We start from the raw sequence: 288,358 nt of genomic DNA, 5'->3' as shown, positions 1-288,358 counted from the left end.
TAAATATTCAAATCTATTTCTCAAACTATATAAACCCACTAAGAGATTATATGTGAATTAATTTCCACTCAGGAACACCAAAATAATGCACCATTTCCAATATACTTTGCTTTCTATACCAAAAGTACATGACCCGAACCTAAAATGTGAGCGTAAGTCAGTTCTATCCAAATTAAATGAACAGGACCCCACAGTCAACCTAAGCACCAAACCAGCGTTAATGTGAAAGACAAAATGCAGTCAAGCTGCGAAAAGAAAGCAGCAAGGCACAAAGGGCCTGACGGTCCATCAGGACTAATGAGACAGCCAGCCCACAGGTCACCCATGGCAGACTCTCTTTACTACCAGGCCACCAGCTGCAGGACTGAGGTGTACTGCAACCAGGGGCAACCAGGCCCGGGAGGAAACCAAACCCTGTCCTATAACTGTCTTCACTTATTCCCACACTGGTTCTCGTTCAGCACGAAGCAGAAGATTGGTTTATAGTTACCCATCAAATATGTGACCTCAACCATCCGGGGTGGAGAGAGAGCTCCATGTGTAAACACGCAAACACCAGGAACGCACATGCACACCTGAGCACACACTACAATGTGGCCAAGCACGCCATACAAAATTATATACTGTGAAACAATCTAAATTAAGAAACTAGGATTGTTGCCACCACCATTTATTTATCTAGTTCAGAACTAAGTAAAGAATACTACAGTAGTGCTCCAAATGCAAAGAAGCCCTTGCCCTTAAGGGGCTTACAATCTTGTTAGGGAAATATAACAGGCACAGAAGAAGATGGACTATAAGAAACCATATGCTAACAAATGCCACAAGAATTCGGAAGGCAGCCTAGTTTAAGAACCAGTGTCATCATGAAACCCAGGTCTAGTCCCAACACGGTCAGTTAACTTCTCTGGGTTTATTACAGCAGCTGCTGCAAAACGAAGCCGTGAGATTTAGAGGTTGTCTGCGCTTGTTTGCATCGCGATTCTGATGAAAAGCTGAGGGCACTTTTATGGAGCAGGTGGCACCTGAGCTGGACACTGGAGGAAGACAGAGGCGTTTCTGACAAGGACAGCAGGGCTGAGGTAGGCGTAAGCATGGGGTGGTGGGGGCGAAGACAAGCAGCATGAGGCACAACAGGACTGAGGTACAGGGTGGCCGTGGCCGTGGGTCCCTCACACTTACACCCAGCTACAGTACATAATTCCAGAGAGGAGCAAACACCAAAGAGCGGCATCTCATCAAACACTTCACTCAATTTCTAGAGAATATTAAATAATTTAACATTATACCTCTGTGACATCAATAAACTATTCCAATTGTCAAAATGTAAACCAATTCAAAGTTTACGTTCTTAGTAAATATAACTGAATCTCTTAATTCAAAAGGATATTTGATATAAATATTATCTCAATAGTTCCAACATTTTCTACTATGTTCCATTTACCGTGGAAATAAAAATGAGTAAGACAAGGTCCCCGCCGCTGAAGAGCCCGCACCCTGGTAGTCCACTCTGCCTACCCAGAATGTGCGTGATGGAAGGTGTGATCAGGGTCTGACCCTACGGCTCTAAGTACAAAAGTTAACCCTTCTGAAGGAGTTTTGCAAAGGCTCAGGGGAGAGAAGTCAATGGCTCAAGGAGAAATGAATTTGGCAAGGAGAAAGTGTTTGTGGGAAGCTGAGGGCTCCTCTCCAGAGGGCACACGGCTACTGACAGGGAGCAGGGTAGGCGCACGGGCGGCAAGGGCCTCGCACAGGTGGTGTGCTGGAGCAGAGTGCACAAGGCAGAAAAACAAGTGATACGGAAGCCTGGGCTTAGTTCTACAGAAACGGGAGACCCTGCTTGCTGTGCTTTAATCATCTGCTAAACCTGGTTGATAAGGTCAGGAAGAGACAGGCAAGTGAGCAGAGAGGCTGTAAACTCTTCTCAGCAAATTACTATGTTAAGGAAGCCCACCCCCATCACCCCCTCCTCCTCTTCCTCCCTTCATGATCTGCAAGTTTTCAAAATGGAGCTGGAACTTGAAAGGCATAGGGGAGGAGCCAATGAACAGGACTAGAAATGCACACATTTGGCTAATCATGTTACCGGAGGTAATGATACTGTATTGTGCAGGTTTGCAGATGAAGAGAACTAATTCTTTTTCAGGAGTTTTCTAAAAGTTCCTGATGCACACCAAAGTGTTGGGAAATCTCATTCAATGTGGAAAAAATATATAGAACCCTGGCAAAGACTCAATTTCCAAAACTCCATTAAATATCAGTATTAAACACAATACCATAGGATTTCAAAGCCTATCTTCACACAATTAAGATCTGACTAAATTGCACTGCTTGGCTTAAAAAAAAAAAAAGATACAATGTGTAATTCCAAGCCTTACGTTTTCAGCTACTTCCAAAAGGTCAATACATGAATGAACGGTCCAATGAAGAACATGCAGTAAAGGGAGATGAAATAAGCAACTGCTTCATGGTAGACTCTGAATTCCAATTTTTCATGATAATATTATTGAACCAATTCTGCAAAAGTAATACCTTCTTGCAACTTCATTTTATAATGAAGAAAATAAATCTGTGTATTTTATTTAACATTCATTCTTAAATTACAGTTATGCCAAAACAATCTGTTCTAATGAAAGAAACCTTTGCGTAACACTCAAAACATGCATATACATTTAGTCAGATCCTCTGCATCTCTCAATAAATTACATGTATGATATACATTAACCAATAAAAGAATAACAACATGAGAATTCAGGACATTTATTTTTCTGCATGGGGATTTAACTTCTGTACCACACACACACACACAAATCCATAAAGCAACAGTGTGTAATAGGTAGTGAGAGAGACTTAAAATAATATTTAGAAAGCCCACAAATGGGCTTTTCTTTTAGGCAACAAAATATTTTCAGTCCTTGACACCTTCTCACACTCACCTAGCACCACAGATGCAAGGACTTAAAGTAAACGAGTACAATCTCATGCTTGAAACCTAAAGCATGCATTCAATAGAATAATACATAATGATCTATGCTACTAAGTCTGCAATACATACTTCTATTTTAGACATCAAATTACCCTGCAGCATTCTGAAATCTGAACATTTATGCAAAACAACTTTTGAAACAAGTTTTCAAGGATCACCCCCAGGTTTACACAGGCATTGGTTTGGTTGAGTGGGAAAATGGCAGCAGCCTCAAGTCCATACTGAATGAAAATGGTATATGTGCATGTCAACCCATGTAAAAAATACATATATACACAGATGGCACAAGCTTGTGCAGTTGGATCACCAGTGCAAATGCATGCATTTGAGGTACTTATTTTCTCGTGGTCAGGTATAATTATGCATAGTCATGCTCCTCAAGTGCTAAATGATTCAGACCTGATTGAATGAAAACTTGTAAGAGTAAAAATGAGATGTTTATACAGTTAATTTCAAAGTGCTATGCTTTTAATGGACATCTGTTTAATATTATCCATTTACATATTTAGTTTAAAATATTTACCAACCAATAAATTTTCTCATTGTAAAAAGGCTGACTGGTAATTATACCTGGCCAAGTGATTTAAATAGCATACTTGAAATTCTAGCAAGAACTGCAGTGAAACAGTAAAATACTTCATTATTGCTTCATTGGACTGAGAAACCTAAAGGCATAATGAACAGTGCTCAATGGAGAGTGAAGCCTAGAACAACGGCGCATGCCCCGATGGCCTCTGCCCAACACACACTAGGCACTGTCCATGCTGTCAATGCCGTTGGCATCCACGTGGATGCCCGGCTCCCCACACATAGACGAGGGGACAAAGCGGCTAACAGTGGGACACAGACAGCTCTTAAGCTCTGGCAATTCTTGCTTCAGGCGTTCCAACTGCTCCACTTGGAATATATTTGGCTGTTCAGGCATCCAATCATATATCCTATGATGAAACAAACATAAGACATATAAAATAGGGCAATTTTATGACTTACTTAAGACCAGCCTGATTTAACCTTTCTAGAAGAATTCATTTACAGAATGTCTAGAACATCCAATTATAATTCCTCTTATTTTTAAGATGTAAGAATTGATTCTATTTAAAAATATTTCTCTTCTGTTTTTCTGACAATCTAGAAGAGCAGAATTTCCTGTTGACCCTCAATACAAAAAGAGCTGATGAGAAAGCAGCTGAATCAAAAAATGAAATCTGTAGTTTACTAGTGATTCTTCAAGTATCTTCTCTCCAAGTCAATTACTTGGCAACGCCTTTTACAGACAGGAAGCTATTTAGAGACAGAGTTGGAATTAATACCCAGTTCTGACTTCAAAGCACAAAGACCAGCTGAGAACTTCTCACCTGGGCGAGAACTATGCTAACGTGTGGATTACAGCTGTTCCCCTGTGAGGTCGGCAGCACTGACCTTGCAGATCAGCAGAGACGGCTTTTCACACCTGAATGTGAAAGCCAGGCAACTTAGATGAGGCATTACAGCGAATCTTTATGACATCACAGTGAGGAAGAATTTCATAAACAAGATAAAAATATGTGCAGACTGTATTAAATACTTGACTATTATAAACCAGACTTTCTGTTCACTGAAGGCATATATCAAGGTATCAGACTGAACAGAAACACCTGACTTCACTTTCCCCCATATCCCGTTAAAAATAAAGCAAAGGGATTTAAAAAACAAAATAATCCATGAGTATAGAGAAAACCAGGGGCACAGCCACAAACCTTTGGAAGCGGGAAAACATATGGGTAAGTAAGCAAGGGTTTCAGTTAGCAGAATAGAAAAGGCCACATCACAAGCCAGCAGAGAAAAAAGGGAAAAGGCTGAGTTAAAAGCAGGACCAAATTCCCCCAGAACAGGAGAGAGGGAGGAAGGGGCTGAAACAGGGAGGCTGGGCTGAAGGCTCTGGGCAGCAGGCAGTTAATTCCCTTCTCCCAACTCCCTGCCCTGGGTGCTGCTCATCCCCCATCCTGAGCGAGGGGATTTCAAGAACGAAACAGAAAATCTCCGGGAATGGAGGATAAGACCAGGTGAGGGTCTGGACATTTTACAAAACCTCCTCCAGCACCAGGGATCAGAGCAGTTCATACATATAACCAGTGCTGCCCACAGGGCATGCGTCCCTTCCCTGCTCTCTTCCCTCACTTTGCTCCAAGAACCCTGGCAGTCAGACCTGAGCCTCTAGGAAGCTTATATAGATTCTTCTATGAGCAATCGGATCAGCCAAAAGGTCAAGTTCTAAATCTAGTGACATCGGAGTCTAACCAAACAGGCCCCTCACATCACCCACAGTGAAATCCAAGTTGACACACTCCGAGCTTCCAGCAAGCTTTTTAGATAGTCATTTCTTGAGAAGCAGCCAAGGATTTCCAAGTATCCAAGAAAAACTTTCAACATGTGAGATAGCAAAAGAAAATTCCAAAAGAGAGGACGAAGAGTCCTTTGTGCTGTCAGAGAAATAGTGCTTTCAAATGAAGACAGGATGTTACACAGAAAAAAGGGCATTTTGAAAAGACAGTTTTTGGAAATTAAAAATACAATGACAGATGTGGCGACCTCAACAGAATGGGTGAAAGGTTGAAGAGATCTTTCCAAGTCGAGTACAAAGACAAAGATAGGAAATAGGAATAACAGAAAAAAAATGATTAGAATTAGAAGTCTGGTCCTATACAGTGTATACTATGCAAACAAAAGGAATTTTATAAAGGAAAAAAAAAAAACCTCAGAAAAATGGAAGGGATAAAAATTGAAGAAATAATTCATGTAATTTTATGCATTTTCAAGGACATGTATGAACAGACTAAAAGGACTACCAAAGGTCCAGCACACTGGGTGAAACCAGACCCCTGAGACCTGTCTCTATGAAATTTTAGAGCACTGGTGACAAAAAGACTCTCCAAGCTTCCTGACAGGAAACGAAACCACATGTGAGGGAATAAGAATTAAAATGGTTTCATGATCCTCAATAGTGACACTGGAATTGTGACATAGAGAAATACATACTTTTCAAATTCTAAAGGAAATGCTTGTCCATACACTTACCTATGTGTGCACTGGGTTGCAATGTGAAATGCATTTTTAATTGAGTTGGGGTCAAAAAGGTTTGAAAGTCATTGCTCTGGAGAAACCATAGACATGCATTCTAGGAGACCTGGTTGACGATGTTTACAGTAAATACTGTGACAGCAAAAACTTGGCAACCACCAAAATGTTATGAAATAGATCGATTGTGGTGGACATGGACACATGCAACCATCAATATGATACAGCCACGAAGATGAACAAGTTATAGCTACATGCAACAAAAAGACAAAGATTAAAGTCGTGCAAAACTAAATGGGCTTTGGGTGATGGGAATGCAGCATAAGCAAATGGCAAAATAACCTAGAGCTGTTTTCTCTGAACATATGTACCCTGATTTATCAATGTCACCCCATTAAAATTAATTTAAAAAACCCCAAAAAACAAACAAAAAAACCCCCTAAATGGGATACAGTTTAGTGACAGAAATAAGAATTAAAAAAAATTTGAAAGAGAAAAATAATTTTTTTATTTTTATTTTTTTTATTTTTTTTATTTTTTCATTTTTCTGAAGCTTGGAAACAGGGAGAGACAGTCAGACAGACTCCCGCATGCGCCCGACCGGGATCCACCCGGCATGCCCACCAGGGGCGACGCTCTGCCCACCAGGGGGCGATGCTCTGCCCATCCTGGGCGTCGCCATGTTGCGACCAGAGCCACTCTAGCGCCTGAGGTATAAGCCACAGAGCCATCCCCAGCGCCCGGGCCATCTTTGCTCCAATGGAGCCTTGGCTGCGGGAGGGGAAGAGAGAGACAGAGAGGAAAGCGCGGCGGAGGGGTGGAGAAGCAAATGGGCGCTTCTCCTGTGTGCCCTGGCCGGGAATCGAACCCGGGTCCTCCGCACGCTAGGCCGACGCTCTACCGCTGAGCCAACCGGCCAGGGCCGAGAAAAATAATTTGATAAGCAGTCGTATCTGAGGGAAGAGATAAGGGAATAGAGTTAGGAGGAGGAACGTGGGGGACCCCAAAATCCAACAATGTTCTTTAAAATATGGGTGTCTGTTACTGTATGTATATATATTTTGTTACGGTATTTTTAAAAATTACTTAAGCAGGCATAATTTTATATAGTAAGAGGGGACACTGCCCAATTTACTCTATGAAGCTAGTATTATCTCCACACCAAAATCAAATCATTCAGGAAAGGTAAATTAAAGGCCATGTTAGTCGTTATCATAAATGCAAAAACTCCAAATATCAGCAAATAAAACGTACCAGTTTATATGATAATATATCACAAAACCATGATGAAATGGAAATCTACTGCACGTTAAAGCCTTTGTGAAAGAAGAGAACAGATTAGCTTCTGGTAAACGGAGCCCCCTCCCCCGCACAGCTCTCCCCAGGGAAGATGGACGGAAGGGTCTGGATCCTTCATCACTCAAAACCTTCAGGGTACTCTCTGAATTCAATAATGAAAAATTACAGCAAAAGCACATTACGTACCAGAATAAAGAGCAAAAAAAATGGGGCACAGGAACTCAAGATAGAGGGACAGAAACAGGGGACTGCTGCTTTAAAAATTATTTCAATTTTTCCTGGGCTCGAAATATAATCTTAAAATATTTAATAAAAAAAAATAAAAAATAAAATGAAAAAAATTTATTTCAATTTTTAAACTATATATAATGTAATTTTAAGTTATTAATGTGTATGAATATATGTATACATGTACATACACATATATACACATATACTTATACATACATATGTACTTGATTAAAATAAAAATAAAAACCTTTCAAGGGTAAAACCCAACTCAAACATGCTCCACCTCACCTGTCATCAGACCCTAGCTCCATTGCTGGGTTCTACTCAAAATCCGCCCCACCTTCCACACAGTCCTGCCCTGATTCATGATCTAGCCTCTGACTAAACTGCAAATCCTGTCAAAGCAAATTTAATCACACCTGAAATCCAACTATTCCTTAAAATTACTCTTACTGACCGCAGGCCAGGAAAGACACACTCGCTGTAGGGCCTTTTCCAGCACACAGCACCTTCCTGTTCCCACCACAGGCCAGTGCTCGGCTCCCAGCAAGGCAGGCCCTGAGCCGAGCACCTGCCTCAAACCTGTACCCCCTACAGGCTATCCGTGGTATAGCCTCACAGCACACTTTATTGCCTGCAATTACTTGCAATCATTCTTTCCTCTTCCTCAAAGAAACAAGGGCATACTCTTCAAAATTTTACTAAAGCAAACACTTCTTTCAAATTGTTGATTTAAAACTTTAATTTTTCTTTAATTACATATTGCACACAGCAAAGTTAACCAAATATATATTTAAGAAGGCATTATCTGGGCTGTAATTTTAAAACCAGACTCATTCAGACAGAATAGTGAAAAAAAAAAAGCTTTATTAAGACAGTATTAACTTTGTAGGACAAGCAATAATATGAACTAAATCTGAAGGAAGTATTTTTTAAAGCAGGCCTGGTAAGCCCTAGCTGGGTAGCTCAGTTGGTTACAGCATCATCCTGATGTGCCAAGGTTGCAGGTTTGATCTCTGGTCAGGGCACACGCAAGAATCAACCCATGAATGCATAAATAACTTCTTTTCTCTCTCTCTCTCTGCATATAATCAATAAATAAAATAATAAAATAAAGCAGGCCTGGTAAGAGTAGCACCACTTACTCTTTGCACAATGCTGCTCAAGTATCACAAGCACAGTAAATGACATCCTGTCTAACTCCACATTTCTTTATACTAAGGAACCTTTCCATTTCTCAGATTATGGACTCTTATACTTACAACATAAACCCTCAGGGAGCTTATAAAAAAGATTTGTTCAACAAACATTTGAAGTCCTACACTATACCATACATTGTTCTAATCTCTGGAGCTACAGCAATGAACAAAACAGGCAGAGCCCTGCCCTCATGGAGCGTCTGTGTTGGGTGTTTGGGAATGGGGAGCCAGGGAGAAAATGCACAAGTGAAATATTCCATGTCAGATGGGGTAAGTGCTACGGGGAAAAGCCACAGTGCACTGTGAGCGGAGGATGTTCTCCGAATACGTTCAGGGAAAGCTTTGCTGAGATGGTGACAGTGGGGGTGTGAGGGGTGTAGGGTGTGGGTAAGAACCTCGAATTTTACCCTAGGTGACACACAAACAGTGGGGGAGTTTTAAGCAGTAACATGACCGGACTTCAGCTTTAACAGGCTCCCGCTGGCTGCTGTGCAGAGGACAGACAGCAGAGAGGTAGAGGCAGTGGTCAGTGAGCCAGCTCCTTCAGTAACCCATGTGAAAAATGAGGTAGCTCAAAATCAAGATTTTGTTTGACAGAATTTAGGAATGAGATCAAGAACAGAGTCATGAAAGACTCCAAGAATTTTCCTTGAGAAACTGGAAAGGCAGAGTTGTCATTTACACTGAAATCAGGAAGCAGCCCTGGCCGGATTGCTCCATTGCTTAGCGCATCATCCCAAAACACAGAGGTTGTGGGCTTGATCCCCCGTCAGTGCACATAAGGGAACAGATGTTCCTGTCTCTCTCTTTCCATTCCTCTCTTGCTAAAATCAGTAAAGTTAAAAAAAAAAAAAAAAGAAAGCAGGAAGCCTATAGGAAGGACAGGTGTTGATAGCTGGATATAAAAGTTTAAAGGTCAGGGAAAGGTCTGAGTTGGAGATACAAAAATTTAGTGACATACACAGGTATGAAAAGCCACAGAATTGGATGAGATCATCAAGAAAGTTGGTGCAGATAGAGAAGAGGTCTGGGGCAGACAGTCCTCCCACCTCAACGTGATTTAGGGTCAGTCACTTGAATAAGCTTCCCAAGATTGTGGTATATTCTAAAGTTTGAAAAATGTTAAGATAAACCTCAGTTTGAACTACAGAATTTTAACTTAAGTTTAATATTATTTATAATTTTATAAACTGAAAGCTACTTTTTCCCTAACAGTCCGTGAAAATTGTTCATGAAAAAAAAATACCTATCATAAATCAGACCATTAACTCCAAATTCCTTCAGTTTCTTCCTGTTTTCGGGATCGTTGGTGTCATCACCCCAGCAGAATATGACTAGTCCCTTAGCTTTTGCCTCTTGAATGTAGGATGGGTTTCTGAGCAGGTCTTCACTATGTGCATTTATCCCCTAATGGAAGAAAAATAAGTGATTCAGGAATGAGTAACTGATTAACTGCAAATGCTAAATGGTCATACTCTACATCAGCGCTCTCCAAAGCAGAGTGGGCAGGGGAAGAAAGGTTACAGTTTTTTCTCACACATCTTACTTTGCCAAGCAAGCTTACAGTCTAGCCATTTTAGATGACTCATAAAAAAATCTACTCAACTACAAAACTAAACTACAAAACTTACTTAACCTAGGCCAAAAAGAAATATATTTTTGGTTTATGTAACTGCTTTTGAATCTGAGATCTAATACCTTCATTTTTAAGTAGAACTATCTGCTTGTTATACATAGGTCAAAATTAAGTAACACAAAACTTTATTTACTGCTGCTCTAAAATACTTTTCAGAAATAAAAATTAAGAAGTTAAAACATAACTTACTAGTAGATTTTCAAACTGTGCAAAACTCATTGCGATAGGAGTTGTCCGAGATCTGAGGTCCATGAGTTCAGGGTAGATATCAGACTTTCCTTGAGTCAAAAATAATATGGGGTATTTGTTCTGCTTATGCCGAACCCTAAAAGAAACAATTTAAAAAATACCTTTCATTGGGGAAATAATTATAGTATATTGTTTTGAAACATTAGAAAATATTAAATATATAAAGAAACTCCCCCAAAGCATAATTTCATTACTGAGATATAACCACTATTAACATGTACATATTGCCTTTCAATAAAAAATTTAAAAATTTGAATTATTCTATACAAGAGCTAAAATTTTCTCAGAAATGACCAATAGAAAAGCCCTCCAGGACTTACAACCTGGTAAAGAATATGTTACATTCAACATAGGGCACAAGGCACTAGGACCCAGTGGGTGTGGCGTCCACAGGAGTGGAGGTTCACCCCAGCAGACAGTCCTGAAGGGAAGTGGGAATATACGTAACTTGAGCAAGAGGACAAGTCAAGGGTGAAATCTGGGCAACCCCACCATAATCTTTGTACCTTAAGTCTTAGTTATAATCTAAGAGCATTGGAGAAAAAACTGAGTATTACTTACATTGTGCAAATATCTGCATCGAATGAAGAAAACACTATTCTCCTCTTCCCAGAATTTTCTAAGACAGTTTTTAAAATTATATCCAAAAACAGATTCATGTCAAAGTATGTTGATAAGTTACCATCCCACACTCCATCCTATGTAGAATAAATAAGAAAACAAAAACCATTAAATACCCTAGAACCAGTGCTAGAAAAAAATCTTGAGAACATCTAATTTGACTTATTTTACAGATGAGAAAAACAAAGGGCCAAAAAGATGAAGTGACTTGCCCATGACCACGCAGCTACTCTGAGACAGGGCAGCTATCACAGTTCAGGAATAGACACACATCCACAAAGCAATTATACCATCAATAGGCTTTTGTTTTATTAAGTTAACAAAATAAAAGCTAAAATTCTGGAAACTGAAATTGTGACTACTGAAATATTTTTATATATTCTTCATAAACTAGGACAAAAGGACTCCACTTCGTTTGCTAACTCATTCAAAACAAAACAAACCACCCTGGTTAATTTTGAATTATTAGTTAAAGATCTCATTCTTGCCCTGGCCGGTTGGCTCCAGTGGTAGAGCGTCAGCCTGGCGTGCAGGAGTCCCAGGTTCGATTCCCGGCCAGGGCACACAGGAGAAGTGCCCATCTGCTTCTCCACCCCTCCCCCTCTCCTTCCTCTCTGTCTCTCTCTTCCCCTCCCGCAGCCAAGGCTCCATTGGAGCAAAGTTTGCCCGGGGCACTGAGGATGGCTCTGTGGCCTCTGCCTCAGGCGCTAGAATGGCTCAGATTGTGGCAGAGCGACCCCCAAGATGGGCTGAGCATCGCCCCCTGGTGGGCATGCCGGGTGGATCCTGGCGGGAGTCTGTCTGACTGCCTCCCCGTTTCCAACTTCGGAAAAATACAAAAAAAAAAAAAAAAAAAAGATCTCATTCTTTGGATCTCAGGCATATCAAGTACCCTGAGGAAATAATAAAAATAATTCTCTAGATATACCTAAGATACCAAGAGTCTTGTTGCTATTCAAATATTAAATATTTTAATTAAATGCTAATTAAAACATTCATTAAGATAAAAATAATTTATGCATTAAAATAAAAAAGCTCAGAAAACTAAAAATTACTTTAGCTGAGCACTTGCTACACTAACCAGGACCAGCTTATCAGAACTGGTTACTTAGAAGGCATTATTTGAGGGCATTATACGATTTTTCTGACCAAAACAAATTCCAGAATATTATTCTGATTGCTCAATCATGATACCTGAATGAGGTACTTCTAACGCCCCCACCCCAACTAACCCTCTTACCATGCACCCTTTTATACATATTCTCATCTGATACATTCAATAGTTGTTCTCCTTGACTAGGATATAAATTCCAAGAAGAGGAGGCTTTATTCTGTTTTGTTCACTACTTGACCCCAGTACCCAGAAAATGCCTGGCCCATAGCAGCTTTCCAATATGTAAGTCAAATAAAAGGACTAAACCCAGAAATGATTTAAAATAATTTGCAGAAATTTCTTTTTTGGGGGTTAATTATTACTAGCTAATAGCACTTAACAGAAAACTGTTTAGGAAATTATTTAAAATATGTGACTATCAGCCCTGGCTGGTTGGCTCAGTGGTAGAGTATTGGCCTCGGTTCAATTCCTGGTCAGGGCACACAGAAGAAGCGACCACCTGCTTCTCCACCCCTCCCCTTCTCATCTCTCTCTCTCTCTCTCCCTCCCTCCCTCCCGCAGCCATAGCATGGTTGGAACAAGTTGGCTCCAGGTGCTGAGGATGGCTCCATGGCTGTACTTCAGATGCTAAAATAGCTCTGTTACCAAGCAATGGAGCAATGGCCCCAGATGAGCAGAGCATCGCCCGGTAGGGGACTTGCTAGGTGGATCCCGGGTTGGGGGGCATGCGGGAGTCTGTCTCTCTGCTTCCCCACTTCTCACTTAAGATTTTTTTTAAAAAGTAAGTAAATATATAAATAAAATAAACATGCATTTCATCTAGAAAAATAAATGTGTCTAAATGAGGGGGATAAAACAGAAACTAATCAGAGTTATAGAGGTCTGACTCTCCAGGATGTTTTGTGTTCTCACTGCTCACCCTATAAGTATGTCCAGAAACCACCCATGTACATGTGCCGAGACACATGTAAATGGACATTTCTACTCTAATACATTCATCACTGCTTTTAAGTACTCACATATTGGCATAAGTATAAAATATACTTTATTAAAAAGGTCTTAATGCACTGTGCTTACTGGAAGAAGCCACAATGAGTTTTCAGTTTCACTTACTGCATTAAAAGAATGAGACAGGAATAAATGCATTTAAAGAAAAAGGGGGATGGGGAAGAAGAACATGTTACATGGAGAATTACTTACCCTTTGTTGGCAGATCCACTTTATTTCTATGTTAAACCCTACATCTTCTGGCAAAACCTCTAAAACCTAGAGTTTTGTTTGTTGGTGGTGAAATTTGGTTTTTTTCCCAGTGAGATGAACAACAGAATAAGAGAAAAAAAAGGAAAACCAAATTACTACAAAAATCAATCTGTAAGAAAACATATCACTAGTAAGGGTAAAATGTTTTGTGCCTCCAGCATAAACCGCTATCTTTTCTCATACTCAAACTGACAACCTCGTTGATTAAGTTAATTAAAGAGAGTCAAATATAATTAAACAGCAAAAGCAGTAGTCTTAATCTTTTCACCATTACTATTAGATTTCCAAAGTGAGCTGTAATAATTTGGGCGACCTCAAAGATTAAAGACATTTGTCATGTTTTCTGAATTTCATTCAAGTATACCAATCTACTATACTATGATGGTTTTATGGCAAACCATGGTTCCTACCTAGCTTCTTTTGAAGGTAGTGATGTTTAACAATACCATGTTGATAATTCCCTGAAGAGATATTATCAATAAATAAAAAATTATGCCAAGGCTCATAAATATGTCCATGACTATATAAATAAACAAATAATGTGGTGTCAACTTATCTAAACTAAGTTATCAAGACACTGCAATGAGACCATTTTGGCACTGTACCCAGGAAATCAAATTGACAATATAAAGCCTGGTTATTAACCTACTGTTTAGTCTTCAAACCTACCTGACTGTTTAGTCTTCAAACATGAAGGCCAGGCATATACATCAAAATGCTCAGGGCAAAGTGAATTTGAAACAGATTATGTTTTCAACTTCAATTTATTTTGAAAGTTTAGAAATCATTTATCATGTATATGGTATTTGATTTTATAACAGCAAATAAAGCATACAAACAGAACAAATAGTAAGAACATAGCCTGGAAGTCTGGTGACCTGGGATCTAGCCCTGGGTCTATACTAACTGCTACATGAGAAGTACACAGGACCTAAAAGAGTTTGTATTCAATTTCATATGGGGCTTTGACTTTTTTCTTTGATATTTTTAACCATATTTACTTAATATGACTGTTACATTTTTTTTGACTGTTACATTTTTTAATGGACTAATGCAAAATTAGAAAAATAAGGACAATGGTATATGTGCAGAAAGATCCTCTTTCATACTAATATTGCATATGAACCTTTTTGGTTTTAAAATTTATCTGTGATTTAATTAAAATGATGGCAAAGTGAGCTAATAAATGAGTGTGTGTGTTTAACTTGTTTGGCTAAGCAAATGTCAAACCTTTCACAATTTTTTTAAAAACTGTTTTTCTGATCTAGGATGTCACAAGTTTAGGAATCGAGATTTCTAAGAAACCAAATGTTCAGAATTGTGGACTAGAAAGAATGACTTTACTTCACTGGGCTTCATAAATACCTGAAGAATTATGCAAGTCGTATTTTTTTTTTTTTTTGTATTTTTCTGAAGCTGGTAATGAGGAGAGACAGTCAGACAGACTCCTGCATGCGCCCGACCGGGATCCACCTGGCACGCCCACCAGGGGCAAGACGCTCTGCCCACCAGGGGGCGATGCTCTGCCCCTCCGGGGCATCGCTCTGCCGTGACCAGAGCCACTCTAGCGCCTGGGGCAGAGGCCAAGGAGCCATCCCCAGCGCCCGGGCCATCTTTGCTCCAATGGAGCCTTGGCTGCAGGAGGGGAAGAGAGAGACAGAGAGGAAGGGGGGGGGGGGTGTGGAGAAGCAAATGGGCGCTTCTCCTATGTGCCCTGGCTGGGAATCGAACCTGGGTCCCCCGCACGCCAGGCCGACGCTCTACCGCTGAGCCAACCGGCCAGGGCCTATGCAAGTCGTATTTTAAATGCACTAGGACACATCCATTTTAGGAGCTTTTGTAGCATCCTTTTTGTAAGGTGAATAATCGTGATAAATTGAAACGACCTATTTTTGCCTAAGAAATCTGCTATAGATGGTATCACCAAGAAAAGACAAGGGAGAAGAGTAGAAGTTAGGAAATGGAGCCAGTAGGATAAAAAGCAGACCCAGCATGGCTAAGAATGTCTAGTGTCCATGTGAGGGCTTGTTGTATGCTGTCAGATGAATTCTGTATAATTTGGGTCCAGTTTTTAAATCCTCATACAAATTTTTGTTATACTTTTTCAGAGTAAATTCTTCAAATCTGTGTCTCATTTCAAGTAACCAGTGTACTTATTTTCTTTGGAGAATCTCATGTCTCTCCAAAAGCTAAGTAATAGTTAAAAATATTGTAAAAACGTCTCCTCACCATCACATCTCCCTCCCATCCCTTGCCCCTCCTTCTTGTTTATGTACAGAAATACGTAAGTTTGCTATTCTTACCAAATTAACCAATTGAGGTGGGAGTTTTTATTCATTTGAGCAGATGAGTTACTCTTTTTTTAAAAAAGGTAGCAAAACATAAAATAAAATAAAAAACGTAGCTCAATTGTATAGAACATTGTACTGATATACCAAGGTCAGGGGTTCGGCCCATACAAGAATCAAGCAATGAGTGCATAAAGAAGTGGACAACACATCGATGCTTCTCTCTCTCCCTCCCTCTCTCTAAAATCAATCAATATATATATATATTTATAAAAGGTAGCATAGGTTCACCACATAAGAATTTAACTTCTCTAAAAAGCATTGATGACAAGTTTATATTAATATTACCTTTTTAGTGCCCATTTAAAAGACTAAAATTAATTATTTGGATATAACAATTAATGAGATAGCCTTACCCTAATTTTCCTAAGGAACTTACCGTCTTAAGAGAAGGAAATGGCTGATTTTCAGAAAACGAATTTTCTTCCTCAACCACACATTCTGAAAATTTAAATTATAAAAACTCAGCAGATAAAACTATTTTATCACTAAGATTTTTTCCTAAATTCTTAAGGCAAAAAACAACATGCTTAAGTAATTATGAAATCCTTTTGGATGTAATTCATATGTAATATTTGAAAGCTCTTGTATTATTTTTAACCAGTAAACACGTGATTTTTAAAAATAAGCATCATTTTTGAAGACTAGTTTGTAACATTTAATAGAAACACTATAGTTTGTGAACCCAACAGTGATTATTTTCTTTAAGAAGTTGTAATGCTACTTTAAAAATAGTTATAAACAATGATTTGTTATTTTTCAATGAAAGTAAGAGCTATGTTATTTTGCTAAGACTATTTGAAATACAAAAATCAGCTCAAACGTTAGAAATTAAGAGACTCTATACCTAGTAATGTACTTTGGTTACCATTATGTTAATCCAAAATAGATTCCATCTTGAGACACGCAAAACTTTTTTCCCAAAAGAGAAAAAAAATTAATATCAAACCTTTCATTTTATAAAAAATATAAAAAAGCCAAATGTACTACAAATTCAAAGAAAATTATGTAAAATTTTTCAGTTGAATAAAGGTGAAATTAATTTTATTATGAATAGTTATAAAATAGTTATAAGCCTATTAGGTCATATTTGTGCTCTGGGGACAACCGTTGGAGTCTTTAAGCCCTTTACAATTTTTTCATACAGGCATCCCAACTATGCTGTTATCACAAGCAGATAAACATCTAATGAGTACCTACTATATGCAGAATACTGTAAATGGTTCAGAGAATATATAAAACCATTTTCCCCACCTTTGAGAGGTTTACAGTCTAGTTGAAGAGACAGGACATACACAAAAATAAAGGGTTAAAAAAGAATACATCCAGCCTCAAATGAATAGCATATGCTATTAAGTCCATGAGTAGAAAGTAGGTGGAATGACAAATGGATTTTGTAGCAAAACAAGCTCTGAGGAACCCAAAATGGATAAGGAAATACCATACATGTGCTAACTATGAAAGTGTTTCCATATTTGTACATACCTCTTAAATCTTTAGATTTTAGTGCAGTCACATGAGAAAGCTGGAAAACACACACAAAATGCAATTACTAAAATAAGGCTTAGTTTATGAAGATAGTTTATGAAGAACTACAACTTGAAGAGTTAGAGAAAACTATTAAATGTAGAATTATAAGTTTAATAAGAATAAGCACTAACCATTGTATATGCTTTATATGTTCATGCACACACAAGATCATAATCAAATACCCAAGTAGGGAAGAATACAAAAACTCTTAAGTTAGGAAACCATCTATTCTCAATCAACCATTTATTAGGTATCTAATTGGAATAGAAAGAGGGATCATACAAAATTACATGGTATAACAAAATACACAAAGATCTTGTGTATTAGATAGTAACATAAGTATAAAGTGAACAATAGCATAAAAGGCCAATTGTAAAATAGTGAGTAATATAAAGAAGAGCTAAAGCAGACCAGAGGCAACTTAAGATTATGGATGAGAAGGGATAACCCCTATGGCCTCCAAAGGCTTATACAGTCCAGCCCTTTTATGTATGTCCAAACCAGTGGGGTCCGTGAAAACAGAGAAGAGAAATGGATTAGCACAAACCTATTCTTCCTAATAGAACAGACAACCAAAGAATATGCTCTACACATGCTGAATATTTCCATGTGCAAAGAGACTGTTACCATTTACAGACAAGTACAAAAAGTATTAAAATTAAAAGAGAATTTACATTTTATGCTTATTATTACTACCTTTAACAACTGGAGTTGGTCAAATGTTAATTCCTTGACTGGAATTTCAAATAATTCGACTGGATCAGCATCAAATTTCTGAACAGGAAATAAAGAGAAAAATGGGCCCCAAATTATTACTGAATGTTTATCCTAGACAGACCTAATATCTTAATTCACTGCATGATAAGAACAACTGTCTGGTAACTATAGTGAGCCATGTAGAGGAACCCTTCTTACTTACCACCCTCAGCTTTTATATTCTGGCTTTTGTCTTTAATGTAAGTGGTAGTGCCTGGGAGAAATCAACAGCTGGGAGCAAGCCATGGCAGTGAGGACACACTGAAAACATAGCCAGGGGTTCAGCGACCTCCTCTATTTTCTGTCATCCTACACATGTTTTATTTACCACATATCTAGGCTACATTATACTGTATACTAAAATCTATTACTTTTATACTATTCATGTACTTACGGCATGATCCTGTATATGCATAAAGTTTTTCTTGGAAAATATGTAAGAAACTAGTAAGAGTAAGAAGCGGGGCCAAGGAGAAAGGAAAATTTATATTTATCTCATTATCTTCTGAACTACTTGTTTTACTGAAAAATACCACCTTAAAAATTAAAACTAAAAATATATACAACCCTGGCTGGGTAGCTCAGTGGATAGAGTCATCTGGGTGTACTGAGGTCACAGGTTCAGTCCCTGGTCAGGATATGCATGAAAAGTGACTAATGAGTACACAACTAAATGAAACTCAATGCTGTAGGAACCTGAGAGAAGCGAGGAAAGGCAGTAACTTACCATGAAAATGAATTGGCCAACTCTATTTAATAACTACCTACCTACCTATGTGTCTATGCATCTGTAGGAAAACGGCCGGAGATTAGGATGCCGCCCTGAGACAAGTCTTTGGTGTGGACTTTGGAACGCCAAGTCCTGTGGGGGCAGAACGCTGCCCCGGCAAGCACTGATAAGATTGTTTAAAGGAAACAGCTGATCTCTATAGCCATTTCCTGCATACAAGAAAGGTATTAATCATCCCTCTCTGCACCTGGACCCATGCTCTGCTAATTTGCTTGATGAGTAAAGAAACGAATAAATACGATGAGGCTGCAAAAATCTGGGCTCTCAGTCCTGGAGACTGGGAGTCCCCTGTACCCACCGTTTCTTTATGTTGTGTCTTGAGTATTTTTTCTTAAGTCTAGCAGCACCTTCCTTTCATGCATACCCATTGCTGAGCTGGTCTCAGCATGTATTTATTTTTTTAATGAAAGAATTTCAACATACCTTTTTCATAGTCAAACAACAGGTGAGGTCATGATACACCACAGGCACAAAATCTTTTGAAAGATGTACATCAAATTCTACAAAGGCTGCACCCTGACAGAAATAAATGAAACAAGTGGTTTATAATACATATAAAACTACAAGGACCTAAGAAATTTGTTATGTAGAATAGTTATGTAAAATCATAGACCTGTACACAAAAACATAAAACTTCCTCATGAATTATTTAATGCTATACTTTAAGCTTTATCCTAAAAAGTAATTTCTTCTCTTAAAACGATTATAAGTATTTTTCTTTTTGTAATGGCACAGCAATTTTTCATGGCAAAAATGGGCACTGATCCACTTGAACATGCCCTGGGGCCCTCTGTGAAGGCCTCCGTCTGGCGGTCACTTCTGCCACTGCTATCAGCAAAAACGGAGCTTAGCAGGGGCCTGGAGCACAGGCTCCTTACACCTGATTGCCTTTATAGACTGTTGCTGGTGGGGAAAAGAATAAGTGGAAGCCTCTTAGATCTGCCCCTTTGTACAACAGAGCATAACACTACAGCCTTTCATAGCAAAACCTCTGTAACCAGATTAAAGAAGAAACCCCAATTGCTGCTGAAAAGACAGAGAAAGCAGAAATGGGAAACACAAATGACGCACATGACAAACTTCCTGATAGAAGCCTGGACAGAAAAAGGAGGACAAGAATTAGAGTTAAGGATATATTTTGAAAAGTCAGATCCATTCTGCTACATGAATTAATCCATGTAAACGCTGAAGCATAATTTGACATACAAATTTGCACGTTCACTGGAAGGAAGCCAGCTGGGATCAACGATAACAAAGGCTGCGAGTTCTGTGATGTTGCTCTGGCCCAGAGAAGTACTACTGGGTAAGAATGGATGGTTTGTTTCTACCCCTTGCTCAGCTCTGGAGTAAACATGGATAACAGACTCAAGGGGTTCCTTGACTTCTGAAGCAGAAAATAAGCTTAGCTCCCTCCTTCTGTTACTATAAACAAGACAATGACACAAGCCATTTCTACCTAAGAAAACGAACCATACCATCTCCAAATAATTGTAATGATTAAACATATTAAATTATAGCTTTCTAGTTTAAAAGTTTAATTTGACATGCTCATTACATTTTATGAAATAATTTTACTAAGAGATAAAATCTGATCCCAAAATTCATGTGTGAGTTTAGGAAATAAGGCAATACTAGACCAAAACCTCTTCAATGATGTTTTTAACATTAAAACAAAGCACACAAACCAGCCATTAGTAACTAGCATAAAACATTCTAAAATGTGATCCATATGAGCTACAAAGGAAAAGGCTTAATGAAATCCTCTCTCAAAAAGCAGTGACCCTACTATGCAAGTTCTCTTACAGGGGTCCTCATGTGCTTACGGCTAATAAAACAAGATTTAGATTAGCTAGCTACAATGAATTAAAACTCGTTCCAAATAAACTATAGCCCAAACATAAAGATTTAGTATCATCCTTTCAAGACAAAGACACTATCCACTATTAATATTTAAAAACATTTCAATAATTCAGATAATCAAAGATGTCATGAATTATAAAATGCATCATTTTATGTATCACGAAGGAAAATATACCGCTGCCAATCAAGCCTTGATGAAAAGCTAAAGAAGCTTGTAAAACCCATCCCAATTTTAGAGATTCTAAAATATGAAAAAAGTATGTCTTAGAATAGACGTTTGCTCATTTATAAGTGATCAAGTTAAACATCTGATGAATCAAGTTTTCTTTCTGGACTATTTTTAAAAAGCAAAGTTTAGAGCATGTGCAGGACACTGGTAAAGTGGAAATAAAAGACTGAGTTACTCCATAACCCCCTAGTTTAACTGAAACATGAGGCTTTTAATCAGGTGCAGAGGAATGGGAGGAAAAAGGGGAATCTCAGGTTCTGAATTAAAAATGTCAACTTGCTGTTGCTGAAAAAAAGCTAAAAGCTAAAAAAAAGACTTTAATCTGTTATAATTAGATAAAGAGAGTTAAAAAATTTAACATAAACTGGTATGCAGGATGTTAACTGACAAGACTTTTTAAAAGTGTTATATAAAATCACTATCAAATCCTTCTATAAGCATTATTCCCAAAGTAAGCATCTGAATGAGCACATTATTCAGCTGATGAAAACCAGTGCATAATGGGGAACATTTTCTTGCCTCACTCAAAATTTGTTATTTCAAAAAGAAGGAGGCTTATAATTCCACCATGAATCTAAATATAAACCTCTAAAGATACTTCATCTTCACTTAGAAACATGTTCAGAAACAAAATAATTCCCCTTTTAACTTATTAATGTAGACTGGAGAAGACTCCAGACTCACATTTCTCTACGTATTTTCTACCTTTGTTTCTACCTTTGGACCAATACCCCGAAGCTGTTAAAAAAAAAAAAAAAAAGAAGAGGTTTACTTACATGACTAGCAGCATTTCTTAAAGAAGCAATAGTATTTTCTTGAACTTTAGCAAGCCTGAAAGAAATATATATAAATATTGTTATCATAAACTATAGGAAAAATAAAACAAATGTGATAAAGCCAGCTATATTTTGAACAATAGAAACAGTACTTATTTTTTATTCTGAGACTAATTTTGCCATCCCCAAAAGACTATGACCATCACCTGGTCAGTGTATGCATTTATTCCATAAATTTTAAGTATTTACAAGCTGAATACAGATATATTGTATACCAACACAACCTCCCCAAGTGAGGTGACCAATTCAGGAAAAGAACCTTTGCAATGGCATGAGGTAGTAGACACAGAAACTTGCTCCTTGTAATGAAGCCTCAGATGATTTAACACTGGCAGACTGGGGACTGGGATAAAAGGCTGACACACCAATGGGTGGAAGTATGGAAACTAGACTGAGAACAGGAGACGACACTGACACCCAGAGAGGGCAACATGCTGAGTCAGGACTGCAATACAGACACGCTGATGTCATCAAGCTGACTAAGCATTAAGCTTTTTCTCCTGGCTTTCTAGTAGTAGTTTTTTTTTTTAATTTTAATAAAGTGTAGTTGGCCTACAATATTATATTAGTTTCAGATGTACAACACAATGATTCAACATTTATGTATCTCTTGATATGATTGCCACAATAAGTTTAGTAACTGTCCTTGTGCAAAGTTATTATGATATTATCGACTATCTTCCTTGTGCTGTACACCAGTGGTCCCCAACCCCCGGGCCGCGGACCAGTACTGGTCTGTGGACCATTTGGTACCAGTACACAGAGAAAAAATAAATAACTTACATTATTTCCGTTTTATTTATATTTAAGTCTGAACGATGTTTTATTTTTAAAAAATGACCAGATTCCCTGTTACATCCATCTAAGACTCACTCTTGACGCTTGTCTCGGTCACGTGATACATTTATCCGTCCCACCCTAAAGGCCGGTCCCGTGAAAATATTTTCTGATATTAAACCGGTCCGTGGCCCAAAAAGGTTGGGACCACTACTGTACACTACATTCCCATGGCTTATTTTGTAACTGGAAGTTTGTACCTCTTATCCCTCCTGACCTTCTTCGCCCATTTCCCTACTTTCCTCCCCTCTGGGGAGTGGCTTTCTAGTTTTAACCTCTCTCATCATCAGTTCAGTAGAATATTAAAAACACTAACCAGAATCTTAGAAGAGAGCTAGTCTCTAATTTGAATTGGAAACTCGAATTATCAAATTAAATTTAAATTCCAGGGTAATAATAAAAGAATCATTTGACCTTTTTTCAGTCAAATCAATTTAACATTATCAAGTTTGAGCTACCAAATGCTAATGCCACTCAAATACTGAACCTACTGAGCAGTTGTTGTAGAATTCCCTGCGCCTCGATGTCCAACATCCAATGGTATTCTTGGCTTCCAATACTTGGAAAATGAAGATTTCATGTCACAACTGTACCCTGGTAATGGCTTAATAATTATATAGTCAACTTTTGCAGGAAAAAAAATGAGGGGAGGGACAAAAAGAAATACAATTAAAAATACCATAATGAGCTCAATTACATTTAAATACCACTCAAACTAGCCCTATTAATCACTATCAAGTAGGAAAAAATCAACAAGTCAAAACTGATTCAAAGGGAAGCTTCCAGAAAATTCAAAGATATATCTTTGTTGTTATTACATTAGTTTTCTAAAACAAATCTCTAATTTTTACCATTCTCAAAAGCTCAATTTGAAACTAATAAAAATTTTAACTTAATCTTTGCTTATTTGTAAAGGGCCACCCTGTGTCTCCAGGCTTACCTCTCACTTTGCCAATTGTTTTTCTGGAATTTCTGCTCATGATGGGAAGAGTGAGGATCCCAGCACTCTTCCCACTCTCAGCGATGGTGGATGACAAGAGGCACGCTGTACCCACATGTCCAGGAAGAGCATCCCCCTGAACTACATGTTCACTGAGATCTTCCTGAAAAAATGAGGTTTAGAATCATTCAAATTCCTATATTTCAATATTTCCCATTTAAAGATCGAAAAACTCTATGGAGGAAGGAAGATCAATAGGAAATACAATCAACTTTGTATCCATGTAATTTAGAGAACATTTTTTTGGTAGTAAATAGTACACTTTTTGTATATACTATTTTAAGACTTTGTGTTACTTTATTAATCATAACTCTACTGCTTTGCACTTCTTCTGATCCTACTAATAAGTGAATTTAAAACACTGACTGAAAATTAAGCACTTTTATATTCAAAGACTAAGATACACCTGTAGTGAGCTTTTAATGTATATTCTATTCCTTAAAAACACACCCACACAGAGGGTATACAGGTATGGTAACTCCCCAGGAAACTGAATGCTCTGAGATATACTAGGTACTTTATCAGCCTAGTTTATGAACAAAATAGTATTTCCCAAACTGCTAACCAAATAAAAGGGAAGTCAAGCTGTTCAAGAGATTAAAAGGTAAGACTTTAAAGAACAAAGAAACATTCAGCACACAGATCTTATTTTTACAATAAAATCACCTAGATCTCATTACTTAGGTGAAATCTAATTAGTTTTTTAAAATAGTTTTTTTGAAAAAAAAAAAAAAAAAAATTCCATCCAATGCAAGGAAGCTAAAAAACCACTCACAAAGGCTATGTCTAAAGGATACATCAAATTAAACAATTCAAAGATAATTTTAATTATGTGCAACAAGTGTTACTCAATGGGATTAAATCCATTCTGAATTCTGCCATTTTCAATAAACTGTGGCTAGTTGCTACTGCTGGGCAAGGCAAGTTCCCTACCCTCAAAGATTGAAACTTTTTTTTTTTTTTTTTAATAGAGACAGAGAGAGTCAGAGAGAGGGACAGACAGACAGGAATGGAGAGAGATGAGAAGCATCAATTATTAGTTCTTCGTTGCGACACCTTAGTTGTTCATTGACTGCTCTCTCATATGTGCCTTGACTGCGGGCCTTCATCAGACCGAGTAACCCCTTGCTGGAGCCAGCAACCTTGGGTCCAAGCTGGTGAGCTTTTTTGCTCAAACCAAATGAACCCGGGCTCAAGCTGGTGACCTCGGGGTCTCAAATCTGGGTCCTCCTCATCCCAGTCCTACGCTCTATCCACTGCGCCACCGCCTGGTCAGGCAAAGATTGAAACTTTAATCTAGTGAAAATGTGAGTGGAAGTGCCCATGAACAAGAGTCTAAGGAAAGTGGTATGCATGAGCCAGGTACAACAGAGCAAGGCCCTCAGGGAGGGCCCAGTGTGGGGAGCATCTGAATGCCCAGTAAGCTGGAGAGCTCGGGTAGAAGTATCACAAGTAGGTCAGAAAGTTGGCAGCACAGAGTTTGAACAACCGGGCATAATTTTTACAGCAACTCTTTTTTATTATATATTTATACTATTAAGTAAAGTGAAAATGAGTCCATTGTTACAGTGAATTCTTACAATAAAATGCCTCAATAAACAAAAAACTTCAGCCATGAAGAGGACTCAATCATGCTGGTTACGTTAGGTTGTTCACAAGGAGTTACACAGCCTGTCTGTCCCTCTACTTGTCCTGGGAGGCTCCTTTCGATAGAATTCATTTATATTTAGAACAGACACAAACATTAAGACATCTGGTCTTGATCTGAAACTAATTCTGCTTAAGTTCTCTTAATTATATATATTTTCCCAGGTTTATTTATTTTTTTAATTTTATAATTTTATTAAGACAATTAATTTTAATGAGGGGACATTGTTTAACCAGAGTACATATATTTAGAGAAAACATCTCCAGATCATTTTGACATTTGATTATATTGTATACCCATCACCCAAAGTCAAATTGTCCACCATCACCTTTTATTTGGTTTTCTTTACACCCCCCCCCCCATATTTTTTTCTTTAAGAGAGGGAGATCGACAGGAAAGGAGAAAGAGTTGAGAAGCATCAATTCGTGGTTGCATCACTTTAGCTTTCAATGATTGCTTTTCATACATGCCTGGGGGCGGGGGCCTTCAGCTAAGCCAGTGACCTTGCGATCATGTTGATGATCCTGTGCTCAAGCCAGCCACCCCATGCTCAAGCTGGAGACCTTGAGGTTTCAAACCTGGGACCTTAGGGTCCCAGGTCAATGCTCTATCCCAGGGGCAGTCAACCTTTTTATACCTACCGCCCACTTTTGTATCTTTGTTAGTAGTAAAATTTTCTAACCACCAACCGGTTCCACAGTAATGGTGATTTATAAAGTAGGGAAGTAACTTTACTTTATAAAATTTATAAAGCAGAGTTATAGCAAGTTAAAGCATATCATAATAATTATCAAGTACTTTATGTTGGATTTTTGATAAGTTTGGCAGAATAAATCTTTATAAAACAACTTACTATAGTTAAATCTATCTTTTTATTTATACTTTGGTTGCTCCACTACCGCCCACCATGAAAGCTGGGACGCTCACTAGTGGGTGGTAGGGACCAGGTTGACTACCACTGCTCTATCCCCTGCACCACCACCAGTCAAGCATTAATGATATTCTTAATAGTACTTGAATCCATCAACACTAAGTTTTTTTAAGCCTGCTAAAATGCATAGGATTAAAACATCTAAAATCCTGTACAAATCATGGTTTACACAAATTAGACTACAATAAAAATCAGTGTGAAAATAAACTCATCCCTGCATTCTTTCTCAACCCCCTCAAGTTAAAGAATTACTCACCTCAAAAAAATCAAATATTAGCTCCAGGTTATCTGGTTCCATTGTCTGTATGCTATACTCTGTCCAACGATCAGGCTGTAAGCCGTACCCACACTCCGGCTGTGAATGCTTGCACTTGAACTCATTGTCACTTATTAAGGATATCTCCAGGCTATTGGACATTTTGTGAAGAACAGTGGGAGACACCCTATCATCGTCATCTTCCTCGAGACCCTCTAGTGTCAGTTTTACCCTAAACAAAAGTAAAAAATAATGAGATGCACAAAGTGGAACAGAAGGAACTCATACAAGTGTTACCTAAATGTTAGAAGTGCTCCCTGAATATGCAAAATCTTCAAATAACAAAATACAGGGTGAGGCAAAAGTAGGTTTGCAGTTGTGAGCATGCAAAACAGTTTATTCTTATGTTATTATTAATTACTGTATTATTTTCCATATGGACAACTAACTGTAAGCCTACTTTTGCCCCCCTTAAAGACTATACATACTACAGGTTAAGGCGTTAGCTATATTTTACCAAATACTGATGTTTTAAGCTACATAGAGTTCTGTAAAATATTAAAATGAGATAAATGCTTATTATGCTTAAGGTTGTTTTTATTTAATTTTTTGGTTTTTAAAAAATGAGTTAAGAAGCGGTGGTGAAGGAGGTGGCAGATGTGGTGGAGGTAGAGGTGGAGGTGGTGGGAAAGGTGGGGGAGGTAAAAAAAATCAGTTAAAGGTACTTTTATTATGTTATTTATAACTGGCTACCTCAATTTCTTTTGAGAAGTTTTACAGATACATATATATAAAATCAGCCCCAAACTGAACCAATTGTTAATGTGCATTAAAAGACTGTTAGTTGAAGGTTGTAAACTCAAAATTGACCCCTTTCTTCTTCTAATTTAACATAGTGAGTCAGGGTACTTTGTGAAAAGCACATCATTAGAGAAAAACATTGTATTAAGTATGCATCTTCTTACGTGTGTGTGTGTGTGTGCGTGCGTGAGTGCATATATTTATATAAATGTACATTTTAAATGAAACAACAAATAAACTAAGAGTATCTAAACTCTTATAAGCCTCACAGCAATGAAAACAAAGACCAATTACCCAAGCCATAGGGCATAGAGACTAGTCTACTCCCAATGAAAGGCAATTACTTGCACAGAGCACTTGTAATGCCAAAAAATATTCAATTCCTGAAATTTCTTGCACCAACTGAAATGTGCTTCAACGATTTTAACACTATTAATGTAGGAAGCAATGTTAGTGCACAGGGCAGTGACTTTCAACCTTTTTCATTGCATGGCACACATAAGCTAAATACTAAAATTCTGCAGCAGCACACACAAAAATATATTTTTTGTCAATCTCACACACACAAAAATAGTTATAATTTTGATTCATTCATACCAGATGGCAATTGTTGTGTTGGCTGTTGTCATTTTTTAATTTGACAGTCCAAGAGAAAAGAGATCAGTGCCCCAATCTTAAATAGTAAGGTATTACATATTTTAAAAATTCTTGTGGCACAGTGGTTGAAAATTGCTGGGATAGAGTAACAGTGGAGCTACAAACTTTCTATTCTAGGTTTAAATGGGATCTGATTCATAATACAAATAATGAAATTGTATTAGTGGGGCCAGCTCTCTCTGCATGACCTCCTGCCTCCAACTATTGTTGAGCCTTGTCTCATACCCACATAATTCTGAGGTCTCCCAGAGGGAACATCTATATAGATTATTCAATTAGTAATACTGTTCTGTAATCATACTATAAAATCAAAAGTAGTACTTCAATAATCCAAACAAAAATCATCATCTCTTCTCATAAACCAAGCTCTTAAGAATAGCTCTAAACAACTGATTCTGTTGGTGAAGCTGAAGGAAGAAACATTCTCTACCAGGATACAGGGGGTCCTCGGGTTACGACAGTCACGACATACAACGTTTCGAGTTTATGATGCTCACTCCCATAAAAACTTTAAAAAATTGAGACCTGAGTATTTTGGCGTACGCTATTAGCGTCTTACTTACAGACTATGTGGGCAAACTACTGATAGTTTGTGCAGAGCCAAAGAATATGCAGTAACACAGTGTACGAGTAAGGGAGTCGGGTCCTCTAGTACACTTACCCACAACATTTTGGACTATTAAAAGCACAAGTGTTCCATTTGTGTTGTTTTGTATGGGACTTTTTGGCCCTTATCGTGGCTCCTAAACAAAAGTCAGAGCTACTGGCATCACATGGAGAGGAGCTGTCTGCTGAGCACCTCATTCAGCTGGAGAAGCAGCTGACCAAAGAGGAAGAGATAGGAACCCCAGAACCCAAGAGAATTTACTACCAAGGGTTTAGCAGGAGGTTTTACTACGGTAGAGGATGGGTAGGCAAAACTTCAGGCTGAGGACCCCAGCGATGACAGATTCAGTAAGTCTATAGAGCTGTTATGGATGCCTTGCAATGCTACAGGCAGATTTTGGAAGAGAAAAAGTCATCAAACATCCAGACTAGCCTGGAACAATTCTCTAAGAAGGCAGAAAGGCCTGCACCCTCTACATCAGCTGCTTCTTGAGATGAAACACCTGTAGTACAGGTAGAATCATCTCCAGCGTCTCCTGCATGGTCCTCAGGCAATCCTGATTCACCTGACCCAGTATCTCCAGCACCTTCTGCAGGTTCTCCTGCCTCTCCAGCTTCCTCCTCCCAATAGGTCACTCTCTCCCACCTTGTAATGGCCCTTCCAATGTGCAAACCAACCACAGGAATAAAGGTAAGGGTTTTTTTTTCCTACACTCATTTTTTGTCATTTTCTTTGTTACTACAGTATAGTATATTTATGTCCTTTCCCCTTTTCTGTGACTTAGTTGTGTCAAGGGTCTCAAACTCACGGCCCGCCGAACAATTTTGTGCGGCCCGCAGATTAATCCACGACTAATGATTTTACAACTGTGTTAGGATAGGTAAGTGACTTAGGCTAAGGTGTGTTTCAACTTACACCAAAATTCAGGTTATGTCACTGTCATAAAACAGAACTGTGTTGTAACCCAATGACTCCCTGTATATGAAGAAAGACCACAGATGGACAACAATGAACAGACAAGAAAGGCACGGGATAAAAAGGCTATTCTGTCAACGGCAATGTGCACCTACCAAAAAAGAAAAAAAGAAGAAGAAAATTCACATTCAAAGAGATCTATGAAAGAATTTATTTGTTAAAGGTTTCCTTCAAACAGCTATATAAATGTTATAGTCTATCATTAAGAGATACTGCTTTCCACTTACTGCTGGAGTCAACTGAAAGGAAAACTTGTGTTTAAAATTTGATGGTAATAAGATGAAAGAGCATGTTTAGTGTTTTATTTCAAATGGATAAGCTGTTACAAAATTTGGAAGTCCTTATCTCCTTTCAGATAAATTTATTTCCTACCCCAGGAAGGTTTAATAATCTATCACTAATAAAAATTTAGGGAAAGGAAAAGAAGACCAGTTTCTAGCTACGCATGATTATTTCAATAGCAATCAGTTACTAAGTTGTAGAGGCCAACTAAGTATGGTTATAAAAAAATATTCCAACTTAAGCCTAAACAATACTATAATATATACAAACACTCAGTAATTTCTATAAACAAGAACAGAATAGGACTCAGTTATATATTTGCATACCAATCAGAACCCCAACCATTACTTTCTGTTACTTTCTTAACTACAGTCAAGGGAAAAATCCTAATTAGCCCAACCAACCAAGGCTTTATCTCCTACTGCTATTTTTATTTCAAGTCTTACACTAATGAGACACTTTATAGCTGTTACAGAGTTTATTTGCTTCTTTTAACATTTAGATAAAATATTCAATTATATATGACTAACTGGTCAGAGAATCTTTGCAGTCAAATGGATCTTGCAGATCAACCATGTGGTCCAATTACCTCGGTTTCTCTGAAGCCAAGCAGAGGCCTAGAAATGCACAGAGACAAGGTACACCCAAAATCCTTTACTCACTTTCAGAACAGCCAATGCAAATAACTATGAAGTGTTACATCCCCTCTCCCTTACACATTTTATGACTGGGATAAGTAGTATATTACTTAAGCAGTTATGGTAAAATAGTTATGGATTTTTGAACTGCAGTATCATTATGAACTGCATCCAAGTGACAGAGCTGCTTGGGGCACTGAGAAGCCAGCTCACTCATAGGTATATACCGTATGATGGCATTACAGAAAAATAAAATTACTCACTATTTAGCTATTCACACAAAGCCTTGCATCTGCTTCTTAAATTAATATAGGATTAAAAAGAAACTAAGATGGAGCTGCTATAATAACTGCTACCTTTCCTCATAGAAAGGTTTTCATTTTTAAACTACAAAAAAGTTTAGGACACTGAAGGGTATTTCCAACAATCATTTTCTGTTTATGCCATTCTGCCCTCATGTAGCACAAAACCATTCTCTTTTATCAATTTTAATACAAGCAATTTATTGCTACACTAAGAAATTTTAAATGGTATAATAAACTACACAGATATATAAGCTTGGCCTAAATAACAAATACGTGTGGTCATACCTAAATCTAGATTTTTTTAAGTTCTTCTTGGTTATTGAGACAGGAGGCTTTTCAGAATAATGCAAACGTAATCTTATTTCAGTCTGACATGTCAGCCAACCTGCATCCAAAGTCTCAACACCATCTGGCAAGTAAATAGGGAAGAACAGTAATTATTATACATATTTTATAAACAACCCAGTAAGTACAATATATGCTAACAATTCTAGTTAACATTCAGATTTTAATACACTCCAATTATATGTCACTGGTATTTCTTTCCAAGACAAATACATAGGTAGTCTTAAATTTGTCATTGAAAAATAACTTTTATATGAAGGGGGAAAAATGAAATGAATGCTAACAATAGCCATAGTTTAACAATTTAAGTAAATAAGAATTTTCTTACTAAATTCATTATCAAAGTAACATAAATCCATTTCAGAAAGAATACACATTCCAAGATGGCTTCTAACCTATAGTTGTTCCATTGTAGATTACTGTTAAACTTCTAAAGCTTCACATGAAATATTTATTCAGCTGAAACTATTGAATAGTTATAACACTAGTGCTGAGGAATGAGATATGAGACTGTAAGAGTAAAGTTGTGAGTCAGTTCTATCTTCTCACATTTACATCTTCTGCCATAAATTGCACAACTGTGATAACATTGTATTATTACTGTTTAACTTGAAGTCTCCTACTAACATAGGTAATACATTTCCCATAATACTACAGAGCTATTGATTGTTTAGGACCTAACTTTCTAAATAGGACTTAAACAAACAAACAAAAAATCAAGAAACATTTCTCCTTAGAAATATAATTTAAAAATGCTTAATAATTAGCAAATTATAAAAATAATGAGAAACCACTATCATCTCTTTTCAGAAATGGACAAAGTTAGAGAAATGGCTTTCCATCCTAAAAGTTAACTAAAGCTGAATTTAGAACAGGGGTCGAGAACCTTTTTGGCTGAGAGAGCCATGAATACCACATATTTTAAAATGTAATTCCGTGAGAGCCATACAATGACCGTGTATGTTACACATTATCCAATAAAAATTTGGTGTTGTCCCAGAGGACAGCTGTGATTGGCTCCAGCCACCAGCAACCATGAACACGAGCAGTAGGAAATGAATGGATTGTAATACATGAGAATGTTTTATATTTTAACATTATTATTATTTTTATTAAAGATTTGTCTGCGAGCCAGCTGCAGCCATCAAAAAAGCCACATCTGGCTTGCGAGCCATATGTTTCCGACCCGATTTAGAACAACAATTTCCATGCATTTATAACCATACATAGTAATTAACATATAATAGAGGCATACAATGTCAAGCATTACAGTGGAAGAAATGAGAAAACTATTCCTCCATAAAGAAAGCTCTCCAAAACATGTAGCATAAATATCATCTTTTGTAAATAAAAGAGGATAAGACTATAAAACACTAAACATTAAAGCTATTCAAGTATTTTAGATTATCTTATGGTGTAATACAAATAACCCCAAATAAAATCCAAATTCCTGTCTAAACATTGCCAAAGCATGTACATTTACTAAAGTGTATTAACATATGTCCCTAGTAAAACCACAGCCCAAACATTCAGACCTGTCCCTTCCTGTTCTGGACAGGAAAGCAAACTGGTTATCAGCAATTTATCTCTGGTTCGGTCAGCACAAGCGCACATTCTGCCCACCCCTCTGCACTGTCCGACTCCTACAGTAAAGTATTCAAAGTGAAAATGCAGTTTAGCACAACGCTGATAACGCTGACAACTGTAAGTACTCGAGTCACTGAAAACTTGAATTCTCAAAATAAAGTGTTCACTGAAGCAGAAGTGTTATACAAATGCGTAACATTTTCAACATATTCAGAGGTAGAAGGATTTTCTAATATAGTGTAAGTAAATGTTACCAACTGAGCCAGAATTACTAAAACATTCTGCTTAATCTGGATTTTACTTTAAGTATACACATAAACATACACAATAAGCAAATTTACCTTAATAGTCACATTTCACACCTTAAATGTTTAAAGCTATTAATATTTTCAGACACAATACTGTTAAAAAATTATTTTATCACTTATCTAAAATTACCTGTCAAAAACCAAAAGGATGAAATTTTAATACATAAGAATTACACTGGGTGGGGCAAAGTAGATTCACACTTGTTCATATGGAAATAATACAATAATTAATAAATAATAAAACAAGAATAAACTCTTGTTTTGCGTACTCACAACTGTAAACCTACTTTTGCTTTACCCTGTATTGGAAACTATTATTTAAGAGAATGTTATTTGTTTCTTACATTTAGCCTCTATTTTTAGTATCACACTGTCTTACTTCCCTATTCTAGTTTTCTATGCTATCTGTTTCTAATGAATGTTATATAACAGTTCAACCATATCATTAAAAATTTTTAAAAGTTGGTCTTACTGTGGATTCCAAATTGTCCGTCGTCAATAATAATTTCATTTTCTAGAATTGAAGGAAAATAGAAAACCTAGTTAAAATTCATGATGTATAAAGAATAAACAATTGATTTCCCACCTTAAGTGTTTCTTTAAAATATGAAATCTAAAATTTAAAAGCAGCCCAAAATGAATAAGCATAATTATTGTAGCCCTCAATAAAGAATTCCCTTTTAAGAAGGCTATCAAACACTAACAGTTCTTACCTATTTTGTAATTATTCATGACATTAGAAGGAAGAGAAAGAAAACTCCTCAGACAGGTGCTCTAGAGGCAACTGGGACAAACTTCTACACCCACCAATGTGTGAGACTGACAGGTTGCTAGACAACAATATCTCCCGGTTCATTTTTCAAACCAAAGGTCTTGGCACAATTAAAATGCTTATTCTTATGTAGTATATATTCTGAACTTATCTAAAATGCAATTCTCCTCAAATCTCAACTATTCTCCATTGCCAGCTGAAAGCTTTACAAACAACGTAAACTTACCTGTATACTCAGAGCTGTGAGGAACTACCAAGAGAGTAAGTTCTAGCACATGCCCTTCTAACAGAAAGTTCAACTGAATAAGTTAGGCTGTTAAGCCCTACCTGCTAAGTAACATACTAATTCTCTGCTCTTTCCCTTCCCAGTTTACTTTAAACATAAGTCTGAAATATTTGTCAAAATAAGTGTGATAGTTCCCAAATGAAGATTCTGATAGTTTTCACGCAGCTCTTAAATCTAGAACTTCTATTTTTCCAAAAGTATAAATTTCTTTTTAAAAGATCAGAAACAAAATGATCCCACTTCTCACAATAAAATATACTTAACTGCAAGATACTTTAAAATGCAAATTATTTTTAAATATTCAATACCTAATAATTTCCAACCTCAGTACAGAACTATTATAATTCTGAAGATGCTATCAGAAAACTTCTTAATACACTATCAAAAATATAACACATAAAAAGAAAGTCCAATAAAGAGGATGGAATGAGATATGTTTAAATAAGATGCGTCCATACTACAGGATAAAGCAGAATCTCTCACTACTTTCTAAACTGGTAACTAGAAAGCCATTAATTACCTTTACATTCTAATTTTCACTAGAAACTGAAAGGTGCATTTCTCAGCATTGAGTCAATTTACAGATGAATCCAAGTGGATAATTCAATGTGTGTGAAATGAAATTCAAATTCTAATCTTAGCATGGAAAAGAAATTGAAAATATTTGTATGAAGAGAAATGCCAGTTTTAGACATAAGAAAACTGAATAACTTTAAAAAAAAAAACTATCTGAATATCAATTTTAATATAGCCAGCAAGGTATTTAAGTAAATTAGGAGAAAAATGTCTGCTACAACCAAGAAATTTGAATTTATTCATACAAGTTTATTCAAGTATTTACTAGTTTAAAAAAACACACAGAACCAATCTTCTGATCACAAAAATTAGGGGATATTTCAAAGTGTATATGAAGCAATAAAATATCCCCTAATTTTTGTGAGCAGTAGAGAATAACTTGTTCTATTCTTACTATTGAAAGTTAAAAATTTAAGAATCTTTGTTTTGAATTAATTCTTTCCTCAAATGTTTTCTAAGCTCTCTGAGCAAGTAATCAAATAAAGCCATGGATGCTCAGCAAAGGAGAATGTTACTTTATAAATTACTTTGTAATTACTCCAAATGAAAATATTCTATAATAAATTAATTTAACCCAAGAAAATAAAAATAACTAGGCAAGCATTTCTAATAAAGTTTATAAAGAAAGGCAAGTAAGAATTATTTAGTTTTGAAAGACTCATGATATGCTAAGTGAAAAGTGACCTTAAACTTTAAAATAAAAATGTATTAAATCCCACTAAGCCATGTGCAGCATATTAGTAACTTTATGCATATGCCTCAAACAGATGCAGTTAATGCCCATACCTAAAGGGGTTATTGATCGTGGTTGTAGATGAGTCTCCCACTTGTGAACTATGACTTGACATGGACCACCGATAGTCTGCAATTTAAAAGTTAAATGTCTGCAATAATTTCTTTTATCTTATTTTCTACTCATGACTCCATTAGATGTTTGTGGCCTAAGTTTATACTAAACATGAAACCAAGAGATTCATCTTGTTAATTATCAATATTATATGCCCCCAATCAGGAATGTACCAGGTCACAAATCATGGTGAGTGCTGGAAGAAAATGAGGATGAGACAGTAAACAAAGAAAAATGAACTGGCACATAAATCCGTCTTAAACCCATTCTTAAATTTACCTACAATATTCAACTTTTTTCCAAGAAATTTTAATCTTTAACTGGTACTCTGTCCTAAGTTAAAGTTAACTGCAAATACACTTTATGTATGGTATGTCAGCGGTCAATGGGGTGTTACTGGATAAAGTATTTCATCTTAAGTAACTCATGAAGTGTTTGAAAAAAGCTGAAACTCTATGATCATAGGAATAGGAGGAACAAGTACTTCAAGATCAATTATCGCATGTTAATCTAGAAACTTGAGGGCATAATAAAGCTCTTTACTATATACATTTAAGAATAGTAAGATAATAGGAAGAACATCAGATTTCTCACATCACAATAATCAGTGTTTCTAAAGGACACAGGAAACCATAAAGAAAGGACACACTCATGGGTAAATATGAAGAACAAGTTTGATGAAAGGGGAACTAACATCCAGTTTTACTCTTAGTGCTTTGAGTTTATAAATTCATACAGTGTGGTAACTCCTGATATTGTACCCTGTTATCAAGTTTTCTTACTAAAAAAGAAAATCAAGCTTTCTGTGTTGTCGGTAACATCTACACTAGTGGTAGTCAACCTAGTCCCTATGCCCACTAGTGGGTGTTCCAGCTTCATGGTGGGCGGTAGCAGAGCAACCAAAGTATAAATAAAAAGATAGATTTAACTATAGTAAGTTGTCTTATAAAGATTTATTCTGCCAAACTTAGCAAAAATCCGACATAAAGTACTTGGTAAGTAATTATTATTATACGCTTTAACTTGCTGTAACTCTGCTTTATAAATTTTATAAAGTCAAGTTACTTCCCTACTTTATAAATCACCATTACTGTGGAACCGGTAGACTGTTAGAAAATTTTACTACTAACAGAGATACAAAAATGGGCAGTAGGTATAAAAAGGTTGACTAACCCTGATCTACACCAATTTAAAAACAAGAATGAACCTATCAACAACGGTTCCCAGCATAAACCTAAGAGACGGAAATATTAAGTGCTTAATTTTCCCTTAATTATTTTAAAAAATCACTAATTAAACTTACATGCCAAAATAGAACCCTTAAATACATATTTTAAAGGCAAAATTTTAACTGTAACCTTATAAGTTACTTTATTATTTTTGCTCTTTACATGTATTCTGAAGAAATGTAGTAAAATACAGGGAAGCAAAAAAACAAAAGTCACCCATTTGCACACCACTTAGGGTTAATCACTACAAACATTTTCATTCATAATCCTCAAGGCCTTTTCTGAGCATATGCTAAATATACTTTTAAAAAGCCTTAAATATATAAGCTTTTCTCTATTGTTATCTTTATATAGCATTAAATACTCTCTTCTAAGGGTGGTGAACATACAATGCAATATACAGATGATGTATTATAGATTGCACCACTGAAACCCTATGTAATTTTATTAACCAATGTCACCCCAAAAGTTCAATAAAATAGAAAAGTTAAACAAAGCTTTCCTGCAACTACATAAGGAGACTTCCATTCCAGAATATACCTTATATAAATAAGTAAATATTGTCCTAGAACATGTTACAGGATTTCAATATTGATTAAATTTAGTGAATGTACAAATGATAACAAATAAGTAGGTAATAAATGAGGCACAGTATTAAGTCGTTAAACACGAGATAATTCTGCCACTTAAAATAATCATAGGTTAAAATCTTTTTTAAAACTTGTGAGCTTTTGAAATTTGAAAACTAAAACAGCACTAGATAATCATTAAGTCACTTATCCTGGGATAATAAAGAAAATGCTCATTTTCTCTGGACAAATACCTCCTTATTAAAAGGGTTTACTTATAAATTGGTAGACTGGGTAGATGTTTTCAAAAATGTAAATGTGAAACTGCTTATTTTAAAATGTAAATTTAATTTTCATTACAACTAAAAGAAGGAGATGTGTTTAAATCCTTCATCTCCTAAATATTTTTTACTACAACTTTTCCCGTCACATTTTTCTGAATTTTTTTTTAAATATCAAACTTTCTAATCCTTGAGAGATATGGTGTATGCAATAGGAATAGGAATGTTTCTTAGCAATAATAAGCAGCCAGAAAAAAACAAACCTATTGTCCTCCTCAACTTCACCCATGTCCCCCACCATCCCAAACAAAAAAAAACATTCTCCCCACTACAAAGATGATATGGATCTATATTCTCATTGAAGTTACTAATCAAAGGTGACTTGAAAGGGTGCCATGAATATATTAATGATCAACAAGGATAAAAAGTAGGCAGAGGAAAAAATAGTTTACCATGTGCTGATTATAGTATCTATACTTAATCATATAATAGCCTTGCAAATTAAATATTTGATAGGAAATGTATTTTACTGGTAATTTTAACTCCACTCTCATACATTTTAGTTACAAACCCACTATTCACAGCATAAAACAATTTGGGATAGAACAGAATGGAGTATTTGAGTAGCAGTCCAAAGAGCTTATTCAACAGATGACTTACAATTGTGTCTACTAGCTTTCACACTATAAATTCATGCTGTTTGGTACAAAGTGTTAAAATAATGGGGGAAAAGGAACCAAGTTTTAACATATGGTGAATTCCCAAAATTTTTATGACAACTTTATTGAAACTTTAGAAGGTAATCTTAAATTTTAACTAACTGAAGTTCATTTAAAGAAGTTTTTTTAAGCCTGGCGCGTGGATAGAGCGTCGGACTGGGAAGCGGAGGACCCAGGTTCAAGACCCCGAGGTCACCAGCTTGAGCGCGGGCTCATCTGGTTTGAGCAAAGCTCACCAGCTTGGACCCAAGGTCACTGGCTCGAACAAGGAGTTACTCGGTTTGCTGAAGGCCCACAGTCAAGGCACATATGAGAAAGCAATCAATGAACAACTAAGGTGTCCCAACGAAAAATTGATAATTGATGCTTCTCATCTCTCTCCGTTCATGTCTGTCTGTCCCTATCTATCCCTCTCTCTGACTCTCTCTGTCTGTGTAAAAAAAAAAATTTTAAGAGCATTGATATTAAAAATCTTGGTAATGACTCCAAAACATGCAATCCTTTTCAAAGCTCTATTCCATTAAAACAATCTTCTACATCTTAGTAAAAAAAAGAATGGTTCCATTCTGTAAGAGGCTGCCACAATTGTAAGCATTTTGGAGTCAAGTAGAAGGTGGGTCTTTGGAGAAAAAAAGGAATAGCATCAATATCAGTCCAAGACAGTTAGCAGTACTGGTAGAATTATTTCATAATTTAGCAAATATTAAATCAGATGATTGCTGGAATATTCTCAAACATGCATACCAATAAAAATTTTTTTAAAATCTATATTTATATACACAGTCTTAATGCTTTCTTTAACAGTTACTGACATCACTCAGCTACATCGAGTACTGTGAGAAATAAACAGTTATTATTCAACATGTAGACTGGAGTTTTTGCTTTGTTTAAACCACCAAGCAAAATTATTGCTTTTCAATATCATGAAAAATGTAAATATGAACTTTAAAATTTTTACTTATTATTTTCTTCCACAATTTTGGAAAAAATATGCATGTGAAAGGGTCTCTGAAAAATTTTTATCTATGCTGTCCAAGGCCAGACCATAGTTATCTAAAAATCACTGTTTTTAATAAGACCATTAAGAAAAATGGTTGCCAAGGAATGAGTAAAACAAAGAAAGCTAGGTGGACAGAGATTTATGAGATGGCTCAAATGCAAAGTCAACAGCTATGGGAATGTAGTCTTTAGAAGAATTTTATTATATTAAGAAACCTCTGTACAGAATGACACCCTTGGGCTATTCTAAAAATAAACCATTATCTGCTTATCACAGATGGCTGAGTCTTTTGTTAAAAGATTTAAATGGAAATCAAGGGAGATTAAGAATAAAGTAAAAGTTTGTAATGAATCTAATTATCAATGAATGTTAACATCTATAAAAATTAGAAACATACATTACTGAAAAATAAAGAGCTACTTACACCAAGATGAAGAAAATATTTCAAAGACAACATAATTAAAAATTGGCTAACATTTCAGTATGATGTAGCTACCCTAATTCTAGCCATAATTACAGAGGAGTGGACATGGATTAAACAAATGTTTAAATTGCATATTAACTCAAAAACTACATTGGTAAAGATGTGAAATTAATGGACTATCTATAGGCTCACACCAATGTTTTCATTCCAGGAATATAGACTACACCTCTGTTTTCTATGTTTATATAAATTCATATTTTGATTTATCACCTGTAAAATTATTTTAATATTCAACATATTAGCACCTTATTCTAATTCTACAAAGTGTAAGAGAATATGTAGCTATGAAAAATTAAGAGAAAAAGTACATCAAGACTCGACTTCTAACCTAAAAGAAATATGCCAGAAAGAGCAAAATATAAAAGAGAATATGAATGGTAATATTTTACATTACTTACAGTAAATTTTTAGCAATGGAACGGACCTATGAAATTTATAGTTCAAACTTTTCATTTTAAAGATGAGGAAGCTGAAGTCTGAAGGTCAGTGACAAGACCACAAGACTTTTAGCTTAGGCTCTACAACTACTTGGGTAGACTACCTCCTAAAAATTTGATCCAGTAAAATTCATCTTATTACCTATTTCAGCTTTTCACTGTTTTCATAATTACTTTGCTTCTCTATTATTCTTTATATTCATAAAATATATATTCCAACAATTTGTATCATTTCATGATTTAAGATTCTTTGTATATTAGTTCTATCATTTGACAATGCACAATTAAGACAAAGTTTCATAACCATTTCTATTAAAAATTAAGTTTCATTTAAAAAGCGCCACCAACTTACAAAAAAAAAGTGTCACTTTAAGCTGGCATATGAAGGAAAGAACACTTCCAGCCATATGCTTGGGATTTTATGTAGCTATTTACTCTATTCCATGAAAAACATACTTACCATAGCAGCCCCTGCATCACACGGTACATGTGTACACGATACAGAGCACCTACTTAAAGAAACACACTCACCAACACATACTGTAAACTTTTGCAAGTATTACAAGGGGGAAAAACTTGTTTTCTTACTGTAAGCAGACTTCTTGCCAATTTTTTCAAAATGGCCTTTTGTACTGATTTGCTGCTTTTGGTTACATTTTTAATTAAGAGGGGAAATACTATAGGTTGGCTTAATTTAACCTGTTGACAATAGTCTTACTTTAGAAAACTGTGCCCAAAGGACTCATTATGATTTTTCTTGTCCAAACATCCCTTTAAGTAAAATATAGTTGATTTCACATATTACAAATTTCACATATCAGGATCCATAAGTAAGCTTTCAATGCCATGAATGCTACATACAACCTATGTATTCATGCACAATTGTTCAATTTACACTGAAGAACTATGTCATGATGCATACCCCTTACACTAAAGAAATGATCTTTTCTTAAGTCATAAAGTGAGACTCTTGTCAAGATAAGCCAACACAATTATCAACCATAATGTAATTTAAGTTTAATTACTGAGTATTTACAATATATTCTCAGAATAAGAAACGTAATAGGTGCAAAAGACAGCTGAAGTGGGTTTGTCAGTTTTTTCTGTTTTATAATGGTGGCTAAGAAAATAACTAACAGTGGCTGCTTGCATTTTTCACGTGTAACAAGTATTCATGACCCAAACGGGAAAGAAAATTTTTTAAAAGTTCTATCCATGCTTTGCTTCTTAGTGTCCTGCCTAAGCCCTTGTTCACATGCAGCCCAACTGTGTTCCAAGATAAAACTCTGAAGGAAAAGAATCCTTTCAGCAAGTAAGTATCTTTAAAATAAGAGGAAAAGAATCAACTTTTTTCTTCTATGAAAACAATCCCAAAGTAATAAAGCACTGTGAGCAAGCAGATTAGATTTAACAGATACTCCAAAGGCCTTCAGGAAAGATCCTGGTCTAGCAACACCACTGTTGAGAAAATCTAAAAGAAACGACTTCAGTTTTGACAGAAGTTTAACAATGCAGCCGCTGAAAGATGGCTGCTATAAAAAATTTTTTTTAAAATAATTACTCACTGAAAGCTGGTTACATACTCCTCTAAATGTACTTATACAACATAAGGATTAAAAAACAAAAAGAAAAACCCTTGCAACTGGTTACTAGTACTTTACAAAAGTTCCAGAAAATGCATACCTACCTATCAAGGACATTTATTTACCATTAAAACCTATTTCATGACAATATTGCAACATACTTACTATTAGTCTTTTAAAAATTCCATTCTACCTCTGAAGTGGTTACTTCCTTGCCTTTTGGTACTAAAATGTTATTAATCTAAAGTTCTAGTTTCCTTATTTGATCAAAACAAACTCATTTTACTTTTAATGTATCCAAACAAATTGGTTACTTTTGAAAGAAATCAGTCTGCTAAAGAAACTGGAAACTAGATGAAGAAAACATACCTTTGGTTCTAAGAAGCACCCTTTGAAGTAGCGATACTGAAGTGATACTCCTCTACTGAGTACAACAGTTGCTTTCCATAACATACTGTGAGGGTAAAAAAATTAAAGCAGCAGCATCAATATCAAACTAAAATGCAAAGAGACATCATAATTCATAAAACCCCTCAAATAAGGTCTGTGACCCATACCACTTATCTGTTCCTACACAAAATTTTACTTTCAGTCTAATCTGTACCAGGTCCTGGGAACATACTGATGAATAAGGCAGAAAGAGCCCATCTTCAAGGAGATTGCTTCCTTGTGTGGGTAGAGAAACAAACAGCTGACCACCATACATAGTAAGGGCTATCTAACCTTTCTGATGTGACAGGAAGTTTTGGAGGAGCTTTTGGATGGGAGATCTCAATGAAGAAGAACTGTCTGAGCTCAGACAAAATGGTAAATAATGGAAGGAACCAGCCATACCAAGAGCCAGAAGTATTCCCAGCAGAATACGCAAGTTGTACAGAGATGGGAGCGAGAGTCAGACTTTCTACTTAGCTAAAGATGTTGCATGGCTGCTAAGAGGCTCTAGGGCAAAGCCAGTAAATCACTCCTGTTCCCAAGTGTCCCTTGTTCTAACTGTCCTGCCTAGCCTTGGGCTATTTCCTTAGCCAAGCAATCAGTATCTGTATCTCATTTGTCTCAACTCAATGTCTTCCTCTGACCTATACTATTCTAAAACTTTGACTCAAAGTAAAAAATGCACTACAATTCATGATTAGAACTGATTTTTAGCTTCAAATCATAGACTAGCATTATCCAAAGTGTGGTCCCAGGACCATCAGTACCACCTGGGAGGAGCTGGTTAGAAATGCAAATTCTCAGGCCACACCTAGACCTAAACCTAATTAAAAACTCTGAGGGTGGGGTCCAACAATCTGTAATTTAGCAGGTGACTCTGATGACAAACACTTAAGTTTGAGAGCCACTGTTACAGACCAGGACCCAAACATTAATTCTTCATGAACAGTTCAGTGAATAAATGGCAGCTCCAAATGTTCTTCCACAACACCAGATGGCTTGCACTGCTCCCCACCTGGCTCTGCCAGGCTTTAGGGCATTATCTTATCCTCACTCTGACTTAACTGTGTGGTTCCTAAGAAATAACCACAACCAGCTGTCAGCCATGGTCCTACCTTCAGCAATCAGAATAACATGGTAGTAACAGAATACATATACCCTGGAAGACTCTGATTTCATAGGTCTGGGTGGAGCCTGATCATGAGGCATTTCATAAAACTCCACAGGGCACTGGATATGTATCATCGGTTGAGAATCACTACTATAAAACAAGGATAGCAAATGCTTGGCATTTGTGCCCGTTATGATGTTTCCATGATAGGCCTCAGAATCATTTTCAACACAGGACTCTAGGCAAACTCTACCAACTATACGGTGAAATGTATTTCCCATCACTGCTACCAAAAAACAAACATACAAAAAATTCCCAGTACTATTTCATTTATAAAATAGTAAGCTAGAGTATGAAATGAGCCCCAGATGTGTACATTAGAATTAGTGGAAAGCTTTGGAAAATGTACTGGGGTCCCTCTCTAATGCACTATTTCTCAACCTCCAGGAGTAAACTCTAGGGATGTATATTTAAAAACCCCTAAAAGCGATTCTAATGTGCACTCTTGGTTAAGAACAACGAAATGAAGAGAAGAGATGGAAAGAGCAAGCAAAGAGTCTTTCTATTCCAGTTCTCTACGCAAATGTACCCAAGTTAAAGATGAGCCAGAACTGCTCAGTGATGTCAAGAATGAACAGAACCTGATGAAACTCAAGATAATCCAGGAAGGAGGAGCAGTGAGGTTAGAGCTCCTGGCAGATTTTGAATTGTCCTCATGTCCTTCCCCAAAATCTACAAGCAGAGCAAGTAAAATCACAAGTGACCTACATTTTCTGCATTACTAGTAAACAATACCAAGACCTTCAAATTAACTGTTAGTAGAAAAAAAAATACAACAGAGCTCTTGTTACCACAAAGGCTTGTGGGGATGGAAAGGCTTACGAGACTTTGTGAAGAACGGGTACAGAGGACTTAGATGCAGACCGAAATCCCAAAGAAACTCAACCCTAAAACATAAAGCTGGTGTCCAAAGGTGACACATGCTTGCCTTTTGTATCAGCTTGTGTCATCTTCTTGTATCATCTACTTCCTTCCTGCTTGTGAAGCACTGTTGATCTGCCATATATGAATCCATTACATTTCAGTGTATGTCACAATGTGAAAATGGCAGCTCGTTACCTCATTCTGTCCACATGGTTTTGATGAGGCTGGACAAAATAGACTTAAGACAGGTGACAGGGCAGCCCAAAAGTTCAGAGCAGAGAAGTGTTTTGGGAACAAGTTTAGAAAGATATGGGGTTTCACTTCACAGGAGTGGCTGATCCGAAAATGGAGGAAAAAATAGCCACTTGAAAGGAATAAACATTTCATTACTCTGTGATTCTAATATGATCTGTCAATAGAACTTGACTTGTGGCTGAGAAAATTGCCACACTAATAACAAATAGCAAAAAGGGTGGGGTTTTTTTTAGCTTACATTATGGTATTATTTTCGTTTCCTTGTTATTTTCTTTTGCTTTGTCATCGGTGCTTCTCAAATTATATGCTCTGAAGGCCCAGTTTTTGTTTGTTCATTTGTTTTATCCAATCTGTCTTGCAACTGAATGTCTGGTCGACGTACCCAGTTCAACAAAATGAGTCCATGATGACATGCATGGATGCCCTACATGTCAAACTGTGATAAACATTTCTAAATCCTTGCTCTCAATGTTTCTGTATTTCTTACATCATGCACTGATTTAATAAATGGGTTTTGTCTAGCACTGGTCCATAGGCCACATTTTTAGTAGCATTGCTCCACATGAAAACAAATTTTGAGTTTCATTTGTTTCTTTTAAGAGACAGAGAGAGGGACAGACAGAAAGGGAGAGAGATGAGAAGCCTCAACTCGTCGTTGTGGCACTTTAGTTATTCACTGATTGCTGAACCAGCTGAGCCACTGACCCCTTGCTCAAGCCAGCGACCGTGGGCTTCAAGCCAGCAACCTTTGGGCTCAAGCCAGTGACCATGGGGTTATGTCTATGATTCCATGCTTAAACCAGTGACCCCGACATTGGTGTTTTGAACCTGGGTCCTCAGCATCCCAGGTCAATACTCTATACACTGCACCACCACCTGGGCAGGCAGAATTTGAGTCTCATAACCAGCAAAGATGGCATTTCTTCTTAGGTGGATTACATGTATTTATATTCTATTTAGAATCTCCTCATCTCTCCTCACTACCCTTACACACACATACATCGTGACAACCTGTAACACTTCTAAGTATCCCCAAGTGGAGAAGTACCACCTTCGCTGACATTTGCTGAGTCTACCCTATCTGTGCAGATGAGGTAACATAGGCCTAGTTATATGAGCTCTGCCCAAGATCCCAGTTAACTGCAAAACTGAATGAAATCAGCACCCAGACCTACCTTTCTCCAGCCCAATGCATCAGTACACCCAAGCTTAGTTTAATGTGGTTATTTCTTTTTTCTTTTTTCTTTTTAATTCATTTTAGAATGGAGAGGGAGAGACAGAGAGAGAGAAGGGGGAGGAGCTGGAAGCATCAACTCCCATATGTGCCTTGACCAGGCAAGCCCAGGGTTTCGAACCGGTGACCTCAGCATTTCCTGGTCGACGCTTTATCCACTGCGCCACTATAGGTCAGGCTTTAATGTGGTTATTTCATGTGCACAGTGAACTCATTTTGTTATATTAGCTAAGATATCTAAATAAGTATGTGTCCATTCTGTTACTTTTAGTTAATACTATACAAACATCTGAAAAAATTATATAGGCTAAAGCAAAAATTAGATTTTTATCAAGAACATGTACTGGAAACCAAAAGATACTGCCTAAAAGGGTTCTTTTAAAAAAAAAAACCAACATAAGCCTATTATTTAGAAATGTGGTAGTAACTACCAGAAGAACCAACTAAAAATTGAAAATGGTTATTTGAAAAAATAAAAATAAAAAGAAAATGGTTGTTTGAGAGGTACAGAACTGTAGAACAGATGAACTTTTCCTCACAACAAACTCTTAAAGCTACTTCACACTTTATACCAAGCTATCTCAGAAGCCCCTAAATTTATAATCTGCATGTCACAATGATTCTGTAAGCTGACATTCCCATGCTTACCTTTCTCCTGTCTCATTCTCTGGAAGAAAAGCCACAGCATTTTGAGGATTCCAGTTTCCCAAGGCATCACAGCTTCCGCATACTGCAAAAACTTCTCCTAAAGAAACACGAGTGACAACGGCATAAATAGAAAAGTTTCACATTTAATTTTAGAGAGCAAGAAAAGACCAGCCAGCTGAATTAGTTCAACCAGATGCGAAGTCCCCTTAGTGGAGATTGAGGATCCTCACTGGAAACAAGGGTTTGGACCGAGGGTACCACACTAACACCTGTGTTATTACGCTGACCCACTTCTACAGAACAAAAGCCAGAGACAAAAAACGATGTAGAGGAATGGTGTTTTCTTCACTCATTCAAATACTTATTGAGCCAATAATAAGCACCAAGAAGACAAAATGATCAAACCATTGTCTCTGCTCAAGGCAGCTTCCAATTTAAAGGGGAAAATCACTAAATGCATATAAGTATTCTAAAAAAATAAAATTGATATATTTCAGGAGCTCAAACAGTAGCTATTAACAAAGAGAAGATCAAGAAAATTACTGGCCCTGGCCGGTTGGCTCAGCGGTAGAGCGTCGGCCTGGAGTGCAGGAGTCCCGGGTTCGATTCCCGGCCAGGGCACACAGGAGAAGCACCCATCTGCTTCTCCACCCCTCCCCCTCTCCTTCCTCTCTGTCTCTCTCTTCCCCTCCCGCAGCCACAGCCAAGGCTCCACTGGAGCGGGGATGGCCCGGGCGCTGGGGATGGCTCTGTGGCCTCTGCCTCAGGTGCTAGAATGGCTCTGGATGCAGCAGAGCGACTCCCCAGAGGGGCAGAACATCGCCCCCTGGTGGGCATGCCGGGTGGATCCCGGTCGGGCGCATGCAGAAGTCTGACTGCCTCCCCGTTTCCAGCTTTGGAAAAATGAAAAAAAAAAAAAAAAAAAATCAATGGGAAAAGAGAAATGTAACAACAATAAAAATCCTCAAAAAACACTGAAATACCTAATACGCCTTTAAAAAAATGACTATTGTTTCATCAGAACACTTCTCATCAGTAAGACAAACCAACATACAGCTATCATCTATATTTGCTAAATTGCATATATTTAGCAAAAGCCTACACCTTCCTAGATATAAACATGCATAAGTCTTTCACTTTATATCAACATATTCTGAATTAATATAATTAAAATTCATAAAGAAAAAGATAATGAACTGAGCTCAAACGATAAAGTTCAAGACCAATTCCTTCACATTCTGAGAGTAGCCTGGTTTCAGCTTTAGGCACTACTCTGGTTAAGACTAGAATTACAGCTAGTTGGTTTAGCCCCCTGCATGAGCATTTTGTAAGCATGGGCTATAAAACTTAACTAAAACTGTATGTAGGAAAGTCATTTACAAGTTTTCAGAGTTCTAAATACATGTGTATAATGCACAGGGCAACTGTATATGAAGATTTTATGCCAAAATATTTCAAATACTTTAATTCTTTAAAGTAACCAGAGTTTTTACAATTAATTTAGGTTAGCATACCTTCTCTGATTTTTTTAAAGGATAAACACTGTTGCTAAACACAAGGCACAAATATTCATTCCCAAGATTGTATATGTTGCTATGCATATCACAGCACATACTGTGGCTCCTAGCTAAAGTACAGAGTACCAGAAAATCACTGATTTGGCCCATTATACTTCCGTTAGAAAGGAGAGGCTCATTCAAAGTTTTTCACGGAGTCAGTTATTTGTTGGCCCCACACAAAACAGCTGCTACTCTTTGCTCTGGAAAGAACATGGAGACCCCAAATAGAAAAAGTAAAACTTAGGCAATCTGTCAGTTCACTCTTTCCTCCTGTAAGCGCTCCTATTTTTACCAGTTTCCCTCTTGCTACGTTTCTGTTTTTCTGTTGCCTTTGAATATGACCTCTATGAGGAAAGGGAACAATTTTTACTACATTAAACAGATCTCTTATTTTAATTAGCTTTCATTTATAAAAGATTTATAAAGACTGTAAAGGAATTTGCGAACAGCACCCCCACATATTCTTTTCACTGATCCCTCTGACCTCACCCCTCTCAACATTCAGCAGAGAACACTTCCTCCTCCCTGACAAGGAAATCAAGGTGATGGGAGAGAGTTGGAGGAGATGGAGTTTTTCTTAACATCCCCTCCCTGTCCCTCTACGGCCTATCCTTCCCACCTACATATTCATCTGCATTCATATCCACCATTACCTTCCCTAGTCCTTGAGAATATGAGTCCCCTCTTGCCAAGCTGACCCTTCTATGGCTAACTGTGTGGTCAGTCTATTTGTCTGACATGGCCAGCTCCTTCTAGCTAACCTGCCTTTGTACAATTCCCTAAAAGGGGATGATATATATAGTTCTTCATTCAGTCTTCTCCCACAGAGAAGGCTGCACACGAGACAGGAGGTGAGCACCTGACCTCACCACCCAAGGGGTTTCACCTATCAGCTGATTAGCAACCTTCAATCTGTAGAATCTTGGAGATGTACCAAATTATGTTGGCTAAAAATTTGCACTTAGACACACAACTCTGTCAACTGCAGGAACAGCTTCTAAAACAAAAATGCTAGGTCCTGGCCGGTTGGCTCAGCGGTAGAGCGTCGGCCTGGCGTGCGGGGGACCCAGGTTCGATTCCCAGCCAGGGCACATAGGAGAAGTGCCCATTTGCTTCTCCACCCCCTCCTCCTTCCTCTCTGTCTGTCTCTCTCTTCCCCTCCCGCAGCCAAGGCTCCACTGGAGCAAAGATGGCCCGGGCGCTGGGGATGGCTCCTTGGCCTCTGCCCGACGCCCCTGAGGGGCAGAGCATCGCCCCCTGGTGGGCCCCCTGACTGTCTCTCCCTGTTTCCAGCTTCGGAAAAATACAAACATAAATAAATAAAAAATAAAAAAATAAAAAAAATAAAAAAATAAAACAAAAATGCTAGATATATAGAGTAAATCAATCATTCACTCATTATTTGAACACATATGTACCCCTGCTATGAGGCAGGCATTGTGTAAGGTGTGGGAAATTCAGTATGAACAAAACAAAGTAACATTTTCATAGAATTTATCATCTATCCACAAACAAAATTACTCAAGTAATTCCATAAAAGTCTGTAAAATATGCTGAAGTCCTGGAACCTTGAATTTCACAGGAACCTTCACTTAAGCTGGAAGTGGGAGACCGTGGTAAAGAGAGTTAAGGGGGCACACAGATCTAGGCAGAGGAAATAATTTGAGAAAGTCCCAATGGTTCTAGAGAAGGAATGCCAGATTTGAGGAACTGGCCAGTGTGGCCAGAGTATATCAAACAAGAAAGTATATAACTCAGGGATGATACTGTTTGACATTCTATCTTACATCAAAATTACTTCACACTGCTTAAGTAGACAGCAAAAAATTATAAAGCTAAAAATAAAAACTTACACATAGGGAAAAAAGGTATTTTAGCCAAATATTTTGCCAATGTCTTGCACTAGTAAAATTTCCCTCATTTTCATGCTACTTAAAAATCATAGCCCAATTATCTTTATCATGCACAAAAGTAAATAAAATCACAGCTTTCTTGGAAAATATGAGGTTTTTGTTTGTTTTTTCCTTGAGTTTTCTATGCTCCAAACACATTTGTGACATTGGGCAAGCCATAAAGATATTTTCACCTAAAAATTAGACCCACTCTAATAACAACTCCATATTTAAAATAAGCCAGATAAGAAAAATGCTCATTTATAATACCTGGTAATAGACTTCCTCTTATTTCAAAGGTAACCTGAGAAGGTGTCATTCTGATGGATTTATTTTAGGATGCTGTGCTAGGAAGAAAAAGAGAAGACATCATTTAGAGTATATGAAAATATTAGCTTTAGATAGCTACACAAAAACCAAAATGAATGTTAATTGTGAGCAAAATATTTCAGAGACTTTATATGAAGAGACTGAATTACTTCGGAAGTACCTAGTGCATTTTAGAGCCTATAATTTTACAAACCTGTTTTGTAAGAAATGTATGGACCATAAAAACTGCAAAACAAGTGTGCCTCCCCCCAATTTTTTTAAAGATGCAAGATCCTCTCTCTTGTCACATATTTTCTCTTCTGATAAGCAACTGTTCTGACCTCAACCTACCTTTCCTGACGAGGTCCATGTTATGATGAAAGAAAAAAAAAATCCTATGGATATAAAAAGACTTAGCTCAATGTTGACTGGATAGCTCAGTTGGTTTAGAGCACTGTCCTGCTATGCTAAGGTCACAGGTTCGATCCCCGGTCAGGGCATATATGAGAATCAACCAATGAAAGCATAAATAAGTGGAACAACAAATCAATATTTCTCTCTCTCTCTCTTAAAATCAATCAAAAAAATTTTAAATTCCAATCATGTTGTTATTCTAAATCATTTCTATTAACTATTTTAAATTGTTTATTTGCATTTACTTCACACCTTACTTTATATTTTAAAAAAACTCCTAAAGAAACTCTCATAGCTATACATTTTTTTAATTTCCCTTTTGTTCTTCCGTGGCTCCCTGCAAACGCATGCATTACTGTGCAATGGCCATTTAATGAACACTGTTAACCACACTTCTAAGTCAAGGTAGATAGATCTATAGTAGTGGTTCTCACTGGAAGCAGTTAAAAAAATTATGAGGGCCCTGGCCGGTTGGCTCAGCGGTAGAGCGTCGGCCTAGCGTGCGGAGGACCCGGGTTCGATTCCCGGCCAGGGCACACAGGAGAAGCGCCCATTTGCTTCTCCACCCCTCCGCCGCACTTTCCTCTCTGTCTCTCTCTTCCCCTCCCGCAGCCAAGGCTCCATTGGAGCAAGGATGGCCCGGGCGCTGGGGATGGCTCTGTGGCCTCTGCCCCAGGCGCTAGAGTGGCTCTGGTCGCAATATGGCGACGCCCAGGATGGGCAGAGCATCGCCCCCTGGTGGGCAGAGCGTCGCCCCATGGTGGGCGTGCCGGGTGGATCCCGGTCGGGCGCATGCGGGAGTCTGTCTGACTGTCTCTCCCCGTTTCCAGCTTCAGAAAAAAAAAAAATGAGAAAAAAAAAAAAAAAAAAAAAAAAAATTATGAAATGAAGAGATAGTTTATTATCAATTTTTATTAATTTTCAATTACAGCTAACATTCAGTGTTATATTTATTTCAGCTGTACAGCCTGCTTAATAGTTAAACATTCATATAATTTATGAAATAATCCCCCCCCATAACTCTAGTGCCTGCCTGGCACTGTGCATAGTTATTACAGTATTATTAACTACATATATTCCCTGTGCTGTGCTTTACCTCCCTGTGACTCTTTTGTACCTACCAATTTGTACTTCTTAACCCCTTCACCTTTTCACCCAGCCTCTGATCCCCCCTCCGACCTGGCAACCATCAGTCTGTTCTCACTGGAGGCAATTCTGCCCTTCAAGAGTATTTGGCAACATTGGGAGACATTTTTCTGATTGCCACAATTGGGGGTGATGTTAGCCCAGGACTGCACAAGATAGCTCTCCACATATCACTTTAACTGTCCAGGGCTGAGACTGAGAAACCTGATCTCTAATACTATCCAGAGAGCTGCTGTGGGGATCAAGGCTTCAGGCTCATTGTTAGCTATAAACTATGTATCATCCCATTTATATCAATTACAAAATATAAATGTTGAATACATATATAAACAAGAGCATCAATGTGGTTTCACATCACTTGAATAACAACTTCCCTATTTGGCAACTTTATCATTTCAGTTAGAAAACCCGGCAGCACTTGAAAAAAATCTGTCCTTGATCAAAATCATTTCTAAAATATTTTAATCTACTCTCTAAGGGTACACATGATCTATTTAAAGCACATACATCCACTTCTAGTACTGCTAATGAATCTCCTAAATCTAAAAATGCCTCAATTGTTGACCCCACAAAATAACCTATTATTTTTTATGATTAGATTTTGCTGTTGAGTTATGTTAAAACTTTTTAAAATTAAATTTACTAGGATGACATTGGCTAATAAAATTACATAGGTTTCAAGGGTGCCATTCTATAATGCATCATCTGTAAACTGCACTGTGTTCACCGCCTCATCACCCTTTCCTCCCCTTCACCCTTTTCTACCTCCACTACTCTCCAAATAACCTATTATGCAAATATCTTAATAGTTTTTTTAACATGACATGATATAAATCTGAATATATAACTCTGAGTACAAATATTTCCTTTTCTAATAACTAAAGTGGCTCATAGAAGCACTGTAATCTTCCACTTAAAATTTTTTTATCAGGTCACTTAGCATGGTGAACACACAATACAGTGTACATAGATTTGTTGTAGAACTGGGCACCTGAAACCTGTATAATTTTAGGTAATCAGTTGTCAAATTTACTGCATTAAATGATAAAATTATCTAAATTTAATTTAATAAAAGGGAAATCAATTGATTATTAAAATTGAGCCTTTTATTCTTAAGGTTGCTATAAGAATGGCTATAGTAACTTGGCTGGACACAGCTGCAGTAAATGTACTACACAAAGCTATAAAAGCACAAACACACCCCCACAAAAGTTCCCAAGTGTCAACAAAGCATAATCTTCCACTTGGACTGCCAAAAGTCTTAAAATTTGGTTTAATGTCCACCCCACTCTCCCACTTTAATACCATTCAAACAAAAGCTGGGGGGAGCTGCTGCTGCAGCAGTTCACTGGATCGTGGACAGAGGCCAAAATTCTGGTGCAGGACTGCAGCACCCAGCTATCACCAAAACAGCAGTGAGGAAGTAAAATACTGTTCTGTGGTGGAACGTGAAATTTACACACCCGACACTTCCTCTTCATCCAAACAAGCAACTCCCCCCAAAATCAAAACAAATCAACTTGAATGGGTATGTGTGTGTGTTGTTTTCCAAATATACATAAAACAAGATGAGCTGATTGTATATGTAATTTAACCAACTCAACTATTAACTCACATACAGGTTGTTTCCTGAAACAGGTTTGCTTTGCTTTTTGTTTTTAAATATAACCTCCATTTTGTCCTTTTTGAAGATACATATTACATAGCATTCTCATCTGAGATTCTGAGTAGGATTTAACACTATTTTAATACTTTTTAAAGATGTAAGCAAAAAAGAAGAGGTTCAAGCAATTAGCAAAGCATGACATTATAATTTACACTTAAAAATATTTCGCCTGACCAGGCGGTGGCGCAGTGGATAGAGCGTCAGACTGGGATGCAGAGGACCCAGGTTCGAGACCTCAAGGTCGCCAGCTTGAGCACGGGCTCATTTGGTTTGAGCAAAAGCTCACCAGGTTGGACCCAAGGTCGCTGGCTTGAGCAAGGGGTTACTCTGCTGTAGCCCCACGGTCAAGGCACATATGAGAAAGCAATCAATGAACAACTAAGGTGTCGCAACGAAAAGCTAATGATTGATGCTTCTCATCTCTCTCCGTTCCTGTCTGTCTGTCCCTATCTATCCCTCTCTCTGACTCTGTCTCTGTAAAAAAAAATTCTGAGTTTACACTACCTGGCAAAATAAATTTCACTCTCTTTTTCTCAAAGCAACTATACAATACATGATCTTACTAATTTACCAGCTTAGGGGACAAAAGGGAGATTTAAGCAAACCAAGGTACAGGAACATTTAGTTTAGAGCTAACTTGAAGTCATAGATATTTTTAGCTAAAACATGTTTCTCTGGCCAAAAAGAACATCTCTCACTGTTTTCTCCAATTTTTTTCCAAAGAAAAATCTGTTTCCAACCCTCCCTGCTCTTTCCTAGACTCCAACACCTTTGAGGTTCACACCCCGCTGTAAGAAAGGAATATATGAAATGCCTCCACTTACCTGAGTTAATTTCTGTTCATTCTGGTGGAGGGTCATTATGACCCCAGGCTACTTTGTGCCAGTATTTTAATCAAATGTATGTAGACATGAATGGACTTTTATTAAGAAAGCATTTCTGGATTTCATTAAGCCAAGTAAATTTCTTAACCACTTTGTAAACAATGCAGTCAAGTTTTTCCAAATGTTTTCCACTTCATATTATCTTGATACTATTTTTTTTTACATATTCTCACATATTTTTCCTTGGTTAAGTTACACACAAAAATTTCACCCATCTACTTTTCATACATAAAATTTTTCTCACTCTGCCACTGTGAGAATTCTTTTGTGGTCATTATTTCTCTGAGTCCAACTTTCTAAGTCTTCTTTTTGTCTAGAATATTGGTTCTCCCTAGTTCTTAAATCAGGAACAGATAGGGCCACGTGCAGCTTTACCTGTTTGTTTTGTGTTATTTGTAGCTGGAACATTAGGTGTTGGAAAAAGTGCTGACAGATATAGCCTGTATTTACTTTTCAGCTAAGTCACAACTGTCAGACATGGAGCAAGATGGAGAAACGTTTAGGGGAGGAGTAGTCGGTAAGAGCTGGGGCAAAATGGGGAAGGTGACAGAAGAGGACTATAAAAAAGACATCATCAGGTCCAAACAAGCCGCTTGGTTCCAACAGTTCCCCTGTGCTGGCGCTGGGTCAGACTCCACAGCTGCCTCGAGGTGACAGGACTCTTCTCTACAATTCAGGCCGAGCTGCTTTCTAAGCGGGCAGTGGGGGGTCAGAGGAGGGGCTGATAAAGCATCGAACTGATTGAACCCAAGGCAAACTGAAGCGCTTTGGAAAAAGTAACAGCTTTGGAGAGAAGAGCTGCTGTCTTAACACTGGATGGAAGGCACCGATGTCTTTTCCCGGAACCTTTTCCCAGGACAGTGAGACACGTTGGTCTCTCGGAATAACTTAATCATCTAAGCATGTCCTGGACTACGAGGTTAGGCAACATCATCCAAATAAGCGGTTGTCAAAACACCGCGACTCAGGGACAGATGGGGTGCGCGGTGGCGGGCGAGGGGCGCGGGGGCGCGCAGCCGACTTCAGCTGCGTCCCGTTCCCGGACCCGGGGCTCCGGCCACGCGGGGGGCTCTCACTCCCTCTGCATCCTGGCTTATCGGGAAGACTTCGCGAGTTTCTCAGCGGGGAACGAAGCGCCCGGCAGCCCCGCGGAAACGTGACAGCAAACAATAAAAGTCGTCCTAGATAGATGTCAGCCCCCGAAGTGCCGGAGAAAGCGTCCAGGCCGCGGCTTCCCCGGCAGGGAGCGCCCGGCCCGGGCTGGCGACACTGTCCCCCCGTCGGCCCCGCCGCGTCCCGGGCCCGGCCGGCCGTCCTGACAGCTCGGCTGCCACGTGAGCAGCTGCCCAGGCCCCCGCACCGAGCGTCCGGGCCGCCCGGGTGCCCGTCTCACCTGCCGGGTCCGCGCGTCCCCGTAGCCGCCGCCGCCGCCGCGCCCGAGACCGAGTGCCGCGGGCCGGGATGCCGGGCTCCGGCCGTCTGCGCTTCACCAGCGCTGCCCAAAGCGGCCCGCGGCGGCGCCCAGCGGCAGGAAGCGCCTGCGCTCAAACCGGTTTCAGCTGCTCCAGACCAAACCGCCAGGCCACCCCGCGGGGCGGGGCCGGCGGGCCGGCGGGGCGGGGCCTGACGTCACGCCCTGCGCCCTCCGGACCAATCGGCGGCCGCGCGAGGGGGTGCGGGCCCTGCGTTCCTGGAAAGGGATCGCCTCAGCGGCCGAGGGTGGCCCGGCATCCCCGGGGCTTCCGCCGCCTGCCTACTCTGAGCGATGACACAGGATACCTGGCCGGTGATCATAGGCGCGTACCTTGGTCCCCAAAACTATTTAGGACAACTATGTGTGGAGGCTGGTGATGCAATACTGAATTGTTTTTTTCTCACCTTCAAAAGTGAGGGAAATCAGCAGGCCAGATGTTTTCTGAAAACTTTGTTTCGTAAAACACAACAACAAGCACGCTTGGATCACATCTTTAATGCTGAAAGTGAGAATTAGGTGACTTAAGGTGGTGGGTAGTTTATACCTATGGCGATGGAAAGTCTGGTGTATAAGCCAGCTGATCGCTTAGCAGAGGTTAGAACTGCATTCTGAGGATAATCAGATCTGTATAGCCAGATCCCCAGGGTATTTTTATGCAAATTAAAGTTTGAAGGAACTTTTCTAAAGGTTAGGAAGGTTCTATGCCAAAGTTGTACTCATTAATTTTCAAAGGGGGAAAAAATCGTCACTACCCAAAAAATTTTAAAAAGGAAGAAAAAAGAAAAAAAAAACTAAAACAGGAGTTTTTTCCTCTCCTTTGATGGTCCTAGTGTGATAAGGTGCCAAAAAATTGCAAAAATTGTTAACATTAGTATTTTAAAAGGAAGCGTCAGGCCCCCTTACCCCTCCTCTCTGAAAAGAAGAAGAAAAAAAAAAACAGAGAAAGAGATTAAAGGGGCAAAAGTTACTTAGTAACTAATCATAGTTCTCTGGAAGGACTGAGGCTACTACTTGCTAGACAACAAAGAGGATAAAACTTCCTCTTCCTCCTCCTTAAGATCCTTTAGGAGACAATGTTTACATATCTTAATTAAAAATTCCTACACTGATTCTAACTCTTCCTCCCCTCCTGGAGTCCTGAAAATGACTTATACCTCTAGAGAAAGGGATCAGGAGCCCACTCCCTTTGCTGGAAAAACCTGCATTCTGTAACATTTTATATGCTTTCTAATAATCATTCCTTTTGAAATCCTTTATATGTATTTATATAAAAACTTGAAACAAAACAAGTGGGGAATAAGCTAGCCCTATCACTTTTAGCAAAGGAAGTTTCATTTAGCTTCTTTCCTTATCCTAAGCCAAGGGTCAGGAACCTATGGCTCGTGAGCCAGATGTGGCTCTTTTGATGGCTGCATCTGGCTCGCAGACAAATGTTTAATAAAAAAAAAAAAATGACGTTAAAAATATAAAACATTCTCATGTATTTATACAGTCCATTCATTTCCTACCGCTTATGTTCATGGTTGCGGGTGGCTGAAGCCAATCACAGCTGTCTTCCGGGACAACACCAGATTTTTATTGGATAATGCTTAATGTACATGGGTCGTTGTATGGTTGTTGTATCACGGAATTACATTTTAAAATATGTGGCGTTTATGGCTCTCTCAGCCAAAAAGGTTCCTGACCCCTGTCCTAAGCTAACCATTTCATTGTGGCAACAAGGATGGGTGGTAGACACTAGAAGATTTGGGAATGTCTTTGCCGGGTATGTAAAACAATTACCACTACTGTGTTCTCTTGTGGTCTTGATTATAAGAATACTTTTTCCTTTTAATAGATCCTATAGATAGATGTTGTAATCTTGTTAGTAATTGACTATTGTACCATGCTCCCTCCTTACCCACCCCAACCGGTATGTGATTTGGTCTATAAAATCAGCCACAGAATGGTAGGGACTTTCTACATAATTTGGGACCGTGCCCATGTAGCTAGCTAGCTGATTAATTAATAAACTCAAATTTCTTCTGCAACCTGGCTGGTGTCTCTATGTATAACCCGCGGATTGCAGTACTTTAGAACACTAGGAAAATCAATCAGCATTTGCTAGGTACCTAACTAAACTGTTATCTTCCCAGCATCAAGGTTAACCTCTGTTACTGCTGAGATAAAAACTATGTTAATCAGATATATTAAAGTCAATGAAATACTGAAAATTAAAAAGAACCACTTTTGTAGGGAATGTGAACGGTGCATAGTAGAGATAGTTTGAGTTGTAAATTTGTTGGAATAAACCTACTGAGGAGGTGTTTGGATTAGATGAACTTTGGCTTTAGCCATAGCTTCTAGTTTTATAAATCAGATTCTTCATGACCACATTTGATATCAGAGCTTGGATTAGATCCCAGGGCATTTCTGACAGTGTTATCCATTCAGTTAATAAATAATTATTACGTGCCTACTTTGTGATAGGCACAGGGTGCAATGGCACTCATTTTAATCCCACAATTCTTAAAGACTTAAAATTACCTCCTGATTATGTACCATTATCTGCTAAATTCTACTGTTGTGCCTGACCAGGTGGTGGCACAATGGATAGAGCATCAGACTGGGATGTGGAGGACCCAGGTTCGAGACTCCGAGGTCACCAGCTTGAGTGCGGGCCCATCTGGTTTGAGCAAGGCTCACCAGCTTGAGACCAAGGTTGCTGGCTTAGGCAAGGGATTACTCGGTCTGCTGAAGGCCCACGGTCAAGGCACATATGAGAAATCAATCAATGCACAACTAAGGAACCGCAAGAAGAATTGATGTTTCTCATCTCTCCCCCTTCCTGTCTGTCTGTCCCTATCTGTCCCTTGTGACATCCACCAGCCATGAAAACTGAGTACATCCAGTATATGGCTAGAGGAAAAAAAAAAGATAAACAACCGTTAGAAATGTAGACCCAACATCCTGTATTCTATGAGTCAGAGACCCTTATCAGAAGTTTATGTTTGAAATTCTCCACTGAGCTACACCCCCCACCCCTGTTGCTATGCTGTGCGTGACCTCCCTAGCGAATAGCTAACTGCCACATCTGCTTCTGTATAATGCTTGCTCAGCCTAGATAGCCACCCTATAAAAAGGAGCCATTTTAGAAGCTCGGGGCTGCAGTGCTCCCTTGCATGGGTTGCCTGCAGTCCCTGCGCAGGTTTGCAATAAAACTTATAAAATTCACTTTGGGTTTGCTGTGGCCCATCTCCTGGGATGTAACATCCCTCTCTCTGACTCTCTCTGTCTCTGTCACACACACACAAAATTCTACTGTTGTACATTTTCTAATTGCTTGGAGTTTATTTCATTCCTTTGTTGTTAGTCATACTACAGTGATGAATTTCTTTCATGCAAGTTTACTTCCTTTGAATGCTTATTATAAATCTTTATTTTCCTGAAATCATCATTTGGTCAAGCAATTACTTCTCTAATGTTTATAGGTCAAACTAATGGACATAATTCATGCTCTTTCCCTAAATTCTATTGAAATGACAGAAGTATTATATATATTAGAAGGATGCCACCAACTTTGTTTTGGGCTGATCCTTCTTCCAGAAATATTTATTATGACTTGGATAAAAGGCTGATCATTTGTTCTTATATTTTAAAAAAATTACTTAATGATTTTAGAGAGAGAGATTGGGAGAGAGAGACAGAAAAATTAATCTGTTTCTGTATGTGCCCTGATCAGGGATCGAACCTGCCACCTTTGTGTTTCAGGATGGTGCTCTAACTAACCGAGTTATCCGGCCACAGCTTCTACAGTACTTATCTTTTGATCATTCTATGAAAATATTTTAAGTATTCTCCTGAGATACTCCATAATTGCTCTATAGTCAGACTCAAGACATATCAAGGCCCTGGCCAGTTGGCTCAGCGGTAGAGTGTCGGCCTGACGTGCGGGGGACCTGGGTTCGATTCCCAGCCAGGGCACATAGGAGAAGCGCCCATTTGCTTCTCCACCCCCCCCTCCTTCCTCTCTGTCTCTCTTCCCCTCCCGCAGCCAAGGCTCCATTGGAGCAAAGATGGCCCGGCCGCTGGGGATGGCTCCTTGGCCTCTGCCCCAGGCGCTAGAGTGGCTCTGGTCGCGGCAGAGCGACGCCCCGAGGGGTAGAGCATCGCCCCCTGGTGGGCAGAGCGTCGCCCCCTGGTGGGCGTGCCCGGTGGATCCCGGTCGAGCGCATGTGGGAGTCTGTCTGACTGTCTCTCCCCGTTTCCAGCTTCAGAAGAAAAACCAAAAAACCAAAATAAAAAAAAAACCCATATCATTTTTGTGTGTTTCATTTACCTCACTAGTGGCCCTGCTCCTCAAAGATACTCTCCACACCTTTCATTCATTCCCTCTGTGTTAATCCAAGAACAGTATGCACTATTACAGTATGCACCATTTATTCTTCACGTAGGTGACATAATTGTTATAGCTTAGTTTTTGCAATTGACTTTTCTTTCATATAAAGATCAATCCTATATGGAGCAAATGAAGGAAACTGCTGATTTCCAAAGCTATTTAGATGCCTCAAAGGTGAGCCTTTAAACCAGGGGTCCCCAAACTTTTTACACAGGGGGCCAGTTCACTGTCCCTCAGACCGTTGGAGGGCCGGACTATAAAAAACTATGAACAAATCCCTATGCACACTGCACATATCTTATTTTAAAGTAGAAAAACAAAATGGGAACAAAGACAATATTTAAAATAAAGAAGAAGTAAATTTAAATAAACAAACTGACCAGTATTTCAATGGGAACTATGCTCCTCTCACTGACCACCAATGAAAGAGGTGCCCCTTCCGGAAGTGCGGCGGGGGCTGGATAAATGGCCTCAGGGGGCCGTAGTTTGGGGACCTCTGCTTTAAACTAATTTCAGGTTGGCTGCAGCTTTTCTGGTGTCTTGATTTCCAAGCTCTCAAACACATCATAGAATCAAAATGTCTGGAGCGGAAAGGATTCAAATGGCAGAGTCTACATGTCACCCCTGACCTTTTCCTTCATCAGCGCAATGGGAATTTAAACACCACTGGTCATTGCAGATGGAGTTTGAGAAGGCACCCAGCACCTAACACAGTACCGGCTGTACCCTAATGTTTACGACCCTCCCAGGCCTTCACTGAACAACAGCTCTATGAAGAAACTACCAGTTTTATCAAATCTAAAAAGTCTTTTGAAAGATAATACTAAAATAAAAAAAAGTGCTGCCCTTTTAACTGTGCCATAATACTTCCTTATAACTTAGAATGTTTCACTTTATTTTCTGGAAGTATTCTTTTAAACCTATCTAGACCTACATTTTATTGTAGATCATTCTTGTGCATGCATGCATACAAAAGAAAATATAAGAGAAATAAATTGTTTAGGTATTCTTCAATCTTTTTCACATTTATAGTTCAACCCTGAATAACACCGCAATGTTCTTGATTATCTAAACAATATTATCTGGTAATATTAGTGATGCAGCTTTTTTTTTTTTTTCAAATAATATCCCTGGGATTTTCTTCAAGCCACTGATACCCATGTTTTGATGCCATTACTATTTTTTTTTAATTTTTTTTCTTCCATTTTTCTGAAGCTGGAAACAGGGAGGCAGTCAGACAGACTCCCGCATGTGCCCGACCGGGATCCACCCGGCATGCCCACCAGGGGCGACGCTCTGTTGCATCCAGAGCCACTCCAGCGCCCGAGGCAGAGGCCACAGAGCCATCCCCAGCGCCCGGGCCATCTTTGCTCCAATGGAGCCTCGCTGTGGGAGGGGAAGAGAGAGACAGAGAGGAAGGAGAGGGGGAGGGGCGGAGAAGCAGATGGGCGCCTCTCCTGTGTGCCCCGGCCGGGAATCGAACCTGGGACTCCTGCACGCCAGGCCGACGCTCCACCGCTCAGCCAACCGGCCAGGGCGCCATTACTATTTTTGATCCGAAGAGAAGGTATTATCAGTGAAAGTCTACCGACAACAAGCCAGGACTCCACCACTATCTCCAAATGGTCCTCAAATGGTTTGTACACTTGAACACCCAGGGGTTATAGCTGTTAGTCATGTCACCAGGAAAAAAAAAACTGCACTCAAGAGAGCCCAGGGATGACAGGTATGTCAGGACTGCTGCGTGTCCACTAGTGATTTCAGAGGTTAAAATGATAAGAGGGAGACCTTAGAGTGAGTGAATTAAGTCGTACTCACCTTAACTCACTGACGTGTGGCAATTAAACTAATTGTATCGATAGATAGATAATCAATCTACAGTGATTTCTCCATTCGATTTCCTTGCCCATATTTTAAATCTATATAATTAAAAGGGGAGAGCTTCAAAAAAATTTTTTTTTGTTTAATGGAAAAGTAATCTAGAGAGATTTGTCAGTTATAATATACAGTAACCTCCACAAAAAGGGATAGTAGAATAACCATTTTTCATAACTGATTGGGAAAATCTCTATTTAATTTTGACTAAAGCAACTTTTCATCTTTTTTTTTTTTTTTTTCTGAAGCTGGAAACGGGGAGAGACAGACAGACTCCTGCATGCGCCCAACCGGGATCCACCCGGCACGCCCACCAGGGGCGACGCTCTGCCCACCAGGGGGCGATGCTCTGCCCCTCCGGGGCGTCGCTCTGCCGCGACCAGAGCCACTTTAGCGCCTGGGGCAGAGGCCAAGAACCCATCCCCAGCGCCTGGGCCATCTTTGCTCCAATGGAGCCTTGGCTGCGGGAGGGGAAGAGAGAGACAGAGAGGAAGGAGGGGGGTGGGATGGAGAAGCAAATGGGCGCTTCTCCTATGTGCCCTGGCCTGGAATCGAACCCCGGTCCCCTGCACGCCAGGCCGACGCTCTACCGCTGAGCCAACCGGCCAGGGCGCAACTTTTCATCTTCAAAGAAGTCATTTTTGGACCACCATTTTTGTTAGTGTCAGTACAAATTTTGTTAGTGCAAATTTTGATGTCTACTTAGTGCAGCACTCTAAAGAAACATCCTGACTAGTGAGATACTGTCTGTAAACTACTAGTATATTGGTGAGAATGGACACCATGAAGCAGTCTCTAAAGAAAGCCCACCATGTGACATAATTTAGCATATCGGCAACTCTGAAACATGTCTGTCCCCTGGACTCTTTAGGAGTCAAGATCTTGTCAAACTAAGAAACAAAAGTTATATTGGAAAACACGGAACTGAACCATTTTTCCAGCCTGTTTCACTTATTATTTTGTCTTTCTCAGTCTTGTGCATTCTGCATTAATATGAATTCCCTAGGGGAATTCCCTTTACTGCTCAAACTGTTTAATAATTGCCTATCGTTCTAGCATTTCAGTGAAAATACCAATGACTGCAGAATGAGCTGCTATTTTCAGGGTATATCCTTACTTTGAACAAAAGAATTCTAACAGCAGTGCTATCACACACCAGGCTCGAGATGCCAGCTGCTCACAGCAGGCTGGCAGTGGGCCAGAGAGAGCTGGGACTGGAGACAGGAAAGCAGAGGTTCTTGGCAATGGTGGTGTATTTATGATGTGAATAATTTAGATGAGGAGATTAGAGGCAGTGAGCCTGCTCTCTGTTCTGCTGCTGATTGGCTGGCTCACCCGATTCCTTGATTATTATACCTATGAAATGAAAATGAAAGAACTAACACTTTGCTTTTATCTGTTATAGCTCCATCTTTCCCTCCTGTAATCAGGTCCTAAAGGGCAAGGACTATATATTATTATTAATCTTCACATCCCAGCTCATTACCTGGCAAACAGCAGTTATAGAAATGCTTATATTTGGAAATCACTAAAATGTTCAGAAAAAAGTATTACGTAACAGTTCTAAATGTTAGTGTTTAATAATAAGCAAAGTTGCATGTACCCACTGGGGAAGCAGGGATTTGTTTGCTGCGGGTCCATTGCTTGGCCTCCACCTTTTAATTTTTTATTTTATTAATTGATTTTTAGAGAGAGAGGGAGTAAGGGAGACAGAGAGAAAAAAAACATCAGTTTATTGTTCCACTTAGTTATGCATTCATTGGTTGCTTTTTGTATGTAACCTGACTAGAGATACTCTAGGCAGAGAAAAGGAAGTGGGTAGATTTATTCTTCATAGTCTTCCTCTTTGGATTAAATTCTACCACCTCCCCTAATTAATCACTCCTTTTTTTAGCACCCCTTTGGCTCTTCATAGTTAGACAATTATTCTTTTTTTTTTTTTTTTTTTTTTGTATTTTTCTGAAGCTGGAAACGGGGAGAGACAGTCAGACAGACTCCCGCATGCGCCCGACCGGGATCCACCCGGCACACCCACCAGGGGGCGACGCTCTGCCCACCAGGGGGCTATGCTCTGCCCCTCCGGGGCGTTGCTCTGTCACGACCAGAGCCACTCTAGTGCCTGGGGCAGAGGCCAAGGAGCCATCCCCAGCGCCCGGGCCATCTTTGCTCCAATGGAGCCTCAGCTGCGGGAGGGGAAGAGAGAGACAGAGAGGAAGGAGAGGGGGAGGGGTGGAGAAGCAGATGGGCACTTCTCCTGTGTGCCCTGGCCGGGAATCGAACCCGGGACCTCTGCACGCCAGGCCGACGCTCTACCACTGAGCCAACCGGCCAGGGCTAGACAATTATTCTTTAGCTAGCTCCCACCTACCTCTCAAATTTAACTCTGACCCAAGTCACCCCTTCCTTCCCAGCCATGCTCAAGGATTTAGGGCTCCTTATTCTAGAACTTTGCTGAAGTGTGGTCCTTGAACGAGCAGCATTGGCATTCCTTGGGAACTTGTTATAAGAGCTGAATCTCAAGCCTGATACCAGACCTGCAGGAGCAGAACCTGCATTTTAATGGAATCTCCAGGGGATTCACGTAACCGAAAAGTTTGAGAAGATCTGCTCTAGAAGACCCTTCTCCACCAGCTACCCACCCACCTACTGCTTTAAAATTAGCTCCAAGAAGCAGTCAAGTGATCTGCAATTCAATTTGGAAGCGTTTCAGTACAAACACCCTCCTCCCTTCTTAGTTCTTCCTTTGTGGGTGTGATGATTTACATGAGTAAATTTTCACAGACGAATATGTTCATCTCATCTAGATGAATATCTAGATAGATTAAGCTCTGTGGCCCTGGCCAGTTAGCTCAGTTTGTTACAACGTAATCTTGATAAACCAAGATTTTGGGTTCAATCTCTGATCAGGGCACATACAAGAATCGACCAATGAATGCATAAATAAGTGGAACAACAAATCACTGCTCCTCTCTCTCTCAAAACAAAACAAAAAAACAGCTCTGTGGAAAGTACTGGTTTCAAGTTCTCAATCTCTCCTCCCCTCCTCAACTATATCATAAACTCCTGGACATGATGAAATATATTTCTACTTGAAACCCCAACATCTGGAACAATGCCTGCCAAATGGATTTGACAAATTCTGTTGCCTGAAGAAATAAAAGATTAACTTCTAAAGCCCACCCTCTCTTGTAATTAGTCTCAGCAACCTGAAAGATCCTCTAATCCAGGGGTCGGGAACCTATGGCTCGCAAGCCAGATGTGGCTCTTTTGATAGCTGCATCTGGCTCGCAGACAAATCTTTAATAAAAAATAATAACGTTAAAAATATAAAACGTTCTCATGTATTATAATCCATTCACTTCCTACAGCTCATGTTCATGGTTGTGGGTGGCTAGAGCCAATCACAGCTGTCTTCTGAGACAACACCAAATTTTTATTGGCTAATGCTTAACGTACACGGGTTATTGTATGGCTTTCATGGAATTATATTTTAAAATATGTGGCATTCATGGCTCTCTTAGCCAAAAAGATTTCCGACCCCTGCTCTAATCTGTGGTAGAGTTGGAGGGATTTCAAAATCACAAATCTTTAATCTCACACTATTATTTAAATTTGCACAGCGCTGGGCTCTAAACTATCCTTGGTGATGCAGTCCTTCCGATCTTGTTTCCAATACAAAAGACGCTGCCCTGAGCCAAAATGAAGGTGCCATCTTACTATGCCCCTGACTGCCACCACAGGCTTACACTGTGTGTAGTCTTTGGTACCTCAGGTCTAAGGGCAAGCATGAATCTTTCCTGCCCAGACCCCAGAAAGGTCCCTTTAGACTCCCACTCCAAGGACCTCTAATAGCAGTCATTCGAGCAAACGGCTCTACCATGTCTCTAGTGGACTTCAGTCTCCTGAATTTCCAAGAATCCGTATCAAGGAGGAAATCACAGAAACTTATCAATGATAAAAGCAAGGATTTATAACACCCAGTTTTGGAAGGATATGAGGAAATGAATTATCTGGCACATTTACGCTAAGCGTGTTTATCAAAAAACACTTTTTTGAGTGTCAACCTGGAATGCTGAGGTTGCCGGTTTGAAACCCTGGGCTTGCCGGGTCAAGGCACATATGGAAGTTGATGCTTCCTGCTCCTCTCCTCCTCCTCCTCTCCCTCTCTCTCTCTCTCTTTCCCCTAAAATGAATAAATAAAATCTTTAAAAAAAACCAAACCACTTTTTTGGAGAATATTGGGGTCATAGCTATAAAAAATTTAAGTGTGCATAGCTTTCAATCCAGAGATTATACTTCTAAAAATGTGTATTTATAGCAATACAAATATAGTCACATAGATATACCGAGAATGTTCATGTAGCATAGCTTGAAATTGTAAAAAAAAATTTTTTTTTAAGTAAAAACAATGTAAACATCCCTCAATGTGATATTTGACAATGGTTATACAAATGATGCTCATTTATTTACACAGAAATACACAGCCACTAAAAGAATGTGATTACTTTTTATATACCCACTTGGAAAGATATCCACAGTGTATTGTTAAATAAAAAACAAAAAGTAAATGGTAGAGTGTATAGTGTCCCATGTTTTTTTCAAGTCTAGGTTGATATATGTATATATTTATAGAGTTATATGTTGATATAGCATTTTTTTTAAAGGGTGAATGAATGCATGAAAAGGTAGCAGGGATATATGAAGTTATTGCTTTTCTTTTTTTCTAATTTTTCAAATATCCTATGTGAATATGTGCTAATTTTTTTTAATTGTCCCTGAGAACAATAGAAAATACTTTTCTTGAGGTGGTGAATGCACAATACAGTGTGCAGATGATGTGTTGTAGAATTGTGCACCTGTAACCTGTATAATTTAGTTAACCTGTGTCACCTCATTAATTCAATAAAAAAGGTGTTTTTTGGTATACAAACAGGCGAAACTACAAGCCCATCTTAGACATACTGAATCATGGTAACAAAGGATAGAAAAATAAAACAAGAGTATATGAAAATTTCAAAACAAAAGAATCACTTTTGGTATCCACTGAAAATTTTGGTCACACCAGGTAGGGATATATCCATCTACCAAAAATAGTATCTACTTGGCATTCAAACCCCTGCTCCCTCTCCTCTGGCCAGTGTGGGTGTGATGCACACACAGTTCTTCTGTAGCTGCCTCCCAAGCCCCACCCCTCTACCCCCCATCCTGCCCCAGAGGACAGACCTCATTGCCCTTCTCAACGCGGTGCTACAGGGAGCACTGACAACAGACTAGGTTTGCAAGAAACACATTAGCTCTCCCTAACTGTGAATTTGTCCGACTCAGCTCTCCCTCCATCTGTCTCGCAGCATTCATGAGAGGTATAATTTACAGATACCACGGGTCCCCGGGGATGTCCCATTATGGTTATTAAATGCCCTGGGCCTTGACTGCATTTCCGTTTTCAGGACTCCCATTCCGAGAGAACATCATAGCACACGGAGCAACAATGACATATTATCCCTGCTCTAATTTATTTTAAAAAGTAATTTACATACATTAGTATGCAACCTAAGCTTCTATCATGATCCAAACAGAATTGCATTCAACAATTGCTCAAATACTTCATTACTAAAAAAACTATTTCATATGCCTTGGACTGCTGTTCATAAATCTAATTAAGCTAGATCCAGAATTCTGCATCAAGATTGTTAGCAGTCAGAAGTATTTAAAATTTTCTTCTTTTTTGCGTATTAGTACTTTCTAATGTTTTACAATGAATATTTATTGGCGAAAACAACATACCAGCCAATGAGTTAAGAAATTTACATGCATTGTTTTATTAAATCCTCCCAACCATCTTTGAGATACCATTATAACTATAACCCACTTAGCAGAGAAAGAAACCAAGGCTATTCAGGTAAAATAACTTGCCTAGTTCAGCTAGACTACTTTATTTTACACAAAGCAATTAGTTTCTTAGGCTCACAATTTTACGGCCTATAAAATTCAGATAATATCTACCTCGTCAAGTATAAGGATTACAAAAGAATGTCAACTATCGAGGAGATCTTGTGTGAAACACCTGGCATAAAAGAAAGCAATTTTTTTTAAGTTCTTTACAGTTGTCAAGTGTGTCTATTAAGACAGAAGCCTGCACAGTAACGTGCAGAAGCTAGCTTGAGTGTCAGCTGTGCACTTCTCCTTCCAACTTCAAGCTCACTGTCCTCAGATTGGTAACTTGAAATTAGCCATGAAGTCAAAATCCAGCCAACACTGCAAATGAGGGCCTTTCCCCTTGGAGAATCAGTTTTTGACTATTTACCAACAAACACATCACAGCTCCCAGACCGAAAGTTAATGGATTTACTGGTCTGGCTCAAATTCAGGGTTTTTTTTATTTTTTATTTTGGGGTAATAATTCATAACTTGGCTTTGGGAGTCCTGAGGCCTATTTTCCCAGCTGAAGTGTGAAGGAATTTCAAGAATGGCAAAAAACAAACAAAAAAACCCCCACCAAAAACAAAAACAAAAACCCACAAAACAAAACTCTAGAGAAAGATTTTTTTGTATTTCAACTCTTTCAGTCTGATATGGAAACACACAACACCTTCGGGTGCTGATGTATGCTTTTTATTTTTTAAAAATATCTTTAACCTGCCCATTATTACAATAAAGAACCCAGATTAGTAATTTTCTTTTTCAACCTAAAAAATTTATTTTGAAAGTTACAGAGGTAGCCTGACTGGTGATGGTGCAATGAATAGAGCATCGAGTTGGGATGCTGAGGTCTCCAGCTTGAGCATGGGATCATTGATATGATCTTGTGGTCGCTGGCTTGAAGCCCAAGGTCGCTGGCTTGAAGCCTAAGGTTGCTGGCTGGAGCAAGGAGTCATTGGGTCAGCTGCAGCCCACTGATCAAGGCACATAGGAGAAAGCAATCAATGAGCAACTAAAGTGCCACAACTATAAATTGATTCTTTTCATCTCTCTCCCTTCTTATCTGTCTCTCTCTCTCTTTCTTTTACTCTCTCTCAAACCAATAACTAAAATCTTTTAAAAATAAATAAATAAAAGCTGGCAATCCTATGTCTAGATCCAGAATTTTTAAAAAATTTACTTTGTCCTTGGTTGGGTAGCTCACCTGGTTAGAGTATTGTCCCAATATGTCAAGGCTGTGGATTCGATCTCTGGTCAAGCAACATACAAAAAGCAACCAATGATTGCAAAAATAAGTGAAAAAACAAATCAATGTTTCTCTCTCTCTCTCTCTCTCTCTCTCTACAGAATTGATTAAAAAATAAAAATTACAGTAAAAATAATTTACTTTGTTTGATTAAAATCACTGACCTAAGCACACTAAAGCCCATGAGTTTCACACACATCATACCCACAAGCCTTTCTGAGTAGGAGACGCAATTCCTTTTGATTCCACCACAGCTTCTTGAAACTCAGATGTCTCTTTTCATATAAATGTTCACAGGCCGAGAGTTCCTCTGGCTTCCCTTGCAGTGACTGTGGGGCTCACAGCAATTCTTCCTGGCTGGGAAACTCTGTTCATCTATAAGGGTGGATAAGAGCTGGCCAGCTCTGTGCTCAGAGACCCAGCCTCCCTGGCTGAAGCTAATGGATCCAGAGGTGAGAAAGAGTGATAGCTTGGAACAATCACATTTCTCTCTCTTATTCTTTTAGTTTGCATTTCTCCAAGGCAAACTCTGAGACAAAGATTTATATGCCAATAGTTTATTTGTGGAGCAATCTCAGAAAGTATTGTGAGGGAGAGGGACGGGGACAGAGGAGAGAGAAAAACCAGTAAAAAATATGTAAGTTAATGGTTTAAGGGTAACTGTTAAACAATGGGCTCTCCAGAAAAAAAAATCTGATTGGTAGCATGTGCCAGTTTCTATGGTGTAAAGACTCCTATCATGGCCATTTTTCAACTCTCAATGTGATAGATATTATGAATGTTGAATTAGGATGAAATGCACAATTGCACACCATTATATAGAATTTCCATATAATAGGTGTAATAACATCAAGAGCAATTAGGAAATGGGTTTTCAGTATTGATTACCTTTGTTTTTAATATAATTTATTTTAATTCTAGCTCTGGGTTTGCAAAATTTCTGAAAATGTAACAGTTGGCTCTTGTAAGAGTTGGCTCAGTATCAGGCAGGTCCAGCATGCCACACAAAACAGAGTTACTGCTGTGGTCAACGGGGGTCAAACTTACTGGGACCCACCAAAGGGCTGTGCAGAACACAAGGCTGTCCTGACAAGGCATTTATTGGTTAACTCCATCTCTTATCCTTTCAAAGCTGCTCCTACGGCATAAACTTTGCAAATGAGCTGCCTTGCCCCACATGAAGCAGTGGCCAGAGAATCCCTCTGGGCAAAGACAAAGTGTAGAAAGCCATGAACGTACATGGGGGTCCTTGGGTTACAACACAGTTCCATTCCTACGACAGTGACATAACCCGAATTTTGGTGTAAGTTGAACCACACCCTAGCCTAAGTCACTTACCTATCCTAACACAATTGTTGAATCATAATCTAGAACATAAAAACACAACTAAGCCACAGAAAAAGAATGCTGTGCATTCTTCCACCACACACAACCAAACTAGTTCACTTACACAGTACGTGAGCATAGTAAACTCGAAATGTCGTATGTCGAGACTGTTGTAACCCAAGGACCCCCCTGTATAGGGAAATTGTGTCAGGTGATCTCTGAGGTGGGCCGAGGGCCATGGGTGGGATACCAACAGAATCTACTTCACTAGGAACTGAGAATTTTGAACTCAGAGACCAGAGTTGGGTAGTACTTGTGCTGAGTTGTGTTAATGATAAACCTAACAGGAAGTGTTGTGTGATTCTGTAGCTCCTGAACCACCCTGTTTCTTGCTTCTTAAGTCTTGGTTTGCAGCTATTTCCAGCTCCTTGAAACCCCCACCCCCACCCCATGTCAATGCTTCTTACTTTGCTATGAAGATGAATCACCTGGCTATTTTGTTAAAATACATATTGCCATTTAGCAGTTCCAAGGTGAGGTTTGAGATTCTGCACTTCTAACAAGCTCTTAGATGATTCTGATGCTGTTAGTCCAAGGATCAACCACACTTTTGAGTAAAGAGGCTCTAGGATAGTCCAGTTACTATACGCCAATATATTTTCTTTCGAACAAGGTAAGGAGAGTCATCTTTTTGTTACCTGTAACCCAAAGAACATTAATACCAGGCTTACCCTCTCTGATGAACCCTCATATTGCCTTCCCCAAGAGTCTGAAGAGTCCACTGTCCAGGCAGGGCCTGTATTTAGACTCTGTAAAGAGCCTGGCCCAACAAGTTTTCTAAATTTCCCAAGTCCATGTGGAAACCTGAAGGGCAGACTGTTTTCACTGGTGCACAGAGCTTCTTGGCTGTTCCAATCTAGGCGTAAACATAGTTTCCCCATAGGAGAAGAAGTATTGAAGATGAGGATTTTATATCTGTATATTGAGTCCCTAATATCATTCCTATCAAAACATTTCTTTCTTTTTTCTGTTTTGAGAGAGAGAAAGAAGGAGAGAAAGAGAAAGAGAGAGAGAAGCATCAACTTGTTGCTCCACTTAGTTGTGCACCCCACTGATTGCTTCTCATATGTGCCCTGGCCAGGGATTGAACTGGTGACCTCAGGCTTGAACTGGTGACCTCCAGATCAAGCCAACAGTCTTGACTCTCTGGGTTGATGCTCTACCCACTGCACCACCACTGTTCAGGGCTCAACACATTCCTCCCATGAGCCTTGTCAAATTCACCAATTGTGGTTTAGAAAAAACAAAGGCAGAAGGGCACAATAGCATATGGAGTATTTAAGTAAAAATATATGATCTGTGCGGCTCTCTCTTTGCCTTGAGTGTGCCCATACCGTTCCGCCCCTTTCTTCTCTCAGGGCACATACCTTAGCTTTCTTTCTTCTAAACTCCAAGGGCCCTTCTTTTGCCTCTGTAACTTGTTTCCTGAGTCTCCACAGCCCAGCTGGCTCATTTCTTCCATGGCTCACTTAGTCTACCTCTGTGACTTTCTTTCTTTCTTTCTTTCTTTCTTTCTTTCTTTCTTTCTTTCTTTCTTTCTTTCTTTCTTTCTTTCTTTCTTTCTTTCTTTCTTTCTTTCTTTCTTTCTTTCTTTCTTTCTACCTCTGTGACTTTCTAAATAAACTTTCAGTTGTATCTGAGTCTTGGCTCTGACTTTTTTCTTAACCAAAACTCAAGGGCCATTTCAGCATTAACACCTTAGTTTGTTGAGAATCTTTCTTTCTTTCTTTCTTTTTTTTTTTTTTGTATTTTTCTGAAGTTGGAAACGGGGAGGCAGTCAGACAGACTCCCGCATGCGCCCGACCGGGATGCACCCGGCATGCCCAACAGGGTGGATCCTCCGCCTATCTGGGGCGTTGCTCTGTTGCAACCAGAGCCATTCTAGTGCCTGAGGCAGAGGCCATAGAGCCATCCTCAGCGCCCGGGCCAACTTTGCTCCAATGGAGCCTTGGCTGGGGGAGGGGTGGAGAAGCAGATGGGCACTTCTCCTGTGTGCCCTGGCCGGGAATCAAACCCAGGACTACCACACGCCAGGCTGATGCTCTACCACTGAGCCAACCGGCCAGGGCTGAGAATCATTCTTTGAAGCCTAGCCTAGAGCCTATTTCTCCAATCTCTCCCAAGGTTTTTAAGTGCACATAATTTGCTATATTACATCTGTTTCTTGAAAAAATATAGTATGTCATTGACAAAGAAATTCTGATTTACACAATTTTGTAAATGTGACATACACAGTTAGATTCCTCTTTCATGATATACTAAATTCCACAGAGACCAAGACCTTGAATGTGAAAGGCAAAATTTTGTAAAATGTTAGAAGGAAATATAAGATAGAATCTTTATATTTTCAAGATGCAGTTTTTCTTAAGATTTTATTTCTTGATTTTACAGGGTGGGGGTGAGTGAGAAGTATCAACTCATAGTTGCTTCACTTTAGTTGTTTATTGCTTGCTTCTCAGTATGTGCTTTGACCAGGCAAGCCCAGGGTTTCAAACCAGCAACCTCAACGTTCCAGGACGACGTTCTATCCGTTACCTCTTCACAGGTCAGGCAGATGCAGTTTTATTTAAAAAGGAAAAAAAAGTACTCAACCTAAGAGAAAATTTTAATAAATTTGACTATTGTACTTTAAAATTGAGAATTTATGTCCATTAAAACACACTGTAGAGTAAAACATATGATAAAAACCAGGGAGAAAATATGTATGTAATCCAAATCTAAGAATAAAAAAACTAATGACTGGCCTATACTCTTCAACAACGTTACTTCATTTTCCTTTGTTATTGGAAGGCAAAGAAAAGCTGAGGAAATGTTCCAAATTAAAGGAGACTAAAAAGACATGACTGTTAATATAACATGTGCTCCTGAACTAGATCCTATGTCAGAAAATAATTCCTATACAGGACATCCTGAGACAAATGCTGGGAGTGGAAGATAGACAGTAGATTAGGTAACAGTATTATATCATTGTTAAATTTCTGAATTCGATAATCGTACTGTGATTACAAAGAGAAGATCTTCGTTCTTAAGAAATATACACCGAACTATGAAAGGGTGAGAGGTGCTTGAACTCCGAGAAACAGAGATTAGAGTGGTGGTTAGGAGGGCCTAGAGGGCGGGGGAGATGCAGAGATGTAGGTCAAAGGGTACTAGCAGTTACAAGACCTAATGTATGTGAGGATCTAATGTACAGCATGGCGATTATAGCTAATAACACTGCATTATACATATATTTGAAAGTGCTAAAACACCCTTGCCTGTGCCCTTTTAAGGTTGATTATGGTGCTTTAAGAAGCTAACACTGAAGGGTAAAGGCTCCATAAAACCCAGAAAAGAGATGGTATAAGACTCCTCTTTGGATCCTGTCTAGAGTCACTGCTGAACCAGAGAAAAATTTCCTTTCAGTTTGAGCACCTTTGTGATATTTTTACATAGTATATAACAAAGTGATAAATTTAAATTTAACCTTAGCTTTGATGATGTCTTCAGGCATGCTTTTTAAACTCTGGGGATACTATCTAGTATTTTCAAATAAATAAGGGGATTTGGAGACTTTGATTATCTTCAAAGGTGGAAATATCCAGATGATGAAACATGTGTACACAAGGCTTTTTCTGGACATCTTTTGAGACAAACTAAAAAAGAATGTGTCACAAAAATTTTTTTCTATCCTTTAAAAGGTCATTTTAAAACCTTTTTTAAAGCTAAAAAATGTAAGTTGCTAAGAGGGTAAATCTTGTTTTTTCTTTCTTCTTTTCCAAGGGAGAAGAGGAGAGATAGACAGATTCCCGCATGTGCCCTGACCGGGATCAACCTGGCAACCCCCACTTAGGGCCAATACTCCGCTCATCTGGGGCCATGCTCACCACTGAGCTATTTTTAGCTTCTGAGGCAGAGGCTCCACAGAGCCATTCTCAGCGTCCTGGGCCAGTGCGTTGGAATCAATCTAGCCATGGCTGTGGGAGGAGAATAAAGAGAGAGAGAGAGAGAGAGAGATAAGGGGGAGGGGTGGAGAAGCAGATTGTCTTTTTCTGTGTGCCCTGACTGGGGATTGAACCTGGGACATCTACACACGAGGTCAATGCTCTACTACTGTGTCAGCTGGCCAGGGCAACAGAGTAATCTTTAATGTTCTCATCACTAGAAAGAAATGGTAATTATGTAATGAGGTGGAGTTGTTAGCTAATGCTATGGTGCTAATCATTTTGCAATATATAAATGTACCAAATCTATACATTGAGCCTGATCAGGCAGTGGTGCAGTGGATAGAGTGTCAGCCTGGGACACAGAGGACCCAGATTTGAAACCCTGAGGTCGTGGCTTGAGCATGGGCTCATCTGGCTTGAGTGCAGGCTCACCAGCTTGAGTGTGGGGTGACCGGCTTGAGCCCCAAGGTCGCTGGTTTGAGCATGGGGTCACTCACTATGCTGGAGCCCCCCCCCCATTAAGGCACATATGAGAAAGCAATCAATAAACAATGAAGGTGCCGCAACAAAGAATTGATCATTCTCATCTTTCTCCCTTCTTGTATATCTGTCCCTATCTCTTTCTCTATCTCTCTCACGAAAAACAACAACAAAACCCCACAAAAACACATCAAATACCTTAAACTTACACAATGTTATATGTCAATTTTTTTTCAAATAAATCTGGGAGAAAAAAATGTCATAATCAAACCCAAAGGTGATTAGTCTTTGTCTGTTTTCCCTTCATACATGCCAAAAAAAAGAAAATTGCACATAAGAAATGACTAGAATGATAGTTAAAATGTGACCATTTATTCCCAAAGATTATGAGGTGTTTAAGCAGGCATAAAATGAATAACAAAACCAAGCCCTAATTAAGCATAGAAAGGGAAATTAAGAAAGTCATGCTCTTTAATATTGTAAACTTTGAATTTCTTATTAAATAATCAGAATAAGTAGCCTCCAAAATCATAAGACTCAAATCATAAGTTTGAGAAAATATTGTGTGATTCTCTCCCACGCCACATAAAAAAGGTGTGTATGTGGGGGGGGGGCATGATGGATACAGCTTTTTCACAAATTGTTCAGGTAACTAGTAATGTGTGTGTGTGTGTGTGTGTGTGTGTGTGTGTGTGTAGAGAGAGAGAGAGAGAGAGAGAGAGAAACAGAGGAAGAAGAACAAGAAGAAGAAGAGGAAGAAGAGAGGGAGGAGGGGAAAGAGGAATAGATGGAGGAGGAGATGGAGAGAACAGAAGTGGGTAGAAGAGAAAGGGAAAGAGGTGTCATGGGTCATTGGATAAACTGCAGAAATTAGAGACAGTTATGGCATGCCCTAGAATCTAGGGCCTAGCTCAGTGCTCTCCAACTTTAAGTTACCTTTGAATCATAAGGCAGAGGGATCTTGTTCAAGTGCAGATTCCTATTCAGCAGCTCTGGGCCTTAGATTCTGTATTTTTCTTTTCTTTTCTTTTCTTTTAGATAAGAGGAGGAGAGATAGTGAGGCAGACTCACATATGCGCCTCAACCAGTAACCACTAGCAATCCCATCTTGGGCTGATGCTCGAGTACCAAGCTATTCTTAGCACCTGGGGCTGATGTGCTCCAAGAGAGCTATCCTCAGCACCCAGAGCCATGTTCCAATTGAGCCACTGGCTGCAGGAGAGAAAGAGGTAGAGAAAGGGGAAAGGAAAGGAGGAGAAGCAGACGGTTGCTTCTCCTGCGTGCCCTGATTGGGGATTGAGCCTGGGACAATCACATGGGCTAACACTCTATCCACTGAGCCACCAGCCAGGGCCAGAGACTCTGTGTTTCTAACGAGCTCCCAGGGGATGCTGATGCCATCAGTCTCTTAAGTAGCAAGTACTCTGTGAATAGCAAGGCTCACCACAGTCCAGCCATAGGGAGCAATGATCAAAGAATACATCATTTAGCATCCGTTTCTCATCTGATGTTCTTGGGTTAGATCACATATTTTTAGGAGCTCTAGAAAGTGATTCACTAACCAAACTTCAAGACACCTAGAATCATAGCCCTAGTCACTGCACATGACCTGGTGTTGCAATCTTGGGTTTAAATTGCCTCCCCTGCAGGCAGAGGCCAGCTGATAATCCACACCCTGCAGTTGTACAGTGGCTTTTACATAATGGTTTATGAAAGCAAATCAAAGGTGGGGAAAGATTTGCTTAGCAGGTGAATAGCAAACATCAAGACTATATTTAATATCTTTGGTTCCAATTTCATTTATCTTTCCCCAAGTCACATCTACGGAGACCTTAGATCAGGGGTCCCCAAACTTTTTACACAGGGGGCCAGTTCACTGTCCCTCAGACCATTGGAGGGCCGGACTATAAAAAAAACTATGAACAAATCCCTATGCACACTGCACATATCTTATTTTAAAGTAAAAAAACAAAACGGGAACAAATACAATATTTAAAATAAAGAACAAGTAAATTTAAATCAACAAACTGACCAGTATTTCAGTGGGAACTATGGGCCTGCTTTTGGCTAATGGGATGGTCAATGTGCTCCTCTCACTGACCACCAATGAAAGAGGTGCCCCTTCCGGAAGTGCGGTGGGGGCCGGATAAATGGCCTCAGGGGGCCGCATGCGGCCCGCTGGCCGTAGTTTGGGGACCCCTGCCTTAGATAAATCACCTAACTATGTATGCTATTTCTACAGCTAGGAAGCAGAGAAAATCCTATTTACAACTCACCAAAGATATTTTGAAAAAGTGGATTGGGTGATCTCTCTCCAAAAGAAATTGTTTTCTGTAAAAGCTGGATGTGGCAGTCACAAATACAGAGACAAAGCTACAAATTTCCCAAGTCGAGTAGAAGTTAGGCTGAACTAAATTATAGCATGTCATGTTCACCTACACAAATGTTTCTTTTGAACCAACAGATCCGGTACAACTTGATTATTTGGGAAAATGTTCTCTCATTTCCAGTCTCAGTTGCTAGAAAGAGTTATTTATATTAAATATGTATAATTATAGCTTAGAATTTAAACAATTGCAATGTGATCTATGTATTTTAAAATGTTATTTCTTAATTTATGTATTCATTTTGAGAGAGAGAAAGAGAAAGAAACACCAATTTGTTGTTCCACTTATTTATGCATTCATTGGTTGATTTTTATATGTGCCCTGACCAGGAATAGAACCTGCAACCTTGCTGTATACAGACAACACTCTAACCAACTGAGCTACCTGGCCAGAGTTAAAAATGTTACTGATAAAACAAATGAAAAGAGAATTAGGTGAAAGTTTCTTTAAACAGTTCAAAACTTTAAAAATTAATTCTACTTAATAAGAATTTTACCTTCCAAAGATAGGTGTCTGCATTATACTCATTGCCATTAATATTCAATTATTTAATTTTAAGATGCCACTCTTGCCTGACCAGGCAGTGGCACAGCGGATAGAGCATCAGACTGGGATGTGGAGGACCCAGGTTCAAGACCCCAAGGTCGCCAGCTTGAGCGAGGGCTCTTCTGGTTTGAGCAAAAGCTCACCAGCTTGGACCCAAGGTCGCTGGCTCAAGCAAGGGGTTACTCAGTCTGCTGAAGGCCCATGGTCAAGGCACATATGAGAAAGCAATCAGTGAACAACTAAGGTGTCGCAACAAAGAACTAATGATTGATACTTCTCATCTCTATCCATTCCTGTCTGTCTGTCCCTATCTGACTCTCTCTCTCTGTCTCTGTAAAAGAAAAAGGAAAAAAAGCCACTCTTTTAATAATAAAAGGATTAAAATCTATGAACAAAATTCATAAAGAGACATCTGCCCCTTTAATTGTTCTTTAAATGACAAAAACATTTTTTCAAGTTGACTAATAAACTCAAAATATTCTACCCATTTCATTGATACAATGAGATTAGATAATTACAACTGCTTTAATTTTCAAGATATTAACTCATCTAAAATTTTTTTCAAGGTATGTCAAAAATAATCTTTGTCCTTGACTTTTTTTAGGGAAATGAAAGCCAGTGTTTTCTACCCCTAAAATTTTAGGCTTTGGTGGATGTGATCACCAAGTGATGGTGGATATTGGATTGTCTCTGCTGTAAACCTTTTGAGAGTCTCTGTATCCTTAGTGAGATGAAACACCCAGCTTTGTAGATAATCTGCATATTCCCATTCCACACCCAGTCAACACAATCATGGCATGAAATCTTGGGCTCTATCTGCTTTTACTTTTCTCACGTTGTTTGTGAAATTGCAGCCACTTACCAGTCAAGATGGGTTTGGGCCTGTTTCAATGGTCTGGGAGTGGTTATTGTAAAGTTTGCAATTTAGCAACAAACATTGTGCTGGCTTCTGTAGAAACATCAGGCAATAAGTCTCAAACTTTGTTCTCCAGATAGAACAGCCTCAGAACAGTGGGTGGTACAAGTCAGGAGAATAAACTTGGGTCCTATAGACTCTCTTTATTTTCGAATCATAAGAGAAAGTTTATTTAGAAAGTTGTGGATGTAGTAGAAGTAAACTAGTTGGGCTGGTAGGCTAAAAAAACAAGTTACAGAGGCAGAAGAAGAGCCCTTGGAGTTTAAGAGGGAGAAAGGCAAAGGTATGGCACCTGCGACAGGGGTGGGGGTGGAGGGAAAGACATGTACATGTTTTCGAAAGGGACAACGTGCCACTTACAGATTCTCTTAATAGCATGTCTCTGTTTGCTGAAAATAAATCCCCTTATTCTTGAGTATCTATACTGCTGACAGAAATTAGGGGATTAGGGAACGTGCAGATATTCCGGTACTTTCACCCTTTTTTTTTTTTTTTTTTTGTATTTTTCTGAAGCTGGAAACGGGGAGAGACAGTCAGACAAACTCCCGCATGCGCCCGACCGGGATCCACCCGGCATGCCTACCAGGGGGCGACGCTCTGCCCACCAGGGGGCGATGCTCCGCCCCTCCGGGGTGTCGCTCTGTTGTGACCAGAGCCACTCTAGCGCCTGGGGCAGAGGCCAAGGAGCCATCCCCAGCACCCGGGCCATCTTTGCTCCAATGGAGCCTTGGCTGCGGGAGGGCAAGAGAGAGAGAGACAGAGAGGAAGGAGAGGGGGAGGAGTAGAGAAGCAGATGGGCGCCTCTCCTGTGTGCCCTGGCTGGAAATCGAACCCGGGACTTCTGCACGCCAGGCCGACGCTCTACCACTGAGCTAACCGGCCTGGGCCAACTTTCAGCCTTTTGTATAGTGGATTTTCACCAATGAAATAAAAGTTGGTTTTGCATCTCATTTGCATAATTGAACAACTTTCTTTGACTTGTCATTTGCTTTTCTGATGTTCTTTTTGAATAAAAAAAATCAAATTCTTCTTTTTTTATTGCTTCATATTCATTTTGAAATATTCCCTAATTTTTGTGAGCAGTATAATTAGTAGAAGCCATTCACTTGAACACTCAGTTCCAGGGCCCCTTCCCTCATCTCTCAAATGCTATCTCCTTGTTAGCCAGAGGCTCTGCCAGGGTCTCATACTAAAAAACAATCATCCTGTTTTTTTCTACCTCACTGAAGAATAAGTATTTTTATTGTTAACGGTAAACTGAACATCCAACTCTGAATTGTCTTTGGAAGCCTTCACCAAAGTCAAGAGCTACACCAAGAATGGGGAGTGGACTTGACCACCAGGAGTCATCCAAGTGACCAAAGACAGTGACGGGAAGCATATTTCAGGTGGTTTGAAAGCTTCCAGCTCTTTGTTTCATGATCAAGAAAATGTTAACAGTAAGAGGATGTTGATGTTTCTTCCATGGATGAAAACGAGATTCTATGGAAAGTAATCTCACGGGGTGATCTGATAATAAATTCCTAACTGGGCAGGTCCTGGTGTGTTGTCACGCCCCAGGCATATAAATTCTTAAGTAAAAGGCTTATCTCTGCCTTAAGCAAGACCTGCTCACTGTTTCTGCCCATCTAGGTTAACACGCCTTTGAAATGCTCCCTTTTAAATACCGTACCTCCTTCTGAAATGTGACAACCCTCAAAACGGCACAAAATCTTAACTAATCCTGTAATCTGATCCCTGCCTTGCTCTCTCTTTACTTTATGTAATCTTTCCTACAATTCTCTCCTTAATATCAAACGCATAAAAGAAACTGCAAACTGTTTTCCAAAGCATTTTTCTCAAGTGTGGTGAGATCTTGCTTCCAGGTATCCTGTTTGTCTCAAATAGATTATTATAAATATTCTCTACAGGTTTGGACATCTTTCCACTGATACTTCTTAAAAACGAAATACCTAGCAGATCTACAAATGTTTCTTTGAAGGTTTATTTGAAGCATCGAGCAGGGGACCACAGGGATGTTCAAAAGAATAAGATGGCTCTTGCCCTATTGGATGTTGCCATCTCATAGCAGAGAATAAATAACTCATGTGCTTACATAATTACAATAAAGGGTATAAAAGTGTGGATGAAACAAGGTAGCCAAGAGTTCAGAAAACTGCTAATGATCACCATTAGCTTTAAAACAATTTAATTCTGCCTGACCAGGCAGTGGCACAGTGGATAGAGCGTCAGACTGGGATGCGGAAGACCCAGGTTCGAGACCCTGAAGTCGCCAGCTTGAGCGACGGCTCTTCTGGTTTGAGCAAAAGCTCACCAGCTTGACTCAAGGTCGCCGGCTTGAGCAAGGGGTTACTCGGTCTGCTGAAGGCCCGCAGTCAAGGCACATATGAGAAAGCAATCAATGAACAACTAAGATGTCACAACAAAAAACTGATGATTGATGCTTCTCATCTCTCTCCGTTCCCATCTGTCTGTCTCAATCTATCCCTCTCTCTGATTCTCTCTGTCTCTGTAAAAAAATAAAAAATAAAAATAAAATAAAAACAATTTAATTCTAATTCTTTGGGCAACACTGACCTAAACAACAAGTCTTTGGGAACCATACCTTTATTTTCTCAATTCTTTTTCTCCTTTTAAAATCAAACCCAGTCTCACTAAATGTCATTTATCACTCCTTGGGTGTTTGATGTCTCTTCATGCCATGTGGCAAAAATAATAATCTTGCATAAGCCCTACTAGTCATTCCCTCTGATCCTGAACCTGAGAAATTTGGCTAGAGACAGTCACACAGCCAGACAATGAGCTCTGTCACAAATTAATCATTATTAGCCTTGACAAGGATTCTTAGTGTTCTCCAATAAACTCCTTTTTCATTATTCTTATTATTTTTGCGGCAGAACAAATCATTCCAAAACTTAGTGGCTTGAAACAACCATTGTACAATATTACGTCAGTTCTGCTGGCTGGCTGGGCTCAGCTGGGAGATTCTTGCTCAGGGTTCCTTGTGTAGTTGTGGTTAGATGGTGGGTGGAGCTGGAGTTAGCTGGAAGGCAGCCTGGACCAGATGTCCAAAATGTCTTCTCTACTTGCACATCTTGCATCTCTGTTGGGATGGCTGGAATAGCTGGAGGCTGGTCGGACATCTCTTCTTTGAAGTACCTCTCCAGATAGTTATATTGGGCTTCCTCCCAAGCATGGTGGTCTAAAGATGCACAGGCATCTGATATGGTGCTTAGCTTTCCCTAGAGTGGCTATTTTAAATCTACCATCATCTACTTCAATGAGTTATTTTTTTAAAGGTAAGGGAGGAAAAAAGCTCTGACAAGTAGTTCAGGTTTAGGAGAAGTTGGATGTGAAGGAGGGCTATCAGGACCAACTTAGTTGTACATTAACATCTTCCGCCTTCTCTTTCTTTCCAAAACACATATGCACAGAAAAATTACATCCTCTTCTTATCCCCTGTATTGAATCTTTTACACCACTTTTTCTGTTTTCTAAAATTTATCAGTTACAGATTTGACTTTAAAACAATTCTCTTAAGAAGGTTGTGGATCTGCTACCAGGAATTTCAGTGATGTATTAGGTATCTATTGCTATATAACCTCAACACTTAGTGTTGTAAACAATAAACACTTTATATCCTAATTTCTGGGTGTCAGGAATTTAGAAGCAACTTAGCTGAGTGGTCCCAGTGCTAGGTCTTGCGGGAGATTGCAGTCAGATGGCAGCTGGGTCTATAATCATCTGAAAGCTTGACTGGAACTGGACGACCCATTTCCAACAAGGTGCACTCATACAGTTTCTGGTTATAGTCAGGATCCTTCTGATCCTTCACACAAGGGCCTCTCCGTGCATTTCTTTACCTTCTCATGACAAAGTGGCTGGCTTCTCCCAGGGTAAGCAATCCAAGAGAGAGCAAAGTAGAGGTCACAACGCTTTTTGTGACCTAGACCCAGAAGTCATTCTCTGTCATTTCTGCAATATCCAATTGGTCACAGAGATCAACCCAATTTAGTGAGGGAGGGGTACATGAGGGCATGAATACTAGGATATAGGCATCATTGGGGGCCATCTTGGAAACTGATTCAATGTTGAGAAGAGACGAAGGAGGTATGTACAATAGTATTGGAGCCAGGAACATTTTAAGGAAAAGTAAAACACTAATCTGGGTTCTGGAGCTGGGAATGGGATAGAAAGTCTTGAGAGCTGATAGACCTTCATATATCTTGCCAAAGATAGGAGGTGAAATAAGCAAGAAGAATGACAGACCAATTCTTCTTCTTTCAAAGTTATTCTTGTACTAACAATAGGAACCTATGCTGCTTCTGCCCTTAAAAGATCCTTTTCAATTTCTTGGCTGAACTATAAGGGGAATATTTCTCCTGAATAATTAATTGGTTCTGCAAACATGGAAAGATATTTTCAGCTTTTAACAAAAAAAATCAGGGTCACATAGATGACATCTTTATTCAGCAAGGACGCAGGCTTTCAGGAAGTTAACTTTTGCCAACATAATTAGTAGTTACTTTACAGGACAATAATGTCCAGGTTTCATGCTGGGATGAAAGGAGGTGATTTTCTGGTTAGTGCTAATTGAAAATTGAAGCAAAGAGAACTTTGCAATCAAAACAGGAAGGGAAACCAGACTGTAATATGGTAAGAACCTGAGAGCTTTGTTCTTTCACAATGTGTAGGAAAGCCAAGTTTTTAAACTACTTTCATCAGAGTCGAATTTCTCGGGAGAATGCCTTCTATGTGCTGTCTCTACTTCTCCTCCCTCTTTCCCTCTGGCCTGGTTTTGTCCCCACAATTTCATTGAACTTTCTTTCATCAGGGTTAGCAATGACCTCCTTGTTGCCCAGTCAAATGGATATATGCATTTTTTTCTTTTTGTATTTACTGATTTCTAAGCAGCACCTGGCCCAGTTAACCACCTTATTGTTTCTGGAAATATTCCTCCTGATTTCTGAGATATCATTTTCTTTTTGTTTGCCATCACCTTGCTGTTTCTGTAAGTTCTTTCTCCACCATTCAACCTCTAAGTGCTGGAATCCCGAACACTCTCTCTCTTGTCTTTCTACGCTCTGTCCGCATGATCTTATCCATGCCCGTGGCTTCGATACCATCTACATGCCAAAGATGTCAGTATCAATATCTCCATCCTTGATCTCAATCTGGAAATCAAGATTCTAGCTCCCTTCTTGATGTTCTCACTAAGGAGTTTTATAGCTATCATCACTATGGTATTCTTGTTCCTAACCTCCCAAATCTGTAGCCCCACCCAAAGTCTCACCTGTCTTTTTTTTTTTTTTTTTGTATTTTTCTGAAGTTGGAAATGGGGAGGCAGTGAGACAGACTCCCGCATGCGCCCAACCGGGATCCACCCAGCATGCCCACCAGGGGGCGATCCTCTGCCCATCTGGGGCGTTGCTCTGTAGCAACCAGAGCCATTCTAGCCCCTGAGGCAGAGGCCATGGAGTCATCCTCAGCGCCTGGGCCAACTTTGCTCCAATGGAGCCTTGGCTGTGGGAAGGGAAGAGAGAGACAGAGAGGAAGGAGAGGGGGAGGTGTGGAGAAGCAGATAGGTGCTTCTCCTGTGTACCCTGGCCGGGAATCGAACCCAGGACTCCTGCACGCCAGGCCGATGCTCTACCACTGAGCCAACCAGCCAGGGCCTGCCTCACCTGTCTTATAAAGGGATCACCTCTTGTTTAGTGGCCCTGGTGAGAAACTTCATTATATCTTGATTCATCCTTTTTCTCACTTGCTATGCTCAAGTCATCAGAAGTGATGGTTATTTTTATCTTGGAAACCTGTCTACCACCATTACCACCCAATCTCCTTGCCCTATTTAACATATTCTCTACATAGAAAATAGATTGACCTTAGAATAAAAATCAAATTATGCCACAGTCTACTTCCTATCTTTTAATAAATTTCTACTACACTTAGAATTAAATATAAACTCACTATCCTCTAAGCTACTATAGAACAGACACCTTCCTACACTTGTTTTATATCAGTCTCTCTTTAGCTCATTATGCTAGCCCTGTCCAGGCTCAGGGCCCTTGCACATTCTGTTTCTTTTTCATAGAAGCTTATCCCATTCTCTTCTTATGCTGGTTCTTTCTCTTTTTAGTTTTTGGATTTTAGCTGAATTATTGTTCACTCTCCTGATCATTCTATCTGACGTAACCCTCTTTGCTCCCCTTATTCTCTTCGTAGCTCCTTTTTTCTTTCCATCGTCATGGTTATTCCCATAGTTATAATGCCAGCCCAATTTTGCTGGATGTGACTAGTCATATCCAATAGCACCTATATCTAAAATCTTTTAAGGTGGATCAGCGCCTTAAACTAAAAATAAAGATGTTCTTGAGGCCCCCACTGGAAAGTGCTTAGCTAAACAGTTCCTGTTTTGCTAAACTCTTGGCACTCTTGGCCCTCAATGACACATGTAACTTAACATGCAGAGACTGGAAGAATGTTCTCACGACAAGTCTCACTTCCTGTGTTTCTCATGGGAGTGTATTGTTGCTCTCTTTTTTCCTCCTTTGAGACCAAAGTCCTGTGAGATGGACATTGTCTTGATGGAATAAAAGATGAAGGTTTGAACCCAACTGAAATTCTTTTGTATGGGTGCAAGAACAAGACTTCAGATTGAATTCTGGTACCTTAACATTCTTTTTAAAAAATATTTATTTATTTATTCATTTTAGAGAGGAGAGAGTGAGAGAGAGAGAGAGAGAGAGAGAGAGAGAGAGAGAGAAAAGGGGAGGAGCAGGAAGCATCAACTCCCATATGTGCCTTGACCAAGCAAGCCCAGGGTTTTGAACTGGTGACCTCAGCATTACAAGTCAATGTTTTATCCACTGCATCACCACGGGTCAGGCCTGGTACCTTAAAATTCTTACACTGTACTGATAGCAAATAACATTGAAAAAATATACCTCTTAGAGTCTAACTTCTCGTTTTGATGTCTATGGCAAGACTGTGTCATATACACTGAGCTGACCACAGCTCTCCTAATAATTATGCATTTGAAGTCGACATTTACTTGGTTAAAACATATTCAATTATTTGAATTCTGTTCTCATACCTTAAACAACTTCTCTTACATTTTGTCAATAAATCACTAAATGCTGGCTGCAATCACTAGCAAGTTTTCAGTGGAATTTAACCCACTGAAATGTCTACTTTCCAACATTCATACAAGCCATAAATCTCCTTTGTTGAGTTCCAGATCCTGAAATTCTAGTTCACCAACCAGCCTGTTGATTCTGTTAAGTGAATTCAAATTATCCCCTCAGGGAACCAAAAATGTTTCAAGTGCTTCAAAATAAGTCATAAAGCAGTGAGTGGATAGATAGAATTCTCTGGGGGAAAAAAACCCTATTTTGCAGGAAATAGGCCTGTGTTAATAAATCTTCTCCAGACAACTAAAATGATTTTTGCACATAGAAAGTAAGTCACCAGATACCACAAGTCAAAGGTCCCAGGCTCACCTGTCCCTCAGGAAACTCTGAAGAGGAAATGTGCCCAGTTGTTCATATTTGTTTCTGTGAGGAAAAAAGCATATTTCAGAGCTAAAATGCTTTTTACATTTTCTCCTGCCACTTTACTATTATTTAAAATTTTTCCATTGATTTGAGAGAGAAAGAGCAAGGGAGGGGGAGAGAGAGAGAAAGAGAGAGAAGCATCAACTCGTTTCACTTAGTTGTTCCATTTAGTTGTGTGCTCATTGATTGTTTTTCCTTCATATTCAGACTGGGTATCAAACTCAAGACTTTGGTGCACTGGGTCCATGCTTTACCCACTGAGTCACCTGGCCAGGGCCTCTCCTGCTACTTTAATACAATCCTTAATCAGGACTCAATTAAAAATTTTAAATGACATGGAGAAAAAAATTTTGTTTCAGTTTTTGAACTCCAAGGATCATATGATTGGGCTAAAAAATTGTTCTAAACCATCTCAGCATGCTGTTTCTGTTAAAACCACTTTCTTGGCTGCTTCTAAAAGGAGTTGATTATACTGAGCCCTGCACTGAGTTACCCAGCTTACCTTCTATGTAGAAAGTCACAATAGTTCGATCTCTAATTCACAGTGTCTGCTGAACTTCTGGACAAATTATAAGATGCCACGAGCTACAAAACACAACTCTCCTTTTATTATTTCTTAATAAATGCAGACAGGGTTTATTTCTGCTTTCAATGAGTCAGCAAAATCAGCCAGCCCTGAGCATAGTGTCTTCTCCTTTAATTGGGTCCTGTGGGCATGGGCTTCCTTCAGTCACCTCCGCTTTCAGGAAATAAGGCATGTTACACAGCCAAAATGTTTCCAAGCTGGGAGGGGAGCTTGGGGATTATTTTTTGTTTTTAATCATTGACCAATCTTTGATTTTAGAGTGGAAAAAACAGAGTAGAACTTCCTTACATTTTTTTTATCTTGCTCTATTCTTTACAGAGACGGAGAGTGAGTCAGAGAGAGGGACAGACAGGGACAGACAGACAGGAACGAAGAGAGATGAGAAGCATCAATCATCAGTTTTTCATTGTGCATTGCAACACCTTAGTTGTTCATTGATTGCCTTCTCATATGTGCCTTGACCGCGGGCCTTCAGCAGACCGAGTAACCCCTTGCTGGAGCCAGCGACCTTGGGCTCAAGCTGGTGGAATTTTGCTCAAACCAGATGAGTCCGCGCTCAAGCTGGCGACCTCGGGGGTCTCGAACCTGGGTCCTCTGCATCCTTGTCCGACGCTCTATCCACTGCGCCACTGCCTGGTCAGGCTTTCTTTACATTCTTAATATATAAATGAATTATTTTGAAAATGATCACAAGACATACATTTTAGAGGGGAGATCCGAAAGAAATGATTTAATGTTCCCACTTGGAAGTATACTTGGCCATCATACCACTACTCAGGAAGAAACTCAGGGCGATGCTTTTGTACTTCGGGGTTTCAACTGGCACTGCTAGCAACTGTTTATCCATGATGGCATATATATACTATATGTAGAAAAACTCACTTTTCCGGCAGAGACATGTATACAGCTTCTACCTCCCTCTTTCCTTGATAAGGTGACACTGTCAAACTTCATCTTTCTTCGCTTAGCTTATTAGCTGCAATCACAAATGTATGCTGGCCTGCCATGCCCCGCCCCCCCCCCCTTTCTGTGCTCTTTGTCCACATCAGTGGCTCCTTCCAGCTCTCCCATCAAAGCCTGTTCTTGAATAAATTCACCTTAGCATAAATGCCTGATTATGGTTTCTGACTACACTCTTAGATGAATGTGTATTTTAGCAGGAGGAAACACTTTAGGGCAAAAGAATGACTCTCTAATTGTGGAATTTGCAAACCACTCATTTTAAAGAAGAGAAATCTGAGGCTCCAAGTGGCCAAGGAGAAATACATGCCCAAGGGTGCCCTGCTGGCTGGTGCTGGGCTGGACTTGGGTCTCCTGACTTCCCTCCTCCTCACACTGCTCTCTTTTCTTGCTACTTGGATCTCTTGCCATCAGACTTGGTCTTGGTCCTCATCATGTCCCTCCCTTGGCAGTACATGGCTCTGAAACTCATTTATTTGGTCTGGATCAACCTTATAGCGGTGTGGGTGTCAGGACAGTTCTCAAAGGTTTTAGCATTGCAGGTCCCCTCAAAGAGTCCAGTGTGGACAAGGACCCTAAGTCTTCCCCCCTGAACTCCAAATCTCCCAGCCAGTGTAGTTGCAGATATAACTTTTAATTTCCTACCTGCCCATCAGGGAACTGAAATCTCCTACTCACACAAACACTCACGCAGCTTTCCAAAGACAGCTCTGCAGGATAAGCCCAAAAGGAGGAAGTAAAACATTTTCCGAACACACCCTATAATTTGCACAGCTAGCTCTTCCCCAAGGAATATACATTTTTACATTTCATTTCTTTCCTTAGTCTGTCTTGCCTCCCCTTCCCCTTTTCAAATTGTTTCCTCGGGCCTGTTTGGAATCTGAAAAGGGTCTGTGCCTGAGCTGCAGTGTTTCTCCACAACTGCTCACAGCTACACAAAGGCCAGCTGAGGCTCTGAAATAAATTCGTGTGTGTGTGTGTGTGTGTGTGTGTGTGTGTGTGTGATTACTTCAGGCTGTTTGCGCTAACTATATTCTATGTCCTGCTTAGAAAAAAAGTCTTGTGACTCAAAGCTGCAGTCAAAGTATCTATTATCCAGAGTAAATAAAAAGTCAAAGTCATCAAATTCCATGTGGGATTCTCTATACTCTCGTGAATGCATTAGAGAGGGTTCCCCAAAAACCACAACAGAGATAAGAAGAATGCTTCCCTCACAGGGTTGTTGGGGGGTTTCAGTGAATCCATACGTAAGACAATCACATGCATATTACCTGTAAGTAAGTGCTAAACACGGTACCTGGCATGCAGTAAGAGCCCTGAGCATTTTTAAAATTATTACATAGATATACACATATCTATGGTTTTCATGTGAGATTTGAGTTTTCAAAAATGCCACTGCTTAAAAATTGAGAATTTCAGCTCTGGATTAACCTTCATAGAAAAGAAGTCCCAGATATTGTCCCATAAAGACCTTTGTATCTCTGAGGAACCCATGCTTAAAGGAAACACATGACCTCCCATTAAATAAATCAGCTATGGGGTTTGAAAACCATGTGAATTGCTAACATCTATATGGCACTTCCAATTGCTGCAAAAATTGATCATTTATTCTCTAAAACATCTCAGTGAAATAGATTCCAGTATCATTCAGGCCAGTTAAACTGGAGAACTTGGACTTGACCAACAAAGTGAATTTATTGGTTCCCAGGTTGAGAAATCCAGACGTGGGCAGGTTTCAGATGTGACGGGTACAGGTGCAGTTGGAGCCAGTGGTTCAAATCTTGTGAGTATTAGAATATTTCTCACCTCCACGTTACTGTGTTGGTTATCATTGCAGCTAACTTTTTGCATCATGTTAAGGTATCTGTTAACAACTCAAAGATCCACCTGCTTCCTTGTCCATACCCAATGACAGAGAACATCGCTCTCTCTGGGAAATCTTTTTTTTTTTTTTTTGAAGCTGGAAACGGGGAGAGACAGTCAGACAGACTCCCACATGCGCCCGACCGGGATCCACCGGGCACGCCCACCAGGGGGCGACGCTCTGCCCACCAGGGGGCGACGCTCTGCCCCTCCGAGGCGTCGCTCTGCCGCGACCAGAGCCACTCTAGCGCCTGGGGCGGAGGCCAAGGAGCCATCCCCAGCGCCCGGGCCATCTTTGCTCCAATGGAGCCTTGGCTGCGGGAGGGGAAGAGAGAGACAGAGAGGAAGGAAGGGGGCGGGGGTGGAGAAGCAAATGGGCGCTTCTCCTGTGTGCCCTGGCCGGGAATCGAACCCGGGTCCCCCGCACGCCAGGCCGATGCTCTACCGCTGAGCCAACTGGCCAGGGCCTCTCTGGGAAATCTTTGGAAAACTAGGAAAAGCCTCTTTTTCAGAGCCTTCATCAGACCTCTTCTCATTGTTTCATTGCCCTAATTCAGAATTCAGAAATCAGTGTGGCCTAGGGATGGAGGAGAGGATGGATTTTTCCAAAGGCCACCAGTTTGAGGCTGAGTTTGCAATGCAGTTTTGGGAATAAATCACCCCAAAACTGCATTGCAAAAATGGAGGAGGGACTTCCCAGAGTAAACGCAAGGAAGCAGATTTTGAGACGAACATGAATGTACAGATGGATTAGGGAATTCCCTTGTTAGCAAACCCATGGGAAGGAAGGAGAAGCAGCAGGGTTGAGCAGAGGGGGAAGATGGACTGCATGAAAGTCTCAACAAATGGCCTGAGCAGGCGGTGGCGCAATGGATAGAGCAACGGACTGAGATGTGGAAGACCCAGGTTCGAGACCCCAAAGTTGCCAGCTTGAGTGCAGGCTCATCTGGTTTGAGCAAGGCTCACCAGCTTGAGCCCAAGGTTGCTGGCTTGAGCAAGGGATCACTTGGTCTGCTGTAGCCCCCTAGTCAAGGCACATATGAGAAAACTGATGTCCTGGAGGACAGCTGTGATTGGCTCTAGTCACCCGCAACCATGAACATGAGCGGTAGGAAATGAATGGATTGTAATATATGAGAATGTTTTATATTTTTAACATCATTTTTTTTTTTTTATTAAAGATTTGTCTGCGAGCCAGATGCAGCCATCAAAAGAGCCACATCTGGCTCGCGAGCCATAGGTTCCCGACCCCTGCTCTAACCAACTGTGCTACCCCGCCAGGGTTAAACTGCCTCTTTTTAGGAGAATGTAATTCCTAGAAAGGCACTGGGCAGTCAGCTGACAAAACTTTCAGCTAGGAGAATCAGACCTTCTGGCTGGAAGAGATCTGGGCAGTGCATCCCAGGAATCATGAAGCGGTTATGGGCGAGGAAACCAGTCACCCAGCCTCTAAGAATCTAAGCCCAGGTCAGCACACAGGCCTTTTAGACGGCACTGCCCAACCTTGTTGCTTCCTGCTCAGTGTGTGCTGATTTCTGCATACTGACCCTGTAGAGCATTTCTGGAAAGAATCCTAGATACACAGTATCTCAGTGCCAGCTGCCCATCCACGTGTATTGGGTGAGTAACTGAACGCGAGGAGGAAACCAGTGACACTACACTTCATTGCGTCCTTAGGGAGACAAAATGTCTGGCCAGACTCTCCCCAGAGAATTATCCAGTTTGAACAAAGGAGGAATAAGAGAGAACTTGGAATGATGACAAAGAAGTCACTGCACTGATGAATGCTTTTCTGAATCAGCACAGTCACAAAGGGAGATGATCCCTGCTACAATAAATACCCTGTGATGCAAGATTCAGCGTGCACACGTATGGAAATGACAGTTTCAGCCTGCTTCTACCAAGCATGCCAAATTATTTCATTCCTGACAGAATAATCAGAATCCTACAAATCTTAGGTTCATGCCATCAGCCATGTTATCTCAGATGTTTTGGGTTTTCGTAGATGGTGAAATCGAAAAGCACACCTCTCAGGACGAAAACATCCTGGCAGCTTTAGAACACCTGGCGTGAGGGTGAAACCCTGGCCCAGCTTCAGAATGTCAGCCCATGAAAGCTGCATTCAGTAAACTACTTACTCATGTCTGGTTCCCATGGCAACAGCCACTGAAGCAGCTTCGCTGAATAAGACTGAATGTGATCAACTGCCAACATGGAAATATAAATCCTCTTCTATTCTGTTTCTCAGCGTTTCTCTCCCCGACCTGTTCTGCAACTTAGAATGCTGCCTGTGTCTCCCTCCTCCTACACTCACTGCATTTCGCTGGCGAAGACCCCTCTCCACCGTGTTCTCAGTGTAGAGCACAGCAATGGGGGGTGGGGAGGTCGCATACCTTCTGAAAGACAAGGAAAGTCATTTCAGAATGTTTCTTGCCCATCCGTGGCCCTCATCAAGATCACTGTTTTTTCTTTCAGACATTAGTATCTTTTTCTGTTGGGAGTCAAATCAAAGCATATCCGTGCTAAGGAGAAGACAGATTTCCTGAGTAACACAGGAGCTATTTGTAGAAGATCTCAGGAGGGGGAAGATCTTGGAATCTACCTAAACTTAGATCTAGCTTTTGGTACAGTATGTCTCACAGGGTACATGTGCGCAAACACTTCACCCAACTGGCTATAAACTTCCTGAGTGCCCTCAAAGGCTGTGCTGGATGGAGCCTGGAGCTGCCAACTGGCCCATCGCATATCTTTCCCCCTTCTCTTCCTTTAAAGCAGTGGTCCCTTACCCTTTTTGGGCCACAGACCAGTTTAATGTCAGAAAATATTTTCACGGACTGGCCTTTAGGGTGGGACGGATAAATGTATCACGTGACCGAGACAAGCGTCAAGAGTGAGTCTTAGACGGATATAACAGAGGGAATCTGGTCATTTTTTAAAAATAAAACATCGTTCAGACTTAAATATAAATAAAACGGAAATAATGTAAGTTATTTATTCTTTCTCTGTGGACTGGTACCAAATAGCCCAAGGACCGGTACCGGTCCGTGGCCCGGGAGTTGGGGACCACTGCTTTAAAGCACGTTGTCAACTTCCTAGCTCTCAGAGAACCCTACAGTGAGGTCAGATTGTGCTGAAAGTGATTATATTGGTGGGATAGCTGAGCAATATGTCAACATGTTTGGGTGATTTCTCTTTGAGGGGCCAATGACAGTGATAGTTTCTGGTTAGAAATTAGTTTTGTAAATATGAGTATGAAGACTGTAAGTTTGCACCCCAAGTTTGTGGTCTGGGGTATAAGGAGCAGGCAAGGCTTTATGGTCCAACCACATGGTAAGGGATGTAAATATTATGTATAATATATATATATATAATATAATATTATATATAATAATTCAGTGGAAATTTTAAATATTATTTTACAAAGTGTGACCTCTGGCTCTTGATTTGAACACATTATTAAAATTATGAGATGATCAAAGCAATTGAAATACTTATGGAATATTTGATAATATTTCCTCGTCAGCAAAGTTGCGTGATGGGGGTTCATGATACTGTTCTCTCTCCCACGGCCTGCAGTAAACAGAAAAGGCACACAACCAGCCCTGGTGGGAGCAGTCTGAGGTTTTCTGGAGGAACTATCCTCTCAACTGAGACCTCAAGGATGAGAGAATGAAATGTGGGTAGTGGGTAGACAAATCTTCCAAGTAGAGGGAACCACATGGGTACAGACCTGAAAGCGAATCGGTGTCCCTCGGAACTGAGAGAAGCTCAGTAGGATTGTGTCAGAGTATGGCAGGGGAAGAGGCTGGGAGGTGGGATGTGGGGGAGCGGTTCAGAAGGCAGTGATAGAAAGTATATATGTTTTCCTTTAGATATTCAATTTTTTTTTTTTTGTATTTTTCTGAAGTTGGAAACGGGGACAGACTGACTCCCGCATGCGCCCGACCGGGATTCACCGGGCACGCCCACCAGGGGGCGACGCTCTGCCCACCAGGGGGCGATGCTCTGCCCCTCCGGGGCTTCGCTCTGCTGCGACTAGAGCCACTCTAGCGCCTGGGGCAGAGGCCAAGGAGACATCCCCAGTGCCCGGGCCATCTTTGCTCCAATGGAGCCTCGGCTGCCGGAGGGGAAGAGAGAGACAGAGTGGAAGGAGAGGGGGAGGGGTGGAGAAGCAGTTGGGCGCTTCTCCTGTGTGCCCTGGCTGGGAATCGAACCCGGGACTTCTGCACGCCAGGCCGACGCTCTACTACTGAGCCAACTGGCCAGGGCCTAGATATTCAATTTTTAAAATTGATTTTGGAGAGAGAGAGAGAGAGACAGAAATATCAATCTGTTTCTGTTTGTGCCCTGACCAGGGATCGAATTAGCAACCTCTGAATGTTTGGACAATGCTCTATGATGCTCTAACCCAGTGGTTCCCAACCTTTTTTGGGCCACGGACTGGTTTAATGTCAGAAAATGTTTTCACAGACTGGCCTTTAGGGTGGGATGGATAAATGTATCACGTGACCGAGACAAGCGTCAAGAGTGAGTCTTAGACGAATGTAACAGAGGGAATCTGGTCATTTTTTAAAAATAAAATATTGCCTGACCTGTGGTGGCGCAGTGGATAAAGCATCGACCTGGAAATGCTGAGGTCGCCGGATCGAAACCCTGGGCTTGCCTGGTCAAGGCACATATGGGAGTTAATGCTTCCATCTTCTCCTCACCTTCTCTCTCTCTCTCTCCCTCTCTCTCTCTCTCCTTTTCTCTCTCCTCTCTAAAATGAAAAAAAAAAAATTAAAAATATAATATCGTTCAGACTTAAATATAAATAAGACGGAAATAATATAAGTTATTTATTCTTTCTCTGCGGATCGGTACCAAATGGCCCATGAACCGGTACTGGTCCGTGGCCCGGGGGTTGGGGACCACTGCTCTAACCAGCTGAGCTATCTGACCAGGGCTACATGTTTTCTCAAAAGCAATAGGAAGCCATTGAGCATGGGAGCATCTGGCTGAATTCAGAGTTTAGAAAATCTGCACTCGAGCTGGATGATCCCACGGGAATCCCAATTTTAGAGTCCTCTCTGAATACTCCAGCCCTCCTCTTTCTGAGCTGTAGATCCTTACCAGTTATTATTGCCTCATGAATTGCAGGTTCTATGGTGGTTAAACTGAAAATTTCATGCGGAGACAAGGGAGGGGCTGCTTACTCTTTACTATATAGTCTGGGTTGTGTCCCCACAAATTCACATGTTGAAGCCCTAGCTCCTATGTGACTATATTTGGAAATGGGGCTTTTAGGAGGTGATCAAGGTTAAATGAGGTCATAAGGACAGAGTCCTGATGTTACAGACTTGGTGACTTTATAAGAAGAAGGGAGAGAGATTGTTCTCTTCACTCACAAGTACGGAGGAAAGGGCATGTGTGCACAAGGTGAGAAAGAAGCCATCTGTGAGCCAGGAAGAAGTTCTCACCAGAACCCAACCATGTTGGTGCCCTGCTCTCAGACTTCCAGTCTCAAGTACGACGAGACATTAAATTCCTGTTGTTTAAGCCACCAAGTCTATGGTAATTTGTTATAGCAGCCCTAGTAGACTAAAACATTCTTTCAAGTCCCTCTCCATCCAGATAAATCCTGGGCTGGAACAAGCCTTAGACCAGGGGTCCCCAAACTTTTTACACAGGGGGCCAGTTCACTGTCCCTCAGACCGTTGGAGGGCCGAACTATAAAAAAAACTATGAACAAATCCCTATGCACACTGCACATATCTTATTTTAAAGTAAAAAAAAAAACAAAAAACCAGGAACAAATACAATATTTAAAATAAAGAACAAGTAAATTTAAATCAACAAACTGACCAGTATTTCAATGGGAACAATGGACCTGCTTTTGGCTAATGAGATGGTCAATGTGCTCCTCTCACTGACCACCGATGAAAGAGGTGCCCCTTCCGGAAGTGCGGCGGGGGCCGGATAAATGGCCTCAGGGGGCCACATGTGGCCCGAGGGCCGTAGTTTGGGGACCCCTGCCTTAGACATTTCAAAAGCTCTTAATTGATTAGTCATTAAAGACTATCAACATTATACTCCCACCTAGAAGCACCATTGTATATTTATATATGGAAATGCTTTTCTCTACTATCATGAAGCTAAGCTACCATACCGTGTAAGAAGCTGGTTCTGTTGTAGCTATAACTATACAAGAGGTCCTCGGGTTACAACACAGTGCTATTCCCATGACAGTATATAATCTGAATTTTGGTGTAAATCGAAACACAGACTCGCCTAAGTCATTTACCCATCCTAAAACAGTTGTAAAATTATAATCTAGCATATTAAAACACAACTAAGCCACAGAAAAAGGAAAAGGACAAGAATATATTGTACTGTATACTGTACTGTAATAACAGAAAAATTGAGTGTAAAAAAAATTGCTTACCTTTATTCCTGTGGTTGGCTTGCACACTGGAAGGGGCATTGCAAGGCGGGAGAGAGTGACCTATTGAGAAGAGGAAGCTGGAGAAGAAGGAGAACCCGCAGAAGGTGCTGGAGATACTGGGTCAGGTGAATCAGTCACCAAACAAAACAACACAAATGGGACACTTGTGCTTTAAACAGTCCAAAATGGCATCGGTAAGTGTTCTGGGGGACGCCAACTGCCTCACTCATGTGCCACATTACTGCATATTCTTCTGCTGTGCGCAACCAAACTGGTTTGTCCATGTAGTTCGTAAGTATGACGTTAATGGTGTAAGCTGAAACACACATCTTAATTTTTTAAAGTTTTTATGGGAGTGAGCATCATAAACTCAAAACGTCATATATCAAGACTGTCTAGCCTGACCAAGCGGTGGCGCAGTGAATAGAGCTTCGGACTGGGATGTAGAGGACCCAGGTTCAAGACCCCAAGGTCGGCAGCTTGAGTGCGGGCTCATCTGGTTTGAGCAAAAGCTCACTAGCTTGGACCCAAGGTCGCTGGCTTGAGCAAGGGGTCACTCGGTCTGCTGAAGGCCCCGCGGTCAAGAACATATGAGAAAGCAATCAATGAACAACTAAGGTGTCGCAATGAAAAACTGATGATTGATGCTGCTCTTCTCTCTCCGTTCCTGTCTGTCTGTCCCTATCTATCCCTCTCTCTGACTCTCTCTCTGTCCCTGTAAAAAACAAAAACAAAAACAAAAAACTTATTTGACCAACAGGAGGCTATAAGAAGATCAGTTTGGGGCATTTGCATATGTCCCCTGGGATTTGGGGGTGCTTGTGAACTTAGAGATCAGCAGTGCCTTTTGAATAAGAAATTCTGAAACAGGGGTTTTGATGAAGCAGCCTGAACTAGACAAGCAATGACCACCATGCAGCATACTCCAGAGGGAGGGGGGAGTGGGGAAAGCTTTTTCCTCACCATGTTTTCCTTAGGCCGAGGGCATGAAAAACAACCTCCAGAGATCCCCAGGCTCCTGCGAAGGAGCACAGAGTGAAGCCGCGGCTGCCAGCAGGGGTTACACAAGTTGTTGTCCAGCAAGGAGATGCTTCACCCAGAGAGGGCCTGGGGCCTGGGGGCTGGCACGGGCCAAGGGCAGACATGACTTCCCCTGCCTAAGGGGGGTCTTTAGCAGCAATATACCGTTTCAGTAGGGTCCACCAACTCTTTGGGGCCCACCGGCAGCAGGGCTGGCCTGAGAGAGCCCTCCCAGAGGTCAGAGGGCAGAGCCTCCTCTTCCCCAGCAGAGACCTAGGCTGGGGAGGATGGGGGTAGGGAGGTGAGGAGTCCTGGAACATAGATTTCCAGGGCGAGTTTAACATTGTGATGAGCTTCTGTGTTAACCCATTGTTTGGTCATATGTAATAAGGTAGGTAAGATAGTCTGAGAAAAAAGGGGAACTCTGTTACACCTATATTAGCATAATTTACAGACCAGGAAGCAGATGTTGGAGGGCTTCAGGAAGGGAAGGAGCCAACAACAGGAAGCCATCTCTCACAGTCTGCTCTCTTACCCATTTTCTCTCTCCCCACCCCCGCCAGCTTCAGACGGACTTTCTCTGCTTTTCCTACCCATGTGACTACATTATGACCTTGCAAAACTCCCAAGCTCACATGTCAGAACCCTAGTCGCCTGTAGAAACTGACCAACATCCTGTCTGTTCCAATATGAGAATCCTGGAGAGAGAATCCAATTGGCATAGCCAGGTGCCCACCCAACATGGGTACTTCTGGGATGCTGAGATTGATTGTATTAGCATTGCTGCAAGCTTCCCAAGAAACAGAACCAAAGACAAGGATGTGCATGTAAGTGGTTTATTTGGGAGATAGTCTCAGGAAGCACCTGCAGGGGAGTAGAGAAGCAACCTAGGCGAAGGAAGGAAGCCACAGATTTGTTAGTAAAGAATGGGCAATTGGGTCTCAATCCCACTGGGACCCCTGGGAGAGAATGGAGAGCACACATCAGAATAGTCCTACCTGAGAAGTCAGGGAGCTCAGGTATTTATCACCAAGTCCCATCAGTCACTGGTTAAGGGCTGCTCTCAGAGCTGTAATTTCTCCACTTGCCCTAGAATTTGCTCAGGTGGAAATTCTAAGCTGTTGCATTAAGAAGCATTTGGTGTGAACGGTGAGACCAGATGGTCCAGACACCAAAACATCTGCTATAAATATCATTCAGAAATGGAGATGCTCAAAAGAGCATGGCTGAGAATGTGATTAGAGAGAACAGAAATTTTAATACCCCTCTGCTTTAGATTTCCCAATGAATTGACAATATACATGAATTAAACTGTGAGGGGCTTAATAGTTGGAGCAATATTAAAAATGTAGACAAAAATGAACACGTGTGGGTTGTAACAGAAGTGCTGGTCACACACCAGTGAGATTCACTGGTAGAGAATCTGCTGGTATGTTATTTCACTTCAGGCAAGAAGAAAGAAAGTGAGCTGTTCTTTTAAACATACTGCTTTTGCTGGAAGGCATTACAATGTGAAAACAGGTCATAGTGGAGCAATAAATGATTGTGTTATTTCCTTCTATGTTATTATAATGATGTTTGTGCAGTAATTGAACTCGAGAGAGAAACAATGCTCCTAAAATGCATTCTTATATTTCCACTAAAAAATGCCCCCATCTTTAAATTTAGTGTCTTACAGTCTTATATTTTTCTAACAACCTCAGGAGCTCTGTTAGGGCTAGTTTGTTTTGAAAACAATAGGAACTTTGTGCTCAGCCTTTTTAGTGCCTGGAGCAAGACAGTAAATGAGACCCATGAGACTTTGGAGCTCAGGCAAAGTTCCAGATAAAAGTTGGGGCTTAAGTGCTCAGATAGGAGCTGTGACAAAGGGAGGGAGGACTGGAGTCCAGGGACTTTGGTTACCCGTTTACAACACACGGGGTAACCAGAGAAGTCTGGGGGTAGAGTCCTAGTGGGCACAGAGGCACTTCCCAGCAAATGAGGCTGTCTCTGCTCCTCCCGGCATCCTTCTCTCACCTTGAATAGAAGAAGTTGATTCCACACCTGTTTGGAACTATATCCAGCCCAGATTTGTAAGGACCCAGTGCTTTCCTTGGCATATGATAACTACCTTACAGCCTCTAGTGTCTTAAAACAATACACCAGACATTAAAAGATAATTACATCAGAAACTTTTTTTTTTTTAAAGTTAATTTAATTTAATATACATGGGTATCATCCAAATTAATAAGAAAAAGAATCTAAAAAAATTGGACCAAAGGTAACAATAATTTATGGAAGTATAAATAAAAATGTCCAATAAAGATAAAAATAGGTTTTTATTTTCTTGAGAGAGACAGGGAAAGAGAAACAAGAACATCAAGCTGCTTCTATATATGCCCCAACCAGGGAATCGAACGGGCAACCTTTGCAATATAGAACGACACTCCAACCAACTGAGATATCCAGGTTGAAACCAGATTTAAACCTCATTAAAAACTAGGTAAACAGCCTGACCTGTGGTGGCGCAGTGGATAAAGCCTTGACCTGGAAATGCTGAGGTCGCCGGTTCGAAACCCTGGGCTTGCCTGGTCAAGGCACATATGGGAGTTGATGCTTCCAGCTCCTCCCCCCTTCCCTCTCTCTCTGTCTCTCTCCTCTCTCTCTCTCTCCTCTCTAAAATGGATAAATAAAATAAAATAAAAAAATTAAAAAAACTAGGTAAAAGACCTTACGAGGCACAATGAAATACTTTAAAATTTATTTTTGCCTATTAGGTTAAGAAACATTTAGAAATTTGCGACTATACAAAGTTTGAGAGGGTGTGACTTCTCTTCAAAATTTTAAAAGGCTAATAGTAACAGTGCCTATAAGAACATGTACCGTTGAAAATTGGCAAAGCCCTTTCTAAGAAAAGAATGTAGTGGTATATGTTAACACTTTTTTCTTTTCTTTTTTTCTTTTTTTTTTTTTACAGGGACAGAGAGAGAGATAGACAGGGACAGACAGACCGGAATGGAGAGATGAGAAGCATCAATCATTAATTTTTCGTTGCGACACCTTAGTTGTTCATTGATTGCTTTCTCATATGTGCCTTGACTGTGGGCCTTCAGCAGACCGAGTAAACCCTTGCTCAAGCCCGCGCGACCTTGGGTCCAAGCTGGTGAGCTTTGCTCAAACCAGATGAGCCGGTGCTCAAGCTGGCGACCTCGGGGTCTCGAACCTGTGTCCTCCGCATCCCAGTCTGACGCTCTATCCACTGTGCCACCGGCTATATGTTAACACTCTTAAGCATGTACACCCTGTATTAAAATTTAGGTACGTAGCTCAGAGAAACAGTTACCCACGTGCTTGGAGGGGCACGTCCTCAGCAATATGTTATGTTAACTATAGTTCACCCATTCTATTGGAAACCATGCAGCATCTAAAAGGACCTAGGAAGACCTATATTTATGTTGTAAAGTAATTTAATTTGCGAGTTCCACAGAGACACCAAGGCAGGTTACAGAAGAAATTTTAGAAGGAGTTTTATTATTAAGCTGGCACGAGGCATCATTAAACCGAAATTGTTCAGTCTAGAATTTAGCTCTGAGGCTGGTTATATAGACATGATCACATACTGGTTGGGGGCAAAGGAAGGAGAGAATGGTACAAAAGTAATTTACTAACAAACTTATTGAGTTTTTACTATCTTGTTACATTTACCTATAGGACCTATCAAATGGAAAAAAACATTCCTACACATTAAGACCATAAGTAATGATGAATGTTTTACACATCTAACAAAGACATTCCCAAACCTTCTAGGATTTACAACCTATCCCTGTCACTACAGTAGTGGGAAATGTTTAGTTTAGGATAAGGAGAGAAGCTAAATGAAGTTACTTTTGCTAAGAGTGTTGGGGCTAGCTTATTAGGAAGTCTAAAGCTAGTCCCCGCTTGCTTAGTTTACAAGTTTTGTACATACAAAGAATTTCAAAGTGATGATTATTAGAAAGCATATAAAATGTTACAGAATTAAAAAAATAAATAAAATGTTACAGAATACAGGTTTTCATGCAAAGGGTTTATGATCCCTTTGTCTAGAGGAATACATCACTCTCATGACTCCAGGATGGAAGGAAGAGTCAGGATTAGTGTAGGAATTTTTAATTAAGGTACAAAAACATTGTTTCCTAAAGGCTTTTAAGAAAAGAGAAGAGGAAGGGGCTTTCAGATAGGTTCTATCTTATTTTGCTCTGTCTAGCAAGTGGCATCAGTCCTTCCAGAGAACTACAGGAACTAGTTGAACTATGACTAGCTGATTTTTGCCCCTGTAAATTCTTCTTGTTTTATCTTTTTCAGAAAGGAGGGGGCAGGGGGCCTGACTCTTCCTTTTAAAATACTAATGTTAACAATTTTTACAATTCCTTGGCACCTTATCACATATATAGTGACATGTCAAGGCCTTAAAGATGAGGAAACTATAGCATGGAGGTGACCTGTGAAGGCTCTAACACCAGCCTGTCTGGATTTCAATCCTGGGGCTGGCCCTTCCTGGTTGTTTATGCTCAGCTGAACTTTCTATTTTTCAGCTTTCCCATTTGTAAACCAGGGCAAAGTAATAGTATGAGCCTTCAAGAGTTTTTAAAAAATAATAATTACTAAATTAATACTTGATAAAACCAAGGAAACAAGTTACAAATTTAGTATCAAATATTGCTAAAACACATATTATTAGATGAGAAAAGTAAGTTGTAGAACACCAAGAAGACCATCAAAGATTTAATATTAAAGTTAATATTTATAATATGCACATGCCCACACGTGCATAGAACATGGTCCAGGAGGTAACATCTCATTAATAACAGCATTTATTTCTAAGGAAGGGAGGGCCTTGGGTGGGGCTGGAACAGCCAGGAGTTGACTTATCCTGTCCACTCTACACTTTCTATTGATTATTTTGTTGCCAAAATAAATGTAACTTGTGTGAATACTGTAGAAAGCAATAAAATAATTTAAAACCTTAAAATACAACCTTATGTGCATGTACACACACACACACAGCCATACCTAAATACCTAAGGCAAGGCAATACATACTTTGATACTAAGCTCCAAGATTTAGAGAAACAAATATTTTATTCCCCCCAATGAAGTTGAATGACTGTGCGGTTTTCAATCCTTTCTTTGTGTTTATTTTGGTGATGTAAGCAACTTCTTCAGTAACATGGAAAGGAATGAGTTGAAGGCTTGGTTAACAATAATTTGCAGAAACAGAAGGATGCAAATGATCTGTTCTGTTTATACACTAGCTGTCACCTATCATGATGACTTCCAGAGTTGACTGGGGTTGATTTCAATTTGCTTTCCTCAGGTGTCATAGTTCTAACTGCACGTCCGCACTTCCTCACAACTTCCAAGCAAAGAGGGTGAAATGCCTTCCAGGGGTCCCTAAACTACGGTCCCACGGGCCACATGCGGCCCCCTGAGGCCATTTATCCGGCCCCCACTGCACTTCCGGAAGGGGCACTTCTTTCATTGGTGGTCAGTGAGAGGAGCATAGTTCCCATTGAAATACTGGTTAGTTTGTTGATTTAAATTTACTTGTTCTTTATTTTAAATGTTATATTTGTTCCCGTTTTGTTTTTTTTACTTTAAAATAAGATATGTGCAGTGTGCATAGGGATTTGTTCATAGTTTTTTTTTTATAGTCCGGCCCTCCAATGGTCTGAGGGACAGTGAACTGGCCCCCTGTGTAAAAAGTTTGGGGATCCCTGCCTTATACAATTGTGCAAGATTATCTTGGGTCTTTGAAAGACATGCTGGTGAAGAAAAAGTATCAGGGCAAGGGAGGAGCACTTTCCATCAGACGCAATGTGTCTAGGGCCTCATGTGACAGACACTCTTGTGTCATCCTGAATGAGGAAGAATTTTACTTTGTAAAGCTTGTTATTATATAAAAATATTTTTAGAAATATTTCAATCAAAACATTATAAAGCACCCATGTATTAGCCACCCAGATTTAACTGATTTAAACATTTTTACATAATAATTTCTGTGATTTTAAAAATTTTATTAGGCCCTGGGTGGGTAGCTCAGTTGGTTAGAGTGTCTTTTGATATGCCAAGGTTTGATCCCTGGTTAGGGCACATACAAGAATTAACCACTGAATGCATAAATAAGTGGAACAACAAATCAATGTTTCTTTCTCTCTCTCCTTTCATCTTTCTCCAAAGTCAATAAATAATTTTTTTTTATTAAAGGAGAGGCAAGGATGCAGAGAGGCAGACAGACAGACTCCTGCCTGCGCCCCGACCAGGATCCACCAGGCAAGGCCCCAACAGGGCGATGCTCTGTCCATCTGGGGCTGCTGCTCTGTTGCTCAACAACCAAGCTATTTCAGTTCCTGAGATGAGCCACGGAGCCATCCTCAGTATTCAGGACCAATTCACTCCAATTGAGCCATGGCTGCAGGATAGGAAGAGATAGAGAGAGACAGAGAGGGAAGGGTAAGGGGGGGAGAAGCAGATGGTCGCTTCTCCTGTGTGCCCTGACCGGGAATCGAACCCGGCACTTTCACATGCCAGGCTGATGCTCTACCACTGAGCCACTGGCCAGGACAATAAATAAAATATTAAAAAAATAAAAATTTTATTTAAAAAACCTTTACAAATATAGCTAAATTCTTCTCCTCCTCCTTCACTCCGTTCTCAATTCTATTTCTTTATATAGAGGTAACCAGTCTCCTAAACTGAATGTATAACATTAGCTGGCATAGTTTTAAATCTCTTCATGTAAGTGTGTGCATTATTCAGGACCTTGCTAGGTAATTGAGAATGGTTCTATTCGCAAATGCGTAGGTTGTGATCGTGGAGCTTAGAATCACTTGAGAGGTAGCAACTGAAGGGAGTCATTATTTGGCCTAGGCTTGGAGGGACACTACAGACCCAGGAAAGACTTGCTGCCTTCTGAAAGGGGTTGGGGGTGTGATACCCAGCCTCCCTCTCTCCTCCCCTCAGACTCCTACTGGTGCCTCCTGTTAGATGAACCCAACTAAAGCCAGAAGGAAGAGAGCTGGAAGATGAAGTCCACAAAGCCTCCCAGGGCCAGTGTGACAGAGAAGGCTGGCCGGTGGATATGACAATTGGAGATTATGTGTCCACGACGCGCACACAAAGCATTGATGGTATAATGGTGTCATAAATTTTCACATGTGCTTTTGCAGCTTCCTTTTGTTCATTTACCTTTTTATTTTTGAAATTTATCCATGCTGGAAAAAATGTAACTTAATTCATACATTTATTTTAACTGCCCTATAGTAGTCCATCATTTTACTATCACAAGCAATGCTGCATTGAACAGGCTTATGTAACATGCCGACCCATAAATATGTGTGAGAAACTTGCTTAGGTATCTACGAGAAAGTGTGTTTGCTAAGACGATATAATATACATATTAACTTTACTCAATATTGCAAAATTGCTCTTTGTTGTAATTATTTCACTTTTCACTACCACAGACCAAGTATGAAAGCCAGTTTTTGATTCTCCACTTTCACCACAGGTGATGTTATCAGACGCGAACACTTGTCTAATCTAGTGGCTCTGATATCATGTATTTCTCAACGGTATTTGAATCGGCATTTCCCTGTGAGAGAGTGCTGGTCCTCATGCATCAGAATTCCCAACAGTGACGTTAAAGTCATGAAACCAATTATTATCATGAGACACATGTTAATGCCACTAATGCTCATAGTCGATGGCCATTGTAACATATAGCTTCAGTTGGTTTTTCACAGTCTTGTGTTGAGTTTTCTATATGCTGGATGCTTTCAGGAAGGACTGCTTGCTATTTATTTTGCTAGTAAACAACCCCAAACAGTCTCAGTTTTTCATGTTTTCTTGTTACTTTTGATGAATCTTGTTGAAATGCAAATCACTTATAAAGTGAGCACCAAGAATTTTTCCACATGAAAAAGACAAGATGTGAAACAACAGATGTTAGGATGTTTGCATTTTTGCCTGGCTTATGGTGGCACAGTGGATAAAGTGTCAACCTGAAATGCTGAGGTCACAGGTTCAAAACCCTGGACTTGGCAGGTCAAGGCACATACAACAGCATCAACAAACAACTAAAGTGAAGTAACTACAAGTTGATGCTTCTCACTCCTCCCCCTCCTCTCTCCGTAAAATCAATAAATAAAATCTTAAAAAAAACAAAAATTGGCATTTGTTTAAAAATTTCAAACATATGAAATGCTTCTGTATACACGGACTATTTTAAGGATAATACTCTAAAAATAAGAATGGTTGCCTCTGAGAAAGAGACTGAGAATTTCACATTTGGGATGAGAACTAGATCTAATTTCCATTATAGCATTCTTTATCATTTTTGCTTTTCCTTGTTTTACCACCTCCTAACACACCAACTAAGAATCTGATCTGATTGAAACACACATTTGTGCTTTTTTCCATTCCAAATAATTTTGCTTTCACTTACCATTAAATGGATTATTAAACTCAGAGCTATATGAAAGGGAAATTAACTCTCTAAAATTGCGAAACAGAAATGTGAGCACTTTGACATATTTCTCCTTCACCATCAGAGATGTCCTTTGACTACAGACAATCCATATTCTTTTTTCAGTTTGAAAGTTAGTGATGGATGGAGGCCCGTTGAACAGCCTAGAAGGGAAGGACGGTCAAAGTATTGCAAAACTGCTTGGAAAACTTTAGGCCAGTTTCATGTTTTCATTTCAGCAAAGTTATGCAATTTACTTTTCCACTTATAAAGCAGATAACAGCGTGTCTGTGCTGTGTTGAAATCTATTTAGTAGTTAAGAAAAATATTTCACTGTACATTCTCTCCATACCTTTGACGTGTTTACCTAGGACAGCAGATCGCTTTGTCATCCTATGTATCTTCAGTCGTGATGACTTTATCCTCTGCTGCTGTCCCAAGATGACCCTTTTGTGGTGCTATTAGCATTCTGCTCTGGTGGGCCCTTGGTCTGGAGAAGGGACATATGCTTTCTGGATGAGTGACACTCTCTTTGGAGCAAAGCAACTCTCTAGATAAATCAAATCTCTTTCCTTCTGAGCTCAAAAAAGAATTCCTATGTACTGAATATTAAAAAAAAATTTTTTTTGATTAATCGATACCAGAAGAAGTTGTTTTGTTTTGGGGGTAAGTTGTATGTCAGCTGCTAAGTTTTTTTTTTTTTTTGGAAGGGATGTAAAAGGTGTTATAACAGTAGATATGCTAGCTATGATGATTATTTTATACATCACTACAATATTCTTATTGACCTAAATATATAGTAATTTATACAACCTTTAAAATTTGAGAGAAGTTGCATAGAATGCATAACACGATCTTTTAGACCTTCAAAGATAATTTTAAAAGCAAAACCCATGCAGAAAATGCTATTTATTTGCTCATTCTTTTTTTTAATTTTTAAAATTCATTTTAGAAAGGGGGTGGAGAGAGAGAGAGGAGAGAGAGAAGAGAGGGAGGAGCAGGAAGCATCAACTCCCATATGTGCCTTGACCAGGCAAGCCCAGGGTTTCGAACCGGTGACCTCAGCATTTCCAGGTCGACGCTTTATCCACTGCGCCACCACAGGTCAGGCCTATTTGCTCATTCTTTCATCTAGACATTTCCTCAATGATATGTATTGAGTGCACAGGCTGGGTTCTAAAAATAGAAAAAGAAAAAAAAAACCCACTCTCTTCCCAATGGAATTTTGCAGTACAATAGCCGAGATATGGCATATGGATTACCCTAGTGCAATAAGCACTGTAGGAGCTGTGAGAGTCAATTGTATCCCAAAGAGTGTCAGTTAGCTATTACTGTGTAACAAACAGCCCAAACCCTCCATATTTATTTTGCTCATGAGCCTCAGAGTTGTCTCAGTGTTAGCTGATATAGGCTGGTTCACCTGGGGTGATTTTATTCAGCTCAATATATTTCTCATCCTCTTAAAGAGTGAATAGGCTAGCCTGCACATGTTTTGTCTTGTTTTGTTTTATTTTATTTTGCATTCTGATGGCAAAAGAACAAACAAAAATATACATGGCTTAAGACCTAAACACAAACTGGCCCACGGTTACTTCTTCCTGTATTCCATTGGCCGAAGTGAGTCATGTGGCTGAACTCAAAGTTTAAGAGTTGGGAAATAGAGTCCATCCATTTGTAAGGAAGAACTAAAAATTTACTCAGAAAATGACACGAATAAGGGAGGTGTAAAATATTTGGGCCAACAATAATCTGTTGGAGAAGAATACAGAGTGAGAAATAGTTGGCTATGATTCAAGCAAAAAACACCAAAGGAAGAGGTGAGCATCTTTTTTTTTTGTTTTACCATTAGGCACTGTACTTTAATTTCTTAACATACATTGTAAGTTATTTGTGAACAGGGCTATGTTCTCCATGTCTCTGTGTCCCCTGCCATGCTCTGGCTCATACTGGTTAATTAACAAAGTAATTGATTGTTAATAATGGACTCAGGAATAGAAACTAAACATAAGGTATGATGGATGTCATTACTTTCAGGAATATCTGTTGCCTTTATAATCACAGAAGTCAAAACTTCTATCCCTAATTGATAGTCACATTCACTAAACTTATCTGAAATTAGCCCTTTTGATTCCTGAATTTATAATATATCCCTAATATCAGTATTTCTCATTTAATGGTCTTTCAGGTATTCCAAAATGATGTGATTTGTCTTATTTGTCTCTCTAGAAGAAATAACTCAATATGCCTCGACAAATATTGACCTCTATATTAAACTAAAAAAAATATTATCCAAGAACAAAAAATAGTTACAGCATTAAATTAAATTTTCCTGATAAGTTTAGTAAATACCTATGGTTAATAACCTCATGTGTGTGAGCATCTTACAAAATTGGAGAGTGTTAATGGCAATAAAAAGAAATTTCCACCTGACCAGGTGTTTGCTTAGTGGATAGAGTGTTGGACTGGAATGCAGAGACTCAGGTTCGAAACTCCGAGGTTGCCAGCTTGAGCGTGGGCTCATCTGGTTTGAGCAAAAAAAAAACAAAAAAAAAACGACCAGCTTGGACCCAAGGTTGCTGGCTCCAGCAAAGAGTTACTCAGGCTGCTGAAGGCCCGCAGTCAAAGCACATATGAGAAAGCAATCAATGAACAACTAAGGTGTTGCAACGCGCAATGAAAAACATGATTGATGCTTCTCATCTCTCTCTGTTCCTGTCTGTCTGTCCCTGTCTATCACTCTCTCTGACTCACTCTCTGTCTCTGTAAAAAAAATAAAAAAAAATAAAGAAAGAAAGAAATTTCCTACTTTTGGAGAGTTGAAATCATGAGTTTTTATTTCTAAATCTCTATATTGATCACATCTCTGAGGTTATTTGTCTCAGAAATGCCATCTTTTGCTCATCTATAGCTATTGGTTGGTATGGGCTGAATTGTGCTGTGGTTAAAACCGTAGAACCACCGTTTGAAATATCATGTCCATCATAGGTTGGCCAGGGCTCTGTGCCACGTTCAGCCAGCCTTCCTCCAGAATCCAGGCCAAAGGAGCAGCCACCATCTGGAGCACTGTTGGTCACCATCACAGAGGGAAAAGAGCCAGGAAGTGGCTCATGGATCTTTGCTTTACTCTCTGGCAAGATGAGTCACATAGTTCACTTACCTTATTAGCTTCCTGAGCCTCAGCTTCCTCAACTGTACAATAAAGATAATGTAGAACCCTCCTTATACGGGTTGTGATAATTAAATGAGATACACACATCAGTAACTTAGAACAGCACTGTCCAGTAGAGCTTTCTGAAACGATGGAAATGTTTTATATCTAACTTATAGTGTAGCCACTAGCTGCAGGTGGCAATTAAATGCTTGGAATGTAGCTAGTGCAACTGAGTCACTGCATTATTAATTTTATTTCATGTTAATTAATTTTAATTCTCATTTTAATTTACATAGCTCCATGTGGCTAGTAGTTGTTGCATCAAACAATGCAGATTTAGAGCACTGTATAACACATGGTAAGCGCTCAACAAAGGTTAGCTCTAGGTGTGAAATCATTATAGCCAGAGGAGAGGAAAGGAGGATGATCCCAGGAGCCAGGGAAAATGAGAATAGGCTTGGACCAGAGAATGTTCTCGAATAAAGACATGCCCCTTCACTTCACCTTTGAGTGATGGCTTCTAAGACAAGCTCTATAATCATCTAAAGGAGAAACTGAAACAGCACATTAGTTTTTGTCACCTTTGCCTGGGTAGAAAAGGTCACTCCTTACATAGAGCCAACAGTCTTAGGAAACAGCCCAGGGAGGAAGGTGTGTGGGTGAGCATTCACCTAAGCTTCCCGTCCTCTGTGACTCAGCAATGGTCTCCTTTTCATTTCTACTTGTCCAGTGTCCTCGTGCTGACATGTGCTTGTCCTGCCTGAGCAGTGATGGGATTCAAATTATTTAAAAACCAGTTTCCTGCCTTAATGACCATTTTAAGTATGAAAAAAACGATATACTGAAAGGTTGTTTTTTATTTTGTGCATTTAATAAATAAGAACAATGAAAGAGGTACACAAAACTATATTATAAAAAAGGTTTTAAAATATTAGTAAAAATATTAAATAATACCTGACAAAAAATAATAAAACTGTTATTTAAGATATTTCCATATTGCTTCTTGATTGGAGTCCTCGCTTGCAATTTTTTTCACCTATTGATAGAATGAACGTAACAGGCACTTGGAATATGCTGTTGCTCAGATGAACATTAAGAAAGAGTAAATAATGTAAATTCCTGATTTCCACATTGAGTGGCTGCCCAGGTGCCCACCTTAGAGAGAACCCTGATTACAAGTGCCATTTTAACAACCAGTTCGCTGAGCTCAACAGAAAATTAGGTATTGGTTCTGCTGAACTGGTGTGAACTGCTGAATCCCACCAATGTGCCTGAGGTTTGTCTTTACTCTCAACCCCCACCCCGCCAGATCTGTGTGCCCTTGGTCACTGCATTAGTTTCTCGGGGTTGCTGTCTTAGTCCATTTGAGCTGTTATAATAAAATACTGCACACTGATCTGGGATCCTGAATACCCAGGTTCAAAGCCCCAGGGTTGCCATCTTGAGCTTGGGATCATAGACATGACCCCATGGTTACTGGCTTGAGCCCCAAAGTCACTGGCTTGAAGCCCAAGGTTGCTGGCTTGAGCAAGGTGTCACTCAGTCTGCTGTAGCCCCAAGACACATATGAGAAAGCAATCAATGAACAACTAAAGTGCTGCAATGAAGAATTGTGCTTCTCATCTCTCTCCCTTTCTGTCTGTCTGTCCCTATTGGTCCGTCTCTCTGTCTCTGTCACAAAAATAGATAAATAAACTTTTTTTTCCTGATTATAAAGGCAAAACATGAACCATTATATATAATTTTGTAAACTATACAATAATAGACAGAAAAATTTTAAATTACCTATAATTCTACCACTCAAGAATATTTTCTTTGAAAGTAGAAGGTAAATCATGACTCCTCAAACCCTAACATTCTATGTTTATTTCTTTTTTTTTTGAAGAGAAACAAGAGTATATTATGTTTATTTCTTTTTATCCAGTATTTTTTTAGACATAATAGACATACAATACTATATAAGTTTAAGGTGTACAGCATGACAATGTGATTTATGTAGTAAAATGATTAAAAATGATTACCACAATAAGTTTAGTTAACATTCATCATTTCATATAGATACCAAAAACAAAAAAAATTTTTTTTAATCTTTGTAACGAGAACTCTTAGGATCTACCCTCAGAGCAACTTTCATATATATCACACAGCAGTGTTAACTAGAGTCATCATGGTGTACATTATTATATTCCTAGAACTTCTGTATCTTTATTTTCCCCTTCTTTTTCCAAGTGAGAGAAGGGGAGATAGAGAAACAGACTCCTACATGTACCCTCACCTGGATCCACCCAGTAACTCCCGTCTAGGGCTGATGCTCTGCCCATCTGGAGCCATTCTCCCAAACTAGCTATTTTTAGCGCCTGAGGCTCCCTGGAACTGTCCTCAGTGCCAAAGGCTGATGTGCTTAAACAAATCGAGCCATGGCTGCAGTGGTGTGGGGGGAGAAAGAGAAGGGGAGGGGTGGAGAAGCAGATGGTCGGTTCTCCTGTGTGCCCTGACCGGGAATCGAACCCAAGACTTCCACATGCCTGACTGATGCTCTGCCACTAAGCCAACCGGCCAAGGCCACTTCTGTTATCTTGTAACTGAAAGTTTGTACCTTTTGACAACCTTCATCCAATTCCCCCACTCCCCTTCTTCCATTCTGGTAACCATAAATCTAATCTCTTTTTCAAGGGTTTGTTGTTGTTTTAGATTCTAGAGTCTACTGATAAGTGAGAACGTTCTGTATTTAGACTCTGGCTATTCAGAAAGACTATTATCTTAAGACTTCTGCAATCATTCTATTGATGTCTGTAGATGCAGCTTGCTATAAATTGCGCACAATAAGGAAGAAATGGGACTGCTGGGCTCTTATATAACAGAACAGGAAACTCTCAGAGTAAACAAGGCTTTCTTTGTCAAGGGACGGAAATTGGTTACCCACCAGTGCTTTCAAGTTCAGACCAGGAGTTTGGGGGAAAATAGGAAGCCACAAAATGTAGTAGAGAGAATTAGAAAATGAGAACCTGTAGCTTTAGCATGAAGTTAGACTATTATTAGACTATTTTTTTAAAACCGTGAGGAAACAAAAGGCCGGGGCAGAACACATCTTCTTAGAGAGATTGATTTCTGATCATAGGAAGACCTGGAGAGTGGACTAGCAAATGAGGCAGAAGCGGGGTCTTGGTTGTATTTTTAACACTAGATGAAAATATTTTGCAAAGGTAACATACATTCAGATACATTGGGACCAGGGAGAGGTAACATACATTCAGATACATTGGGACCAGGGAGAAGCACCATAGGAAAACAACCCTAGGAGGTAAATAAAAAATAATAGGGAAGATATTAAATCTGTGATGGTAACAGTCCTATGATAAAGACTTGGATTTGAGCCCTTTTCTTTGGGAGGTGATTAAAGAAAGCCCAAGTGAGGAAATGGGGAAAGTGAGACAGGGAAGAGAGGAATGTTTTCAAGCCTGGGTTTTTGCAAAGGCAACTGAGGCTTGGTTCCCCTGGTGACTCCAATAGAAGACAGGCCAAGCTGAGTCCAGTCCCAACCATGGCATCCTGAAGACACAAAATGGTTGTTGGTTTGTTGTTCTTTTTTTTCTTTTTACAGAGACAGAGAGAGAGAGAGAGAGAGTCAGAGAGAAGGATAGACAGAGACAGACAGACAGGAACGAAGAGAGTTGAGAAGCATCAATCATTAGTTTTTCGTTGTGCATTGCAACACTTTAGTTGTTCATTGACTGCTTTCTCATATGTGCCTTGACCGCGGGCCTTCAGCAGACCAAGTAACCCCTTGCTTGAGCCAGTGACCTTGGGTCCAAGCTGGTGAGATTTTTGCTCAAACCAGATGAGCCCCCGCTTACACTGGTGACCTTGGGGTCTTGAACCTGGGTCCTCTGCATCCCAATCTGATGTTCTATCCACTGCACCACTGCCTGGTCAGGCGGTTGTTGGTTTCTTTAAGAAGAAATAGGTAAATGCTGCAGTGGGGAAGACCAATGAGTAAACAAAATGGCCCCCAAAGATGTTCAGTTCCTAATCCCTGGAACCTATAAGTATGTTGTATTACATGATAAAAGGGACTTTGTGAGTGGAATTAAGGTTAAGAATCTTAATACAGGAAAATTATCCTGGATTATTTGAGTCCAATTTAATTAAATTGAACCTCTATAAGCAGAACACTTTTGCCAGCTGAACCTGCTTTGATCGAAGGGGCTACATGGAAAGCCTGTGAAGTAATGCTGGAAGTCTCGAAGAAGCAAAGACTGGCCCTTGGCTGACAACCAGAAAGTAAACTGGGACTTCAGTCCTATAACCACCAGAAACTGAACTCAGTCACCAACCCTGATGGGCTTGGAAGCCAATTCGTTCTCAGGCCCTTCAGAAAGGAACAAAGCCTTGCCATCACCTTGATTAAAGCTTCATGAGACTTTAAGCAGGGGACTCAGTTCAGCCATGCTATAGCTGGACTTCTGACCCACAGAACTGTGAGATAATAAATGGGTGTTGTTTTAAGCTACTGTGTGATCATTTGTTGAGCAGCAATAGAACACTTATACCCTACTTGTACATTGACTACAGCAAGGCAAAGGGAGCGATGTGATCTTCATGGAGTGTGCCCCAGCAGTAGGCAGAGGAGGAAACAGTCAACTGCGGATGAAAGTGGAATAGACTTCCGGAGGAGGAGGTGTTTGAGCTGGGTTTTGAAGGAGCAGTATCTTAGGTTAGATTCCCCCAGAAGCCAATCCCAAGACAAGAATTCGAAGGCAAGTAGTTGTTTTAGGTGATAATCCCAGGAACTACGAGTAGAAGAGAGAGAAAGTGAGAAAGGGAAAGGAAAGAAGTCAGTGAAAATGAGTTATCAAGCAAGTGAACAACTGTAGGCAAATGGAGCTTAATCGCCCTGAAGGATGCTGGGAAACAGTGCAGACCATGCCTCAGAACTACCATATTCAAGGGACAGGAGTCTAGGGATGATCAAATCTCATGATTGTTGAGAGCCTGTCTTGGATGCATTAATTTCCTGGCACTTCTGGCCTGTCACATGGGCATGCAGAGCAGTCACCAGCACTTCAGAAAGCTCTTGGACAAAAAGTTGCAGGTACTGGCAGTTGGAAGTCTAGCTGGCATGAACCAAACTGCTGGGGGCCGACAGGATATGGGTGGAACACCTGTCACACCAGCTGCAAGCCGCGAGGGTTTGCCAGGCAGTAGAAAACAGGTATGCACACAGAGGCACAAAAAGCAGGCAAAAGAGTTGTGAAAGGGTTAGTGGAGTTGGGTCTGATTCAGACAAACAGGGGTTTGAATCTTGATTCTCACTAGTTGTGTCTCCTTGGACAAGTAACTTCACTGCTCTTTGTGTTATCTGTACAATGGGAATACTGTGTTGTCATACAAGGATTAATTTAGATAATGTTTTAAAAGGGGATTGTGGACCTTTACTTAATACCACACACAAAAATGAACTGAAGCTGGATCAAAGATCTAAATGTAAGAGCTAAAACGACAAAAACTTTTCAAAGATAGCAGAGAGCGAAAACTTCAGGACACTGGATTTGACAATGATTTCTCAGAAATGACACCAAAGGAACAGACAACAAAAGCAAAACCTACAAATTGCACTCCATAAAAATTTTAAAATGAGTGCATCAAGAAAGACACTATTGCCTGACCAGGCGGAGGCACAGTGGATAGAGCGTCAGACTGGGATGCAGAGGACCCAGGTTCGAGACTCCAAAGTCGCCAGCTTGAGCGCAGGCTCATCTGGTTTGAGCAAAAAGTTCACCAGCTTGGACCCAAGGTCGCTGGCTCGAGCAAGGGGTTACTCAGTTTGCTGAAGGTCCATGGTCAAGGCACTTATGAGAAAGCAATCAAGGGACAAACTAAGGTGTTGCAAGGAAAAACTGATGATTGATGCTTCTCATCTCTCTTTGTTCCCGTCTGTCTGTCCCCATCTATCCCTCTCTCTGACTCTCTCTCTGTCCCTGGAAAAAAAAAAAAAGAAAGACACTATCAAAAGAGTATAAAAGCAACCTGTGGAATGGGAGAAAATATTTGTAAATCATATATCTGATAAGGAATTAATATCCAGAATATATAAAGAGCTCTTAAACCTCAACCACACACACACACACACACACACACACACACACACACACACACACACACAAACACACCTCAATTCAAAATGGGCAGACAGAAAAAAATTTAATTTAATTTAAAGAAATTTAAAAAGTGGGCAAAGAACTTGAATAAACATTCCTCAAAGAAGAAATGTTAATGGCCAGTAAGCACATGAAAACATGCTCAACATCACCAATCATTAGAGAAGTACAAGGAGATGCCACTTCATGCCCATTTAAGCATGCCTACTATAAACATAAACCAGAAAATTACAAGAGTTGGTGAAGATGTGGGGGAATTAGAATCCTTATGCCCTGTTGGTGGGGTTGTAAAATGATATAGTTGCTGTGGAAATAGTATGAAGTTTCCTTCAAAAAATTTAAATGTAGAATTACTATATGATCCAGTAATTCCATGTTTGGCTATATAACCCAAAGAATTGAAAGCAAGATCTCAGAGAGATATTTGTACACTCATGTTCATAACAGTATTATTCACAGAATCTAAAAGATGAAAGCAACCCAAAAGTCCATTAACAAATGAACAGATAAACAAATTATGATATATACATATAATGAAATATTATTCAGCTTTTAAAAAAATAGGAAATTCTGACCTGCTACAACACAGACCTTGAGGACATTATGCTAAGTGAAATAAGCCAGTCAAAAAAAGACAAATTACTGTTTGAATTCATGTATACGAGGTATCTGGAGTAGTCAAAATAATAGAAACAGAAGGTTAAATGGTGGTGGTTCCTAAGGTCTGGGTGGAAGGGATGTTAGGAAGGAAAGAATAGTCATTGTTTAATGGGTGCAGAGTTTCAGTTTTGCAAGATGAAAGAAAAACTAAATGGTGGATGGTGGTGATGGTTCCACAATGATATGAATGTACTTAAGACCCCTGAACCAAGCTTCCGTGAGCTGGAACCAGGTTTCCATGGAAACAGAGATTCTGTCTGTGAGGGAATGCCAGTGTGGGCAGAAAAACCATCAGGTTTTCTGTCAGTACCTCAGCACCCTCAGTGGCCTCCCTTCTCTTTTTGTTGATAAACACTATGAAACAAACATTTTGACACGCAATACCCTGCGTCTAGAGCTCAAGAGAACATGGTCATCTTATTTCACTTGTCTGCATATACTTCTAGAAGAGCATGACTTGTAATAAAGGGTTAACAAAGGAAAAAGAGAGAGAAAAGGTGGCCATCATGGGCTCTTTCTGTAAAAGCAGAATTTGAGCAGACTTATTTAAATCAGTGATTATGTTCACGGTGAATCTATTGGCATGAATATGAATTCTAGTTAGATTAAAAGGGAAGAATTCCACAGCCAAGCTGACGGGTCTGAGATGCCGAGCTGTTTTTTAAATCCATTTCCTCTTCCTCCTGGGACCCATGGCCACACATTTCCCAGCCTCCGTGCAGTGGGGCAGAGCCAGGCGTCTGTGTTCCATTAATGAAAGGTTCATGGATGTGAAGCACACCACTTCCAGGTGAGGCTTTTTGAAAGCTCCCCACTTTCAAAGCCAGTAACATCCAATTCATGTGGTCATCTCCTGGGTCAGGCTCTTCTGTCTCTCTCTTGCACGTATGAGGACCCTTGTGATTACATTGGGCTCACCAGATAATCCAGTATAATCTCCCTGGTCAAGGTCAGTTGACTGGGGATTGTGATTCCTTCTACAACCTTAATTCCCTTTTGCCACATAACATAACATATTTACCAGGTTCCGGAAACTGTGACATCTTTGTGGGGCTAGATTAGTCCACATACCACATAGAACAAACACAATTAAAATGAGATGAAGAGAAAGGTGTTTCCCCAAAGGAAGACATGCTGGGTGGACAAAACACACGGCCTCTACCGTAATTTAAGGTTTAAGAGAGTGTGTGCACCCATCTAGGTGCCTTTTATTTCTGTGGTTATTAAGCAGAAATTTGTGATATGCTATCTCACATCAGCTCAGTGCACCTGACTGCAGTGCACCTTTGGTGGTCAGGCTGTACACTTTGCCAGCGTCCTTCAGAAAGCATCCATGGAAACAGCTATCTGCTTCCTGTAAGGCAGTGGAAGATAGATCTCTTAGTCAAATGCAGATCATTTGAAAGTATAATACAAGGAAGTTAATACCCCTTGAGAGTCATATTCATCTAATGGAGGATGGGAGCAATGATAAAATGCCACAGCCTCCATCCTCAGTCCCCCACAGTGGTAAGCAGCACATTCATACACCTGTGAATGTGTCTTGTTCTTCCCATTCCCTTCCTTCTGCCTCTTGGGATCGCTTATCGAATAGACCACTACACCCATGTCTTCCTCTCAGATTTTTACTTTTGAGGGGAACCCAACTAAACCAGCACTTACCACTGATATTTGCTAGCGAGTTAATAATGCCGGTGTCCCCAGAGCAGACCTCTGCCAGTACAAACCAGTACAGCTTGTTCACAGGAGTCTGTTCTGACTGGCTGGCATCCATTTGGTTGGTTGGTGCCCAGGCCACACAGGACACCTGCCGCTAATGACGTCTGTCTGCACCTATCATAAATGACTGTCCCGGACATGTTCTTCTCGGCAGATTAGGAGCTTCTAGCTTCAGATATGTGCGTAGGAAATATAAATATAATTATCTTAAGATGCAGTCCTAGTGGGCCATGTGCTAAAAACATCTGGGTACCGAAAGTGAGGAGAAAAGGTTATTTGAGGTTGTCTTTTTTTTTTTTTTTTCCTTTCAGTTCAGGCTGAGGTCAGGGTTGTTTATTGAAATTCTGGCAGTAGTGCTGAGAATTCATTTAGGTGCCAAGGGAAACATGAGGACGGTGGACTCCAGAAGGACTGTGCTCCAAGGCCCACAAGGCAGTAGGCATGAACCCAAAGGAAGACACCAGGGCCTGGTCGTAGACACAACAAGTGCCTGGTGACTTTGGCGGGGAGGGTCATACATTGCTTGCTAATGTGGACATCATTTAATCTATGTACCAGAGGGAGATCAAGCAGACGGCGAGGACGCAGGCTTCAAGCAGACTGATCCCATCGCCCTGTGGCATGTGGCCATTCTCTTGTGAAAGCGTGCCCTCTCCCCCGGGCGCGGGCAGCACACTGAGAATGAGGGCCAGCACTCTGAACGCCCCTGGCAGCCCTCTTCCCAATGTCAGCAAGCAGGAAGTTGACCTGTGACGCTGTCACTACATAAACCTTAACTAATCCCACTGGGGTTTCTGGCACTGTGGTGGCCCCTCAGAGTTGTCCTGTATTAAAGCAACTGCTCTCTGGACACAGGCTACTCCCAGGAAGGACATGTAGCCTTGGTCAAGGCAGCCACTAGAGGCCAACCTTCCTGGCAGCTGAGGGGATGAGTGTCATGGTCCTGAAGAGGGGATCCCGACAAGGCACTAGAGTGCCCATTTCACCCTATGCTGGTGCCCCCATCCTTGGTCTCTCAAAGGCGTTCCCATCCCACCCTCATCTTTGGTGACCTTCAGCTTTCCCTAGAAATGGGAAGAGTTGCGTTTAACTACAGCTACTGGACTTTCTTTTCAGGGCATTATGGGAGGAGTCTTTAAGGCAAAACTACTGATCTGAAAGTTCTTAAGAAGTTCATATATGAATGAATATTCTGAATGACTCTGGTATGAGGTCTGGTGATTATGTCAACCTGTGTGTCCTTTGGACACAGTTGTACTAGAGCAGATGCTCTGAAAAGCTGTCTTTGCAATGACCCTGTGTGCTGCAGCTTTGTCGCCTGAGTCCCCAACAACACTCTTCTGTTTAATCCGCTGCCTCGGATCCTGGTCAGATGGTAAGCCAGCTACTTCCTTTGTTGGTTCCTGTGTGCATACAGGATTAATATTTTTCTACTGTAATCTGTTCACCAATTTATCTGTTTATCCTGTTTTATGTGATTTTGATTCTGAGGAATGAGTGAATAAAACAAAATAGAACTCAGTATAGCTAAGTTGACTTCAAATAGTTGATATAGTCAAGCTGACGAAACTGGTTCATACCAAATGGCCTGAAACATAAGGAATGAATTTTTATTTTAACTAGCTTGAGGACTTAAACTTTTGAACTGTTCAGTTGTGCCTCAATGTCAGAAGATATATATGTAAATTTTAAGCTAATCTTCTGAGGAACTTAGGAAAGAATGTTCACGTACCTAGACCACCTGACATTCATTTTCCAGATCACTTGGCATCCATTACACAGACCACTGGACATCTGGAAGATTATCATCCTGGAACAATTCAGAAGCTAAGACTGCAGGGCTGATTTGCCTCAAGAATATACTTTTAGCCCTGGCTGAATAACTCAGAGCATCAACCCAGCACGCAAAGATTGCAGGCTCAATCTTGGGTCAGGGTACATACAAGAACAGATCAATGATTCTGTCTCTGTCTCTTTCTCCTTTTCACTTCCTCTAAAATTAATATATAAATTTTTTTTTAAAAAAATGATTTTTAGAGAAGAATATACTTTTTACTGTAAAAACTCTCAACTTTTTACTTTGGAACACTCTGGGTGTTTCCAGGTAGTGTTTCAGATTTGCAAATCCTAAGACCTTAATTAAAACTGCCATTCTAAATTTTAGCAAAGCTTCCTGATTTATGTCCGCTCAATCGACAGTGCATTTATCCTCACAACTCTATGATGTACGTAGATGGGAAAACAGCAGCACAGGAAGGTAAAGTATTAATAAATCACCTAAGGTCACTCAGCCAGGAAGCATTTGTATGGCCAGTTGAGAAATCATGACCTTATCTATACACATCTCCGAACTAGTCCCAATTGTACCAGAGAGCCCTGGATTCTAAACTCAAAACCCTCCACTCTTCTCATTGTGACTTTCCCAAATCACAGATGAATAATCCTTTCTGTAGTTCTGGATTTTATTTTATTCATTTATTTTTATTTAAGAGAGAAGAGAGAGCCTGACCAGGCGGTGGTGCAGTGGATAGACCGTCAGACTGGGATGCAGGGAACCCAGGTTCGAGACTCCGGGGTCGCCAGCTTGAGTGCAGGCTCATCTGGTTTGAGCAAAAGCTCACCAGCTTGGACCCAAGGTCGCTGGCTTGAGCAAGGGGTTACTCAGTCTGCTGAAGGCCCACGGTCAAGGCACATATGAGAAAGCAATCAATGAGCAACTAAGGTGTCGCAATGCGCAATGAAAAACTAATGATTGATGCTTCTCATCTCTCCGTTCCTATCTGTCTGTCCCTGTCTATTCCTCTCTCTGACTCTGTCTCTGTCTCTGTAAAAAAAAAAAAAAGAAAAAGATTCTTAAGAGAGGAGAGAGAGAGAGAAAGAGAGAGAGAGAGAGAGAGAGAGAAGGGAGGAGCAGGAAGCATCAACTCCCATATGTGCCTTGACCAGGCAAACCCAGGCTTTCGAACCAGCAACCTCAGCATTCCAAGTCGACACTTCTTCCACTGTGCCACCACAGGTCAGGCTGTAGTTCTGGATTCTTTTTTTATTGGTATAAGTGTTTTATTTTATTTTTAAAATTAATTTTAATAAGGTGACATTGATAAATCAGGGTACATATGTTCAGAGAAAACATCTCTACGTTATTTTGACATTTGATTATGCTGCATTCCCATCACCCAAAGTCCACTTGTCTTCCGTCAACTTAGTTCTGGATTTTAAAAGACATTTTCTGATGCTGGATTTAAGAAGGCACGTGCTCCCTTCCCCTTTCGATTCCAGATAAATCCCTTTCTCTGTGGGACTTTCTCACTTTCAGATTTCCTCATTCCATCGTTTTGTTCTCCTGTCTTTGTTATGCTTGTACCTCTTGTTCTAAGAGAGTTTTATTTAATCTTTTTAAAAACTGAATTTATTGAGGCGACATTGGTCAATAAATTTATGTGTGTATTGGGTGCACCATTCCATAATACAGCCTTTGTACGCCGCACTGTGCGTTCACCGCCCCAAGTCAAGACTCCCTCCTCGAAGAGAGTTTAGAAAGTGTTATTTATTTATTTGTATTTTTCTGAAGCTGGAATCGGGGAGGCAGTCAGACTCCCGCATGCGCCCGACCGGGATCCTCCCAGCACGCCCACCAGGGGGCGATGCTCTGCCCATCTGGGACGTCGCTCTGTCGCGACCAGAGCCACTCTAGCGCCTGGGGCAGTGGCCAAGGAGCCATCCCCAGCGCCCGGGCCATCTTTGCTCCAATGGAGCCTTGGCTGCGGGAGGGGAAGAGAGAGATAGAGAGGAAGGAGAGGGGGAGGGGTGGAGAAGCAGATGGGCACCTCTCCTATGTGCCCTGGCCGGGAATCGAACCTGGGACTTCTGCACACCAGGCTGACGCTCTACCACTGAGCCAACCGGCCAGGGCCTAGAAAGTGTTTTTACTGCTTCGGAACAGGTTTACTCGTGGAGGCAGGAATGCTGGAAGTGGACCAGGACTCAGATGCAGTGTCATGTGGTTTTTGGGGTTGAACTCTTCCGTGCAGTTGTGAACTGAACTGCAGAGAGGTGTGGGTATTGCTATGCCTTTTTTTTTTTTTAAACATCTCCATCAAAGCATAAGAAATAAATCTTATTAAATTGCACCACAATGACTAAGCATGTGGGGAGTGAAGTCACTAAAGTAGGGCTGGTGGCCCAGCGTCCTGGGGAAGCGGGTGGGGCATTGAGGCTCCGGCTGGGGAGGCTCCGGTTGCACAGCGTCATCTTCACTGATAGTGGACAAGAGATCGCTGAGCTCGCTCAGGCTCTGTGCCGGCCATTCACCTCCATCCTGGAAGGGTTCAACCACGATGAAGGAGGAACTGGACGTCCTCAGGTGTGGTTGTATAAAATCAGTCAACTTGTCATCCCATTCAGTAAGCACTAAATGCCTTCTTTGTATCTGGACGCACCTGGGATTTGGAGAACCAAAAATCAATAAAGCTGGGAGCTTTACAGCCATAAAAAGCAGACAGGTAAAGTGACAGGGAGGAAAGTGATGCAATAATCTACAGGAGAAATATTAAGAGCCTTAATCTTGCCTAAGGCCTGAGTCTTATAAAAAGTTAATAAGCCTTTATTCCTTTCTTTACAGTGTTAATAATCTGTATCTGAGAGTCTTGGGTAAGTCTGTGGACAAGTGGATCACTTCCTATGCACAGAGTAAAAAGGCAGAGGGAGGGAGGATTGGGAAGGCACTTGTCCCAACACTGTTGAGGGAAGCTCTGGAAGGCTTGGGAACCAGAGAAATCTCCTCCCTCATGTGGGTGAGCTGCAAGAGAGGCCCTTGCCTTTCTTTATAGCAGCTCCTCGCAGTCAGGTGATATTTGCCTGGAATCAACCCAGTAACTTGGAAAAGGAAATGTGCAGTCATTTTTAACTACAGCACATGCAAATTTGGGGGAGCATGGGCATCTGTGATGCATTGGATGGGACAGAACTGCTTTTTCTGAAAACACAGGGGGTCTTTTTGACTTTCCCATCATATGCCATCGGTGTCCTTTTGACAGTCTGCCCCATTGATGGAGCAAATAAATCAGCAGGCCTGCTGTAAGCAAACCAGTTATTCAGTTCTGTATTAGTAAAAGAACTCAAGTCATTCAAGGTTAACTTAAAATAGAACACCCCAGTAATGTGATCAGCATGGAACAAAGACTCTGCATCAGAGAGGGGAGAACGGAGAGAAGAAGATACCTCTGGCTGGCAGCCCTGCGGAGACTTCCAGGAATAAGCAGGCAGCAGGCTCAGAATGCCACTGATATCTGGTGTCAGCTCTCCCCAAAGGGCCAGCATGGCCTTGTGACTTCTCTCCAGCATTCCAAACAGTCCACCCATCTGTGCTTCATCTATAGAAATAATGAAGGTGACAGCAAATAATGTTTTCAACTGCTTGAATGTTATGGTTTTTCTCTCTTCTGGAGACAGATGGGTATAATGTCTTTTCTGAAGCCCAGCGAGATAATAGTGGACCTAATATGGAGATAAAAATACAAAAACACTACAATAGCACACATGGCTTTTCACCGTCTCTGACCCCACCTCTTCTGGGAATGGGAAGGGGTAACTTAGGTTAGCTCAAAACCATAGCTACCATGTAGTACAGGGGTCCCCAAACTACGGCCCGTGGGCCACATGCGACCCCCTGAGGCCATTTATCCGTCCCCAGCCGCACTTCTGGAAGGGTACCTCTTTCATTGGTGGTCAGTGAGAGGAGCATAGTTCCCATTAAATTATTGGTCAGTTTGTTGATTTAAATTTACTTGTTCTTTATTTTAAATATTGTATTTGTTCCCGTTTTGATTTTTTACTTTAAAATAAGACATGTGCAGTGTGCATAGGAATTTGTTCATAGTTTTTTTTATAGTCCAGCCCTCCAACGGTCTGAGGGACAGTGAACTGGCCCCCTGTGTAAAAAGTTTGGGGACCCCTGATGTAGTATATACTATTCCCCTTAACTCCACCCTCATTGTGGTTTCCTGGGCTTTAATCTGCTCCAAAGCCTTTGATGCTTTGAGACTACTTTTGCTGCCTCTGTTGCTGCTGTTATTGTTACCATAGTTAACAATAAGATCAAGTGATACCTGGACTACATTATACTTAAAGGAATTTCCTTCCTTCCCCAGCCAGGCCAAAGACATTGCAACCTTTGAGGTTGCTAGTGTATCAATGTCCTTAGTGAAGAATTGATGTACGAGCCAAGTTTGCCAATGAAGCAGGAAAACTTCCTTCCCCCCACCTTTGTCTCACACTATTGAAGTTATTCAAAAGAAATTACCAGTAAAAATCATGAGTCACCATGTTCTACCTCTTCGGTTGGCAAGATTAAAATGTCTGATTAAACTGTGTCAGAAAGGTCATAGAGAAACAGATATCGTAAGTGAAGTGTAAATTGATATAATCCTTTAAGAGAACAATTTGGTCACATCTATCACAATTTACAATGCAAGAGTGTTTTTTGTTTTTGTTTTTGTAAACTGTGAAACAATGGTATAGTAAACACTGTGAGGACTTGGTCAGATTCCCTTTGCTTACCTCTGAGTTCACCTGCAGGCAAGTAAGAAAGTTCTGTATGTACTGACACAAGTTCTCACTTCTGGCCACCTTCAGTGCCCTGGAGGGCAACACTCAAACACTGAGAGTGAAAGATAGTGGTGCATGACTTAGCCTGCTTGGGCTGTCTTAACACAGCACCACAGTCTGTGTAGCTTAAGACAAACAGAAACTTGTTTCTCACAGTTCTGAATGCTAAAGTTTAAGACCAAGGTTCTAGCCAATTCAGTTTCTGGTTAGGACTCTCTTTATGACTTGCAGACATTTACCTTTTCGATATGTCCTCACATGGCCTTTTCTCAGGAAGTGTGCACAGAGGGAGAAGAAGAGAGTGTGACAGCGAGCTCTGAATGGCTGGGCTTATAATGACACTAATCTTATCAAATCAGGGCTCCACCCTTATGACTTCATTTAACCTTCATTACTTCCTTAAAGGTCCAATCTCCAAATACAACCACACTCAAGGTTAGGGTCTCAATATATTAATTTGGGGGGGCACACAAACATCACTTCATAACAGTGCACAAAGCCCCCAACTTCCCCATCTTTCAGAGTGATGTTTCTGAGGCATCTTTTACACATTTCTCAGAAGGTACCCAGTGGGATTAAGCCCAAGTTGCCCTAAATTATAACTTGGGTTTTTTAAAATTGATTTGGAGAGAGAGAGAGAGAGAAAGGGGAGAGAAGTGGGAAGCACCAACTTGTAATAGTTGCTTCTTGTATATGTCCGACCGGGCAAGCCCAAGGTCTTGAACCGGTGACCTCAGCATTCTAGGTCAACACTTTATCTATCCACTGCGCCACCACAGGTCAGGCTGTGACTGTTTATTAATCTATCTCATCATGGCTTTTCACCCTCTTCTCTCACTGAGATTCCTAGAGCCACCTCCTAATTAATATCTGCACCCAAGACTTTGTTTCAAGGTCTACTTTGGGAAAATTCAAACTAAGATGATATTTTGAATAATCAGTGATTTGAACCTAAAGTTATGGTCCCAGGTATTCAGACCTGCAGGTTGTCCTATGTTGCGAGTACAGTGGTAGCAGTGTTAAAGTCTGGTTCCTGGTTGGTGCCATTTCGTACTGCAGCATGGGTAGACTAAAGTGGGAGAGGCCCTGGAAATAGGTCTGCCCTGGAGGTGAGGTGAGGCAGGAACAGAAGACAGACCCATATCTGCAAGCATCGAGTCCCAGAGCAAATACCATATTCACCAAGCATGTCAGAGACAACAAGCTGGACTTCAGTTTCCTGTGGAGCCCAGAGTGTCACTGAGCTGAATCCTGTTGCTAAAAAGCCTCTGAAACAAGGCAGATTTGAAATGTCAAAGTATATTCTCCTTGGGAAGTTGGTTGTTGGAAAGTTAGTTTTTGAGAGTGACAACCAAGGCTGTTATGAATTTTGTCACTATCGGCTAATTATGCCTGTTTGTCAATTCTATATAAATGAAATAATTCTGTATGCCATCATCTTGTGCCTGGCTTTTTTGCTCAGTATGATACTGGTAAGATTTATCCATATTGTTGTAGATGTACTGATCGTATATTGAGTAGCCTAGTAAAAACAAAGCAAAATTGAATACAATGGCAAAACCTAGAAGAGTTTTTTCATTTCTTATATCAAGGAAAGGAAGTGTAAATAATCCAAAAGGGATATACCCAGTGGTGGGATTCAGTCAGTTCGCTCCAGTTCAGCAAAACCAACAGCTAATTTTTTTGTTGAGTTTGGTGAACCGGTTGATAAAATAGCACTTGTAATCAGGGTCTGTCTAAGGCGGGCGCCTGGGCAGTCAACCAATGTGGAAATCACAAATTTACATTCCCTGCTCTTCTTTAATATTCATCTGCACAGCAGGGCCTTCTAGGTGCCCATAGTAATGTTCATTCCGTCCATAGGTGAAAAAAAATTTGATGGAACTATGCTTGTAATTTTTTTTATTCATTTCATAAAACTCATTATACCTTTGATGAAATATGACATTTTAATTCCCTTGCCTTTGTTACTTCAGTAAATAAACATATAATGTAAAGAGAAAAAGTGTCAAACAACCAGGGGGTGACAAGCTGTCATTTATTTCAGCTTTGTGTTACTCCCAAAATTCCCCCGAGATATTATGAGTGTGCTAACGAACGATGAAACCAATAGGAAGCTAGGACACAATGAACCAATAGAAAGTTGCCTAACTGTTTCTAATACATCAAACACAATGACTATTAGTCTAATCAGCCTACCTCTAAAGAAATGGGATCCTACTCCTACAGTGAAAAGATGGTTAAGAATAAATCACACAGCTGATGATGCCTGGATAAAAGAGAAGAAAATTGTGAGGATACCAATCAAAGAAGCAATATGGAAATATCTAAAATAACAGTTTATTTTTGTCAGGTATTATTTAATATTTTTTCATTAGTATTTTTAAACTCTTATAACATAATCTAGTTTTGTATTTATTATTCTTATTTAAGTATTAAATGCATGAAATAATAAACTACCTTTCAATATATCATTTTTTTATACTTAAAATGGTCATTAGGGCAAAGAATTGGTTGTTAAATTATTTGAATCCCACCACTGGATACATCATGTAAAGTAATATAATTTTCCACATAGTCAAATATTACCACAAACTCATTTTTTTGTGTGTGTGTGGGAAGTGAATTGATGCACAGCTCATCAAATTCCCCCATGTGATCTGCTTTCTCTCGCAGGGAGAGAAAGAATTCCTGTGCTGAGAATGCCACAAAGACTGTAAAAAATTAATTTTTTCTATGTTACCTTTATGTTTCAACGTCTCAAATTCTTCTCACCTGTTACAATCATAGATAACTGACTATATTTATACCATCACCTTTGGAGAATCCTCACGGTGTGTACGTGCCTGGCCCTCTGGGATGAGAAGCAGTTCAATATTACTAGTTGGTTAAATCTGCTACAGGCTTCTATCCTTATAATCAATCTTGCCATTCAGATATTTCTATTCTTCAATCATGAAGAAGCTTCAGGGAAGCTAAAAAGCTTCTGCACAGCAAGGAAGCCATCAACAAAATGAAAAGGCAACCTACTGAATGGGAGAAAATATTTGCAAATCATATATCTGATAAGGGGTTAATATTCAGAATAAAGAACTCATACAATCAAATAACAAAAAACCAAACAATTTAATAAAAAAAAAATGGGCAGAGGTCTCAATAGACATTTTCCCAAAGAGGACATACAGATAGCCAACAGGTATATTAAAAAGGTGCTCAAAGTCACTAATCATCAGGGAAATGCAAAGCAAAACCACAATGAGATACCACCTCATACCTGGTAAAATGGCTGTTATAAAAAAATAAGCAATAACAAGTATTGGCAAGGATGTGGAGAAAAGGAACCCTAATGCACTGTTAGAGGGATTGTAAATTTGTACATCCACCGTGGACAACAGTGTAGAAGTTCCTCAAAAAAGTTAAAATTAAAACTACCAGGATCTAGCAATTTCACTTTGAAGTATTTATCTGAAGGAAATGGAAAAACTGACTCAAAGGTGTATTTGCCCCTCCATGTTCATTGCAGGTTTATTTACAATAATTAAAACATGGAAACAACTTAAGTGTCTCCCAGTGGATGAATAAATTAAAAAATGTCATAAACACACACAGGAGAATATTATTTGTTCATAAAAAGAAAGAAATCCTGACATTTGCGACAACATGAATGGAACTTGAGGGCATTATGCTCAGTAAAACAAATCAGAAGGAGAAATACTATATGAGGTTACTTATAGGGTGAATCTATCCCCTCAAAAGAGCTCATAGATACAGAGAGGCTGGTTCATTAAAGGGCATGCAGTTTCTGCCTTGTTGGCTGAAACATTCCTGCTTGGAGCCCTGAGCTACCATACAAGACACTGACATTGCTGAGAGTACCAAATATGCACAAAGTGAGACCCAGTGGAAATCCCCTGGTTGGCAATTGCAGGCTTTGAGTCATCCAGGCTCAAAAGTCTGACAGGTGAGTGAATGGAGCTCCAGGTAATCCCAGCCCCAGCTACTAAGGCATCGCCAGTCTTTGAATCTTCCCAGCTGAGACTCCAGACATCATAGAGCAGAAACAAATCACTTCCACTCTACCCGAAATCCTGACCTATTTGCAAACAGAATGAAATTGTTTTAAGCTGCTAAATTTTGAGATATTTTTCCTGCAGTGATTGCTAAAGCAAGATAAGACACAGAGCTATAGAAATTATTATTTTTTCTTTCTTCTCTTAGATTACTCTGACTAACTTACTAAGATGTCATACGAAGCATTTGGTAATGTTAGAGATCTGCAAGGACAACAAATTTGAAAGTAACTATAACACATGTTACATCATTTATATGCGGCAGAGAGAGGCAGGGTCAGTTTCACAGTCATCCCTGGGAAAGCTGCAGCGGATTTCATTACAACAGGCAGGTGCCCAGTTCAGAACTGGGCAAAGGGTCAAGAAAAGATGAGTTATTCAGGGCCATCATGTCACAGCTCAGCAAGAAACTGGTCTTTACTTATTGTTTGTCAGCTTCAGTAGCATGATGCACCTGGGTAAAAGGGAGGACCTAGTTTTCGTTAATCCTAGGGCATGGAATGCTGAGATGCAATAGTGGGGAATAAGGAAAGAAAGAAGGATTGACTGTAGGATTCAACTCAACATGGAGTAACACCAAAAACTCTTCACTATCCAAAGGATTATGGTGCAGTCAGCTTACTTAGGGTTGTTGTTGGTGTCCAAGATGATCAAAACTGATAGATGAGAGAAGGCAACAGGTCTTTGTAGATGTCCTCCTCGAAGTAAAGCATAAGGTAGTCTTAGCACTCCCAGTTTGTTTCCCAGAAAGAAACTAATGCCATATGCTAATGGGCTAGGTAACTAAGGAGATTTTATAGACTATTTATGAAGATGTGGGCAGGTTAAGGAAAACCAAAATGGATGGAGCAGCGAAATGAAGCTAGCAAGAGTGGTAAGCCACTCACACCCCTAGGCCTGAAGGGTCAACAGGCAGTAGCACTTACAGTTAAAGAGAGAAGCAACCTCTTGGTAAAAGCTCTGACTTTCAGCAGAAGAATACTGCCAACAGTTGGCAACCAGCAGAGAGGAATGCAGGAAAATACATCTTCAGCCTTACTCTCCTTCTGCCATCAGCCTTCCTGGTTGAATCCAAAGGGAAGGCAGAGGGAGGGGGCCCATTGAAGCAGTCCACAAAGGCCAGCCTTCTAAGGCACAGAACAGAATAAAGAAAGGTCAAGATTGGACCTTGAGGGGCAAATGGCAGATATCAATACCATGTCATCTGCACATCCAATTCAGGATTACACTCTGAAGCTGAAGCAGGAGGACAGTGAGGACCCCTAGAGAAGCTGGTTGGTAAGGGGGAAGCATGGGCTTCTAGTCTTGGCTTCTCTCCACTGTGGAACCAATATTACGGGTTAAAAACCAGGGATAATCAACTAGAGTAATGCAGACAAGATTGGGAAATCTATGGCTTGGTAGACTCCCAATAGACTAGGCTATAGCAACACTATCAGTTTCACAGTCTATTCATTCATTCATGATTTCTGAAACCCAGCACTGCTGACCTTTTAGGCCAGATGATTCTTTATTATAGAAGAAAGTCTTATGCACGGTAGGATTTTTAGCAGCACCCATGGCTGCTACCTTCAAAATGCCAGTAACAACATCCTATCTAGTTGTGACAACCAAAAATGTCCCCAGACCTCCAGACCATTCCAATAGTCCCCTAGGGGCAAAATAACCTCTAGTTAAGAACAACTACATTCATTTGTTTAAGAAATATTTAAGATACATTTACCATGTGCAGATACTATTCCTTGGGGCACATGAGACACCATGTGCCAATGGGATGTAGTACTTACTTTCTCAAATTTCTTAGTCTAGTGAGGGAGGCCAACATTAAACATGTAATAATTACACAAATAACTCACTCTTTGGGGGAAGTTACTTTCCATAGAAGGTCTGAATGACCTTTTCAAGCAACTGCCAGTGCTAGAATAAAACCCATATTCAGTACATGGAAATACCAGGCTGTCAGGAAAATTATTTTTATGGACCTTTTACATTTTTTAAAGTTTAGATTTTCTTATTCTTTGAATCTCCAAATATGACACACCAAGAAACTAAAATTTAAATAACACCTGTTAAATCAGAAAGTTATGCTGGTAGGTTAACATGGCTGTATTTTCTTTGCTACTCTTATAATCAAGAAGTCGAGTCTCATTCCCTCTCTTAGAAAATGGAATGACCTGGTGTCTGGCTTGACCAATAGAATGAAGAAGAACTGATACTGTGTGACTTCCAAGCCTAGATGCTAAGGAAATTTAATCTCTGAGAACTAGCGCAGCAGAGCTCTGAGCCACCTGCTAGAAGGGGAGAAACTGTGGACGGGCCCTGGATGACAAGCTGCCACGTAGAGATAAAGGCCATGTGGAGGAGCTCTGATTTGCCAAATATGTCACTACAGGAGCCATTTTGGATGTTCTAGCTAATTGAGCCTTTAGATGGCTTCAATTATCTGGCCTAAAATGTCAGCAGTGCTGGGTTTCAGAAGTCCTGAATGAATGAATGAATGGATGAACGAATGAATGAATAGACTGTGAAACTGATAGTGTTGCTATAGCCTAGTCTAATGGGAGTCTACCAAGCCATAGATTTCCCAATCTTGTCTGCATTACCCTAGTTGATTATCCCTGGTTTTAAACCCATAATATTGGTTCCTCAGTGGAGAGAAGCCAAGACTTCACTCCAGTCACCTGAATATAGTCATATGAGTGTCCCAAAATGAAACTAGCAGAAGAACCACTCAGCTTATCCAAGTCAAACAACAAATTGTGAGGGATAATAAAATGATTGTTTTCAGCAGCTAATTTGGGGGTGATTTTTTTCCATAACCAAAACAAATAATGTCCTGCTGAACACAATGATGGAAATAGTCATTGATCTATTTGTTATCAATAATGATTGATCTGTTTGTTGTATAAATAATAGTTATATATGCAAGTGAATAGGACATATTTAATCAGGATTCTTTTGGGAGCTGGTGATAGAAACCTAACTCAAACTGCTTAGAGAAAAAGTGGACATTTTTTGGCTCATGAAACTTATGGAAAAGGTTAGTCATCCAACTGTGGGAGTATCAGGGATGAGGTTTAAGGATTTAAATACCACATAAGTATTTTCTTTTCATCTTTTATTTCTACTTTCATCTCTGTGCTACCTTCATTCTTATTAATTACAGGCTAGCTTGTCTACCTGGTAAGAAACACAGCTGTGAACAAATTTCCAGTTTCACATCTTACAAATTCTACTATTGGAAGGAGATGACATACTTCTTTTTCTCAGGTGCACTTTAAAAAAATCCCAGGGATAAAATCTGATTGGGAAAGCTTGGGTCAATCACTATCTGTGAGCCAATCAACAGTGACTAAATGAGGAAAGGGAGGGAGGGGGAAGAGGAGAATCATGTAGGAAAAAGCAGGATCCCAAGTAACCATGTGGATAGGTAAGGGTGGCTATCATTTAATTTCTACTATTTTATAAACCATCTCAAACAGAAACCATTTCATTTGCTCAAAATTCTGCTGATAAAATGGGTATTTTGTCTGCCTGGCCTGCTAAGCTAGGGCTGGATTATCAAGAAGAGTCTCACTCAATTGCCTGGTGGTTGGTAGGCTGATTGGTTTCAGGTTGGGGTTGAAGGAGAAAAAGACAGTTCACTCACATGTCTGGCACTTGATTTGATATCAGCTGGGGTGACAAGATGACGTGGCCATATGTCATTCATCATCCATCAAGCTAGCCTGAGCTTGTTCACATCATAGCAGAAGAGCTTCCAGCACTGGAGGTAAGCTCAAGTATAATGTATTTTTCAAGTTGTTAACATCCCATTGGTTAATAACCCATTGGACAGAACAAGTTGCATAGCCATGTTCAGATTCAAGTCACCAAAAAAACTGACTCCATTTCTTAATGAAAAAAGCTGCAATACATCGAAACCATGATATATCCCAATTATCACAGTGTGTGTGTGTGTGTGTGTGTGTGTGTGTGTGTGTGTGTGTGCGCACGTGCACATGCATAGGGGAAGGAGGGTAGTGAAGTGATGGTGGAGATTTTCAAGGGAAGTGTTATAGACAACTCAACTAATGTTGATAATAACAATGAACTGAACTCCCTATAATTTTCTCAAACCTCCATTTGGCCTTAGCAATAAATATACAACCGCAAAGATGATGATTTGTAGACTCAAAGAGATATGGTGGGATGATAGAATGTACGTTAGTAACTATGTAGTTAAGCCCTCCCAGTGTGCCTCAGATGACTGTGAGAAGTTAGCCATTTCCCATCCTTTGTATGTTTTGGGTATAAACATTCTCCTAAGTTTTGTTTTAGAAGACTTTACAGATTCTGAAAAGCAACTGTTTCACTGGAAAATGTTCTGCAAACTGGATCCTGCTGTCTGTTAGTCATAAACATGTTCTTTCCAAGAATGGGCTCTCTAAAACAATATGTCCTAATGTTGTTTGGGTCAAAATTAACTGCAAAAGATTAGAATTATTGCTTCTAACTATCAATTTGTGGATAGGTGAGTCTAGTGTGCCAGAAAAATCTGACTTCTTAAAAATATTGTTTTGGGTTAATTTTTTTTTAAATAAAGAGGGATATTAAAAAAAATAGCACCATTATATAATGGCTAAATGCATAAACTCTGGAGCTAGAGTTCAGGATTCAAATCCTGACTTTCCGACTCACTGTGTTCTTGAACAGGTTACTCAATCTACCCGTGACTCAGTGTCCTTATCTTTAAAATGGGGGTGTAATAGCACCATCTACCCTTAGTAACAGCACCAAGAACTAAATGAGTTAATAATTCTGAAGTTCCAACCCCTGCTTGGGATAGAATCAATGAGACACAACCTGAAACATTCTTAGATATGTCAGTGTGTTATGAGGATGGTTATTTCTGTCCTTAGTCATCAGCAAGAAGGATGTCACCTTTTTATTTTTTCTTTTTTTTTTCCACAGAGACAGAGAGAGAGTCAGAAAGAGGGATAGATAGGGACAGACAGGAATGGAGAGAGATGAGAAGCATCAATCATCAGTTTTGCGTTGCGACACCTTAGTTGTTCATTGATTGCTTTCTCATATATGCCTTGTTGCGGGGAGGGGGTGGCTACAGCAGACCAAATAACCCCTTGCTCAAGCCAGCAACCTTGGGTCCAAGCTGGTGAGCTTTTGCCCAAGCTGGCGACCTCGGGGTCTCGAACCTGGGTCCTCTGCATCCCAGTCCAATGCTCTATCCACTGCGCCACAGCCTGGTCAGGCTGATGTCACCTTTTTCTTGCTGATTATCAGCAGCAGCAGCTCAGGGAGAGGAAAGGTAGTGAAACAATACAAAGGTATTCGCAAACTGCTGTCCACCATATAAGGTTGAGTGAAGATGTGGACAGCATCAATACTGTGGTTTAGAGAAGGTCAGAGGGTTTCAGTCATCTCTTTTCCTCTTTCTCAGTCTCCTCTTTCCATAAGTTGTGCTTTTAAATGAAGTCAAATGTTAATAACTGTTATGAAAATCACAGCCTGTCTCTATTAGCCCATATATGTATGCCAGCTTTGGTTTTCTTGAGCTATCTATTAGAAAAGCAGTGACATTCTGCCCTGGCTGATTGGCCCAGTGCCAGAGTATCTTTCCATCATGTGAATGTCCTGGGTTCAATTCCCAGTCAGAGCACACAGGAGAAGCAACCCTCTGATCTACTATCTTTCCCCTTCCCCCCCCCCCCCCCCACTCTTTCTCTTTCTCTCCCACAGCCAAGACTCGATTGGTTCGAGCACATCGGTCCCAGGTGCTGAGAATGGCTCTGTGGAGCCTCTACCTCAGGTGCTAAAAATAGGTTGGTTGCAAGTGTGGCCCCAGATGGGCATTGGCCCTAGACAGGGGGTAGCTGGTGGATCCCATTCAGGTCGAATGCAGGACTCTGTCTCTCTATTTCCCCTCTTCTCAGTTGGGAAAAAACAAACAAACAAACATACAAACAGTGACATTCAAAAGAGTAAGTAGCAGCCTGACCAGGCAGTGGCGCAGTGGATAGAGCGTCAGACTGGGATGCAGAGGACCCAGGTTCGAGACCCCGAGGTCACCAGCTTGAGCGCGGGCTCATCTGGTTTGAGCAAAAAGCCCACCAACTTGAACCCAAGGTCGCTGGCTCCAGCAAGGGGTTGCTTGGTCTGCTGAAGGCCCGCAGTCAAGGCACATATGAGAAAGCAATCAATCAACAACTAAGGTGTTGCAACGCTCAATGAAAAACTGATGATTGATGCTTCTCATCTCTCTCCGTTCCTGTCTGTCTGTCCCTGTCTATCCCTCTCTCTGACTCACTCTCTGTCTCTGTAAAAAAAAAAAGTAAGTAGCTGACATCTCTCCTTATTGTCTCTTCTTTCCATAGAGACAATGCAAATATTAGTAAAATGAAAGAATGAATAGCTTCCTCCATATCACTGACCTCACAAAATACTTGATCAGGAAACAATTATTCCCTGAACTCAGAGTCAACAGATATTTTTGAAGGGTGGACAGAATTAAAGGTGGATTTAACCTAGCAAAATAGACCAGAAAACTATCTCAAAAAAGGGCTCCATTCTAACCAATTTATTATCACCAATAATCTCAGGACGGCAAAACCTCAGAGAAGTGAAAATAAATTTTTTTTTTTCTACTGAATGAGTATCATGATTTGCAACCTCCCTGCCAACCTTTGTCATCTGGTTCTGCCCCTGTCCTCCTCCTCCCTCAACTCCCGCCAAAGGGGCTATTCCTTTGCTTTGTTACTTCATTGACCACATTTTACAAAAACAAATTTTAAGAAAAATACTATTTAAAAAAAGTCCAACCTTTTAAATAGGACTTGCTTCCAGGTTCTATAAGGTTTCATGATATCTTTAGATCATTGAGCTCTGGCCACATGAATTGATTGGGAAAGATGAATTGCATTGGAAAGGAAGGAAAGACCAGCTCTGGATTAGATTCATGGGGTTGAGATCATCTTAATAAACAAGCTGGGGGAGGGGGGAGGATTCAGGCATCCCCTTAAGGTTATTGTAAAATATTTGCTGGCAAAAACGCCTGTGCCCTTCCACATTCATGTGTATACCTGAGTATTCAAGTTACTGTTGTTGCAGCACAAACTGTGCCAAGCTTAGTCACGTAAAACATCGATCATTTTGTTATGGTTACAGGTCTTGTGGGTCAGGAGTTTATATAAAGGGCACCACGAGGACATCTTGTTTCTGCTCCACAGTGCAATATCTACGGCCTGAAACAGCAGGGAGTGATTTGGCAGCTTGAGGCTGACGTCATCTGAAGTTGCTTACTCACAGGTCTGGCAGTGTTTGCTGGCTGTTGGCTGAATAACAACACATAGCCTCTTCATGTCTCTCCTTGGGCTTCTCACAGCAAGGCAGCTGGGTTCTAAGAGTGACTATCCTAAGACACTCTGGGTGAAACTATGTTATCTCTTATAATTTAGCCTTGGAAGCCACAGAGTGAGGTGCGCGTCTATGTCTTTACAGCTTCCTTCCAAGTAAGCTAGTTCTTGAATCCTTGAGGATCTAATCTAAGACAGCATGGTATTTGGGGACTGCCCGCATCTTCAGGATGGACCTCCACCATAGCTGACTGGACCCAAATTGCACCCATCAGATTCTCTTTCTCTGGAATCTTGCACCGGAACTGAGAGGATACTGATCATGATGGTCATAGTATACCACATGCGTAGGAGAAGCACAGAGAGCCAGTCTGCAGGATGGGGTAAAAGGGGGGGGGGCAGGGGACACATATACACACAGAGACTGAGGGGGGGAGGGGGGGACCAGAGAAATCAGAAAAGAAAGATGGCTTCCTGTTCAAGCCTCCCTCCCTTCCTACAGCCCTCCTACATCTGGTCCTGGTCCGTGAATTATGCCAATATAGCTATAATATAGGTATACATTCCCCTTTATCTTTGAAGCCAGCTCAAGTAACTTCTTTAACATGCTATTAATAAGTCAATTAATCATAAAAAGCATAATAAAATTACTCTTACACTCTCAGTGAGCCAGAAAGTTCTGCTCCACCACCCTCCCTTTGAGAATTTCCTTCTCACAGCCCTGAAAGCACAATGATGGCTAATTTCCCCACAGGTGAGTGCGCAAGTCTTCAACTACCCTCCAGCATTCATAAAACCTGGCCCGCAGACCTGGGCTGCCACACAAAGCAACGTGTTTGTGGGCCAAGATAACCTGACAGGGAACAATTTATTCCCTAATTACTCTAGCTGGACAAGCTCACTGAGCCGCCCCAGATTTAGAGATATGTGGCAGTAGGAGGGAGTTGGAGGAAGTCAAATACGCATGAGCAAGAACAGACTGTGACACCGATTCCGCAAGCTCCCCAACTCCTACTTGCTGCCTGCCAGGATTACAGAATCCTCACCTTCCCTGTCTCTCCTGTTGGGTCATCTGAACAGGTGGATGTTCACAGGCTGCTCATGTGATGCTGTTACTGGGAGCATCAGTCCCCTGACCAAAAGTACCCCCTTTCTACAAGTCTGTAGTAATTCATAAAATTCTCATTATAGAGTTGTGATCTGGTTAAGATATAATTTCTAGAACGTCACTGTTAAAGCACCCACGTACTATGAAAGTACAGAAAACAAAGACTAGAAACAGTCATTACTGACTGGGCTCTGCCATCATTTTGTGTTTGAACAAGCCCTCCAGGGGATTCTGATGCAGATTAATGTTTGAGAAGTACTAAGTGAAGGGAGGAAGGGACCTATCATTACAAACTGAGGCCAATGCTCTGAAGGAAAGGAACTCTATCAATGCTATTCAAAGGGTGGTTTTGCCCACTCTTGGTAGCACTAGTATCATCAGAGAGCTTGTTAGAAACACCAATTCCTGGACCCAGCCTTAGCGGTATTAAATTGTGGGGAGGTAAGAAGGGGCCAGATCAAGAAACCACCAGGGGCCATTTTAAGTAAGTAAGACTTTACATGATAGGAAATTGAGGATCTCTAAATGATTCATATTCTGGCAATAAACAGGATTAAGTTGGAGAAAAAATTAGATTCTGGGAATTATATCTTACGCAGAAGCATAACTAAAAAATGAGAACTGTATGATCTGAAGTAGGCTGGTAGAAAGAAAGGACTTTTGGTCAGGGTATTGCTGCTCCCAATGTCGGAGGCAGCAGGGATAGAATGAAGGACGTACAAGTGAGAAAACTTCACAAGAACGAGTATATAGGATGTGATGACTGATTAAATTAGGGAATGAATGTGTGCCAGAAATTCTTTAGACTGAATTAACAAAAAAATTACAATTTGGAATGGCTTAAATGAAGAGTTTATTTTCTTTGATAACAAGAAGTCTAGACTGAAACAAATGATACCTTTGGTTTAGTGATACAGTAATTTCAAGGTTGTGACTCTGATGCTCTTGGCCTTTACTTAAAATTTGTTACCACATGGTCACAAGATGGCTGCTGCCTCTCCAGATATCTTGTCTGTGTTCAGGAACAGAAGGAAGAAACAAGAAAAACAGGGTCTGCTCCTTTTGATAAGAAAGCAAAAGATTTTACAAAACCACTCACAAACTTCTACTTATTGGCCAGAACTATGTCACATAACTACTTATCCAAAGTAATGTGAGAAAGTGTTTATCATCATGTCCATAGTAGAGAAAGAGGTTGGGAGTTGGTATTAAGCCCTCCAATTTACAGTATCTGCAAGGGAGGAAGGAGTGAACTAGAATGACTGGCTCGAGTGGGGCACCAGCACCATTCCCTGGGATAGGAAAGACACAAGGAGAAACAGATGTGGAATGGGGAGAACATTGTGGTTGTTTGTCTACTGCAACAATATCATCCATCATTGTATACATCACTCTTCGCTGTGTGATTCTGTTGCTCCTGTCATCAAGATATAGAATTTAAAAATAAATAAATAATTTTTTTTCCCTCCATCTTTTGAGTTGGAACTTGGCTGTATGAGTTCCTCTGGCCAATGAGGCATGAACAAGGGTGATCCAAGCAGAGCCCTAAAAAGTACTTGCACACTGAGGCTTGCTATTTTTTGGTAGAGTTGGGACAACACTGAGACAGTGATGCACCTAAGCCTGGTGAGCTATACAAAGGAGACTGGTAGTGCCCCAGCCAAGAGCCAGCACCACCCACCAGATATGCGAGCAAGGACATTTTAAACCATTGAGCACCAGCAGAGCCGGCAGGTGACTGCAGTCGTGTGAGTGAACTCCGGTGGGATCAGCAGAACTGCCTGGCTGATTCCAGCCCAAATTGCTCTTCACAGAATTGAGAGCAAACCCATATCTTGGTGGAAATGTCCAGGAACTGAATGAACTTTCTGATCTGAAGCTAGAGATAGAGATGTGGGAGTTGTTAGCACTTAAGGAGTATTTGAAGTTGTGAAAAGGGAGGTTGCCTTGGAGCAATTTCAGGAACACCAGTGAGAGGCAGAAAGTAAAATGGATAAAGTAATAGGCATATAAATTATAAGAAGCCATAAGAGGAATTTCCAGAAGAAAAGTAAAGTATCAACAGTGACATGTGCCAAGGAAGTGTTAGGAAAGATGAAGATGAAAAAGAGAACATTGGATTTGGCAATGAGTAGAACATCAGGGAACTTGACCAGAGTGGTTTCAGTGGACAATGGAGGCCAGAGGTCAGGTTACAATAGAATTGCAATGGGTTGAAGAGTCCATGGGAGGCAGGGAAGTTGATAATTTTACCTAGAAGTTTGGGTTGTGTAGGCATATAGAAGGATGGTGATCATAGCTAGATAAAAGCACACTGCCAAGGAGGGGCTGAACCTTCTTTTCTTTCTTTTAGACAAGGAAGGCTTGAAAAACATTTAGAAAGTGTTGAGATAGATAAGACATAGAAGTCATAATAATCATTGACTCTTAGTTCCTGAGAAGCAGGATTTATCTTAACCAGGAGAAAGGGCACCGTAAAACAAAAAAAAGAAAGACAACACGGAAACCAGAAGGTAGGTATTGTGGGGATAACTGATTTAAAAAAAGCTGTAGATATGGGAATGGGAAGTTGAAATACTCATGCTTGAAAGTGCCCATTTCCTCTGGGTGTCAGAGGTCAGGGAGGCAGGAGGACAGTGGCTATAGAAAAGTGGTGAAGGTTCATAACAGCCTCTATGGGAGTGGTGGAGGGAGCCGACCAGCACCAGTGAGGATTAACTGGGGTGTGGAGGGCCCCCTGAGGTTTGATGATTACTCATTTGACCACTACCTGTGCAGTGGTGTAGTGCTCAGCAGTCTATAGGTAAGGACTAGAAATGTGAAGACTGGCTCAATCCATGAATATTCTTTTTCATTCCTTGAACACAAACTTCTGTCTTAATTCTTCTGACTAAATGGTAAGATGTAGATGGGTATTTGGCCCCCATTATTCATTCTTTTTGACTTTTAACTGAACATGTGGCTTCCCTAAGCAAAGATTACATTTCCAAGCTTCCCTCGCAGCTAGATATGGCAATGTGAATAAGTTCTGATTAATGGTATATGAATACTAGTCAATGTCCTTAAAGTACTAGGTATGGCCATCTCTCTCTCTCCCTGTTTCTCCCTGGCTGGAATGAAAATACAATGGCTTGAACCCAAGTACCCATTTTGAATTGTGATAGGAAAGCCACATGTTTAAATATCAAAGCAATGAGATAGAAGATACCTTAGTCTCAGATTATCATGGAGTCTACATATCAACATTAGACCAGCTGTCTCTGGACTTTATTTGCATAAAAAAATCTTCTATTATGTTTAGTAAATTTTCTGTTATATATAACTGAAGCTAATTCTAAATTTCCATGTTCACTGCTGCCTTAGAGAGCCTTACCTGCATTGATATTCTGTCCATTTCAGATGTGTATGCTTAACAACCTGTTTAAGCATCCTCTAATCTCGTTTTGAACACCTACCTCATGGTTTAATCTGACACTGGCTCTCTCATTTGAATCTCTGACTAAGGGCTTATCATATTTGGGGAACTTCTGCTTATAGTACACTTCCGATTACATTGCAGAAAATATTCCCTCAATTCTTCCTTGACAATTTTTAGTATTGCATTATTTTCACAGTGTTGTTAATAACGATACCATCATATGTTACACATTTATTCATTCATTTATTTGACATTGATTGAACACCTTCTATGTGCTTTTAAGAGATGAACACCATGGGGACTCGGAAATCAGTAAAACATGGGGTATTCCTCAAGAATTTGATAATTCAGTGGAAGAAAGGAATATGAAAGCAACTAAGATAATGAAAATAGAAGTGAAGCAGCCATATTTTCCATGCTAGGGGGAAGTATGCAATATTTAAAATCTCTTCCTGGAGGCCCTGGCGGGTTGGCTCAGCGGTAGAGCGTCGGCCTGGTGTGCGGGGGACCCGGGTTCGATTCCCGGCCAGGGCACATAGGAGAAGCGCCCATTTGCTTCTCCACCCCCCACCCCCTCCTTCCTCTCTGTCTCTCTCTTCCCCTCCCGCAGCCAAGGCTCCATTGGAGCAAAGATGGCCCGGGCGCTGGGGATGGCTCCTTGACCTCTGCCCCAGGCGCTAGAGTGGCTCTGGTCGCGGCAGAGCAACCCCCCCCCCCCCCCGAGGGGCAGAGCATCGCCCCCTGGTGGGCAGAGCGTCGCCCCTGGTGGGCGTGCCAGGTGGATCCCGGTCGGGCGCATGCGGGAGTCTGTCTGGCTGTCTCTCCCCGTTTCCAGCTTCAGAAAAATACAAAAAAAAAAAAATCTCTTCCTGGATCCACCGCTGTTGTTTATAGCACTGGAGCTAGAACTAGTGCTTCCTGATGCCCAATATTCTATTTATGATAAGCTGACTCCTTACTTGGCAGCCGTCCTGTGTTTCATAAACGCATCTACTTGTGAAACAAAAATCTTACTTATTTGAAAGTTTAAGGGGCAGAAAATGAGGACTTTGAAAGAAGGAGGGGGGAACATGATGAGGCCTGAAAAGTTCCTGTGGAATTTAGTGCCATGATGATGACTCAAGCTTAAAATGTTTTGATGGAATAATCAGGGTGAAAGCCGTATGGAAGGAAATTGAAGAGTAAATGGTAAAAAAATGGAAGCGGGGTATGAAAAACTCTTTTTAAAAAGTTTCTGCCACAGGCCAGCCGCGACAAGTATATTCAGGTCCCGAGCGGGAACGGAAACAGTATGGAATTGAAGAAAATAGACACAAAGAATGAAAGAATATAAAAGATGGGTCCCAGAGGGCTTCACAGTTCCTGCTAGCAGTAAATTACCACCCTAGCAGAGCTGTAAAACATGGCTGCCCCCAGAAACTGCATCCTTCTTTATTTTCAGGGCAAAGTGGAAATCAGCATACAGTTTTCAAGGCAAATCAAGAACTCCATCATGTGTAGAAAACCCTCACCATACTCAAACATCCCAACCTTACACAAAAAAGTAACTTCCTTCCAGTCCTTCCTGGGAACACGAGGGGCAGGACGAGTATTGAAGCACAGCCTTTTGCAACTTAGTGAGGTGGGGGGCTGGGCAGCAGCCAGTTCCCCACACCTTTGTCCCCAAAATCCAAACTGCAAAATATCCTGTTGGCTTTTTGGTCCCCAACAAGTTTCTGTAGGAGAAGGAAGAGCCAGAGCTTCATGTTAGAGAAATACGTAAGATTCCGACGGAGTTTTTTTGTTTGTTTGTTTGTTTGTTTTGTTTTTTAATGACAGACATAAAAATATACAGAGAAACAGGAAATCCATAAATACACTCATATATACATGGTAGAGGTGGCATCTCAAATCTCTGGGGCAAATACCTTTTTATCAATGGCATTGAAATGCCAAATAGCCATGAGGAAATTATAAAAATGGATCCCTATCTCACATTATATAAAAGATTGAATTCCAAATGGGATTTGCCAATGATACATGTGATAAGGGGTTAATATTCAAACTTTATAAAGAATTTATAAAATAACATAAAAAAAATCCCAACAATTCAATTAAGAAATGGGCAAAGGACTTGAATAGACACTGCTCCAAAGAGGACATACAGACAACCAATAGGCATATGAAAAGAGGTTTTAATGCCACTAATCATCAGAGAAATGCAAATTAAAACCACAAGGAGATATCACCTCACACCTGTCGGAATGGCTATCATCAATAAATCAACAAAGAAGTGCTGGTGAGAAAGTCGAGAAAAGGGAACCCTTGTGCACTGCTGGTGGGAATGCTGATTGATGCAGCAGCCACTGTGGAAAGCAGTATGGAGTTACTTCAAAAAATAAAAAATGGAACTGAGTTAGGACCCAGTGATTCCACATCTGGGAATAAATCCAAAGAAACCCGAAATACCAGTTTGAAAGAATATATGCACTCCTATGTTCATTGCAGCCTTAGCTTACAATAGCCAAGATTTGAAAGCAGCCCCAGTACCCATCAGTAGATGAGTAAATAAAAAAGCTGTGGTACTACTTAATGGAATACTACTTGGCCATAAAAAGAAGGAAATCTTACTCTTTGTAACAGCACGGATAGACCTGGAGAACATTGTGCTAAGTGAAATAAGCCAGTCGGAGGAAGACAAATACCATAATGATTTTACTCGTATGGAATCTGTTGGAGAAAACAGACTATCAAACAAAATGAAACAGATCTATAGATAGAGAACAGAGGGGAGGCAGTTTTCAAGGCTGAGTGAAAAATGGGAAAGGAATAAGCAAAACAAAACAAAACACAAACTCACAGATACAGACAACAGTATGGTGATTACCAGAGGGGAAGGGAGATGAGGAGAGATAAAGGAGGGCATGGGATGATAAATGGTGAGGAAAGGAAACCTGACTTGGAGTGGTGAGCACACAATACAACAGAAATGTACACCTGAAACCTATATAATTTTATTAACCAATGTCACCATAATACATTTAATTAAAAAAATAAAGTATAAAAAATTCCAAATGGATTGGATATCTAAATGTGAAAATGAAACCATGCAAGTTCTAAAGGAAAATGTGTGAATTCCTTTATTGTTTGAGGGTAGGGAAAAGTATTTCTAACTGAAAATCTAAGATAAAAAAAAAAGATTGATAGAAAAACAAAACAATTTTGAAAGGCAGAAACTGTGAGCCAAACGAAAACATGAAGCAAGTGTATTCCAAAGGAAAACTTAGTTTTAAAAAAGCCTGGGTGCGAGTGAGACAAGATGGCCACAGAGTAGGCGAACGTTCCAACTCCCACATTCCAGAACCAAAGTGGGTTACAACTTAATTTTGAGAACAGTCATTGAGGAGCCACTGCGCCACCTCACCTGCAGGTGTTGTAAAGTACCAAAAGCTACAGAATTAATATTAATATTTTGGGAGGATTGAAGAACATTTTATTAATTTGGGTTAAGGTGTGCAGAGAAATTGTGAGAAATAGTCTCTGTACTGTGTGATTGGCATGACCAGGATGGCCCTTGGCATTGTATTGTAAATGCAAAGGGGAGGAAAACATGGATTCCCAGACATTCCACCATGCCTGTGGGGGAAGGGGTGAATGGCTAGCCAGGTGCAGGGAGAGAGAAGCCAAAATAAGCCTTTTCTTATAGCAATGAGCCATTTGCGGGCATTTGTCCCCATGGAAACTACCTCTCCTATGTAAATGCGTGTGGTTAACACGTGTGACTCTGGACAGAGAGATGGCGGATGAACACTAGAAAATATAGGAATGCCTTTTAATATGTAAAGAGACATCTTTCTACCATTGTGTTGATTTGTAAATTTTGTTTTCTCCAAAATGATGTATGGCTTGCAAATTGAACATGGTCCATGTTAAAGGACATATGACTATAACCAATAGTGGTAAAGGGCTCCTAATTACAATTTTTGCTTCTGTACTTCCCACTTACAAAACTATAAAAACTAGGTAAAACAAAGGGCCGGCGCACTCTCCCTTGGATGGAGTTGCCGCCGCTTGGCCAAGCTAGACAATAAAGCTTTGATGTGTAATCGACGGACTTTGTTCATGTCTTCAATGTTTCGGGTCCCTCCAGATTAGGCTTAACAGTCATCTTGAAAGACCAATTTTGGACTAAACTAAGAAGATTCTATAGCCAAGGACCACCACCAAAGAACCCACACTGAGACTGGTAGGAAAGGTGGAGACTCGGAAAGGGCTGCTGCCCTCTCCCAGGAGCGAGCGGCAGCCTGGAGGGGCTCTCGCTGTGGGAAGGAGCGCCTGGCGAGTTGTGGGTAGTGGGCCCTCAGCCCCACACTGGAGTCCCAGCCTAGAGCCCTGGAGCCTGGGAGGGGCGAACAGACTGTATTTGGCTGAGAAAGGAGCCTAGATACTGTTTGAGAGAAGGAGATAGAACTCTCCGACCCAGGCTCCGTATTAAAGGGACTGCACAGAGAGCCTCGCTCACAGCCACCTGCCTGGGGCTCCAGGAGTGGGGAGTGCTGGGAGGACTGGAGTTGCCAGGGGATAGTGTGGTCTCTGAGGCACAGGGGGAGACACTTTGAGGGATGCACACCCTAATCCCTGGGCTGAGTCACTTCCCAAATCTAAAGTGAACATTTTTTCTTGGAGCAGCATCAGCAAAGGGAAGAAATTACCCCGCTCATCGGAGGCTCTCCTGCTCCACTCAGGACAAAGAGGCGCTTAGAGGTAGGCAGCACGTTAGGGACACAGGTAGTGAGTACGAGGGTCTGAGCTACATTGCCCCTCCCCCCCCACTGCTGAGTGCTCACCTGGGGCGGGACGGTGGGCTGCCGGTGGGGTGGGTGCAGCTGCCGGAGCCAGGGCGGTCGGAGTAAGCACACTCTGACCCACCTGAGAAGGCAGAAGCTGCAGTGGTTGAGCACGCAGGCCTAACCAGAGTGTAAGCCCCGGCGACTGCAGGGGCAGTCCGAACAGGCACAAACGAGCCGTGCAGCGAAGGCGGGGGCCACGGTGGCCGTTGTAAAGGTCAGAGTGAACACGCAAACCCACCCGTCGCTGAGCTGGGGGACTGTGTAGGCGGTCCAGGTACGGCATGTGCGGGCGGCCCACCCGGGAGCCTGGAGCCATGACGGGTCACTGTGGAGGTCTGAGCTCGTGCACAATCCTGCCCGCCCTTGGAGGCTGAGGGGGCCCAGATGACAGTGAAGGTGGTCTGAGTGGCTGCATGTGAGCCCACTCGCAGACACAGAGGCAGTGGTGGCTGCTGCGGAGTTTCAGGCTTGCGCGCAATCATGCCTGCCAGCGAGGGGCCGCCCCTGGCAGCAGCTGAGGCCCGGGCAACAGCAGAAGTGGTCCCAACCGGTGCACACAGGCTGCCCGCAGTGGCAGAAGCTGGGGCAAGCCACTGCAGAGGTCCAAGCTCACACGCAATCCAGCCCACAGCGTGAGCCTGCCCTTGGCAGTGGCTGGGGCCCAGGCGATATAGGGGTCATCCAAGCAGGCACTCAGAAGCCTACCAGGGACAGTGGCAGCCATGGAGGCAGGCTGGCACCAGCAGCACTGGAGCCCAAATACCCAAGGTGGCAACAGCAGTGAGCAGACCACACACTGGGAGCACAGAGGCCACACCCACTGGTCCTCTGAGAACACACCCTTCTGAGTGCTGAAAAAGAAGAAAAATACCAAAATAAAATAAAATAAATAAAAAGTCAGGATACGAAGACATCTGAGGCTAATGGGCAAGCCACATCCAATACCATACCTAATCACTGAATTACAGTACTGAGCCCAACAAGTAGCCAGCAATAAGAGGCAGCAGAAAGTGGATCTCAGGGGAACTTGAACTTTCAAAGAAACATCACCTAGGCCAAGAGTAGATAAAAGTTAGCCTAGGAGTGCAGCTGATATTTGCAGTGTCACCTGGTCCCAGCAGAGGCAGTCACAAGATCTGGATCACCTGTAGGTCCAAAAAGGTAGATAAGAGCCAGTCATAGGCAGTGACCCCCACTGATCTGCAGCAGGCTTTGGCCAGGGAGGTCCAGGGCAGGTACATCCAGCAGCCAGATACGAAGAGCATCAGTTCAGGACCTAACAACCCTTGTTAGAGTGGTAGCATAAGGAAGGGCTCCTCACACCTGACCCAGCTAAGACATAGAAAATGCCAACACAAATAGCAAAAAGAATAGTGATAACAGATAAGCAGTCCACAACAGGTTACAAACAACAGCTGATGCCAACCAAGAAGACCTAGAAACAATACAACTGAAAACTGGAGGCAGACAATACCAACCTTAGACTCAGCTAGCTACACAAACAACACACCCAAAGGAAGAGTGTATACACAGACAAAACAGGAAGACAAAAAAATACAATCCAAATGAATCAACATGAGAAATCCCCAGAAAAAGAATTGAGTGAGATAGAAATAACCAAATTACCAGATGCAGAATTTAAAATAATGATTCTTAGGATACTCAAAGATCTTAGAGCAACAATGGATGGACATAATAAACACCTAAATAAAAAGATAACAAGCATCAAAAATGACATTGAAACCATAAAAAAGAACCAGACAGAAATGACAAACACAATATTAGAAATGAAGACTATACTAGAAGGAATTGAAAGCAGGCTGGATGAAGCAGAGGGTAGAATCAGTGACTTAGAGAACAAGATAAGTGAAAGCACAGAAGCAAAGTAGCAAAAGGAAAAAAGAATCAAAAAGTCTGAGGAAAATCTAAGAGAGTTTTGTGACAACATGAAGAGAAACAGTTTCCACATAATAGGGGTTTCTGAAGGTGAATAGAAAGAACAAGAAATAGAGAACATGTTTGAAGAAATTATAGCTGAAAATTTCCCTAAATTGATGCAAGAAAGAGTCACACAGGTTAAAGAAGCAGAGAGAACCCCATTACAAAAAGAACCCAAAGAGCCTGACCAGGCAGTGGCACAGTGGATAGAGCATTGGACTGGAATGCAGAAGAGCCAGGTTCGAGACCCCGAGGTCGCCACCTTGAGTGCAGGCTCATCTGGCTTGAGCAAGAGCCCACCAGCTTGAACCCAAGGTCGCTGGCTCCAGCAAGGGGTTGCTCGGTCTGCTGGAGGCCCATGGTCAAGTCACATATGAGAAAGCAATCAATGAACAACTAAGGTGTTGCAACGCGCAATGAAAAATTAATGATTGATGCTTCTCATCTCTCTCCATTCCTGTCTGTCTGTCCCTGACTATCCCTCTCTCTGACTCACTCTCTGTCTCTGTAAAAAAAAAAAAAAAAAAAAAAGAACCCAAAGAGACCCACACCAAGACACATCATAATCAAAATACCAAGGCTAAGAGATAAAGAAAGAATACTAAAAGGTGCAGGAGAAAAACAGTCTATCAGCCTGACCTATGGTGGCGCAGTGGATAAAGCATCGACCTGGAAATGCTGAGGTCACCGGTTTGAAACTCTGGGCTTGCCTGGTCAAGGCACATATGGGATTTGATGCTTCTAGCTCCTCCCCCCTTCTGTCTCTCTGTCTCTCCTCTCTCTCTCTCTGTCTCTCCCTCTCCTCTCTAAAAAATGAATAATAAAAAAAAATAAAAATAAAAAACAAACAAACAAAAAAAAACAGTCTATCACCTATAAAGGAACCCCATAAGAATGACATCTGACTTCTCAACAGAAACATTTGAGGCCAGAGGGAATGGCAAGAAGTATTTAAAGTAATGCAGAACAAGATCCTACAACCAAGATTTCTTTATCCAGCAAGGCTATCATTTAAGATTGAAGGAAAAATAAAAAGCTTCCCAGGAATTCATCACAACCAAACCAATGTTGCAAGAAATGTTAAGGAGCCTGCTGTAGACAGAACAAAGTGGGGGAAAAAAATATAGTAAAAGAGGAATGTAGATTTAAAGAAAAAAGTGGCAATAAAAAACTACATATCAATAATAACCTTAAATGTAAATGGATTAAGTGCTCAATCAAAAGACATAAGGTAGCTGAATGGATAAGAAACAGGACCTGTACATATGCTGTCTACAAGAAACCCATCTCAAAACAAATGATACATATAGATCGAAAATAAAAGGATGGAAAAAATATTTCATGCAAATGGAAATGAAAAAAAAGCTGGTGTAGCAATACTTATATCTGACAAAATAGACTTTAAAACAAAGGTTATCATAAGGGATAAAGAAGGTCACTACATAATGATAAAGGGAACAACAGGAAGATATAACCATTATAAATATCTATGCACCTAACATAGGAGCACCTAAATATATAAACAAGACTTTGATGGACATAAAGGGCAAGATCAACAGCAATACTATAATAGTGGGGGATTTCAATACTCCACTAACATTAGTGGATAGATCCTCAAGAAAAAATAATTAAACAAAGAAATAGCAGAATTAAGGGACACACTAGATCAACTAGATTTAATAGATATCTTCAGAACCTTTCACCCTAAAGCAGCAGAGTATACATTCTTTTCAAGTGCTCATAGTACATTCTCTATGATAGACCAATATTAGGGCATAAAATAAGTCTCAACAAATTTAAGAAGATTGAAACCATATCAAGCATCTTCTCTGACCACAATGGCATGAAACTAGAAATCAACTACAATAGAAAACTGAAAAACACTCAAACATTTGGAAACTAAACAGCATGTTATCAAATAACAAATGAGTTAACAGTGAGATCAAGAAAGAAATCAAGGCCCTGGCTGGTTGGCTCAGTGGTAGAGAGTCGGCCTGGCGTGCGGGGGACCTGGGTTCGATTCCCGGCCAGGGTACACCGGAGAAGCACCCATTTGCTTCTCCACCCCCACCCCCTCCTTCCTCTCTGTCTCTCTCTTCCCCTCCCACAGCCAAGGCTCCATTGGAGCAAAGATGGCCCGGGTGCTGGGGATGGCTCCTTGGCCTCTGCCCCAGGCACTAGAGTGGCTCTGGTCATGGCAGAGCGACGCCCCGGAGGGGCAGAGCATCGCCCCCTGGTGGGCAGAGTGTTGCCCCTGGTGGGTGTGCCGGGTGGATCCCGGTCGGGCGCATGCGGGAGTTCTGTCTGACTGTCTCTCCCCGTTTCTAGCTTCAGAAAAATACAAAAAAAAAAAAAGACATTGCTGAGATGAAGGGTATTAATCTAAAAAAAAAAAAAAAGAAATCAAAACTTTCCTTGAAACAAATGAAAATGAGCATACAATAACTCAAAATCTATGGGACCAGCAAAAGCAGTACTGAGAGGGAAGTTCATAGCATTATAGGCATACCTTAGAAGCTAGAAAAAGCTCAAATAAACAACCTAACCCTGCACCTAAAAGAACTAGAAAAAGAACAGCAAGTAAAGCCTGGAAGAAGTAGAAGGAAGGAAATAATAAATATCAGAGTGGAAATAAATGACATAGAGTCTAAAAAAAAATACAGAGGATCAATGAAACCAAGAGCTGGTTCTTTGAAAGGTAAACAAGATCAATGAACCCTTAGCCAGACTCACCAAGAAAAAAAGAGGACCCAAATAAATAAAATTAGAAATGATAGTGGAGAAGTAACAGCATCCAATTATGATCAAAACTCTCAGCAAAGTGGGAATACAGGGAAAATACCTGAACATGATAAAGGCCATCAATGACAGACCTACAGCCAACATCATACTCAATGGGCAAAAATTAAAAGCAATCCCCTTATGATCAGGAACAAGGCAAGGGTGCCCCCTTTCACCATTTTTATTCAACATAGTTCTGGAAATCCTAGCCACAGCAATCAGACAAGAAGAAGAAATAAAAGGCATCAAAATTGGAAAAGAAAAAGTAAAGCTATCTATTTTGCTGATGATATGATACTGTACATAGAAAACCCTAAAGTCTCAGTCAAAAACTACTGGACCTGATTAATGAATTCAGCAAGGTGGCAGAATATAAAATTAATATTCAGAAATCAAAGGCATTTTTATACACCAACAATAATTTTTCTGAAAAAAAAATTAAAAAAGCAATCCCCTTCACTATTGCAATAAAAAAAAATAAAGTACCTAGGAGTAAATTTAACCGAGGAGGGTAAAGACTTGTGTACTCAGAAGAAACATTGATAAAAGAAATCAAGGAAGATACAAACAAGTGGAAGTATATACCATGTTCATGGTTGGGAAGAATAAACATCATTTAAATGTCCATATTACCCTAAGCAATTTATAAATTCAATGCAATTCCTATTAAAATACCAAGGACGTACTTCAAAGATATAGAACAAATATTCCAAAAATTCATATGTAACCAAAAAAGAACACGAATAGCCTCAGCAATCTTGAAAAAGAAGAATAAAGTGGGTGGTATCACACTTCCTATATCAAGTTATACTACAAAGCCATTGTACTCAAAACAGCTTAGTACTGGCATAAGAACAGGCATATAGATCAATAGAACGGAACAGAGAACCGAGAAATAAACCAGCGCCTTTTTGGACAATTGATATTCGACAAAGGAGGTAAGAGCATACAATGGAGTAAAGACAGCCTCTTCAACAAATGGTGTTGGGAAAATTGGACAGCTACCTGCAAAAAAATGAAACTAGACCACCAACTTACACAATTCACAAAAATAAACTCAAAATGGATAAAAAAAACTTAAATGTAAGTCATGAAACCATAAGCATCCTAGAGGAAAACATAGGCAATAAGCTCTCCGACATTACTTGCAGCAATATATTTTCTGATTTATCTCCATGGGCAAGGGAAATAAAGGGCAGGATAAACAGATATATCAAACTAAAAAGCTTTTGCACAGCTAAAGACAATATGAACAAAATAAAAAGGCAAACCACACAATGGGAGAACATATTTGACAGTACATCTGATAAGGCATTAATAACCAAAATTTATAAAGAACTTGTAAAACTCAACATCAGGAAGATAAACAATCCAATCAAAAAATGAGCTAAAGAAATGAATAGACACTTCTCCAAAGAGGACATACAGATGGCCAATAGGCAGATGAAAAAATGTTCAACATCACTAATCATTAGAGAAATGCAAATTAAAACCACAATGATATTTCACCTCACACCAGTCAGAATGGTGCTCATCAACAAAACAACACAGAATAAGTGCTGGTGAGGATGTGGAGAAAAGGGAACCCTCCTGCACTGCTGGTGGGAATGCAGACTGGTGCAGCCATTGTGGAAAACAGTATGGAGATTCCTCAAAAAATTAGAAATGGATCTGCCTTTTGACCTAGTCATCCCACTTTTAGGAATATATCCCAAGAACACCATATCATGATTCAAAAAAAGAAATGCACTCCCATGTTTATTGCAGCATTGTTTACAATAGCCAAGATCTGGAAACAGCCCAAGTGTCCCTCAGTGGACGAGTTGATTAAAAAGCAGTGGTACATATATACTATGGAATACTATGAGGCCATGAAAAAGAAGGAAATCTTACCTTTTGCGGCAACATGGATGGACCTGGAAACTATTATATTAAGTGAAATAAGCCAAGCAGAGAAAGAAAAATATCATATGACCTCACTCATTTGGGGAATCCAATGAACTGTCAATATATCAGGAGTAGTCAATCTTTTTATACCTACCGCCCACTTTTGTATCTCTGTTAGTAGTAAAATTTTCTAACCACCCACCGGTTCTACAGTAATGGTGATTTATAAAGTAGGGAAGTAACTTTACTTTATAAAAATTATAAAGCAGAGTTACAGCAAGTTGAAGCATATAATAATAATTACTTATCAAGTACTTTATGTTGGGTTGTCGCTAAGTTTGGCAGAATAGATCTTTATAAAACAACTTACTATAGTTAAATCTATCTTTTTATTTATACTTTGGTTGCTCCGCTACTGCCCATCATGAAAGCTGGAATGAACTACCACTGAACTATATGAACTGAGGAACGGAATAGAGTCAGAAGCGGGATCAAAGGGTCCAGAGGTAAAGCGGACAGAGGGAAAGGGGATGATAGGACGGGATGAGAGCAGAAAAGCAAAATCGGGGAGGAGGGCAAGGGGGATGTGGTGACGAACAAAGGGAGACACTAGAATCTATGTATAACCAATAAATTAAAATAAAATTTTTAAAAAGATTGATAAATGTGATTGTTTAAAAAGAAGTTTTTGCCTGACCAGGCGGTGGCACAGTGGATAGAGCGTCAGATTGGGATGCGGAGGACCCAGGTTCGAGACCCTGAGGTTGCCGGCTTGAGCGCGGGTTCATCTGGTTTGAGCAAAGCTCACCAGCTTGGACCCAAGGTCGCTGGCTCCAGCAAGGGGTTGCTTGGTCTGCTGAAGGCTCATGGTCAAGGCACATATGAGAAAGCAATCAATGTACAACTAAGGTGTTGCAATGAGCAACGAAAAACTAATGATTGATGCTTCTCATCTCTCTGTTCCTGTCTGTCTGTCCCTGTCTATCCCTCTCTCTGACTCACTCTCTGTCTCTGTGAAAAAAAAAAGAAAAAAGATAAATGTGACTGTTTAAAAAGAAGAAGCTTTTGCCTGACCAGGTGGTAGCACAGTGGATAGAGCGTCAGATTGGGATGCAGAGGACCTAGGTTCGAGACCCCGAGGTTGCCGGCTTGAGTGCAGGCTCATCTGGTTTGAGCAAAGTTCACCAACTTGGACCCAAGGTCGCTGGCTTAAGCAGGGGGGTTACTCGGTCTGCTGAAGGCCCACAGTCAAGGCACATATGAGAAAGCAGTCAATGAACAACTAAGGTTTCACAATGAAAAACTAATGACTGATGCTTCTCATCTTTCTCCGTTCCAGTCTGTCTGTCCCTATCTATCCCTCTCTCTGACTCTCTCTCTTGTCTCTTTAAAAACAAAACAACAAAAAAACCCCACAACAAACAAATTATAAACAAAGACAAATGACAAACTTGGAAATTTTTGCAACAGGTATTGTATGCCGTATATTATGTGTATAGCACGTAAGGGGATGGGTATATGGATAGAGACATAAAGAACCAGGTGAGAGAAAAGAATTAGCTGGAGAAGGGAAGGGAAGATCAATGGTGTGTCTGTGAACATTCTGGGACGCAGAACAGAGAATAGAAAGACAAAACAGGGACTGTCAGCCGCTTCCATGTTAAATGGAGGGAAAGAGGCGCAGGCGGTCTGGGTATGGCTGGGTTGCATGTTTGCTAGCATTAGGAAGCAAGTTAGCAGCCGAGAGGGAGAGAAGGGACGTTTGAAATAATCATGATGGAGGGGAAGAGCCTGCATTAACCAGAGAAATGCCACTGAAAAACCAGACCCTGTTGAGCGATGTGGTTGGCGCGGGTGAATTTACAAAGGAGTCATTGTGGCTCCATGAGTGACTTTTCCCTGGCAGTCCTCAAAAACTGAGTTATTTGATTTTCTATTGTCTTGTTCGAGGAAGGGGGGGGGGGGAGAAGTTCCTTCTAATTTGACTCTTAACTTTGTGGGAACATTTTCCCTACAGATCTGAGAGGAGGAAGGAAATGACAGAATGGTCAGCAAGAAGCGGATGAATTTATATTATGTCCAGCCCTGGCTGGATAGAGCACCGTCCCAAAGTGCAGAGATTGCCAGTTTGATCCACGGTCAGTGCACATACAGGAACAGATCGATGTTACTGTCTCTCTCTCTCTTACTAAAATCAATCAATAAAAAATTTTCTTTTAAATATTATGTCCAACTCATTAAGATTGTCAAGTAAAACAGTGGGCAATGTTAGACACAGAGAGAAACTCAGAAGATTTTTAGGAATTTTAGGTATAACGCTTAGAAGGCTAATGATAAGTTTTATCTTATCACCTTAATTCAAAGCATACTCTCCCTGCCTTTTTTAAACCTGGTTGGTGGAAAAACCCTTGCTCAGAGCTCAAAGTCCTAATGCTTCCTAATGCTATTAATCCCTGATATGATGTTCTGAAGGGCTGTGACATGGGTGTGTCTGCCTCTCAACTGACTCAATGACCGTGAGTGCAGTAGACATCTAAGCATTTGCAATTTGCTGGTTTCTTCTTTGCCATCCACCCCTTACCCCAGCCCCACGCAATCTTTAGATTTAATATACACGAACAGTTTTCTGTATGGAAACCTCTTCATGCCACGGCTAGGTATCTCAGTTGGTTAGAGCATTGTGCCAATAGGCCAAGGTTAGATCCCCAGTCAGGGCACATACAGGAATCAACCAGTGAATGCATAAATAAGTGAAACAGCAAATCGATGTTTCTCTCTCTCTTCCTCTTTCTCTAAAAAAATCAATCAATAATTTTTTTAAAAATTATAAAAGAAACCTCTTTAATGTCCAGGGCTGTTGGGAATGGCCCTTAGTTAAGTGTTGAAGCTTAAGGTATGGAGGTCTATATATTAAGGGAAAGACTGTGGACACAGTGAGTTCTTTCTTCAAAGGAGAAAAGGCATTCTTGTTTAGGACATTGGGATCTTTACAGAGCCGAATACTGAATCATTCTTCATGGAAAAATTCGATAATCTATAGTGACAATATAATTGCAAAGAAAAAGCAAAAAGGTCACTCTTCCGATGTTAGAGGAAGAGAAGGTCTCCCCTGTGTCCTGCCTGGAAAGTTCACATCTGCATCTAAACACATGGTGCACAGCTCTGTGGGTCTATAGGGACTCAAACCAGAAGAGAGAAATGTTGCTAATGTTGGCCCTGATTGGGTAGCTCAGTTCGTTAGAGCATCGTCCTCATATGCCAATGTCATAGGTTTGATCCCTTGTCAAGGCACATACAAGAATCAACCAATGAATGCATAAATACATGAAATAACAAATCAGTGTCTCTTTTTCTTTAAAAAAATCAATTAAATTTTTTAAAAAAAAGAAAAGAAAAGAAAGAAATGTTGCCGATGTGTCACTGGTCAGCTTTGCCGGGTGGCTGTTTGCTGGGAAACTGACATGCACAGGTCAGGAGGGAGGTTTACTTAAGAGTGTTGACGTAAGAAACTGTAGAACATTTTAATGAGTTTATTTAAGCCAAACAGAAGATAGGCCTGGAAGCAAGATCTAAACAGAGAAAAATTCTTTCAAGAAATGACAGTTTGTAGCCTGACCAGGCGGTGGTGCAGTGGATAGAACATCGGACTGGGATGTGGAGAACACAGGTTTGAGACCCTGAGGTCACCAACTTGAGCGCGGGCTCATCTGGTTTGAGCAAGGTCCACCAATTTGAGCCCAAGGTCGCTGGCTTGAGCAAAGGGGTCACTTGGTCTGCTGTAGCCCCCGGTCAAGGCACATATGAGAAATCAATCAATGAACAATTAAGGAGCTTCAACAAAGAATTGATGTTTCTCATCTCTCTTCCTTCCTGTCTGTCTGTCCTTATCTATTCCTCTCTCTGACTCTCTCTGTCTCTGTTAAAAAAAAAAGAAAGAAAGAAAGAAAGAAAGAAAGAAAGAAAGAAAGAAAGAAAGAAAAAGAAATGACAGTTCGCAGTTTCTTTTATGCATTTGGAATTAAGGAGGGAATGTAAGGAAGATTGCATGAAGGTGAGAGAAAGTGAGGCGGGGCTGGTTACTGGATGGCTAATAAGATTATGTGTTCTTTTGAGGGTGGTCAGCTTTAGAAAAAGGGTCCTGAAAAGAGAAATTTCAAAAGTGTGTTAACCTAAACCCACAAAAAGGGTGGACAGGGCTTGATTAAGGCAAAGATAAGCCTTTTAATAAATAAGTTATATGTCTGGAGAGTGACTACCCACCATGACCTGCCCAGTTAGGAACTTATCAGATCTATGGAAAGCTTACTTTCCACTGAACTACTTTCCTTGCTGGAATGTAGATTGTCAGCCTGGTCCTGTTCATGTGGGACATATTAACCAGGAAGGTGTAGAGTGCTAAGAGTCCTAGAATTGGTTCAAGGCAAGATGGTCTCCGTTGGTCCTGGGCAATCAACTCACACCCTCTGACTCAAGGTGCGGGTGGGGGTTGGGGGAGGTGCAGCTGCAACCAGGTGCTTCTAGGCTTTATTCCCAGTGACCCAAATTGAACTCACTGCCCATAGGGAGAGCTGATGTGAACATATTTTCATGCTGAGAGAGGACTCTAACAAGTCAAAGGAATACATATCTACTGGAGAAAGTTTGAGTACAAAGTGTGAGAAAGATAGTTGGAAGCAAGATGTTCTATCTTGTTTTTGTTCAGGTGACCTAATAGGGAGCCTCCCACTTCACCATCCTGACAGGTTGGCTCTACCCTTTGAATCTTCAGAAGCACCTGGCTCGTTGTCTTCCTTGGGTTTCACAGGGATTTCAGTCAGCTCCAAGGACTTACTGATAATGGGTGTCTGTAACTTGATTTTATCAGTGGACCGTAGATAACTGCTTCTCTCAGAGAACACGGAGTGAGCCAGGACAGTCACTCTGATAGCAAAGGGAGAGTGTGCTCACACACCCTCAGGTGCTTGGGGAAGACGACTTCTGTTACCTCCTTTTTATAAAACAGGAACAGCAGGAATTGTGAGGCTGCTGACTCCTGGCCTGTCACCGCAGACATGAATGAAGCCCTCTGCCTTCTGAATGAGCCTGTCTGTCATCCACAACAAAGGAGGGAGCCAACTAAAGATAATTAGACCAATGAAAGGAATGTCTTCACATTTCTATTTTCTGTAGCAATCGCTTTGGAGCATTTGAGCTTTGTGGTTACTCATTTCTTCTCATTTATGCTTTTGTTAGTGATTTCCCCTCTCTAGGCCTTTAAACAAGCCATTTTAGCAAAGAGGCACTCTGACAAAATTTTTATAGCGTGCAGGAGGGATGTGCTAAAACACTTGAAGGATTTGGGTCACAGATAACCAATACAGGGCTGTGTCTGTTCTATATATCTTAATAATGTTTTTAAAAAATAATTTATGACTTCAATATTTTAAAATTAAAACTTACTTTCAATTTTTTAATATTAAAACATACTTTAAATTATCTTCTAATGCTCAGAATAGTAACTATGGGATAGTTACTAGTTAAAGATAACTTTTAGGATAAAAACTGTAAGGTATTTTCCCCGCTGAGAAAGAAAGAAGGACTTAGCCACTAAGTGTAGACTAATAAAAGCTTTATTTAGTAGAGCGCTTCCCAGACAAGGTTCTCTGGTCTGCCAGACGGGGATCAGAGAAGTCGTATGGATTCTTCCACTGGGGGTTAATTTATAGGGTTGGTAGGGTGATGGTGAGTTGCTATGACATAGTGAAATTTCATTGGCTGGCAGTTGTTCTTTTTCAAAGGGCTCCTGGCCCGTTTCTTTTTGGCAGGCATGGGTGTGGGCAGTTCCAGCCAAAGTTCCCGGGCCTGGTTCCTCACATGACCTTCCTCCATTGCCAACCGACCTCACAATAACATGCTTTGCAGTTTATATATTTTAATATATTTTTCACTAGCCACTTTTGAGTTCTGTCACAATTTGCCTGCATTCTCCCAATGTTGCCTTAATAAATTCAATAAAAAATGTTAAGAAACAACAAGTTAACTCTGTTCTTTGTGCTTCAGTTCCCTCATCTCTTTAATGGGCGTAATAGGAGTACTTGACAGCATTGTCATCAAGAGTAAATGAAAAAATTCATGTCTTAAAAGCCCTTAGCACAGTCTAGACTAGATGACTCTACCAAACTTAGCTCTCATTAGTGTATTCCAATTGCTTTGAATTACAAAAAGTAATATGTGTTAGTTGTAAAAATAAATGAAGAAGAGCCCTGGCTGGGTGCCTCAGTTGGTTAAAACATGGTCTTGATATACCAAGGCTTTGGGTTTGAGCCCTGGTCTAGGCACGTACAAGAATCAACTAATGAATATATGAATAAGTGGAACAATAAATCATCGATGCTTTCTTTCTCTCTAAAATCAATAAATTTACATTTTAAAATAAATAAATAAATAAAAAAGATCCAAACAATATAGAGGTTTATAAAATAAAAAAGATGACAGTATCCATTCTTCATCTAGCCCCTCCCAATCCTACCTCAGATAGCCACTGTATTCTGACCTAATTTTTCTATGCATATTCATGAAACTTTCTTAGAACTTTGCTTGTTCCCTCTAATAACTGATCAAGGACATCCATCCAGAGAAGGTTCCCTGGAGCCACCCCTTTACTTAATAAGTTTCTGTAGTAAAAAAAATAGATGAAATGATAAGAGGACAACAATAGGTGAAATAGACTTTACGTAGCATGGATATTAGGTCTTTGCCTGGACCTTCTATAAAGTGTGAAGTCAAGTCTTCACTCTTTTCCTCACACCTACCGGGTTTTGTATAATGCTTTGAAAGAACTTCCCAGTTGCCAGCATTTAGAAATACACTTCCCAGGATCAGAAAACAAAGACTTGCACAACCCAGGAGAACTTTTGGAACATACATTAAACTTTGTGATTCATTAGCGTGAGTGTATTCTATGTTTTACTGGAGGAGTTCAAATGACTGAAACCCTTTTAGGTGTTGTGGGAAATGCTACTTTTAGCTAATGATAAGAAACGCAGGTGTGAGGTCATCCTACAACTTGCACAGGTCACTTCATTTCACCCACAGGTTTCTGACAAGTCATGGTGTGTGTTGGAGGGAGGGAGGTCAGTAATTTTGTACTCCATGCAATTGAGCCTGTGGTCTAACCAACATGGAGTGGAAGAGGATGGTTTTACCTTATTTTCTTATTTCAGAAGGTCATTGTTAAAGATAATAACAGCAGCATCATGTGGATGCTCAAAAGTTACTGACAAAGCCAGTCAAAGCCAGTAGTTCTTGGCAAGTTCCATTCAATCCTTCACATACTTGAGACACTATCTCTGAGACCATCACATAAAGGTATTTGTCAAAAAGACAAGTGGAGCCTGACCTGTGGTGGCGCAGTGGATAACGCATCGACCTGGAAATGCTGAGGTCGCCAGTTCGAAACCCTGGGCTTGCCTGGTCAAGGCACATATGGGAGTTGATGCTTCCAGCTCCTCCCCCTTCTCTCTCTCCCTCTCTCTCTCCTCTCTAAAAATGAATAAAGAAAAAAAGAAAAAAAAAGATTAAAAAAAAAAAGACAAGTGGATATGTAAAAGAACAAAAAGTGATTGCTACATTTTTGATAAGAAGGTATTTCTATGGTTATCTTATTACTCATGCTTTTCCCTACAATTCCTCAGAAAACGCATGCCACGAATATAGAAAGTCAGTATGACTGGCTGAGGAACAGATATTTTACTTACACCATGCCAAGGAATTGGATGGATCAACTTTTAAAAAGAGCCATTTTGAAGTCTTATAGACACAAATATACCTATATATTAAAATTCGACAAACATTTATTTAATGCTACTATATCAAAACAGTTTTGTTAGGAGTTGTGGGTTTTTGAAGATAAAAAGGGTAGTCTTTGTTCACAACCTAGTTATTTAAACTTTTTACTATTTTCTAGACTTTTTCAAGGAAATATTTAGGAAAATATCAAGCAATTAGGAGGAGAATATTTTATATTTTATAGCAAAGACAATTATTATGTGGTCTATTATATTAATCAATTGAGATGTTCCTCCAACACGGCTATTATTTTTAAAGGCACTATGTGACAGTCAACTTCCAGGTAGCCTAGGAGGACCTTTGCCTTTGGCATAGTCTTCAAACTCTTGTGTAGTCTCCTCCCATAATAACCAAGTCCCAAGTGACCAATAGAACACAGTGGAAAGGACAGTGTGTGACTTCCCATGTTAGATCTTTAAAGAATGGCAGTTTCTATCTTGGTCTCTTGGATTGTTTACTCTAGAGCAGGAATCAGCATATTAGGGCTCATGGGCAAAATCCAGCCCACAGACTATTTTTGTCCTGTAAGATAAAATTGATTTTTATATTTTTAAAATATGATTTAAAAAAAAGAAGACAACCTGGTTAGGTAGCTCAGTTGGTTGGGGCATAGTCCTTATGCACTGGGGTTGTGGGTTTGATCCCCAGTCAAAGCACATACAAGAATCTCTCTCTCGGCCCTGGCCGGTTGGCTCAGTGGTAGAGTGTCGGCCTGGCGTGTGGGGGACCCGGGTTCGATTCCCGGCCAGGGCACATAGGAGAAGCGTCCATTTGCTTCTCCACCCCCGCCCCCTCCTTCCTCTCTGTCTCTCTCTTCCCCTCCCGCAGCCAAGGCTCCATTGGAGCAAGGATGGCCCGGGCGCTGGGGATGGCTCCTTGGCCTCTGCCCCAGGTGCTAGAGTGGCTCTGGTCGCGGCAGAGCAACGCCCTGGAGGGGCAGAGCATCGCCCCCTGGTGGGCAGAGCATTGCCCCTGGTGGGCGTGCCGGGTGGATCCTGGTCGGGCGCATGCAGGAGAATGACTGACTGTCTCTCCCCGTTTCCAGCTTCAGAAAAATACAAAAAAAAAAAAAAAAAGAATCTCTCTCTCTCTCTCTCTCTCTCTCTCTCTAAAATGTCAATAAGTTAAAATTTAAGTTAAAAAAAAATAAGAAAAGCCCTGTTGTCCTGATACGCCAAGGTTGTGGGTTTTCCCTGGTTAGAGCACACACAAGAATAAACAAGTGAATGCATAAATAAGTGAAACAACAGATTGATACTTCTTTCTTTCTGCTTCCTTCCTCTCTCTCTAAAAATCAAGAAAATAAAAATTTTTAAAAAATAATTAAAGACAAATATATATATATATATATATATATATATATATATATATATATATATATACTGCTCACAAAAATTAGGGGATATTTCAAAATAAATATGAAGTGATAAATGTTCCCTATTTTCGTGAGCAGTGTATATACATATATCTGTGTATATATATATATATATGTGTGCACCCTGCAGGGCTTAAAAAACTTACTATCTGGTCTTTTAAAGAAAAAAGTTTGTCACCGAGCTCTAAGGAATACAGGAACCTCGCTATGAGGACACTCATTTGGTTCTGTGGAAAAGCCAATATAGAGAGGAACTGAGGCCTCTCACCCACAGACAACACAAACTTGTTGGCCATGAGTAAGCCACTTTGAAAGTAGTCTCCATCCCCCACTTAAGTCTTCAGAGGACTGCAGTCTCGGTTGATATTGGCCTGTTTTCTCATGAAAGACACAGGGCCAGAGCCATCTAGCCAAGCCATTACCAATAACTGACCCACAGAAACTATAAGAGATAATAACTGACTCACAGACCAAATGATGATTGTTGTTTTAATAATTAAAAATAGGCAGAATATAAGCATATAAAAATCTTCATTACCATAATATACCTGTTGATTTCTAAGCTTTGTAGTTATTCCCATATGATTTGAGACATCATATTCCAATAATTGTATAATAATAAAATTGTGTTTTAGTATTCAGAAGCATTATAAGTGTCTTTAGCTAAGGAGTCTTCAAGTCGCAGTTGTTTGCTGCTGACATGCAATACTTGCATTATATCTGGCATTCACATCATTACTGCAGGGTCCATGCTGGACGTGGCCCTTCTCCTTTCCCAGCCACATGGCGCCATGGTCATGGATTCTGGGGCCATGAGATAAAGGGCGGTCAAACTTAAACTTCGGTTTTACTAAGAACAACGGAACTGAGTCACCAGATACATATCAAAAAGGGACAATACAGAACAAGCGTGTTCCCTTTTCCCTACCCTCTGCTTCTATGCTTAGAGTCAAGTCCAGGTCTTAGCTATTTAAACTGGAACCCCACCCTGCAGGGTGCAGAACTTTCACCAACTGGCTGCCATCAGTGCTACGCCTATATGTAAGTAATAAAAGCTATGTCAGCTCCATCTAGTCCTCCTCGTGGCTTCTTTGCAATCCTGCAGCAACACCAGGTCCATTTTCCAGATCTGGGCCTCCTGTGTTACAATTATTTTGTGAGAAAAGTGAATTTAGAATTGCTGACTATTAGTCCATCACTTACTCCATCAAGCAGGCTTTTTTAAAAGTAGTCCTAGAAGGCATTTATTGTTTCCTTTTCACAGATGAGAAAAATAAGGCTCACACAGGTTAAAAGACTATTGTCATAAAATTGGTTAGAGCTAGGATTGAAGCTCAGTCTCCTGACTTTATAGTCAAGGTATTTGTTGATCCACCATAGTGCATAGACAATCCAGGATGATTTTTGGTTACAGGCCAGACATAGCTGCTCATTATATCATGAAAATAGGTTCAAGGTGCAGAAAATGGATGGGTTTTTTTGTATCATGGAATACTGATCAAGCCCTATTTTTAAGGTCTTCACCATTTCCCTACCATTGTGGGAGTGTTGATTTCAGATATTAAGGGACAAGTTAGGTTTATTATAAATATTGTATATGAAAATATAATTAATCTAACCTAAAGTAACCTCACAAGATGATCTGAGCATAAATCCCTAACTGAGCAAGTTGTGGCGGGTAGTCATGCCCAGGCATATAAAAGGATTATCTTCACCTTAAGGAATCCCCATCCATTGTTTCTGTGCATCAAGGGTAAGACACCTTTGAAATGTCTCTTCTTCAGATCCATCTGAAAGTAACCAGCCTCAAGAGAGCACATAATCGTGTTAACTGTCCTGTAATCCAATCTTACCATACTTTCTCCCACTTTCATATAATCTTTTTAAATTCCAAATGTATAAAAGAAACTGAAAACCTACCATTTTCCAAAGCATTTGGGATCTTGTTTCTTGGCATGTCCTCAGTTTGGCTCAAACTCTCTCTCTCTCTCTCTTTTTTTTTTTTACAGAGACAGAGAGAGAGTCAGAGAGAAGGATAGATAGGGACAGACAGACAGGAACAGAGAGAGATGAGAAGCATCAATCATCAGTTTTTCGTTGCGACATCTTAGTTGTTCATTGATTGCTTTCTCATATGTACCTCAACTTTGGGCCTTCAGCAGACTGAGTAACCCCTTGCTCAAGCCAGAAACCTTGGGTCCAAGCTGGTAAGCTTTGCTCAAGCCAGATGAGCCCACGCTCAAGCTGGTGACCTCGGGGTCTTGAACCTGGGCCTTCCGCATCCCAGTCCAATGCTTTATCCACTGCGCCTCCGCCTGGTCAGACTGGTTCAAACTCTTATAAAAATTCTCTACTGGTTTAGATGTTTCTTATGTCAACAACATATAAGAAGTTACCAAGTGAGACACTGTTTAAGTGCTGGTTGTGTTTTCCCTTGAGTATCAACCTATTGCTCAATTATGTTTTTCAAACACTGCATGAATAAAAAGTAATTAGATGCCTTGGCCAATTACTTAACCTTTGAACTTTGTAAGGCTTCTTTTCTTCTTTCTTAAAGCTAAATCCCCAGATACCAGAGCAATTAAATCAAGGTTTAGAATGACCAAGAGATTAGGTGGTTGCAAACATCACCCCAGTTTAAAAGAGCTATTTTTTTTTCCACCTAAACTGATTTTTTTTCTGCTGAAAGAAATTAGTATGGGCCTTGGACAGGTAGCTCAGTAAGTAAAGTGTCATTCAGGCATGCAGAGGTTGCCAGGCTGAGGTCGCAGGTTCAAGCCTGAGTCAGGTCACCTACAAGAAGCAATCAATGAATACACAATTAAATAGAACTAATTGGAATGATGAATTGATGTTTCTCTCTCTCTCTCTCTTTTGCTGTCTCTATCTCACTCCACCTTCCCCCAACCCCCTTCACGGTCTCTCTCACATCAATGCCATTGAGAACCAGGTGACAGTATCAGACAAACTCAATCTGAGGGACATTCTTCAAAATAACTGGCCTGGACTCCTCAAGAAATACGAAAACAAAACAAAACAAAAAGACTGAGAAACAGAGATTAAAAGAGACTAAAGGATGTGTGTTTCTCTTTTTGTTCATGACACAGGCTGGAAAAGAAAATAACATTTACAATTGCTATGTTAGGTTTGTTTGAATATGACAGAATAGTTAGTTTACTTCTCATTGTATTTTTAAATTTGCCTTCAAAATTTCTCTGCATCTCCCAAGGTGTCTTAGCTCGTAGTATCTGGCATGTGACTGGCTAAATCTCAGCTTGTGTTATTTGAAATATGTACCTGAAGTGCAGGAATCCTAATTTATGGGATCCTATCCCAACATGAGCATCAACATGGCTGTGAGTGCACAGGACTGTGTTCAAACAGATGGTGAAATAGTACAATAACCCTCAGTCTCTTCTCTGTGGTCCTGCAGTTCTGGCAGTCCTGTACAGCTACCTGCACGCAACATAGTAAGACGTTTTCATGCCCTTTGTTAATTTCTCCTTACTTTTTGTTTTTTAATAAACATTGACTTTCTTATTTTTTGTTGTTTTTTCACAGTCATATTTTTTTAAAATTTAAATAGTTTTTCTGTTCCCTTTAGTGTCCAACAAGCGCAATGCATTTCATCAACAAACCTTTAGAAATTGCCCAAACTAACCATGTGCCTGAAGAAATCTTTATTGGCTGGGCAAATGCCCTTAGCCAAGATGGCCGCAGATACCTTCCACTGCCCTTGCTTGCCCTCAGCAAAGATGGTTACAGTGACTTCCTTTAAAAAACCTCTCTTTCCCATAACAAAAATGGCGTCCCCACTTCCGGATTCCAGGTTGCTGCTGTTGCGGACGGTGAGTCTAATTGGTGAGTTTGGCGGGTAGGTTGTCTGGATTGATTCAGGAGTGCCTTGGGACCGGGAGTCGAGTCCCCACAATGCTTCAGATCGTTGTCTCACAATTGGGAAGTTATGGCCGCTTCCCCTGGCGCACTTCGTTTCCTGCCCATCAACCGCGTCCTCCACCCCAACGTGTGGCCTGTGCAGCTAACGCAGCCTTGCTTTGGGGAATTTCCGGGGTTTGCAGGCAGTGTGTCTGGATGAGCGTACATTCTTCTTCTTTATTTATTTATCTTTTTTAAAAAAACAGCTTTGTTGCGATATAATCCACATGTCTCTCCTTTCCTCCCTCTTTTTATAAAATCAATCAATAAAAATTTTTTTTTCTTTTTAAATCTGTAGAGTAATGGAAGATTGTCTGCCTTCCCTTAGTGAGCAGTTTTGATGTACTAAGACACTTCCTATGTCTGCAGCTTTGAGCATCTTATACTTTCCAGTATTGGAAAAGAATATTTAGATTGTGCAATTCAAGCACTATTTTTTTCCCCTCCCTCCCTGTCCCTCCTTCCCCTCAAGCACTTTTAAGAGAGGAAAATGTGCATATCTGGAGAAGGAAGTGGAACCACATATCAAACGTTTTTGGGGCAAGGCGCTGTCTGGGTAGTTCAGTTGGTTAGAGCATCGTCCAGATACTCCAAGGTTGCAGGTTTGATCTCTGGCCAGGGCACATACAAGAATCAATCAATAAATGCATACAACAAATTGATGTTTCTTTCTCTGTTTCTCTTTCTCTCCCTTCCTCTCTCTCTCTCTCTCTCTCAAATCAATTTTAAAAAAAGTTTGGAGGCAAAAGACAATCATTGTATTCTACTTGCCAGCCTACATGGTTTCAGACCATAATAAGAAGTGTCACACCTGACCAGGTGGTGGTGCAGTGGTTAGAGCATTGACCTGGGATGCCGAAGACCCACGTTCAAAACCTTGAGGTTGCTGACTTGAGCGTGGGCTCATCTGGCTTGAATGTGTGATCATAGACATGACCCCATGGTCACCAGCTTGAACCCAAAGGTCACTGGTTTGAACAAGGGGTCACTGACTCAGCTGGAGCCCCTGGTCAAGGCACCTATGAGAAGTAATCCTTGAACAACTGATATGATGCAACTGTGAGTTGATGCTCCTCATCCCTCTCCCTTCCTGTCTGTCTTTGTCTTTTTCTCACTTAAAAAAAGAAAAAGAGGAAAAAGAAAAAAAGTGTCTTATCTGTCCTATTACTTGCATTCTCCTATAAAAATTCCCTGAGTCCCAAATAATGTATTTTATATGCACAGATTCTTATTTTAAAATAAAAACAATTCAGCCTTTCAGTAGGTATTTTTTAATTTATCTGTTCAAATGCCTAGTTTGGAATGTATTTGACATTAAATATAAGTGATTCTAAAAAAAAAGATAGATATCATTTTAATGTGCTGTTTTCAAAAAGGATTTCTTTTGTTTCACATTGCTAATGACAAGTTCTGTTGATAGTTGATTTTTATTTTTAAATTAAGTGAGAGGCAGAGACAGACAGACTCCTGCATGTGCCCCCTATGCAGCCATGCTCTGCCCATACAGGGTGGGGCTGGGCCATTGCTCCATTACTCTGGCAACTGAGCTATTTTAGCTCCATGCAGATATCTTCAGTGCCCAGGGTCAACTTGCTTGAACAATTTGAGCCATGGCTGTGGGAGGAGAAGAGAGAGAGAGAGAGAGAGAGAGAGAAAGAAAGAGAGAAGTGGGAGAGGGAGGAGTGGAGAAGCAGATGGTTGCTTCTCTTGTGTGCTCTGGCCGGAATTGAACCTGAGACTTCCACACACCATCTGACGCTCTACCGCTGAACCAGCGGACCAGGGGCCTGTTGATTTTTTATTTCAAGGTACTTTTGCAAGCAGGCGGGATGATAGGCCAATGCCATTGTTTGTTCCCTTCCAGAGGACTCCAGAGCAGTGTTTGGTAACATGAAGAGGAAGGGAGGAGCCACCAAGGTATTTGCTGAAACTTCAGGCTTGGTTGGCTAATGTAATGTGTGAAAAGACAGGATGTTCTTGCTTCTTTGGGAACCTTGATCATGCCACTTCTTTCAGAAGCAATCAGCTGATGTCTTGGCTCACTCTCTGCCAGAGCGAATGTTCACAGCAGCATGTGACTCGATGTCCTCAAAGGAGAAGGATCTTTCAGTCCTCTCAGTTGATTTGTTTCATCCATTTCCTACCTGATTGATTAGGTCACAGTATGGAGACTGTGTATACAGAGACCAGGAGGTCTTGGTGTCGAGTTCTTCTTAGCTTGGTACTTTCTAGATGAGTTTCCTTGGGCAAATTACTCTACTTATCTCTGTGTCTGGGTCTGTCTGTAAAGGAGGGTAATAATTGGATTACCTTCTTCATAGAACTGTTGCAAATAAAGCTGTTAGCACAATGCCTGGCATCCAACAAGCACTTGATAAGTGTTATATTCTTATTATTATACTTTATTTTAGCTGAAAATCTGAGATGCGATTTCTACTCTTATTATTATACTGTCCATGTTATTCTGAAATTGCTTCTTTCATTCGAACATACATCTTCGAGATCTTCCAAGTTCTGACTGTCATTTTAACAGTTGCATAATACTTTATCATGTGGAATACTGCCTCTCCTAAACCTATTCCTTCTCCTTTGTTATGTAACTCAGTTGGTAATATACCCCAGGTGCCACTCCTCATTGATCCTGTTTCTCTTTAGCTCCTTTATCCATTCAATCATTAAGTTTTACTTATATTTTCCTTCCTAAATATGTTCTTAATCTGCCCCTGCCCTTGACCTCTAGTGCCCTGCCCTCATTCACATGCTTTTCTTCTCTCACTGGGACCTCTGCAGGTGAATGGATTCCTTTTGCTTTGTGTGTGTGTGTTTCTGAAGTGAGAAGCAGGGAGGCACAGATAGACTCTCACATGTGCCTGACCGAGATCCACCCAGCATGCCCACTAAGGGGCAATGCTCTGCCCATCTGGGCCTTTTCTCCGTTGCAACCAGAGCCATTCTAGCACCTGAGGCAGAAGCCATGGAGCCATCCTCAGCGCCTGGGCCAACTTTGCTCCCATGGAGTCTTGGCTGTGTGGGGGGGGGGGGGAGATAGAGAGAAAGGAGAGGGGGAGGGGTGGAGAAACAGATTGGCACTTCTCCTGTGTGCCCTGGCCAGGAATTGAACTCAGGATTTCCACATGCCAGGCCAATGCTTTACCACTGAGCAAACTGGCCAGGACCTGGATTCCTGTTGCTTTTGAGATTGCCTGCCATTGGGTGGAGACCCTGAAAATCCACTTGCTACCCAGCTACCATATCTGCAGATCTGACCATCTAACTCTGCTGCATGGTATTTGGTGTCCCATGGCAGTGATATGCATGGTGTTGTCTATAATAAGATTTATTGATGACAAGAACTTATGAGGCAGAGAGTAGCAGAGGACCCAGAATCTCCCTAGGCCCATAGTTACTTTTCAGAGAGGTGGGAGGGTTGGATGCACTGCAACAAGTCCCTCATTAGAGAACCCAGCCCACAAGTGGACATAGACCCAAGAGGGGTAAGGAACAAATTATTTTTAACAAGACATGTCCAAACACTGGATCTAATAAGCCACTTTTGTGGTCCCCAGAGCTCAGCTAAAGAGTCTGTGTATCCAAGTTGCTGATAGCAGCTAGGCCTTGCTGTCCTTCCCAGACCTGGCACAGGAAGAGGAAAGGGTACCAACTGGGACCACAGGGTTTGTCCCTTCCTGGTTACACAGTGCATGACTGTTCCTTGACTCTCACTTAAAACTCCTGACAACCCGGCCACTTGTTGCCCAAACTGGTTCTTTTGTGTTCAGACTGTCCCCTGGCCATGGCCTCGTCTGCCTTGGGCTTGGGGATAACCTCCAGAAAGCCTGCTGCCCCTTTCTGGTCTCTGCTCTGTTTTGTCATTTGTTAACATGGTATGTTTCTGTGTTTAGATTACCCCAAACTGTGAGCGACTTGAAGGAAAGGTCTATTGCATCACCTTTGTATCCCCAGGCACTGGCACCAGCCTGGCATGTTAAATAACTGGCTGAATGCGTGTTTGAGAGGCCACAGAGGAAAATGAAAATCACCTGAAGCTAAACCACTGAATTAGTTACCAGTGAAATTAATTTTGGACACACTTTCAGATTTGGTTTTTCTACCTACAGATCTACATGTTTCACACATACACACCCTACAGCCAATATTTTATTTTATAGAATCTGGATCAGCCCTACCTATTGTTTTAAAATATTTTTCCATTAAGTACCTCATGAACATTTTTCCTTTGTCATTAAATATCCCCGGAGTCCTTGAATTACAGTATTTCATCCTTATCAGACACACAGCTTATTTTCAGCTGCAATTATCAATGACTTCTTTCTGTGATGAGAATGTTTGTTTCTCACAATGAAGAAAATTGATAAACAAAAAATGGGTCTAAAGTAAAAACAAGGAGCCCTGGGCTGGGCAGCTCAATTGGTTAGTGTTTGTCCCAATACACCAAGGTTGCGGGTTCAATCCCCGCTCAAGGCACAAGCATCTACTGATGAATGCATAAATAAGTGGAACAACAGGTCAATGTTTCTCTCTCTCTAAGATACAAATTAATAAATAGAAATTTAAAAAAAAGACAAGTGAGAAAAGACAAATTACTCTGTATCGACTGTGCTCTGGCCTTTAAGATGCTGGGACTTCAGTCCTTCCAGTGTGACTCTCTGTAGTGGAAGCTCCCCTTTGTGATGCCTTTTTTAAAAAAAATTATTTATTAATTTTAGAAAGGAGAGAGAGAGAAGGGGGGAGGAGCAGGAAGCATCAACTCCCATATGTGCCTTGACCAGGCAAGCCCAGGGTTTCGAACTGGCGACCTCAGCATTTCCAGGTTGACGCCTTATCCACTGCTCCACTACAGGTCAGGCTGTGATGCCTTTTGTGTTGATTGTTTTATTATTTTCTGTGGCAGGACTATGGCAACTCAGCAAGCCATGCCAGGCAGCGAGTCAGAGGAGAGCAGTGCTCTGGAGCTGCCCTCAGCTTGTGACCTACGGGATTACATGCTGCAGGAGCCCAGCCAGGAGGCCCACAGCTTGGCTGTTGGTTCTATAGAAGCCCTTTCCACTCCTTCCTCTTCTGAGGTGGACCCAGGTAAGAAGCAGAGTTTAAAACAAACTAATGTTAGAAAACCCCCGAAACCCTAACATACATAGGTATGCAATCGTCTGTTTCTCTCTCTGTGGAATTGATTCATTGGCTCAGGTAGAGACACATCTTATCAAACAAAACTGGAGAAAAACTTCAAATGACAGCCCCCTGGTGGAACCACCACAAAAAGCTGTTTCCTGGAAGCTTTTTTTTTTTTTTGTCTGAGTCCCCCTCTGGTCTCCCTCCAAATGCATTCAGAAGCAGAGGAACCCTTGGTTCACAGGAGAGAGTGGAATTGTTTTTTGGTTTTGTTCTATTAAAACTTCAGAAAATAGCAGTGTGGACTAGCTGTGTGTTATAGGTTATAGTAATAAGGACTTTAATATTCCTTAATGAAGGGTACTCTGGATTTGGGTAACAATGTTCGTACAAGTTTCTCTGATGAGAAGCTTGATGATAACTCTTTGGCATAGTGACCATCTCTGGTTATAAAGCTCATGTCTTTCCTGTTCATTGACCAATTCAGACCTGAAGGTCCACAGACCTGGATTCAGGGCCTGGCTCTATTCCCCCAGAAAATTCAGTATAGACTCAGTTTTTATTGACTACTGGATGAATAACCCATAGAAAAGCAACTGTTATTATTTCAAATTTGGTTGACAGTTTTAAAAACAGGAAGCATGTTAAAATATTTATATTGGAGTATTTGTTAATAATATAAACATTTCAGGCCCTGGCTGGTTTGCTCAATGGATAAAGCATTGACCTGGTGCGTCAGAGCTCACAGGTTTAACCTAGGTCAGGGCACAAAAGAGAAGCAATCAATGAGTACACAACTAAACAGAACAGCTAAGTAAAATGAGTTGATAAAAAAAAATAATAATATAGACATTTCATGCAAAAAAAAAAAAGGTTCTTTTAGATACCCTTATAAAGGTCTAAACAGGGGAAGGTGCATTCAAGTGCTAAGAACCATTTTGCATGGTGTCGGTGGTGGTGGTGGTGGTGGGTCAGACTGTCTGGCTTGTGTTCTAGTTCTGTTTCTTCCTGGGGTTTGACCTTGGGCAAGTCACTTGGCCTTCCTGCTTTGGTTTTCTCATTTGGGAAATGGAGATATAACATTTACCTCATTGGGAAGAGAGATGACGACAATGGTATGTGGGAGCACATGGTCCTGGCACATGGTTGACTCTTGGTGACCTCACAGCATCTGCGCCACTCAACACACCACCACGCTGACTGGGCTTCCTTTCCATTTATGATCTACCCTCAGCGGACCCTCCATGCTGTTCCTCTATCGTGCACCATTTTCCTAGTGGGTTCACTGTCACACACTCCTGGGTGACTGTTGTGTACCTTCTCCTCTCTTTGCAAACCTCCATGACCTCCTCCTTCAGCCTCTCTGTGATGACCTGATGAGCTGGTTTTCTGTTTCGTCGTGAAACCAGAAGCAATCTGAAGAGAATGACCACAAAGGCACTGCACATTCCCAGCGTCCCTCCCGTATCTGGGGAAGACCGATCCTGTTTCATCCTTCCCTCTGTGCTAGGTCCTGTCTTCTCTCACCTGTTTAAGGTTGTCGGTCTGAAAGTCTTTCTGTGTTATCAGATCTCCCCATGACTGTTCATTCTCATGATCATGAAGACATGCTATAATATTTCTCATCTTTAACACATAGCCACCCCTGGACCCCAAATCCACCTTTAGTTGAGTCTTGTTTCTCTCTTCTTTCCTACAAAAACAAAAACAAAACAAAACAAAAATCCTCCTCAAAAGTGTCATGTACACCTGCTTTCTTTAATTCCTCTCAGTTTCTCATTACACCTTCCAGCCTGGCTTCTGTCTCCATCACTCCATGGCTCTGGTCAAGGTCGCTGGTGTCCACATTGGTAAGTTCAGTGGACACTCCTCAGGCCTCATCCTTCTTGCTCTGTCAGCAGCATTTACACGCTTGACCTTTTCCTTCTTGAATTCTTTCCTTACCGGGCTTTCTGGGAAGTAGCCTCTCATGGTTCTCTTCCTACTTGACTGTCAATTTGTTCTCAGCCTCCTTTGCTGGTTTCTTCCAGCCTTGCCAGCTTTTTAATGGGGGAGAGCCCCAGAGCTGAGTGGGCAGATCTCTTTTCTGTGACCTCTCCTTTCCTGAATGACCTTACCCAGTCTCGGGCCTTACACGCTCTTAGTAATGCTCAGTCTGAAATTTCTCTCTCCAGAGCCCGGATCTCTGGCTTGACACTTAGACCTTCTGTCTACAGTACTTGACATCATCACTTAGATTTCCTTTAGAGTTCTTTTGTAAAAACTAATTTTTAATCTTTTTTAATTACTCTGATTTCTTAAATTGAACACATTCTAAACCAAATTCCCAATACCTCTAGCCCTTACCCAGTCTCTTCCCCCCTCATATACTCATACACACGCTTGTTATTTGAGGCTTTCTCATATCAGAAAAGCACTTCTACCCTTCTGTCCACTTAGACGAAAATCTAGGAGTCAACCTCAACCTCTCTCATTCTCTTAAACCTCACACCCAGTTCACTGGCAAATTGTGTAGATTCTACCTGCGGAATAAATGTAGAATCTAAACAGTTTACGCCATCTCCACTGCCACCATCCTGGTCCAAGCCACTATCATCTGTCAGGATTTCTGTTACAGTCTCCTAACTGGATTTTTCCACACCTGCTCTTATCTTCCTACAGTACCTACTCAACACAGCAACCAGAAGGATACTTTTAAAATAGAAATCAGATCATGTTAGTCCTTAGTACAAAACCCCCATAGCTTCTCATCTGGCTCAGAGCAAGAGCCAGAGTGCCTCCCCAATGCCCTCTGGGACCTGAGCCTGCTGCCTCTCTGATCTTACCCCTTACCATCCCCCCACCCCCAGGGTTAGGTCCCTCTGCCTCCTGTCTGATCTTACCCCTTACCATCCCCCCCCCCCCCAGGGTTAGGTCCCTCTGCCCTGCACGCTCACCCTTCTTGGAGGCCCTGAGCCTACCGACTCTCCGATCTTACCCCTTACCACCGCCCCCCCCCCCAGGGTTAGGTCCCTCTGCCCTGCACGCTCACCCTTCTCGGAGGCCCACCCCTGCCTCCTCTCTGATCTTACCCCTTACCCCCCCCCCCCAGGGTTAGGTCCCTCTGCCCTGCACGCTCACCCTTCTTGGAGGCCCTGAGCCTACCGACTCTCTGATCTTACCCCTTACCACCGCCCCCCCCCCCAGGGTTAGGTCCCTCTGCCCTGCACGCTCACCCTTCTTGGAGGCCCTGAGCCTACCGACTCTCCGATCTTACCCCTTACCACCGCCCCCCCCCCCCAGGGTTAGGTCCCTCTGCCCTGCACGCTCACCCTTCTCGGAGGCCCACCCCTGCCTCCTCTCTGATCTTACCCCTTACCCCCCCCCCCAGGGTTAGGTCCCTCTGCCCTGCACGCTCACCCTTCTCGGAGGCCCTGAGCCTACCGACTCTCTGATCTTACCCCTTACCACCGCCCCCCCCCAGGGTTAGGTCCCTCTGCCCTGCACGCTCACCCTTCTTGGAGGCCCTGAGCCTACCGACTCTCTGATCTTACCCCTTACCACCGCCCCCCCCCCCCAGGGTTAGGTCCCTCTGCCCTGCACGCTCACCCTTCTCGGAGGCCCACCCCTGCCTCCTCTCTGATCTTACCCCTTGCCCCCTCCCCCCCCCAGGGTTAGGTCCCTCTGCCCTGCAAGCTCACCCTTCTCGGAGGCCCTGAGCCTGCCTCCTCTCTGATCTTACCCCTTACCCCCCCCCAGGGTTAGGTCCCTCTGCCCTGCAAGCTCACCCTTCTCGGAGGCCCACCCCTGCCTCCTCTCTGATCTTACCCCTTACCATCCCCCCCCCCGGGTTAGGTCCCTCTGCTGCACGCTCACCCTTCTCGGAGGCCCACCCCTGCCTCCTCTCTGATATTACCCCTTACCACCACCCCCCCAGGGTTAGGTCTCTCTGCTGCACGCTCACCCTTCTCGGAGGCCCACCCCTGCCTCCTCTCTGATCTTACCCCTTACCATCCCCCCCCCGGGTTAGGTCCCTCTGCCCTGCCTCCTCTCTGATCTTACCCCTTACCACCACCACCCCCGGGTTAGGTCCCACCCCTGCCTCCTCTCTGATCTTACCCCTTACCACCACCACCCCCGGGTTAGGTCCCACCCCTGCCTCCTCTCTGATCTTACCCCTTACCACCCCCCCCCCCGGGTTAGGTCCCTCTGCCCTGCACGCTCACCCTTCTCGAGGCCCACCCTGCCTCCTGTCTGATCTTACCCCTTACCACCCCCCCCCAGGGTTAGGTCCCTCTGCCCTGCACGCTCACCCTTCTCGGAGGCCCACCCTGCCTCCTGTCTGAGAGCCAGCTCTTGCTGGTGCTCCTTCATCATATCCTTCCCCAGTTTTATTCTTCATTGCAGATCTAGTGCCATCCAGCAGCCTGCATATTTGGTAGTAGCAGCAGGAACCACTGCAAAAGCCAGGTTATAAGGCCATGGGCCCAGGCTTATAGCCCTAACTTTTGAAAAGCATTCCCCACTTCACCTTGTAGTTGCCTCTGGCTACGGGCTTATTGCTGACCTGCTCTTGTCCTGTTTTAAGGGGTTGCCTACACTGCTTCGTTCTGTGCCATCTCATGACTGTTTCTTATTCCTGGACACGTAACCTCCACCCCCACCACTCTTAGACTAAGCCTTTTCTTGCTTAGATGCCAGTGACCTTCACCAGGGGCTACACGTAACACACACTTCTCTGTCCTTATGTGTACGCTCACTGCTATATTACTGCTCATGCTCTGGAGGAGGACATTAGTGGCAAGGGACATGAGACTTAAGATCACTTTCTAAGAAACTAATGGGTTGATAAGAATCTGAGAGTCTTAGTCAGGAAAAGCTCAGAAGCCTTAGTCATCAGTCATTTCAGGCTGGGTACCCAAAGGGAGGTGAGGCCGGCTATATTTATCTAAATAAACAGAGCTCAGCTGCCCTTACATGACCAACTAGCCTCTTATCATGATGACGTGCTGCTGAAGTAAACAACTTGTCAACGAAGCCAGGCACAGGATGGATTACATAACTCCCTCCCTCTGCCCGTCCTGCTGAGGTAAGGCAGAAGCCCCACACGCCAAGAAGGTCTTCCCGAAACACCATTTCCATCCCATTCCTCTAACTGCCTTTGAGATTTCATTATCTACTTCCACTTTCCTGCCAACTCCAATCAAAGCTCCTATGCCTCGTTTTCAGGGCTCTGCATTATCTGGAGTATTTGTTCAAACTGTTTAACAACCAGTTCGGCAGTACTGCGATGTTTCAACGAATGGCAAGGCTGTACAGGTGCACGCCAGCTGAACAGAGGACCCTGCTGGTGGCTAACTACTCATTAACACAGGCCTGCCGCTGCTGTTGGGCCTGTTTTTATGCTGAGTCAGATCTTAATGTCCCAGCTGAGCACATTGTTCTCCAACTTGACATGTGTCCCTTTCTCCCTGGTCAGCTCCAGTTTACTCCAGAGACCGCTGAGTTGAATCCGTCAATGAGTCCTAAGTACAGAGTTGTTGATGGATATGAACTCCCTGTCCCTAATATACTTGTTTTCTTTCTCTTTTGTTACCGGGCTCAAGGAAAGTATAGGGTAAACAGAATGGGAGCTTCAGGTGAAACGGCACATGGTCTTAGAATTAGATGAACCTCTCAGAAGCAGGTCACAAAGGTTTCCTGGAGACGCAGTCCTGAGTGCATTACTATAGCCTGTAAAGTCTGGGTAGCCCACGTGGCATATCTCATCAGGGCTTTTGAAACCTCTGTCCTGGAGAACACCCAAGATACATTCTAATACATGACAAAGAGTTTCTCTGGAGATGTGCGTAGACATTGTAATAGGGAGGTAGAAAAATCTCAGGGCTTTCCTCAAACTTGAACTTCTGAGATTAGTTGTTGGAGAAATTGGTTGAATGTGTACAGCAAGTTGAATGTTAACACAATAAGTCTTTGATGATTAAAGGTCCTAGCTGACAGACGGCTATAGTCTTAAAATAAATAGTGCTTCAATGCCCCCTTTATTTTTCTGATGAAATATGTCAACATCCCAACCTTCAAAGGCCATTTTATAACCTGTGTATTCAGGCATTTCATCCAAGAAATTTGATATTTAAGAATAGAATGAATATGTCTTTTTTTCTTTTAATGCTTATATGGGATCTATTTATAATTCTAGAAAATTTATTTATTTTTATAAGAAAATAAAATTAAGCTCTTAAATCCAAAATCTCAAAACAGAATGTTTATAATTCTGGATGTGTTGTTGTCATTTTAAATAGGAGTCAGGCTATATTTTAGATAGGGAAATAATATTAAAGATATTTCTTTTTTTTAGAAGAAGAAAAAAAAGGGAAGTAGTTTAATAAAAATATATTTCAATGAGCATTCAACATCCAAGAGTTACAATAAGAAAGTTTTAAAATAAAGGTTTCAAAATACAATGTGGTAAACAGGTAATACATAGTATAGTAAATTAAAATTTAGATAATTAAAAGTGCAACAAAAATACTTAACAGTAGATAAAATGTCCTAAGCTAGATCTTAAATTATAATTAAATTAAATTCTCCTTATATTTTTTAGTATTAGAAATAAATTTTAAATAAGAAGATAAAAGAAAGTGAAATAAAATACATAATTTTTCATTTTAATAATATTTTTAAATTACTCTTTGAAGATACAAAATAAATTTGTGAATGCACACACCAGGCAAGACCTTCAAAAGGCTACTTTCTCATTTTAATGGATTGATTCCCTTCTGTAATGAAAGGAGTAATAATGCTAAGTATCAGGTACAAAGATTAATTTTTTCTCAAGTTTTAGTATCTCTTTAAAAATATGGATAAATTTAGCCTGATCAGGCTGTGGCGCAGTAAATAGAGCGTCAACCTGGGATGCTGAAAACCCAGGTTTGAAACGCCGAGGTTGCTGGCTTGAGCATGGGCTCATAGACATGACCGCATGGTCACTGGTTTGAGCCCAAAGACTGCTGGCTTGAAGCCCAAGGTCGCTGGCTTGAGCCCAAGGTCACTGGCTTGAGCAGGAAGTCACTTGCTTGCTGGAGCCCCCAGGTCAAAGCACATATAAAAAAGCACAACTCAAAAAAAAAAAAAGCACAACTGAGAGGAAAAGAGGACAGAGGAAAAGGGGATGATAGGATGGGATAAACCTGAGGGAAGTGGGGAGGGAGATGTTGGGAGGGGGTTAAGTGAGATGTTGAGGGGAATACAGGGGAGGGGGGATGCATTCGGGGTGACACTAGAATTTATGTAAACACATTAAATTAAATTTTTTTAAAAAGCACAACTAAGGTGCCACAACTAAGAATTGATGCTTTTCATCTCTTTCCCTTCCTGTCTGTCCCCCCATCTCTCTCACTATAAATAAATTAAATAAATAAATAAACAAAAAATAAATAAATAAAGATGGATAAATTTAAAAGTGAAATAACTCCCAAAATAAACAAATTTCATGTTAAAGTTTCTTTTTACATTGAATTAAAAGCCATTTTTTATAGGTGCATTCAGTGATATCCAACCTAGTGGCTAATGACCCAGCATCCTCCAAACTGGACCTAAGATCCCGAGGAAAGGAGAGGAGACTGATGACCCAAGTCTCTGGGGAATCATACAGCAAAAGCTGGTACTTCCTACCACATATCGGGTTTATCAATTTGGGGCGGGGAGTCTGAGTATTTTGCATGACCGCATCTCTGCATGTGTTACCACTTTCCGGATTGAGTTATGTGGATTCAGCCCTGCAGACTTAATTTCCAGGTCCAAAATGGGGTTTTGCACTCTGTGCTGGCTACTGTTGCAAGGCAGCAATGTGTCCTAATTGTGTGGCCCAGGTAGTGGAGGATAAGCTGTAAGTGTATATGATTAAGGCCCATAGAGGTAGTGAATGGCGTAGCTTCTGGGCCACTGGTTTTCAAACTGTGCTTCAGGCAGCCCATTAGGGGCTACAGGGTCGGGGTTGGGAGGAAGCGGTGGACTAACGCGGGCCCTGGGCTCTCCACTCCTGCTCACCCATGTCAGCTTCTGTACTGTGTGAGCATTCCTCTGAAGAAAGGGTGTGAGGACAAAGAGAGTTTGCAAACCTCCCAGCTCACTTAGTTGTCTCATTTTCTACAGGGGGAAGTTAAACCCCAGGATAATGAAGAAAATCACCAAGGTCACAGAATAACCTGGCAACTCCTATTTCCTAGGTGACCCCCTGTGCAGACTACTCCTAACTGTGACTTTTCTGTCCCTTTAAAAAATTATACACACACACACACACCCCTACATGCATACTTATATATATTTAGGGGCTAAATTATAGATAACAGTAAAAAATCGTTAGAGATGATAATAGTTTAAGAGCAGGAGTATTTTTAAAGGTTCAAGCCTGCTATTTGCCATCCCGTCTGTGACACCTCTCCTCACTCTTCACTTTTGAGTTTCAAGGACATGTGCTGTGGAGTAGACTTGTTTACTTCTGTGTGTTTTGCCTGCAGTCACAGTTTTAAAAAGAAATCCCAACTGAGTTGAAAAACAGGCTGTGTTCCTGTTGACAGCCACACCCACGGCATTTATCTTTCCGAGCTGGTGTCCAGCAGTGCCCGCAAGGTCTGAGCTGATAGCTCCCCTCAAGGGCTGTCCCAAGCGCACATTCATTCATGACTTGTCACTTAGCTGGATTAAAACAGTCAGATATACTCCATCATTGGTATCATTCACGGTTCTATATTTATAGGACACAGAAGACTATACACAATTAAGGGAAGACACAAAGATGAATAGTTTGTTATTCATCATACATTTACATTCCAGGCATTGTGCTGTGCATTTTATATGCACTGTTCCTTCTGATTTTCACATCTGCTCCGGAAAAATAAATACTGTTATAATTGCCATGTTACTTATGAGGAAGTAGAGCCTTAGACAGAGGTTACATATTAATAATATGTTACCAAGAGAATGGTGGAAAGTTGAGACTGAAAGCTGGGTCAGGCCGACTTCAAAGGCAGAACTTGAAAGAAATGCAAATATCCAGGTATGAGTAAGTACTAAGTCTTAAATATTTAGCTACCTCCTTCAGGTGCTGCTGACTGCTTTCTGCTAACGCAGATCTTCCATGTCGGCGCCCTCTCCGGAGTAACCAGGACTCTGGTTCATTTCACCAGTGTCCTGTGTGCCCCTTTCAACCTCCTGTCTTCTCATTGCCGAGGAAGCTCTAACTCCCTGCAGACTAATTAGAGAGAAGACATTGCCTTCTCCATTAAATTTCTCACACCAGTCAGGATCCAGTTTCTTATGTTAAAAGCAAAGGAAGGGGAAAAAAAGGGGGGAAGAAAACAAGTCAGAAATTTTAACTCTGTTTGCTGGAATGAATGAAACCCTTGATAACTTTTTCTATCCAGAAGACATGTTCTCATCTGGCCTGGGAACTCTTCTGGTTCTTGGCTCTTTGTCCTTTGAAGTTGTAAATTATGCTTTTTGTCTGCTGAATGGCTGCCCTTAGCAGACCAGTGAGCTCCCTGAAGTTTTAGGTAGAGCTGCGTTTTGCTATAACATGTTTGGTGTCAGAAAAATCCAGCTTATTGAAGCATAACTTTTAAAGGTAAATGTTTTTAAATCCATTCCTGTTTGCCTGTCAGGGTTCATGTTTTGTTCTCTGCCTGGTCTAATCACAGTGCCTACAGCTGGCGCCTTCTAAACCTAGACCCTGGCATGTTATCAGAGAATAAGGGTACAGTGCCTGGCACATAGTAAGTGCTCAGTAAAGGCTGGCTGAATAAATGAAAAACACATGTAAGTGAAATTCAATATGATTTTACTTGTTTATTTTTAAATAGGGGGAAGGCTATTTATTTTTATTTATCAATTGATTTTAGAGAGAAAGAGGAAAGAGAGAGGGAAGCATCAATTTCTTGTTCCACTTATTTATGCATTTTTGGTTGTTTCTTGTATGTGCCCTGACCAGAGATTGAACACACAACTTTGGTGTTATCAGGAGGATGCTCTAACCAATTGAGCTACCCTGCCAGGGTCATTGATATGATTTTAAAATAGATATCAAGCATCACAGTACCTTAATGACCAGTTTATAACTTTATCATCATATTTAACTGTGACTGATCTTCTGTGTATTACAGGCCGAGAAAGTTTCTAAGTTAAATAGAATATATGCTTACATATCCCTGCAGGATTTGTTCAACTCCTGGGGAAAGTCTTCAGACTAGCTAAGCTGATCTCTCTAAAGCCCCTGGCTTTTTCCCTAAAAAACAAACAAACAAAAAACAGGGAAATGAACATCTATGAGGAGATAAAATGCTACTGAGAATAGAAAATTATCACTATACTTCTCCATTAGGAAGAAAGCATGTTCCTAGTGGAGATGCTTCTTTAATTTATTTGTTCAGCAAGTATTTCTCTAATTACAGTGTGAGAGCTTATGGCTGTCAGGATATTCCTAAAGGCTGTTTTTAAAGCAGTGTTCTTAAGAAAGCTGTATTTCTATCACATTTTATAGCATATGAGTTTTTTTCTGTTTATAAAATAATGCAGTTGAGTTGAAAATAGAAATAAATTTTAAAACCAAACAATGAGACTTAGTTCCATTTCTTCATAATATATTTAGTAGTTATGTCCAGAATTTTCTTTTATAAAAAGAAAATATTCTTGCCTGACCAGGCGGTGATGCAGTGGATAGAGCGTCAGGACTGGGATGCTGAGAACCCAGGTTCGAGACCCCGAGGTCGCCAGTTTGAGCGCAGGCTCATCTGGTTTGAGCAAAAGCTCACCAGCGTGGACCCAAGGTCACTGGCTTGAGCAAGGGGTCACTTGGTCTGCTGAAGGCCCACGGTCAAGGCACATATGAGAAAGCAATCAATGAACAACTAAGGTGTCGCAACGAAAAACTGATGATTGATGCTTCTCATCTCTCTCTGTTCCTGTCTGTCCCTATCTATCCCTCTCTCTGACTCTCTATCTCTGTAAAAATAAAAAAATAAAAAGCAAATATTCTTTTATAAAAGAAAATATTAGGCACAGTATAAATTTAAAAACGGGGAAGTTACCCACAGGCCAGTGATATTTTTGAAGTAGAGTTTGGGAGAGAATGGGTTAAAATAATATCCCATGTCTTGAATCAATAATGCCTAAACAGCTGCGCTGGGTCTAGAGCCTGAGATTTGCCTGGCAGACTCTTGCCATGGTGCAGAGTTTGAGTCTACTGCCCTCTAATGACTACTTTTTACATATTCTAGAGCCTTACCAGGAAAAAGAATTTAAATGAACCCCATGTCTTAAGCCTTTGTAATTCATTCTTTGCAGAGTTTTGCACCAACTAGAGATCAGACTTATATTTGTTAGAGATTTTTTTACTCTTTGAAATCTGAGAAGCTAACTAAAGGCCAGCAATGTCAGGTCTGGTTACTGTGCCTACGTTCTGTAACCTGAGGACACCTTTTCATTGACCCTGTGAGGTTGATTGCAGGATAGACTGTAGTCATAAAGAATGATGTCTGGTTTTCCTCCGCACATTTGCAGAGTAAAAGTTGTGCTTTTTCCCCCTAAACAAAGATAAGACCAAATGGTTTAAATTTGCTTTATCTGATAAAATTATTGTAGCCTTAAAAGGTAATAAAAAAATTTAAATACCATTTTGTTTATTTTTTAAAATTAATTTTATAGGGTGACACTGGTTAACAGAATTATACAGACTTCAGGTGCCCAGTTACCTATGTACACTGCATTGTGTGTTCACCCCCTAGAGTAGTGATATTTTTATAGTCTTTTGGGATTTCTAATCTGACAAGATGGCATAGATCTATTTCTTTCTGCTTTTCCCTGCTCAGCACAACTGTAAACCCTGGGAATGCAAGAGGCAGCACGGGAGAACACTTTGCAGGGGTACGAAGATGGATCAGTTTGGAGCCTCAGGACTAAAGGAACAACATAGAGAAAGAGTGTCTTAAATAAGGTGGCCAGGACCTCAGGCATCCTGACCTGAAACTTAGCAACAAGAAGGGGTCCAGGTAGACTCATTTCTTCCCAGGATCCACCTGTTGTCCATCTAGCATCACCAGGCTAACCCAGAAAGAGGGAATTGATAGGAGACCCATAACAGTAAGTGAAATAGCTTGTGACTTCAACCCCTGCTAAGTCAGACTTTGGTGGCCAGGCGGCACAAGCAAGAGGATTCTGCCAGTGCGTGGACAGTGACCTGGCCTGGGAAGCACCTCTGTCCCCTGGGTCTGAGACTGCCCTCTACCATGCCCATTCTCTGGGACACCTGATGAGCAGCTGGGAGCACTCCTGGAAAAGGGTACCCCACCTAACTAAGCAGCCCAGCCTGGGCATCCTTCTCCTCCCTGGGGTTATCTGAGCTCTCCCTCCCCCACTAAAAGACACCCATAGCCCAGGCCAGTCCTCAGGCAGCCCCAGCAGGGACCTGTGGGATCTCAGAAGTACCATTCAAACCACGCAGACCAAAATAAATAGCAAAGGCTCTGAAAATTGCACTGTCATTGGAACCATAGCCACAAAAGTAAGCAACAGCCTGAGTGCCAAACCTAAACAGGGTGTCTGTGTGCTAAAATGACCAAATTTCTCTAAACACGATATTCCCCCCAAAATAATTAACAGAATGCTCAAGATACAAAAAAGGTCACCTCTCTTGACATTACGAACTAAACATCACAACTTGAATGAAAAAGCAGTCACAGACACCAACATGATGAATCAGATCTTGGGATTAACTGACAAAGATTCTAGAGCAGCCACTATGAAAGTGCTTCAGTAATCAAGTTCAAATTCTCTTGAAACAAATGAAAAAAAGAACAGAAAACCTCATGTAGTAAGGTACCAAATAGCAGCAAAATTAATATTGATATTGTAGGAGGAAAGATCAGGCTTTCCTGTCCTGTCCTTCCTTTGGGGAGGGGAGGGAGAAGAATATAGAAGTTTCTGGCTTGCAAGAACAATGGGTCATTTAGTTTTAAAACTAAAATAAAGGTTAACCGAGAAACTTCTTCTCTTTCAATGGGAGACAGAATTTACATACCACCTTACATTGATTGTAGTTCCTCCCCCCTTCCTGGAATCCTGAGAGTAACAGAGGCAAAGGAGGGAAGATGAACCCTGAAAGATTGTAAATATCTTTGATTGTGTTACATTGAAAGTCTAAATGTTTCTGTGTATCCTCTAAACAAATGTTGTAAGCTTGTGCCATGATGTCATGCTCTCCCCAACCCATGTGACCAAGAGTATATAACCAGTCCCTGAGATATATTTGGTGCACATGATTTGGGTCTGCAAATACCCAGTATCAGCCATATGTGGCCAGCATATTTAATAAATCTCCTCCTTTAATAAAACTCAAAATTCATCTGGACTTGGTGTCTCTATGTAAACCTGCAGAATTGAGGTACAGATACTTTACAACAGTGGTCCCCAACCTTTTTTGGGCCACAGACCAGTTTAATGTCAGAAAATATTTTCACGGACTGGCCTTTAGGGTGGGACTGATAAATCTATCATGTGACCAAGACAAGCATCAAGAGTGACTCTTAGATGGATGTAAAAGAGGGAATCTGGTCATTTTTAAAAAATAAAACATCGTTCAGACTTAAATATAAATAAAATGGAAATAATGTAAGTTATTTATTCTTTCTCTGCAGACCGGCACTAAATGGCCCACGGACCAGTCCTGGTCTGCGGCCCGGGGTTTGGGGACCACTGCTTTACAATACTCAGTGGAGAAGTACAAGTTAGAAAAAGAAACAAATGGAGATAGAATTGAAAAACTGATAAATTCGAGCTAAATTCCTGTGAGAAAAATTGCCTTATCAGAGGGGTCCCCAAACGTTTTACACAGGGGGCCAGTTCACTGTCCCTCAGACCGTTGGAGGGCCGGACTATAAAAAAAACTATAAACAAATCCCTATGCACACTGCACATATCTTATTTTAAAGTAAAAAAACAAAACGGGAACAAATACAATATTTAAAATAAAGAACAAGTAAATTTAAATCAACAAACTGACCAATATTTCAATGGGAACTATGCTCCTCTCACTGACCACCAATGAAAGAGGTGCCCCTTCCGGAAGTGCGGCGGGGGCCGGATAAATGGCCTCAGGGGGCTGCATGCGGCCCGCGGGCCGTAGTTTGGGGACCCCTGCCTTATCATATTAAAAATTTTTTTTATTTTGCCCTCAAGAAAAGGGATGAAAGTGACTTTTTCCAAGACTTTTCAACACTAGTGTTATGATGTTTACAAACTTTGCTAATAATATAGGCAGAAAAAAATAATTTATTGTTTCAATTCGCATTTCTCTGATTGTAGTAGAAAGAAAATTGTGTTTTTCCTGTACGTTTTTTTTCAGTGCCAACCAGCTTTCCAACCATGGGAAAGTTGCTCCACTTCGCTTTGCTCGGTTTCCTCATCTATAGAATGAGAAGGACAGTCTTGCGGGCTCCCAGGTTGTCATGTGCATTGAGGGAGGCACCTGGGGCTGAGTGCACTGAGTACTGAGTAAAGGCTGGCTGTCATCCCTGCTGCTCTTGTCATGAGTATGGCTCCAGGGTTGTTTCTGGATTTCTGCTTCTCTATTGAATACCTTTCAGGGAGAGACCAAGCATATGAAAGAAAATTGTTATACAATTCTGTAAGAGAAGTGTTATTTTTGTGTGTGTGTGTGTATTTTTTTTTTAATTTACTGATTTCAGAGAGTGAGAGGAAGGGAAAGAGAAGGAGAGACAGACAGACAGTTGTAAGTTTGCTGTTCCACATATTTATGCATTCATTGGTTGATTCTTGTATGTGTTCTGACTGGGGATCAAACCCAAGGGGTGATCCCTATGGCGCAGGAATTTTGAATCTCTTGGTATATGGGACAACCCTCTAAACAACTGAGCTATTCAGCCAGGGCCTGTAGGAGAAGGTGTAACTCTAGATGTGATTATAGCTAAGGCAGCAGTTCTCAACTGAAGGTGATTTTGTCCCACAGGGGATATTTGGCAATACCTAGAGGTATTTTTGGTTGTTGCAGCCGAGGTGGAGAGAAGTGCTACTGCCATCTAGTGGATAGAGAGCAAAGGTGATGCTAAACATTCTATAATGCACAGGACAGCCCTCCCCACAACCAAGAATAGACCTGCTCCAAATGCCAATTGTTCTGAGGTTGAGAAACCCTGAGCTACAGCAAAAATTATTCCCATATTATCTTGTTAGTTCATACAGAACATATTGCTTTTTTACCCCTCCAATTGGTTTTTATATTCTGAGACATCATTTGTGCTTTTTAGCTTATAGATTTAAAAAAAATTAATCCCTAAAAAAATTAATCTCTTTATTTCCACAATCAGATTATGAGATATCTCTAAGGGTGCTTAAGACTTAATTTCTATTTGCATTTATATTTAAATAATTTATATACATGGATTGGTAAGGTGGCTGGTAGGGCACACATCCCAGCCTCTTCCACCTCAAACACTTAAGAAATGATTAGAAATATTACATGTCTTTATACCTATGTGTCTATTTCTCTATCTCCACCTCCACCTCTACCTCCATCTCCATCTCTGTCTCTGTGTATCTCCTGGAAAAGGAGAAGGGGTGATCCCTATGGCGCAGGAATTTTGAATCTCACCAAAATGCTGTGTCTATCAAAAGAGGCTAAGTTACACTGTGGTAACTAACAACCCCCAAATCTAAATGATTTAAAACTATTTAGTTTATTTCTCACTCATCCTCCATATTCATTTTGGGCTGTCAGGAGGGCTAATTAGCCAGGGACCATCTCAAATGTTGCCATTGCCATGTAGAGGGTAAAAGAGAACTCCAGAGGTTTTGCAGCAGCAATTAAATGATTTCTCTTTGAAATGACAAGCATCAAACATCATTTCTACTCACATCTCATTGCCCAGAACTGGTTACATGGCTCCATTTCCACAGTGGAGCCAGGAGGTGCAATTCTCTCAGTGACCTGGAGAGGGCGATAATTGGAAATAGTTGTCATGTAGCTTTACTGACTCCCTCAAAGGCCCGGGTACAGGGGATCTGAGGGAAGGAGAAAGTCACAGCTTGAAGTGAGCAAGGGGAGGTGTGGGAGGTGGGGACTGCTCCTGAAGACGGGAGCAGGAGGGACCCTGTGGAAAACAGTAATTTATTAGAGTACTCTAACAGGGAAGGCCTGGGAAATTGATACTCACTCATATCCCAGTGATGGCAGAATTAGAAGTGCTCTATTTTAAAATTTAAAATATTTAAAAAATATTTCAAACATTTCATAATTTAAAATTTTTTGATTTTTCAAAATATTTAATGTGCTCTGGAAATTAAAGTCTTCTCTATAAAATCTTGCGTTCAAAATCACTGTGCCTAGTACAGTGCCTGTTACATAGTATGTGCTTAGTAAATACAGCATTGCATGCTAGCTGTAACCTTACCACAGGAAAAAGCAAACACTTTTATCCTCATCTTTGTGATCATCATCATCACCCTGTTATCCTATCTTACAGCTAAGGTTGGTTTTGGAAACAAGTTCGTGTCCCAACCCCTTGTGGAGTTCAGTGTAAGGCAAGCTTCTGCCCAGCAAGCTGCCAAGATTCAAATGAAAGGCCTGGGAATTTAGATCCTGACTTCCTTGATCCAACCACATGCCTGCCCCTCTCTCCCTCTCAGCTTTGTGAAAGGTGTCCCCCATCCTCCAGACCCAGCTTTCCTAGTGGCAGCTTCTGTCTGCATTGGGTCCTGGGGACCTTGGAAGTGAGTGGTGGGTTCTGGAGTCAGACCTCCCTGGGTCAAATTCTGCCACGTACTCCCTCTGTGACTCTGGGCAAGTCACTTCATGTTTCTAGGCCTTGTTTTCCTTATTTGCGAAATTTGGACAATGCTGGCACCTACATCATAAGGTGCCAGGGTGAGTGTTAAAGGAAGCAAGGCTTAGACTGTTCTTAGGAGGGTGCCTGGCACTGGGAGCACCCGATCCGTGGTCTGAGGGATCACATGGCCTGGTATCAGCACCAGCGCCCCCACCCCCCATCTCCATCCACATCCAGCTCCAGGACTCTTCCCAGGAGAGTCTCCACATCTCTGCCCAGCTTTGCCAACCTGGAAGGTGTCTCTTTGACATTAGTTTGTGTTAAGTCAATTTCACAATACTCCAGAGTCCCAGGGTATCATTTTTAAGGCTGGCTCAGTCTCAGGTTATTTCTAGCTTTTAACCCACATAGCTTCAAAGAGGCATTTACTAGCTCTGTGCCCTGGTTTTCTTCTCTGTGAAACAGGAATAGTATCTTTTTCTTCCCAATTCTCAAGGATTGGAGGGATATTTTTTTTCTTCCTCGCTTTTCTTCCTTGACTCTGTATTTTATGCTGTTTCGTCAACCTTTGTATGTCTTAAAGTCACCTTCAGTCTTTGATGGGGAAAGGTAGGGGTATAAGTAAATAAAGAAACACATAAATAAAATAAAGAGTGATTATGAAAACAGCAAAAGAAGTTCAAAGCATCATACATACATACAAGACATTTTTAGCCAGTAAATGTTCTCAGTGGCAGATGTTGGAAAATCCACCTGTCATTGTATCTGTTGAGCTTAGAAATGTTCAAATTATTGTAGACTTTGTGTGCTATCTCCAGAAAATAGGATATAAGAAAAATGTGAAGGAGATAAACTTGCTTTGATCCTCTGAAGATAGATGTTCTCCCCAGTTAAGTAGCAAAGCTAAGAATATACTTAAATTTTTTTTCATTGATTTGAGAGAGACAGAGAGAGGAAAGGAAGTGCAGAGAGAGGGGAAAGGAGAGGGGGAAGAGAGAAGCATTAATTCATTGTTCTACTTAGTTGTTCCATTTAGTTGGGCACTCACTAGCTACTTCTCTTGTGTGCCCTGACTGGGGAGCGAATCTGCGATCTTGGTGTACCTGGAGGATGCTCTGTCCATTAAGCCACCCAGCCAGGGCCAAGAAGACTTGAAGTATTTGAAGCAGGGGTAGAAAAACAACCCAAGAGATTCTTTTTTTTTTTTTTAAATGGGAAATGATATTTTCAAACAACAGCTCAGATAAGGGTCTAATATCCAAAATATACAAAGAACTCATAAAACTAAACAATAAACAAACAAACAATCCAATTAAAAAATGGGAAGAGGACATGAACAGACACTTCTCCCAGGAAGAAATACAAATGGCCAACAGATATATGGTTGTCTAGTTTTTTGGCATACAGTTCTTCATAGTATTTTCTTATAATATTTTGTATTTCTGTTGTGTCAGTTATTTCTCCACTCTCGTTTCTAATTTTATTTATTTGAGTCCTCTCTCTTTTTTTCTTGGTGAGTCTGGTTAAAGGTTCATCAATCTTGTTTACCTTTTCAAAGAACCAGCTCCTGGTTTCATTGATCCTCTGTATTGTTTCTTTAGCCTCTATGTCATTTATTTCTGCTCTGATCTTTATTATTTCCTTCCTTCTACTACCTCTGGGCTTTACTTGCTGTTCTTTTTCTAGTTCTTTTAGATGTAGGGTCAAGTTGTTTATTTGAGCTTTTTCTAGCTTCTTGAGGTATGCCTGTAATGCTATAAACTTCCCCATCAGGACTGCTTTTGCTGTGTCCCATAAATTTTGAGTTGATGTATGCTCATTATCATTTTTTTCTAGGAATTTTTTAATTTCTTCTTTAATCTCATTGTTTACCCATTCCTTATTTCATAACATGCTATTTAGTTTCCAAGTGTTTGAGTATTTTTCAGTTTTTCTGTTGTGGTTGATTTCTAGTTTAATGCCATTGTGGTCAGAGAAAGTGCTTGATATGATTTCAATCTTCTTAAATTTGTTGAGACTGCTTTTGTGCCCTGACATGTGGTCTGTTCTAGAGAATATACCATGAGCGCTTGAAAAGAATGTATATTCTGCTGTTTTAGGGTGAAAGGTTCTGAAGATATCTATTAAATCGAGTTGATCTAATATGTCCTTTAAGTCTGCTGTTTCTTTGTTAATTTTCTTTCTTGAGGATTTATCTAGTGATGTTAGTGGGGTATTGAAATCCCCTACTATTATAGTATTGCTGTTGATCTCGCCCTTCAGATCCATCAAAGTCTGCTTTATATATTTAGGTGCTCCTACATTAGGTGCGTAGATATTTATAACGGTTATATCTTCCTTTTGGATCACTCCCTTTATCATTATGTAGTGACCTTCTTTATCTCTAACTATAGTCTTTGTTTTAAAGTCCATTTTGTCTGATAAAAGTATTGCTACCCCAGCTTTTTTTTCATTTCCATTTGCGTGAAATATTTTTTTCCATCCTTTTATCTTCAGTCTATGTGCATCTTTTGATTTAAGGTGTGTCTCTTGTAGACAACATATGTATGGGTCCTGTTTTCTTATCCACACAGCTACCCTATGTCTTTTTATCGGCTCATTTAATCCATTTACATTTAAGGTTATTATTGATATGTAATTGTTTATTGCCATTTTATTCTTTAAAACTGTATTCCTCTTTTGCTATATTCTTTTTCTCCTTTGATCTGTTTACAACAGGTTCCTTAGCATTTCTTGCAGCCTTGGTTTGGTTGTAGTGAATTCCTTGAGTATATTTTTGTCTGTAAAGCTTTTTATTTCTCCTTCAATTTTAAATGATAAAGTAGTCTTGGTTGTAGGCTCTTGTTCTGCATTACTTTGAATATTTCTTGCCATTCCCTTCTGGCCTCAAGTGTTTCTGTTGAGAAGTCAGAAGTCATCTTTTGTAGGTGGTAGTCTTTTTTTCTCTAGCAGCTTTTAATATTTTCTCTTTATCACTTAGCTTTTGTATTTTAATTATGATGTGTCTTGGTGTTGATTTCTTTGGGTTTCTCCTTAATGGAGTTCTCTGTGCTTCCTGAACATGTGAGATGTTTTCCTGCCTTAATTGAGGGAAGTTTTCAGCTATGATATGCTTGAACAAAGTCTCTATCCCTTTTTCTTTCTCTTCTTCTTCAGGAACCCCTATGATGCGGATGTTATTTCTCTTCATGTTGTCACAGAGCTCTCTTAGAGTTTCCTCAGACTTTTTGAGTCTCTTTTCTTTTTTCTGCTCTGCTTCTGTGCCTTTATTTATCATGTCCTCTAACTTGCTGATTCGATTCTCAGCTTCATCCATCCTGCTTTTAATTCCTTCCATTGTGTTCTTTATTTCAGATATTGTATTTGTCATTTCTGACTGATTCTTTTTTATTATTTCAATGTCCTTTTTTATATTTGCTATCTCTTTATTTAGGTGTTCGTAATGACCATCTATTATTGTTCTAATATCTTTGAGCATCCTAACAATCGTTATTTTAAACTCTGCATCTGGTAATTTGGTTATATCTGATTCATTTAGGCCCTTTTCTGGGGACTTGTTCATTTGTGTTGCATTTTTCTGCCTTTGCATTTTCTCTGTGTAAAGGAAGGTTTTGGCCACTGGAGTCCACTGGGTATGGCCTCTGTTCCCTAGGTATGGTCTGTCTGCAGGCCCGCCACCCCTCTTCTGTTGCTGCCTAGGGCTTTTGGGTTTGGACATTGCTGGTGCCTGCCCACTGGGGCTGTTGCTGTGGATTCCACCTTTCCTTCACGCAACCCAAGACTTTCTATGTATGCAGACTCCTTGGCAGCTTGTTGGAGAAGTGGCTGTGGGCTGGTAGGGGAATAAAGCCTTCGTCCTGCCCGGGAAAGCCTGGTGGAGTCCAGACAGCAGGAATCCTGCAATATTCCACAGTGATCAGCTGAGGGAAAAACAGAAATCCTTACCCCAAATGTCCCTTCTCCTCCCAGAACATACTGCTGCCTTGACCTAGGAAGGCTGTATCTTAATGGCCACCTCGAGGTCTGACACTCATGAAGTCACGGTAATATGATCGTGTTTCTACTTCTTACTCTCTTTAACAATGGTTCCCCACTCTTCCCTTTCTTTAATTAAGAAATTAGGGTTTCTTTAAATTAAGAACTTAGGGCCTGACCAGGAGGTGGCACAGTGGGTAGAATATTGGCCTGGGACTCTGAGGACCCAGGTTCAAAACTCCAAGATTGTGGCTTGAGCATGGGGTCATAGACATGACCCCATGGTCACTGGCTTAAGCCCAATGGTTTCAGGCTTGAAGCCCAAGGTTGCTGGCTTGAGCCCAAGATTGCTGGCTTGAGTAAGGGGTCACTGGCTTGGCTATAGCCCCTCCCTCCCATCAAGGTACATATGAGAAAGCAATCAATGAATAATTAAGGTGCTGCAACAAAGAATTGATGCTTCTCAACTCTCTCCCTTCCTGTCTGTCTGTTCTTGTCTGTCCCCCCTCTCTCTGACTCTCTAGCTAAAAAAAAAGAAAAAAGAAAAAAAGAAATTAAGCTTTTATACAAGAGGTATGCTTTTCAATTTCTTAGGAAGGGTAAAAGGTAGACAGCAAAATAAGACTTGAACTCTGCTAAATTTGTGATCAGGCAGAAGTGGGCCCAATGTGGGATGACTGCCGGCTGGGCCTGGTGACCTCCATTTCTCTGTTGATGGGATAGAAAGTACAGCCTTTGGGGCTTGAGAGGCTTTATCACTTTTTACCTTGTGTCCTTAGACATGTTAAAGAACTTCCCTGGGTCTCAGTTTGTTCATCTGTTTTATGGGGATAATAATACCTGCCCCATGGAATTGGATACACAATAGGTGACACAAATGCCGTCTCCACCCCCACACTGTGTAAGCATCAGGCGCAATGGTCCATAATGTACATATAGGTTTACGAATTGTACTTTCTAACTCCCTGTTGAAAATGAGAACATTTGCTTGTCTCTTTTCTTATATCCTATATCACAGAACTTGTGGAAGTTCAGGAGCACTGACCAATTTCCAGTATCACTGTGAGGAAGAGGATTATCTGCCATCAAAGCCCTGTGTCCATTTCTACTCTTTCCAGTCAGGCTGCTTCCCAAGTTCTGGAGGAATTAGCTTTAGGCCTAAAATAAACCAAGCAATTGAATTAAATTATTTAAAATTTTTATTGATTTGAGAGAGAGGAAAGGGGGGGACATTAATTTGTTGTTCTACTTATTTATGCATTCATGGGTTGATTCATGTATGTGCCCTGATTGGGGATTGAACCTGCAACCTTGGCATATTGAGATGATGTTCTAACTAACTGAGCTACCTGGCCAGGGCCAAACAATTGAATTTTTATGGAAGTGGAATAGAGGCTCACAGTGTTATCCCAAGAGCTGGAGTGTCTCCTGGCATCTGCTTCTGGCCCTGGACAAATTCAACATCATATCACTGCAGAATGGTGGGAGAGTGAGCTTCCCTACCCATCTCGCCTGCCCATGATATGCTGATCAGTTAAGATACCAACATTCCTTGTTTACATCTCGTATTTTTGATTCTGTGCACTCAGGGGATGTGAACCGACTATTCCGGGGTAGAGAAAGGTGCAGAGTGGAGCAGAGATGGTTGCCAACCCTCTGTCACCACCTTCTCTTCTAGAGTGCCATGTGTTGTATCTTTCCACTGAAAAGACTTGCTCTTAATACCTGAGAGCGAGTGGCCTTGTAACCATTGCCTGTAACTTTCTGCCTCCAGTTTCTCATTTTGTTCATAAACACATTGGCTTAGAGATCAGTTAGCCAGCAGCCATGGGTCAGGACAGTGCCCACAGCTTTCCCCTGGAGCCCTGCTGAGCTGTGCCTCTTCTCAGTTGGCCTTGGCCTTGTGTCCCTTTCCTATGCCAGGCCAAAGGCAGCTCTTGCCTACATTTGATGGAGCTTGAGAGGAAGGGAGAGAAAGAGACAGGAACATCAATCTGCTCCTGTATGTGCACTGACTGAGGATTGAAGTGGCAACCTCTGTGCTTTGGGATGATGCTCTAACCCAGTGGTCGGCAAACTTATTAGTCAACAGAGCCAAATATGAACAGTACAACGATTGAAATTTCTTTTGAGAGCCAAATTTTTTAAACTTAAACTATATAGGTAGGTACATTCCATATCGAGGTAGTTCCCACATGTGGTATTTTGTGGAAGAGCCACACTCAAGGGGCCAAAGAGCCTCATGTGGCTCGCAAGCCATGGTTTGCCGACCACTGCTTTAATCAACTGAACTATCTGGCCAGTGCAAGAGGGTGGCATTTTTAGTGGGTTGCCACAGTGGCAGATACAGAGCCTTGGCACATACATTGTTAGAATGTGCTTCCAGAGGTGGAACTAAAAAGAATAATTTCTCATAAGAGGAGGTGAGAAATGTTGGGGGTGGATTTTTCTTTCTAAAACTGTATTAAATGACAGCTTTTAAGAAAATCACTAAAGAAGTACATGTCTTTAAAAGTGGAAAGGATCTGAATATATGTGTTTGCATGAAAGACAACCCATTTTGTGTATTTATTTTCAGAATACTTTTTTATTATTTATTGATTTTAGAGAGAGAGGAAGGGAGAGAGAGAAAGAAGCAACATTGATTTGTTTTTCCATTTATTTATGCATTCATTGGTTGATTCTTTTTTTAAAGTTTTTTTATTATCTTTTATTTTTTAATTTATTGTGTTTACATAAATTCAAGTGTCCCACTGAGTACATCCCCCACCCCCTATGTTCCCCTCAACATCCCTCTTGCTGCCCTCCCCCACATGTCTTCCCACCTTCCCTCCAGGATTTGCTGACCTGCTCTCTATAACACTGTGTTGTATATATATAATTTCACCAATCTATTTCCCTTCTCTGACCCCATCCTCTCATCCCCTTTCCCTCTGTCCGCTTTCCCTCTGGTCCCTTTGATCCCTCCTCTGCCTCTATTCTGTTCTTCAGTTCACATTGTTCATTGGATTCCTCAAATGAGTGAGGTCATATGATACTTTTTTTTCTCTGCCTGGCTTTTTCACTTAGCATAATAGTTTCCAGGTACATCCATGTTGTCGCAAAAGGTAAGATTTCCTTCTTCCTCATGGCCGCATAGTATTCCATTGTGTATATGTACCACCACTTTTTAATCCATTCATCCACTGATGGACACTTGGGCTGTTTCCAGATCTTCGCTATTGTAAACAATGCTGCAATAAACATGGAGGTGCATTTCTTCTTTTGAATCAGTGATTTGGTATTCTTAGGATATATTCCTAAAAGTGGGATGGCTGGGTCAAAAGGCAGTTCCATTTTTAATTTTTTGAGGAATCTCCATACTGTTTTCCACAGTGGCTGCACCAGTCTGCATTCCCATCAGCAGTGCAGGAGGGTTCCCTTTTCTCCACATCTTCACCAGCACTTATTTTGTGTTGTTTTGTTAATGAGTGCCATTCTGACTGGTGTGAGGTGATATCTCATTATGGTTTTAATTTGCATTTATCTAATGATGAGTGATGTTGAACATTTTTTCATTTGCCTATTGGCCATCTGTATGTCCTCTTTGGAGAAGTGTCTATTCATTTCTTTTGCCCATTTTTGGATTGGATTGTTTATCTTCCTGGTGTTGAGTTTTACAAGTTCTTTATAAATTTTGGTTATTAACACCTTATCAGACGTATTGTTGAATATGTTCTCCCATTATGTGGTTTGTATTTTTATTCTGTTCTAGATTTGTTCTGTACTAGATTCCCCCCTCCCCTGTTCTGTTTACAACAGGCCCCTTAACATTTTTTTAAGTATTGGTTTGTTTGTAATGAATTCCTTGAGGGTTTTTGTTTTTTTTTTTGGTCTGGGAAGCTTTTTATTTCTCCTTCAATTTTAAATGATAGCCTTGCTATATAAAGAAGTCTTGGTTGTAGGCTCTTGTTCTGCATTACTTTGAATATTTCTTGCCATTCCCTTCTGGCCTCAAGATTTTCTGTTGAAAAGTTGGATGTCATCCTTATGGGGGCTCCTTTGTAGGTGATTGACTGCTTTTCTCTTGCAGCTTTTAGTATTCTTTCTTTATCTCTTAGCTTTGGTATTTTAATTATGATGTGTCTTGGTGTAGGTTTCTTTGGGTTCCTCTTTAATGGGATTCTCTGTGCTTCTTGAACTTGTGCGACTTTTTCCTTCATCAATATAGTGAAGTTTTCAGCTATGAGTTCTTCAATCAGGTTCTTTATCCCTTGTTCTTTCTCTTCTCCTTCAGGAACCCCTATTATGCAGATGTTGTTTCTCTTCATGTTGTCACAGAACTCTCTTAGTATTTCCTCAGACGTTTTGATCCTCTTTTCTTTTTGCTGTTCTGCTTCCGTGTTTCACTTATCTTGTCCTCTAAATTGCAGATTCAATCCTCTGCTGCAACCAGCCTGCTTTTAATTCCTCCTAGTGTAGTCTTCATTTCTGATATTGTGTTTATCATTTCTGTTTGTGTAAGGTATTTTTCTCCACCGAGAAAAAAGGAAGGGCCAGAGCCACGAAGTGTGGAATAATAAAGGCTTTATTGAGTACAGAGCGCTTCCTGCCCAACAAGGTTCTCTAGTCCCACAGGACAGGGCTCAGAGAAGCCGCAAGGATTAAACTGTGTGAAAGATATTTAAAGGGTCCGTAGGGTGGGCGAGCTAATTGGACGTAGTGAAATCTCACTGGCTGACGGAGGTGTCACTCTTTTCCAAAGGGCTCTTGGGAAGTTTCTTTTGGTGTGCTTGGTTGTGGGCGGTCCTAGCCAAAGTTTCTGGGAGGGCCTGAGTTCCCCACATGACCACACCCCATCATCCACTGACCTTACATTCTGACCTTTTGTGTTAAATAGAATAGGGGCACCGTTTATTCATCTGGCTACTTCCTGCTGATTAGGGGCATTGTGAGGAGGGGGAGATCAGAAGGTGGTGGCTTTGAGGGGTGTCAGGAGGAACATCTGTTTGGCCGTGAGTTTAGAAATTTTGTGGTTGTGGTCCTGTAAGGATTTAAAAAAAATAGGAGTAATAGGGGGATTTGTAGGGTCCAGCCTTTTGGTGAGCTGGAGATGGATGGAGTCTAATGGTTCCAACTGTCAGTGGTCCTGTATGGAGACAAGCTTGAGGCAAAACTGCATGTCAGGAGTGGTGTAAAAAGAGGAAAGGAAGGGGTCCCATCCATTCCCATAACCGAGACCTGTGAGGGAACTGAAGGTCCAGAGTGTGATGGCAAAAAGAGAAGGTAGCCCTGTGTCCACAAGAAATGAGATGAACTTACCCACTAGTTGCAGCATACCCTGGGTTCTCCAAGTACAGGCCGTGTCCTAGGAGTTTGAGTGATGCACCCATCTGGCTGGCTCCTCCTCCCCATTCAGGCAGCTTGTACGCCATGTGGAGATGCTGAGGAAAACCCTGTTGCCCAAAGGGGCAATTGCTCTGCCAGTAACCAGGCTGTTTGCAGTCAGGGAAGGGCTCAGTGGGCAACTGCAGGCAGGGGCCCTGCCAGGACCAATGATCCTGCTTGCCACATTTACAGCAAGCTTCTGGTGGGATTTCTCTTTGTGGCTTGTACTTGGGTCGGGCACTTCCTGTGCCTTGCCTCTATTGCTCTGCTGGTCTCAGGGTTGCCACAAGAGCCTGGGTTACCTTCTGCTGCATGTGGGCCTGGTGAACAGCCTTGGCCTGTTTCTACTAGTTGGGACCATTAAAAACTTTAAATGCCATGTTCACAGGTCCCAGATAGGGGTTTGGGAGTTGAGAATAAGAGGAGGAGGGCTCCTGGAAACGCTGGAGCTAGAGGCAGGGCTGGGCCAGAACTTCCTGTAAGAAAATTTGGGTTAGGCCTTGGGGTCCTACAAACTGGTGTAAGAGCCAATAGTAGGTGAATAAAAGCCTAACAGAGGAGGGGAGAAGGGAGGGGCCCCTGGCCAGCAGGGGAGGAGAAAGAGAGAATGGTAGTGGTGAATAATAAACAAGATTTTGCAAAGGGAGGGGAGGGGGCTCTTGGAGGGAAGAGACTAGAGGTCCACAGAGGGACCAGAGAGAAGTCCTGAGAGAGAGGTGCCCCAGAGGTCAGGCAAGAGGGGGAGAGAGTTGGGAGTCCGCAGAGAAGGAAAGATCAGGAGTGGAGGTTTTAAGTGAGGTTTCTCTGGCCAGAAAAAGGGCCTGCATGGTGAAACAGGCAGCACAGAGATTAAGGACGGGCACACGAATAACTAGAAGCCATGAATGTAAGAGATCTCCAATCAGTTCCCAGCTTTTTTGGCAATAGTTAAATTGGTGAGGGTGTTAAAACTGAAAGTCCCTTTAGGAGGCTAATTCAGTGGATTCTGTGGCCTGGCCACAGTGGAGAAGAAGAACAGTTTCTTCTTTCTTTAGGGAGGGAGATTCCTGGGCCCCCACGGCTGCCCTCAGTCCTCAGAGCGGTCAGAGATGAGTATCGGCATCCCAAAACTCAAGCTCTGGCCATGGACGGATAAGGTAAATTGGATGTGCTTGGGACATCTCCACAGGCACACACACTCGGACGGAAAGAGGTCCCTGACGCAGCTGCGATTTCAAACAGGGAGTCTCAGTGGAAAGAACCAAAGGGTGGCTGGAGACAGGGGACTTACTGCACTGTGCTCCGAAGTGGGTGGAAAGTTGGAGATCCTGGTTCTTTCTTGGAGGGGAAGGGAAAAGGAGCGGTCCTTGTGGACTTCAACTCCTCCTGAGTTTTCAGCACCAAAATGTAAGGTATTTTTACCCACCGAGAAGGAAGGAAGGGGCCAGAGCCACAAAGTGTGGAATAATAAAAGGCTTTATTGAGTACAGAGCACTTCCCACCCAACAAGGTTCTCTGGTCCTGGGGGGCAGGGCTCAGAGAAGCCACAAGGATTAAACCGCATGAGGGATATTTAAAGGGTCCCTAGGGCAAGCTAATATGACATAGTGAAATCTCACTGGCTGATGGAGGTGTCACTCTTTTCCAAAGGGCTCCTGGGAAATTTCTTTGGGTGCGTTTGGTTGTGGGTGGTCCTGGCCAAAGTTTCTGGGAGGGCCTGAGTTCCCCACATGACCATCCCCCATTATCCACCAACCTTACAGTCTGGTTCTTTTTTATGATTTCAATGCCCTTTTTGATGCTCGCTATCTCTTTGTTTAGGTGCTCATTATGTCCATCTATTGTTACTCTAAGATTCTTGAGCATCTTAACAATCATTATTCTAAACTCTGCATCCAGTATCTTGGTTATTTATATCTCATTCAGTTCTTTTCCTGGGGATTTCTCTTGTTGATTCATTTGAATTGCATTTCTCTGTCTTCCCATTTTGTCTCTGTATAGACTGCTCCTTTGGATGTGTTGTTTGTGTAGCTAGCTGAGTATAGGGTTGGTGTTGTCTGCCTCCAGCTTTCAGTTGTGTTGTTTCTAGATCTTCTTGGGTTGGCCTCAGCTGTTGTTTGTAATCTGCTGTGGGCTACTTGTCTGCTGCTACTGCTCTTTTTGCTATTTTTGTCAGCGTTTTCTATGCCTTAGCTGGATCAGGTATTAGGAGCCTTTCCTTAAGATACCACTCTAACTAGGGTTGTTAGGTCCTGAGCTGATGCTCTCTGTATCTGGTTGCTGGATGTACCAGCCCAGAACCTCCCTGGCTGGAACCTGGCACTGACCAGTGGGGGTCATTCTTTATGACTGGCCCTTGGCAACCTTCTTGGTGCTACAGGTGATCCAGAATTTGTAGCTCCTCTGCTGGGCCCTGGTGCCATTGTAAATATCAGCTGCACTCCTAGACTGGCTTTTATCTAATCTTGGCCAGTGTGTATGGCCTCTCTATTCCCAAGGTATGTTCTTTCCACCAGCCCCCCACTGCTGCTGCCTCCTCAGGTACTTGGGCACTGGCACTGCTGGGCACACAGGCTTAGAGGCCGCAGCTCAAGCTGCCCAATGGGCATGGAGACTCCTCACTTCATGGGGCTCTGCCCCCTGCAGGCGCAGGGGCTACCTCTCCAGGCTCTGCACCCTGTGGGCACATGGGATGCCTTGCTCTGCTGGGCCCTGCCCCCTGTGGACACAGGCACGTAGGAGGCCTCTCCAGGCTCCACCTCTTGCCATTGCCCACATGGGTTACTGGGCTCCACCCCCTGCCATTGCTGTGCAGGCTGCTTTACTGGGCTATGCCCTCTGCTGCTGCCTGGGCTGGCCCTCCCATCATTCTGAGAGTACTCAGCAGTTTTAGGGGGCAGTGTAGCCCAGACCTCAGCACTCAAAACCTGTGTCCTGATATGCCCCCTGCTTCTAAGCATCTCTTTACCCTGACTGGAGCAGGAGAGCCTCTGGTGGGCAGTGTAGTTGCTGCTCTTTGCTGGCTTGGTTCTCCCAGGAAATATGGCCACTTTAGGTTTGGGGGTGACCTAGTACAGGAGTCAGGGTGGCTGTCCCTCATAGTCTCTCCCTGTGCCCCTGAGACTACACTCTCCTCTCACAACTCCAGTCCTCTCAGTGCTCCCCACTCTGGAGCCCCAGTTAAGTAGCTGTTAATGAGGTTTTCTGCATGGTCCCTTTAAGACAGAACCTGGATCTGATAGTTCTGTCTCCCTCTTGCAAACAGTAACCCGGCTCTATCAGCTACATACTGTCTGTATGCCTCCTCTAGTCTCTAGGGCTCCAGGCTGGGGTTCCGGCCCTGGAACTGAAGACCCACAACTCTCCAGGCAACCCACACCACTGTGAAAGACCCATGGGCCGCCTCTTGCTCCTGGGAGTGGGGCATTCCTTTCTGGGTCTCCGCCCTTTCTACCAATCTTGATGTGGCTTCTTCAGTGACGCTTGGTTATAGATTCCTCTTAGTTTAGTCCAAAGTTGGTTTTTCAAGATGATTGTTCCTAAGTTTAAGTTGTAATCCACTTTGGTTCTGGGAGGTGGAAGTTGTAACATCAGCCTACTCCGTTGCCATTTTCCCCCTCTCCATTGGTTGATTCTTGTATGTGTCCTGACCAGGAATTAAACCTGCAACCTTGAGTATGAGGACCACACTCTAACCAACTGACTGTTTATACAGTATAGCTTTTTTATGTTTATTTCATTGATTTTAGAGAAAGGAATGGGGAGAGCAAGAGAGAGACAGGAAGATTGATTTGTTCCTGTATGTGCCCTTACTGCTGATCAAACAGGCAACCTCTGTGCTTAGGGATAATGCTTTAACCAACTGAGATACTTGGCCAGGGCTAGAGTACAATATTCATTGAGCACCTGCTATGTGCCAGGCACTGTGCTAGCTCCTGGGGTGAAGTGTAAGCTAGATGCAATCTCTGCCCTCTAGGAATTTACCATCCAGTGATAGAAAACCCTAGAAACTGGCTTCTGAAATGTTCCTATTAGAAGACATTCTCCCAGACCCTGGTTGGGTGTTCAGTGGGTTAGAGTGTCATCCTGACATGTCAAGGTTGTGGGTTTGATCCCTGGTCAGGGCAGATACAGGAGACAACCAATGAATGCATAAATAAGTGGAACAAAAAATTGATGTTTTTCTCCCTTTCTTCCTCTTTCTCTAAAATTCAACTTAAAATAATAATAATAATAATAATAATAATAATAATACAATATTCTCCGACAGTGATATTTTTACTAGGCAAACTCAGAATTGTTTGTCATGAGGAGGTTTAAAAAAGAATGGTTGTGGCCCTGGTAGGTTAACTCAAGTGGTCTGAGCAGTGTCCCTTTTTGCCAAAGTTGCAGGTTTGATCCCCAGCCAGGGCACGCACAAGAAGCAACCAGTGAATGCATAAATAAATGGAACAACAAATTGATGTTTCTCTCTCTCTCTCTCTCTCTCCTCTCTTCCTCTCTCTCTCACACCAATTAAAAAAATATTTTTTTATAAGAAGAATGGTTGTGAAAGATCAGGTAAGGTTCCTAAAATAAAGAAGGGAAAGTATTACTTCAGGCTGATGTTAGACGATAGCTGAGCCAGCTGCTGTACTGTCTCTCAGGAGGAAGGTTTTGCCTGTGCCTCCTTTGGTGTTGTCTTCTTTTCATCTCCAGGATTGATGTCTAAGCTTTAGCCTGGGTCTTTGATTTGCAGTATTCTGGATAAAGAAGCCAGGATGACAAAGCCAGGCAGGCCATACCTAAGAGCCTGACATGTTGTCCTAGATCCATAGCTGACTTAGAGCTACACTGAGGATTTCAGCAGATTGTGCAGAGAGACCCTGCTGGGAAGGCAGCTTCCCTAAGCCCCGTACAATAAAGACTTTCCCAAATCTTCTTTGAAAGACACAGTTCACTTGGGTAGTCAACGCTATGACAGCAATGTGTAATCCTTTGAAAAATCTTTTATTAAGTGTAATCAGCTGAGAAAGTAAAAATTATGGATCCATCAGTTATAAATATATTAAATAAGAGGCTTTAAAAATATGTGGAAGTCTTTGACCAACATTTTTTAACCTGTAAAATATACTTTGGTAGATACTTTCTTATAATATACTGGATATGGAGGGATATCCAGCTTAGTTATCTATTGGGAATAATAACAAATTACCCCCAAAACTTTGTGGCTAAAAACAACAAACATTCATTATCTTACAGTTTCTGGGGTCAGAAATCTGGGAGTGGCTTAGCCAGGGGGTTCAGTCTTAGGGTTTCTCAAGTTGCAGTCAAGTTGAAGCCTTGACTTGAGATAGCAGGTCCAATTCCAGAAGGTTCTGGAATCGGTGACATGACTGGACTCTTCACATAGGCCTCTCCACAGGGCTGCCGGGTGTCTACAGACTGTCATGAGTCTCGTGACATTCACTCATCCCACAGGGATTGATGCCCACGGTGCATCCTCACTGAGGGCACAGCACAGGTACAGAATGTCACCTCCTTGTTTTAATTTGCATTTCTTTGCCAATAAAATGCATTTTTGGTAAAATATGTATAACATAAAATTTATCATTTTAACTACTTTTATATATGTAAATATATAAATATATATATAACATATATATACACAGTTCAGTGGCATTAAGTTCATTCACACTGTTGTATAGCCATAGCCACTGTTCATCACCACAACCTTTTCATCTTCCCAAACTGTAACTCTACCCATTAAACACAAACTCCCCACTCCCCTCTTCCCTAGTGACCAACCACCATTCTACTTTCCCCTCTGTAGATGAAATGCAATATACAGATATTATTTTGTAATATTTATATTTTTTAAATGTGTTAGTCATTCACATTTCTCCAGCTATGAATTCTTTGAAAATATCCTAAGCCTATTTTCCCTATTGGTACATTGGTATTTTTATCACTGAGTAGGATGAGTACACCAGGCAAATTGAGAGTGAACCGATCAAGGATTTTTCCTTTTTTAAGCATTGTTGAAAGAGGAGTGGTTTTTCCTTGCCTGCTCTTGATTCCTGAAAAATTTGCCTTTTTTCTCCCCTCTTGGCTGCTCAGTCAGATTCTCCCAACTGTTTCCTCTCTTTAGAAATGGGCGTGGCATTTGTTTTCGGCTTTATTGAGGAATTAACAACATAAAATATTGCAGATATTTAAAATGTCCTATGTGATGATTTGATATGCATATATATATAGTGAAATGATTAACAGGATCAAAATAAATAAAACTTCCCTTTTACATAGTTGATTTGTATGTGTGGTGAGAATACTTAAAGATCAACAAAGTGCCTTGGGCTTTCATTGCTTATGCAATGATAAAACCCACACAATAAAACTAATAAATTGCCCTGGCCGGTTGGCTCAGCGGTAGAGCGTCGGCCTGGCGTGCGGGGGACCCAGGTTCGATTCCCGGCCAGGGCACATAGGAGAAGCGCCCATTTGCTTCTCCACCCCCACCCCCTCCTTCCTCTCTGTCTCTCTCTTCCCCTCCCGCAGCCAAGGCTCCATTGGAGCAAAGATAGCCCGGGCACTGGGGATGGCTCCTTGGCCTCTGCCCCAGGCGCTAGAGTGGCTCTGGTTGTGGCAGAGCGACGCCCTAGAGGGGCAGAGCATCGCCCCCTGGTGGGCAGAGCATCTCGCCCCTGGTGGGCGTGCCAGGTGGATCCCGGTCGGGCGCATGCGGGAGTCTGTCTGACTGTCTCTCCCCGTTTCCAGCTTCAGAAAAATACAAAAAAAAAACAACAACAACAAAACAAAACAAAAAAAACTAATAAATTAACAGCATTAATTTTGATATTATGCAGCATATTATTTTGATGAAACTAAATTGCAGCTCACAATATAAATATGACCCCACAATGGCAATCAATCAGTCAGTTACCAAAGAAAAGGATAGCAAGAAAAAGAATGGACTTGATTGGCAGTTCTAGGGCACCTTGTTTCTGCCTCTTCTAAGGATCACCCTATGAGCCCATATGACCTTGCTTCTTGCTTCTGATTTCACGGTGAACAACAGAAAAAGAACTTTCTCGTCCGCCTGCCCCTGCCACTGTCCTGGGGACGCCCCCATCTGTTACAGTAGATGAGTTGCCTGTCCTTCTGTTTAAGCCGATTTCTCCACTTGTGTGCAGCCCCCATCTCCTCTCTCTTAGCCATGGACGTCACACCTCCAATTATCTCCTCTCTCCTGAATTATTGATTTCTCCCTCTTGACTGGTATATTCTTAGCGACCTAAAACATGTTATAATATCTCCCATCTTAAAAAAAAAAGAAGAAATCCTCCCTTGATTCTATATTGCTTTTCAGTTACTGCCCCATTTCTGTTCCTTCCCTGTCTCTGTTCCTTTTTGTAGCAAAGGGCTGTGAAAAGTGAGTCTCTTTTGTCGATAATCATTTTTCTCCACTGTTCCCTTCCTGGTTCTCTCCAACGCACTCCAGCCTCACTCCTTACCTCCCTCTCACCCCTCCTTTCACCCCCTGCACACACTCCATCACTGCTGTTGGTATGGACTTAGTCGTATGGCCGCACTTGGCAGCCAGGGAGGCTGGCAAATGCCACTCAGCTGTGAGCCCATGGAAGGGGAAATCAGATTTTGGGACAGACTAGGGGGAACCCTTTCAGAGCTGCTCCTTAGATAGTAGAATGGAGCAGGATGCAATGTACCCTCTCCTGCAGGTCAACTAGAACTGAAGAATTTCAAGAACCGTAGGCAATTCTGAATAATGCAGGCCATGCCCACAGGTATAGGGCCGCCCTTGGTATAGGCAGAGCTTGGAAGAATAGATTAGAATCCTTGCTTCCTGTAGGCAGCCAGCCCCGCAACCTTGACTTTATTTATTTTATTTTATTTTATTTATTTATTTATTTATTTATTTATTTATTTATTTATTTATTTTTCTGAAGCTGGAAACGGGGAGAGACAGTCAGACAGACTCCCGCATGCGCCCGACCGGGATCCACCTGGCACACCCACCAGGGGCGACGCTCTGCCCACCAGAGGGCGATGCTCTGCCCCTCCGGGGCATCGCTCTGTTGTGACCAGAGCCACTCGAGCGCCTGGGGCAGAGGCCAAGGAGCCATCCCCAGCGCCCGGGCCATCTTTGCTCCAATGGAGCCTTGGCTGCGGGAGGGGTAGAGAGAGACAGAGAGGAAGGAGAGGGGGAGGGGTGGAGAAGCAGATGGTCGCTTCTCCTGTGTGCCCTGGCCGGGAATCGAACCCGGGACTTCTGCACGCCAGGCCGACGCTCTACCACTGAGCCAAACGGCCAGGGCCCCGCAACCTTGACTTTAAAAGATGGAGATTACCTTTTTCAAAATTCATTTCATGTAGAGGATCAAATTCTTTATTAGTGATATACATAAATGTTGCTATTTCATATTTCTATCCAGAAAGGTAACTTTCTTCCATATCATTGGTTCATTTGTTTTTTGTATAAACAAGAACTTGAATTCTGTTGCATAAAAAGGGTACAAACATCCATTTGTTAACCAAGATATATATACGTTTATTAACATGGGTATTTTTCTTGACAGCTTGCACCTAAGATACTGGTACACATGGCTGGTTCATTAGTTGTAATATAGTTGTATTTTTTAAGGGAAAAATGTACCCTTGGAGCAATTTTATGACAAATCTCCAATTTTCTACATTGTGGATTGAAGTTCAAATCTTCACAATTTTATCTGAAGATCCAAAATTTTAGATTGCCTTTCCAAAGCCTAATGTTCAGATTGCATTTTTCAAATCTAATGTTGTGGATCAGTTACACCCTGTGGTCCATACACACACCTTGGCCTTTCCGGTCACCAGAGGCCTTAGCTTCCTTTTAGAAACCACCCGACGGCTTGGTGTGTTGTTGTGAATGGGGATTAAGTCCCCCTCGTGGGGTCGTTATGGATGATTTCAACACAGCTCAGAAATTATACTCGGAAAGGCTTGCAAAATGAAAGCATTTATTATACTCACAGATCTTAGAAGAGGGAGGCACATGGGAGTATCACCCAGGGAACAACTCAACCAAGCAGGAGGGGAGCTGAGAGAGTGAGTAACTGTGGGCAGCCTTTCCCGGGGTCAGGTACAATCCCCACACAAGCAGAAGGCCTACGGGGATTTCACCGGTGTATTTGAATGTCACTTGGTCACAGGGGAGGGAAAGAAGAGGAACAAGCTATAGCAAGGAGACTGGTGCACCTGGTCACCCAGCAGGTGCTCACAGCCTGTTTATGAGGATGTTGAGGCGTCAGGAAAATATCAAGGTTTCAAAACTGACCATATGCTTAGCTACACCATGTCTCTTCCAAAATACTTTATGAGATTTCTCCTGTTATATCCAAAGAGAGGGTGTACTCTTTTAAAACAAATTAGCAGTTTGAACCAAAAAGAATATTCACAGTAGTGTCAGGCTTTTCTTGGCTCCTGTTTAATATGTGTATGGACCACCACCGACGGATAAGTGTCACCTGCCAACTGCCCCGTCTTGCAGGGAAAAGCTGAGTGTACATATGATCACGGCAACCCGCCTTTGCTGTTGAGTGAACAGCTGCAGAAATGGACCGTTTTCTGTAGCCCCACCTTTTACTGTGCGTGGGGCCTAGCCCGAGGATGAACGGAATAAGGTCAATACCATCAGTAGCTATTATCGAACACCCGCTGGGTGGCTGCGGGCCTCCAGCCGACGTGACTGGAGCTCGTTATTGGATTCCTCATTACAACCTCGGCTGGGCTGGCAGCTTGGCAGCCCGCAGTGCAAATGAAAAATACATGAGCCTGACTAGGGAGCATGTTCCCTTCCTCTCTTTCTCCTTAAGGAAAGAGGGTGATTGCTGCGGAAGTTATTTCTGATATTAATCGGAATGTGTGGGCATGGCTCTGCGGGCCAAAGGGAGACGGCCCGAGTTAAGATGGTGAGAGGCCACGTGAAGTCAGTCACAGTGACGGGAGGTGCCGTGCTGCTGATACGTGACTCCAGCACTCCTCACTGTCCAGCATGCTGTCGTGTTCAGGGTCCTATCTGCCACGAGGGACTGACCTGGTTACTATGCATCTGACTCCATGGGAAGCACGACTTGCATTTTCTGGACCACTGGGGGTTGTGATGTGAGCACCATTGGAGGGAGCGCTGGGCCTGGCAGAGGAAGTGGCTGCCCGCAGGGGCCAGGTGGTGCCAAGGGCTTTTCTTTACCATCAGTGGGCATGAACTTGGCTGCAGGTTCTACTTCTGTGCCGTTCAGGTTTTGCTTTGGCTTTATCCTTTGTTGCTCTGGGATCAAGCCATTTAGTATTTTTAGATGGTAATAAAATATAATTAAACTCTTTTAGATGGTAACCAAAAATATAATGTCTAATCTCCTACAGGAAAAAATCATCTAGGTTAATAAACTCTCTGTAACCACAATCCTTTTCTCATATTGAAGTTACTATTGATATGATATGTTTTTGATAATATAATTATGTTCGTAGGAATATAATTATGGTTTTGCAGCAGAACTGACTCTTTTATTTGGGCAGTCTTTTTAAAAGGATTTCAGCCAGTTTGATACCTGTACAAAATTCTACATTGTCATTGTAGCAGAGTTTGTATAAAGTAACTTTATTTCATTAACAATCTACACAAATGCCTTTCCCAAGAGCTGTTACCACCAGTGCCTTGTCACCTACAAGATCTTGAATTCTGAAGGCCCCTTCTGTGCCCTAGCCAGAGAGGTCAGTTTAGCAGAGACGCTGAGAACATGACTCTGGTACTAGACTTCCCTGGATTTGAATCTGAGCTTCACCACTTACTACCTGGGGAACTTGAGCAAGTCACTCGATCTCTCTGTCTCAGTTTCCTCATCTGTTAAATGGGCTGCCTCATAAGGAAGATGGAAGAGTTCAATGAGTTATGTTAAGCTTGTGGATACTGCCTGGCACGTGATAAGTTTCACATAAATGCTGTGGTCTGTGGGCTCGTCTGTCATTCCGCCTCTCCCATCACCCCACCCTTCACTGTCCACATGACCCTCCGCTCCCCAGCCCCTTCCCTCTCCTGCACACACCTCTCGGTTGGCATTTGCCTCTAATGCCTTCTTTGGCCACCTTGATTTTCTCACTGCATGACTGTATTAGTTCAGGTCCTGGTGGGGAACAGATAACAGTCCAACCAGGTAATTTGAGGAAAACATAGTAACGATAATATGTGCAAAGGTGTGAGCAGCTGGGAGGAAGCCACAGGGGAGCACAGTACATGGGCCTAGAAACCCAGAGAGCGCGCTCACAGGAGCTGTGTCGAGTGGGCTGCCTGCGCAGAGCTTGGGGAGGGCGCAGCCACCATATGGCCAGCTCCCAGGAAGGGGGCCAGGGATGTGAACAGTCCAGCTGCACTTTTCTCCCTCCTTGCATCTCCGGTCAGGCCTCCCTGTGGTCCCCAACTCCCAGACAGAAGGCCAGGGCACCCGCCCACACAGCCTTCCTGTCTCTCCCTCCCACCCACAGCTCTGGTTGCCTCCCCTGCCACTCAGCCGGTCTGCAGGCTGCTCACCCAACATGCCGTGACCTTTGCACCTCTTTCCAGCTTTTCGTGACCTGTTCCTCTCTTAGGAGCGCCCTTCCCTCCTTCTCGGCCTAGGGAAGTGCTAACATTCACATGATCCAGCCTGAACGCCCTGTTCTCTTCTGTCTTCCCTGCCTCCTGTTAGGACCCCGACAGCCGACTGCCTGCACTGCATTAGGCTGTTTTCATGTTGTGGTTGGGGGCTCCCTGGTGGGACTGCTTCCTCTGTGGACCGGACCACTCACACTTTGAGGACAGACCACACCATCCTCATTTTGGCATTTTAAAAAAAATATTTTTTAAGACAGAAGAGATGATTTATTGTACAGATAACATTCAGCCACTACTCTCATCTTGGTCTTCTTTTGTGGTGCCTCTGAGTGGCTGAAATAAATACATGTGCTAAAAAAAAAAAGAATTATATTGAAATGACTAATGGAAAGATATGATAAATATCACTTAACTGGCTAAAGATGGTGATAGTTATGACAATGGATTCAGGATACTGAACACTGGCTAACTATATCATATGTATACATAACCAAGTCACTCCCTGACACCCTTTCCTCCCATCTAGATTTACTTGCTGTCATTTTCTGTGGGGGCACCCTCCATGTGAGTTATTAGAGTTTATCTGTGAAGTTATTTATTCCTTGCATGACCTTTTCTCCTAGTTCGCTTAGTTCTGTGAGAACAGGAGCCATATCTGTGATAGCCATCAGAGTCTCCAGACTTTAAAACAGTGTATAGTACATCATACATCCTTCAGAAACATTTGTTGAATGAGTAAAGGTATTGATCACAATGCTATGTGACATGTCATAACTTCTGGAAGCCTGAAGAGCAGGGATTCTAGGTGCTGTGGGAGGACCCATGAAGTTCCTTTCCATGCCCCTCAAGTCATCCATTGCTGCTCGAAGCTGTGGGTGGAGCGCAGAGCACATTCCTAGCAGCTGTGGCTGATGCAATGCTGTGAGAATACTCCAGCTCCCAGAACCCTCCTGGGCATACCCAGGAAGGGAGCTCACCCGCTATAAGGAAGTGACTCAGCGCCAACCACGCAGCTCCCTGATCTTTTCAGCCATTGGCTATGAAGGACATGCTGTAACATCCTATTGGCTGAACCCATGTATATAATAAGCTAGTTTACTTCCTGAATAAAGCGGATCTGCGTCACTGAACCTGGTCCCCGGAGTTGGGTCTCTGCATCTCCACCATCCTCACCTCCGGTGGGCCTTGTCCACATACTGCGCCTCGAACAGGGACCCAGCCGGCACTCAAGGGATGGGTGAGTGACCCTCTGTAATGGGAAACCTTTTCCCTTATTCCTGAGCCCTGCAAGCTCGAGCCCTCTATGCCCTATTGCAGAGTAGGCAAGTTAAAGTTAGTGAAAGGATCTTTGTACTTGCTGGGAGATCCCCTCAGGTTTCAATCCTTGGCTCCGGGATGCGCCTCTTTGAGACCCAGATACTTGGTCCCGAGCTTTCTGGTGTATCCGGATGTTCAGCCGAAGTACACTGGGGACAAACCTTCCCTCTCAGCCTCATTCCTGCCCTGCTAGCGATACATGCCTGCCTGACCGGTGCTCCTCCTGGAACCCCCCGCCAGTGCCAAAAATATTACAGGCTACCCTCTCTCTGAAGAGCCCCTACCTTCCTATTCACCTCCCTCCACTGAGGAGGAAAGTAGTTTAGCCTCTGAGTTTGACAAAATCACAGCTGAGCGTGCAAAAATGAAACCAACCGAATTGCTAACTGCGCCATCAGCTCTGCCGCTGGAAAAAGTGGAAGTCGCTAGTTCTACATTCCCTGCTGGGGCCTCTCAGACGCCATTTTCTACCCCAGCTTTAACTCCAACATGTGTTCCTGCTGCAGACCCATGGGCCAGTCTATACGCCCCCATATGTCTTTTTTCTTTCTTTCTGTCTGTCTTGTCTATTTTTCTGTATCTCTTGCTCTCTCTCTCCCCCTCCTCTCTCTCTGAAATGATGCTGGAAGGATGCAGCCACAGCACAGTGGTGGGGATCACACCCTCTTCTAACGCAAGAGAGAGGTTATGCTGGTGTTTTTCAGCCAATTTGGATCCCAGGAACCCCCTCAACCTGCTTAACAGGGTTTCTTGGGCACCGACTGAATGCTTCAGTCTTCACCCGTCCAAAGCCACAGCCCTGGCCTTCTCCACACAGACTACTTCTGAGGGGAAGAGGTCCTCAGCACTCCAGAAGAAGACCTCTTGGCTGGCATGCATGCCCCATCACCTGGGGGGATGTGGAGGCTTTGGCGGGGCAGGCCCAGAGAATTGCCCCTGACAGGCCCCCAGGCTCTGGTGCTCTGTTCTTGCTTGTGTGTGCTACGGTGACCACTGACTCCCAGACGTGGGCAGACCCTCATGTCTGGGCTGTTTTTCCCCACCCTGGCATTATCCTGCCCGTAGAGACAACAACAGCAAGCTGTCATTCATCAAGTCCAATTGGCCTTAATTTAAAGAGAATGGGAAGATGTGGGTGGAGCACAGAGCACATTCCTAGCAGCTGCAGCTGATGCAATGCTGTGAGAATACTCCAGCTCCCAGAACCCTCCTGGGCATACCCAGGAAGGGAGCTGGCCCGCAACAAAGAAGTGACTCAGCACCAACTGTGCAGCTCCCTGACCTTTTTAGCCATTGGCTATGAAGGACACGTTGTAACACCCTATAGGCTGAACCTGTGTATATAAGCTAGCTTACTTCCAGAATAAAGTGGATCTGCATAACTGAACCTGGTCCCCGGAGTTGGGTCTCTGCGTCTCTGCCATCCTCACCCCCGGTGGGCCTTGTCCACATGAAGCAGTCATTTCTCTGTGACCCCACCTCCTATCATCAGAGCTGCTGCCCTTTCCACTTGTATGGAGCAGGTCTTGTACCAAGAACACACTCCCTTTTCCTTCAGTCACCATGGGGAATATACTATTTGGGGAAATATTTTTCTGAAATTATTTTATTTCTCATCTCTCTTTCCCAGATGGTGCCAAGCAAAATATATTTGTTTGTTACTTGGACCGTTTCAAACCTATTCAGTAATTTTGAAAATGTGTAATAGGCATCGTCAGGTCTTATAATTGAAAATTGGCATCATTTTATGTTATTCACTATTGTGGTAGTCTAGCCAGATTTTATTATGAATAAATGACTTCAGCAGTTCTTTTTAAAGGTCACCAATGATGTTTAATATCCTCAAAAAGAGATCTTACTTTTTAGAAACAGGAAGTAGCAACACAGCCTAGAAGCCTTAATTTATTTAAGCCTTACCATTGCTCAGTCATCTTTTCATCTGCAAAAAATACTCTGGAAAGGAAATTAAACTTGAGGTTGGAGATAACAGGGCTCCTATGAAGCCCTCTACTAAAGGTATTAGAAAAAGATCCTGAGCAGAAAGAATAAAACACAGCAACAACAAAAACCCTAAACAACAAAAAGTAATTAATTTGGAAGGACTAAGTAGGATTGTCTAAAGTGAAAACATGAACAAATTGGACAGATGGACTTCATAAGCTTGGAGAATATTAACTCCGGGCCCATGTTGTAATAGGTTCTCACTGACACATCTGCTGCAAACTAATTGCCTCTGTTCTGTCTGATAACAGAAGTTAAAGTTTGGGGGTTTTGCAATAGAAGCAATTAAAAGCTCAACACTGTCATATTTTTCCTTAATTTACCAGTGAGTGGGTGGATTTATGTGGAAAATTTGATTTATTTTGAAGATAATTGTAATTATAAGTGTGTTTTACTAGACAGCTTGTCCCTTGTAATATAATTTGCCTTTAACTACAGTATACTTTCTTCTGCCCTTCTGGTGTATGGCCTCTTCTTTAGGAAAAAAGATAAGCATAGGCAATATCTATGAAGATATTGTTTTTAAAATAGATGAGAATAGAATGGTTTGGAAGCTCTCAATCTTGGGTGACAGAAGATAAGATTTGGGCCAGATGAGATAGAGAACATTATCATTAGAGCTAGGAACAGGCAAAAGCAGAAATGGGCCTTTAATTCTCAGATTAGCGATTATGCCTATACCTACTTACAGTATCTCTGCAAGCTGAACATTTGTACTGTATACCCTGCTACCCAGCAGTTCCATTCCCAGATTCAAACCTAAGAAAAATGCAGCTATATTTTCATGGAAAGACATGCACTAAAATAGTCACAGAAGCACCAGTTATAACAGCTATAACTAGAAACTACCCAAATGTGCATCATCAGTATAGACATATAAATGGTTGTGTAATCATACAATGAAATACTATATATTGATATTATTGAAAATGGACAAACTGCTATTCCACACACAAAAAATGGATGAGTCTCACGAGGTTGAGTGAAAGAAGCCAGATACCAGAGTACCCACTGTGTAATTCCATCTGTATTCAGTATAAAAACGACAAAGCAATCTAAATGTTCGAAGTCAAAATAACAACAACCCTCAGATGTGGTAATAACTTCAGGGGGGCACTGCAAGGACTGTTGGGGTTCTCTGGTGCTGTTCCGTTTCTTGCCCTGAGTGCTGGTCATACTGAGTTTGTTCCGTTTGTGAAAACTAATGGAGCTATGATTTAGGCACTTTCATATACGTATGTTATAATTTTTTTAAAAGTTTAAAATATATCAATTTAAAAATAGACATTGCTATAATTTTTAAGCAGACTCATTCGAAGTTTGACCAAAGGTGAAAGGGCACACAAGGACTGCATTGCCTTTAAGCAGACCCGATTATCCACCATAAGAAACCACCGAGCCACCTCAACTCAGCTGTGATGGGTTTGTGCAGGACTGTGGGAGCTCACCCAAATCCCCACTTCCCTTCAGGGTGGCCTCTGGTTTGCAGTTCAGTGAAATCTTTATGGCACTCTGACCTCCATTTTCTACAAGCTCTTGATATTAGCCATTGTGAAAAAACAGTAACAAAAACAGAAACAACAACAACATGGTTCAACAGTTAATAGCTAGTGCTCTAGGGGTTTTATTTCTTTTGGTTCTTTCTTGACTGCAAGTTTATGAAGGCCAGTAGCCCCGCCTTGCATTTCTCCATGCAGGGTCAGGCATTTGGCGGATGTTTAATAAACATGTGACAAATGACTGTTGCCCTTGAAGAAACAGGAATGAATAGAGGCTCTGCCTGAGGCGGAACAAGCATTTGCTTTTAAGCAGCAGTAGCCAGGTTGTTTCCTGATTTCTCTAATTCCTTTGATCTCTCTCCACCTGTCTCTAAAAATGTTCTTGTTTTCTTGTTTATTGTAGGAGATTGGCAAATGTGAAAAGGCACAAAGAAGTAGAAGATAAACACCCATAATCCTTCCATTCAGAGAAAAACTTATTATTTTGCTTTATTTTCTTTGGCTTTCATGCTCTGTCCTCCTCTCCCCCACTCCCTTGTTTTTTTGTTGTTGTTTGATTGCTGAAGAATAATGGAAGTGAGTCTAGGAGAGAAACCTCTCCAAATTTTTAGAGGATTTTGGAGGAGAATAGACACTGCATGCGTTCCTGCTTCGTGGGAAGGTGTAACTCGGATTAAGAGCTGGACTTTCATGTCTTGCTGTGGAATAGTATGATGTGATCTATGACTCAAGCTTCTCTTAATCACTGCTTGAGTTTTTAGATTAGCTTGGCTGGTGTATACATTCTACTCCAAATCCCTAAAAAGGACTCAGAGTTCTTCCAGGATAGAAGCATTCTGTTGACTGTCATTGCCCTCAATTTCATCCGGAAAGCAGGATGTCATCTTTCCGATCTCTTAGACGTTAACATGGTTTACACCCTAAAATCCCTATAATCCTAGTTCTCTGCCTGAGAATTTTAACAAAAGATTTGCTTCGGCTGGCAGAGATTTCTGGGCCGTTGTCCAAGGCTGCACTGTTGTTGATGTTTCCTGAACCGTACAGTAATCACCTTCCCTGCACCAGGGCTGAGTGGCTGATGTGTCTGTCCACCTGGTCATGAGCTGGAGCCCGTGCTCCTGGGCACACATACCACACAGTGTTTGCACTCTTGCCTTCCTCCTAGCAGAGACTTAAACAGACTCCTGTGCTTCTCTCCTTGAAGGTTTTCAGTACACCCCTCACCCCCAAACCCAGACTGCTTTACTTTGAGCTTTGTCCCTAGTTTCTTTTTAGACTCCTGAAGTACAGGTGTCCTCGGGTTACGACAGGCTTGATATACAACGTTTCAAGTTTACGATGCTCACTCCCATAAAAACTTTAAAAAATTGAGACGTGAGTGTTTCAGCTTACTCATTTTTTGTCATGTTTACTGTTACTACACTTCAGTGTACAGCACAATATATCCATGTCCTTTTCCTTTTTCTGTGGCTTAGTTGTGTTTTTATGGTCTAGAGCAGGGGTCTCAAACTCGGGCCCGCCCACCAATTTTGTGCGGCCCGCAGACTGGCCCGCAGACTAATCCACGAAGTTTGATTAGTCTGCCGGCCGCACAAAATTGGTGGGCGGGCCGTGAGTTTGAGACCCCTGGTCTAGAGATTATAATTTTACAACTGTGTTAAGATAGGTGAGTAATTTAGGCTAGGGTGTGTTTCGATTTACACCAAAACTTAGGTTATGGCACCTTTGGGAACGGAACTGTGTTATAGCCTAAGGATACCCTGTAGTTAAATGATGTTCATTTACATGATAACATTGACAAGATTTACATTGATAACATTGGTAACATTGACAAGACGATTTCTCTTGACCTTTAAAATACCTTAATGGGTGCATTGTTTTGTTTGTCTGGCTCTGCTGTAGTTGAGGACCGTGTGACATCTGCAGTATCTGCAGGCCTCCCCTGAACCCTGTTGCTGTAAGTGGTTGTCCCGAACAGAGTCCATCTGAAGTGAGCTGTGTGCATGTGTGTGTGTGACAGAGACAGAATCGTCCAGAAAAAAGAGATCTAGTTTGGATTCACACCTTCCTCATTTTCATTTCCCTTGGCCGATGCTCAGTTACCTGAAGTGGCCCATACTCCTCTCTCCTGGAGCCCCATTCACCTAAGATTCACCTACTGTTTTTGCCATTGAGACACAAAACTTCCTGTGTGTTTACATTTGATCCCCTTCACCGTTGAGACCCTTGGAATACAGACATCGGCTCAAGGGCGAGTTTATAGACGCTGTGTTCCTGTTATCCTTACCAGGAAAGTGGAGCGCGATTTTTGGAAAGGCCACCATTTATGTCCAAGCTTTGTCCCGGAGGGCGAGGACAGAGCTTTCTGCTGGGAAGAAGCTTTATGGTGGAGCCTCTGCCTCCAAAGGTTCTCCTATCCTCTGAGTCCTTTTCTTCAATATAACTTTCCAAAGTTAAAAAAAATTTTTTTTTGTTCGAGAAATTAACAGCATGGAACTTTGATGCGGAGGAAGAACTAGGGAAGGGACAGTTTCTATAGTGATACAGGAAAGTGAAGATTGCAAACTCATCCCGCGGCCTGCATTCTAATTTGACTAACTTTTTTTTTGTGATAACAGCTTTAGTTTGTTTGTTTTTAAGTCAAAGTAATCTGTGAAGTCTGTGAGAAAAGCTTGCAGAATAGATGAAAGGGAAGAGTAACGACCACGAAATAGCGGCCGGCACTCTCAAGGACAGGCCGGCTCTTCACTTGGGGCCCTTCGTTCAGCCTCCTCTCGTTCTGTGAATGAGATACTGCTGTGCAATGGCCTGTGGTGAAAAGACCCGGTGACTGTTTTAAACCCCGCCGTCCTGACCTTATTGGAAAACCAAATCCCCCTTTAAATGGAACACCTGCTGCCCGCAAGACACAGATGGTATTCTGCAGGCACAGTCTGGAAAAGGAGTTTGGTCATCTCGCAGCCAGGTAGGGCCTGAGCTGGGACCAGGCACAGTGGCCTCCCTCAACCCACCACCAGCTTTCCAGATTCTTCCTGCTCATTGTGTTTATGGGTGTAAAGCCAGAAGCCACGGCCAGGGCCACTATCACAGCAGCCCGGCCCATGCAGGTTCTCATTGGATTCGGACAGTCGGTAAAGAAACAGCGGAGCCAAAAACTGATGGGCCATAGCCTTTAATCCTACCTTGCACCCGGCGGGCAAGTAAAAATACACACTGGGCTCCAAAACCCAGTCACATTCAGTGCTCACAAAGCTACTGATTTATCCGAGTTTCCTAGAATCAAAGGTTTCTAGCTCACCAGCCTTATTTCCTCAGTTCCCCATCTCCGTCCTTATCCCAAATACAAACTCTACACAAACTGGCATCTCACTCAGCACTCCACCATCTTGGCTGCTTTTCCTGGCCTCCTCCACGTGGCCGCCTTCCGCTGCTGGCTCTACTTTCTCTGCTCTCTCATGCTAATCTCAGGAACCAAGAGCCAAACTCCCGCTCCGTTCCCATTTTATAGTATAGAAATCCAAACCCTTAATCCAATATACATAATAGGGAAGTCTCTTAATACAAAGTCACTTCTCTGAGGCATGATAGGATTGTACCACCTTACACCAAAAAGGGTAGGAAAGGCTTAATCCCAAAACCAAGCCCCAGGCTACAAGGATTCTGCCTGCCTTTAGCCCACCCCAACACACATTAATATCACCTGGGCAACGGCCTCTTTAACAAAGTGAGCATAATACATTTTATCTGCCCAACAATGGGGGCTTGGGATTGTCCTTCACCATTAAAAGCTAGAGCAATACATTAATTCATTCTGTCTTGCTCATAAACCCAGTTACCTCAGCTCTGTGCTGGGCTCTGGTGTCCCACTGCAGATAGAACAGGGTCCCTACCCGGAGTCACAGCTGGATAAGAAAATAGCCGCACACATTCAGTAAGATTAAAATGCTGATGAATTCTGCATAATGAGCACAAGTGCCCTGGGACCTGGGAAGGGATAGCCGGCTCTACCTGGGGAATTGAGGAGGCCTCACAGAGAAGGGGCAAGGACACAGGGGCCCCAAGGAGCAGTGGAGTCTTCAGGTGGGGAAAGCCAGGGAGGGGAGAGGCAAGAACGTGTTGGCAGCATGCAAGTCACGTGGCTTTTAGTAGGATGGCTAGTGGAGGAGGACAGATGGTGTTTCAAGTCAGCTCTGAGTCACTTGTTGAAATAAAAAAAAATTCAAGGAGAAGGATTTGGAAACCTTCTAGCAAGTTATTGGACTTCCTAGTCTCCCAGGAACTGTTTCTTAACTGATAAATGGAAGTTTTCTGTAAAACTGTGTCACCCAGGAAAAGTTGTAGAACAATTTCAAGTAAGGAAAAATGGTTCTTATGCCTTAACCTGTGAACCAGAAAGTCTACTTTCACCCTCTTAAAGGGTTTTTTAAATTTATTTTTAAGTGAGAGGAGGGGAAATAGACAGACTTCCACATGTACTCTGGCCAGGACCTACCCAGCTGTCCCGTCTGAGGCTGATGCTCAAGTACGGAGCTATCTTTAGCACCTGAGGTGGAGGCTTCACAGAGCCATCCTCAGCGCCCAGGGTTGACGTGATTGAATCAACCAAGCCATGGCTGCAGGAGGAGAAGAGAGAGAGAGAGAGAGAGAGAGAGAGAAAGGTGAAGGGGAAAGTTGAAGAAGCAGATGGTCTCTTCTCCTGTGTGCCCTGACTGGGAATCGAACCTGGGACATCCACACACCAGGTCGATGCTCTACCACTGAGCCAACCAGTCAGGACCAAAGGGATGTTTTTTTTTTACTAATGAGTTGCCCCACCACCCAGCTTTGACAAAGTCCCCTGTGCTGTGGAATCTCAATTCTTGACCCATCTCCAGAAATGACTGAATGAAGGCTACATACAACTTTCAAAGCAGGGCCAGAAGACACTCAGCTTCTCAATGTGATAGTGCTTGAGATGGAAACTATTTTCTGTCTAACTTCTTTTCTTGTTGCCTTGGCAACTGGTTTTTTCTTCAAGCTTTTGATTTTTCTCAACAATGTGAGCTACTTCCTTTTGACTTAGCTCAGAAATGTGTACAGGTCTATATCTTATTCTGAAAGTCTCTAGCGTAAGTGTTTATGTTTATAGATTTTTTTTAGACTCTTCACAAGGTTGAACAGGGCCAGATAATTGCACATAACTGTTAGCCTGCCTGATTCACCGTACAAAAGCAAGTGATGGTGACGTTTTTTTGTCTGATGTCAAATACTATAAAAATGATTCAGACTCACTTTTTTACAAAATTGTTTGTTGGTTTTTGGGAGGGGGAGTGGGTGGGGAGCGCTTGTTACAAAAGGACAGCTGTAAAATGCAGAGACTTCTGTAACGACTTGATTTTTCTCTTTTCTTTTTTTTTTTCTTTTTGTATTCTTCTGAAGCTGGAAACGGGGAGGCAGTCAGACAGACTCCCGCATGTGCCCGACCAGGATCCACCCGGCACACCCACCAGGGGGCAATGCTCTGTCCATTTGGGGCGTCGCTCCATCGCAACCAGAGCCATTCTAGCACCTGAGGCAGAGGCCACAGAGCCATCCTCAGCGCCCGGGCAAACTTTGCTCCAATGGAGCCTCGGCTGCGGGAGGGGAAGAGAGAGACAGAGAGGAAGGAGAGGACGGGTGAAGAAGCAGATGGGCGCTTCTCCTGTGTGCCCTGGCCGGGAATCGAACCCGGGACTTCCGCACGCCAGGCCGACGCTCTACCACTGAGCCAACCGGTCAGGGCCGACTTGTTTTTTCTTAAAGTGAAAGATGGATGGGGTTCAAGAAATCAAAGCAGTACATCAACAACACAGGAGTATCTTCAAATTTTTTTTAGGAAGCAGAGCAAACAAAACGCAAGTGGCCTCCTGGCTGATCCTCATCCTTTCTAAATCTGTCCTCATCTTGGTGTGTAGGTGTTGATGTAAATAAGACTGACTCCAACTTTGTACCTCCTGGATTTCTTTTCTGTTTAAGTTTTCATGCTGTGAACTCGGACTAGCCTAACTATTTCCAGCAAGCATACCAAAGCCTGGGGTTAATGATCGGCCGTGTGCTAAGATCTTACACAGTGTCACCATAGAGATGCATGTCTGTAACAGCCAGAATAGCACAGCAACTGAGATAAATATTAAACTAGGTGTTAGTGTCAATTGTAAGCAATTATCTGTCACAAGATCACCAGGAGGTCTGGCTCGTGGCTCAGACTGCATTCTTTGATGTTTGTGTAGAGGTACTATAGAGCATTTACTGTGATACCTGTTTAGAGACGGAGATTAGCTGCACCCACTCGGGCTGCTGGATTGCCTGTCCACTCCAATGCTACCCCTGGTAAGTACCAGTAACTTCTCTACAGTAAATTTGGTTATAATCTCCATGGAGTTGTCCACATTATTTTTGGTCTCAGGATACCTTAATGGTCCAGTGGTCACTGTACCTTCTTTCCACTGCCAGACACTCAGGGATCTGCATTTGCCATCCTCTCTCTGGAACCTGGTTGCCCCGGATATTTGCATCACTGTCTCCTGTGTTATATTCAGGGCACCAGTTAAATGCCACCTCCTCAAAGAGGACTTTCTGTCTCAAACAGCGTCCTTACCCCTCACTCTCTGACCAGTCCAGAGATGAGAGGGGTCGGCTCTGGAAAATCTGAATGATGGTCAGTCACACTATAGGAAGTCCATCAGTCTATAAGCCTTACCTGTGATAAGAGCTTCCAAATTAGCTTTTTAATGCCTCATCCTTCAGCCTGACCTGTGGTGGCACAGTGGATGAAGCATCGACCTGGAACACTGAGGTTGCCAGTTCGAAACCCTGGGCTTGCCTGGTCAAGGCACATATGGGAGTTGATGCTTCCTGCTCCTCTCTCTCTCTCTCTCTCTCTCTGTCTCTCTCTCTCTCCTCTCTAAAATGAATAAATAAAAAAGAAAAAGATTAATGCCTCATCCTTCAATTATGAACTCACAGCCAATGATCACCAGAGAGTTGTGGAAATCCTGCATCAGTAAATAGAGAGACCAAGACTAATAAAAACTAAAGAGCTTGAAAGAAACAGAGATGGAGCAGAAGAAATCTAAAAAACAAAACAAAAGTAGAAACAGAAAGAGGAAATGAGGCAGAGGAAAGCATCATAGAAATAATTCAAGACATTTAGTAGAGCCACACAAGGGAGAACCAAGCCAACAACTGTGATGCAGACCTGGAGAGCAAACCAGGGCAAGAGGCAGAGTCTCTGAGAGGGAAGTGGCCAGAGCCTGGAGCGTTGAGAGACTAGCCTGTCATTTTGACACGTAGAAAATGATACCGAGAGGTTCGTAGAGGGTTTGGATACCGTTAGTTACAAAGCAGAGCAAGCGGAAATACTATGCATCACAGAAACAATCAGATTTTACAATAAAGGAAACATGGTCTTAGGATCTTTAGCAGTGATCAACTTTATATAGTTATAAGAACATAAACACTGAGTATAGATTTAATAAAAATATTGACATAACCATGGAGAATGGGAAAGGTACAGGTGCATATATGAGGTCTAGGGATATCAACATATAATGTCTAAAACTGTTAAATCATCATAGGTGGTTATAGTAAGTAAACATACAAGATTTAAAATACCAGAAGGAACTTCAAGTTGAAATGCAGACCCAGAAATGGGAGGAGGATGGAGGAGGCAGGGAACCATTGTTCACTGTAAGGCTTTTATAGCCTCATCTGACTTCTAAGCACTAGAAGCGCGTATTACTTTGATAAAAGTTAGTTAGGAACTAAAATTTAAGTGTTCAGTAGCCCTTTTTTGTGCACATGTTGCTGATCCCAGTTGATGTGCGTTTGATGAATATGAGACTTGGTCCAGCACATGACTGATGTCCTTGGTGGGCAGGCTCGTTTGTTTAACTGAATCTGTTTTCACTTGCACACGTAGTAATTAAGTCAGACTCTGTCAGAAGTCGTGCTGCAGGCATTTATCATTTCCTTCTGCATCATGGAAATAGATTGGACTGTGGCTCCTGGTTATTGAGACTGTATGCTCATTAAAAATGGAGAGATGCATGGGATACTAAATTGAGCTTTTTAATTACTTTAGATTTAATGATGTACCTTAGCCATGTACTTAATCTTCAGCAAATATTTACCCTTCCCAGACTGGTAGATTTGCAGTTCATAACTCGTCATGTCAAATGAAGCATTTTTCTTTCCCTCGGCCCCAGAAGGATCTCTGTTCAAAATCATAATCTGAAAAAAAAATCATAATCTGTCAAAAATAGCTAACACGTCCTCCTTTGTGGGGAACTTTTTGACATTTCCATCCTGTGATTTGGAACTGACCCTTCTCCACTCACATCAACCTTAGCCTGTATTTATTGATATTTTTATTTTGGATATAGTTAATGCTCTTATTCTGCTATCTGGGACACTCTCATAAAGAAATGGGTGTGTGGGTGGATGGATAGACAGAGATAGGTAGATAGATAGATAGATAGATAGATAGATAGATAGATAGATAGACCAAACTATACTAAGAGTGTGTGGAAATATAATTTCAGATAACAGAGGAAACATACAAGCTGTAGCCTCAAGGTTTCCAGTCCATAAGAGCTGTGTAACAGTCAGCTTTTCAAGCAGAGTTTAAATAACCATCATTCTAATGCATCTAACATAGTTTCCCAAACTTTTTGATGAAAGTGGAATCACGAAAATGTTCTATTAGAAACTCTTAAAAAACTTCAGGATGCTTTTCAATATCCTTTTAATTTGTACCATGGAAGTAATGTGAAGAGCTGGAGCTGAAGGTGGTTTTCAAAGCCTGGGTATGAATATATCTTCAGTGACTATTTAGTGGTAGAATCTTTTGAGATCCCCTCCCATCACCCAAAACACTTCCAAATAATTTCTATGCCAAAAATAAAATGGTCAAGTAAAATAATGATACTTTTCTGAATTTTGAAGATGCAAAACTATGAGATGAGTCTTAGAATTCTAGAGGTGATGTCAGGATTAATGTGTACCATGAATTGGAAGTTGTTCTTTGTGAGCGCAAAAACTTGTTTATTCAGACTGCAGACCTCACACCATGAGCTTGCCTGTGCCCTGTATTATTATTCTCTAACATGCCTTATGAGTCTTTGGGGTATACTTTCTGAGTCTGAGGTCTGGCCCTGGCACTTTGACCAAGATTTTTTCATTTCTGTGCCTCAGTATCATTATCTGTGAGTTTATCAATTAGCCCACCCAGTGTCTGTTCCACCCTCCTCCCACCATGATTTCTTGTCTTACTCCATTTCTAGAATCTCTTGCAGCTAGTGTTCTGGATGTAAGTTAGATCTGCTAATCAGGTGCGTTCACATGAACCTTTGAGTTTAGACCTAGATTATGTGTGAAGAGAGAACTGGGGCATAGCCCATTCATGTTTAGCTGCTGTGTTTAGTGGCAGAGATAGCATGGCTCTGGAACTAGCAACTGTAGTGAGAGCTTCCTGAGTCAGCAGGCAGTCTCCTGATTGGGAAGTTTCCAGACTGTAGCAGAAGCTGTATTACTCTGGAGCAGCACCCAGAGTGGTAGCTTCCTGATTCTTTGGGTTCCTAGTAGTGATGGAGACAGTAGCTCCTTTAGCTGATTGGGTCTGCTTATTGATTTGAGTCGCCATTCCTAAAAGCTCAGCCTAGAGTCTGTTTCTGCAACTCACCCAACAATGATGTGACTGTCTTCTACTTTTTAATACCTCTCATTCTGCTTAAAGTAGCCAAAATTATTTACGTTTGGCTGCATCTAACGACCATGAACAGTCACCTTATCTCACAGAGTTGTTGTGAGGGTTAACAAGATAAGCAGTTACGGTACTTACTACATTATCTGGTATGCTTTTCTTTAGGGCTTTTTCTGTCCTTAGTTAATGGTACACCTACAACTATGAATAACAGATATTTATTAGTTTGTTGATATGATCATTCATTCATTCATTAAAACAACTATTTGCTGAATGTCTATTCTAATCAAGACACGTTCCAGCTGCCTTAAGGTAGTAGTTACCAACCCAACTGAACAATAGAACTTACTGTTCTAATTAAGAAATTAAAATGTTCTAATTAGAAATTAAAATTTTAATTTCTATGCCACATCCAAGACATACTGAAAACAAGAAGTGTGTGTATATGTATAGATATTTTTTAAATTGAGATGCCATTTTCATATAAAGTACACAAATCTTACGTGTTTCAGCTTGATAGGTCATATATACAAACCAGATTAACCACTATTCAGATCAAGATATAGAAAAACAGAAATGTATATGACAGATTTATTGTGTGCATGAGGTTTTTTGGGGTTCCTTTTAGGAGCAGAAATTACAAATGCATTTGAGGTTTGCCACTCAGAGGTCGAAACATTTTAGCCATTTGGAAAAACCAGTATAATTAGGTCATCTTTCTCTTTTTTCTTCTTTTTTTTTTTTTTTTTTTTATAGAGACAGAGAGAGAGTCAGAGAGAGGGATAGACAGGGACAGACAGACAGGAACGGAGAGATGAGAAGCATCAATCATTAGTTTCTCGTTGTGCATTGCGACACCTTAGTTGTTCATTGATTGCTTTCTCATATGTGCCTTGACCTCGGGCCTTCAGCAGACTGAGTAACCCCTTGCTTAAGCCAGCGACCTTGGGTCCTAGCTGGTGAGCTTTGCTCAAACCAGATGAGCCTGCGCTCAAGCTGGCGACCTCAGGGTCTCGAACCTGGGTCCTCGGCATTCCAGTCCAACTCTCCATCCACTGCACCACCGCTTGGTCAGGCTCTTTTTTATTCTTTATAGTACCCTGCAAATCTGTATTGTTTTCTAGGTTTATGCAGTAAACTACTTCACTTAATTGTGAAAGAAAATAAACTTAAGGAGGACCTTACATAACAAAAAATTCCAAAATATCAATAAAGTAGTAAATGTTACCAGTAATAACTTTGTGAGTAAATCTTTGACTCTTTATCTTCTTATGATTGGTATGGTTTATTTGCTAAAAGAGAACTTAACTACCTTCTTTAAGCTATAGAGTTTCTTTTGTGTGATTTCTTCAAAGAGAGTGAATATGATGAGAGACTAAAAATAATTATTTTTTCTTTTTTCCAAAAGATTTTTTCGAGCAGGTGTCCTGGTCTGTGGGCCACCAGCTGCACAATAAGTATTGAGTATTGCAACTCTGAGGCTGCTGCAGCAGCAGACACGGACTGAGTTAGAAAGAGAAAGTTCATAATTATTTGAAAAGCAAATAGAAACAGTTGATTACAGAGGGAGATAATGTCATCTGCAAAACATTAAGAGCATCAGCATTTTTTTTTATAAAACCAACGAGACCACTTTGATGTTGAATGATTTTGTATAATTGGCTTATTATGGAATGAAACTTTCAGAAGCCAAGTGCAGGGTGGACATGAACTATACTTTTAAGATGATCACATGTGATTTGGGATCAAAGTCTAGTATTGGAATACTGTTTCAAAGATAGCTGGACCATATTAGTAAATTAAACTGACTCACATCATCAAAGGGAGAGAAAACATGAAAGTTCTATTAATCTCATTCTTCCGTTTTCAGGCAAAATCTCCATAAATCCACGTAGGTGATATAAATAGTGTCCATTTTAAACACTCTCAGAGAATGAGCTTTAGATATGAAGGCAATCTGGTTATGACATTTATCATTTTGTTCATCTGGCCAGTGAAGAGACTGGTACCTTAATTTTCTCACCATTTCCTGAGTGGCCTAGGTGGGCCATTATTATTACTTATTTAATTAATTAATTTATTTTTAGAGAAAGAGACGAAAGGTGAGAAAGAGAGAGAGAAAGAGAAAGAGAGAGAGAGAGAAACACTGATTTGTTGTTCCATTTAGTTATGCAATCGTTGGTTGATTCTTGTATGTGCCCTGACCAGAGACTGAACCCACAATCTTGGTGCATCAGGAGGACTCTCTAACCAACCTAGCCACCGGACCACGGTAATTGGCCATTATTTTCAATTAGAACTTTGAAGATATTCTTCTATTGTCTTTTTGTTTGCATTACTACTAATGAGACAGCAGTCACCTTAGTTATTATTTGTTTATAGGTAATCTGTATTTTGTTTCTTTTTTTAAAAGTTTTTTCATTGATTTGAGAGAGGAAAGGAGAGAGAGAGAGCTCAAGAGAGAGAGAGAGAAACATCAACTTGTTGTTTCACTTAGTTCCATTTAGTTGTGCACTCATTAATTGCTTCTCCTAAGTGCCCTAACTGAGGACCCACCCAACTCACTATCTCTGAGTACTGGGATGATACTTTATCTCCTGAGCTACCCAGTCAGGCCAGTAATCTGTATTTTCTTATTGGGTGGTTTTAAGGTTTTTATTTTTGCCTTTGATAGTCTGAAGTTTTATCTTGTGTCTAGTAATAGAGTTCTTTTTATTTATCCTGGTGTTGAAACACTGTGATTGCTGCCCTGGATGGATAGTTTGGTTGGTTAGACTAGAGCATCATCTTGATATGCAAAGGTTGCCGGTTTTTATCCCTGGTCGGGGCACATACAGGAACAGATCAATGTTTCTGTCTGTCTCTCCCTCTCCCTTCTTCTCTCTCTAAAATTCAGTTAAATAAAAAATACTGTGATTGCATTTCATACTTTCATCATTTTTAGGAAATTCTTACCTGTGACTCATTGCTCACTGCCTTTTCCATAGATTCTCTACTATCTCTCCCTGAAATTCCAGTTAGATGCATGGTAGACCATGTCACTGTGACTTACAGCTCTTATTTTTTCAGTTTTGTTCTCTCCATCTCTGTGTCTCCCAGTGCTAAATTCTGAGTAATATGTTTAAATTTGATTTCTGTTTTCTAATGTTTTCCCAGTGGTATCTAATCTCATCTTACCCAACTATTATGATTTTTCATTTTTTCTAGTTATTTTTGTCCCTTTTTCAAATTTACCTGTTCACTTTTTATAGTTCCTTATTCATACCTAAACTATCTCTTTCCTACTGTATTTTTAAACATATTAAACACATTTGTTTTCTATTCTGTGTCCATTAACTCCAACAGTGAATGTTTCTGCGGGTCCTATTCTGGGGCGGCTCCTTTTGTTTTCTCACTCACAATAAAGGTGTCTTGTTTAAGTGTGTGTTTTGTGAGGGTTGTTTTTATGTGAGCTTCTTTTCTTTCTTTCTTTTTCTTTTTTTTACAGGGACAGAGAGACAGGGAGAGAGTCAAAGAGAGGGATAGATAGGGACATACAGACAGGAGCAGAGAGAGATGAGAAGCATCAATCATCAGTTTTTCGTTGTGACACCTTAGTTGTTCATTGATTGCTTTCTCATATGTGCCTTGACCGCGGGCCTTCAGCAGACTGAGTAACCCCTTGCTCGAGCCAGTGACCTTGGGTCCAAACTGGTGAGCTTTTTTTTTTTTTTTTTTTTTTGCTCAAGACAGATGAGCCCACGCTCAAGCTGGCGACCTCAGGGTCTCGAACCTGGGTCCTCCGCATCCCAGTCCGACGCTCTATCCATTGCGCCACCGCCTGGTCAGGTGTGAGCTCATTTTCAATGGAACTTTATGCACAGAGTTTCTTTTGAGGCTTAGGCTAAGTACATGTCTCTATTAAAGAGGATGTGCATTTGGTTTCTCTGAACATAGGGAGGACACACCAACATGGAACCATATTAAAACGAATACCTGGCTTTGTGGTTTTTAGACCACAAAAATGGTCTCAACTGAGGCCACAAACATATGTGAGGTCTGGTTTATGGTTAAATCTTTGGAGAGATGTTTCCTTTTTTTCTCTTTATGCAGAGCCAACGCTAAGACCAACAAGTTTTCTTACTGCGACCCTTTGCGAGACATATATATTTTTCTTTCTTCTTTTCTCAGAGGGTGTACTCCAGGGTTCTCAGCTTATGCAGGGTTCTCCTTTTCAGCACCTCATCCTACTATGACCGAAGACTTTATGTCCTGACACCTGTGTGGCCATGAAAGCTCGATGCTAGGTAGATCGGAATGCCTGCTCTCATTTTGCTTTTGGTCTCTAAGGTTTCCTTTTTTGCTTTTAGAGAAAAAGAGAGAAAGGAGGAGTGATCGATTTGTTGTTCTATTTATTTATGCATTAATTGGTTGATTCTTATAGGTGCCCTGACCAGGGATCAAACCCACAACCTTGACATATGGGGATGATGCACTAGCCAACTGAGCTATCCGGCCAGGGCTTTTAGGAACTTTATTTACTTTATTTCAGCTCAGTCATGCATTTGAAAAGGTTTTTTTCTATAGAATTTTTTTTTTTTTTTGTATATTTCTGAAGCTGGAAACGGGGAGAGACAGTCAGACAGACTCCCGCATGCGCCCGACGGGGATCCACCCGGCACGCCTACCAGGGGCGATGCTCTGCCCACCAGGGGGTGATGCTCTGCCCCTCCGGGACGTCACTCTGCCGCGACCAGAGCCACTCTAGTGCCTGGGGCAGAGGCCAAGGAGCCATCCCCAGCGCCTGGGCCATCTTTGCTCCAATGGAGCCTCGGCTGCAGGAGGGGAAGAGAGAGACAGAGAGGAAGGGGGGGGGGTGGAGAAGCAAATGGGCGCTTCTCCTATGTGCCCTGGCCGGGAATCAAACCCGGGTCCCCCGCATGCCAGGCCAACGCTCTATCACTGAGCCAACCGGCCAGGGCCTTGAAAAGGTTTTTAAAAAGTATTTTACCCAGCATTTTTAGACTTTTTTAACAGAGAGGATTTTCATAATATCTTGTACACCATATTCTTTTGTCAAAAATATATAACTATCTCTGCAATTCTACTAAAAGTGTCCTTGTAAAATTGGAAATTCAATCCCATAGTTGCACCCACTTTTAGCCCTTAAGAGTCTATGTTAGAAACACTTCCAACACAAATACATCCTAAACCCCTCACGGCCCACATTTTCCGTTATTCAGTCAGCCCCAGCTTTCCCTTCTCTGCTGGTTATTGGACTTTTCTGCAGCCTGACCAGGCAGTGGCACAGTAGCTAGAGCATTGGCCTGGGATGCTGAGGACGCAGGTTCGAAACCCTAAGGTTGCCAGCTTGAGTGCATGGTCCCTAGCTTAAGCGGGGATCATAGACATGACCCCATGGTTGCTGGCTTGAGCCCAAGGTCACCAGCTTGAGCAAGGGGTCACTTGCTCTGCTGTAGCCCCTGGGGCAAGGCACATATGAGAAAGCAATCAATGAACAACTACGGTGATGCAGCTATGAGTTGATGCTTCTCATCTCTCTCCTCCCTCTCTCCCTGTCTATTCCTGTCTCTCTTTTGAAAAAAAAAAAAAAAAGACTTTCCAATTTTATTTCCAGTCTGGTCTTACCTTTTCAAGTTTAACTCAGCAGTACAATTCTAGCTCAACTAGCTGTCATTTTGTGAATCCCTAGATCTTTTCTGCCTAATTTCCCAATCATATATATATAGATGTCATGCATATATATATAAATGCAGCCTATTTCTTCTTCTTCAATAGATTTGGCCATCTAAACTTTTCCCTGAAGCTCTTTGCTTCAATTTTTATATATATGTCATGCATATATATAAAAATGCAGCTTATTTCTTCTTCTTCAATAGATTTGGCCATCTAAACCTTTCCCTGAAGCTCTTTGCTTGATTTACAGTTTCCATCAGCTTCCACCACCACCATCAGGCTCCCTGGAGATTGAGTCATTTCGGTCCCACCTACACTCTGGTGCTGGTAACCCTTGGGGAGATGTGTTGGGGGACAGCTGGAGGGCTCTGCAGCCTGGGATGCTGTGTTTGACTCTCCCACACACCCAGGCAACTGCTGTTTCCACCCACGCCAGGATCGAGTTTGCTTTGCAGAGCGTGCCCTTGGGACCTCTCTGTACTCATAGTCCTACCGCTGTGAGATGGGTAATGTTCACTATGATTCATCCCATCAATTCTGATGCCAGGATGTGGCAGAGGCTATTGATAAAAATGATGTTCCTTCTAGTCAGGGATGAATGCTTGTTCATCTGAACTGTCCTTATGATATATATGTGTACCGCTGTATAGTGCACATAGAGGAGGAGCATTTACAATCTACTTTTTAAAAAAATCTCAGATGTTAAATCGCAAAGACCTTTTCACTTACATAGAACAACTCTGCTACTGATTCTACACTATTTTTTATTATTATTTAAGATTTCCAGCCTGACCTATGGTGGCGCAGTGGATAAAGTGTCGACCTGGAATGCTGAGGTCGGCACTTCGAAACCCTGGGCTTGCCTGATCAAGGCACATATGGGAGTTGATGCTTCCTGCTCCTGCGTCCTTTTCTCTCTCACTCTCCCCTCTCTCTAAAAATGAATAAATAAAAAAATCTAAAAAAACAACCCAAAAGAGCCCTGGCCAGTTGGCTCAGCGGTAGAGCGTCGGCCTGGCGTGCGGGGGACCCGGGTTCGATTCCCGGCCAGGGCACATAGGAGAAGCGCCCATTTGCTTCTCCACCCCCCACCCCCTCCTTCCTCTCTGTCTCTCTCTTCCCCTCCCGCAGCCAAGGCTCCATTGGAGCAAAGATGGCCCGGGCGCTGGGGATGGCTCCTTGGCCTCTGCCCCAGGCGCTAGAGTGGCTCTGGTCGCGGCAGAGCGACGCCCCAGAGGGGCAGAGCATCGCCCCCTGGTGGGCAGAGCATCGCCCCTGGTGGGCGTGCCGGGTGGATCCCGGTCGGGCGCATGCGGGAGTCTGTCTGACTGTCTCTCCCCGTTTCCAGCTTCAGGAAAAAAACAAAAAAAAACCCAAAAGATTTCCAGAGAAATAAAAGCCAGCCACTTTTTAAAATGTTTATTTTTATTGATTTTTGAGAGAGAGGAAGGGAGAGAAAGAGACAGGAACAATCTGTGGAACAATCTGGTCCTGTACGTGCCCTGACCAGGGATCAAACCGACGATCTCTGTGCTTCGGGACAACGTTCTGACCAATGAGCATCCAAGCTATCCAGCCAGGGCCTGATTCTACTCTTGTCACTATGGTAATAATTATAAACTAGCTTCAATTTATTGAGCACTTACTATGTGCTATGCTTTATGCTAATAAATCATTTTGTTCTAACAACAGTCCTGTGAAATGGAGGTTATTATCCCCTTTGTATCGGTGAGAACATAGAAATTCAGAGAAGTTAAGTCACTTGCCTAAGGTCACATCGGCAGTCAGTGGCCAAGGTAGGACTCAAACTCAAACATTATAAATGCAAAGTCGATGCTTGCTAGCATCTCATCTGTCAGGTTAGAAGCATGCAGCTTTCTGATCGATGGCTAGGGGCCTTCTTACAAAGGCCAGCACTTCAATCCATGTTATGCTGGTTCTTTAACAAATTTGAAGGTATAAACACATTGAAACTGTGCTGCCTGCCTTGCACAGAGCTGATTTGGGAACTCCTTTGTGAGACCTGATTTTAGAACCAACTTGTGCAACATAAGAAAAGCAATTTCCTTTTGGAGATAAAGCTTAATTTTATATACAGTACATTATTTCTTTTTTTCTTTTCTTTTTTTTTTTTTAATTCAGTGAGAGGCAGGGAGGCAGAGACAGAGTCCCACATGTGTCCCGACTGGGATCCACCTGGCAAGCCCACTAGGGTCTATGCTCTGCTCATCTGAGGCATTACTCCATTGCTCAGCAACTAAGCTCTTCTTAGTGTCTGAGGTGAAGGCCATGGAACCATCTTCAGCATCCAGGCCAACTCACTCCAATTGAGCCATGGCTGCAGGGGGCGGGGGGAGAGAGAGAGAGAGAGAGAGAGAGAGAGAGAAGCAAGAGGGGGAGGGGTGGAGAAGCAGAAGGTGCTTCTCCTTTGTGCCCTGACCAGGAATCGAACCTAGGACATCCACACACCAGGCCAATGCTCTACCACTGAGCCAACTGGACAGAGTTTATTTCTATTTTTTTTAAATAATTTTTTATTTTTTTAATCACAGTTGATGTACAATATTATATTAGTTCCAGGTGTGCAGCATAGCTGTTAGGCATTTATATTCCAAACCTTGCTCTTTACCCCATGCCATGTTACCCTGCTTGGTCACCTACATTATTGATCAGATTTTACTCCTAATGCCTCCTGACAGTTTCCAAAAAGGTAATTCTGACCTCTGAGGATGGAGATTGCTGAAGTCAACATTGGAACGGGCTCTGTTCTGATAGGAGTTCCATTCCATTCCTCTCTGAGTCTTATAATTAGGAAATATTGACTTGTGGATATGGCCAGATTGAGTAGGTTCCCATTCCTCTTCAAGGAAAAAGGATGAGGTTTCTGCTTTCCCAACAAGGGAGAATGATCTCCCTGCTAGATGTCTCCAGCAACACTCCAAGCAGCATTTCTGAAGTGCTTTTCTTTTTCCTTATAGTGAAGGTTAAGGTTAAAGTTTCAAGCATCATCTTAATGCTTGAAATCTTAATGCTTGAATGTGATGCTCACATTCAACTTAACTCTGCTGAAGTCAACAGTCCTATTCAAAAATAGCAATGTTGCCATAGCAACCCAGACCTGAATCATTTGCTTTTTCCTTTCTACTCACAAGCGTTCCTTACTATCTAGGCCAGGATATGAAACAAATCTGCTGAGACCTTCCATGTAAAATGAAATGTGAAAAACCATTTGGGGGGAAAACATTTAAAATGATTGCTTCAAGGGTTACAGCGAAGCTCCTAATTCCAACCGTCTGCTGAAGGCTTTCTCTTGGGTTCCCTTGTCTGACAGCCTCGCCTCATTGTCCCTCTGAGGACCTGACAGGGTCAAAGGGCATCAGAGTTCTTGTTCCACTCCAGCTGTAAGGTTCTGATCCAGAAAGTGAATTGAACCAGATAATTCCCAATGGCTCTCCTAGTTGGAAAAGGGTCAGATTCTGATCTTTTAACTCAGGGGTCGGGAACCTATGGCTCGCGAGCCAGATGTGGCTCTTTGATAGCTGCATCTAGCTTGCAGAAAAATCTTTAATTAAAAAAAATAACGCTAAAAATATAAAACATTCTCATGTATTACAATCCATTCATTTCCTACCACTCATGTTCATGGTTGCGGGTGGCTGGAGCCAATCACAGCTGTCCTTCAGGACAACACCAAATTTTTATTGGATAATGCGTAAGGTACATGGGTTGTTGTATGGCTCTCACAGAATTACATTTTAAAATATGTGGCGTTCATGGCTTTCTCAGCCCAAAAGTTTCCCAACCCCTGCTTTAACTGGTTCCTACTTAACAAAGTACAGAACTAAATCTTTTTCAAATTCAGCCTCAGGCTAAGCCTCAATCTCAAAGTAAAGAAAAGAATTGTTAAGCATTTTTAGGATCCAAACCTGAGGTTCCTAAACCTTTATTGTCTACATAGTCTAGGGAGGTTCTGAACTCCCCTGCCTGGCTCATCATCGCCAACGTGCAATTCTATCACTGGTCCTAATTATAGCAAATGATAACCAGATGAAGATAATTTTAATTAAAAAATTAATGAGATTAGCCTTTTCCAGTTCTAACTGCCAATCCCTTCATCAAATGATTCTGGAGACGTGGCCTTTTTCTCAATTTTCTTATCTGGATGAGACCAGAATGTTTCCTCACCCTGGATCCAGCTTGGTGCATGACTTGGTTGTTAAATGAGCAGAAACACAGTATTATATTTTGATAGTGATAAGCTGACACTATGAGGGTATTTTTGCTTGAGAAGATTTGCCATTAAAATAAAACAAACCTTAAGGTTTCTCATGAAGTCTTTTTTTAGTTCACTCTCTCATTCTTTTTAACCCCCTTCAGACTGAGATGAAGAGAAGTCAGACGAAGATATTTTCTTTGCAATTCATTTTGTAGGTCTTAAAAAGAAGAGAGAAAATCCAATAGAAACATGGTAAAGAATATGAGTAGGCAGTTCACTGTATAGGAAACTCAAATGGCCAATAAGTGTATGAAAAGCAGCTCAGACATACAAGAAATCAGCCAAATGAGAACCCTGGTAAGAAGATACCATTTGAAACATCTGACAGCATCAGGGTTGGCAAAGGGGTGGAGAACAGGAAAACCCAGGCACTGCTGGAAGGATCATAAATGCTACAACCACTTTGGGTGAGGCGACTTTGAATCTAGTGAAATTGATCAGATTCCCTTTGACTTAGCAATTTCACTTCTGGCTGTATTTTCGGGGAAAGTCTCATACAAGGGCACAAGGAGGCATGTAGCAGGGGGCTCACTGAGGCCTTGACAGTGAAAAATTAGACACATGCTATATGCCCATCAGCAAGGGAATGGATAAAAAATAATGCAGTATGTTCCTATATTAGAATATAAGGCAGATTCATGCATATCAACAATGGCTAGAAGTAAAAAGTCATAAAGTTGAGTGAAAAAAGCAAAAGTTAAAATACTGAAATTAAAATTAAAATGACCACCACACAAAATCAACACCTAGCTTATGGAGACATATGTAAGGTATAAAAATAGGCTGAAAGGAATACATTTCTATGAAGCAGTCAATCTGTGCATATTGATATGGTGCTCCAACCAACAAAACTCTCTGGCCAGGACTAATAATATCTTAATTGCAGACTTGAAGTGGTATAAACTTAGATATTATAGTTCCCTGTAAATTTCAGAATGTTTTAATTTCTTAAGAAAAATATAATATACCAAGGTAAAGGTAAGACAGCTACAGATCAATTTCTAAAGTCAGTAGAAATCACCTTATGTAATCGCCCTGGGCACCGGATTTTAGGCGTGCTCACCGATTGCACATAGCTTTGTTTTTTTCCAGCATATTTCTCAGCAGTTGGATTTTACAGGTCCCTGTCCTGTGCCCATTGCATCTGTTAGTCATTAGGATGAAGGTGACAGCATATGCCACCTCTCCTTGGAGGTGATTCATTCAGTTTTAGCTTCAGATGTAAACAAGTACAGATGGTGACTGGTTTCAAAAGCACCTGACCGAACTTTCCATCCTTTTGAAGTGTTACTTTGGATTAAATATCTTGATATCCATACCCTGTCCCCCTCCCCCTATGTAAGTATGTGGATTTTATCTCTTAAAGGGACAGTTAGTTGTACATTCTAAAATGTACAGTATAAACCAGCAAGGTTACCATCAGGCTAAAAGAGGCTTAAGCTTATTGATTTTTTTTCCCCCATTAGTTTTATGGTATCAATAAGACAGGAAGCAAGGTGCCTTAACGCTCTAATGCTGGTGTTATTACGTAGCCAGGTAAAACCAGAAAGCAGAATCGAGCAAGTTGTTGATGGGATGGCGTGTAGAGGGGCTTTGTACTTGCAAGGCAGAAACCAAAACGTTCTCAGATAGCAAGAAGGGGAAAAAATCATTGTTTGTAAAAGAGGGGAAAGGAAAGGAGGATTGTGTTGCAGTACAGTACAGCAAATCCATGGAAGGTTCAGCAAAAAAACAAAACAAAGACTGTAGACCCCTTATTATTTAAACCACAGGCTGGAATTATTGTTGGTATCAAACTGCAGCCCTCTGGACATAAGGGTGTGGGGTGGGAACTTCTCACTGTTGACCCAAGTATTGTCTGCTCTACTCCTTCAACATCAGGTTCTAAATGTCATGTAATAAATGGTACATGTATACACATGAATGGATCCTGGGATCCAGGGCCCTTATGAGAGTGAAAGAGGGTGCTATTAATAATTAACTGAGACAACAGGTGTAAACCAGGGTGTTCTGGGCTAACCTCCCAGTCACCCTAGCAAGTACTGTTTAGCCTAATGATAGTGCATATTTACAGTAAGGAGTGACTAAAGTTGGAAGTTTTGGAGTGTCCTCCCCGTGAGACACTCAAGTCTTCTCTTTCTTGTAAGAATTTCTTGTAAGCCCTCTCAGTCTCTGCCCTTGGACTGCTCCACACCAGCCTGGCAGGCATTTCTGCCCACATGCCTTCCCCTACTGTATAGCTTTTACCTTCTGCTTCAGCTGCCTGAAGATGATTCATCTTCCCAGTCCCAGGATTACCTGCCATCCCAGTTTTACTGGGCTTTTGCCTCCTGGTCCTCGGCCAGCTATCACTGGACCGAGCCTTGGCTAGTAGATTCTTCGTAATTATTTAGTTGAAAGTGGAGATGAGTGGGCCACTTTAGAAGGCTGGTCCTTGTTTCCTTGCCAGAGTGGTCCCTGAGGCAGCAGCACCACTCCGACCGGGTATGGATGCTCCTGCTCCTCTAACCAGTACAGGGCACCGCAGTGCGGCATTTCCATCATGGCCGCCTTTCGAATGCCATCTGATGATCTCCAGAAGTTTCAACATAAACCTGTGGGAAGATAACTGTGGAGCCAAAGCTCTCTTAACTCACAACCATAAGGAATGTCTAGACCAGCTGCTATTCATCAGAAATGTAATGTGAGCCACATGGGTCATTTACTTTCTAGTAGCTACAATTAAAAACATAAAGAAACTATTAATTTTAATAATATATATATATTCTTTTTTTTTACAGGGACAGAGAGAGAGTCAGAGAGAGGGATAGATAGGGACAGACAGACAGGAATGGAGAGAGATGAGAAGCATCAATCATCAGTTTTTCGATGTGACACCTTAGTTATTCATTGATTGCTTTCTCATATGTGCCTTGACCGTGGGCCTTCAGCAGACTGAGCGACCCCTTGCTCAAGCCAGCGACCTTGGGTCCAAGCTGGTGAGCTTTGCTCAAACCAGATGAGCCCACGCTCAAGCTGGTGACCTCAGGGTGTCGAACCTGGGTCTTCCGCATCCCAGTCCGACACTCTATCCACTGTGCCACTGCCTGGTCAGGCTTAATAATATATTTTATTTAACCTGATGTATCCAACATATTTATCATTTCAACCAGTAGCTATAATTTTTAAATTATTAGTAAGATAGATATTATTTTTTTCATAATACATCTTGGCTATCTGGTGTAATTTTATGTCTACATCTTCATTTAGACTAACCACATGTTAAGTGCTCAATAGCTATTTGTAGGCAGTGGCTACTGTATTGGATAGTATGAATCTAGATGTGTAACTTTGTTGCTCAAATCACCTTTCTTTATACTGTTTGCAATTTTTTGCCTTTTAGTGCTATCATAAACTTTTTTTTAATTTTAAGTGGGAATTTATTATAATTAATAACAATAAAAAATAATTAAGGCAAAATCAAAAAGGGATTTGAACATATGTAACCTAAAGTAGAATAAAAGAAAGCTTAGTATGATCAACACAGCAGTGTGCTACACAACATCACCAGACAGAGAAACATCAGCCTGGGCTCTAGAGCAGGCATCCCCAAACTACGGCCCACGGGTCACATGCAGCCCCCTCAGGCCATTTATCCGGCCCCCTGCCGCACTTCCAGAAGGGGCACCTCTTTCATTGGTGGTCAATGAGAGGAGCACTGTATGTGGCGGCCCTCCAACAGTCTGAGGGACAGTGAACTGGCCCCCTGTGTAAAAAGTTTGGGGACCCCTGCTAATAGCTAGTTAAAACAATAGACGAAGAAAAAGAGAATGATGAGTATGTACAAATCTCACCAAATCACAGAGGAACACATCACCAGACCAGGAAGCCTCAGCCTGGGCTCCAGAGTTGGCCACCCACCATACACATTGACAAGGAGGAGTTCTCTAGAATTTCTACAAAGTATATATTTTTAAGTATCCTTAAGCCTTGTCAGTCATTTGGAAATATCCCTGAGTAGTATGGGTGTTGGGAATAGATAGGTACTTGGCTACCCATACTTTTGTTGCTTACATATCTCATTCAAAAGTGTATTAGCCTTCATTTTATTCACTCATTTATTCATTCCACAAATGTCCTGAGCTCATGGGACTATGGGTTTATTAAACGTATAGTAAGAAAGTCTTTGTCTATTATAGATTTATTATGCCTTAGAAAATGAAACTCATCAATAAAACAAAACATCAAAATTAAAAATATACATAAATCTCCACCATATGCTAGGCACTGTTTTAGGCCCTGGGGATACAACAGAAAATAAAAGAGACAAAAATCCTTGAGTAGAAGAAGATACATAAAAACAAACTAATCATATACCTTATTAGATGCTGTTAAGTTTATATATTTTATTTTTTAAATGTTATTTCGTTTATTTTAGAGAGAGAGAAGAGAGACAGAGAGAGAAGGGGGAGAAGCAGAAAGCATCAACTCCCATATGTGCCTTAACCAGGCAAGCCCAGGGTTTCGAACCGGTGACCTCAGTGTTCCAAGGTCAATGCTTTATGCACTGCGCCACCACAGGTCAGGCCAGATGCTGTTAAGTTTATAGAAATATAAGACAGATAAGGGAGGTAGGGACAGCCAGGGCCTTAGAAGATGAGGGAAATGTAATTTAAAACAGTGTGCTCGGCCTGACCTGTGGTGACACAGTGGATAAAGCGTCGACCTGGAAATGCAGAGGTCACTGGTTCGAAACCCTGGGCTTGCCTGGTCAAGGCACATATGGGAGTTGATGCTTCCAGCTCCTCCCCCCTGTCTCTCCCTTCTCTCTCTCTTTCTCTCTCTCTCTCTCTCTCTCCCCCTCCCTCTCTCTCTCTCCTCCCTAAAAAAAAAAAATGAATAAATAAAATAAAAAAATAAAAAATAAATAAATAAAACAGTGTGCTCAGGGAAGATATGATAGATTGAATTACTGTTCGCTACTATTCTCTGTCTTTCCCTATATGAATATTTCTCTTCCTTACTCTTTGAAATCAGCCTTGGCCATATGATTTAAACGTTGGCCAATAATATGGAAACAGAGTGACAGAGTTTTTCCAGCCACTGCCTACTTCACCATGCTCTTTTGTCATTAAGCAGCATTGAAACCATGGTTGTCCCATCAGCACTGGGTTCCTGGGCAAGGACAAGGATGATGAGATCTACTCGTAGTATGATGTAGAGCTGGGCGATGGGAGAAGAAAACCTTTTGTTGTTCTATGTCCCTGAGGTTTGGAGCTTGCTTGTTGTGTGGCATCACTTAGCTCATCCTGACAGATACAGAAGGCCTCACTGAGAAGGTAACATCTAAGCAGAGACCTGAAGAAGGTGAGGGGACCAATCATGCAAATGTGTGGAGAAAGCATGTTCCACTCAGGGAAACAGCAAGTGCAGAGATTCTGAAGAGGGAGATTCCTTGATACATTCAAGGATCAGAAAGAAGCCGGTTTTTCAAGGCAATGATGCAGAGGTGTGAGCACCAGACTTTCACGCAACCTGGAGGGCTGAAAATAGGGCTTAACTTGTTGATCCTGTTCACTCCTCTTATGGAGTGGGAAGGCAGTAGTGAGAAATAGAAGAGGAGATGAAGGAAAAGATAGCGAGATCTGGAGGAGGAAGATGCAGACTAGGAGAGCAGGAACATCACATTCATGGCCAGAGCCCCTTATATACTGAAAATGATAATGTCATCCACGTGGAGAACTTGGGAGGCCTCTGAAGTCCAACTGCTGTCATAAAGAGGATGAGTCATTGCACCCAAAGGGTGCCAGCATGATCATGGATAGCCAGGACCTTTCCCTTCCCCCATTCACCTTGATCTCATGCCCGTGACTTTTCTTAGAGCCACACTGAACCCAGGCAACCTCCAACAGACAAACCAAGGCAGCAGGATTTGTCTTAGGAGTGTGCTGGGCAGTGCCCAGAGAAGGGGGTACCTTCCTTTTTGAGCAACCTAGGAGACTATACAAGCCACATAGTTCTTCTTTCCTTAATTCTTATTAAGTTTCCATATTTTAAAATTAAGTCGTAACTTTTTTCCAGCTTTGTACAGCCTTGAAACCATAGATCCTCTTAATGAGCATTTGTTAGTAAAAGAAACTCTGGACAAATAAGGCAGAGTGGGCAGCAGCTGATGCTGGTGCGAGAAGGAAACAGAATTCTAAATATCAAATCCATTTAGAGGAAACTTGTTAAAGGTGAAGGCTAAAATGGGGCAGAGAGAGAAAATCCTGCATGCATGTAGCAACCATAGAAGTAGCCATGATGGGTCTCTGGAAGAAACCCCCATTAAACATGGGTTTCTAAAGGCTAGTGGGGTCTCTCATAGAACACAGCCATCAATCTCAAATGTTCCATGCTAATTGATTGTCTTGGATTACTGACTTTAAATTAGCTTCTAAAACCCGTAAAAATATAGAAATAGCTTTATAAGAATCTCAAATACCTGTATGTTTTCTCTTTTTGGTCAAAAGAAAAGTTAAGGCCCTGACTTGGTAGCTCAGTTGGTTAGAGCGTTGTCCCAATACACCAAGGTGGCAGGTTTGATCCCTGGTCAAGGCACATACAAGAATCAGCCAGTGAATGCAGGAATAAGTGGAACAACAAATCAGTGTTTCTCTGTCTCTCTCTCCTTCCTTTTCTTTCTCTCTAAAAATTAATAAGTAAAATATATTTTTTAAAAGAAAAGTTAAGCAGGGATGCTCTGGTAGGTAGGCGACCAGAAACAATGTACGCAAAAGCGTCACCACAGGAAGTGCTGGACTCCTCTTCTTTCTGCCAGTTAATTCCTAAAAAAATTATATTTGTGATTGAAAATGTATGGAAATAAAGAAGAAAGTTCCACCCAATTTAGATAATGCCGGAATTGAGATTGGTACTTGGGCCTTTGCTTAGAAAACACACACACACACACACACACACACACACACACACACCTCAAGGTCTGAAAAGGAAGGAATGCATGGTGCACATGGGTACCAGCGAGAAGCCCACTGCGCAGGGATCAACAGCAAAGGGGAGCTCAGGGCAAATCAGTATATTACAATGCAGTGGGATTCAGCATACGCTTCTACTCTCTCCAGAATCCATCCTTTGAGCCAGAGCTCCTGAGAGAGGAAGGGCCACTCTTGAAATCTGGGAAAGGATGATTCTTTGTTGTGTGGAACTACCCTCTACATCAGTGATTTTCAACCTTTTTCATTTCATGGCACACATAAACTGATTACAGAAGTTCATGGCTCAACGGTAGAGTGTCAGCCTGGTGTGTGGAAGTCCCGGGTTTGATTCCCAGTCAGGGCACACAGGAGAAGCAACCATCTGCTTCTTCACCCTCCCACCCCCATTCTCTCTCTCTCTTTTCTTTCTCTCTCTCTCTTTCTCTCCCGCAGCCATGGCTCCAATGCTTTGAGCAAGATGGCCCCAGGCACTTGAGGATGGCTCCATGGCCTTACCTCAGGCACTAGAAATAACTGGGTTGCAGAGCAATGGAGCAGCGACCTCATAGAGCATTGCCACACAGAGGGCTTGCTGGATGAATCCCAGTCGGGATGCATGTGGGAGTCTGTCTATCTCCCTGCCTCTCACTTAATAAAAACAAAGCAAAAAAACAAAAAAAGTTCTGTGGCACACCAAGAAATATAATTTTTGCTGATTTGACCCACAAAAAAAGTATAATTTTGATTCATTCACACTGAACAGCTATTGTTGTGTTGGCTGTTGTCACTTTTTGACATTTGACAATCAGGGAAAAGAAGCCAGGACCTCTGACTAAATAAGTACTGCATGATTTAAAAATTCCTGTGGTAGGCCCTGGCCGGTTGGCTCAGCGGTAGAGCGTTGGCCTGGTGTGCGGGGGACCCAGGTTCGATTCCGGCCAGGGCACATAGGAGAAGCGCCCATTTGCTTCTCCACCCCCTGCCCCTCCTTCCTCTCTGTCTCTCTCTTCCCCTCCCGCAGCCAAGGCTCCATTGGAGCAAGGATGGTCCGGGCGCTGGGGATGGCTCCTTGGCCTCTGCCCCAGGCGCTGGAGTGGCTCTGGTCGCGGCAAAGCGACGCCCCGGAGGGGCAGAGCATCGCCCCCTGGTGGGCGTGCCGGGTGGATCCCGGTCCTGCGCATGCGGGAGTCTGTCTGTCTCTCCCCGTTTCCAGCTTCGGAAAAATACCAAAAAAAAAAAAAAAAAAAAAAAAAATTCCTGTGGTATACCAGTTAAAAATCTCTGCTCTGCATTGTAGGATATTTACATCCTTGACCCCTGTCACTAAATGCAAGTAGCACCTTCCAATCACAGACACAAAAACATCCCCAGCCTCTCACGAGAGTAGACATTCCAGTTCCCAGCCGAGAGCCCTGCCAGTCTGCACTCTAGTAACAAGTAGAATAAAGCAGGGCATGAACATAGCTGTGAGGATGCCCCGGTGAGCGGAACTGACCAAGTTATCAAAGATCCACGCTTGTGTCCACACAGAGGTGCATCAGGAAAAGAGAAGCAATTAGCTGTATTTGCTGGTGCAGAAACAGTGGGGTCCAAAAGGCCACTCCAGCCACATGATTAGAGAGATGGCTTTGTAGTTGGTAATAAAGCAAATTTTAAAAGGAAATCAAAGACTGAAATGAACTGGAGGCATTGTGTCAAAGGAACGGACACAGTGAATGACTCAGCCCACAGTGTCACTGCCTCTTTTAGAGTGGAAGGAGGCTTCTTTGAAGGTGAATTGCAGTCTGCTTGATATTTGCACGAAAAACAGAAAAGAAAAGCTAGATTTTTGAGGGTTCTTTTGGACACTGAATTTAGGACATATATTTTCAAAAATTAAAATTAAATACAAAAATGAAACTCAGATGAAAAGCTAAAATCTTGCCTTTCAGAGTTATTGACTAGTTACTTAGTAAGTCCGTGCTATGCTACTTGGGAGGTTCTGTATAAATGGCTGCTTTGGGTGGGCTAATTGTGTGTTGGATCAATGAGTGCTTGTCCACGTGTGGACCTATCTGTATCTCACAGAACATGCATCTGTTTTCTTTTTAGAGGCCCAAATGTTTGGGATCATATACTTTTCTGTTTCTTATGTGACCATAGCAATTCTAGAAGAGAGAACATTTAGTAGAACTGCTTTGTGGATGAGAAAACCGAAGCTCAGAAAGGTGGTCTGGCTCATTCAAGGAGACATTTCTAGCTGGTAGAAAAACTAGAGTCAACACCCCAAATCTCAGCTCCTTTTCTAAAACCCCAACCTTCTTCATCATTAGCAAATACAGATATTTATTATTATAACTACTATGTAATGCAGTTAGCAGGGGTGGGGAGTGGGTGTGGAGAATTAAAGCTAGTAATTAATTACAGCTTATATCAGAGAAAAAAAAAAGGAAAAACTATTTTTGATTTAAAGTATAAAAGTTTAAAGCATAAAACTGGTGGATGTGTAAGGAATTCAGCAACTTACACATTATTTGTGTAAGATCATTTCTAGAACACAATAAGAAATTTGTTTCAAGAGACTTTAGAAATTTCTTTTTTTAAAAAATTGTAGCCTGACCTGTGGTGGCACAGTGGATAAAGCGTGGACCTGGAAATGCTGAGGTCGCTGGTTCGAAACCCTGGGCTTGCCTGGTCAAGGCACATATGGGAGTTGATGCTTCCAGCTCCTCCCCACCTTCTCTCTCTCTCTCTCTCCTCTCTCTCTCTCTCTCTTTCTCTCTCCTCTCTAAAATGAATTAAAAAAAAAAGAGTTTTTCAGATTGGGTGAAAAAGAAGACCCAATCACAGGCAACCTATAAAATATATATATATATTTAAAAAAATTGTACTTATTGATTTTAGAGAGAGGAAGGGAGAGATAGAGATAGGAACATCAATCTGCACCTGTACGTGCCTTGACTGGTGATCGAACCGGCAGCCTTTGTGCTTTGGGGCAATGTTTTAACCAACCGAGCTACTGTCCAGGACTTAAGAGATACCTAATGTTAAGAATGAGAGTGCCCAGCCTGACCAGGTGGTGGCGCAGTGGATAGAGCGTCGGACTGGGATGCGAAGGACCCAGGTTTGAGACCCCGAGGTTGCCAGCTTGAGCGTGGGCTCATCTGGTTTGAGCAAAAAGCTCACCAGCTTGAACCCAAGGTCGATGGCTTGAGCAAGGGGCTACTCGGTCTGCTGAAGGCCTGCGGTTAAGGCACATATGAGAAAGCAATCAATGAACAACTAAGGTGTCGCAATGAAAAACTAATGATTGATGCTTCTCATCTCTCTCTGTTCCTGTCTGTCTGTCCCTGTCTATCCCTCTCTCTGACTCTCTCTCTCTCTCTGTCTCTGTAAAGAAAAAAAAAAAAAAAAGAATGAGAGTGCCCAGAGGGTACTGAAAGTTAGATCAAGAAGTAAGATTTGGCTCCAATTCTGGTTTCCTACTGTCTGTTATTGAAATACTTTGTTTACTTGTTACTCCTTTAAAAAAACACAAGAGTGATGATTTTAATTTAGAGATAAAGAGTCTACAGGGTTATTGTAGGTAGTGGAGAAAGAAATGCCTGAACAGTGTCAATGCCCAGAGCTGTCGGCACTGGGCGTCTTCACCGTGTCAGAACAATGGGTCCCTTTGGCATCCGGTGGAGCCCATCAACCCTTTTGTGGAGTAAAGTTTTTAACTGCATAAAGTAAAATATATAGGATTACCAAGGGGAAAAAATTGAAATGCAGTTATTAAAATATTTAAAGAACAAATGTGTGATATAAGGAATATGTGTGGGTTTTTTTTTTAAGTTAATACTTAAATAATAAGATCTAGTGTCAGGACTAATAACTGGGGTTATCATAGTAGTTGTCTTAGTCTCTGTGTGCTGCCATAACAGAGTACCATAAACTGGGAGCTTAAACAAAAGAAATTTATTTTCTCACAGTCCTGGACACTACAAGTCCGAGATCAGCCTGCCAGCACAGTCAGGGTTTGGTGAGGACTCTCCCTGGCTTGCAGAAGGCCGCCTTCTGGTTGTGTCCTTCTATGGCCTTTCCTTGGTTTCTACATGTGGAGAGAGAGAAGTGAGAGAGAGAGAGGGGAGAGAGAAGGAGAGAGATCTTCCTTTTCTTCTGTTTTTTTATTGATTTAAATTTATTGTGTTTACATAGATTCAAGTGTCCCACGAAATAAATCCCCCCACCCCCGTGTTCCCCTCAACATCCTCCTTGTCCCTCTCCCCCCAACGCCCTCCCCCCAACGCCCTCCCCCTACCCTCCAGGATTAGCTTTTCTGCTCTCTATAACGCTGTGTTATGTATATATAATTTCACCAATCTCTTTCCCTTCTCTGATCCCATCCTCTCATCCACTTTCTCTCTGTCCGCTTTTCCTCTGGTCCCTTTGCTCCTGCCTCTGCTTGTATTCCATTCCTCAGTTCACATTGTTCATTGGATTCCTCGAATGAGTGAGGTCATATGATATTTTTCTTTCTCTGCCTGGCTTATTTCACTTAGCATAATAGTCTCCAGATCCATCCATTTTGTCACAAAAGGTAAGATTTCCTTCTTTTTCATGGCCCCATAGTATTCCATTATATATATATATATATATATATATATATATATATATATATATATATATATATACACACACCATTGTATCAATATATATATATATATGTACCACAGCTTTTTAATCCAGTCGTCCATTGACAGATACTTGGGCTGTTTCCAGATCTTGGCTATTGTAAACAATGCTGCAATAAACATGGGGGTGCATATCTTCTTTTGAATCAGTGATTTGTTATTCTTAGGATATATTCCTAAAAGTGGGATGGCTGGGTCAAAAGGCAGCTCCATTTTTAATTTTTTGAGGAATCTCCATACTGTTTTCCACAGTGGCTGCACCAGTCTGCATTCCCACCAGCAGTGCAGGAGGGTTCCCTTTTCTCCACATCCTCGCCAGCACTTATTATGTGTTGTTTTGTTAATGAGCACCATTCTGACTGGTATGAGGTGGTATCTCATTGTGGTTTTAATTTGCATTTCTCTAATGATGAGTGATGTTGAACATTTTTTTCATCTGCCTATTGGCCATCTGTATGTCCTCTTTGGAGAAGTGTCTATTCATTTCTTTTGCCCATTTTTGGATTGGATTGTTTATCTTCCTGGTGTTGAATTTTACAAGTTCTTTATAAATTTTGGTCATTAACCCCTTATCAGATGTATTGTCGAATATGTTCTCCCATTGTGTGGTTTGTCTTTTTATTTTGTTCATATTGTCTTTAGCTGTGCAAAAGCTTTTTAGTTTGATATAGTCCCTTTGTTCATCCTGTACTTTATTTCCCTTGCCCGTGGAGATAAATCAGCAAATATATTGCTGTGAGAGATGTCAGAGAGCTTACTGCCTATGTTTTCTTCTAAGATGCTATGGTTTCACAACTTACATTTAAGTCTTTTATCCATTTTGAGTTTATTTTTGTGAATGGTGTAAATTAGTGGTCTAGTTTTATTTTTTTGCAGGTAGCTGTCCAATTCTCCCAACATCATTTGTTAAAGAGACTGTCTTTACTCCATTGTATGCTCTTACCTCCTTTGTCAAATATCAATTGTCCATAAAGGTGTGGGTTTATTTCTGGGTTCTCTGTTCTGTTCCATTGATCTATATTCCTGTCCTTATGCCAGTACCAAGCTGTTTTGAGTACAATGACCTTGTAGTGCCTGACCTGTGGTGGCACAGTGGATAAAGTGTCGACCTGGAATGCTGAGGTCGCCGTTTCGAAACCAGCACTTGTCTGGTCAAGGCACATATGGGAGTTGATGCTTCCTGCTCCTCCCCCTTTCTCTCTCTCGCTCTCTCTCTCTCCTCTCTAAAATAAATAAACAATGGCCTTGTAGTATAACTTGATATCAGGAAGTGTGATACCACCCACTTTATTTTTCGTTTTCAAGATTGCTGAGGCTACTCATGTTCTTTTTTGGTTCCATATACATTTTTGAATATTTGTTCTATATCTTTGAAGTATGTCATTGGTATTTTAATAGGAATTGCATTGGATTTATAAGTTACTTTGCATATTATAGACATTTTAATGATGTTTATTCTTCCTATCCATGAACACGGTATATGCACCCTCTTGTTTGTATTTTCCTTGATTTCTTTTACCAATGTTTTATAATTTTCCAAGTACAAGTCTTTAACCTCCTTGGTTAAATTTACTCCTAGGTACTTTATATTTTTTGTTGCAGTAGTGAAGGGGATTGTTTTCTTAATTTCTCTTTCAGACAGTTCATTGTTGGTGTATTAAAAAGGCCTCTAATTTCTGAATATTTATTTTATAAATTGCCACCTTGCTGAATTCATATATCAGGTCCAGTAGTTTTTTGACTGAGACTTTAGAGTTTTGTATGTATAGTATATCATATCATCAGCAAATAATGAAATCTTCCTTTTCTTATAAGGCCATCAATCTTATCAGATTGAGGTCCCATCTTTATGATGTCATTTAACCTTAGTAACCTCCAGCAAGTCCCATCTCCTTTAAGGATTAGAGCTTCAACATGAATTTTGGAGAAACACAGTTCAGTCCATAGCACAGGAATGGGCATAAATGATATTTCAAAGCATCTTCAATAAGCTTTAATGCAGTGGTTCTCAACCTTTCTAATGCCGTGACCCCGCAATACAGTTCCTCATGTTGCGGTGACCCCAAACCAAGAAATAATTTTGGTGGCTACTTCATAACTGTAATTTTGCTACAGTTATGATTCAGAATGTAAATACCTGATATGCATTATGTATTTTCCGATGGCTTTAGGTGACCCCACCGGGGTTGCAACCCACAGGTTGAGAACCGCTGCTTTAATGTGTTTTGAAATAGCTGTGAACTATTGGTGACAAAGTCAATAGTATTGCCGCTAATGGGTTTATTACCTACATTCATCATGGAAAGAAAGGTTTAATTTTAGGTAGATGTTAGTGAAAATATATGCTATTTTTCCCATTCAAGTTCACAGCCACCATGAACTTTTCTTTACAAGGACCTCAGATTAAGAACCCTTAACACAGGCAAGAAAGATGTTCGTGTTTTGAACAAACAAATGGCATGACCCCAGAATAATGGGAACAGATTCTGGAATCATCTGATTCTGCCCATTGCCCATTACCCAGGAGCAGTGATTGTGTTGAATTGAAAAGAGACATCTTCTGCTCTTGGATGACTTTCTGGTATTTTTGAATATGTGTTCAAGTTCTGGGATGTGCTTTTCTTGCAGATACCAATAGCCTAAATACTACACAGAATGATTCCTGGACCTCTGAGGACTTCAGGTCTGACCCTTCTTTGAAAGGCCAACCAGAGACCAATGCAGAGGATGATGGACTTCGGGAATCCCTGGATAGGTTCTATGAAATGTTTGGCCAGCCACAGTCTGCCTCTGAAAATCCACTCTCCGCAGCTGTCTGCCAGTGCCTGTCTCAGAAAATTGAAGAACTGAAGGGCCAGGAGAACCAGAACTACACCCTCCGCAGTTTTCAGATGGCCCGGGTCATTTTCAACCGTGATGGCTGCTCGGTCTTACAGAAGCATTCCAGGGACGCCCGCTTCTACCCCCTGGAAGAAGGGAGTGTGTCTCTGGATGATGAAAAGCCGATCCCAGGACTTTCCAAAGATGTTATTCATTTCCTCTTGCAGCAGAACCTGATGAAAGACCCATAAGTGGTGCCCAGCGGTGAGAGCAGTGTATGGATATGGAGGGCAGCCTTGTGGCCACACTGTTAGTGCATCTAGATCCATTCCTATCTGTCTTGTGGCTCTGTGTGCCCAGCCCCCAGCTAAGTGCTCTGCCATCAACAACTGGCATCTGTGACCAAGCACTAGAGGTTGTTCAGCCCATATAGTGAGCCTTCAATGTCTGCTAATTTTATAGCCCATATGGCCACACTCCCTCCTACCATTCCCCCTAGGCCAGAGGCCAGTAACTGACCAGTTTGGGAGTTCAAAAACCTAGTTTTCTTGTCTCAAAGAAATACATGCTCTGAGACATAATTAACTCTCCAGCACTCTGCTCCAAATCAGGCCTACGCCATCCTCCCATTCATTTCCTGGTGTCACCTAGGAGCTTCTCCTTAATAAATCTCTTGTACTGAATCCTTGACTCAGAGTCTACTGCTGGGGAAACCTGATCTAAGGGAACAAGCTTCCATCCGCGGAGGTTTTTAAAGGGAATAAAGCTCTATGCGGAATCAAGTGCAGGAATGACACCACATTGTAAAATTGCAACCACGTGATGGAGAATGTATATCCCAGAATAATACAAAAGATTTAAATACGGTTCCAAAAAAGTGCATCACATCTTAGTCATACCCTTTCCTCTCTGGATCCAGAATTACCTCTCTTATAATACTAACCGGGAGTGGAAGGAACATTTGGACCTTCTAAAACAACAGCTAAGATTTGCCAACTAGAGGAAAAATAAGAGAGTCTCTTCATCTTCACCAGATTGCAAATGTGAATGGTGAGGAGAAAAGAAACATGCTTCACCCACCAAAGCATGTGTACGCTAATTATGATAGACTAGCTCAATGAGGCTGGCTCCGTAATGGTAGGCAAGGCAGATGCCTGTGGCCTTGGCAGTTTGTGGTGGAAGAGAAAGAAGACTCCTTTGCCCAGGTGGACTCCTTTCTCTGGTTGTTTTTGCCCTCTGCCTGCCTGCCGTCAGCAGCTTCTGTCACCCTCTGAATGGTTGACCCCCTCACCCCTGCCCTGTCCTGATTTCACCAGGGACCGGCTTCACCTATTTGGGTTTTTTTTTAGATTATTTAAAAAAATTATTTCTTAGTTATAGTTAACGTACAACTTCATATCAGTTTCAGGTGTACAATATGGTGATTAGACATTTATGGACCTTAAGAAGTGACCTCGTAGTAAGTCTGGTTACCCATCTGACACCATATCGTATTACTGACTATACCCTCCGCGGTGTTAAATCGCCAGTGCAGGCTTGTGCTGGCAGGTGCTCTGCTCCACGACCGTGTTCTGAACCCCCATCTGAGACTCAGTTGGTAGATGGCATCACCTGGCACCAAGCTCCCTGAAACTGTCATTGGAAGCCTCCCACTCCCACCAATCTCTACCTTGACAGTTCTCCAAACAAATTACATTAACAGACAAGGGTTGTGTCACTTGTTTTTTTTTTGGGGGGGGAAGGGTGGGCCTCTCCTACTCAACTGGCCCCCATATAGTCGTGAAACCAGTGGGACTTATAATTAAAAATCTGCAAGTCGAATGTTAAGGTCACTAGTTTTATTGTTTGTTTTTTTTTAATGTGAAGCGAATTAATAGATGTCCTTGAAGAATGCTGTAGTTCTTAGTATCAAGCAGTCACTGAAATATTGGAGATTAGTTTCCATGGCTACCAAAGAAAGAAACTGGATTGTTTTATACTGTTTTTAAAGGACAAAAGCTACTAGCTATTTGAATCTCTATGCCCAGAAGTGGCAGCTTCTATTTGGCAGTGAGATTTTAGTATCAATAATTTTGTAAACTTTATTAAGATCAGTGCTGTGGGCTCCCGGCTAATGGTGAGACTTTGAAAGCAGGGAATTTACAAGTCTAAAAGCCAGAATCACCTGATGGAAAAAAAAAGTGCGGCGTGTTCTTGTTTGTATCTGAGTAAGTGCTTGTGACAGGTCGGTACAAGACATTTGATTCCCTGCAATCTCATGCCTTAATTTGATCTTCATGGAGTCAGGATGGCATTTTCTATTTATCTCTGTTTACTTTTAATAAAGGCTAAGAGGCTAGGACATTGAGGTTCTGGCCTCTGGCATTATTGTCGAATTCTTCCCTACGAATCACTTCACTGACATATGATCATTCTGCGGAGGTTCTGACGGTCTATGATACCACCTGTGGCCTTTTGGACATCTTGGGAAGATGGATTTGATTGCAGGCGCATCAGAACTCCAAAGAAGAGAACTACTGCCATGTTTTAAGTTTGTGTAACTATCATTCACTTCATTACTCTGTTTCTTTGCGTGACCACGTAAGGGCACATCTAATAGATCGTATTAGATCAAGGCAATATGGTGATACTTTTAAAACTTTAAAGCTTACTTTGAAGACTTTTTACTGGATTCTAATAATCATGCAGAAGAGTGTTGATAAGTAAACATCTTGATGATTTTCAGAAACCAAACCCACCTGTGCAATCAACAGATATGAGCAGCCAGAGACGAGACTGGTTTCCTCAGACCCATGTCTCTCAAACTGCTGGTAGTACACAGATAATTTACATGGACAAACAGTGATTATTTTCATTGTTGCCTATTCAGTTTAATATCTTGGAAGACTATAACCACTATGTTTAATCTATGCTCTTACAGTTATTACATAGGATAAGCCTAATATAAGTATTCAAAATATAAAAGGGAATTAAATATTCTTGAAAAAGTTAAATTAATAATAGCTTAGGTGACATAATAGTTATGTCAAAAACTCTAAAAGTAGCCCTGGCCAGTTGGCTCAGCGGTAGAGCGTCGGCCTGGCGTGCGGGGGACCTGGGTTCGATTCCTGGCCAGGGCACACAGGAGAAGCGCCCATTTGCTTCTCCACCCCCCCCCTCCTTCCTCTCTGTCTCTCTCTTCCCCTCCTGCAGCCAAGGCTCCATTGGAGCAAGGATGGCCCGGGCGCTGGGGATGGCTCCTTGGCCTCTGCCCCAGGCGCTAGAGTGGCTCTGGTCTCGGCAGAGCGATGCCCTGGAGGGGCAGAGCATCGCCCCCTGGTGGGCGTGCCGGGTGGATCCCGGTCGGGCGCATGCGGGAGTCTGTCTGACTGTCTCTCCCCGTTTCCAGCTTCAGAAAAACAAAACAAAACAAAACAAAACCCTCTAAAAGTGGCATACTGGAAAATGATGGAAATTCAGACTACAATGGCATAAATAAGCTATTATACCTTGTGGTCTCCCACCATCTCGCACCTGGAATATCGCGAGAAACTTCCCTCAGGTGAACCCAGATCTACCTGCAGCTCTCTTTACCTTGCAGCCATAGTACAAAACCTTTTAAAAAGCAAAACATACATGAAGGGCTGGAAAATTAGAAAACTGGGTCTAGCCTTATCAAATATGAAAACATTTTAACTCCACAATAATTAAAGCAGCAATAAAACAGAAGTAGACAGATCAAAGAAAAAGACTTCAGTCCATAAATAAACATGAATGCTCATGGAAATTGAGTGTATGATAAAGGTGGCATTTCAAATGCATAATGAAAATGTGAAGTTTTTAGCAAATGGTCTTAAAGTAGCTGGCTCCCCACACTTGGGGAGGAGAGCAAAAAAGCTAGATTCTTCATCTCGCTCCTGATACCAAAATGAATTCTAGATGCTCTGGGGTAACCAAGGATGACATAGTAAGGGCTGGGGCAGGTGCTTTAGACTGGGCAGTATGAGAAAGACTGAAGGGCCATTTGAACTGGGAGCTGCAGGATTGATGAGAACCAGCTGCGCAAAGGCTGGAGCAGCCAGAAGCGGAAGGAGCATGTGTAAAATCAGTATGAAGCTCAGCCTGAAATCAGCTCGCACTGCCTGGGCCGAAGGATGTCCATGTTTGGAGCACACTATGCAGAGGGCAGAGGTGTAGATGAATTTCAGAAATCAGGCTGGGGCCTTCTAAGCCAGGATGAGGAATTTGAATTTCATGTCTAAAGACAATGGGAAACCATTTTAAACAAGAGAATAAGATGAAATGTAGTGTGGGTTAAGGGTAGCATTTCAAAACACTCATAAAGGTTGAATTCCTAAATATTCAATAAGCAGTGAGATCCCTACCTCACACTGTACACAAGAGTAGATTCCAGATGGATTGAAGATCTACATGTAAAAAATAAGAGCATGAAAGTTGCAGGTGACACCACTGGTGTTTTTAGAATCTTTTCCTCTCCCTGTTCCCATTCTCTCAGGTCGCTCTGCCCTGGCTATCTCCCTTTCCTTCCTTTTCCAGGGGAACATCACTTTCCCTGTGCACCAGAGAGCTCATGTTCATGAGCGAGTTTACAAATTCAAGAAAGAACGTGGTATGGGGATCCGAATGGCAGCCCCTTTGTAAAGAATGATTCTTTTGTCCAAGAACCTTATGGACCAGCATAGGACATGTTTCTCTATTTACAACCCCCTGACCTTATTCTCTCATGCTTTTACAGAAACACTGGCCCGAGCAAACCATTCTTACATCTGCCTTTTTCTTTCCCTTGCCACTGCTCTCACTTGCTCCAAGCTGTCATCTGTCGAAAGCTCTCTTCAAGGTTCTCCCTGCTGCCAGTCCCGCTCACACCACATTGGTCTTCCTAAGTCCAGGCAGTCCTGGATCCCGTCCCGTCCCTCACAGAAACCTCCCAAACCCCTTACCACCCACAGGGTGAAACACAAACCCAGGTCTACGCTACTCTAACCTGGATATTCTGCCCTCTTCTCCATCCTTGAACATTATATACAAGCTCTATGGCTTCCAAAACCTTTCATCCTTTTTCCAGCCGCGTGGCTCTACCCAACTACTCATTTACGTTTTCATCCTACACAACAGGACCACCCTCTGACTACTAACATGTGTCCATCTTCCTTCCCCTAACAGACGGAAAGTTCCTGAAGGCCAGAGAGTTTATCTTACCCCGGCTAGGCACAGAACAGTGCTGGGTAATTTCTGATCACGAACTTGTTCTGTAGTCGTATCTCCTGTTCAGCCTCCTGGGGGAGCAAGCTTGACAAGTTCTTTCCCTTGCCTCTAACTGAAACCATGCATTTTTAAACCAGGAGCAAGGGTCAGAGTGTAGGAGGTGACTTTGTACCTTCTGAGACCTATATGGCCAAAGAAAGAGGCCCACTGTAACTGTCAGAGGCAACAATGCTGCCATTACCAAGTGGGATGTTCATTGAGGCTCATATAATTCCTCCGAGCTCCATTTCCTTCTGCAAAATGAGGACATTAGCAAAGCTTCAAGTCCCCCTCAGGCTAAAACATTCTGTGCAAATCTCCATGAGGGCGGATTCAGGAAACTGCTTTTCCAATTGATTGAGCTGTGTGGTGTTATTGCATGGAGAATTAAACTACTGTTCATCAACAATTCATTTCCTGAGTTCAGCCTATCAGCCAGTGTTTATTAAGCACCATTTACTCCACAGAACCCTGGATTAAGTGCCGTGGAGACACAGAAATGGTATCGTACAGGATCCTTGGCCTCAAGGAGTTTATTATATAATCAGAAGTTATTATATAATAAAAGCTCACTGAGCTCATGATCCAGCAAATTACTTTTCGTTTGTTTACTTAAGACTTCTATAGCCTGATCAGGTGGTGTCATGGTGTATAAAACATCAGCCTGAGACACAGAGGAGCCAGGTTTGAAACCCTGAGGTTGTTGACTTGAGCGTGGGCTCACCAGTGTGGATGTGAGGTCGCTGGCTTGAGCCCAAAGGTCGCTGGCTTGAAGTCCAAGGTCACTGGCTTAAACTCAAGGTTCCTGGCTTGAGCCAGGGGTCACTCGCTCAGCTGGAGCCCTTGGGTCAAGGCACATATGAGAAAGCAATCATGAACAACTAAGGTGTTGCAATGAAGAATTGATGCTTCTCATCTCTCTCCTTTCCTGTCTGTCTGTCCCTATCTGTCCCTCTCTCTGTCTCTCTGTCTCAGTCTCCTTAGCTAAAAAAATTAAAAAAAAGACTTCTTCTATAAAATAAAGTTTTACTTAAACCATTACATGAAATCTCTGTGTCTAATAGATAAAATTTAATGTATTCTCTGGTCGTTTTGTTATTATTTTATTTGAAACACACAAACGCACACACGCTGCAGGTTTGGATATAAATATACGCATTGAAAATGTATGTATTTAAAATATATTCATTGACAGGCTGAGTTGTTTTTTGTTTTTTTTTTTAAACTTTTTAATAAGCCAACAGATGTAGATTATAAAACTTCCATCAAAGTAGAGAGACTTGCACTCCCTGCCCATCACCTAGCTTCGGCAGCCATCAGCTCTTAGCTGCTTTTTCATCATCCCTCCCCCCCAGCCTCCTTTTTGCATCTGTGCTAAAGCATTGCTTTGTAAGTTAACAGAAGTGAAGGACCCTTATTTAATCTCCAATCAGTTACAGACCAAAGCCAGCACACAGCTCGCCCCATGCCACACACAACCCACCGTGCGAGTCCAACAGCTCCCAGGAAATGATTAAAAATACATGTGGGGCTTGCTTCGAAATACATTACCAAATAAGATAGATGGATGGATGAGTAGATAGTTGATAGATGGAGAGACAAAAGATAAACAAATACAGTAGATGTTAATGATAAAATCTGAGTGCTGGGTGTACAGGTCTTAATTGTACATTTTTACGCAGTTTTCTGCTTCAGTGGGGCTTTACTGTGTGTACCATCACACCTCATCGGAAGAGTGAGGCTATTTTCCCAAAAGTGAGAATACAGAGTTAGTGAAATATAGTCATGGCTGAATACTAGGTAGGGGCCCAATGAAAACCAATTCTAGTTGCTAGTGCCACATCAGAGCCCAAGAGTTAAAATCACAGATTGAGACTCTAAACAAACACAATTTAAAATAATTTCTAAAACAAACAAAAACAAATAGGAACAATGTCAGCAATTTTAATGTTAGACTTAATAAATTTAGTAAGCAGATGAGAAAATTATATTTCACATATAGATTGTGTTTTTGTAAATAAAGTACTATAAGGAGTTCATTAAAATCCCCTCCCCATTCAAATATTGCACTTATATCAGCAATGTTCCCTTTTAATAGATCCTTGGTTGATATCCTTATCAATATACAAATTCAAATACAACCCTAATATTATATAACCCAGGACAATTCAACATGAATCTACTTGGGGGACAAAGTCATCAGCTTTTTATCAATTAAACATATTCAAATACAGTTGCAATTAACCACAGCTGTTTGATGTGTTTCTTCCCTTACAACTCTGGTGGAATCATTTTCATTTTTAAGTCAATGTCTTATGTCTACAGATGTGAAGAATACTGTGTGACTATTGCCTGCTATTCCAGGAATTAGATCTTCATTCCTTGAATTTCACACAGTGATGCCAATATGATGCACTGTTCAAAAAAACAGAAAAAAAGAAATGGTTGTAACCAACATAAACGTCAGCTGCTCAGCTCTCTTTTGAATGTGATGGTCATTTCCATCCCATACAGAGGGTTTCAGTTCCCCTACTATATTTTTCTAAGCATGTCTGTGATTATTTGAACTTTTATTCCATAATGATGTCTGAATCTTTCTACCAGTTCAAGGTGATCTTTACAATGCAAAAGGCATTGAATTCTACTAGGGTCCTAAAATCTCTTTGCCCTTCTTTCTGGATGTAGATTAGTGGTTCTCAAATGTTTTGAAGTTGGGGTGCATTTAAATAATTGTAGGTTGGGGCGCAAATAATTGTAGGCACACTATATACAAATTTCTGAGAAATATGTTATAATAATTAAGTCAAATATTAAAGAAAAAACATATAAAGTCCAAGTGTGCTTTTATGGTAATTAAACAAAATAAATACAACAAAATTAAATTTATTCTGACATTAAAAAACATTTTTATGTTACATTTTTTTGAGTTATGCTTTTTAGAATTTATAAAAAAGAGGAGTTAAAAAATTAAAAATGGCAAAACAGTTATCTTTTTATATATACAGTGTGTCCGTAAAGTCATGGTGCACTTTTGACCGGTCACAGGAAAGCAACAAAAGACCATAGAAATGTGAAATCTGCACCAAATAGAAGGAAAACTCTCCCAGTTTCATACATATTCAGTGCAGTTCGATGTGGGCTCACGCACAGATTTTTTAGGGCTCCTTAGGTAACTATCCCGTATAGCCTCTACAGACTCATCACTGACTGATGACCTACCAGAACAGGGTTTCTGCACCAAACTGCCGGTTTCCTTCAATTGCTTATCCCACCGAGTAATGTTATACCTATGTGGTGGTGCTTCCTTATAAACGCGCCGATATTCACGTTGCACTTTGGTCACAGTTTCGAATTTAGCGAGCCGCAGAACACACTGAACTTTCCTCTGTACCATCCACATCTTGACTGGCATGGCCGTGGGCTGCTCCCCTGTATACACGGTGTTATGTCATCATCTGCGCATGCTCACATGCTGCCACATCATCCTACAGAAACTGGGAGGTTTTTCCTTTTATTTGGTGCAGATTGCACATTTCTATCGTCTTTTGTTGCTTTCCTGTGACCGGTTAAAAGTGCACCATGACTTTACGGACACACTGTATAGATACATTCTTAGTAAGATTTAGTAAATTCGGCAGGTCCCGGCATGTTTTTTCATTCTTGTGTTTATGAGAAAATGAGCCTTATGTGTCCTAGTGATTTCTTCAATGTTTGGGCATACATTTGAAAGGCAAACTCTCATTTCCTTGTCAATACATTGAAAGGAAATTACTCTTAACTGTGTTGAGTGCAGAAAACCCCCACCATACATATCATCTTAACACCAAACAAAGGATAGAAGAAACTTGCCTCCAGTCTTTCCAGAGAACATGGGGGTAGAGTAAACAATCCAGCACCACAGCTTAACAGCCTTTTGCAACCTAATCAGGCAAGTGACGTGGGGGGTTGGTCAGACTGTCAGTTTATAGCCAATTCCCCACACCTCTGTCTCCCAAAAATCTAAACTCCAAAATCCCTGTTGGTTTTTCGGTCCCCAACAGCCACATGTTTCTCTAGAATACCATAGAGTGCACCTGGAAATCTTCTAGGGCGTACCAGTGTGCCCTGGCACACACTTTGAGAACCACTGGTGTACATATTGAGGATTTCAATATCTTATCACTGTTCCCATTATTTGAGACTGTTGAGGTGGTTCTTGCATACCTGGGAGAGAACATCAGAGAGGCAGAGTGTCACAGGGGAAGAAAGGTGAACATTTAAAGCCAGACTTGAACCAGCTTATTTTAAATCTTGGTTCTGTCATTGATTGCTGTGTGACTTTGAGCTCACTTAACTTCTCTGAACTTTGGTGTTCTTATCTTCAAAATGAGGATAATGAACTGATAATAAAGTCTACCTCATTAGATTATTTTAGAATTAATAGAAATAATGTGTATGACACAGCAAGCACATCAGAGAAATGGAGGAGACATATAAAGACCCTCAATAAATGACAACAGTTCCCATTTTCCCATCTTTTAGACCCCCCTTACACATCTTCATTGTATTGTCCTTATTCGTGCAATTCTGTATTAGTTTTCTAGGGCTGTGTGGTGACAAATTGCCATAACCTTGGTGGCTTAAAACAACAGACATTTATTCCCTCATGATTCTGGAGCTAGAAGTCCAAAATCAAGGTGTCAGTACGGCCATGCTTGCTCTATATAAAGGAATCCATCCTCACTCATTCTTGGTGTCTGGTGGTTAGTAGCAGTCTTTTGTTCCTTGTCTTACAGCTGCACCACTCCAATTTCTGTGTGTAGCTTTACATGGCTTTTGTCCCTGGGTCTTCTCTATCTCTGTATCCAAATCTCCCTCTCTTTTTTGTTATAAAGACACCAGTGATTGGATTTAGGGAACAGGAGAAATGAAAAAGAGGGTATAAAAAGGAGAAGCTTGAGTACCACTGACTGACCTGGCATTGAAATGCCTGCTCTGAGGCTTGCATGACTTTCTATGCGTCCTTTTTCCTCTACTCGAGAAGTAGCAGCATCCTAGAATACCTGTGTGTGGATTTACCTGGAGCAGAGAACAAGAACGTGTGCACATGACACTCTGCCTTTTACAAGCTCTACTCGTTTTCTCTCTCTCTCTACATCCCCACTGTCAAAACAGTGTTCAGACTGTATCACAGTAAAGCACTGAACAATTATGTAAACAAACCATTGCTCTAGCTTCTGGAGAACGTAGTCTATCCATTTCATGGAGTCCTTGGGTGAACTCAGGAATGGGGGTAATTCGGGTTCCCTATTCTGTGATTAAACCGTTCCCCTCAAGGCAACTCCCATCTCCCCGTGCTGCTCTGAGCTTTCTTCAACAGCAACCAACCCTGCTTCTGTGGGTTTTTTGGAGGCCTCTTTACTTCCTCTTCCACCTTTAAGCTGGTAGCTGCCCCTTCTTCCAGTAGACTCTGTTCTGATGAACCCTGAGGCTTCTGCTTTAGCCTACAGGACCTGGGATACCACCCCGCTCCTTGGGGCCCATTCCTGCAGAGGCCCTTTCTCCATTCCCAAGTTAGCTATGAATTCTGCCTGCCCTGTACTTCTGGGGAGAAGGTACCAAATCCAGTAAATTTTCCAATATTTCGTTTCATACCTGATAGAACATCAGGTTTGTCATCTAAAAGACAAAAATACTTGAGTTGAGGGAGGCTCGTCCATTGGTAATTTACAACTTCAGGAAGTACTATGATTATCTGGTTGTGTTATAGTATTTGGTGCCCTTTGCTCAGCTTTGTGAGTGAATGTAAAAGGAAGGAAAGGCAGCCAGGGGAGAAGGAGAAAGACACAGAGAGCAGTCCTTTAATAAAGCAGGTGTGCCTGACCAGGCGGTGGCGCGGTGGATAGAGTGTTGGACTGGGATGTGGAAGGACCCAGGTTCGAGACCCTGAGGTCACCAGCTTGAGCGCGGGCTCATCTGGCTTGAGCAAAAGCTCACCAGCTTGGACCCAGGGTCGCTGGCTCCAGCAAGGGGTTACTCAGTCTGCTGAAGGGCCGCAGTCAAGGCACATATGAGAAAGCAATCAATGAACAACTAAGAAGTCGCAACGCACAATGAAAAACTAATGATTGATGCTTCTCATCTCTCTACGTTCCTGTCTGTCTGTCCCTGTCTATCCCTCTGACTCCCTCTCTGTCTCTGTAAAAAATAAATAAATAAATAAATAAATAAATAAATAAAAATTAAAAAAAAAAAAAGCAGGTGCGAGGTGGCCCACTTACATATATATCTTTGTTATCCACATCAAAAATATGGGTAATGACATCTTGGGAGGTTTTAGACTATGCATATTTATTTAACAATAATGGCTCCTCTGGGCCATTATGAATTATTGGGAAATAAAATATTCATAGGTATAAAACTGAAATGAGTCTACATGGAGTTTTCCTGGAGTTTACATCTACAGGATACATTTTTGGGGGAGGAGAGACCTGCCTGGAAGTTGTTATGCTCTAATGTTTGCCATAAATAATTAAAAATTCAGCTGCAGAAGAAGAGAAAAGAGGGCTTAAAGTCCCACAGATCTCTGAGACTCACAGAGGCAGAACCAAGTTACATTTCCTGACTCCTGATGAACACAGAGAGACAGGCCAAGGGCACTCTGCTGGCAGAACAAAGGAGGGAGACCTCAAAACAACCAGCACAGGGCTGCTTCTCGTTTCCGGTAGCGGCCATGTTGGCCTGAGCCTGCTGTGATCTCAAGGTCATGACCACTGTTTCTGACCCGGTGCTGGAAATACATATTTTGGAATGAGACCAAATTTCAAAAATTTCTGTGAAGAGCACCATCAAGAGAAGGCTTTTTCAGGAGAAGAAGGGAAAGAGGCTGTGGGTATCAAAGCATCAGAGACGCAAAGAAGTTACAGCCAAGAGGTGGGAAGAACCCAATAGAACAGGCTGCAGGTCCTGACGTCTCTGCTTCCCACTGCTTGGCACAAGTGCTGAAGAAAGGCAGGGCCGCATCACCTGGGTGCCTGTGCCAGCTGTCCCCCCGAGACTCCTCAACAGCCCCCACCAGGTTCCCACCTGCTTCTGTGCTTGGAGGAATCGCAAGCCTCCTCTAACCTTTTGCCTCCGTCCTATTGTAGAGGCTCCAATTCTTCTCCTCTAATCTGAACCCATCTGTTTTTACCTTTTGAGGGTTCCCCGTGATTTCTGTTCCAATCAGAGCAGCCCCTCGTATATTGCAGCACTTATGTATAAGCATTTTCAATGCCATGTTACACACCTATCATTGGAACACGCTGAACTTGGAAGGAACACTTAGGAAACAGCTTTCATCTTTTCAGAATTGCCTTCAAGCATGTTGGGACAAATTTTCCTGATCCTTGAACGGTACCTCAGGCAGAAACACTGGCTTTTCAGTAACTCTGGACCATTTAGACAGTTCAAATTTTTATTTTTCACTCAAATTCAAAGCTCCTCCAGCTCCCAGCAGCTATCTAACCCTGAAATAGTCATGGAGAAGATGGAAGGGGTGGTCCATTCTTTGCTTCTTTGTTTCTTTCTTACCTACCCCCACCCCTCATCCACCCCCATCCCCAGAGCCTTCTAGTTTGGAACAAGGTCAAGGATCAGAAGAGATAGAAGAGAGATCAGAGCTCGCCTTTGCCAGTGTCCTCGGTAGTCTTTTCTTGAATAGTATATGTCCTCGGTCATGGCATACCTCTAGATGTTGGCTTGCCCTTTCACAGGAGTCCTCTGTCAATTCTTCAGAGTTCTCCATGACAACCTCTTCACTCCACCAATTGCAGACAAGGGTGATGCTGCCTGACCTCTCACAGTCTCTCAGCTACCATTATCAGTACATCCCAAGGGTTCACTTGTTCCATCAAGAAAAGACCTTTGGCCCTGGCCGGTTGGCTCAGCGGTAGAGCGTCGGCCTGGCGTGCGGGGGACCCGGGTTCGATTCCCGGCCAGGGCACATAGGAGAAGCGCCCATCTGCTTCTCCACCCCTCCCCCTCTCCTTCCTCGTTGTCTCTCTCTTCCCCTCCCGCAGCCGAGGCTCCATTGGAGCAAAGATGGTCTGGGCGCTGGGGATGACTCCTTGGCCTCTGCCCCAGGCGCTAGAGTGGCTCTGGTTGCGGCAGAGCGACGCCCCGGAGGGGCAGAGAATCACCCCCTGGTGGGCAGAGCGTCGCCCCTGGTGGGCATGCCGGGTGGATCCCGGTCGGGCGCATGCAGGAGTCTGTCTGACTGTCTCTCCCCGTTTCCAGCTTCAAAAAAAAAAAGAAAGAAAGAAAGAAAAAAAGACCTTTGGGGATGACTTGAGACCAGTAACATTCCATGGAGTCCACTTGACCCAGGGAAATAGACATACAGACAGTCTTGCCACTGTCCTCTCTGCCCACTGCAGGCTGCTCCAGCTGACCTCCCGCCCACCTCCACCTTTACACTTAACTCTTGAACTCCTGGGGATACAAATTAAATTGCCCTATGGCCTCCTTCCTACTCTCCTCTAGTAGCATGACAGGGAGTCTTTGGGTTTCTGCAGCTCAGCAAGCAAGCAAGCAGCCAGCAAATGGGACATCAGTCTTCTTTTCTGCAGGCAACCCCGCTTTTTATGAGTTGTTTCTTGGGACTGCTCACTTGGCAGAGTTAGAGGGAAGCATCGTGAAACAGTACAGGGCTCCCTACAAACTCCCTTCAAATAAATTCTTTCTCTAATTAGTCCCCCTTGCATGGTTGTTGTGAGCGAAAAGCACTGTGCCAGCTCAGCCCGATGTTAGTAAGCCTTGTAGCTATGGACTCTTCTGTTTGGAACAGGTGGGCACTTAACACCATGTTCTCTAGCTCCGAGGCCTCAGCCAACAATCAGACATAATAAGCAAAACCTTATTTAATAGCTTGCTATAGGTTTATGAATATATGTGTCATAGTTTAATTTTCCCCAGAAGCAGATCCTGAGACAATCATCTGACTGCAAGTAATTTATTTTGAAGATAATTCCAAGAAATATCAACAAAGAATTGAGAAGCCAGATGGGGAAGGAAAAGCAGCCATAAACAGCATGCTATCAAGAAAGTTTTCACTGTGGGTCAGTGCCACTGGGACACTGTCAGAGCCTATGCAAAATGCACATCTCAGGGGGATCTGGAATCTGGGGGATTTATACCCCAACTCCTGTCGGCTTCGGATGAAGGCTGCTCATGGGGCCTTACTTCCTCAGCACTTTGGGCATAGCACTGTTGGCTCAGGTGAGCAGAGAAGGCCATCAGGCAAAGAAATGCAGGTCTTGATTACTGGAGATCAAGCCAGTGTGCTCTAAAGTGGGAAGAATGAGGTAAATGGGCAGAAAACTAACCACATCTACTGCAGTGTGTGTGTGAGTGTGTGTGTGTGTGTGTGTGTGTGTGTGTGTGTGTGTGTGTGTGTGTGTGTGTAGAAGGAGGAGGAACATATGAGAAACCAGGAAGCACTCTTCACTCATTCTGGATCCTTACTGGAATAGATTTGTCAACAATTCATCAGACCCAACCATAGTTATCTCACATTGTTCTAAAAATCCATTTCTTACTTTCTGTCCAGTATGTAAACAAATAAATGAACCTGTACATCTAACACATCCGATTTTCTGCAAACTGCGGCATGCACAGAACAGTCCCTGCTTCGTCACACCGGAATGGTTGTAGCTCTGTCTCCTGACTTCTTTTGAGAAATGTTCATTTCTATCAGTACATATCTACATGCAAGCTGCATGAAGTTACACTACCTACAGTTTAGCGGATTAAAAAATAGTTTCTAAAGGAACCCTCATACACTGTTGGTGGGAATGTAAAGTAGTACAACCATTATGGAAGAAAGTATGGTGGTTCCTCAAAAAACTGAAAATAGAACTACCTTATGACCCAGCAATCCCTCTACTGGGTATATACCCCCAAAACTCAGAAACATTGATACGTAAAGACACATGCAGCCCCATGTTTATTGCAGCATTGTTCACAGTGGCCAGGACATGGAAACAACCAAAAAGCCCATCAATAGATGACTGGATAAAGAAGATGTGGCACATATACACTATGGAATACTACTCAGCCATAAGAAATGATGACATCGGAACATTTACAGCAAAATGGTGGGATCTTGATAACATGATACGAAGCGAAATAAGTAAATCAGAAAAAACCAGGAACTGCATTATTCCATACGTAGGTGGGACATAAAAGTGAAACTAAGAGACATTGATAAGAGTGTGGTGGTTACGGGGGGGAGGGGGGAATGGGAGAGGGAAAGGGGGAGGGGGAGGGGCACAAAGAAAACTAGATAGGAGGTGACAGAGGACAATCTGACTTTGGGTGATGGGTATGCAACATAATTGAATGACAAGATAACCTGGACTTGTTATCTTTAAATATATGTATCCTGATTTATTGATGTCACCCCATTAAAAAAATAAAATTATTAAAAATAAAAAAATAAAAAATAAATAGTTTCTATCTTCCCTTAAGATGAGGATTTTATTTGTGATTTCTTAATTCTCTCCAAGTGTATCAAGAATCAGATCTGACATAAGAAACCAGGTACTAAATATATCCTAGTAGCAAACTACTAACAAAATAACTTGTTGACATGGTCCTCTTTATTAGGAAAAAACCTTGAAGTCCCAAGAGATAAATATTTGTCCTACTGGCTGTGAACACAAAGAATTCTGTACATACACATTTTCAGGGCAAGTTTCCAGGGTCATGCCATTTTCCTGCACACCACGCTTTCCGTAGACCTGGAGTCTACCCTGCACCTCTCCCACGTTTACTGCTGGCTGGCTGGCGAACTCTACTAGAGTAGAAGGAGATATTTCCTTTTGTCATTAATGTTGGGATTGACTGTGTAATTTGTTGTAGCCAAAGGATACCTGTCTACTCCAATGCTTGACGCATAGTAAGTATTTACATAGGCAAGTAAAACTAAATTTGAGGAGAAATCTAAATTCAGTACCTGTGTTGCTTGGTAGTGTTCAGTTATATGTCATTCATTTGTCTGGTTGTTTTCTGATGATTCCTTCCTCTGTTTGCAAGGGATGGGCCCTTGCAAATGCTACTTCCCAGGTTTCCCTGTCAGTCATTTGCAGGTATGTTCAGCTGCTAAGAGGCACTAGCACTGAAACAAAGAAGGAGCCAGGGTGTTTCTCCCCCTTTCTGTTTTTAGGAGAATGGGATGCATCACTAGCAGTGGTTGCTTCTCTTCTGTGGTTCCAGCTCCCACCATCAAGGCCTTCCTCCATGACTGGCTCCAAAGCCCGCCTTCCTAGACTGCAGAGCTTCCCACTCCTAGCAAGTGGCCCATGTTTCTGGGCCTTAGTAAGGGCGCTTATTTCCTTCATCTCTCTATTCCCCAGGGGTGCGACAGCTGCTTGCAATTACTAACCTCAGCGTTTCCTCAGCTGCCTTATTTTAGCTTTTTAACCCCCTGTGCATTATTTCTTGCATTAAATTCCTTCGAGTGGTTTCATTTTCCTAGGTAGACACTGATGGATAACTTATTTCAGGAGCCTTGTGAAAAATCACGGTTAATCTGAACTCTGGGTTTTAAGGGACATATGTCTTCCTCCTTAATTCTTCTTTGGAGCGTTCCTGAGACATGCTCTTCTCTATGGCATTTTGTCTTTTCTTATGGTAATAGTATTTTGTACTATTGAAGATAAGATTATATCCAGAATATTATCAGCAATCGAAAAGCCAAGTTTTCTCAATCTTGTAAAGATGTCACCTATTCCTAAATTAATCTATGGCTCTGATGCAATTTCTATCAAAATCCTAACACATTTTTAATTAATTTTTTTTTTTTACAGAGACAGAGAGAGAGTCAGAGAGAGGGATAGACAGGGACAGACAGACAGGAATAGAGAGATGAGAAGCATCAATCATTAGTTTTTTGTTGCACATTGCAACACCTTAGTTGTTCATTGATTGCTTTCTCATATGTACCTTGACTGCCTAGGTACCTTTACTAGGACCTTCAGCAGACCTAGTAAACCCTTGCTCAAGCCAGTGACCTTGGGCTCAAGCTGGTGAGCTTTTGCTCAAACCAGATGAGCCCGCATTCAAACTGGCGACCTCGAGGTCTCAAACCTGAGTCTTCCGCATCCCAGTCTGACACTCTATCCACTGCGCCACCGCCTCGTCAGGCCCTAACACGTTTTTAAATGGAAATTGACAACTAATTTTAAAATTTATATCAAAATAGAAAGGACCAAGAATGACCAATAACCTCATGATGGGGAGATATTTTCCTTCAGATTTTAAAACTTATTAAAAAGCTACAGTGATAGAGAAAGTGTGGGAATGCTTCAAGGATAAACAAATAGACCAATGAATAGACTGAATCAATATTATGAAAGCATCCAAAAACATACCCATACGCATGTGAACTCTAGATATTTTTCAAAGTGACATGACAGAGCAGGTGGGAAAGAACAGTCACTTTATAAATTTTTTTTTTAATTTTATTTATTCATTTTAGAGAAGAGAGAGAAAGGGAGAGAGAGAGACAGAGAGAGAAGGTGGGGAGGAGCTGGAAGCATCAACTCCCATATGTGCCTTGACCAGGCAAGCCCAGGGTTTTGAACCGGCGACCTCAGCATTTCCAGGTCGACACTTTATCCACTGCGCCACCACAGGTCAGGCAAGAACAGTCACTTTAATAAAAATAAATTTCCCAGGATAATTAGGTGGTAATATGGTAAAAAGAAAAAAAAAATGTGACTATACCCCTGTCTCATACTATGCTTATTCTAAGTCCTGGTTCCTAAGAAAAATATTGGTTTCCCTCCATTATCTTGCTTTGAGAAAATTCCTGTGAAATGCTCTTCTCAAAGGTTTTTCCCTCCCTCTGGGTAAATGGAAACCTAAATGTGACAGCAACATAATAAAAAGTTTATTAAATAGCAAAAAAAGAGAAAGGTACTCCTAAATATAGGAAATGGCTGTGGACCACTGACAGTGATGAAAAGGCTTTTCTGGGTAATAAACTCAGACCAAGCCCAGTCTGACAAGCCACAGATGACATTAACACCTTTAACCCTGTATTTTTCAAGGGAACAGGCCAAGAAGAAAGTTGCTAGAAAACTGAAATTCAGATGCTCCTGGAAGATGGCAATTTCAAAGTACTACTGGCAAACAGTGCATTTAAAAGAGTTGTTGGAACCCTTATATAATTTCAACAGTAGAGGAAGAGATTCTCCTAAATTCATACCCAAGGAAGGGCCCTCATGCAACCACTTTATTTTCCATACCCACTGTTTTGGGAGGTTTTAAGAGGTTTTCAGAGGTTCTTGTGCCAAGAATATTCTTTTCTGTTTGTTTTAAAATAATAGCAGGTTTTTGAAAAATGCAAAAATAGTATTAAAAAATTTCCATACACCTTTCACCCCCAGTTTCCCCAAATATTATCCTGTTGCCCTGCTTGCCTTAGTAGTCTTTTCCTCCCTCAACTCGATCTTTATAATTTTTTTCTGAGACATTTGAAAATAAGTTATATATATATATATATATATATATATATATATATATATATATATATATATATATATATATACTTGAATGTGTATTTTCTAAAAAACAAGAACATTCTCTTATATAATCACATGACAATTCTCAAGAAGAGAAAATGAACACCAATATAATATTTATTACTTAATCTACAGTTCTTACTCAAATTTTACGAATTATCCCATGAATATTTTTTTTTAAGACTCTTGTTTTGAATATTCTGTGGCTGTGGTCTTGGGTGAAGTAATTCCCAGCCTTTTCAGGAAGATGTAGTCATGCACTCAGCATATGAAAAAAGAATTTGAGTCTCATTGATTTTCAGGAAAAAGACACTGAGGCCTCCTTTTAGCTGGGCATGCTGACAGCTGCCTTCCCAGAAAGAAACCCGGAATGAAGGCTCCCTCTATTCCCCAAAGCCTGAGTTATCAGAGAAGTTTCCGATTTGTTTCTCTTCGTGCAGGGCATTGGCCTGCTGCTTTCCTGATTCCTCATTCAACAGAAAGGACCCACATCAAAAACATCCTGGGAGATGTTTTTACTTTTCTCTCATACATAATAACAAAGTAATTTCCTATTTCAGTTTCAAAGCAAGAGAGGATGCATGGGGCTAGTGGGATGTATCAGTTCCTACAAGCAGGTTATTCCATTCCCAGTCCCTGAGACTAGGCTCTGTTGTAAAGGAGTAATGAGGCCAAAGAGCAACCTAAATAAATATCCATTAAAAAGGGACTAAAGCCTGACCTGTGGTGGTGCAGCAGATAAAGCATTGACCTGGAAATGCTGAGGTCGCTGGTTCGAAACCCTGGGCTTGCCTGGTCAAGGCACATACGGGAGTTGATGTTTCCTGCTCCTCCCCACCTCTTTCTCTCTTTCTCTCCTCTCTCTAAAAATAAATAATAATAATAATAAAGGGACTAAAGAAACTCTAGTGTATACAATTAATGTAATACTACTGTGCAACCATTCCAAAGAAAATGCAGCTGTGTATGACCCCAAATAAATTAAGCCTAACAACAGAAGGTGGTTAAGTCATTTTCATTCTGCAGACGGGAGCTGGAGAACTTGGGGAGATAGAGGTGGAGGTGAGACATTTATAGTATACTCTTTTGTAACACCTGTTTTTTTTTGTTTTGTTTTGTTTTTACCATATGTATATATTATATGTTGGGAGGGATCATGAATAGTAAATAGGTAACTAAATGATTATGATAGATAGATAGATAGATAGACAGAGATGGACAGATGGGTAGATAGAATGAACTATAGGTAGGTAGATTTAAGACCAAAAGTTTGAAAAAAGCAGCAGGTTCCATATTCTCCAGTTGCATTTTTAAAATTTAATTATTTATTTTTAGAGGGAAAGGGAAAGAGAGAGAAATCGATTTGTTGACCTCACAACCTTGGTGCATAGGGACGTCGCTCTGACCAACTGAGCTACCTGGTGAGGGTTGCACTTTTTGTTTTTAAAGCCCCATTTTCACTCCCTTTTCCATTTTCACTATGGTTTAGTCCTTGGGTAGCGGAGACATAAAACAGACTTAGTCATGGACACTCTGAACAGAATAAACACCGCATAGCGCCTCCAACACACTTTTTTAGACTTGGGGGTGTAGAGGGTGCGGGAAGATGGGGAGCAATCTTGGGTAATCTAAGTGGGACCTCGCCTTACCTCCCCTCACCCTTCCATTTCTTCTTCCGCCCTACTCCCCACCCCCGCTCCAGACCCAGAGCACCCAGGCGACAGGACTGGCGCAAACTGCCGCCTACTTGCGCCACCGCCCCCGGGGCCGCCTGGTGACGTCAGGGCTGAGCGAGGGGGCGCCGCTTCCTAGGCTCCCGCCTCTCCCGGCCCTGCGGCCCGGACTTGCCCTTTAAAAGAGCGGGGTCCTGCGCCACACCGCGGGCACCAAAACGCACGACTGCTTTCCTAGAGCATCTTCATCTCGCCTTCCGTCCGCATCTCGCTCCACTGGTCCAGCTGCCACCCTCCTCTCCACGCGGATTCGGGCGAGCCGGGCCATGCAGCCGGCTGTGCTGTTCGGCCTCCTGGGAGCCACGGTGGTGGCCGGTGAGTGGGCGCGGCGGGCTGTTCAGCACCGCGGACAGCGCCAGCCTCTGTTTTCCCCGCGCCCGGGAATCTTGGTTGGAGGATACTGGGAGATGGGAGAGACGGAGGGTTAGGGGGAAGGTTTCTCCTTCTAGCTTGAGGTTCTTAATTTCTTTTCTTCCCTGGGTGTTTCCCTTCAACTCCCCGCCCCACCGTCTGACTCGGAAAAAGCCAGAGGGCTTCCTAGGACAAACCGAGGAATCTCAGTCTTTTCATATCTGAGTTTTCCGGTGGATAGGGAGAAAACGTGCCCGCGCCTCCAAGGAAATCCCACATTTTGTGCTCACTTCTAAATTGTCAGGATCTCTCTACCCATCTAGAAAGACGCTGTTGTAGTCTTATTCTGTATCTGTATTTCAGTATTTGTTTGGCTTTTTAAAACCAGTTAACCAAGGAGTGACAGGAGTGCATGTAATATGATGTAGTTGGCACCTGCATATATCCCTTTGTTGTTACTATTATATAAACAGGATGAGATAAAAGTAAGTCTCCTATGTATATAAGAGATATCTTTGTATTATCACGTTCATAAATAATTTGTGTTCATATGTATGTCTGTATAGAGTTATTGCAATATTTTTCTGTATTTTGTATTTCCGTCTCTGGAGAGAAGTAATTTCACACTGAAGTGAATGTGTTTTTAAGTTATGAATGGAAACTTCAATAGATATTTTGACTTTTTTATTCCAGAAAAATAATAGAATATAAAATATATACAAAAATATCCTTGGAATAGTGAAAAAAAAATAGTCAATTTGAGAAGATGAAATGTTCCTATCTTTTTAAAACTGAGGTATAATTGACATATAACAGGATGAAATATTTGACGGTGTCTCTTGATGTGTGGAAGAATGTGGGATTAATCTTTCAAACTAGCTCTGGATATTTTTTTTAAATGTGTGTGTGTGTGTGTGCGTGCGTGCACTAAAGTCAAGTCATTAAGGGTATTGAGACCATGGAGAAGTAAATAGACCACCACCAGATTAAACTGAGGTTTTCTTTGGTTGTTTTAATTACCTCAAAGAGAAAAAAATTGAATCTGAGATTGAGATTCTAACTAGACTTGAGCTATTGCTATTCATGAATATGAAGCTTTTACTGACAGCAATGACTGGATCCAAAATGTAGAGAGACAAAAGGAAAGCCAGTGGTAATTAATTCTGTTTCAAGCTACATGCATTCAAAAATTTCTAAAATGCTTACATTCTTACAAATTGCTTGTAAATGTTCTGAATTTCTTTGAAGGAATCCAAATGAATAGTTTAGAGTCTTTCTGGTAAAAAATATTGTCATATAGGAATTTCTTAAAAAGCTTAAAGCATTGTATTATGGGCCACAATAACAGTGACATTTGTGAAGCTCATTTAACTATATATAGTGGTAAGATACTTCTGTAAGAGAATATTTTGAGAAGGCTTTATATTTTAATATGACTTAAAACAGAGACATTATGTTCTTTAGACATTTTTTTTGTTGAGCTATAATTCACACACCATAAAACCCATCTTTTTACAGTGCATAACTTAGTGTGTGTGTTTTTTTAGTATATTCAGAGATCATGTAACCACTATCAATTTTCAGAACATTTTCACTCCCATAGAAAGAAACCCCATATCCATTAGCAGTTATTTTTCATTCTCACCTCCCCCAACACCTAGAAACAAGACATGGTAACCTTCAAGCAGAGTTTGTTATTTAGCAAAAATCACAGGGCTGGGAAGAAACCTCAGGAAACCATATGGTTCATTTCCTACCCTTATGAGCTTCTGGAGGGAGATTTACACATTTCTACAGCAGCTCCCATGTATTCTAAAGATTAATATGAGTGAAGTAGCTGTATGATATCCATGTTATACTAGCTTAGATGGTTTTGGCATTCAGAAGGGCCTGCTTACCTTGTGATTTTATAGCTGTGTTTACAATCTAGGAGCAAACCTTGGTAGTCTTATGGGAAATCAATACTTGGGTGTTATTCTCAGATTTATTATATAGTATTATTTGAAATTTTTTCCTACCATTTCACTGCTTTATTTTAACATAATCATTGCCTTTTCTCTTGTGCCTCCTAAATACAAAAACAAGGTAATGACTTTAGGGGAATCAATATATTTTGACTATTTCTTTGTTGTCACAGATTCTGTCGGAAGAAATACAACGGCACTTATATGTCTCATCCAGATGCACAATGTACTTTCACAAGGAGACTCTAGTTCCTTTCCATCAGAAAGATTTCTGAAGAGCTTAAATCAGAGAAACAGTACTATATTTTTAAAAACATGAGCTACAAAATGTTTAGAGTACTAAAAGAAAAATATCTCTCTTTCCTCATATCCAATGACTATTAATACTAAGGCAATATCAGTAATGAATAAAAACACCTATTTTATATTTGTGGTGGGAGAAAAGGAAAGTATTAGCAAGAAACTCAAGTACCAAAGAAGTTTAATAAAGCTAGTTTTTTTTTTTAAAGGCACCTTCTGGTTAATTAGAGAAAGAATTCTCTCGGTTATTTGTTTCCAGAGGAGTGAAAACTGTACACTCCTCTGGAGTGAAACAGGTAGAACAAATAAGTGCTGAAATGGGAATGTTCCCGAATAGCAGCCATTTGGGGGATAAAATAATGGCCCAGCATCGTGCATGCTGGGTGCCAAAGGTGGACTATCTGGATCTTGTCTGAACTACGTTGTAGAAAGGACATGGGGTTTTCATACCTTGTTAGCCCCTTTTTAAGCATTTTACAAATGATTGTAACATGTCAGATTAACTTTGGGCCTCTTGAGACAGTTGAAGTAGACCCCAAGCTATGCTTTGAAAAGGAAAATTTGGTAAAGTGAGTCAATGGAATAGGTATTGCATTTCAAGGTTGAGCCCTATGATATGTCATTGATTGGAGAGGGTGGTTAAAGAGGCTTGGGGAGCAAACATTTTGGGAGGAAAGGTCAGGTGGCTGGTTATAAATAAACTGCATTGAAATAGCTGACATCTCTAATAGCTGAGAGTTTGGTCTTGCCCCCGCTAGCTGCTCTTCTCTTGTTTCAGGGACCTAGAAGAATTTTCTGCACTGAGCTTCATCTCCAGGCAGTGCCAGGAGAACTGAGGACATGAGCCTATCTGTACATAAATGCTTCAAGCTTGTCAAGTGGAAAAAGCCTAGACAACTCAAAGTCAAAGTGAAATATAAAAGTATCAAAACAAGAATACACTAAAAACTAAAAATCACCTGAAGCATTTCCTAACAAGACAAACACTTCAATCTGGTTTAAAATAAGCAGAATCTCAGGAAATTTAAATTAATTAAAAATTATCCTTTTTAAATGCCTTCATAGATAGTTGTTAAACACCTATTTGCATATTGTGTCATGGACTCAATGCTCTACTAGTGGAATTAGATACTTCCCATGTCCTTCATATGATGCAGACATTACTGATAACAGATGCATAAGCAGCTTGTTCAGGCAAAATGCTGGGGGGTAAAAATGACATAATTGATTATGTGAGATAGTCACAAACATGTTTTTGTAAAGGAACTGAGGTTTGGGGAAGATTCGAAGGGGAACAGGAGTGGGCAGAGGGAATCACAGATCTTTACCCATTTTGGATGGGCAGAAAGGTGGAGGAAGGCACCCTGGTTTCATTAAACTAGGTTTGTTTTAAACTTTTATTGAAGTATCACATACATATAGAAAACTGCACAGATCATAAGTGTGCAGCTTAATGAATTTTTTTCTTGTGTTCTGAATTTGATTTATACTGGATATAAGATAGCATTTATTTACAAATAATGTTTAAGACTTTGCTAGGGAAAACAGCTGTGAGTGTGTATGTGTGTTTGTGTGCACAACTTTTTGGACAGTTATCCTCAGCTCTCTCTACTCTGTTCAGCTCTGACTCTGCCCCTCTGTCCAAGCATTGCATGTGTGTGGGGTGGGGGTGGGGGTGGGGGTGGGGAGAAAGGGATGAGTTATGTTTGTGTTCACACCACTTTCAGAATCAAATCAACTCATTTCCCATTCTTTTTCTCTTTCAAAGCTGTCAGCTCTATGCCAGCGGATAACAGGAATCACAATGAAGAAATGGTAAGTTGAAATATAAGTCTAGAAGCTGGACTTATATCTAGACTCTGGATTCTCCCATTCCTTATCATACCAAACCAGACCAACCAAACAAACAAACAAACAAAAACCAAATTCAAAACATACAATGAAGTCTTATGTTTTCATCCCTGAGGGAATAGGGGAAAGGATGTGCCTCCTGCCCTGGGTTCGAACCTCCCTCCTGCATGTTTTACTTCCTCTGAGGATAACTGTGTCATCACACCATTTTCCTCCCAATGTGTTCAGAAATACATGTTTATTTCTCTTCTCAGGGTGATGTAGGCCCAGTGTTTTCTTGCATTGCCCTGTGGAGAGGCCTGGGAACTTTCATTACAGTCCTGGAAATCTCCATTCCTGCCCCAAGGTTCTTGCATTGGTACAGGGCACATAGCCAAGCCTCCTCTCTGAGCAGCAGCTCTGGGCTGAGTAGTCTGTCATGCCACTAAGACCAGCTTTTGCCAACCTGCTTTTGGATCGCCCCTCCAGGTGACTCGCTGCATCATCGAGGTTCTCTCAAATGCCCTGTCGAAGTTCAATGCTCCACCCATCACTCCCGAGTGCCGACAAATCCTGAAGAAGAGTAAGTTTTCTGGACTGCGGGAGAGCCCTGTCCCTCGGGGGGTCCTTGCCCCTGCTCCCTCTAGTTCACGTCCATGTGACCTCCAAATGAACTAGAACGTAATGCAGTGAGGAGAGTACAAACTAGACTAGTATCTGGGGAGACTGAAGATACGGCATGGCTTCTGGTCCCTACTCTGCCACTTAAGAGCTGTGTGACCATGGGAAGGATTCTTTGCCTCTCCGGATTATTTCCTCTAAGTAAAATGAGGGAGCTGAACTCAGTGACAGTCTTCGAGATGTCTATCAGTTTTTAAATTCCTTGGTTCCAGAGTTTGTATTTTCCCACCAAGCTTTCATTGGAGGTGCAGGGGGATGCGGGGAGTGCTTGTTTGTGATTGGAGGAGGGAGGATGAGTGTTTTGGGACTGTTGGAAGATTAAAGGATAGAAGGAGATTTTAAAATTATTCTCCTCTTTGCCTTCTACTCTTCTTTTTTTTTTTTTTTTTTGTATTTTTCTGAAGCTGGAAACAGGGAGAGACAGTCAGACAGACTCCCGCATGCGCCCTACCGGGATCCACCCAGCACGCCCACCAGGGGCGACACTCTGCCCACCAGGGGGCAATGCTCTGCCCCTCCGGGGCGTCACTCTGTTGTGACCAGAGCCACTCTAGCGCCTGGGGCAGAGGCCAAGGAGCCATCCCCAGCGCCTGGGCCATCTTTGCTCCAATGGAGCCTCGGCTGCGGGAGGGGAAGAGAGAGACAGAGAGGAAGGAGAGGGGGAGGGGTGGAGAAGCAGAGGGGCGCTTCTCCTGTGTGCCCTGGCCGGGAATCGAACCCAGGACTTCTGCACGCCAGGCCGACGCTCTACCACTGAGCCAACCGGCCAGGGCCTGCCTTCTACTCTTGACAGTGGCGATCTTCCAAGTTAGACACTGGCAAAGGTGACTTGGAAACTTCTGGCCTGTTTACGTGGCAGAGTGTTCAAGGCATTTCAATACAGAGCTTATGTGAAGGGAGGTACCACCAAATGGTACCAGGGACTCTGGGTCTGAGAACTGAAAAGGGCATGGGTAGAAGCAGAGCATCCAGTGAGTCAGAGCAACAATCTTCTGAATCCAAATGGGGATGTTTTCTTTATGCAAATAAGCTTCTGTTGAAAACAAAATTTGAACAGTGGTACAAGCAGTGTCCATTGGGAGTTGACGTTAAGAGATCAATTTTATAAAATGAGGCAGTCTGTTTTATGCATGAAGTCAAACTGATTTAAATAAATCCAAAAAACACTGTCCCCTTCAACACCTTTCTCTGCTTTTAAATTTTTAGGCAGGCTGGGAACAGTGGACTTTTCTTTTTCATTTTCACCTTCAAAATCTCTCGTTACAAGATAATACTCTCTTGCTATTGCTACACATGAATCCTCAAGCACAAAATGGTAAAAACGTGTATTAGTAATTAACCAAAAGAGTTGCCTGGGAGGACTCAATCCACCATTGGGGATTTCAGGGTAATCATAGTAGGTGCAGGGGCCCGAGGTTGTAGGGGCTCCATGGGCCCATGGAAGTGGAAGCTTCCCTACCACTGCCGACATACATACTCTTACTGAATTTCTCCCCAGCTTTCTTTCCCAGCCATTACAGGGAATGAGTGAGAGCAAAGACTGAGGCTGCTCCTTTGAGCAGACCCATCTTGCTATCTTCCTTCTCCTTTCTATGTTTACTAGATGGGTGCAAAAGTTTGAGGTCTGGCATACTAGGTCACCAAAGAAGCACAATTGCTTAGAAATTCCTTGTGAATGTAGGCCTTCACCTGCCTGCCAAGATGAGAATCTTAGCCCCTTAAGTTGTGACCATAGGAGTCTGGCCTCTGCTCATCACAGAGTATGCGCTAGCAGGCGTCCCCAAACTACGGCCCGCGGGCCGCATGTGGCCCCCTGAGGCCATTTATCCGGCCCCCCGCCGCACTCCTGGAAGGGGCACCTCTTTCACTGGTGGTCAGTGAGAGGAGCACTGTATGTGGCGGCCCTCCAACGGTCTGAGGGACAGTGAACTGGCCCCCTGTGTAAAAAGTTTGGGGACCTCTGTGCTAGAGTCTTTTGATGTCTGTTGTAAGAGCTCCAGGGAAACTGGTGAAAAACAAATGATCCACACCTGAGCAGGTGGTAGTGCAGTGGATAGAGCATTGACCTGAGACACAGAGGACCCAGGTTCAAAACCCCAAGGTCGCCAGCTTGAGTATGGATTCACCAGCTTGAGCGCGGGGTCACCGGCTTGAGCATGGGATCATAGACATAACCCCATTGTCGCTGGCTTGAGCCCAAAGGTCACTGGCTTGAAGCCCATGATCACTGGATTGAGCAAGGGGTCACTGGTTTGGCTGGAGCCTCCAGCCAAGGCACATATGAGAAAGCAATCAATGAACAACTGAGGTGCCGCAACAAAGAATTGACACTTCTCATCTCTCTCCCTTCCTGTCTGTCTGTTCCTCTTTCTGTCTCTCTCTCTAAAACAAACAAACAAACAAACAAAAGCAAATGGCCCACATCTATCTGGACTCTGATGACATTATATCCAGAAAGCCATAAAATGCTGAGATTGGGAGGATTTATGAGCTCCTTTGGGGTTGCAGACTCAACCGGCCAGGGCCAGACAAACAATTAACACAAAGGAGTAAGGCAAGATGGGAAGGGAGTCCCAAACTGGAGGACACAGGTTTGTCTCATGTCACCCGGTATTTAAGTATTGCTTCTGAACTGGAATTTACTAAAAATGTTATTAAAGCCCAACAATTCACCTTTGGGCTAGCAGTTTGTAACTTCTGTCCTAGTTTACTTTTCTCTCCCCTGCTGACATGTTTTAAGCTGATCCCAAGGCTGGTGGAGTCAACTGGATGGATGAATTCCTTCCTGCAGCCTCCCTCCCATACTTAATGCATCTCCATCCCCACTGCCAGTCTCCCCACAACATCGCTGGATCCAACATACACTTATTGAGCCAACAAGCATTGGGGGATAGGGAAGAATCATTGGTTTATGGCTTGAAGATCTTAGGGAATGTGTAGTCCAACTTCTTAACAAGTATAAGAACTCTATGGCTCGCCTGTGGTGGTGCAGTGGATAGAGAATCGACCTGGAATGCTGAGGTTGCCAGTTTGAAATCTTGGGCTTGCCTGGTCAAGGCACATACAACAAGCTATCAATGAACAGCTAAAGTGAAGCAACTATGAGTTGATATTTCTTGTTCCCCACCCCACCTCCATAAAATCAATAAATAAAAAAATTTAAAAACATAAAAAATAATCTCTTCCACTGGGTAGATCTGCTCATCCTTGAAACATTATAGGGGTGGATCATGCATTTCCCCCTTTTTACTTGAAAGAAGAGTGAGCTTTGTGCCTTGGCTTTGCAGCTTGACAATGACTGTGCATTGCTAATCTCAGCCCGCCTCTGATCACACCTGCAGAGGCTTAAAGCTAAATTTAGGAGGAAGTGCTAAGCCTCGGGCACAAGCTGCTATAAGCAGCACACATTTAACTGGGAAAAAATAAAAATACGTCTGTTCCTGACCAGCAGGCAGTAGGAAGGGGGCCACAAAGTCTCTGCCCAGGGAAGCTGAGGTCCTGGCTGATCGGTGGCGCTGTTTCAGCCAAATCTCAGAATGATGTCAGCACCCGGCCAAAGCCTCCCTGCTTACCTGTGCCTACCTGGCCAGACCCACCAGCCTCAATACTGCACATGCCACCAGTGCCTTTTAAAAGGCAAAGACACTGGTGAGAGGAGTCTGGGTGTGGAAGATCAGGAACATTTCAATTGTCTCATAAAACATGAGAGTGTTATCATAGCTTTAAATAGGGAGATATAAACTTTCAATTATTTCTTGGACATTTTTTGCAAAATAGATAAATTTTTAAAAAATATTTTGCGAAGGTCAGTTCAACATGACTCATCAGATTCATTTAATAAAGACATAATGTGAACCACAAACATAATTTCAAACTTTCCAGTAGCCACATTAAAAAGATTAAAAGACAGGTGAGGCTCTGGTGGGTGGCTCAGTGAATAGAGCATCAGCTCTGCATGTGGACGTCCCAGGTTCAATTCCCAGACAGGGCACACAGTAGAAGCCACCATTTGCTTCTCTCCCCTTCTTTCTCCCCCTTCTCTCCCTCTCCCCCTCTCATTGCCAGTGGTTCAATTGGTTTAAGCATGGTCCAGGGCGCTGAGGATAGCTCAGTTGGTTCGAGAGTGCCAGCCTCAGGCATTAAAAATAGCTTGGTACTCAAGCATTGCCTTCTAGTGGGCTTACTGGGTGGATCTTAGTCAAAGGACATGCAGTAGTCTGTCTCACTATCTTCCCTCCCCTCACTTAAAAAAAAAGGTGAAATTCATTTAAATAATATATTTAATTTTATCTAATATATTTTCTTTAATACATAATTTGCATACACCCAATATATTTATGATAGATATTATAGAATACATTCAAAATATTCTCATTTTGACATATAATCAATATTAAAAGCTGAAATATTTTACTTCTTTTTATATGAAGTTTTAAAAATCTGGTAGGTATCTTACACTTATAACGTCTCAGTTTGGACCAGCTACATTTCAAGTGCTAAACAGCCACTCAGGGCTGGTGGCTCCTACAAAGGACAGCTCAGATGCTGACCCAGAGCTGCCAGTGGCCTTGGCTTCAGGCATTCTATCTGAACTCAGTGGCATGAGTTGAAATCCAAACCTCCCAGATAACGACTCAGAGAGTGTTAACTGCATATCTCTTTTCAAGGGACGTCCTTGAGTTGAGCAGGATTTAGGAAAGGAGCTAAGAAAGGATTTAGAAAATCTCCCAACATTTGGAATAGATGGGAGACAACAGCATTCAATTAAAATATTGGTTATACCATCTAGTGTTGACTCGTGCAAATTCAAAGAAAACTCAGGATACTGGTCTTCATCCTCTACATTTGAGAGCATGTTGGGCAGACAGGACCTGAATGAAGGAACAAATGGTCTTCCCACTGCTGTGTAGTTGTCTCAGGGAAGAAATACACATCCTCTTATCACCAGATACTCAAGTTATATTGTCATGTATGCTAGATTGAGTCTACACAGTTGTGGGATAATTGAAGTCTGATAAACTAGTAATTTAAAATTTTACATTTTTCCTTTGAATCTTGATATTTCTTATTTTGGCTATTTAACTTTATTTAGCTAGATTCTAGCTAGAGCTATTAATACAATGTTAATTTTTTTATCCCTCCGTAGAGAAAATATGGAAAGAATGGTCCAGAATCACACCTCTCTGAATCTCAAGGTCTCAGTCTGCAAACAGATGACACTGAACTAGATAAATTCTGAGATTTCTTCTGGTTCTAAATTCTAGTATATTTCATAAACCTCTATATGCGTTTCAATTTGATCATTGGTAGTACCAATGAGAGATGATATTTGGGTGTTATGAAAAAATAAAAATAGGCCCTGGCTGGTTGGCTCAGTGGTAGAGCATCGGCCTGGCGTGCAGGAATCCCGGGTTTGATTCCCAGCCAGGGCACACAGGAGAAGCGCCCATCTGCTTCTCTACCCCTCCCCCTCTCTTTCCTCTCTGTCTCTCTCTTCCCCTCCCACAGCCAGGGATCCATTGGAGCAAAGTTGGCCCGGGCACTGAGGATGGCTCTATGGCCTCTGCCTCAGGCACTAGAATGGCTCTGGTTGCAACAGAGCGACGCCCCAGATGGGCAGAGCATCACCCCCTGGTGGGCGTGCCAGGTGGATCCCAGTCCATGCAGGAGTCTGTCTGACTGCCTCCCCATTTCCAACTTCAGAAAAATACAAAAAAATATATATATATATATATAGAGAGAGGTTATTAATAAACTGAAACTTAGCCAATAAGCTTCCATACTATTTGTTTTTAAAGGAATCTGAGTATATTCTTTATTAACTTTAAAAGTTATGTGCTATTTTCAGGGTCCTTAGGATTCATAGCAATCGCTGAGGCTGGCGCTTGTTGAATGACAAGCAGTTCTGAGGTTACACTGACTCTTCTAAAATTTTTATTACAGGTGGAAAAGAGCTTAAAGATGAGGAGAAAAATGAAAATGAAAACACAAAGTTTGAAGTAAGATTGTTAAGGGACTCAGCTGACACCTCAGAAGCCCACAGGCCCCCCAGTAGGGAGAACCCAGGAATCCCAGGGGAGGAAGACACAGGCCCCTCAGTGGCTGACACAGAGGGAGGTGGTCACAGCCGAGAGGGAGCAGGTGAGCCCCACGGGCGCCTCGACCCTTTTGACAGTCATGTCTCCAAAGAAGCAAAGACACTCCATTCTGAGAAGAATGAGGAAGAGGACAGAGAGGGAGAGGAAGGAGAGAAATATCAGAAGAGGGAGCACGGGGAAGATGGCAGCGAAGAGAAACACCAGGAAGAGCCAGGAAAGACACAGAATGCCTTTCTTGACAAAAGAAACGAGGCTACAACTAAGACAAAAGAGGAGGTAATGTCCAGGTACGATACCCACGCTGCCAGGCTCCCTGCGGAGAAGTCACACAGCCGGGAGACCAGTAGCCAGGAGAGCAGGGAGGAGACAAGGAACCAGGAGGAACACCCCCAAGACTCTAAGAGCCGATCTGGGAGCCAAGAAGACTCTGAGGAAAGTGAGGGGGATGCCAGCCACGAGATGGTCAAAGCAAGCTCGAGGACAAGACATTACCTTGGGCAGGGCCGGCCTGACAGGGCCTTTCAGGGAAGGAATCCTCCCTCTGAGGAGTGGGGACAACCCCGTGAGCAGTCTGAGGAGCCTAACGTAGGCATGGCCAGCTTAGGGGACAAGAGGGACCGCTATCCAACCCACTACAGGGCTTTAGAGGCAGAACCTGAATATGGGGACCAAGTGCAGAGTTATGCGGGGGTCCAGGCTCCCGAGAACCTGGAGCAGGGGCGCTATGAGAGGAGAGGTAACAAGTACAGGGTTCCAAGGCCTCCCAGTGATGAGGGCCAGGAGCAAGGGGACAAGAGAAGTCACCCCAGCCCCGGGTTTGCCTACACAGAGCAAGGATATAGTGAAGAAAGTGAGGAAGACAGGGGCCCTGAGTGGGGCTACCGCCCCAGAGCCCCGGGCGGGCAGCCTGGAGCCTATTCCACTGCAGACAAAGGAGAGAAACGATTCTTGGGTGAAGGACACTACCATGTTCGAGAAAACCAGATGGACGAGGCAAGGAGGCACCTGCAGGGCGAGTGGAAAGAGCAGGATAGAAATTACCTCAACTATGGGGAGGAAAATGGCGAGGAAGGAGCCCAAGGGACCTGGCCACAGCCGGAGGACCTGCAGGATGCTAAAGAGAACAAGGAGGACGCCAGGCTTCCAGGCAAACAGTACGCTCCCTACCACACCTCAGAGAAGAGGAAGAGATTAGGGGAGCTGCTGCTCAGCCCATACTATGCCCCTGCCCAGTGGAAGAGTGGCCATTTTGAGCGAAAAGACAGCATGGATGACAATTTTCTCGACGGTGAAGAGGAAAACGGCCTGACCTTGAATGAGAAGAATTTCTTCCCAGAATACAACTATGACTGGTGGGAGAAAAAGCCCTTTGAGGAGGATGTGAATTGGGGATACGAGAACAGAAACCCGGCCCCCAAACTGGATCTGAAAAGGCAGTATGACAGAGTGGCCCAGCTGGACCAGCTCCTCCACTACAGGAAGAAGTCGGCCGAATTTCCCGACTTCTACGACTCCGACAAGCAGCTGAGCCCACACCACACGGCAGAGAATGAAAAGGACAGGGCTGGCCCGGGAGTTCTGACGGAGGAAGAGGTACGGTGTGGGCATTTTGTTTAAAATTCCCTTAAGATGGTTAATGTTAACACGTTTAAGACTCTCTGATATTAATGGGGAGAAACCATTGGGCGTTAAATCACCATGATAATGTACCTGTAGGTCAGTGGTAGTCAACCTGGTCCCTACCGCCCACTAGTGGGCATTCCAGCTTTCATGGTGGGCGGTAGCAGAGCAACCGAAGTATAAATAAAAAGATAGATTTAACTATAGTAAGTTGTTTTATAAAGATATATTCTGCCAAATTTAGCGAAAATCCAACATAAAGTACTTGGTAAGTAATTATTATTATATGCTTTAACTTGCTGTGACTCTACTTTATAAATTGTATAAAGTAAAGTTACTTCCCTACTTTATAAATCACCATTACTGTGGAACCGGTGGGCGGTTAGAAAATTTTACTACCAACAGAGATACAATACCCCTGCTCTAGGTAATGGAATGGAGACAACTTCTGGGTTTGATTCCAGCTTATATCCAGCCATTGTCCACATCCCCACACCCCTCCTCCTATTGCAGTGTTGCTCAACCTTGGCTGCACGCTGCAGTCACCTAGAGAGCCTGGAAAATGACCAATGTCTGGGACCCACACCCAGAGATTCTGTTTGGTCCTGGGTGCTACCTGGGCATCAGATTTTTTTTTTTTAAGTTCTCAGGTGGTTTCAATATTCAGCCAAGGCTGCCAACCACCCATTGCTCTGCTGTCTTCCCTTGGTTACTTGACTTCGTATCCCTGTTCCTCAGGGTAAGAAAGAACACATGATAGAGAAATTAGTTGATTTGGTCTAGCTTTTGCCAGCTCGTGGGCTGCATATTTACATCTGGGACAGGTAACGTTATCAGAGCTGTCCCCTTTTCCTTTTCCTCAGGGTGATTATGTAGGTGCTTCTGGGACTCGAATGTGTATCAGCATCGTGAGGGATTCTTAGCCCTCACAGTTTGTGATTCATTAGGTCCCGGGTGGAGACCAAGAATCTGCACTTCTGACAAGTTCACTAGTGATGGTGCTGGTGCTACTGGCTGGGGAATTACACTTTAAGAACCACTGACATAGCGTGTTTTATATAGCCTCTAACATATAGAAAATCTCCTGTTCATATTGCCTTAAACTAGAGTGAAATAAATTGATCTGGGACCTCATGTTTCTATCTTTGTGTGTGTGTGTGTTTTCTAGGAAAAAGAGCTTGAAAATCTGGCTGCAATGGATTTGGAACTACAGAAAATAGCTGAGAAGTTCAGTAATCGAAGGGGCTGACGGTCGTTGGAGCCAAGCGCAGTTTTAAGCAGCCTTCACGTTATCTATTTCCCACCACTTCACTGAAAGACACCATTTATTTACCCAAAGGCAGAAAGTAGAATTTACTATTATTAAGTGCTTGAGGCAACTGGAAATGTCTTTAGTTTTTGCCAGAATGCTATTGAAAATAAGAATAGCATGACTTGTAGCGTATTCTTTCTTGCAAAACCAATGTTAACATGCTTGTGACTATGACTGTGCTGCCACCCTTGAAAAATGTTTGTATTCGTTTAAAATAATAAAGGATTCACCTGAAGCCAAAAACTTCATGTTCGCAGCTTCCTTTGGGCTAACAGAGAGGAGTGCGATTTTTCAAATCCATCCTTTAAAGTGACTTCTAAAAGACAGCTCTAGAATTTATTGGTCTTTGGATGCAGAATTGAGAAAATAAATAAATGAAAAGCAAATCTTTCAAGGGTATAAAGAGAGAGAGAGACCAGGAAAAGACATTTGTTCCCCCAGGCTAGAGGAAGATTAAATAGGCGTGAAGAACCTGTTTGATAGAACAAGCAGAAGACATTACTTTAAAAATCCTGGCCCTGGCCGGTTGACTCAGTGGTAGAGCGTCGGCCTGGCGTGTGGAGGTCCCGGGTTCGATTCCCGGCCAGGGCACACAGGAGAGGCGCCCATCTGCTTCTCCACCCCTCCCCCTCTCCTTCCTTTCTGTCTCTCTCTTCCCCTTCCGCAGCCAAGGCTCCATTGGAGCAAAAGATGGCCCGGGCGCTGGGGATGGCTCCTTGGCCTCTTTCCAGGCACTAGAGTGGCTCTGGTCGCGACAGAGTGACGCCCCGGGTGGGCAGAGCATCGCCCCCTGGTGGGCGTGCCGGGTAGATCCAAGTCGGGCGCATGTGGGAGTCTGTCTGACTGTCTCTCCCTGTTTCCAGCTTCAGAAAAATACAAAAAAAAAAAAATCCTATTATCTGGAGAGCTCTGTCTGGCAGCAGCCGGCCAATGGTCAGTTGTCAGGGCCGAGGAGAAAGCCTGGATAATAGGAAGAACTCTGGATAGGGAATCACAACATCTAGGCTGATCCAGAATAATCCCTGGGCCCAAGGGGCCTATCTGATTTCTACTGTAAGGAGACTGGGCTCTGATTCTGTTACCAAGTAGCTGTGCGACTTTGGACAAGTTACTTCCCCTCTCTGGACCTTAGGCTCATCAGTAAAAGAAAGCCACTATCTCATTGGGTTGTTTATAGAACGATATAAATTTGTGTCAAAAGATTCAGAGTAGTGTCTGGCTTGTGAAAACGGTGCAGGAAATGCTGGCTGCTGCCATTGTGTGCCCACATCTTCTTACAGTTGAGACAGTTGGACAACTTCCCCTTCTTCCTCCTTTTTCCTGTTTTTTCATTCCTTACCCATGATGGTAAAGAGCTGTTCTCAGGAGGTGGCAAAAGTAAGTCACATGTAGCTTTAATTTATTCAGGAAAGCCCAATTCTCCTCCTCTTAAGTCCAGAATTGCCTATGCCAATTTAAACAGATTATTTTTAGATTAACTTTCGGTCACATACTTTTCCAGCAGAGTTTCGGTTTTATTGTATGTGGAGCAAGCCAATCAGTGCTAGACATTTATAGCAAGTTGTTCTAAATCTGGGCACATACTTGTAGAATGCTGCTTATTATTTCTCTGCCTGGCATCTTTTTTTTTCCCCCCTGGTCACGAGATCTTGATGGGCTGTTTGTGAAGGCAAGTGAGATGTGCTGGGGGGTAATGGCTGCTGGGGCCATCCTCATTGGTGGACAAGTTTTTACATTAACATTGCACTACTTTCCTGGGAAGCCATAACAAAGTGCCACAAACTGGGTGGCTTAAAAAAAAACAAAACAGCAGAAATTTGCTCTCTTACAGTTCTGGAGCCAGAGTCTAAAATTAAGTTGTTGGGCCCTGGCCGGTTGGCTCAGCGGTAGAGCGTTGGCCTGGTGTGCGGGGGACCCGGGTTCGATTCCCTGCCAGGGTACATAGGAGAAGCGCCCATTTGCTTCTCCACCCCCCCCCCTCCTTCCTCTCTGTCTCTCTCTTCCCCTCCCACAGCCAAGGCTCCATTGGAGCAAAAGATGGCCCAGGCGCTGAGGATGGCTCCTTGGCCTCTGCCCCAGGCGCTAGAGTGGCTCTGGTCACGGCAGAACGACGCCCCAGAGGGGCAGAGCATCGCCCCCTGGGGGGCAGAGCGTCGCCCCTGGTGGGCGTGCCGGGTGGATCCCGGTCGGGCGCATGCGGGAGTCTGTCTGACTGTCTCTCCCCATTTCCAGCTTCAGAAAAATACACACACACAAAAAAAAGAAGAATAAAATTAAGTTGTTGGCAGGGCTGTGCTCCCTCTAAAGCCTGTAGAGGAAGACTGAGATGATGCCGGTGCTCTGGGAATCCAGGGACTCGAGGGTCTGTGACTCACTGTGGGCTTTTGTCTTCACACAAGAAAGAATTCAAAGGTGAGTCAGCATAGAGTTTAAAGTGAAAGTGCGTTTATTAGTGAAGCAGTGAAATGGAGAGTGGGCTACTCCACAGACAGAGCAGCACCCCCCCTTTAGCGAGAGTTGCTTCCTTTATTGAGATTGAATCAGGGGCAATGAAGGGGAGGGATATTCATGATTTTTCCGGGAAAGGGGTGGAGACTTCTCAGAATAGTCCCGTGGCCATTTTGTGTCTTTATATGGGCTTTCCATTTCCGATCATGGCTGGGAGGGGTGTGTGATTTAGTATGCTAATTATCACAATGAATGTATAATGAGGCTAGGGGTTACTGTAAGGTGAAATTAGTTGCCATTTGAATCAAGCTGGTCTCTGCTGGTTCTAAGCCACAAATCCAGTGGGGACAGTCTCACTATCTCGATAGTCCCTGCAGCCCTTATTGCTAACAGCCATTTTTGCCACGCAGCCTACCATACTTCCTAGACTCTTCCAGCTTCTGGTCGCCCAAGACAGTCCTTGGCTTCTGATGGACTAACTCCCATCTCTGCCTTCACCTTCATGTGGCCATCCTTTTCCTACACGTCTCTGTCTGCTCACATGGTGTTCTTTTTATAAGGATACCAGGCATATTGGATTAAGGACCCACTCTACTCATTATGACTCCATTTTAATTAATTACATCTGCACTGAACCTATTTCCAAATAAGGCCACATTTTGAGGTAGTGGGGTTGGGACTTCAACATATCTTTTTCTGGGGGCAAAATTCAGGTCATTAACAAGGCAGGCCAGCTCCCACACGACTCAGGTGGGATAACTCTGAGCCACACGTCCTGTGCCTCCCAGAACTCTCCAGAGGAGTAAGCCCGGGTGCCACAACAGTGACTTGCTTGTTAATATACCCTTTAGTTCTCTTTACCTTACTGTCCCACCTCCTACTGGTGTTTCCTGGGATCATCTCCCAGATAAGCTGCTTGTCCTCAACTTCTTATCTTGGAATTTTCTTCTGGAAACCGCAACTTAAGAAACCATTCAGAGCCAAGCTTTTATTATGGCGAATAATACAACTACTGCTACAATATATCACAGTTTTAGCCCCTTGTGTTACTATACCTTGATATAAGATACTAGGAAATGCTCAAAACATTGCAATAGACATAATGCAATATATCTTTCCTTTTTCTCAATTACAGTCCAGTAAAAAACTAAATTATTTCCTAAATGAAGAGAATTTAAGGGGACCAAGATGAATAGGGGTTTACTCATTGAGTGAGAGAAGGCAAAACACTGCAGTACCTCAATGCTAACCTGGCAAGTCTCTCTCTCTCTCTCTCTCTCTCTCACACACACACACACACACACACACACACACGCACACACACAGACATGCACGCACACACATGCATACACACACAGGGTAGGCACTGCTCATGAGAAGCTACTGGCAGATGGAGCAAAACTTTGCATAACACTAAGCTTGGCGATGGTTCACACGGCTTCCTCCTGGCCCACACTGCCTGCCAATCCCCTGTGCATTATTAGCACATCCTATTATTTCAGTTTGCAAACACTTCAGGGCTGGAGAGTGTGCAGGCACAGATGACCTATCAAGGATGCAGGGGACATTCAAGAGAATCCCACCTGAACTGTGGGGCCTAGCAGAGTGCCATTAGGATCTCTGGGGATGCCACCATTTCTTCAAGAGGTCAAGGACTATCCAGGGCTCCCAATTTCCTCTTCTGATTAAAATAATGTTAATGGTAAAAACATCCAGTTAATGACAAAGACACTCCGGCTGCTGGGTTGAGAGAAGGCTGAAGGGAAGGGAGGGCAGAATTGCAGAAGCCAGTAAGGAGGTCTCTGCAATCATCTTGGCGGCTCATTGTGATGGCTTGGGCCACTGTGATGGCACTGATGGCGGGGAGAAGCAGTCACATTCTGCATCTGGTAGGGACTTCAATATATCGTTTTCTAGGGACAAAATTCAAGTCCTAACAAGTAGGGCTGATGGATTTGGTGTGGCATGAGGGCAGGAGAGGCATCAGGGATGGTACTCAGGTTTTAGGCCTGAAGAACAGAGGTGGGCAAGCCTGCAGGAGACATTGCTCTGGAGGGGAGGTCTGGAGGCTCAGGTTGGGGGTAAGTTGGACACGTGACTAGGCACCAAGTAGAAGTGTTGAGTCGGGCATGTGGGCCTGGAGCTGAAGGAGAGGTCTGTGCCCAAGATAAAATGTGGTAGTCATCATCATAGAGACGGTATTTAAAGCCTTAAAACTGGGTGAGATCCCTTGTGTTATATAAATGAGCCAAAGACAGCCTCCGTGTGTTGGTCTCAAGGTTGGAGATTTCTTCACCGTAGGCTGAGAACTGTTAGCTCAAAAGCCTGCAATGCCACACACAAATGTTACACATTCCTTTATTTTAAACATCGTCCAAATGAGCAAATGTTTAGACATTTAGGGCTTGCCTGCTTGACATACTTCTGCCAAACTTTATCAGCTGGCCATTGATAAGATAGTCATGTGGTTATAAAATTTCACAGCTTCTAAGTTGTAAGATTTTTGCCACTCAGAGTCTAAGTTATAAGATTCTTGCCACTCAGAGCTCTTAGACCCGGCAAGTCCCTGCCACACTGCTGAGCGACATCAGCAGACACAAAAGGCCCCTCTCTGATTGCTCTCTCCTAGGAGTTCCCTTGCCCCTTTCCCCTTCTGAGTGGCAACCCCAAGGCAGAGCTTCTGGACAGATTCCTGCTGTGAGGGACCCCTTCCCCACCTTCAAAACCTGTCAGGTGTCCTGTTACACAATAGAGAGAGAGAGAGAGAGAGAGAGAGAGAGAGAGAGAGTGAGTGTGTGTGTGTGTGTGTGTGTGTGTGTGTTACTGCCACCTCACGGTCAGATCTTGTTCTTTGACCATTTCCCAAATCCCTCCATCAAGGAAGCAAGTATACAGGAATAGAAGGTGCAACTAGCAAGCCCTTGGCTACAAGGTTTTTCTAAGTAGTCATTTCAGAGGTGACGAGGAACCAGCAACAGAGATGGAGGACGAAAGGCTAGAAAGGCAGGAGGGAAACCAGGAGAGGGATGTCCGAGGGGCCAGGCGAGGAAAACTATAGCAATGACAGGGGTCAGCCCTGTTAGGACTGAGAAGGGTCACTTAAATCCATGGTCAGCACACTTTTCTTAAAGAGCCAAATAGCACCTATTTTAGGCATTGAGGACCATATGGTCTCTGTCACAAGTATTCAACTCTGCCAGAGAATGAAAGCAGCCAGGGATAACACATAAACAAATTAGCATAGCTGTCCTCCAAGAAAACTTCATTTATGAGCACTGCGATTTGAATGTCATGTAATTTTTACAAGTCACAAATTATTCTTTTGCTTCCCCCAACCATTTAAAACTGGAAAAACCAGTTTTAGTTTGCAAGGCATATAAAAAGCTGGTAGAACCCTCTCTCTCTCATCCTCCCTTCCTCTCTCACTAAAATCAATAAATTTAAAAAACAAACAAAAGAAATTGGCAGAGCCAGACTGGCCCTGTGTAGTTTGCTGACCTGTTTTAAATCAATCGTATCTTTTCTTATTTTTGTCTTCTCTCTTCCTTGAGTCGGTTACCATATGGCTTTAGCTGTGTCACTCAGATGATGGAAAAGAACGGGGGGAGACTACTTCACCCAATTTGTGGAAAGTACTCCCAAAAGGTAAAGGAACTTCTTTCCTCCAGCCTCTGGATTAATTTCTCTACTTAAAACATGTATTTATTATTTTAGAGACAGAGGAAAGGAGACAAACATTTGTTGTTCCATTTATGCATTCATTGGTTGATTCCTTATGTGCCCTGGCCAGGATCCCAGAGATTGAACCCACAACCTTGGTGTATTGGGACGATGCTCTAAACAACTGAGCTACCTGGCCAGGTGGTGGCGCAGTGAATAGAGCGTTGGACTGGGGTGTGGAGGACCCAGGTTTGAGACCCTGAGGTTGCCAGCTTGAGCATGAGCTCATCTGGTTTGAGCAAGGCTCACCAGCTTGAGCCCAAGGTCGCTGGCTCAAGCAAGGGGTCACTCGGTCTGCTGAAGGTCCCATCAAGGCACATATGAGAAATCAATGAACAACAAAGGAACCGCAATGAAGAATTGATGTTTCTCATCTCTCTCCCTTCCTGTCCGTCTGTTCCTCTCTGTCTCTCCCACAAGAAAAAATAAAGTAAAATAAAAAAAATAAACAACTGAGCTACTCCTCTAGGGCCTATTTTTTTCTATCTTTTAGTTTGTTGGTTTAGAATGATAACACTAAAACAGATTGAGCCCACTCACATTTTGAGTCAAAATTTCTTTAACATTTGTTACCTGTTAATGTGAAACTGAAATGTCAGGATCTTTCTAGTCTTGTTTTAATATCTCAGCTAAATGCCACAAGCCCTGATTTTAATGGAACTATAAAAGAGAAAAAGATAATAACTGTAATAACAAGGGGGGTATATGATATTATTTACTATGCTTCAAAGATTTTGCCCATTCTCATAAAGGGTCAAAAAGCAGTGAGTACCTAATCAATTTGTTAATGGGGACAGTTAACAGCTTATCAGTTGCTTTTTAAGTAGTTGGCAAACTTGTTTCTTGCCATCTGACTTCTGCTACACAGTTAAATCCAAGAAAAAACTGTAATCTATTTAAAAATAATAATACTAGCCTAGAGGCAACATTGTTTCAAATAAAAAAATAAAACTATCATATGATCTTAGTCATTTGAGGAATCTGATGAACAATGTGAACTGAGGAGCGGAAGAGGCAGAGGCGGGGTCAAAGGG

General features: G+C 41.7%; 3 protein-coding genes, 1 long non-coding RNA gene and 1 other non-coding gene across 16 annotated transcripts; 3 read left to right on the top strand and 2 right to left on the bottom strand.

Annotated features, from left to right (window-relative positions):
- Nucleotides 1-2,547: 2,547 nt before the first annotated feature.
- On the bottom strand, nucleotides 2,548-55,996 carry GPCPD1 (glycerophosphocholine phosphodiesterase 1). 3 transcript variants are annotated; one of them, XR_010751741.1, is made up of 21 exons: nucleotides 55,826-55,996; nucleotides 50,284-50,360; nucleotides 46,563-46,659; nucleotides 42,328-42,412; nucleotides 35,596-35,671; nucleotides 33,648-33,689; nucleotides 31,221-31,344; nucleotides 26,671-26,902; nucleotides 23,776-23,938; nucleotides 23,327-23,459; nucleotides 21,939-21,993; nucleotides 19,497-19,589; nucleotides 18,224-18,301; nucleotides 17,483-17,522; nucleotides 16,377-16,438; nucleotides 13,590-13,655; nucleotides 11,216-11,352; nucleotides 10,595-10,730; nucleotides 10,016-10,176; nucleotides 7,295-7,356; nucleotides 3,789-3,924 (listed from the first exon to the last, which is right to left on the bottom strand). XR_010751741.1 is itself a non-coding variant. In XM_066387234.1 (20 exons), exons 2-20 carry the CDS (start codon nucleotides 50,330-50,332, stop codon nucleotides 3,735-3,737), a joined length of 2,019 nt encoding a protein of 672 aa, XP_066243331.1. In that variant the 5' UTR covers nucleotides 50,333-50,360; nucleotides 55,826-55,996; the 3' UTR covers nucleotides 2,548-3,734. The 3 variants fall into 3 exon arrangements, 2 of the variants coding, with proteins under 2 accessions (XP_066243331.1, XP_066243332.1); XM_066387234.1 differs by lacking the exon at nucleotides 7,295-7,356 and having other exon boundaries at nucleotides 2,548-3,924; XM_066387235.1 differs by lacking the exon at nucleotides 7,295-7,356 and having other exon boundaries at nucleotides 2,548-3,924; nucleotides 50,284-50,355.
- A 17,973-nt stretch (nucleotides 55,997-73,969) lies between these two features.
- Nucleotides 73,970-74,090, top strand: LOC136407421 (small nucleolar RNA SNORA26). Its single transcript, XR_010751955.1, has one exon. It is a non-coding gene; the product is annotated as a small nucleolar RNA SNORA26 (small nucleolar RNA).
- A 44,000-nt stretch (nucleotides 74,091-118,090) lies between these two features.
- On the top strand, nucleotides 118,091-248,198 carry SHLD1 (shieldin complex subunit 1). Of its 10 annotated transcripts, none has more exons than XR_010751738.1 (6): nucleotides 118,093-118,918; nucleotides 164,339-164,595; nucleotides 169,583-169,764; nucleotides 177,318-177,442; nucleotides 177,934-178,007; nucleotides 181,644-183,171. XR_010751738.1 is itself a non-coding variant. In XM_066387229.1 (4 exons), exons 3-4 carry the CDS (start codon nucleotides 169,587-169,589, stop codon nucleotides 175,146-175,148), a joined length of 318 nt encoding a protein of 105 aa, XP_066243326.1. In that variant the 5' UTR covers nucleotides 118,091-118,918; nucleotides 164,339-164,595; nucleotides 169,583-169,586; the 3' UTR covers nucleotides 175,149-175,998. The 10 variants fall into 10 exon arrangements, 7 of the variants coding, with proteins under 7 accessions (XP_066243326.1, XP_066243327.1, XP_066243329.1 ...); XR_010751737.1 differs by having other exon boundaries at nucleotides 177,934-178,837; XR_010751739.1 differs by lacking the exon at nucleotides 177,934-178,007.
- Nucleotides 121,284-136,343, bottom strand: LOC136406909 (uncharacterized). Its single transcript, XR_010751740.1, has 3 exons — nucleotides 136,229-136,343; nucleotides 122,764-122,915; nucleotides 121,284-121,982 (listed from the first exon to the last, which is right to left on the bottom strand). It is a non-coding gene; the product is annotated as an uncharacterized lncRNA (long non-coding RNA).
- Nucleotides 248,199-267,086: 18,888 nt separating the features above from the next.
- CHGB (chromogranin B) lies at nucleotides 267,087-281,399 on the top strand. Its single transcript, XM_066387215.1, has 5 exons — nucleotides 267,087-267,315; nucleotides 271,384-271,430; nucleotides 271,935-272,028; nucleotides 278,070-279,817; nucleotides 281,013-281,399. Exons 1-5 carry the CDS (start codon nucleotides 267,267-267,269, stop codon nucleotides 281,091-281,093), a joined length of 2,019 nt encoding a protein of 672 aa, XP_066243312.1. The 5' UTR covers nucleotides 267,087-267,266; the 3' UTR covers nucleotides 281,094-281,399.
- The last annotated feature ends 6,959 nt before the right edge of the window (nucleotides 281,400-288,358 follow it).

This window comes from Saccopteryx leptura, chromosome 5 (assembly GCF_036850995.1).
Source record: "Saccopteryx leptura isolate mSacLep1 chromosome 5, mSacLep1_pri_phased_curated, whole genome shotgun sequence".
Lineage (NCBI taxonomy): Eukaryota > Metazoa > Chordata > Mammalia > Chiroptera > Emballonuridae > Saccopteryx > Saccopteryx leptura.
Note: the sequence above shows the minus strand (reverse complement) of the source record. Positions and strands in the feature narration are given on the sequence as shown.

Excerpts from the sequence above, each read along its gene's own strand:
- GPCPD1 (XM_066387234.1), bottom strand. The coding sequence starts at position 50,332 with ATGACACCTTCTCAGGTTACCTTTGAAATAAGAGGAAGTCTATTACCA. Across the intron at positions 42,413-46,562 it reads GAGAATGAGACAGGAGAAAG|TATGTTATGGAAAGCAACTG; the intron begins GTAAGCATGGGA and ends TTACCCTCACAG. Across the intron at positions 16,439-17,482 it reads AAAATCTAAAGATTTAAGAG|AATGTGTGGTTGAGGAAGAA; the intron begins GTATGTACAAAT and ends TTAAATTTTCAG.
- SHLD1 (XM_066387228.1), top strand. The coding sequence starts at position 169,587 with ATGGCAACTCAGCAAGCCATGCCAGGCAGCGAGTCAGAGGAGAGCAGT. Across the intron at positions 169,765-246,284 it reads CTCTTCTGAGGTGGACCCAG|ATACCAATAGCCTAAATACT; the intron begins GTAAGAAGCAGA and ends CTTTTCTTGCAG.
- CHGB (XM_066387215.1), top strand. The coding sequence starts at position 267,267 with ATGCAGCCGGCTGTGCTGTTCGGCCTCCTGGGAGCCACGGTGGTGGCC. Across the intron at positions 267,316-271,383 it reads GGGAGCCACGGTGGTGGCCG|CTGTCAGCTCTATGCCAGCG; the intron begins GTGAGTGGGCGC and ends TCTCTTTCAAAG. Across the intron at positions 279,818-281,012 it reads GAGTTCTGACGGAGGAAGAG|GAAAAAGAGCTTGAAAATCT; the intron begins GTACGGTGTGGG and ends TGTGTTTTCTAG.